This window comes from Callospermophilus lateralis, chromosome 14, assembly GCF_048772815.1.
Source record: "Callospermophilus lateralis isolate mCalLat2 chromosome 14, mCalLat2.hap1, whole genome shotgun sequence".
NCBI classification, from domain to species: Eukaryota; Metazoa; Chordata; class Mammalia; order Rodentia; family Sciuridae; genus Callospermophilus; species Callospermophilus lateralis.
In genome coordinates, this window is record NC_135318.1 from 38,185,606 (window position 1) to 38,424,145 (window position 238,540).

General features: G+C 37.6%; 3 protein-coding genes across 9 annotated transcripts; all 3 read left to right on the forward strand.

Moving 5' to 3' along the window:
• Positions 1 to 3,773: 3,773 nt before the first annotated feature.
• On the forward strand, positions 3,774 to 56,487 carry Foxn2 (forkhead box N2). Of its 6 annotated transcripts, none has more exons than XM_077105190.1 (6): positions 3,774 to 3,860; positions 30,433 to 30,983; positions 42,918 to 43,024; positions 45,732 to 45,796; positions 50,583 to 50,651; positions 51,971 to 56,487. In XM_077105190.1, exons 2-6 carry the CDS (start codon positions 30,447 to 30,449, stop codon positions 52,492 to 52,494), a joined length of 1,302 nt encoding a protein of 433 aa, XP_076961305.1. In that variant the 5' UTR covers positions 3,774 to 3,860; positions 30,433 to 30,446; the 3' UTR covers positions 52,495 to 56,487. The 6 variants fall into 6 exon arrangements, with proteins under 6 accessions (XP_076961305.1, XP_076689226.2, XP_076689230.2 ...); XM_076833111.2 differs by lacking the exon at positions 3,774 to 3,860 and adding an exon at positions 3,993 to 4,175; XM_076833113.2 differs by lacking the exon at positions 3,774 to 3,860 and adding an exon at positions 4,275 to 4,413.
• Positions 56,488 to 96,306: 39,819 nt separating this feature from the next.
• Positions 96,307 to 163,161, forward strand: Ppp1r21 (protein phosphatase 1 regulatory subunit 21). Its single transcript, XM_076832733.2, has 22 exons — positions 96,307 to 96,369; positions 109,388 to 109,456; positions 111,323 to 111,469; positions 113,576 to 113,677; positions 114,847 to 115,011; positions 115,190 to 115,248; positions 116,912 to 117,006; positions 121,838 to 121,890; positions 122,372 to 122,521; positions 126,028 to 126,129; positions 126,219 to 126,307; positions 128,532 to 128,668; positions 132,773 to 132,865; positions 137,028 to 137,155; positions 142,410 to 142,562; positions 144,400 to 144,492; positions 146,916 to 147,158; positions 155,664 to 155,696; positions 156,845 to 156,961; positions 157,694 to 157,792; positions 158,779 to 158,907; positions 161,195 to 163,161. The coding sequence occupies exons 1-22, from the start codon at positions 96,313 to 96,315 to the stop codon at positions 161,222 to 161,224; spliced, it is 2,343 nt and encodes a 780-aa protein (XP_076688848.2). The 5' UTR covers positions 96,307 to 96,312; the 3' UTR covers positions 161,225 to 163,161.
• A 9,644-nt stretch (positions 163,162 to 172,805) lies between these two features.
• On the forward strand, positions 172,806 to 223,800 carry Ston1 (stonin 1). 2 transcript variants are annotated; one of them, XM_076832678.2, is made up of 4 exons: positions 172,806 to 172,849; positions 207,293 to 209,269; positions 217,197 to 217,399; positions 219,997 to 223,800. In XM_076832678.2, the coding sequence occupies exons 2-4, from the start codon at positions 207,340 to 207,342 to the stop codon at positions 220,069 to 220,071; spliced, it is 2,208 nt and encodes a 735-aa protein (XP_076688793.2). In that variant the 5' UTR covers positions 172,806 to 172,849; positions 207,293 to 207,339; the 3' UTR covers positions 220,072 to 223,800. The 2 variants fall into 2 exon arrangements, with proteins under 2 accessions (XP_076688793.2, XP_076961266.1); XM_077105151.1 differs by lacking the exon at positions 172,806 to 172,849 and adding an exon at positions 175,628 to 175,675.
• Positions 223,801 to 238,540: the final 14,740 nt, after the last annotated feature.

Consider the following 238,540-nt stretch of genomic DNA (forward strand, 5'->3'; position numbering starts at 1 on the left):
ATTTTGAACAGGGTTTCACTAAATTGCTGGCCTCAATCCTCCGGCCTTAGCTTCCAATGTTGCAGAGATTACAGGTGTACACCACCATGCAGGCTCTGTTATTTTTATTTCCTTGCATGACTGATTTTTTTTTATTGTATACTAGACATTATATTTACAAAATTGTAGAAATTATTTGAAGTTTACTAGCCAGGCCTGGTGGTACACACCTGTAATCTCAGTGACTTGGGAGGCTGAGACAGGAGGATCACAAGTTCCAGACCAACTTCAGCAATTTAGTGAGAGCTGGTCTCAAAAAAAAAAAAAAAAAAAAAAAAAAAAAAAGTTATTTGAAGTCTAGAATATGCATTTTATTGCACAGAGGAGGAGTTTAGTTTGCTCTGCCAAGTGCTTGGGCATTAGCTCAAAGGAATTACCCTATCTAAATTCAGGGTTGAGAAGATTCAAAACTGAGCTGTAGCCCCTTTATTTTTATAGTGTAGTTGTTTGGATTCCCAGCCCCAAACAAAGTAGATTCTATAGGGTTCTTCTTCTTTCCCCATAACATGCCCTGAACATTAATCTCTGTTCCTCATTCCTGTTCATTCTCCCATCAACTGTTTGGAATGGACAAGTACATTTCCTTGGATCTCCACCATTCCTCAGGTAATGGCCTCATAATTCCTCATTAAGTTATTAGCTCTCCAATGCCTTTAAGCTGACATTTTAAATATTTTTGTTGAGCTTTTCTTTTTCTGTTTCTCAACAGGAGGATTGCTCTAAATTACTGTCAATACTAGGGTTTATAGAAATGTAGATATTATTACATATAAGTGGTTGCTTTTAAGAAGTACATTGAAAAAGATCCCTAAGGGGGAAATTAGACTTTTATTTTTAATTCTAACTTTTTAGCACAAGTGGTAGGCTAATACTTAGGAACATTTTATCCCCGTCCTGGTATCATATAATTTGAGGGAAGTTATTTCTTTTACTGACAAGTATTATTGCATGTCACCTCTATATCAAGAAGTTGTCCTATGAAATTAGACTATTCAGATGAAAAATATGTGGTCTTTATCCTTACGGGGCTTAAGTCTAGATTCCTTATTCATAAACTGGTTATTTTTAGAGCTATAAATTCATGATCACACTTTAGTTAAAACAGTCTTGGTTAAATACATGTAGCATTACCAATGATAAATGCACTGAAGACATAAACACATATTTGAGTTCTTACTACTTTGCAGCCTAAATATGAGGGAATTTTAAACAATATATTTTCTAATGATTTGTCTTTCAGTAATATTTACCATTGAATATGTTTCTTTGAAGTCTTTTGGAGAAAGAAGAATAAAGCTTCACAAGAGATCCTGAATGCCAGGATTCTCTTTTTCCTAAAGAGATAAGTTCTGTCTTCCTAGCCTTATTATTTTTATAAACTCCTGGAAAGTTACTTAACTCTGAATCATCATTAATTTTAATAGGCTGTTCTCCTTGACAGATGTTCAAAGTCCTCTAAAATAGCCTCTAGGAATACAAGTATACCTGGACTTTAAACTAAGAGTGTAACACATTTGTGTAGAGACTTGAGCTTTACCCACAGATAGTATTTAAATGTGTGCAACCTGCAGCCAGGCACAGTGGTGCTGTCTGTAATCCCAGCTATTTAGGAGGCTGAGCAAGGAAGATTGAAAGTTCAAGGTTAGCCTCAGGTACTTAGGGAGAGATTCAGCAATTTAGAGAGAATGAGAATGTAGTTCACTGGTATAAGCACCCCTGTGTTCAGTCCCCAGTCAAAATAAAATAAAAGTGCCCAGCATCTCTGGGTTTGATTAGTCAGTGAAGACCAACAGAGAGAATTTAGTAAGGGTACAACAGATTCATCATTTGACCTCTAATGAGTTCTACAAATTCTGGATTTATTTTCTAATCCATAATAGATTGAGATCCTGGATGATGTATTTCAGCTCTGAAATTCTGTGATTCTATTAGAGTTGAGGAAGAGTACTTAGCCACTTGAGTTCGAGTTGAGGGAAATATATATTAGTACATATCTGTAAGGAGATGAAGACCTATATTATGTTAGTGGCCCAGATGGCAATGACCAGCAGAGGTAAAACAAACCAGGTACAAAAAGCATGTGGCCTTTTAGAAGCTGGGTTCTCTCAATCTTTCCTTCCTTCTTTCCTCAGTTCCCTCTCTTCTATACTCTTCTTCCAGGAACTGGTATCATTTTGTCCATATGAGGGGACAACAGCAATTGCTCTGAAGGGAGAATTGGCAGCAACTCTGGCTCCAACTGAAGTGCACTGTGCCTTGTAGCCTCTCCCTGTGAACACAGCTGTGAAGCTCTCCAGGACAGTGTAAGGGAAAATACTCAGAACTAGTAGATGACCTTGGACAAATCATGTAAGTGTATTCATCTATGTAATGAAAGGATCAAATACTCCCATTTATTTTTGTATATCCTGATGCCTATAATTCTTCAATATTCATTATCCCTAAGGCTTGACCTGTTTTATTTTCTGCAGGCAGCTTGTTTCATATTCAGCTCACTTGATACTCAAAGCCTGGCACATAGTGAATATCTAGTTAACATCATTGTTCAGCAAGGAAATGAACTCTATTGAACATCTACTTAGGCGATGTCTGGGTGTCATATCCTTTTCTTTTAACCTACTCAATACCTTTGTGAGAGAGATTATCATTACTAGCGTTTACTAGCGTTTTAAGTTGTAGGTATAGAAATTCAGAGATTTAATTATCAGAATCATAGTGATAGCAGTAAATGGAGTTTTAGTTCTGCTGCTGCTGCTTCCTTTTTTTTTTTTTTTTGGTACTGGAGGGTGAACCCAGGGGTGCTTTATCACTGAGCTACCTCACCAGTCTTTTTTTTTTTTTTTTTTTAATTTTGAGACAGGATCTCACTATATTGCTTAGGGCCTCATTAAATTGCTGAGAGTGGCCTTGAACTTGCCATGCTCCTCCTGAGCCTCCCCCGTTGTCTCCCCACCCCCATTACAGGCATGCGCAATAATGCCCGGCTTTGGTCTGCTTCTTATTATGTATTTGACGGGCAATTTTTCTAAGCTTTAATTCCTTATCTGTAAAGTGAGAATTCATGAGTTAGTACAGGGTTGGTAGATTTAATAAAAAACAAAATCACCAGAAAGTATGTCCCAAATGGAAAGTTCCCATATTAAAATTTTTGCTACATTTATCTGAATTTCAATTTTAACTGCATACTCCTGTTTTATCTGGAAGAATGTTAAGTTTGCGTTAAGGTTATGACAATGCATGTAAAGTTCCTATCGCTGTCTGTAGCACTTAGTGAGCGCTCAGTAAATGCAATTCTTACTAATTTTGGATCTGGTTCCAGAGTCCATTTTTTCCCCCACCACAAGCTCGCGGAGCTTAGTTTCTACAAAATTTCACTCAAGTGAGGGTAACGCTACTTTAAATTTATAGCAATGCTTTATGGTCCCTAAAGCGCTTTTGAGGCTTGGCCAATGGAGGAAAGCTCTTGGGGAAATGACAGAACCTCGGGCAGTACAGGGCAGTCATCGCAAGCAGAGCACTGGCATCCCGGGTCGACCATCCCAGGCGGCCACCCTCGCCCCGCCCCGCGCCCGCTCGTCCACTCAGCAGCCGCGCCGCGCCTCCGCTGCGCTCCTATAGGTCCTTCCCCGGACAGGCGAGACCTTTCCATTTTCCCGCCTTCCCCATCCCGGGTTCGGCCCGAATTCCGCACCGGCCCACAGTCTCTCCGCCCTTCCTTGCCTGCGAGCCCCGCCCTTGTGGACGCCGCATTTCATGCCAACACCACCTGCCATTCTGGTCACCCTGCGCTCTGGTCACCCGAGTCGTCCCTTCAGTAGGAGGTGGGAGGGGACGGAGAGGGAAGGGCCGAGCCCTCTCTGTGGGGGTCGCGGGAGGCGGGGACGGAAAAAGGGGCGGGGCCAATTGCCTAGGCGCCGCGTTGCCATGGCAGTGGGGCGGGGGGAGGAGGGGGAGGAAGCGAGCCGGAGGGGGATGTGGTGCTGCCGCGGCCGCCACCGCAGCTGCCGCTGCCTGCTTGTTGCCGCGTCTTCCCGGAGGCGGCTGCTGGAAGCCACAGGGAGCAGCTGCGGTGCTCTGCCATATTGTGTCTTTCCCAGCCCATCCCTCGCTTCCCCGCTGCGGCGGCAGAGCTGACGGTGAGTCCCGGGCGGAGCGGCGCGGCTCCCGGGCGCGGAGGCAGCGCGTGCGGCCGGCGCCGGGCGTGGGTCGCGGAGGCGGCTGTCCCGTGACGCGCCCGGACATTTTTGTCCCGTGAAGAATTGGCGCCGGCGCGGGGGTGTCCCCAGCGCGCGGCTCGGATCTCATGTGGGCTCCCGGGGGTGTCGAACTGAGGGAAGTGTGGCCCCGTGAGGAGTTAGGAGTTTTTCCTGAGAGGTAATGATCACCCGGAGGGAGTGTCGCGGCGGAAACCGCGGCACGGGTGTCGGCTCCCGGCAGGCTGGGGGATAGCTCCGAGGACGCCGAGGGCTCGTCCGCGGGGCGATCTGCTGTTGGGGAAGTACCGCAAGCCCCTCGGGAGGCTTTGCAACGCTGTTTCCCGGCTCCGAGTGGAACGAGACGTGCCGGGCGTAGAGTCCTCGGCGGCCCAGGCGGGACTGGCTGGGCCACGCGAAGTAGTGCCCCGGGAGGCGGCCGGGCGCGAACTTCGGGCTGCGGTGCGTTGGGTGGACGGGCGTGGGTCCCGGATGTCGGAATGTTGGACCCCGGGCACCCTCTTGTCCCTCCTCCAGCGGGCGCCCGGGGCGCTCCGAGGTAACTGTTGGCGTGTTGGGAGTTAGTGTTTTAGCGCTGCAATATGGACACTTCCTGTTCACCGCCCCCTTTGGGGCCATGGTTGCCTCTGCCCTTTGGTCCTCTCTTTCCAGGCAGAGTAAGAGATCTGTGGTGGGAGAGGCCCGTCAGCCTTGAGAGTTTGCCCCTGTGCAGTAGCAGCCTGCTTGGAACCCAGAACAGTGGGAGCTGAGGGAAAGCAGTCCAGGTGCGCAGCCCTCGGTGCTCCCCTCTTCTTTAACTCCACCCCCATTTCCCCCTTGCAAAATGCCTCTGTGCCCTTCGCAGCTCCCGGGAGTTAGGGTAGCCAGTTCCGTGGAAAGCCGCATTCTAGGGATCTTCTTGCACTTGATTTCTGCTTTAAAGTCGCATTAACACAGTACCAGTACTTCGTTTTCCCTTCACGAGGAAAAAAAGTCTTAGCGTGCAAAGAAATAATAGACTTTTTTTCCCCTTCTACCTCAACTCTGATGTGCCAGGAGGAGTGAGGTTATTTATTTTCAGGTTAGTTGATGCTGTTTCTCCTCTCTTCCTTCCGATTGTGACAGCCACGTGGCCGGCTGAGTGCTATAGAGTGCCCTAGCGGCGCTAGGGGCTGAGGCTTCTTTGGTAGCCAAGGGGTTTTGAAACTGCTGTAGCTTCACATACAGATTTATCTTGGTGCATTTTGAGATGGGGAAGAGGAAAAAGATAAATCGTTCAAGTCTGTATAAGTATCATTCGACTCTTAAGACTTAAGTATTTCTTTTGCAGTCCTGAAAAGGTGTGTGTTGACATTTTTGCCGTCTTACGTCGTTTTGGTTATTTATCTTTTAAAATGTTAGCAGTGTTAGGTATCAGAGTAATGGGAAGTAATAGTGCATTATGGAATTTCCGGACTCTGAGAAAAAAAAAAATCTGAATTTCAAAATCCTTAATGACTGACTTTGTAATCAGAAATAATCACATTTGGGTGGTTTTTGTGTGTGTGGTTTTAGAAAAGTCTCAATTTTTCTCGTTTTACATATAAATTATGACCTGAAATGCATAAAATTACAGCGAAAATACTTTTTTTTAGGGATAAAATAGATACTAGTTTGATTTGTGTATATGCAGTTTCTTAAACTTTTGAAAAAAATATTAATATGAACCTTAACATGAACAGATTTTATTTCAAGGGAATGAAATTTGATTTTTAGAATATATAAAAGCGAAAGGTCAAAGAGTTGAAGATAGCTGGGCACAGTGGCGCATGCCTGTAATCCCAGTGACCTGGAAAACTAACTAAGGCAGGTGGATTGCAAGTTCAAAGCTAGCCCCCAGCAATTTAGCGAGGCCCTAAGCAACTTAGTGATACCCTGTCTCAAAATAAAAAATAAATAAATAAAAAGGACCTGGGGGTGTAGCTCCCAAGGTCCAATTCCCAGTACCTCCCACCTTTCAAAAAAGTCAGAAGTTAACTTTTGGAGATTTGGGGAAAATTTTGAATTAAATACAGTCCTTAGTACTTACTAATGCATGGGGTTTCATTCTGTGAATGTTTTGATGGATTTGTATTATTTCTGTAACAAGTTTTTATTTGAATCAGTCTTCTTAAAAAAATGCTAATTCACAGGAAATATTTAAATCTATAAAAGAATTGTGTCAAGAGTCATAGCAACACTATTTATTGGAATTTTAATTGCTGCATAACAATTGTACTCAGTCATGTTAATAGGGGAAAATATTGAAAAGGTACCATAGGTGTCAGTGCAGAAAAGAAAGTACAATTGAAAAATAAATGTATATACTGACCACTGAGTCCAGTGCTTAGTTGAGATAGAAAAGTAAATGAGATGATGAGATCAGTAGGGAGCCCTGAAATCATGCTGTAGGGTAACTTATTTACATCATTAGTTTATGAGATTTGACTATCAAAATGAAACTTAGAAAAAAAAAAAAAAGCCAACCAAAAAGGACTTATTCTTTTGGCACCTTATTGCTTAGTACTTGTTCTGTTTTTTAATGTCATATCCCTCTGCTGGTAGGCTATCCTGGCCCTTGGTTACTGGAGATTGAACCAAGAAGCGCTCTTCCTCTGAGCTACATCCCCAGCCTTTTAAATTTTTATTTTGAGACAGTTTGAGGCTCAGCAGTTTGCAGTCCTCCTGTCTCAGCCTTCCAAGTTGCTGGGAATAGGTGTTACCAAACCCAACTTAATTTCCTTAGCTTTTTGGTTGTTTTTATGTTAGTGACTGGGTTTTATATAAATGCAAAAATGGTACTCCAAAAATAGTCTTGAGAGCCCTATACTTTCTTGATTACTTATGGAAGAAAAAAGAGGTCTAGATTTGATCCTTGTTCTTAGGTTAAAAAACATTAGTACACTTGGAAAAAAAAGTTTACACTGTGAGAAGATATAGTTAGAAGTAGAACTGTGTGATGCAGTCAGGTGCTGTTATGAGTTAAAAGGAGAGCAAGACCTTAGAAGGTTTGAGTAGATAAGGGAAGGCTTTTTGCTTTGTCAAGTAGAACTTTCATGCTACCCCCATTAATCTTGCAGATTGTATCATTCAAAGGAACACACCCCTTATATCAAGCATGAATATCAGGCTTCTTCTCAAGACCTTTCAAACTTTGTTTCCAGTCTTCTCCCACTAACCTGTAGAAACTGTTTATTATTCACTACCTACCTCATTGTGGTATAACAATCTTACTTTATAATTAAACTGATGTAACATTTTTCTGTTGCAAATCCACATGTATATATCCTCTTGACTACTGAAGATCTACTTAATCTTGAGGCCTGGCTGAAATCTTGACTGCCCTCTGAACCTTAGAATCATAGAACTTTTAGACCCACATTCATCTCTCTAACTGAAAATTCTTTCCCTTTTCTGATAGAATGTAATTCTTTTGGGATATAGAATTCTATACTGCTTTGTTTTCATTTAATAAATATTTTTGAGGATTTATCATATGCCAGGCCCTGCTATAAGGAACGAGAATATAGTATTAACAAAATAAATTCTCATATACTTTGTTATATTTTAAATTTTATCACCCCAGCTGGATTATAAGGTCTTTGACTTAAAGGAGACTTATTTTCTCAGACATGTTATATGCTTAGTAAGAATGTAATAATTTTCTGTATACAGGAATAATAGAACTTAGGGTGTGAAGACTTAAAAAAAAACTGTGTTTACAAGTGAAGGGTAAAAAAGAATAACTATGGATGGTCTTGAAAACATTGCTTCGAAGTTTAAATATGGTTTGGTACCAAAATCATCATCATCATCATCATCATCATCTGGAGAATGACATAATCACCCCACCCCTTTTGTGGTATTGGAATTGAACCTAGTGACATTCTGCCACTGAGCTACATCCCAACCATTTTTAAGCTTTATTTTGAGACAAGGCATTGCTTAGTTGCCCAGCCTGCCTGGAACTTGGAATCAACCTCGTCAGTCCCACAAGTTGTGAGTTGCTGGGATGGCAGGCATGTGCTACCATGCCTAGCATAAAATCCTTATTTGAGGAATGCTTGTTTGACTGCAGTATATGTAGGACTAACTGGTAATGGAGGGGAATTGGAAAGAGAACTATTGAAGGGAAAATTAATAATTGCAAGGGAGGTTTGGAAGGTGTTCATTATCAAGAAGATGGTGAGTTTAGTTAGTTGAATATAAGATGAGTGGGAGATATTAAGGTAAACATGATCTGTAGTAAAGATGTAGGGAAATGCAGAGGTGACAGAGTTAACTAATTTTTATGAGTCCATAATTGAAGTGTTCAGAAATAAGAATGCTTTGGGAAACTAGAATTTAAGGGGCATTTATTTGTTTTGGTCTATCTAATTTCATAATGCTATAGACTTGTGTAATACCTAGCTCTATTGTATTCATAACCGTTATTTCCATCATATGAGAATACTGTCTTGCCACCAAATAAAATAATGTATATCATCATTTATTCTCAGGAGAAATAGTTTTACATTTATGGGAAAATTGCAAGACAGTATACAGAGTATACTTCACCCAGTTTCCCCCATTGTTAACTTCTTACATTACTAGGGTACATTTGTCACAACTAACTTTTTTCATTTTTGATGACTAACACTATTAAGTCTTAGTCAGAAATTTTATAGAATGCCCCTTAACTGAGATTTGTATGATATTTTTCCCATCAGGAAACTGGGGTGGTGGATTTTAGGGAGGGAGACCCAAGAGGTGAAGTATTGATACCTTTAATCACATGATTGTCATCTTTGCCAGGTTTGACCTATCCTCCCCCTTCTGTACTGTATTCTTTGGAAACAAATCACTAAGCAATTAAAGGTCTGGACCTAATTTTGTTCGTGGTCTTTTTTTTTTTTTTTTTTTTTTAACTTCCATCAACTTAGTTTTCTTTTCCATAAAAAAATTTAAACTCAGGTATTTATTGCATATCTACTGCATGTAGGTGCTAAGAGAAGAGTGATAAGTGAGAGACATTATTTCTACTCTCTGTAGTTGGCCACATTCAAACATGAAATAGTATTTACCTCCTCACCGCAGGTCTTGATTTTATTGACGTTTATTTTATTTTTAAAATGTATTTATTTATTCTTATTAGGTATACATAACAGCAAAATGCATTTTGGTTCATTGTACATAATTGCAGCACAACTTTTCATGTCTCTGGTTGTACACAATGCAATATTGCACTATATGTGCAGTCATACGTGTACCTAGGGTAATGATGTTCATCTCGTTACACCCTCTTTCCTGCCCCCATGTCCCATGTCCCCTCCCCTCCCCTTCGCCCAATCACTGTTCCTCCATTTCCCGCCCCCATTATGGATCAGCATCCACTTATCAGAGAGAACATTTGGCCTTTGGTTTTTTGGGATTGGCTTACTTGGCTTGGCATGATATTCTCCAACTCCATACATTTATCTGCAATTGCCTTTTAATGCTGAGTAATATTCCATTGTGTGTGTATATTTATATATGTATATGTGTGTGTGTGTGTGTGTGTGTGTGTGTGTGTGTGTATATCACAGTTTCTTTATCCTTTCATCTATTGAAGGGCATCTAGGTTGGTTCCACAATTTAACTATTGTGAATTCAGCTGCTGTAAACACTGATGTGACTGCATCATTATAGTATGCTGTTTTTAAGTCCTTTGGGTATAGACTGAGGAGTGAGTTAGCTGGATCAAGTGGTGGTTCCATTCCAAGTTTCTTAAGGAATCTCCATACTGCCTTCTAGATTGGTTGCACCAATTTGCAGTCCTACCAGCAATGTATAAGTGTGCCTTTTCCTCTACATCCTTGGCAAACCTTATTGTTGTTTGTATTCTTGATAACTGTCATTCTGACTGGTATGAGATGAAATCTTAGATTTTTTTTTTTTTTTTTTTTTTTTTTTTTGGTGCTGGGGATTGAACCCAGGGCCTTGGGCTTGTGAGATAAGCACTCTACCAACTGAGCTATACCCCCAGCCCCTGGAATAGTTTTGATATGCATTTCTCTGATTACTAGAGATGTTGGACATTTTTTCATATATATATATATATTTTTTTTTTAAAGAGAGAGTGAGAGAGGGGAGAGAGAGAGAGAGAATTTTTTAGTTATCGGCGGACACAACATCTTTGTTTGTACGTGGTGCTGAGAATCGAACCCGGGCCGCACGCATGCCAGGCGAGCGCGCTACCACTTGGGCCACATCCCCAGCCCTTTTTCATATATTTGTTGATCGCTTGTATATCTTCTGAGAAGTGTCTGTTCAGCTTCTTAGCCCATTTTTTGATTGGATTGTTTGTTTGTTTTGGTGTTAATTTTTTTGAGTTCTTTATATATCCTATCTGATTTGCATGTGGTCATTGACATTTATAAACAGAAAGTTATTGAAGTCCTAAAAGGCTAATTCTCATTACTTAAATAGCCATTTAGAAAATGTGCTATTATCATAAAGATTTAATGTATATACTATAAAATAGCCATCTTTTTGCTACCAACACAGATAACAGAATATTACTTGATTCTTCCCAAGTAGATATGTTACTGTTGTTGCCAGGATAGTTTAATTAACATTAATTATATTTATATCTTTAAAAAAGTTTGTGTTATAGGAAAATTCATTTCTCCTTCATAGTATTTTCATAAGTATTTGGTGCTTTTGCTACTCAGATGCCTTTTTTTTTTCTGAGAAGTGATTTGAAAAGTGTTTTGGGGAAGAGCACATTGGGAAAAGAACACAGACTCTGAGCTCTTTTCTGTATAAATAGACCATGATTATTTGTTTATGGAAAAGAAAATGAGATTGAGAACCAGGTATGGTTCTTATCTTGAACCTTGGGGCGCACCTGCCATCCTAGTTACTCAGGAGGGTAAGGCAGGAAGATTGCAAGTTGAAGGTCAGCCTGGCCACCTTAGTGAGACCCTGTTTCAAAATAAAAAGGGGGTAGGGATGTAGTTAAATGGTTGAGTACCCCTGAGTTCAATTCCCAGTATCACAAAAGGAAAAAGAAAAAGAAAAATGAGTTTAATAATTAAAGCAACAAATTGATACCTTTTATTGTATAGCATGAATTCATATAGATATGAATCTATAATTTAGTTCCTAGTAACAACACTGAAGAGAATATTGTGTTCTTGTAAATAAAGGAACATAATGAGAGATAATGTAAATGCAGTGCTGGGTATTTGAACTTCACTTTGTCACATTAAAAATATGCATTCTTTGTAGTACAATCTGAGGTCTTTAAGAAAAGGAATATTTATTTGCCAGAGCAAGATCATGATATGCCCCCAGGAAGGAGTAGGAAAGAATGCTAAGGTAAGGAGAGAAACTAATATTAATGAGTGCCTACTCTGACAGGAATACTTTTACCTTTTGTTGTTGTTGTTGTTGTAGGATATTAAGAAAGTGGCATTAACCTCTGGGATTCAGTGAGATTCTGTCATTTGTCAAAGATTGCATAAGTTGGTAGCTAATGAGTTTGCTTGACTTAAAAGCCTTATTCTTTCATTCTTTTTAGTACAGCATGCTGCTATATTTATTCATTCATTTACACTTTGCTTAGCCAGGCGCAGTGGCACATGCTTGTAATCCCAGCAGCTCTGGAGGCTGAGGCAGGAAGATCCCGAGTTCAAAGCCAGCCTCAGCAAAAGCAAGGTGCTAAGCAACTCAGTGAGACCCTATCTCTAAATAAAATACAAAATAGGTCTGGGAACGTGGCTCAGTGGTCGAGTTCCCCTGAGTTCAATCCATGGTACCCAAAAAAGAACATTTGCTTATTAAATTTTATGGTCTGTACTAGAGCATAATAATGAATGTTTTGCATTTTGGGAACAAAGATTTATATTCTAGTATTATAATATTGCTTAAATGGGTACTCAAATCAATATAGTTAATTGTGCTGAATTTATTTCATTCTTTTCCTCTTTATTTTTTTGTACTAGAAAGTGAACCCAGGGGCATTCTACCACTGAGCTACATTTCTAGTTCTTTATTTTTTATTTTGAGACAGGGTCTTGCTAAATTGCTGAGCCTGGCTTGGAACTGGTGATCCTCTTGCCTCATTCTCTCCTGGGTTTATAGGTGTACACCACTGTGCCAGGCTTTTTTATTTTGGGTCTTGCTATGTTGCTCAGGCTTTGCTTGAACTTCCAAACCTCCTGCCTCCCCCTCTTGAGTAGCTGGGGTTATGGGCATGTGCCATTGTGCCCAGTGTGTCCAGAATTTCCTAAAAATTAGTCTAATGGAAAATTTCAGTGCATTGTCTGTAGCAAAAGGTAAAAGTGTTATTTAATGAATTTTTTGTCTTGGTTTATATGTTTCATGGGTTTCTATGAAAAATGTATTCATTATTGTGGAATAGCATCACAGTTTTAGACCTACTTTTAATGGCAAAGATAGGAAGGTAAACAAATAATTATGAATAATCATAATAGTAAGTTCTATATTAAGATTGTATCCAGGATGTTAAGGAAGTTGGTAGAGAAAGCAAATAATTCAAAGAAATCTGGAGAGATGACTTTGAGCAGTTTTGAAGCATGGGATAAAAGACCTTAAATCCCTCCAAAAAGCTCAAGGATTGAAAGAGCTTAGAATATTCAAGAAGCTTGGGGTGGTATGAAACAAACTGGATTCTGTATTTTTATGTCTGTATTTTTGGGAATTTATAGGCCAACATATCAAAGATTTTAGGTTTTATTAGACTGATGATTTTTCTGGAGTCATAGTGGTGTTTCTTTTCTAAAAAGCAGGTAAACATGTATTTGGTTCCATCATACAGTCCAGGGAGAATTTTAGGGATAGAAAACTTGACCATATAACATATGCATTATAACATGGTAACCATGAGCACAACTGTGCATGAAAACAATTATATCCTAAAACAGATAAGCTGTTTAGAGGTGACTATCAAATGCTCCTTTTCTATTTTTTCTTATGATTTATCATATTCTATTATTGCTAGTGGACTAATGATACTAGATAATAAAGTTTTAATAAAACCTTATGAATAAAAAAGTTGTTTTCCTTTCCTTTGAATTGAGTAGATCACTATTATTCAATTCTGAGAACATCTGTAAGCCAGTTTGCATATTGTACCAACAGCTATGTTTTGACTTACTTGTGACCTTTCCCCCCTTCCCCATATTTTGCATTTTTTTGTTATCTTTAAAATATTGTTACATTTTATATAATAGAGTTCTTCTATTTCTTGAAAAAGTGGAGTGGCATGGGGAGAGGGGAAGTCAAAGGAGAGAAATGGGGAGTATAGATAGAATCAAAGCTCAATATATGTCTAAATGGAAGTGCCATAGTGAAACTCGTTAATTTGTATAATTATAATAAAAATAAATAAAGGAACAGGGTGTGGTGACGCAATCCTATAATCCCACTGGCTCAGGAAGCTGAGGCAGAAGATCATTTGTTCAAAGCAAGCCTCAGCAATTTAGCTAAGCCTTAAGCAACTCAGCAAGACCCTGTCTCTAAATAAAATATGAAAAAGGATTGGGGATGTGACTCAGTGATTAAGTGTCCCTGGGTTCAATCCTCAGTACAAAAAAAGGAAAATTTATTGTGGCAATGTTGATTTCAAGTAATAATTGGCAGAAGCTTCTAAGTAGCTGTTCCAAACCCATAGTATGTCATATAAATGGGTTTACTCTAGATTTCTTTCAGTACTGCTTTATCTTATCTTTTATTTTTTTGCCTTGAGGTTTGAACCAAGGGGCACTGAACTACATCCACAAACCTTTTTTTTTTTTTTTTTTTTTTAACCTTTTTATTTTTAATTTTGAAACAAGGTTTTACTCAATTGCTGAGGCTGACCTCACTTTACCAAGTCTCTGAGATTATAGTCCTGTGCTCCTGTCCCCAAGTCTTCAACACTAATTCAAAATAACTATATTTTCTTAATTAGATATATGTATAAGTTAGATTAATCCTATTTTAAATCTACTTAATTCTGTGTTAAGTGAATCAAGCTTTTGTTTCAAAAGTGCATAAAAATCAGTACATAAATTAGTCAATATGGAGCCCTTAGTTTTACTCTTGTTTTCAGGGACTATTAGTGAGATTTTATTATCTGCCTTTATTAAAATTATTATTTTTTTCTTTTTTAAAATAATTTCTGGAGGGGCTGGAGTTGTAATTCAATGGTAGAGCACTTGCCTAGCCATGTGTGAGGCACTGGGTTTGATTCTCAGCATTGCATATAAATAAAAAAATAAAATAAAGGTCTATCAACGATCAAAAATATATTTTAAAAAATTATTAATTGATATTGAACCCAGGGATTGTGATTGAGCCAGAAAATGGAGGGAGTTATTGAGACAAATGTGAATGGACTTGAATGTGGTGTGAGGCGATAAAAGGACTTGAAACATTTCAAACAGTAGGGTCCACCTCAGAAGGGGGTAATGGGAAGGCACTGGCAGACAGAGTAGGGGATGGTTCTAAGGTAAGGGTGAGGATCAGGGAAGCAGCAGGCGAGTCTGGATGGAAGCATATATGAGGGGAGAAGGAAAGCGTAGCCCCTCCACCTTTTGAGGATGTCCCTTCCCATAAAGGGAATAGGCCACTGTGGAATGACCAAAAATGAGAAGGTAAAGTGAAATTTTTCTTAAAATGGCGGCTGTCACTTAAGATGGCTGTCCAGATGCTAAGCAAGGACCTTACATTAAGACAACCTAAAAGGAATTAAAAATTATAAATTCTTTAAATTTGTAACCAAAAAATGCTGTTCATTTGACAGGTACTGCAGGTTTCAGATGTTTAAGTATTTAATGGAACAGATTTTTAGTAGGATGCTAGTATGATGAGGTCCAAATGGTGAGAAACAACTGTCTGTAGGTTAAACGCTGTCATAGTTTGAGTTGAATCATCCTTTGCTTTAAGCACAGGACTGACTTTGGTCTTCAGAGCTTCTTGGTACAGTTGCTCAAGTGTTGGTTTCAACTTTTTCACAGTTCTATAAAATGTTAACAGATGGTATGGTTCTTTCACTTCAGTGTAGTAAAAGCCTATTAGATACAACAAAATTGATTTTACCTAAAGAAGGTAATGAGGAAAGGAGTATTTAATGACTGGCTCCAGAGTACAGGGAGAAAATAAATTTGAGTAAGTTTCTTTGTAGTGTTTAAGAATTGACTGACTTGGGGCTGGGGATGGGGCTTAGTGTAGAGTACTTGCCTAGCATGTGTGAATCATGGGTTCCATCCTCAGCACCACATAAGAAGACAAAGAAATAAAATAGAGGTATTATGTCCATCTATGACTAAAAAATAATAATAATTTTTTCAGTGCTATATTTCGTTTACTAATAAGAATTCTTAGACAGTATAGTAAAAATAAAATTTCAACAATTAAAATTACTGAGAAACAATAACAGAACTGTAAGTAAGAACCGTAATATAGGTAACAGATGCTTAATTAAAATTGGAAATGTAGCATGAAGAGATTCAATAATTTAAAAACCATCTTGTAAAAAATTGAACATATAAATGGAACTGAGTTAGTTGCAGTTATTCTTTATTTGCTATGGATCTTTATAATTTATTAAAGTGTACTCCTTTATGATGAGAATTGCTGATTTGAGGGCCATTTATGATGAGAATTGCTGATTTGAGGGCCATTAAATAAGCATTATATTAATGAGCACTTATTTATTTATTAATTTTTATTTTAATTTTTTTTATGGTTCTGGGGATTGAACCCATGGCCTTGTGCAAGCACTCTACCAACTGAGCTATATCTCCAGCCCTGAACACATATTTTAAAAGTACTATTTTGAACTGAGGATGTAGCTCAGAGGATAGAGCATGAGCAAGACCCTGGGTTTGAAAATTGTAAGTAACTAAAAGTACTAGAGACACTATGCTGAAATTCATGACCTAAGTAATATCTAGAAAGTAGATAGGAAATTATTATATTTAGTATTTTAACTTGATAAGAATTCTTAAATAGGATAGTAGGTTCTACATAGTTGTATATGAATTAATGTAACTATATGTATGTACTTATATTCCTGTTTATATTATACCATTACACTTGTTGCTGTCTTTTTGTTAAAATAAATATTTAAACAAATTTCAGAGGTACTGTAGTTATTCTCTTTATTTTTTATAAATTCTTTTGTGTGTGAGAATGTTGGCATCAGGCACAACTCTTTATAAAGGAATTTATATCTTTCAGGGTCATTAATAATAAAATATTAAAAGTTCTCAGTTGTTTTATATTATTTAAACTAAAAAATATTTGAAGAAGGATTCCAACACATCGCGTGATTAGCAAAATATAGCCAAAGGAAACAAATAGAATAAGGAAGTGAAAGTTGTCTCCTAAAAAAAAATATATGATGAAATAGCGATTGCAGCACTCTTCTGAGAAGTCCTAATTACGTTTGGCTGCCTTGCCAGTGGATGCTATTGGTCATGAGGGAGACCTATCCTTAATAGAAAATTCTTGTATAATTTCACAACTTCAAAACACCAATGTATTATTACTGATTTTGTACCCTAATTTTTGTATTAAAGAATATAACAGATATGAATCTACTTTATATGGAGAAAAGTCGTAATCTTAAAGTTGATAACAATGGTAACTTGGCATAATTACCATGTCTGCAACTAGTATTCATTGTGTTTACTTTGTATCTCTGTTCTAAGTGCTTTTTTAGGGTTCTCATTTATTTTCTATTAAAATCTTATGAAAGTAGGTATAGTATCATTGTAATTCTAATTTGGTGACTGACAGAACTAGGGTTTCAACACAGGCAGTATCTCTTCACAACTCCTTCTCTTGAACTTCACCATCTCCAGAAGTGATTAACATAAACTCTAATGATTTAAATTTTACCTTTGTAATATTTTTATTATTGAAATTGTTTATCCTTCCTCATTTTAACTTCAAGTTCACAACTTCCTTAAAGTACTGTTTCATATATCCTGGTATTATGCATATTAATTCCTTTCTCAAGGAAGAAGCCTTTCATTTTAGAATCTAACAACTCTCATAAGAGACGTGAGTGCAGGACAAGCAAGAAGGTTTCTGCTTGAAACTCCTTGGAAAAGAATCAGGACAGAATGTCCTGAAATGCATAATTCTCAGACTTTTCTTTCTTTTTTATCCACATTGATAGATGTAGAGATACTAACATCATAGTCCAATGTAGGTAATACTTCAGCTTTGAAATGTATTTAAAATTCTCTATAAATTTAGGTACTTGTGACATTATAGTTTTTCATGACATAGTTCTTATCAGGCAGTTATTATTTTGTATTCCAAGCTATCAAGCCACAGTACACAAAAAGATACTCAGAAGTAGTTGGAAAAATATCACAAAGTTTGTATATTAAGTTCATAAATCTTAAGATGAGCTCTTCCGCCTTTGTAGATCTTAATCTGATCTGCGGTGTTTTATAAAATTCTAATGAAATTTATTTGGATTTCCAGTCTGTAGCAGATAATCTATAAGTTTATATCTATGATTTAGAAATTGAAAATGTGCTAAAAACTGAAAGTTTTCTTAACCTTTTTAATGGTACATCATGAGCTGAGCTAATAAGGCTATTGAGTATTGAGGATCTTTGTACCCGCCTTAGTGTAATTATACATTTCCCTCCCAAATTAACATTTTTATTATGAAATATTGCTTCAGATCTCACTGGGTTATAACATTTCATAAATACATTGTATTACTTTCTTGAAATCCAAAATATTCTGAATTTTAAAATATATCTGAGCCTGGGGATTTTAGAGAAAGGATTGTAGAACTATATATTCAGGTATAGTGACCACAGTACAAATGAAGTCTAAGCTTCAGAACTAAGCATTTTAATCCAGTAAAGAACACAGCAGGGGCTGGGGATATGGCTCAAGTAGTAGCATGCTCGCCTAGCGTGCGTGAGGCACTGGGTTCGATCCTCAGCACCATATAAAAATAAAATAAAGATATTGTGTCCACCTAAAGCTAAAAAAATAAATTTTTTTTTTTAAAAAGAACAGCATTGTGAGACCTTTAAATGTGGATCAGTTTCTCAGTCTTGTATAAGGTATGAATCCATTAAAAAAAAAAATCTCATTTTGAATATCATCACCTTTAGTTCTGAAAAAGTTTTCTTTAAAAAGTCACTTATTTTGTTTTTTTGTAAATGTTGAAGTACATTTTTCATTTTGTTATTGGAGTGAAACCACAAAATGAAAATTTATAACACTTGTAAACCCCCAGAATGTATCCATGGAACAGACTGATTTGAGAAACACTGATACAGTGGCAAATAGTCCCACATAATAGAGCAGTCTCTATAAGCATTATGCTTTAGGCAGACTTTGATTAAAGTCACAAGCTTGAATAATAATTAACAGGTTAAAATATTTCTTATATTCAAATAATATGATTTTAAAAAGAGACAGGAAGAGGTCTGTCTTACTTTTTCAAAAATGTGTATGGCCTATACATATTTCTAGTTGGGAAGTACCATCATAACAAGCAACTGTTATTGGTGGATGGGAGTTATGTCAAATTTATCCAAGGTGCTAAGGCAGAAAACCCTTAAAAACTGGTGAGTTTAAAAAAGAGAATAATGTACTCTCCTGACATTGCAATGAGAAACTAATGTAAACATCTGTGTATGTGTGTGTGTGTGTGTGTGTATGTATATGTTGTTAATAGACCTTTATTTTATTTATTTATATGCAGTGCTGAGAATAGAACCCAGTGCCTCACACATGCCAGGCAAGTGTGCTACCACTGAGCCACAGCCACAGCCCTGTAAACATCTGTTTTCAGCAGCATGATTAATAAGTACCTGGACCAGCTTTCTGCTGAAAACTTCCTAAAATACTGGATAAATAATTTAGATGTGTCGATACTGTAGCAAAAAGTAAAGAATGCTTAGGCTGAAACTAAACCCAGTGAGGTAAGCTGAGTTCTAAAACTAGTTTTTGCATTGAGGGTGTTTGTCAAATCAGGTGAGCTTTTATTTTGTTGGCCTTATGGGGCTCAAGGGTTAAGAAGCAAAGCCCAGATTCAGTCAAGGTAGAGCATTTAGCAGGAATAGTCTTCTTCATTAATTTGGAGCCCTATAGGGCAGAGCATTCCAAGTGTTTTGTGCTCTCTACAGATTCTTTTCCTTCATGTCAGTAGAAAATTGAGAATATTGCTGCAAATGGGAAAAATAAAATCTCACTGAAAATTTACTACCATGAATCAGCCCTTAAACTGATTTACAGCATGTGTCCACACTAAAATCCCAAGCTAAGAATTTAAAATAAACCTGAGCTGGGCATGATGGTGCATACCTGTAATCCCAGTGACTCAGGAGGCTGAGGCAGGAGATTCCAGGCTAGCTTCAGCAATTTAGTGAGGCCTAAGCAATTTAGCTAGATCCTGTCTCAAACTGAAAAATGAAAAGGGCTGGAGATGTAGCTTAGTTAAGTGCCCCTGGATTCCATCATACCTAAAATAAAATAATCCTGCTCTATTACTACTCCCCATGGGAATAATGAAACTCATTGTAATCATTATTATCCAAGAATTCCCATTGTTGAAAGTTATAATGGAAACAAGTAACTTTTAATAAAAATTACCAACCAACCAAAGAAATAGGGCAGTATAAGAGAATAAGTAGTCAGACCTGCAAAGAGTTCATATTTCAAATTATCAGATAGAAATTAAGTACGCTTTATATGTTCAATAAATGGCTTACATGAGAAAAAGAACAAACATTTGGAAAAAGAATCAAATTCTAGAAATGAAAATTGTCATTGAAATTAAAATTTAGTGGACAGTTATAAAACACATAGGCTCTATTGAAAAAAAATAAAAGGGGCTGGGGATGTGGCTCAAGCGTTAGCGCGCTCGCTTGGCATGCGTGTGGCCCGGGTTCGATCCTCAGCACCACATACAAACAAAGATGTTGTGTCCTCCGAAAACTAAAAAATAAATATTAAAAAAAAAAATTAAAAAAATAAAAGATTAGGGAAAAATCTGAGAAAACCAATTGCCTTCAAAGGAATATCTAGTTTGAATAACAATAATTGAAGTAGAAGACCATGAAATGACATACTAAGCTAAAATAACAACCTATAATTCAATAGCTAGCAGACATCTCTTTCAAGAACAAGGAGAAAATAAATATATGCTCAGACAAATAAAATCAAAGTGTGTGTGTGTGTGTGTGTAGGTGTAGGTGTGTGCTGGTGGGATTTAAACCCAAGGCCTCTCAAATGGATTCTGCTACTAAACGACACTAGTTCCAGGCTAGTTTTTAAGTAGGAGGATAATGATCATAGTTATAAAGTCTGAAATTTTAAGAAGGAATGAAGATCAAAGAGAATGGCAAATATAGGGGTAAATTAATAAAAATTGACTGGAAGAAATAATGATAGTATCCTATGATGAAAACCATTGTAATATCAGTTCAGTTAAGTTAGAAATCAGTAACAAAACATTTTAGAAGAAAAATAACATAAATTAAGAAAATTTCTTCTAAATAAATTAAGATTGAAAGAAGAAATGTTTGTTTAGGGGTGCTAAGATATTAATCTAATTTTCTTTTTAGAAAAAAAAAAGGTAGAATGAAACATCAGTTAATATGATAGAAACCTGGAGCAGCTGCAAATGTTGGTACATGCCTATAATCCCAGAGTCTTGGGAGGCTGAGGCAGGAGGATCACATATTTGCAGGTTCAAGGCCAGCCTCAGCAAACTAGCAAGACCCTAAGGAACTTAATGAGTTCCTCTCTCAAAGTAAAAAATAAAAATTGCTAGGGATATAACTCAGGGATAAAATGCCCTCCTGAGTTCAATCCCCAGTATCAAAAAAAAAAAAAAAAAAAAAAGAAAAAAAAAGAAACCAGGAAGTAATAATTGGAGCTAGTGTTCAGAAAGATCTTTTTATTGTCCTGAAGCAAAATAAACATGATTTAGTGTTTTTTATAAAAACTTTAAGGTAACTATTCAACAATAATAAGTATATAACTTCCATACTAGTAGGCAGTAAAGAATGAAACAAGAAAGAAATCCCCCCCGCCCAAAAAAAAAGTCAAGAAAACAGAGAAAAATTGATGTGGTAAGAGCATGATCCTAAGTAAGATGGTAGAAGTAAATCCAAATATGTGCATGCCTTATTTTAAAAAATGTTCAGTTATGTATGGACTAAAACAGAGCCTGCAAGGAAACAAGGTAAAAAATTTTGAAAGTAAAATGATGGAAAAAGATGTACCAGGCAAATTTAATAGAAAGAAAGCTAGTCTATCATTTTAAATAGACTTTTAGACAAATAGAATCATTAGATACAAAAAGAATTGATACATAATGGTAAATGACAAAATTACAACTACCGTATATTTGACAAAGGTGCCAAAAGCATGCAATGGAGAAAGGATAGCATCTTCAACAAATGGTGCTGGGAATACTGGAAATTCATATGCAACAAAATGAAACTAAATCCCTTTCTCTCGCCATGCACAAAAGTTAACTCAAAGTGGATCAAGGAGCTTGATATCAAGCCAGAAACTCTGTGTCAGATAGAAAAAAAAGTTGGCTCAAATCTACATCTTGTGGGGTCGAGCTCCAAATTCTTTAATAGGACACCCACTCTTTTTAACAAGAGTTAAAAACAAGAATCAACAAATGGGACATACTCAAACTGAAAAGTTTTTTCTCAGCAAGAGAAACAATAAGGGAGGTAAATAGGGAGCCTGCATCCTGGGAACAAATTTTTACTCCTCACACTTCAGATAGAGCCCTAATATCCAGAGTATACAAAGAACTCAAAAAATTAAACAATAAGAAGACAAATAACCCAATCAACAAATGGGATAAGGACCTGAACAGACACTTCTCAGAGATGGATATACAATTAATCAACAAATACACAAAAAAATGCTCGCCATCTCTAGCAGTCGGAGAAATGTAAATTAAAACCACTCTAAGATACCATCTCACTCCAGTAAGAATGGCAGCCATTATGAAGTCAAACAAAACAAGTGCTGGCGAGGATGTGGGGGAAAGGGTACACTTATACATTGCTGGTGGGACTGCAAATTGGTGCAGCCAATCTGGAAAGCAGTATGGAGATTCCTTGGAAAGCTGGGAATGGAACCACCATTCGACCAAGCTATTCCCCTTCTCGGACTATTCCCCAAAGACCTAAAAAGAGCGTGCTATAGAGATACAGCTACATCGATGTTCATAGCAGCATAATTCACAATAGCTAGACTGTGGAACCAACCTAGATGCCCTTCAATAGATGAATGGATAAAAAAAATGTGGCATTTATACACAATGGAATATTACTCAGCACTAAAAAATAACAAAATCATGGCATTTGCAGGGAAATGGATGGCATTAGAGCAGATTATGCTAAGTGAAGCTAGCCAATCCTTAAAAACAAATGCCGAATGTCTTCTTTGATATAAGGAGGGCAACTCAAAACAGAGCAGGGAGGAAGAGCATGAGAAGAAGATTACCATTAAACAGGGATGAGAGATGGGAGGGAAAGGGAGAGAGAAGGGGAATTGCATGGAAATGGAAGGAGACCCTCATTGTTATACAAAATTATATATAAGAGGAGGTGAGGGGAAAGGGGGAAAAAAAACAAGAGAGAGAAATGAATTACAGTAGATGGGGTAGAGAGAGAAGAAGGGAGGGGAGGGGAGGGGGGATAGTAGGGGATAGGAAAGGCAGCAAAATACTAGTATGGCAGTATGTATAAATGTGGATGTGTAAACAATGTGATTCTGCAATCTGTACACGTGGTAAAAATGGGAGTTCATAGCCCACTTGAATCAAATGTATGAAATATGATATGTCAAGAGCATTGTAATGTTTTGAACAATAATTAAAAAAATGGTAAATGACTCATTTTGCCAGGAAAATATAGATTTGAATTTTTATGCAAATAATGATCATAATTATGAAATTAAAAAAGCAAAAATAAACCGATCTACAAGGGAAAATTGACAAAATTTCACCAGTATGGTGAGATTGTAATATATCTTACTCAATATTTGATAAAGAAGGCAGACCCCCCAAAACAAAAACAAAAACAAATCAGTAGGGATGTAGAAAATTTAAACAGTGCTTGATGTAAAAACTGCTTGTTGAAATTTAACAATCTTGATCCAATGAACATATATTTCATCTAGTCACCATAGAAATATCAACTGAATCATGAAGGGCAACCAAGTACTGATTTCAGAGATATATTATCTTGCAAACCATTGTAATACCAATTCAGTTGTTAAGAAATCAGTAACAAAAACCTTTTGAAGAAAAATAACATAGATTAAGACAATTTATTCTAAATAAGTTAGGATTGAAAGAAGAAATGTTTGTTTAGGGGAAAATGTCAGTCATCCCTCAAGCTCGCTTATGACAAACAAAACTGAGAAATGGACTAGATAAAGGCTTTGCCTTCTTGACATCCAGCGTGAGCATGTGCATGGATATTGAGGACCAGTGGTAGCTTGGTTCTCAACAGGAAGGGTGAGATTTTTAATAACTAGTGTTGGAATAATATATATCCATATATTTTCAAAGAATTGAATAAATGTGCATTTTTGGTGAATCGAAGACTAAAGGTGAAAGGCAAAAATTATGAAACAAACAGTGGACCATAAAGGAAAAGTTAATAAATTCTGCCATATGGAAGTTAAGAAATAGTCAAAAACTGCATGTGGTGGTGGATGCCTATAATCTAATCAACCTTGGAGGCTGAGGCAGGAGGATACCAAGTTCAAAGCCAGCTTCAGCAACTAAGTAAGGCCCTAAGCAACTTAAACCCTGTTTCAAGATTTTTAAAAGTAATAATAAAAAGAGTTGGGGATGTGGCTCCATGGTAAAGAACCCCTGGGTTCAATCTCCAGTACTAAAAAGAAAGATTTTAGTAAAAGGCAATCAGTAAAGACAGGCCATCTACTAGAGAAAGATATTTACATAACATAAAAATTAATATCCAAATATTGCAAGTAACTTTTCAAAAAGACAGTCCTATAGAAAAATGGGAATCAGGTCTGTACTGGTGGCACGTGCCTATAATCCAAGTGGCTTGGGAGGCTAAGACAGGAGGATCACAAGTTCAAAGCCAGCCTCATTAATTTAGCGAGGCACTAAGCAACACAGTGAGACCCTGTCTCTAAATAAAATACAAAAAAGGGCTGGGGATGTGGCTGAGTGGTTTAGTGCCTATAAGTTCAATCCCTGGTATTAAAAAAAGAAAGAAAGAAAGAAAGAAAGGAAAGAAAATAGGTATCAGTAAATAGTTCTTCTCTATCTCAAAATAAAAAGGACTGGGGATGCAATACAATGGTAAAATATTCCTGAGTTCAATCCCCAGTACCACCCCCCCCCCCCAAAATATTGAAGGGGTTTGGGAATGTAGCATGTGTGAAAAAGAAACTTTTCTTTATTTAGTCTTCAATGCAATGAGGTAAAGATATGGGAAAATAAGATAGGTTAATAAATGTGTGTGGCTAAATCAAAGATTTATGGTTAGTAGGTTCCTTTGCTCTTTGGGGTCAAAAGGCTGTCAATATAATTCACCTTATTCTCTGTATTGCAGCATGAATGTTTTAGATAATAAAATTCTGACTTAATTTCCTTTTTCATTTAGTCTCTGCAAAGTATTCCTCTTTGATCAGTGTTAATATCAACCAATGAGTGAATGTACCAGGGTTATTAAATTCTTCACTTCTGAATCTTTTTGTGAGAACAAAGTCTGTTCCTTCCTTAACTGTAGAAAATTGAAGGTCTTGACACAAATTTGCTTTCCTCAGTTATCTAGAACATTCATGTACTTTTTTGGTAGCCATGGCTTGGCTTTAGAAATTGGTTTCTTAGTAGTTGTATTAATTACTTGAATTAAGCTAATTATACTCTAAAAATTTTGGAGTATATTTTTCCAAGTCCTATATAATATTCTCCATTATATTTTCTTGGCCTTAAATAATTATTTTGAGTGATGTTTATTATATATATCAATTATATGTGGTTTGTTGAAGTACTGTTCTTAAACGATTAGAAAAAAGAAGTATTACATCACTAGCTCAGGTTTCCTTTTTGTTCTTTACACATTTTGTTTTATGAAGGAAACTGATCGTGCATATTATTAACACTCTGCTAGTGGAAAATTTTGGTTCATTTTAAGACATGGTTTCGCATAAAACTAGAATTTTCCAAATAACTAAAACTAAGTTTTCTTGATTTTTATTGTGAATATACTGTTTTGTAGCAATATTACATATTATCCTAAAAATACTGAAATTGTGCTTAATTGATGGATCAGCTCACCTAAAACACTGCAACTTTGTAACAGAATGTTAAGGAAAAAATACATTAGTAAGAATACTAAATATTTTAATACTACAGTCATTTTAGGATTAAAAAAAAAAAGGTGTGAAAGGATGGTTGAAGCTACAGCATTTAAGAGGCTAGGGTAAAATGCATAAAGATTTGGAGAAAAGCTCACTAAGCATTTCCAAGAAAGACCATGTGGCCAAGCTGTGCCAAGAGGAAGAACATGGGTTGAATGAGAATTGTGTACAGCACTGTATTTTCAGCAGCTTGATGCTTTCCATGGTGTTAACCTGTTTGGGGTTCAGCTGTTTTTATTTGGTTGTGCAAACAACAGGCTGAGGAAAAAAAAAAAAAAACAATAAACCAATGTTATTTTTGCATTATACTAAAATTATTGCCTTATTCACTGATGAACTAATTCATGTTAGAAAAAGGTTTTCTAATGAATAGATATAAATACATTAAAAAAACTGGAAAATAAAACAACAAAGAAAAGAGTTACCCAGTTAGTAACATAAGAAATCTTTAGTTTTTTTTTTTTTTAACAGTTTATATAAGTTTGAAAACTTGTCTTTTTTTTTTTTTTTTGGTACCAGGGATTGAACTCTTAACCACTAAGCCACATCCCCAGCCCTTTTTTGTATTTTATTTTGAGACAGGGTCTCACTGAGTTGCTTAGTGCCTGGCTAAATTCCTGAGGCTGGCTTTGAACTCCTGATTCTTTTTCCTCAGCCTCCAGAGCCACTGGGATTACAGGCGTGTGTCACCACACCCAGCTAGACAGTCATTTTTAATGGCTACTAAATATTAGATTGAATATATGTGTGCTTACCATTTCTCATTGTAGTTATTAATAGTTTTTCATCATCTTTAAAAATTCTGTGGACAATGAGGTTGGGTAAGGAAGGAAGAACAATGTGTGGGGAGAGGGAAAGGGGAATATTTTTTCCCTATGTGGGATTATATTATCAAAGTGACTGGAAAAGTTACTAGTCAAATAATGTAAAATTTTTAATGATTCTTAATAATATTGTCAGTTAACTTTTCCAAAATGGTCATAGGTCTGTGCCCCAAGTTGTACATTATGTATATTTTTAATTATTTGCAAAAATGAAGTTATTTATATTACTGATATCTGTGCTTAGTACATTCTAGACTGTGTTTAGTTCACTATATATAATATCACATTTCTGTTTTTCATTTTCTTGATCATTAGTGAACTTGAGTAATCCTAATGTATTTATTTGATGTTTAATATTTACTTAATTTGTAAGAGAAAGTCATATGTCTATCATTTGTGGACTTGCTGCTCTAAAAGTTAGTGTTCTACAGTGTTCAGAAAAGATAGTTTAGAAATGATTCTTTTTCTTCTTGAAAATAAAATGACAGTTCAGACTTAGTATACTAAGAGAATGTTAGCCTTTCAGTGTTCATACTTGATTTTAAAAATTTGTGTGGATCCACACTTTGTGTGACAATATTTGTTGGCATCATATTGCATTATTAAAGCAATAGAATTTTATTATAAACTTGTAATTTAGAATAATACCATATTTGCCACCATCTAAATTAGTTTCTGATGAGAATATTGAGCCAGTAGTTACTAAGAAGTCTGAGGATGTAGCTCAATGGTGGAGCACTTGCCTAGCATGCTTGAGTGCTTTGATTCCATATTGCTAAAAACATACTTTCCTTAACCCATTTTGTCCAGTTGTCCTAGGTGTGCAACACCTTTAAAACTTAAACTGACGGCTGGGGATGTGGCTCAAGCAGTAGCGTGCTTGCCTGGCACGCGAGCGGCCTGGGTTCTAGCCTCAGGACCACATACAAACAAAGATGTTGTGTCTGCCGAAAGCTAAAAAATAAATATTAAAATTCTCTCTCTCTCTCTCTCTTTAAAAAAAAAAAAAAAAAAAAACTTAAACTGAGCCAAAAACAAATAAACCCCAAAACACCTTTATGGTAACTTTGAAATAATATTTGAATATTTATTATATTCTCAGAATTGAAAAATTGAGACTTAATGGGTTAAGAGATTGGGTGCAACTCTAATGGACAAAAACTTGAACTCAGTTGGGTTATAATTTTGGCTTTATTTTTCATTAACTTTTGAACCTTAGGCAACTGGTTTATTTCACTTCCATTTTCTTATTCGTGACAATGAAGTTCTGGTTTTGGATTGTTACCATTTAGAAGGTTTCCTTCCATTTAAGAATTCATTTCTAAAATAAAATACTTTGTTGGGTGTGGTGGTGGGAGTGACCCCAGAGGCTGAGGCAGGAAGATTGTTTGAGGCAGCCTCAGCAATTTATTGACAACCTGTCTTAAAATTTTTAAAGGGCTGGAGCATCACTGGGTTCAACCCCCAGTTCTTGGGGCTGGGGTAAAGAATTATTTTATTTATTAATTATTTTTAATTGGACTCTGGATGCACTAAAGAGTTTTTAAAGGGAAGCAAGACTTTGAAATCAATGAATTCTTACCACATTAAGTCTCTGTTGTTATTAGAGACTTTGGTAAAAAGAATAATTCAGTGAGTTACAAGGAACATGAGGTCAGCTCTGAAATTTATTGTGAACATATATGTAGATTTTTGTATATGTATTGATTGAAATAAAAACTTAATTTGTTATAGTTTGATTTTTTTTTCCTTTTTACAGTGTCTTGATGTTTCAAGTCATAGAGAGATAGAAACTAGATATGAAGAGAATGCTGATAAGATTTTAATCTGCCTGGGTTTAAATTCTGATATTTCCATTTACTAGCCCCACAACTTTAAACAGTATGTTTAACCTTTCTGAGTCGTTTTTCTTGTCTATAAAAGATGATTATTAATATTATTATCAATTTTTTAGGGTTTAATTAATGATTAATTGAGCAATAGTATGTAGAGTGTTTGGCACAATGTGTGGCCTCAAAAATCTTAGCTGATGCTATTGCTAATTTAGATGTCCATCAGAATTCTGGTAGCTAGTAGCTACCAGTTTGAACAGTTTGCATAATTCTTGAAGTAACATGTCAGCTGTATTCCAAGCAAAATAAAACTCTGAAGGTACTTGTCCCTATTTTTTTCACTGCATTCAGAAATAAGGTCTTTTTATGAGGCATGGTGACGTGCCTATAATTCCAGCAGCTCTGGAGGCTGAAGCAGGAGGATTGCAAGTTCAAAGCCAGCCTCAGCAACTTATCAAGGCACTAAGCAACTCAGTGAGACCCTGTCTCTAAATAAAATCTAAAAATAAAAATAGGCTGGGGATGTGGCTAGGTAGTTGAATGCTCCTGAGGTCAATCCCAGGTACCAAAAAAGAAAAGAAAATGAAATAGCTAGTTAGTTCTATCACTTTCCTCTTTTTAGTTATCCCATGGTGTTATTTTTAATTTAAATGTGTTTTAAAAGCAAAACAAATCATTTGACAAAACAAATGAAAAAGGATAGTTTAGAAACAGCTTTTCCCCCTCTCTTGGTGGTAATACAGTGTATACCACTAGGGGAATGTCAGCACTTGTGATGGCAGAATGCAAAATTTATGTATGTATGTATGTACTGGGAATTGAACTGAGGGTATTTTTTTTTTTCTTTTTAGAGAGACAGAGGAAGAGAGAGAGAGAATTTTAATATTTATTTTTCTTAGTTTTCGGCGGACACAACATCTTTGTTTGTATGTGGTGCTGAGGATCGAACCCGGGCCGCATGCATGCCAGGCGAGCGGCCACATCCCCAGCCCAAGGGTATTTTATCACTGAGCTAAATCCCCAGTAATTTTTATTTTTAAAGACAAGGTCTCATTAAGTTGCTGAGATTCTAAGTTTATAAGACTGGCCTTGAACTTTAAATCCTCCTGTCTCAATCTATCAAGTCACCAGTATTACAGTCATACACCATTGTACCCAGCAGAATGCAAAATTTAAAATACTAGAGTTTATAAAGGACAATAAATTTATAGTAAATTCAATTTAGGTGATAAGGAATTTGGTGAATAGGAAATGTTGAACTCAAAAAGCAGAATAGTGGTTATGAATTACTTTTGGGGGTGTGAGGGAAGGTGGATAGAGAAAGCACAGATATTAGTCAACAGGTACAAAGTTTCAGTTACACAGGAAGAATAAGTTCTAGGCATCTATCACACAGCATGATGACTATGGTTAATAATAATAGCGTACCATATATTTCAGAATTGCCAAAACAGTAGATAAGTGTTTTTACTACAATGAATGTGAGCTGATAGATATGTTGATTAGCTTGATTTAATCCTACCATAGTATATACATGTACCATATCACATTGTACCTTCCAAATATATATATTTATAATTTTTCAATTAAAAAATTAAAAAGAAATAATTTTTAGTATGATGCTATAAAATATAATTAATGGTTAATATTCTTATAGTAAATATTTCAGATCTGATGAAAGCGTTTATTTGGAACTATCGTTTAAACAGTATTTTAATTTATTTTCATTATTTTATTTATGGTTTTAGGTGTGTGGGGTGGCTTCATGCCTGTAATCCCAAACTACTATGAAAACTGAGGCAGAAGGATTATAAGTTCCAGGCCAGTGTTGGCAATTTAGAGATTTCCTGTCTCAAAAATAAAAAAGGGTTGGGGTTGTAGGTAAGTGGTAGAGTGTTCCTGGCTTAAATCCCTAGTACCACAAGAAGAAAAAATTTACTTAACCATTGTTTCAAATAATATAAATCTGTTACTTATATAATAACTCTTTATTATATAAGTATTGTCTTAAATATTAGGAGGGATAATTATAAATTTTTTGATTTGTGAACATTTAAATCTCTATTTGCTTTTTCTAAAGTTTAAGAATGTCAGTATTACATTAACTGATCATTTTTTCCTTTGTTTCAGACCTATTAAAGTAAATGGGTCCAGTAATTGGAATGACTCCAGATAAGACAGCTGAAACCCCGGGAGCTGAAAAGGTTGCGGCACTAAGTCAGATTTATAAAATGGGAAGTTTGCCTGAAGCTGTTGATGCTGCCAGGCCAAAGGCCACTCTAGTAGGCAGTGAGTCCGCAGATGATGAGCTCACAAACTTGAACTGGCTTCATGAAAGTACTAATCTTCTAACAAACTTCAGCCTCGGAAGTGAGGGTCCTCCAATGGTTAGTCCATTGTATGACATAGAAGGAGATGATGTACCATCCTTTGGACCATCTTGCTACCAGAGCCCAGAACAAAAATCAACAACTTCAAAGCCCCCATACTCTTTTAGTCTTCTCATTTATATGGCTATTGAACACTCTCCAAATAAATGTTTGCCTGTCAAAGAAATTTATAGCTGGATTCTGGACCATTTTCCATATTTTGCTACTGCACCTACAGGCTGGAAGAATTCTGTTCGACATAATCTGTCCCTAAATAAGTGTTTTCAGAAAGTGGAAAGAAGCCATGGCAAGGTCAGTGTTTATGGAATTTATTTATTTGGTGGAGAAACTAACATGGAACTCTTAAAATATGGGACAATTAAGGGAGACAATGCCATATTGCTTCATTTTGAGGTTAATTATATCAATTCATCATTTGCTTTCATTTGAGATATTTAGGAGTTTTAAGTATTGATAGAAATCTAGCAGAATTATGTTCACTGTTTAGGTACCTGGATTGTTCTCTTAATTCTTAATTTCTGTGGTGTTTTTATACCTGTATCAGTATATATTGTTATTTATTGAATATGATAATCTGCCTTATAGTCAAAGGATAGACCATTTGCATTAATGTAAATGATAGCATTGGGTTGAAATCTTATACCCTGATATTTGTTTTGTGTTTATTTTATGTGTTCTTTTTAAAAGTTTGCTTTTGAAATGTGCTTTTTAAAAAAAGAATAGGTTTTCTGCAGGTAGAGAAGGTACGTAAGGGCGATAGTATATGTTTCTTGCAGCTTGGGGGAGTAGGCATATTCTCTGTGGGTGAGGAATGTAGGAGAGTGGGTGGAAAGATAGAATATGAAAGATGAATGTCACACTAAGTTGTTTGGACTCAGTTTTGATATCAAGCCCCAGATCATTTTGAGACAAAGGTATGATGAGGTTTTTCTTTATTTTACTTTTGTGAAGGTGTGAATGATAGAGTCAAGTTATCTTACACAACATCTGAATTCCCTACCAGAGGAAAGTTACAATTAGTACCATTCAAACAGGTAGTTTCAATAAACATGTGGGATTTGATCTGTTGGTAATCATTGCCTGGCTTATGTCTAAATCCATTGATTTCTTTTGTCTTTTCCAATATTAAACTGCATTATAGCATAAGATTAGCTTTAGAAATTATTTTTTTCCTTGATTTGTTTATATTCTACTTTGTTCATGTTTGCCTTGAATCCATCATTTTCTTCCATTCACCTTTTAAACTTTAGTGTTCATTCTTGTTTTTCCCATGTTTTCTTCAGTAATCTCATCAGTGTTTTCATATTTCACCAGGATTCTAGTGACTCCCAGTTTTCTCTTCTAAAGGCCAGAATTAAATTTGTAGCTAATTATTAGATTTAGAGATATCTCTACAGTTTATATAGAACCAAACTTAATTCCTTTCTTCAAAGGCTGGTTTAGGATTCTTTTTATTGATTGATTGACTTTTTAAAAATTTTTTGGTACTGGGGATTGAACCCAGGAGTGCTTAACCACTGAGCAACATCCCCAACCCTTTTTATTTTTATTTTGAGATGGTCTTGCCAAGTTGCTGAGGCAGGTTTTGAACTTGTAATCTTCCTGCCTCAGTCTCCCAAATTGCTGGGATTCTAAGCATGTATCACTGCTTATGGCTTTTTTCTTTTTCTTTTCTTTCCTTTTTTTTTTTTTTTTTCAGTTTAATATTCTAATCTAGAAACCTCAGTCATCTGGTATATCTGCCCTTCACTGTGCCTAGTTATTTGAATGTTAAATTTAGAAGGAATTTAGAAATTATCCTGATAAACATCTTAATTTCATAACCAGGGAAAATGAGATCCAGGTAGGTAAAGTTAATTGATCCTTGTCTGCAAAGCCATGGTTAGAGTCTAGAAAATTCAGTGTTTAGTAGCACCTATAAATACCCAAGAACCTCCTTTTTATTCTGATCATTGTTTTATAGTTTCTATAAACTATAACATCAGATCTCCCTCATTTTTCATCAGATTGAACTATTATATAAATATATATAAATTGAGGAGTTTGTATGAAAGAGAAAAATCAGATATTCCTAGACCCAGGTTTGACTTGACCTCTTAGCGCCTTTTTATTTCAGTTTTAGTAAATAATATATGGCATTAAATATAAATAAAAAGTCAGACTTTCCTTTTTTTTTTTTTTTTTTGGTACCTGGGATTGAACTTAAGGGCACTAAACCATTGAGTCACATCCCTAGCCCTCTTTTGTATTTTATTTAGAAACAGGGTCTCACTACATTGCTTAGGATCTCACTGGGTTTATAAGGCTGGGTTTCAAAGTTGTTATCCTTCTACCTCAGCCTCCCAAGTCACTGGGATTACAAGTGTGTGCCTCTGTGCCTGGCTTTAATGAATAATTTTATTTCATGTTATTTAATGGTGACCTGTGGACAGACATTTGTTTCTTTTCTTTCTCTCTCTCTTTTTTTTTTTTTTTGTAACAATGCTAACAGTGAAAATCTTGCATATACATTTTTGCTTGCTTGTCTCATTTCTTCCTAAAGCTAAATTTCTAGTCAAATTATTGCAGTGGTGAATATGCACATTAAAACTTTTGATACATAGTTAGAGATCTTTGTCCATTGGTATCTAATTCTTCCTTTGTCATATAAATTAAAACATTTTTAGCCTATTTGCTGGGTAAGTAAATTTGCTAATTACAACAGCAGCTACATTATGAAGTATATAACACACCAACAAGATCCATGTGCTTAAATGTTTTATTGTGCCATCTTAACTAAATATCTGTCAATGTATTGACTTTTTAGCAATAGCACTATTAGTACTAATAGTAGCAAATATTCATATAGTTAACTATGAGCTGTATAGTGTTTTAAATATCTTATATTTATTAACTCAACATGCAGAACAACTCTTTGAGGTAATAAGTGTTGTAATCATTCTTCTAAAAGTGAAGACATTTAAATAGAGAGTGTCATGTACTTTGCCCAGTTTCATATAACTGGTAAGTACAAGAGTTGGAATTTGAACCCAGATAGACTGAGATCAGAGTCTGTTTTCCAATATTCCTTTTTTTTTTTCTTTCCTTGTGTTTTTGGGGATATGGCTACATCCCAGCCCTTCTTCTTTTCTTTTTTTTAATTTGAGGGTAGGTATTGAGGATTGAACTCAGGAGCATTCAACCACTGAGCCACATCCCCAGCCTTATTTTGTATTTGTATTTTATTTAGAGACAGGGTCTCACTGAGTTCTTAGCACCTTGCCTTTGCTGAGGTTGGCTTTGAATTTGCAACCCTCCTGCCTCAGCCTCCAAGCTGCTGGGATTACAGGCACGTGCCACGGTACCCAGCCCCAGCTCTTTTTATTTTGAGACAAGGTTTGCTAAGTTGCTGAGGCCAGTCTCAAATTTGTGATCCTCCAGCATCAGTCTCTGGAGCTGCTGGGATTACAGGAATGAGCCACCATGGCCAGTTTGGAGTGTTGACCATTATACTATACAAACATAGAGGATCAAAAAAGAAAAAAAGTTGTTCTTTTAAAAGGTCTAACTAAATTGTTAACTTCTGCCAAAACTGAAAAAGAATAAAAGCAAAAGTTAGAGATAAAGAATAGTAGGAATGCAAAGAGAATGACAAGTTTAGATACGTAATGAAGTTAATAAAAGCAAGGAAAATACAACTTTTCAAAACTAAAGGAAAAGTAGAAAATATAAATCATCCTTTAATAAATAAAATTAAACAAAACTCTTCCCTCTCCTTCAAAGAACTCATCAAAACCAGATTTTTTTATATTGTTACCCCACCCCATACCCCCGTGGTACTAGGGATTAGGGGCACTCAGTTCCACTGAGTTACACCCCTCACCATTAAAATTTTTTTTTTTTTTTTTCTTTGAGGATCAGATTGAGTTGCCCAGGCTGGCCTCATATTTGCCTTCCTCCTGCATAGCCTCCTAGGTAGCTGGAATTACAGCTGTGCTCCACTACCCCTGGTACCAAATGGTCTTATAGCTAAGTTTTGTCCCACAATGACAGAACAAAGAGTTCCAGTCTTGACTCTTCAAATGATAATGAACTGAGTTAATTTTGATAACAAAATTCAATATAGACTATAAAACTGGAAGATCACCAGCTAGTCTTCTTCATGAATATAAATGTAAGAATCCTAAGCAAAATGTTAAGAAACAGAATCTAGCAATGCATGTACAAGATAATATCATTCCCAGACTGATTTATACCAGGAATGTGAAGTTGGTTTAATAGCAGAAATTCAGATTAAAAGAGAAAAATCATATGGTCATCATTGTGGATGTAAAATTTAACAGGGTTACTCAATACAAAATCAACATCTAAGAACTCAGTTGTAGGGGCTGGGGAGATATCCCATTTGGTAGAGTGCTTGCTTTGCACAAGGCCATGGGTTCAATCCCCAGCACTACAAAAAAATAAAATAATTAAAACTCAGTTGTATTAACAGTAGTCAGAAAATGAAAGAATTTTAAAGTTGGTGTTTGTAATAGCACTAAATAAGAATAACTAACAAAAGATGTACAAGACTTTTATAGAGACAGAAAATTAAAGTAAATGAAGAAAGATGCTATATGAAAAGAAGGCAGTTCTTCCCTAATTGATCTTAGATTCACTGTAGTTCTAATCAATTTCAAGAGGGGTTTGGGGGGAGAGGAATGGAAGGCTGGAAAACTAGTATAATAACAAGCTGATTCTAAAATTTATATGGAAGTACAAAGAATTATCAACACACTTGTGAAGATGAACAAGATGGAATGGCAGCTAGCCTTAAATAAATTGCAAGAGTTAATATGAAGTTAGGATATTCAAGACAGGCCAGTGGAGTAGAATAGAGAGCTAGAAATAAATCATTGCATATATGAATGCTCGTTAAGTATACATCTTGCTTTTCTGTTTTCAAAATTTATAAGGTAGACACAGCTTTTTTCCTAACATAATTATTTAAAACTCCATATTTTTATAGGAGCAACTGCATACCAACAAGTTGTATTCTGTATTATATTATCATTCATTCTAAATACTTTCTACTTTATATTGCTTTCCTCTTTATCCATAAGTTTTTGTTGTTGTTGTTCTATTTAGATGTACATGACAGTAGAGTGTATTTTGACATGTATACATGGAGTATAACTTATTTTAATTAGTATCCCATTCTTGTTGTTGTACATGATATGGAGTTTCACTGGTGGGAGTTTTCATATATGAACATAGAAAAGTTATGTCCAATTCATTCCACTGTCTTTCCTATTCCCATCCCTTCTCTCTTCCCTTCATGTCTAATCCACTGAACTTCTATTCTTCCCTCCCCCTGACCCTTGTTGTATGTTAGCATCTGCATAGCAGAGAGAATATCCAACCTTTGGTTTTTTGGTGATTGGCTTATTTATTTTAGCATGGTAGTCTCCAGATCCATCCATTTACTGGCCAAAGTCATAAACTCATTCTTTTTTATGGCTGAGTAACAGTCCATTTTGCATATATATACCACATTTTCTTTATCCACTCATCTGTTGAAGAACACCTAGGTTGGTTCCATAGCTTAGCTATTGTGCTATAAACATTGGTGTGCATATATACGTTGTTAAGAAATATTTTAAACAGTTTTAAATGAATAGTTTTTTGAGGCATTTTTTTGCTATTCTTTCTAAGCATTGTAATGATATTTATGATATTATCAGTTATCTATTGCTGTGTAACAGATTACCCATAAAATAAGTGACTTAAAACAACAAACATTAATTGTCTAGTTGGCTATGACAGATATTGATTCTTGAAATCTATTGAAGTTTCCTTTATGGCCTAGAATATAGTTGGTTTTCATAAATATTCCATGTATAATGGAGAATGTACATTTTTCAAGTTTGATTGTTATGATCTATGATTGTATGTTAATCATATTCAATTAATTTATCTTAATTACCTCCTGACAGACCCTATCTCTGAATATAGTCACATTGGAGGGAGAAAAGCTGACCCAATTTAGTTCATAACATCTGCCTAGCCTTCCTTTTGACTTCTTTTGAATAGATTCCCTTCACTTCTTAAGTCATTCCATTGTTTTTCATTATGACTTTGGGAATGTTAACACTTGCCTTATTTAACACTACATAATTCACTATTATTTTTATATAGCTGGGTTCAATCCTCAGTATCACATAAAAAATAAATAAGTGAAAATAAAGGTATTGTGTCCATCTACAATTAAAATTTTTAAAAAATTACTTTTATTTTGCTCTCAAAGGATAGTTTAATTATGAATATGCATTCATGGTATAATTGCTTTATTCTTAATAGTAATTTGTCTTTTTTCTTTCAATAATGTCTGAAGAATTTCAACCCATTGTTTCTTTGAACACAATGTCTTTATCATTCTATTATCTAGAACCATGTTTAGGTTATGTTAAACCTTTTCACTGTATCTTTTTAAAAAAAATCTTTCTGAGTTTTGTGTTAGTTTTTTGCTCAATCTTGTTCACCTGTTCTTTCCTTAGTTATGTCTAATATGTTGTTTACCCTATCCATTGAGCTTCTAATTTTAGTTAATTTATCTTTTATTTGTAGTACTTCTCTTTGGTTCTTTTTCAAATCTGATTGTTTTTAATAGTGTCTTCTTGATTATATTCAAACTTATCCTTCAATTTTGAAAAATATTTCATATTATTTTATCACCATAATCCTAATGTCTGTACCCATTCAGGTAGGCATCTGTTGTTTCTGTTGTCTCTGCTTGGTCTCATGGTCTTTCTGTCCTATGAGATATCAACATGGAAGATCATGTTCATCATATTATAACAGATACCTCTAGGACAAAGCAAGCGTCAGACACTTAAAATTCCTGATTTCTCTTTATTTTTGGCTTTTTTTACTCCCTTTCCTGCAAACCTAGTGATATAATTAAAATCTTTTAAAAATTATTTTTCATGATTTTAGATTTTTTGCTAGGGAGTCCATCATATTGTTTATTCTATCATATAAACAGAATCATAGTTTCCAGATCTGTTATCAAAAATCATACAATCTAGGGAAATAAGCTATAGCATTAGACAAAAAAAAAGTGAAGAAAAAATATAGAAGAAGAAATCATTTTTAAATATATTTTTAAAAACCAGAAGTTCAACAGCAACCAAAGTACTCACTGTCTCTCTCTTGCTAGATTAGGAACATTTTCTTTGAGGATAAGATCCATGTTCTCATTTTTATGCCTTTAGCATGTAACGTCAAGCTTAATGCACAGGAGGGCTCAGTTAACGTATGTATAATTTAGTAGAATGTATGAGTAAGTGCATTATGTGAGATTCCTAGATGGGGTTAATGGGAGATGTCTGGTATTTCATAATAGACATAGCAGTCTGTCTGCCTTTCACGACTTAAATTTTAAGGACTATTGTAATATTTTCCTTTTCCAAGTTTCTAGCAATATTCTAATTGCAATATGAGGTCTACCTAATTTCCGACTAGATTAAAAATTTTGCTTTTTCTTTTTCCTTTTACAAAATCAATTTTAGAATATGCTACTGGGTAAAAATGGTTTCTCTATATAAAATATATATAGTAAAATGTTTTTAAAAACTTGCTGTGGTAATTTTAAAACACTTACCATGGTAAAAAAAAAAAATCAATTTTCTAAGGGAAAGGATTTTCTTGTAATAGTGGATTGTAGGGGAGAGGAAGTTAGAGATTAGTGTACATTTTATTTTAGTGTTAGAAATTTTGGATATGTACTTTACAAAGTGCACCGTTAAATTTTGTTATTGAATTATATTGCTTAATTCTTTTCTATTTTTGAAACTGTTGTATTTACACTTATGGCAGGTAATTGTTTATGCCAGGCATGGTTAACTCATGCCTGTAATCCCAGCTACTGGGAAGTCTGAGGCAGGAAGATTGAAAGTTCAAGATCAGCTTGGGCAACTTAGTGAGACCCTATTTCAAAAAAGAGCCGGGGAGTATAGCTCCTTGTTAGAGCATTTGATTGGTATGTGCGAGGGCCCTAGGTTTAATCTCTAGTAACTCCCCCACCCCATTAAGTACTAGGTATTTAAAATTGAAAATAAGGGATTGGAATAAAGGTTATACAGTGAGATTAAAGAGCTAAATTTGAAGGTCATAAGCATTGAGGAGAATCTAGGAAAGGTGTGGTGTAAAGGAAACCAAGGAAGGTATTTTAAGTATGAATGACCAACAGTGTTCAGTGTTGCAGAAGCCTTAAATGATTGGCTAAGAAGAGACAAGTTAGCAACCAAAAAATTAGGAATACACACATACACACACACATAATGGTATTTAACAGTTGGCTGGGGGTCAGAGGTTTAGTTTTTCCAGATTTCTGTGGTAAAAATATTTTTATTATGGCTAATTTTAAGCTACCAACATCTTGTCATTAGATCTGGAGTAGAGAAGAGATGTTTACAACCAGCAGTGTACCACTGCATATAAGAAATTCATGTTATTCAATAAAGAAAAGGAAAACCTAATCTAAATACGGGCAAGAATATGAACAGGCAGTTCACAGAGGGGAAATATGAATGGTCAATATATATGCAAAGATGTTCATTTTACTAGTAAGTAGGGACATACAAATAAAAAATATAACACTAACAACAACAAAACCTTTGTTTTTATCCATTAGAATGCTGAAGTGTCTGATAATATCAAATTAGGTGAGGACATGGAGGGAAATAGTGATAGTCTCACATTGACAGGAGTGTAAATTAGTGTAACTGTTCTTGAGGGCATCCTGGCAGTAGTTATTAAAATTGGAAATGTGCTTTCCTTCGACCTAGCAAATCAGATTCTAATTTCTCCTTTGGGGTGGTATTCTTACTTGCACACAAGAAGATGAATATATTCATTATGGTATTATTTGTAATAAAATTTACAAAACAATATATCCAGTGGTAATATTTGGTTGTGCTAAAAAAACAACCTAGTCCTGTGTACATTATTTATATAATCTGAGCATTTTTTTGAGTGTTTAGAGAAAGAAAGGAATTCAGGAAGTAAGAAGTAGAGAATGGGAGGGATACATTTGCCCACAGTATGGGTAGTTTGATCAAGAAAAGGAAGAGAAATCTTACAATTAAAAAAAAAAAGGATAAATATAGAAATTATAACATTGGAACAAAAATTGGAAAGCTATCACAAGTCAGGGTAGGAGAGAAGGAATTTATAGATGATGGTGTTCCTAAAAATCAATAGATCGCTTTGTTTAAAAAAAAAAAGAGAGAGAGAGATACATTCATTGAGAATGGGGAATGCATATGGTTTTTTAAAAAATTCATGAATTCTGTTTTGAGTTAGTATCTCAAACTAACAGGTTTTTTTTTTCCTAATCCATGGAAGACAAGTAGGTTATTCTTTCTTCCCTTAAATGTTGAAATTGAATTTGGAAATCTTTTTTTTTTTTTTTTTTTTAAATATTTATTTTTTAGTTTTCGGCGGACATAACATCTTTGTTTGTATGTGGCACTGAGGATCGAACCTGGGCCACACGCATGCCAGGCGAGCGCACTACCTCTTGAGCCACATCCCCAGCCCTGAATTTGGAAATCTTGACAGCACTTTTCTGATAATTAACTGTTATCTAGAGATAGTAGTCCCTAAAGGAAGGCAAGATGGTAAGGTCTAAACAAACCAAAGTGATCATACTCAACCATCTGATAAAAGTGCTTGATTAGACTTTTTCTCATATCATCAATGCCATAGTTAGTTTGCCAAAAAACAGATCTAATTAGTTTGTGTTCTGTCTCAGAACTTTAAAATCACAAAAGATAGACATGTTAGTGTTTTGGTTTGGTTTAATTTGGGTTTTATATGTTAAACATTCACATTTAAATAATATATTGGTTTTTCTAAAAATTTATAAAGCCAAACTAAAACATTATAACTGAGATTTTAGTTCAGAAACATGGAATTAAAATTTTGCCTTGTTTGTCAATCACTTAATTCTTTTTAGTTCAGTACTTATAAAAACCACTGAAGAGATAGACAGGGAAGAACATAAAAACATTTCAGGAATAGTAAACATTGCATGTTCTCTCAATTTATTCTTTAAATTTTCCATTAAGATAAACTGTATTAAGTTCAGTTTTTGATATACTTCTCATTTCTTCAGAAACTTTAGTGGTTTTCTACCAAATAAGTCCAGAAGCCTTAGAGTTCCAGTATGCAAAACAGTAAATGAGAGAATGCATATTTCCTGTTTCCATTGCACAAAAGATTATTTTTTTATAGACAAATTTAGTTTAAAAGCAGTACTTAACTTTCAAGGCTCTTGTGTTCCATCATCCAAGCACAATAATATAGAATCAAAAATTTTAAGTGAGAGTTAGTTAAAAATTAGTTGCTTTTTGTACAAAGACTCCAAAACATAGATTAGCAAATACATAGTTTTATTTTGTTAGTGATAGTTCATGAACAGAACCAGTGAGAGGAAATGCTGCCATGGTAACATAAGCCAGACTGTTTTTTGCAGCAGTACTCAGGATACTTTACTGCCCTGAAACTGCAAGTTTTTAGTACTAGATCTTGCAATTTGCTATTTCAAGGAAATAGTAATTCTACTGTGATAAAAACAATTTGCAGTACTCTTACAATAGAATTTGAAAAGTAGACTTGAACTAAATTGTTTCTAGGAGTGGAAAACCTAGGTAGAATATGGCTAAAATTATTAAAAGAATTGTTTCATTCAGTGTATGAAAAATAATGCCTGCATATCTTTCTTTCTCTTTTTCTTTTTTTTTTTTTTTTCTTTTTTTGAGGCAGTGTCTCCCTATCTTGCCTAGGCTGGTCTCAAACTCTTTGGGTTCAAGTGATCTTCCTACCGATCTCCTAAGTATGTAGAACTATAGGCACCTACCACTTTCTTCTTCTTCTTCTTTCTTCTTTCTTCTTTCTTCTTTCTTCTTCAATTGAATTGGCTCTGGGACAAAGAGTATTATAGTTGTTAACATTTCAAAGTTTTATTTCCCTTCCTTAAAGCATATTTATCATTTGGTTCACATGACCAAATATATATCTAAATTTCATCACTTAATCCAAAAAACATTTGTAAAACTTAATTTTTAGACCAAAAATCATAATGTTGAATACTTCCTTGGTATAATTTATGTGATATCTTGCTACTAAATACCAGAAAGATTGATCTGATAATCTAATACATTCTTCCTATATGACAGTGTGATAGGATATCTATAATTTTTCTTTTCCTTTACATTTAAATTGCTGGGATGTTTAAAAATGCCTTACACTCAATTGTTGTATCTTTTCACAGATAGGAGTTTTTTTGTTTTCCTTTCTAAATTTTTTTTATCCCTATTTATTATCTAACTTGTGTCTCATGGTCAGAATTAATTTATTTTTGTTCTTATTAAACTCTCAATATTCAATAAACCTTTCTATGTGCCAAGTTTGGAATAACCTACTTATTTTGCAGCTGTGTCATCTACATATAAATTACCTTTTTTGAATCTCATCCCACCTTAGTGAAGTGGCCTGGATTGGTGTTTTGTTTGTGGATAAAATGTGATGAGAGGTCTAATTCTCAGAGATTAAAATATTTGTCCAGTGTCACATAGCCAGTCAATAAGCAAAGATTGGGATCTCAGTCTTTGTTTTGTGTTTTATGTTTGTTTTCTTATTCTGACGATTGGGCTAGAATCCAAGGCTCACACAAACAAGCACTCTATCACTGAGCTACACTCCAGCTCTTAGTTTCTCAGTTTTTAAATTTATGGAACTATGGTTTTTTTATTATGCCATTATTCTGTAAAAATTATGTCATAAGTACTCCTGTAATCCCAGCAACTCTGGAGGCTGAAGCAGAAAGATCACAAGTTCAAGGCCAGCCTCATCAACTTAGCAAGGCCCTAATGCAACTTAGGGAGACCCTGTCTCAAAATAGAAAATAAAAAGGGATGAGAATGTGGCTCAGTTGTTTGTGCCCCTGGCTTCAACCCACAGTACAAAAACACAACCAAACAGAAAATTAGTTTGAACTTCTCTAGTATTGTGAGTTGGAGGAAATTTTGTACATCACATGGGTACTACAATCAGGCATAGCTAATTCACTTCAACTTTTGTATTGTACTCAAAAGATACTGGAGGGTTCCCCTCCACAACATTTATTAAAAACATTCTGACACTGATTGTGTATGTTTAAAAATTCCATGTTACTAATTCATGTGCATTTTTTTGTAGGTTAATGGCAAAGGTTCCTTATGGTGTGTTGATCCAGAATATAAACCCAATCTTATGCAGGCACTGAAGAAGCAACCTTTTTCCTCAGAGCCTCGTAACTGTCAGTGGTGAGTTAGATGGTTTTATTGTGTGAGTTGGAGAAACTTAACAAAGTTGTGCGACTTTTTAGTTGTATAGAGAGGTATCTGTGTATGACATTAACCTAAAGCATTTATGTTTACTTATGGTTGAATTGGTGTCTAGGAAATAAGAAATTGGATAATTGAGAACAAATAAATTATTAGAAATATAGTCAGTATAATATATGATGAGTAAATGCTAAAGAAAGTTATAGTTTTAGTCACAGAAAGGTTAAATCATTTTAATTGTTTGCAATACTACTCAGACCATAGGAAAGTGAAAGTATATTTTAAAATTTTAAATAAGACTATAAACAGTTTGTCATTATAACATTTTTATATACATTTTTAGAGTTCCTATTTTATTTTTTTCCTCTTTAATAGCACTTTCAATATTTAAAATTTTGTTCTAAAAGTTTAAACAGCAAGTAGAATACTTTTTTGAAGGCTCCCCCTTCCTCGTAAAAGTAATTATAATATATTTCCCTTGGCTTTTATTTTTAAACCCAATTATGACAAGTACTGTGACACACATCTATAATCCTAGCTACTCTGGAGATGAGGCAGGAGGATGGCAAATTTGAGGACAGCCTGGGCAATTTATCAAGACCTTTACAAAATGGAAAAGGGCTGAGGATGTAGCTCATTATAGAGCAGCCCTGTACTTAATGCCCAGTATTACAAGAAAAACAAATAGTAAACCCAGCTACTCCTATGGATTTTTTTCTAGCTTTCTCTTTTTAAGTTAGATCTGAAAATAATGTGAACTCCTTAAATACTTTTAGTGGTAGTCTGTGATGCTTAACTTGTATTTTGAAAACTTTAAAAAGGTTTTTTAATAGGGGCTGGGGATGTGGCTCAACCGGTAGCACGCTCACCTGGCATGCGTGGGGTGCTGGGTTCGATCCTCAGCACCATATAAAAGTAAAATAAAGATGTTGTGTCCACCGAAAACTAAAAAATAAATATTAAAAAATTCTAAAAAAAGGTTTTTAATAATATAATAAATGAAAAATTTCAAACACATGTAAGGGAGTACATTATAATGAACTCTGAGATGCAACAGTTACTAATATTCATATAATGGTTCATTTGAATTCTTAAGGTATTATTAGATATAGAAGAATGGTTATAATTGAATACTGTAAAAAACTAGGAAAACTAGAATTGAAATGCTAATAATATGCACACCAGTTGAGATTTTAAGTTTTTACCATATTGGAAGATTAGATGGATCATTCTTTAAAAAAACTACGGAGTGATTTCTCCTTGTGAAGTAAAACCTAGAAAAGAAGTTATCCGTACTTGTATCTTCATCTGGGAGTTATTTTCTTCGGTATTTAGTTAATGTTGGTGTTTATGAGGTGTTTTAGTTAAGTTATACATTAGAAACTAGTGAAAAGTTCTAGTTGATATTCACTTGTGTGTTTTATTTAACTGTGCTTTTTTTTTTTTTTTTAAGAGAGAGATTTTTTTTTAATATTTATTTTTTAGTTTTCTGCGAACACAACATATTTGTTTGTTTGTATGCGGTGCTGAGGATTGAACCCCGACCGCACGCATGCCAGGCAAGCACGCTACTGCTTGAGCCACATCCCCAGCCCTAACTGTGCTTTTTAAAAATACGAATAAGTGGGAGAATTGGCACTATTTTTTTGTAAACCATCACAAATGCATTTTACTGGGCCTTTGATATGTTGCATTTTCATGTTTATGTTTTTTAGCATTATCATAAGTGTAGATGTTAAACAAAGGTTTTGTGATTTAAAAATAGATTAACTGACAGCAAAGAGATTACAAATCTTTAAAACCTTAATGTAAAATGGAATATTTTCTCCCTTTTTGGTTCATCTGACAGACTTTTGTATAGCCCTCTCATGTTATAATTTACAAATCTGAGAAAGGATGGATAAGATGCAATGTATGTAAAAACTGATTAGGAGGGAAATAAACTTTTCATTCCATTAACAAAACAGATTATTTTGTACTGGCAAAAAGTCCAAAGAACAGAAGATGTTTTTCCCAAAAAATATTTTAATTTATGGAATGGGAGGTAGGGGTGGAAACCCACCTGTGTACGTCTTTCTCCACAAAGAAAGTTTAATTTGATATTGATAATTCTTAATAAAATCAGGAACTTAACTGGTATCATTAGTCTTCATTAAACACTAGTTTTTTAAATGCTTTGATTTCTGTGGTAATAACTATGTTAATACTATATCAAACATATACATATATGTAAAAAATGCATATAATATAAAACCAATAACTATTACTGTTGCAGGCATTTAAAAAATATATTTTTAGTTGTAATTGGACATAATAACCTTATTTATTTGTTTACTTGTTTATTTGTTTGTTTGATGTAGTGCTGGGCAAGTGCTTTACCACTGAGTCACAACCCCAGCCCTGTTCCAGGCATTTTAAATGTATTGTTCTTATTTAATTTGCCCAACAACTGTGTGTAATTAATTATTTGGCCTGAGAGCACCCAAATAATTGTGATTTAATATTGGTCGAGTGCCAATATTGGTAGTATGTACTTTATGCTCTGGCCGACTCTTCCTAAATTGAGTATTAGTAGCAAAATTACAAGGTAAAAACAGTCTGTTTTTTATGGTACATATCAGTTCTATTTGTGACTAACTTATGAATAGCAAAATAAATTAAGCATGTTTGTGTCTTTATTTTTCAGTGGTTCTTTATCACCTCATTACCTAAGCTCTGTTTTCAAGCAGAACCAGGTGCGAACCCTCAAAGGTAAGTGTAAAGATCAGTCTTTTAAATTAAAAAAAAAAAAATTAAAAAAGTTAAAATTCAGGATTTTTTTCTGATTATAAATTATATGTTGGGGCTGGGGATGTGGCTCAAGCGGTAGCGCGCTCGCCTGGCGTGCGTGCGGCCGGGGTTCGATCCTCAGCACCACATAACAAACAAAGATTTTGTGTCCGCCGAAAACCAAAAAATAAATAATAAATAATTCTCGCTCTCTCTTTCTCTCTCTCTCTTTAAATAAATAAATAAACAAACAAATAAATAAATAAATAAATTATATGTTTATTGTAGAAGTTTCATTAATTAAAACACATAAAAGAGAAGGTAAACGCCACCCTTTATTCTATTGTTAACATTTTGATATAATTCCTTTGGTCTTTTATATATGTTATGTGTGTGTATACACACATATACACACACATTTTTTTCCTCCTAACAGTGCACTTGATGTGTGTATAGTTTTAAGTCCTTTTTTCATTTACCTTTTTTTTTTTTTTAGAATTAGTTGGACACAATACCTTTATTTTATTTTATGTAGTGCTTATTTTACCCAGGGCCTTGCACCTGCTAAACAAGTGTTCTAGTGCTGAGCCACAATCCCAGCCCTCATTTACTTTTATATGTATTTTTCTTTGAAAATTGGATTTAGTTTCTAGTAATATCTTCAATAAAGTTATCTTTATCTGTTTTTTGTGCATTTAATTACCTAAGGATGGCTTTACATTTATAAAATGGTTGGGGGAAAAAATCAAAATAACAATGTTGTTTCAAAGCATGCAAAATTTGCTGTAACAGCAGAGTTAAGTAGTTGCAAAAGAGACCTATTATTTCCTTGGTTTTTCCTCCTTGGTTATGCTTTATGCAAAGCATAAAGTATTTACTTTCTGACTCTTTACTGAAGAAGTTTACCATTCCCTGGATTAGAATATAGTTCAGAATATTTCTCTAATAGGTTATTTAAATGTGAAGAGTTTTAGTTGAGCAAGCTAAGTTAACTTTTAAAATTTTTTTATTAATTATTAAAAACAAATTAAAAATTTGAATAAGGGATTTGCTTTCCTTCTCATAATTAATGTTATAGATTAGTAGTTTATTAAAATAGGTTTTTCTAACATTGTTGCTTTGATGCCTAGAGACATTTCCATGACCTTTGAAAATAAAATTCTCAGACTAAAGCCTTTCTGTGTAACAGACATTTTTGGCTCTTTCAAATGATATACTAAGCTGAACCTCAGTAGTGTTGTACTGATGTCTGTAAAAATATGGGAGGGAAAGAGTGAAAAAGCTTTAGAGAATTCTGCAAGAAGTCTGCAAGTGGATAGGGAATTGGTTTTGGATAATGTTCTTCCTTTGCATAAGGCAGGTTTCGGTTTTCTTTTACTTTGTGGGTAAATGTGGTTGCTCTTTACATTTAGATACTGCTGAAACTGCTTTATCTTTTTATTGCCTCAATAAATGCTGACCCTTTGCTCTTAAGCTCAGTTCACAGATACATGTTGAGAACATATTCTTTGTGGATTCTTGGGCTTACTTAACATCTCTTCTTATACTTGTTCTATTCCATCTAAATTCAGTTTCTTCCTTTGGGGAGTAGACAGTTTCACGAGTTTCTCTTAAGTTTTAGCTATAGTTTTTCATAACAATAAGTAGGTATTTCTTCTTTATCTGATGACTTACACATAGTATTCATCACCTCTCCAGTACTGCTAACCTTCCTTCCTTCCTTTTTTATATTCAGAAGTCTTGGGCCTGGTCCCCTAATTATAATTAACTAGGTGCAGAAGTTGGTATTCTAGGTTTTAAAACAACTGCGGGTCCATTCTGGAATAGAATAGTAAAGTCTCACAGGTTTTAAAGAGAAAAACAGAAGACCCTGCAAAAACTTAATAAAATTTATATCTCAAATTGGATGCTTTAGGATATTCATAGATTTTTGAGAAAATTTGCTCCTCTTCCTCTCTTTATATTATTTCTAGAGAGAAGATTGAATTTTCATAACAAGTAATTATTGATCTCCTATGTCTTGCCAGGCATTGAAGAAGATGCTTTGGGATATGCAGAGATGAGAGAGACTGGCTGTTCTTAGAAAGCATACAGATTAATTAGAAAAGGTTGACTAGATTTATACAGAGTACACTGTGGAGAAAGGTAACGAGTGGCAAATTAAACTTAGAGGTAGGGCAGGAATGGTCTCTTAGCAAAGAAAGTGTAAGACTTCGACCAGGCCTCAAAAGTTGGGCAGATACTTAACTTCCATGAATAGAGGTTTGGAGGAGGGCATGCCAACTTGACAGAATCATAGCAATAGAGAAAGTGGTCTGGCAGTTGCTGAAAATCGATCTGGCAGATTGATTGGTGTGACTGAAGCCTAGGAGAGGACAAGGTAGATGTGGTCTTTTAGCATGGGCAAAAAGCAAAGGAGGCAGAAGTTTTAAGAGCTTTTTTTAACAGGATGAAGAGTTTGAACTTCTAATAGTAAGGATTCTGTGACTTACTGTTATGCTTTGCATGCATTATCTCATTCATTCCCTGCAACCATCCTTTAAGGTATTCTTACCCCTTAATTACAAATTAGGAAACTAAATTTTGGAGAGGTTGACTAACTTTTTCAAGGTCACACAAACTAATAAATGACAGAGGGATTCAGGTCCAGGAATTCTCACTTCAAAGCTTGCACCTCCTACCAGATATGACCCATTGGAGGAGCTGCTGAAGAGCTTTAAATAATGAAGATGACATTACCCATTTTGTGGTTTTATAAAGATCACTTTAGTATTACTGCAATATTACCTTATACATTCATCTCTCACTTCATAGAATCATCTTTTCTGATCATTACATTGTAACTAACATTAAACATTTAAGATTAATGGAGGTTAGGTTTAGGAATTCTAGAACCACTATCAGCCAAAACTGATATAGCACTTTGTTTGAAGTAGAGTTGTCTTTTGTTCAACTTGCTAACTTTATGTGCCAATATCTATATTACAGTGTTGTTATAATAGGTAGCGGGAAATACAGGACTTTCACACTGATATAGCAAAACAGAACTTTTTGGTCAAGATTTTGGCTTGGCGTGGGTTTGGGTAAATTCATCTGTTTTAGAATATTACTGAGCTGTGCTGTGGTACTGTTTTAGGCACAGGGTACCTCAGTAAACAAAACATAAAAATGGAACTCATATTCTGGTTAGTAAATTTTAGAAACACCTAGTATACTACAAATAAATATAAAATTGAGGCAGTTGGAAATGATGTTAGGGGGTCAGCACAAATTGAAATTCAAATTTAATGTTGAAAATTAGCATAATTTCTGTCTTAACCTGAGTCCAGACCAAACCAATGGACCAAACAGCTTAAAGCTTTGGTAGTTTATTTAAATTGCTGTCTTACTGAAAGAGACAGCCTCTTCATTTGGATGCCTTATAAATGTGCATGTTAGTTTGTTTGGGTTTTGGTTTTGGTACTGGGGATTAAACTCAGGGGCACTCGACCTCTGAGCCACATCCCCAGCCTTGTTACTTTGTATTTTACTTAGAGGCAGGGTCTCACTGGGTTACTTAGTGCCTCACTTTTGCTGAGGCTGGCTTTGAACTCTTAAGATCCTCCTGCCTCAGCCTCCCAAAAGGCTGGGATTACAGGCATGCACCACTGTACCCAGCTGTATCTTAGTTTTGATAGAGGCAGTTAATACTTTTCATATATATATATATATATATATATATATATATATATATATATATAAAAGAGACAGAGAGAAAGAGAGAGAGAATTTTTTAATATTTATTTATTTATTTTTTTAGTTTTCGGCAGACACTGCATCTTTGTTTGTATGTGGTGCTGAGGATCGAACCTGGGCCGCACGCATGCCAGGCGAGCTCGCTACTGCTTGAGCCACATCCCCAGCCCCCTTTTCATATATTTTATTAGTGAACTTATAACTCTTCAAATTCTGTTCTACATTTTTTTTTTTTTTTTACTTTATTTAGATGTGGATACTGACATTTAATTTGAGATCAATCTACCACTGAGTTATATTCCCAGACCTTTTTACTTTATTTTGAGACAGGGTCTCATTAAGTTGTTGAGACTGACCTTGAACTTCTGATTCTCCTGCCTGTGCCTTCTGAGTCACTGGGATTACAGGGATGGGTCTTCAAATTTGACTTCTATTCCACAGTCTTAATATCATCCTTTAAGCATGGGGACCGAGAATCAGACAATAGAATTATGTTTGTCTTATAACCTTTACTTTCATAGGGCTAAAACTTGTGTCCTCATTTTTTTTCTCAATCATTATTAATAATTTCTCAGGATTAAAGCTAAGGAAATATAAATCAAGAGGTGGAAATTAACAATTTTGATAGATCTTCATTTGAACAGTTATGAAATTAATAGCATGTTTTGAACTACCAAATTTTGGTTCCTGGTGAACTGGATATGTTAGATAATATAAGTAATAGGGTTGTTTGCCTTTTTTGGGGAGTGAGTGGCTGGGAAGACTGGGGATTGAACCTGGGATGCTTTACCACTGAACAACATCCCCAGCTCTTTTTATTTTGTGACAGGGTCTCACTAAATTGCTTAGGGCTTCACCAAATTGCTGAGGCTAGCCTTGAACTTGCAATCCTCCCTCAGCCTCCCAGTTTGTTGGGCTCACAGGTATGTGTGTAGTAGAAGCTGTTTTTTTTAAGTAGGAGAACAGACACCAAAATCTTAATCTTTAAGTTCTCTTATGAAGAACATTAATGTTACCATTCTTCCCTTTTCAGAATCTGATATTGATGCTGCCGCTGCAATGATGCTTTTAAATACTTCCATAGAGCAGGGGATTTTAGAATGTAAGTCATGATGCTTTTGTTTTTAAGAAACATTTTCAAATTTAATTTAGAAATACACAAATTATTTCTCTTCAACTAAATTTTCTTTTAATCTGAAAAACTTATTCTGTTTTATTATATTTTCATTAATTTATGAGAGTAATTGAAAGATTGAAGTTAATGCTGTGAAAGATTTTTGCATTAAACAAGAAATGGAGAAAAATATTATATTTAGAAAATAAGTTTGATGAGCTAAAAGTAAAAATGAAAGGTGTATGTAATAAAATACAAGAAAGCATATTGAGTTCTGACAGCAAAAGATACCTGTAAGAAAAATAACATGAACGGTTAGGGTTGTAGCTCAGTGGTAGAGTGCTTGCCTAGCATGTGTGAGACCCTGAATTTGATCCCCAGCGCCACTGAAAGAAAGAAAACAATAAACAAATAAAATAATGGGACAATTTTTTTTACTATGTGATAGACAAAGGATTAATATCCAGTCTCTAAATAAAAAGATCCTATAAATAAGAAATAATAAAACAGTTTAACAGAAAAGTCATCAAAATATATGAATAGGTAGGTCTCAGATGAGGAAGTATAGACAATACCCATGTAAAAAGGATGTGTAACTCCTCTAGAAATTAGGAAATGCAAAATAAAATAATATGAAGATTCTATTTTTGTCTAGGAGATTGTAATAAATTAAAATGATTGATAGGTTTTGTCAATTACTGTTGGATGTTAAATGGTACTACCATTTCAGAGGGCAGTTGAGGAATACCAATTGTAACTTTGTGTTTATATATATCTTTGTTTTTAATCTTTATTTTATTATTTTTATGTGGTGCTGAGCATTAAACCCAGTGCCTCATGCACTCTAGGCGAGCACTCTACCACTGAGTCATGGCCCCAGCCCCATGTATATATCCTTTTACTTAGCACTTCTATCTCTTGGTCTTAATCCTAGTAAATTATTTGCATATGCATGAGGAAAGCTATTCAGAACTTTCATTGCAGTATTATTTGTACTGTACAGGTGAAAAGCTAGGAACAACTTACATATCTATAAGGAAATGGTTAGCTAAACAGTGGTATATTCACATTGGGGCATTCTGTGCAAGTAGTTAAAAATGATTGTATATTCCATGGAAAGGTGAAGACATACTATTAAATGGTTTTAAAATGTTTCAGATTAATGTTTATCGAATGGTATGATCTGGTTAAAAAAGAAAAAAACTACTAAACATTACTAGTCTGGGGCACTTACTGCTCAGTTTTTAGTTGTGTGTTTTTGCAATCAAATGCTTTTGACCTAGTGATAGAAGTTCTCTTTTCCACAGGTGAAAAGCCTCTTCCTCTTAAAACATCATTGCAGAAAAAGAGGAATTATGGTAATGCATTTAATCATCCCAGTGCTATAAGATTTCAAGAGAGTGATTCTTCCACCACCAGCATTGATCCAAAAGAAGATCATAATTACAGTGCAAGTAGCATGGCAGCACAGCGCTGTGCATCCAGATCTAGTGTGTCTTCCTTGTCTTCTGTGGATGAGGTCTATGAATTTATCCCAAAGAGTAGCCATGTGGGAAGTGATGGCAGTGAAGGATTTCATAGTGAAGAAGACACAGATGTTGATTATGAAGATGATCCTCTTGGAGACAGTGGCTATGCATCACAGTCTTGTGCAGATACCTCTCAAAAAGGGCAGCCAGGCAAAAAGATGCGAAAACAGTCATGTCAAGAAATTGATGAGGAGCTCAAAGAGGCAGCTGGATCTCTGCTCCACCTTGCTGGAATTCGTACATGTCTGGGTTCCCTGATAAGTACTGCAAAGACTCAAAGTCAAAAGCAACGGAAAAAATAGAAATGCTTTTTAGAGTGAAATTATTTTAAAGTGTGGCAATACTCTTCTACTTAATTCTTTACAAAGGATATCAAAGCCATAATCGATTTTAGTTTTAAGGTGAGGAGGGGTGCCAATTACTTGTTTCTTTCAAGACATTTTTGATTTCTGTTTATTTTTTAAAATTTAACCATTGCTGTAAGGATCATGCCCAATCATAAACATGTGATAAAAAAGCCTGAGAGCATAATTTTTGTGATAAGTGTCTCTTAAGATTTGGAAATTGTTATATATGAAAATCCCCAGCCTTTGTCTTAACCTTGTAGGAAAAAATCTTTTCTATTGATATGTCAAAAATGTAACATTGGCAACTTTATATAACTTAATTTTATTTTCCTTTCCAATCTGTAACTAACCATAGTTACTGATCCCACTAAAATTTTTGCTGATATCTTTGTCATATACTCCTCTGTGCCACATGACCTAGTAGGGAAAGATTTGAATTATTTTAATTGTGTCCTATTTTTTGTTTTAAATTATTTGTTGAACATGAGCAAAGTCAAATATAAATCAGAAAAGATCCTAGATGTCTAGAAAATTCCTGTCAATAATATAGGTAAAAAAATCCAACAGAGTGTTGTAAGATTTAGAAAAGAAAATTTGGGGATGTGATTTCATCTAAGAAGACTACAGTTCCTATTACAGTAGTATCTGAAGTGTTTTTACATCATAGATGACGCATAGCATTCACTGGGGCCTTTTATTTTTTCCCAAAGTGCTCTGCAACCACTGTTTAAGTCACCAGCTGTCTATGTAAAGTGGAAATTGTCCACTCAGGGGATATAGCCATAGAGTGTTATGGAGTAACACCAATTTTGACATACTTTTGCAATAAGAATCTTTCATTTGCTTTCCTAAATACACTGCATTCTAAGAGTCTTATAACCAGATGGAGTGGAATACTTATTACTTATGTTATCATAAATGAAAGTAGGTCATTTAGGAAAAAAAAAAAAGAACAAAACTTTCCAAGCTTTGTATGAATTAAAATTGAATGTATACGAAATAAATTTTAAAAGGCTTAACTGTAGAGCTAAAATACTTTCTCGGATTTCAACACTCATATAAAATTAGATCTTACATAAAACTTTTTGAGGAGGCAGTGTAATACTTATATGTGCCATTAATCCATGCTAAAAGGTTTTTATATTACTATTCCAGCATTGTCTTAAAATGTTTTAAGTATTTAAACAAATCTGCTTATGAGACAGTTTTTTATAATATCATTTATATAGTTTGACTACATTATGGAGAAAGAACAGGGATACTAATACTATAATTTATTACATTTTTTTTTTACAATGGTGGGAACAACTTTGGAAAAGTTCATTCTTATGATACATTCTATGTCATAGACAATGACTTAATTTTCATTTTTCCCCATAATTTTTATACGTAGATACACACACACACACACATGCAGAGTCAAACTCAAGATGTTAATTTCCTGCTTTCAGCTATGTTTATGACTATAAAACATTTTCTTGGATTTTTTTTTAAAGAGATAAATGTTTTTAGCTTCTAAATTTTATTTCGACAAAACTGTCAAAAGAGAAGAATAATAACAAATGTATCTTTCAATTGATAAGACTTTTATCCAGGATAATAGCATTAATGTTTTCTGTCCTGTTTCCCTGTCAGTTGTCATTGATTATAGATAACTACCTTAATACAATTGGTGCTGTTGAAATACAGTAATTTTTTCATTTGTTGATAATGTAGGATGAGTTATTTGAACTTTTTCCTTCATAAATGTCACATCTCCAGCAAATAGCTAAGCCAGGTTAACCTCTTTTACTATAGACAGTGAATAAAACACCTAAAACAAACAAAAAAAAAACCTTTTACCATGGTGTAAATAGTAAAGAGATTACAAAAATGGATGTATTCTCAGCTGTAATAGGGATCTTCAAAATGTCTTCATATATGTAACTCCTTAATTTCTTTGATTTTTTTTCTCCCTCTGTACTTATCCAACAAATTTAAATGTTTAAGCTACATTCATCATTAGCAAGGACAATAAACACTGTACTAACATCTACCAGGGAGAAGTTAGGCATTTTATTTACACCTAAGTCTTGTACAGGATTAGTGTGTCATGTTCCATTTGCTAATACAACACAGCAGTTATTTTCAAGGGGAGCAGCTTTTTAATTATGGTCCCGCTGTTCTCACTCCTAAGGTGTGTGGAGATAGAAACTTGTCTCATAGCCATACAATTAAGGAAAGTCATTCCAAGTCCTGTGGACTAGAAATTGTATTCCCAATAATAAATTAATTTTGCTGTAGTCAGAACAGTTTGGAAACCCCAGAGAAGTTACATATTTTTCAATAATTGTGACTTAAATTAACATACAATTTGCCTTACATCAAAAAAATAGAAAGTTGGTTGCAACCTATTCCAGTTTATACTAGATCCCTAGTGAGAGTTTTGTCTCAGCACGATTAATCTTCATCTGTGAAGATGAAGAGTCTGTGTTTCCCGAATATGTATTTTTGACATTTGTTTGTGCAATATATTACTAAATTAGTTAATATTTTACTTTACAAATTCAGAAGAAAACAGATTACCTGCATTTGTGGAAAAGCTAACTATTGGTGGATACCTCCCTTTTTCCACCTTTGAGCCTTTCCTGTCCTCATAGTCAGCATGACTTCTCTTAAATTAGATTCCTTTGTATATTGTAAAGTTGAGTATATATATATATATTTTTTTCTTTTGCTACTTTCTGAGGCATTATGTAAAGGGTTCATATTAGATGGTCAGTCAAATATATGTTAGCAAAAAATTCAAAGCTAGAGAAAGTGTTAAGGAGGGAATGTGTGTGTCTTGGTAGGCCAGGAAGCCTTCCCCAGCAATTTAAGCAACAGATGTGAATACTTCACAAAGTGTAAAGACTTTGTCTTAAATACTACAGTAATTTAACACCCTTTTGTGAAGACTCATTTAAGAGACTCTGAGGCTTTCTGGTTTATATATACTTTATAGTTTTATTAGTTTGAAATGTGTAAGCTTTGATTTAAACAAAGTTTACTTCAGTATGTTATGATGTAGTCAAAATATTTATTGAAAGGGAAAATAGAATATTTTAATGTTATACCTGCCATTTTTTCCTAAAGTACATTCTTTGCATCTAACTGCCAGTGCCATTGTCAAAACTTGTTTCTAAAATTGTTGTACATTTTTTTTTAAACTAAGTGCTTGATTTTAAAGTATTATGTTGCCATCAGATAGTATATAAAAATGTATAATTGCCAATTCATTGTAACTACTATTTATTTTTAAATGAAAGTATAAAGATGCTTTCTGTTTCAAGAAATTTGTTATTAAACTGTTTTCTCTTTTTTGATGTAGCATAAAAATTGTCTTCAGTTGGAATTGTAACTGCCAGTAGATGACCAGTCACAAGTGAACCACTTCTTAGTTGCCAGTCTTTGCTCATATTAAAAACAACTTACAAATGTTTAGTTTTTGTATCTAATCTCTGATAATTAAAATGTTTATAAAGTTTATTTTTACCAAAGAGATACAATTCATTATGATAAAGTATTGCAGAGTAAACTTTGTTTTGTAACATTTTTTGTGCTTTCTCTGTTCTTTGTGGGGTGAGAGGAGGGACAGTGTAGATGTAAGGTGGCACATACTTCTACACACACACTAAGTGCAGTGGTGTTACTTCAAAAATATCAGTAATACCATCTGTTTGAAAATTGGAACATGTATTATAAAATGGATTAATTTACAAGCAACGTTTTGATCTTAAATTTTCAACCCCCATTAACTTCTGTACTGATAATTTAGTCTTTTTTACATGGAATTATTTATATGAAATGAGTCAAATGAGACAACTATATTGATTTTAAACTACTACCACTCTGTGTCCTTTGCCTTTTAAGGCATCCTCTTGAAATAGAAAATGATTAAAATAATAACCATTCGGGGGTCATGATGTATTCTGAAATACTTTTATTCTCATTATTGCATTTATTTTCTAGCTCATACTAGTCTTGAAATAGAGAAATATATTTTAGGAAAATAAGTTATTAGAGTGGACTTGAAATACACAAATCTTTTTCTCAAGAATTTCAGGACATACTAACTTGATGTGATTTTAAAATATAGAAATAAGACTGTCAAAATGTACAATAACTTAGATTTCAAATCACTGACAAATCTTCAGGAATAAAAACTAATTTTAATCTCAGAAATAACAGTATTTATCTGGACACTGTGTGTATGCCTTGTAGTCCCAGCTACTTGAGAAACTGAGGCAGGAAGATTGTTTGAGCCTAGGAATTTGAGGTCAGCCTGGGCAAAATGGTGAAAGGCTGTCAAAAAATAAGTATATTACATGAAATTTGAAATAGAGAAAGTTTATACGCTTTCAACTGAAAAATAGTTCTGTGTTACACAGAATATTTATGGAAAGTTTGAATTATAAAAGTGTCTTTACAAATCTGTTGAAAAAGTAGCCTTTTCTAGGGAACATCAAAGCAAGCTCAAAGGGCTTAATTCCTAATGTGGAAATCAATAATCCCTTCTTAGTGATTCTCACACAAAATTTTTGTGTAAGTGGATTTACTTCCATTGTACATTTTCCTCAACCTTCAGATTTGGACTCCAGTAAATATTTACAAGTCAGTCTTGGAAAATAAAAGAGGAAACCAAGAGTTGGGTAGAAAAGAGATCATAGGAAGTCGAATTAGAGGAGATGTATGAAGCTGAAGCAAAATTGCTGTCTACTGGTTGAGGATTCTAAAGACACTGCAATGTAGCTAAATTCATATGATAATTTGTAGAAAGGAGTTGAGAAAAAATTTCACACCTTGAGAGCCTCTTTTCACTTGAGTTTTTGTGTGCCTAATCCCAAACATTGTGCTTTAAGTATGTGACATACAATATGTGTTAAGAAACAAAAATAGACAATCTCTGAAACATGTAAATATGTAATTGTGAATTGTGATTGCTACACAAGAATAGGTCCTAGAACATATAATATTAAATCTGGGATTTTAGTGGTGGTTTCCCCTAGAATGTGACTTAAACTGGGATCTGAAAGATACATGTTAATCTGGGAATAAAAACGTGGTGAATTGTTCTGGGCAAGGGTAGCTTCAGAAAGATCCTTGTGATACCAGAAAACATGAAACTTTCAGTGAATTAAAGGTTAGTGTGAGTACAAAGAGTTCAGGCTGGGATCACAGCATCTGGGAAAGACTTTGAAATTGTATGCAATTTTAGAGATCACCTTAAGACTTTCACTTGCAGCCATAATGGAGTGGCAGGACAAAATTTAAGTGCCTCTTTAACAACAACAAAAACGGACAAAATATTTGAAACAATATTTTTTAACAAGATCCATAAGAATGTTTTACCTATAGCCAGACTAATGAATAGAAAAAGGACACAAATGAAACAGTACCTATAGACAGATTATACAGATATTGAAAGGATGTACATGAATAATATGAAGAATTTTATGTGAATAAAGTCGACAACTTAGAGAAAATGAAGTTTCTTAAAAGACATACAATCAAAATACCAGCAAACAACAAAATGAGCAAAATATCTGAAGAGATAATTTATCAGAGTAGATAAAGAAATGGCAAATAAGTACATGTAATGATGTTCAACATCATACATTATTAGGAAATTGCAAGTTACAACAAAATAAAGGAGCTGGAGTTGTGACTCAGTGGCAGAGCATTTGCTGGGCACGTGTGAGATCCTGGGTTTAATCCTCTGCACCACATATAAATAAATAAAAGATCCATTGACAACTAAAAAAAATACTACCACACCCCTATTAGAATGGCTAAAAAAAAAAAAAAAAAAAAAAACTGACAGTTTGGCAGTTTCTTACAAAACAGAACATACTCTCCATACAATCCATCTCCTTAGAATGTATTCAAATGAGTTGAAAGCATTCCATAAAAAAAGGTGTAGACGATTGTCATAGCAGCCTCATTCATAATTGACCAAACATGGGAGCCACCAAGACATCCTTCAGTAGATGGACAGATAAACTGGTACATCCAGACAACAGACTATTATTCAGCAATAATAAATAATATCAATTTTTTAAAGGATTGACATTTCTCCAAAGAAGATGCACATGAAAAGATACTTGATGTCACTCGTTATTGGGAAAATGTGAATCAAAACCACATGATATGTATAATTTAAAAAGTTTTAAAAAATAATGAGAAACCACTTCATACCCATGAAGATGGCTCCTATAAAAAATAAAACAAAATGACAGCATCATTTATGGGATGAGAATGTAGGGAAATTGGAACCCTGTGCAATCTGAAATGATGCAAGTGCTATGGAAAGCAGTATGGGATTGAAATTAGTGGAAATTAAAAAATGATTGCAGCCACTACAAAGAACAATGAAATTCATCAAAAATTTAAAATAGAGCTAGATGTAGTGGCCCATGTCTATAATCTCAGTGACTCAGAAGACTGAGGCAGGAGGATCACAGGTTCAAGGCCAGCCTAGGTAATTCATCAAGACCCTGTCTCAAAAAATAAAAACGGGCCAGGGATGTAGCTTGGTGGTATAAAGTAAAATTTTAGAAAAGGATTGAAAGGAGGGTCTCAAGGAGATATTTGTATACCCACATTTTCAGCAGCATTCTTCACAGTGGCCAAAGGTGGAAGCAGCCCAAATATTCATCAATGGATGCATAAGAAAATATGGGAGTGGGATGAGTAAGCATGTAGCTCAGTGATAGAGTGCTTTCTAGCATGTGGAAGGCCTCAACTTTCATCCCCAGAACTGAAAAAAAGATACATACAATGAAATACTCTGACACATGCTATAACATAGATGACCCTTGAGAATACATACTAAGTGAAATAAGCCAGGTACAAGAGGACAAATACTGTATTATTCTACCTAAATGAGGCACCTTAAGAGTAGTCACATTAATAGAGACAAAAAGTAGAAGGGTGGTTGCCAGGGGCTAGGAGAAGAAAAATGTGGGGAATTGTTTAATATGCATGAAGTTTGAGTCTTGCAAAATGTAAGGATAATTTTTCCACTAAATGGTGCCAAAACAATATACATATTGGAAATAACCCTAAATCCCTGCCTCTCATCATACATAAAAATGTATTTGAAATCAACCGTAGGCCTAAATGCAAAAGCTAACAGTATAAGACTTTTAGACAAAAACACAGAAGAAAATCTTTCTGATGTGGGGACAAGCAAAGACTTCTTAGGACACAAAAAGCACAAACCATAAGAGAAAAAAAAAAAAAAAAAAAAAAAAATATATATATATATATATATATATATATATATATATATATATATATATATAAATGAACTTCATCAAAATTAAAATTTGCTCTCCAAAAACATTCAGAAAGTGAAAAGTTAAATAAAATATTGTACAAAGATATTCACAGTACACAAATCTAACAAAGGATTGTATTCGTAATATATAAAGAATTCCTACAACTCAAATTAAGTAAGGACAGGTAAACTATTTGAACAGCCCATTAACCAAAGAAGATATTTGAATAAACAAAAAGACAAAGGATAGAGGCTGAAAATCGTAAGTCATCAGGAAAATGTCCATTAAAAGCTCAATGAGATACTAATATGTACTTAATTAGAATGTCAAAAATTAAAAAGATTAACAATACTGGTGTTTGTTTTTAAGAAGGTAGAGCAACTGGAAAGCTCATGTGTTGCTAGTGGAACCAGGTAGCACAACCACTTTGGAAAACAGTCTGGTGGTTTCTTATAAAGTTTAGCATACAATCATTATGACCCAGTACATTAGTTTTCCAGGGCAGTCAAAACAAAATACTACAGGCTGGGTAACTTAAAACAACAGAGTTTTATTTCTCCCAGTTCTGAAAGCTGAGAAATCCAAAACCAAGTTATCTTCAGGTTTTGGTTTCTTCTGAGATCGCTCTTCTTATCTTGCAGAGGAATACTTGTTGGTATGTTTCCTCACAAGTTCTTTCCTCTGTATGCACATTCTTGATCTCTTGTGTGTGTTCACATCTCATAAGGACACCAGTTAGACTGCCTCATGTTATCCTAATCACCACTGTAAAGGCCCAAACCTTTAAATACAGTCACATTCTGAGCTACTGGGAATTAGGGCTTCAATATATGGATTTAGGGAAACAATTCAATATATAACATCCAGCAATTTCAATATTAAGTATTTATTGAAAAGAAATGAAAGCCTGTACTTGGATATTTATAGACGCAAATGGTCATAGTACTCTTATTCATAACAGCACCAAACTGAAAACAGTCTATCCATCAAGAAGTGAATAAATCCATTATGGTGAATCCCTCTAATGGGACACTACTCAGAAATGAAAAAAGAAACAAACTCCTGGTCCTTGCAACAATGTATAAGAAACCAATCTCAAAAGAACACACACATGTGGTTACATAAATTTTTCCCCTGGGGTTCTGGGGATTGAACTCAGGGCGCTCTGCTAATGAGCTATAACCCCAGCCTTATTTATTTGCTTATTTTTGAGACAAGGTCTGGCTAAGTTGCCCAGGCTGGGCTTGATTTTGCAATCATCCTAATCCATCCAGAAACTGCACTAAACGCCTTTAAGAACTCAGATGTTTGTATGTTTCTAATGAATAAAGTAAAAACTATGTCAGCAGAACTTCTATTCACATTAGGATTTTATCTCAAGCTCCAGGTGTAGCCAGTGGTAAAGCACCTGCTCAGCCTGCCTAAGACCCTGGGTTCCATTTAAATGACCTCTCACCCACTTTCTGCCACCTCTTGCACACATATCTCAATTCTTGGTTTCTTCTTCTTCTTCTTCTTCTTCTTCTTCTTCTTCTTCTTCTTCTTCTTCTTCTTCTTCTTCTTCTTCTTCTTCCTCCTCCTCCTCCTCCTCCTCCTCCTCCTCCTCCTCCTCCTCCTCCTCCTCTTCTTCCTTCTCCTTCTTCCTTCTCCTTCTTCCTTCTTCCTTCTTCCTTCTTCCTTCTTCCTTCTTCCTTCTTCCTTCTTCCTTCTTCCTTCTTCCTTCTTCCTTCTTCCTTCTTCCTTCTTCCTTCTTCCTTCTTCCTTCTTCCTTCTTCCTTCTTCCTTCTTCCTTCTTCCTTCTTCCTTCTCCTTCTTCCTACAGATTGAACCCAGGATGCTTAGCAACTAAGTCACACCCCAGCCCTTTTTATATTTTATTTTGAGACAGTGTCTCATTAAGTTGCTTAGGGCATCTCTAAGTTACTGAGGCTGGCTTTGAACTCCTGAGCCTCCTGCCTCCACTTCCCCAGTCACTGGGATTACAGTGTGCCACCTCGCCCCACTTGTCAATCTCAATTCTTAAAGGAAATCACATTAAAAATAGTTTTTTTTTCTGAATGAACATGTTTAATAATTTAGAGTATGTGCTTATAACTGGATTCTGTATAAATAATCTCTCTCCCTTCTTTCTGATGAATTATGCCCAGGAAAAGTATAGTCCACTTTAATTCACTTGAAGACAATGCTGATTGTTCAAATGAGAAAAGATCATGTCCAACTACACGCAGCCAGCTTTGGGGAGAGGCAGCAGTGTACTCACACGTTCTGGCTGACACAATGCAGGTACCTATCAATAAAGGTAAAAGCAGGGCCATATATAATTTATTAGTTCCCTCACTCTAATGGCTTTCCAGTAGAAGAGCAGAGAGGAATTCACACCCTTCTGTTTCCCATGGGGATTCGCCTTTGTTGCAGCTCAACCCTAAGCTTTACATGCAGTTGCAGCTTTTGAAACAGAGCATTAATTGGAAGCAATTAGCCAATTATACCAGCTGTGACTAGGCTGTATACTGAATATTTACCAAGAAAAGAAAGCATTTAACAGATGATTTAATATAGCAGCCTGGCATAATGAATCTGCAACCGACACTATAATCACATAGCTGATGTCTTCAATGGCTGAAATATTCAAGTACATGGCACAAGTAAAAATATAAAACACAAAGACTATCAGGCTTAATTTTCAAAGCCGTGCAAACACGTGTGATGTCAATTTCAAAAGTAATCAGAGAGCTTATGTTTGTTTATTATCTAAAATGTGTGTGATCTCTCCAACTGCTTGATTTTTAAAAGTAGGTATGCTTTCAGCTTTAATTACTTCTCTTTCTTTCTTTCTTTCTTTTTTTCTTTTTCTCTTTAACTCTTTTGATGCCTCCTTTATGTACCTTGAGCGCTATTATGAGGCTGTCCTTGAAACCGATGCTTTGGAACCACTTTAGGTACTTCTCAGATAAGCACCAAGAAGAACCTGCCTTGTGAGAAATTCTACTCTGAAACCACTGGTGTGATAATGAGCCACCGGGCAGTCATTTTCTGCCTGTAATCTATTCAGCTTCTCAAGTACTGGCCAAGTGCATGGCAGGGAAAGGCTTTGGCTGGGCTAGCATTGACTCAGTAGATGAGAAAATAATCCATATGCTGTCAAGGAATATTTTTATGACACACACACAAAAAATCCACTACTAGCACCCACAATATTGACTCTATAATAAATGGAGAAAATGTGCACCAAATTTGTTAGCTCTACATGAAAGAAACAAAGCAAAGGAAACAAGACACGTTGCTAACAAATCTTGAGTCATCTTATTGGTGTTATTTTGACAAAGAGATGCTATTTCTTTATGTGCTATGATGTCACCTTTGTCCAATCATAACCTTTCTCATGAGAATGGAGACAAGGTGAGTGACAGCAGCGAGCAAACCAGCAGTCACTAGGCAACAAGATCCAGCCTTCAGTGGAAGAGAATTTGAAAACATTTAACCCTCACGATGTCAGGGCTTCTTGCTGCTGAAATGGACAAAGGTCCAATATGAATAATGCAGCTTGCTTCTAAAGCTGTGCTTCCCCAGGCCACGGGAGGAACTTTCTTCTTGGTCTAAGAGTGTTACTCGGTTTGAAAAGATTGGAGAAGTTAGCAATTTTTAAAACCTCTTTTTCACAAGGGTCACTGTTTAAGCCACATGAGTATCTTCTCAGTATGTTTGAAGTCATTATTTAATTGCTCCTCATTAACCAGGCTGCCACAAAAGTGTGGACTCTATACAAAGTCATGCTTAAAAAGGGAGTGGAGCTACAATCAGTCTGTCCTCTCTCACCAAGATACACACTGGGTAGGGCAGAGGGGAGATGGGTGTCTTTATCTAGTGTGTTGCCCTGATGGGGCACCATTCTGTAATTTATCTGCCTAGAGCAGTTGCTTCCTCCTGCCTAGAGCAGTTGCTGCATTGAGCTCATTGATGGGGATCCTGCAGATGCATCTTATTCTTCCAACGAGTCAAAAGTCCTGCAAGATTGTCCCTTCTCTTTCATATGACTCTGCCATAGAATTTAATACAGGACCAGACAGACCCAGATGTGGACTTGTGATATTGTTTCCAAACTGAATTTCCAGGATCACTGCATTCAGATCATTCTGGTTTGTATGGGGGAGTGGGGGAGTCTTTTAGAGGTTTTCCCATGAAGCAAAAGTTCTTGCCAATTTGAGAGATCTAAGTTTAGCATTATGTATGTTTTAACTTTCACTTTAAACAGTACAAAATAAATTAAAGTTAAAATAAAATTTAACCTTATTTTCTGTCCTTAAGCAGTTACACAGTATGATTTCCATAAGAGAAGTCTCCACCTGATTTTATGCGGATCATAAGCCAATTAGCAGGCACTATGAAGTGAACTCCTTGAGGAGAGCAGTTGCCATGTTTTCTCTGACAGTGCCTGGTGGCACAGTAAATGCACAGCTCTCTCTGCATGAATGAATCAATCAATTTGTTAATTAATTAATGGTATTCACATGGAGGAGATCCAGCAGGCATGAGTTATATAATACATTAGAACTGTCAAGATCTGTACAGATTATCTAGTACAACCCTCATTTTGCAGCAGAGGAAATGGAAACCCAAATAACTAATTCTTACATCTAGTTAAAAGCATAGCTAGGTTTCTCTATATCCAGGCCAATGTGGAGACTAATTTAGATTGTAATCATGCAGAGATCAAAGATCATTTCCATTAACCTGCTATATGTCTTATCTAGTGTCATTAAACCTGTTCTAGAGGTCAAAAAAATAAAACTCAAATCCAGTTCAGAAATAAATAGGCTGTACTTGGCTCACAGGGGTCACATCTCTTTTGAAATGTAAGAATCTTATGGTAAATTTTTTTTTTTTTTTTTTTTTTTTGGTATGGGGAGTGAACCCAGCTACCACTAAGCTATATCTCCAGCTTTTTTTTTCTTTTTTCTTTTTTTGTTTTGAGAAGGGGCCTCACTCAGTTGCCTAGGCTGGTCTCAAACTTGTGATCCTCCTGCCTCAGCCTCGAGAGTAGCTGGGATTATGATCAGCTATTAACAATGATTTTTGCTTTGCAAAGTTTTTTGTTTGTTTTTTGTCACTTAAAGCTTTTATCAAACCTACTGAAGGAGACAGGACTAATACAAGATAAATTAGAGAAATAACACAGCCAGGTGTTTTTACATACCTTATTTAATCCTTTCAAGGGGCCAATTTAGGATTTTAAAACCCCATTATCTTACTCTGAAAGCTTTTTTTATTTTAAAACAGATATTCCCAAGTTTCAGTCATTTACATTTTTATACTGTTATTTATACTATTATTTCTTTAACATGTTTCTTTAAACTGATTAACTTTTTATGTATTTTTGTAATTGTAGGTGGGCACAATACTTCAATTATTTTATGTGGTGCTGATCGAACCAGTGCCTCACGAGTGCCAGGGAAGCCATCTACCACTGAGCCATAGCCCCAGCCCAAACTGATTAACTTTTTTTTCAAAAGTGATACTGGGGATTGATTGAATCCAGAAAGTGTTCTGCCACTGAGCTATGTTCCCCAGCCCTCACCCCCGCCCCCGCTTTTTTTTTTTATTAAAGAGAGAGTGAGAGAGGAGAGAGAGAGAGAAAATTTTAATATCTATTTTTCAGTCTTTGGCAGACACATCTTTGTTTGTATGTGGTGCTGAGGATCCAATGCGGGCTGCTCGCATGCCAGGCGAGTGCGCTACCGCTTGAGCCACATCCCCAGCCCCCTCACCCCTTTTTGTATAAAATTTTTGAGACATGGTCTTGATAATTTGCCCAGGCTAGCCCCAAACTTGTGATTTTCCTGCCTCAGCCTTCTGAGTAGCCAGGGTTACAGGTGTGTCACCTCACCCAGCCTGATCCACTTTTAATTGTGTTGGTGTCAGTCTAAGTTGTACTACCCCTAATGGGTATACCAAATATACATTTTTCCTAATGTGCATTAAAACAGATATTTATTTACTAACATATGTTTTCTGCTTCCTGGTGTCATATCTCAGCCATACTCTTCCGCCATAATGTTCTGCGCCACCTCAGGCCCAGAGCAACAGTGTCGGTCATTTATAGATTGAGACCCCTAAAACAGTAGGCTCTAAATTAACCTTTTCTTCTCTTAAAAAAAAAAAAAAAAAAGTTCAGAAGTCTTTAGCAGAACATGTCATTACTAAGGAAATGGTCTAATACTGTGATTTTAAATGGCAGTGAAATATAATCAAGCGCAATGGGTAGTCCCACAGGGCTGGGACGAGCCAGTACTGATTCTGGCTGATTTCATTTGATCCTAATGAGTCTTTCCTGAAATTGTATTAGAAGTTACTGTCTTGTGTTCAAATTTAACTGCTAGTTCAAGCCTTGCCATTGATGAGTGTGACCTGACAGCAGTCTCTTTCCTCATCTGTCAAAGAGCAGATTGGATTAGGAGAACTCTGAAGGCCAACATTTCATGAGCTAAAGTCATTTGCATTACTTATTTGTATCCCCAGTGAGCCAGAAGATCCTTGTATGAAGGGAGAGCCCACACAGGAACTTAGAGTGTAAAATCATTATGGTAAGTGTGAATGAATTAAATTCCCCATTAAAGATTTTCAAATGACTTAGTTAAAGAGCTTTTTTTTTTTTTTTTTTTTTTTTTTTTTGTAAACCTAGAGGCACTTTACTATTGAGCCACATCCTCAGCCCTTCTAAATTTTTCTTTTGAGAGAGGGTCTCACTAAGTTATCTAAGGCTTCGCTAAATTGCTGATGCTGACTTTGAACTTGCAATCCTGCTGCCTCAGCTTCCATAGTCACTGAGATTTTAGGTGTGCACCACCATGCCTGGCTCAAGTGATTTCTTTAAAGACGAAAATTAGGTATGTTATTAATAAGACATTCTTAAAAAGAAAAACACTGAAAATCAAGGGCTGGGCTAACATATCAAACAAGAAAATAAAGGTGGGTATTGCAATTAAATCAAACAAGCCAGATGTAAGGCAATAAGTTACAACAAGGAGAAAGATTTTGTTTTGACAGAAGTCTAGCCTACCAAGAAGATGTTATGATAGTTGTGAATATTCATGGACAAAATAAGCAAAGCAAAATTTTGATTATATGTAGAGAATTTGACAAAATCAAAATCAGAATAGAAAAAAATTTCCCTCAGAATTTATTAAATACACAGAACAAAATAATTTAGTAAAGAAAATTTAAATTATGATTACTTAGTAAGCTTGGATCAATAGAAATGTGTAAGATTTTGTGTCTTACAAAAATACATATCTTGTTAAATATATATTTCAAAAGGTAAAAATCACACTGTCACATTCTCTGACCATAGTAAAATAATACAAGAAATTAAGAAGAAAGGCAATGTTCCCTCCCACCAGATTAAATTACTTGGAAATAGTCATATAGATTTGTCAGAGAGGAAATCAAAACTGAAATAGAGATAACTGAAATATTAATAAACAAAAACTCTAAGTGAGGATGTAGTCAAGGAAAAAATAATAAAGCTAAATGCTTTTATTAATAAACATGAAAGGTTAAATAAATGAAAGAAGGTAGTAAGAACAACAAAATAGTATGAAGGAGGAAATAAGAATTAATTAAAGGATAAAAGTAGAATCTAGTCAGGCATGGTGGTACACACCTGTAATTCCAGCAACTGGGGAGACTGAAGCAGGAAGGAGGATTGCATGGCTCAGGCCAACCTCAGCAACTGAGGCCCTGTGGCAAAAAAAAAAAAAAAAAAAAAGTCCTTAGGAAGTGGCTCCATGGTAAATTGCCTCTGTGTAGTCACTAGTACTGAAAAAAAAAAAAAAAAGCGGGTTCACCCACACACATATATACACACCTTTATGTAAATAATATGATTATGCAGATAAAATGAGTAATTTAATTGAAAAATTCAAATAGATCAATTCCAATAGACAAATGGAAAAGTCTGCTCAAAGCCCTGCTCACCTTCATTCTCAACATAACACCAGTCCAGTGTTTCAACAGGTGAATGTGACCTGTGTCTGGGAGCAGAGCAGAGAGTTTCTTTTGTGTTTTAATTGTTCTAAAGGATGTGTGGGGAGAAGGGGAGGAGAGTTTATTTTATGAGTTTAGAAACTCATTAAAAAAAAAAAAAAGAAAGAAAATAATAAACTCCTGATGCCAAAACCAACAAAACAGAAGAGTTACAAGACTGGTGTCACTTGATATTGGTGTTGTAGGTGGGTATGTTGGTACCACTTTCTGGAGGGATGTCTATGATGCAATTTTTGTTTTGTTTGTTGGTGTCATTTTTTCCTTTCTTTTTCTTTTTTCTTTCTTCCTTTTTTTCTTTTCTTTTTTCTTTCTTTTTTTTTTTGGGGGGGGGGGGGTACTGGGATTAGAACCACCAGGGACTCTACCACTGAGCTATATACCTAGCCCTTTTAATTTTTTTATTTCCAGACAGGGTCTCTTCAAATTTCCCAGTTTGACCTAGAATTTGCTATTTTCCTTACCTCAGCCTCCTGAGTAGCTGGGATTTCAAATATGTGCCATCACACTCAACAATTTTTGGAGTGTTCCTATTTAACCTAAAATTCAATTTTAAGGATTCTGTTCCAAGAAAACAATAGAATATGTGTGCAAAATCATAGAAGAATTTAAAGGTTCACTACGATGTGGTTTGTAATAGAGAAAAAAATGGAGATAACCCTAGTATCCATCAACTGGGAATGTTAAGATAAATTATGTTACAATTCTTATTACACATATATACCACAATTTTTCATCTCTGTATATAAAGTATGTTGACACCCAATTCGTGTCTTCATAAATGTACTTTGGATAATGATGTCTTATCACATTCCACATGCATTCTGCTGTCATTTTTTTTAAAATTTTTCTTAATATTTATTTTTTAGTTCTTGGCGGACACAACATCTTTGTTTGTATGTGGTGCTGAGGATCGAACCCGGGCCCGCACACATTCCAGGCAAGCTCGCTACCACTTGAGCCACATCTCCAGCCCCTGCTGTCATTTTTTTAATCAAAAAAAAAGAAAGAAAGAAAGAAAGAAGGGTAAGGGGTGAGGAAGAATTGAAATACATAAGATTAGATAAAGGGAAATAAAGGGAAGGAATGGGGAGTTGGAATAGGAAAGGAAGAATGAATCAGACATAGTTTCCTGTGTGTATATATAAATACATGATCAATGTAATCATAAATCCTATACAACCAGAAGAATGGGAAGTTATACTACATATATGTATAATATGTGAAAATATATTCTATTGTCATATATAACCAATAAGAACAAATAAAAAGTAAAATAAAAAGTTTTTAAAAAGATAAATTATGTTGATTATAATGAAAGATTATGAAAATATCAAGAGGGATATATATTTTTTTGAAGTATTAGGATATATAAAATATTGACATTTAAAAGATCTACTATTTATTGTTATATAGGAGATTATAGAATAGAATATGCAGCATGTACCTGTTAAGCTTATGTGTGTGTTTTTACATTTGAAAGTCTAAACAAATTGTTAAGAGACATTATTCCTAAAAATAAATAAATAAATAAACAAACAAATAAATAAATAAATGTAATGAAGAGAGGGGGGAGATACACACACATGTATATATAAATAGAGAGGGGGGTTATCTTTGGGGTTTGTGAGGTTAGCTGGCAGAAAGCACTTGCTATAATTCTGTGTGATTTGAATTTTAACTGAAGAAACAGGAGCATAAAAGGTAAACATAAGATTAGATTATCAGTTTTGCAAACACATGAGTAGGTAGGTGGTGGGTAGATACAAAAATTAATAAATGGTTACCTAGAAGAGTAAATAAATAAAGCTATTAAAGTTTTCCTCTCTTCTGCTCTTACTCATTAAGATCAACAGAATTTTAGATTTTACTCATTTCCATATTACCAATATTGCTGGCTTTCTCTCTTCCTTTCATTAATTCCTCTTCTTAGGGAAACAGAAAGGAAGAGGAAGTAGCTCATCTGATGTCTCATTTCTGAGTCATGGTCCTCAAAGTCTTCCTGAATTTTTTTTTTTCCTGTTTCTTCAGTTTTTCCAGTGGTTCTTAAGTCATTAAATACCCCACAATATATTCTTTTTGCTTACGTCAGTTAGAATGGATTCTAATTCTGATGCCAAAGCCCTGGATAATTTAAGGAGTTGTTAATAACCACTACAAAAACACTGGTTCACAAAGTTGGCTTCTTTTGCAGTTATTTTTAAGAATTATCTCAGTCAAAGCTAAAAATACAAAATTGGCTTATTTTATTTCATTTGAAATTCATTAAAACTGAAAAATAGGGACTGGGGATGCGGCTCAAGTGGTAGCACGCTCACCTGGCATGTGCAGGGCGCTGGGTTCGATCCTCAACACCACATAAAAAATAAAAAATAAAGATATCGTGTCCACCTAAAAAAAAAACCTAAAACAAACAAACAAACAAACAAAAAAACCCTAAAAATATTGGATGAAAATGGTTGATTATTGAGATTATGAATAATATAATGTGTAATATAATATAGTGTAATATATGTGTGTACACAATGAAATTCTGAAAATAATGATTAAAATCAACAATCTTTCTTTGTTGAAGAGTTTTCACTCTGTTTTTTGGTACAGACAGTAAAAGAGACTGGTGATGCAGAGACTCTGGGAGTAGGTAAAGCAACACAGGTATGTGACCTCAAAGATGGCCATGTTCTAATTCCTGGAACCTGCAAATATGTTCCTGTTCATGGCAAGGGGGAAATGAAGGTAGTGGATGGAATCATTAGCTCTCAACTAATGGTAAAGAGATTTTCCTACATTATCTGGGTGGGCTGAATGTAATCACAGAGTCCTTGTGTGGAAGGGAGAAGCAGGAGGGTGAATGTCAGAGGAGTGTAATATGAAAAAGACTCAACCCATCATTACTGGATTACTAAAGATGGAAGGAACTAGAACCAAGGAATGTGGCACCTGTAGAAGCTGAAAAGGAGCAGGGCACGGATTCTCTGTTAGAATTTCTAGAAGGAATAAAACCTTCTGGAGGCCCTGCCCAAACCTTCATACCTAGCCCAGGGAGGCCATTTTCAGATTTATTTTTTGTCCCCTGTCCTTTGGTGCTGGAGCATTGGACCCAGGGGCTCTCTACCACTGGGTCTCTAATTTGCTGAAGTTGGCCTTGAACTTGGAACCAGCTTCATTTTCAGACAGAGCAGATTGATTATGAAACTGGTCCTGCAGGCACTAAGCAGTCACTCCTCCAGCCTATAAAGAATGAGGGCCGAAGAGTCTGGAGCTCTTGGAAAGCCACAAAAGGGTTAGGGGTGGTCTCACCTCTCTCCCTGGGAAGGAACAGGGAGTGCACGCCCTCATTGCCAGCCAGTGAGAGGGACTTTCAGAGACTTCCTCTGAGCAGCTGGGGTTTGGAAACTAGTGTCTGCTTTTGCCAAAACAAGTCTATAGGTAAGAGATCACGCCTGGAGCAAAGTTGCACAACAGAAAAAAAAAATGGCAGGCAGTCCAAGCCATTTGACTTTTCCTTGGGGACAGCAGGACTGAGGAGACAGTAAGCCTGGGTCTCTCTCTCTCTCTCTCTCTCTCTCTCTCTCTCTCTCTCTCTTGGTACTACGGATTAAACTCAGGGGCACTCAACCACTGAGCCATATCCCCAGTCCATTTTTTAAAATTCACTTTAAAATATTGTTTAGTTGTCAATGGACCTTTATTTATTTATTTGTATGCAGTGCTGATAATCGAACTCAGTGCTTCACACATGCTAGGCAAATGCTCTACCACCGAGCAACAACCCCATCCCTCCCAGCCCTTTTTTATTTTTGAATTTTATTTAGAGACAGGGTCTCACTGAGTTGCTCAGTGCCTCGATTTTGCTGAGGCTGGCTTTGAGCTTGATCCTCCTGTTTCAGCCTCCTGAGACAGGCCTGTTGTCAACATGCCTGGCTCCTCTGGGCTCATTTTATAGAATTGCACAAGAGGTCTCTTCAGTGGGAGAGCAAAGGGACCAAAGGAGAGGAATAGAGTAAGGGAGATGGCTGCAAACTATCTGAGGGAGACCTGGGAGCTCCAGCCAGAGGAGAGGCAACATCCTCAACCAAGGATCTCACAAAAAGCACCTTCCAGAGGGAGCCTGTGAAGGTGCCCCTCGAAGGCACCACCGGTGGCCGAGGTCAGTGCTTGGCAGGGAAGACCACACCCCGCCTCCAGTCCAGGTGCTCAGCACCCAATCTAGACGGATCAGAGCCAAGGAAGAGGAGGATCTGGTGGAGGGGAATTGGCAACCACTGACCCTATGACCCTGCTGCTTCATGCTTGCTGCAGTTTGGCCTGAAGGAGGACAGTCCCTTTCAACTGAAGTTAGGACTAGGTTCCATTTATTGCAGTAAGACAATCCATCTGGCTAAAGGGCCAACCAGCTTTGAGATCTGCCTGAGATTTCATTCAGGGATGGGAAAAGGTGAATCTCCACAGTGGGGTTGAAGTAAATGTGAGAAAAAAGAAAAGAGTTGTTTTATTATTACACTTGGGCCCACCCACTTTGTTCAGTAAAAAAGTAACAAATACAAAAAATATTTTTTAAAAAAGTATTGAACCATACTAGATTCTTACATAAGTGAAATGACTTAGTAGATATAAAGTGTCTTAGCATGATGTTTGGCATATAATAAGTGCTCATAGAATTGTTAGCTATTATTAACATCATTTCTACTGTTTCCTAATCTGTTTTTTTTTTTTTCACTTAACAATGTGTCTTATCCCATGCTATGGCAAATACCTCCAATCCCAGAGACTGGGGAGGCTGTAGCCGGAGGATTTTAAGTTGGAGACCATCCTCAACAATTTAGCAAGGCCCTGTCTCAAAAACAAACAAACAACAACAACAACAACAACAACAAAAAAAAAACTGGGGATGTAACTCAGTGGTAACACACCCCGAGTTTAATCCCCAGTACCAAAATAAACAAATGAAACCAATGTATCTTAAATACATTTTCATGTCAATAAATAAATGCAACTATGGTACATAACTAGACTATGAGTGCTGCATAATTTTACTTGCTAATATATCATGTAGCAGATCATCATTAAACAGTTGTTAAGTGAATTTAACAGTGGAGGCAATACCATATTTATTGATTGATCTTCTATTATTTATTTATTTTTTATTTTTAAACTAAATCTTTTTTTTAAATACCTTTATTCTATTTATTCATTTGTATGTGGTGCTAAGGATTGAACCCAGGGCCTCACATGTGCTAGGCAAGCACTATACCACTGAGCTATAGCCCCAGCTCCTGATCTTCTATTATTGATTAGAAACATTAGAAACAACAACACCTAGATGCTTTCCAGTCTTTCATGAGTATAAACAAGCCTCTAACAAACATTCTTAGTTTTTCATCTCTGTGTACTGTAGATCCTTAATTATTTTCTTGGTATAAATTCTTAGGACAGAAATTGCTAGGTCAAAGGGCATGGTGGTTTTACTGAAACTTTGAAAATTGCTGTCAAGTTGCCCTCTGGAGAGATTTTGAGGCTAAGCAAGAAATAAACATTTCCAAATACAGAGATTATTTTTATTATCTTTCGCTAACGCTGGATACTTCCCAGTTCCAAAAGTTTGGCATGGCTTTATCCCAAGAAGGATTTCTGCAAGGTTGAAAAATAAAATATTTTCTAAGACATAGTTGACTGGATGAAAAGGAAGGGAAAACAGCATTTAGCAATAGAAACAGCTGTGAGTAACTTCTTAGTTCAAGAAAACTCAGCCCAGAAGACAACAGATTCCCCTCTAGGCATCACAGAAAATTGCTAAGCAATATGACCATATTGAGTATCTCCTAGGTATGGCACTGTGCTGGCTGTCAGAGTGGAATTCCTCCACACTGCACTGACCAGAGTGCAGTGGCCTGTCTCTCCCCCATGCCCAGACGGTTAGCTCTCCAAGGAAGAAAACTTAATTTCTCCTTGTGTAAGGGTCCGGCGAAGCGTCGGAGAAAGAGACCACAAGAGACCAGCCTCATGCAATAAGCAGGGGGAAGTTTTATTGAACCAGCATGCTGGGGCTCCGTGCCCACTCAAGAGAGGAGAGCTGCCCAGAGCCCAGAGCAGAGGTCAGGCAGAGCTTAAGTACACTTTTTGGAGAGGGTGGAGGGGGCTTTGCATACATCAGAACAAATCATCATGAGGCGCGGGAAAATTGAACAACAACTCTGAGACCTGATTAGTACATTCATTGGCGGGAACAGATTGGACGGGGGTGATTGGTCACTTCTAAGCAGGATGAACATTCAAACTGATTGGTTTTAGGGCCTAGATGCCTACGTGCCAGCTTCACAGAACCCCAGGTTATTAGACAACCAGGGAGTCAGTGAGAATATTTACTGGGCAGTTCGGGTATTGTCCTAACAGCTACAGGGATTACAGGTTTTGGGGGTAGCAGAGGAACTTAACAATACTTGGTCTTTTACTTTTTAACCCAAGCCCTGCAGTTTAGAAACTTTACAATGTCCGGTCTTTTACACTTTAACTCAGGCTCTGCGGCTTAGAATCAGCTTAGAAATTTCACCTTTACATTTGCATCTTTGGTACACAGCAGGAGAAACATAATAGGTGAAATTCATGTTTGTGGAACTAAACAGAACTCCTCTAAGAGAACTCCAGAAGGTTTGGCATAAATTCTGGAAACACACACTCATATACATTTGAATGGCTCATGTCAAAGGTAGGAAGCTGCTGGGTGTGGTGGTGCACACGCGTAATCTCAGCAGCTCTGGAAACTGATGCGGGAGGATCACAAGTTTAAAGCCAGCCTCAGCAACTTGGTGAGGCCCTGAGCAAACTTAATGAGATCTGTCTCAAAATGAAAAATTAAAAGGGCTGGGGATGTGGCTCAGTGGTCAAGCATCCCTGGGTCAATCCCTGCTACCACACACACACACACACACACACAAGGAACTGATAAAAGTTCAATAAAAGATATGTATATGTATGTATGATATATATAGACGATAGAGATGTAGAAATGAATATATATTACTGCACTGTCTAATTAGAGTAACTAATAGCTATATATGGATGTTGAATTATGACTAGTATGAATTGAGACATCCTGTAAAATATGTAAAAATATATCCCTAGGTTCAATCCTGGGCAAAGAAGAAGAAGAAGGAGGAGGAAGAGGAGGAGGTGGAGGAGGAGGAGGAGGAGGAGGAGGAGGAGGAAGAGAAGTAGTTGAAGTTGTTAAATCACTGTCATCTTGATTTCTTCAACTAGCGATTCAAGCAGTTTCGGGGTTTGGATTCCCTCAACCTAACATGGATCTGGTGTCCCCAGATTTGTTTGGTACCAGAATCTAGTCACACCAGGTCATTGTGATGAGGCTTTCCTCTGCTTGCTTGCTTGCTTTCTTTTTGGTACTAGAGATTCAACCTAGAGGTGCTTTTCCACTGAGCCACATCCCCAGCCCTTTTATTATGTTTTATTTTGAAACAGGGTCTCGATAAGTTGCTGAGGCTGGCTTTGAACTTGCAATCCTCCTGCCTCAGCTTCTGGAGCTGCTGGAATTACAGGCGTGTGCCACTGCCCGCTTCCCTCTGCTTTCTTGCCTGGAGCAGCAGCCAAAAATGGAACCCTCAAACATTGAGCCAAGGCAGCCAAGGTGCACACAAGTTCCTCTCTTAGGACCTGTGTGTTGAATCTGCATTTTGGGCTGTGACAGGATCCCTGGACATTGTGGTGGGTGGAACAATGTGGTAAAAGTGGCTGATTTCCAATCCCATCACTCCTTCTTCTTCACTGCAGAACTCAATATTATTAGAGACTACAATATATCTAACTAAAAGATAGTTTCCAGGCCTACCCTGAGGACAAGGATAGCTAATGAGATATGCAGAGTTGTTAGGTGGGACTTCCATAGGTTCTGTTAAAGGAGGGTTAATCATCTACTCGGTGGCTTTGCTCTTCCTGCTTTCCTTTGTTTTCTTCTTCCTACCTAGATCACAAACACAATGACTGGAGCTTCAGCAATCCTTCTGTGATCAGGAACTTGAGGATGGAAATCAATGCTAGGAATGTTGGAAAAGATAAGGAAGAAAACTTGGACAATCCATCCCAAGACCTATTCCCAGATTTATTTAATTTGAGAGAAAAACAAACCCTTATCTTATTTAAGCTATTGTCACTTGGAAACTCTATTTGTAGTGGCCAAAGCTAACAGCTGACCAAATGGCTTTCCATGGGGTAAAAGGCAGAGTACTAAGGACATTTTGACATTTTCTTGGGAGAAAGGTTACAATTTTTTTTTCCTGTAGCTACAGTGAATGAGAATACTACCTATATTTAGTAGAAAGAACATAGGACATCCTGTCCCTATGTTCCTATAGATTTAAAACAATGACAGCAAAATATTTATGAATAACTACACCTTCAACATAATTACATTTATATGTAGCCAACTCTCTTTCTTTCTTTCTTTTTGCATAGCATTATACATACCTAATTTTCCAGGAATCTTTCCACATAAAACAAATTCTGTATTTTACTTTTTGGAACTTTATTAGGATTTGTTTACCATTCCCAAAGATGCATCGCCCATCAGTAATACCAGTTGCATCCAATATAATACTCTTGTATTAAGCTGTGTATAGTCCCATTCCTGAGGAATGTATGAATAAGCACAGCATTTGACACCTTCATTGTGTCTTGTAGTGTAATTGGCCCCAGCATTTCCATACTGAAATGCATTTTACTTTATTGTAAGTTACCTTTTCTTTATTTCTTTCCAAGCAAGGCATTTTACCGATTCTATTCTGCATGGGTGTGGTGTTAGGAATGAAATCCAGGGCTTTGCATGCCAGACAAACGCTCTACCACTGAGCTACATCTTTAGCCTACTGATTTTATTTTTGAGGGGTGTGTGTAGGTTATATTACCTGTAAATTTCATCTCAGGATCATATCTGCTCTCTAGATGTATGGGATGGGGACATTGGTCTTGATGGGACAGGTGAATACACATTCAGCCCTTGTCCGCCTTCTTCTTCTTAGTCTGCGAGGCAGAAAGGCTTGAGTGTTTGGGGTCTGCACTTCAGAGCAAAACAAGCATGATTTTTACATTTGTCTGTGTCAACCCCAGATTTGGACATAGACACAGAAGATGCCTCAAATGTTATTTGGGAGCTAATTCTTTCTGAGAGTTAGTGCTAATCCAGGATCTATCACTAATTCTCCTGCGTGTTTGTTGATCAGGGGACACAGTTCAGGGCAGAACTCTGTCGACAGAGGGGAGGCAGGGCCAAGACACAGCTCTGGAACTCCAGGGACGCTCAGGGGGAAGGAGGGGGCGAGGGAGAAACTGCACTGGCCATCTGGGGGTAGGGAAGGAGTGCCAAGGGAAACAGCATGCCCAGGGCCACCGGAGGACCTACAGCCAGCATTGCCAACCTCACCCTTCGTCTTGGTCAACCCACTGGAGGGACTGAATTAACCACATCTCGCTCTCCTTAATTGGAGCAGATAATTGGTGAGCTGGCTCTGTGCACAGGAAATGTGTTCAGATGGATTTGGCGAAGTGGAACAGGAAGAATGGGGACCACCTGACTTCATTTGGTGCCAAGGAGGGCAACACAAAGCGGCAGTGTCTCCTGTGGAGCCTGGCCTGGGCAGAGCAGGGGCCTGAAGAGCTCTGTGCAAGCCCACCGGCCAGTACCCCTCAGGAACCTCAGTGTGCAGGATGAGGAAGATGGCTGGAACAGATGACCATGGCCTGGAGCCCTAGGGCTGGGCTCTGTGGTGAAGCTGCTTCCTTATCTGGGGCATGTAATTTAACCTCTCCGTGTCCATTTGTTCATTTGTAAAATGAGGAAAAAGCCAAAACAAAACAAAACAAAAAAAACCTGTTCATTATTATTTCTTTATTTTTGCAGGACTGGGGCTTGAGCCCAGGGATGCTGCCACTGAGCTTCATTCCAGTCTTTTTGATTTTTTTATTTTGAAACACAGCCTCACTGAGTTGCTGAGGCTGGCCTCAAATTGGTTATCCTCATGCTTTGGCCTCTGGAGTAGCTAGGATTACAGGCGTGCGCCACCCCATCCCAGGAAATGTTACGATCTTGTTACTCCACTCCATCCAATCCACAAATGTGTTGCTTGAATGCTTCCTCCGTGGATACAGCCATGCCAGAGTTTATGCCCTGCATGGACTCCTAGAGGAGGAAGGGGGGATGAAACAAGCAAATACTAACAATAAACATCTCTGCAGGGCTGCTGACATCTCCACCTTCTCCCCAGATTAAGCTCCAGCACTTTCTCTTCTGGTTGAGAAACATGGTCAAACCTCCCACCCCAGCTCTTTGCCCAACTTTTTTCAGACGAACCCCGGGGGAAGGACTGTGCAGAGGTGGCCATTACCAAGACAACAGAAATCAAACACCAGCAGGACTGTCACAATTTCTGAGGATGTGGTGAGGGAAGTGTTTGCCTGATGACCAACTGCATGATGGTCAGAGGCGCTTTTCCAGCTCTTTTTTTGAAACTTCATACTCGGAAAACGCTTTGTTGTGAACTATGATCAGATCCAGGAAGGAAGCAAGGGTCAGTCAGCAATGCCTCTCCCACAGCAATTCATATGCGCGTGCGTGTGTGCTCACAAACCAGCTATGGAAGAACATCTCCTTTGAAAGCTTCATCCTCCTGATGGTGTTTCCTGGGGATCACCATCTGACCTGCAAGGAGCCCTGACCCCAGCTCTCATTCACATGCAGAATGGAGACAGCTGTACTCCTGCATAACTTTCTTTCTGCAATGAGAGGAAAACAAAAGGAGTCAAATGGTTGAGTTTATGTGACCCTGGGCAAGTCTCTTTACTCCCTGAGCATCACCATAGCAATATAGGCATTTTGTAAATTGTGCTCTTAAGGGAAAGTTGATGACAAATTACCATAACACATTGAATACATGTTTGTAACTGAAATTATTATTTTTATTATTTTGCTTTTAGCTCAAGATTTATTCTTCATGATCCAGCAGTTATTCAAAGGAGCATTTTCCTTTAGTAAAATCATTTGGCTTAGAGCTATCCATCTAGTAATATTACCACTCATTACAAATGTTTAAATGCAGAAATGTATTTTTTATTAAGATTGTTCATCATGAATAGCTTAGTCTAAATTACAGACCCTATAATCTCATAAAAGCTAAGTGGAATAAATTTGTGAAATTTAGTTCACAAATAAATAAGCTGTAAAAATCATCAAATTTCTCCAAAGATAAAATGAATCAGGGAGTCACATGTCCTTCTCATGACTAGCTTGTAGCTGATTTATTAATCAGCAATTCCAGAATTACATTCCATGCTGTGCTGTTGAGAAACTTCAATAAGAATAGCATGTTTTTGGGGCCCAGTAGGCATCTAATAAGTGACAGTTATTATTAATAAGTTTATGCCCTCAAAACTAGAAACACCTGTAGAGACACACATCTATTCACACGCACACTCGCATATGCACACTTCTGGCCATTTTTACAGAAATCCCAACTATGGCAGAGATGGATGGAGACTTGATTTAGAGATGAAGCATGAAAGCTGGATGTGAATTTTTTTGTTGTTTGGAGCTTGAGTCATTTGAATACAGTATATGTGAGCCCAGCACTTGCTAGGTCAGCCCCTAAACTCACAGTCAGCCTACCTGGGGAAATAAAAACTCAAGTAGAAAAACAATTGCATTTGAGTAAGTAATAACTGTCCACTGTGGTGGTGTAGGAGGGTTTTGGACTTTATGGTGCATCAAGAAAAGTCCATGGGTCTGTGTGTAGAAAGAGATCATTCATTCTCCTGGCCTCAGAGGATGAGAGAAGGCATTCCTGAGCAGCAAGTGATTTGAAGGACAGAAAAGGTCAATTTCCTGCAGGGAAGGTGCAGGGGGTAGGGGGCTGACAAGGGTTTTATGGTGCCTGTGGTCCTGTTGCTGTGATCTTTGGAGGCTGTCATGTCTTTGTCTTCTACCCCGATGGGGCTCTTGCTCTCCCCTGGATGACACCACAGCCTCCTCACTGGTCTCCCAGCCTCCCATTTCTCCAGTTATTTTTTAATAGTGTTAATGTAATTGCTTACTTCTTAGCTAAAGCTCCATCAGTGGTTCTGCCTGGCCTGCAGCCAAGACCTGGCTCCTCTTCTCCAGCCCTGTCTGCTGCTTCTGATTACTGGCTCACCAGCCCCTGGCCCTTGTTTCTTTTCCTCAACTATAATATGTGCTTTCAAGGGTGGCTTTTCACATGTGGAATACCTTTCTTCTCATTTTCCTCCAAACTTCCAGTTGACCTTGAAGCCACAGTGAATTGTACTTTCTCTTCAGTCTGCCAAGAAATCCGGGTAGGTTTCTACAGATTTGGGTCGGAACACACCCCCAAATCTGCCTGCAACCCACTGCCTCCACTATTGGTAACCTCTTGGGCTATTGCTAGTCCTCTCGCCCTGGGATTACGGCAAGAGCTTCTTAAATGACCGCTGCTTCTGCCCTTGCTCTCCTGGAGCCCCAGGGGTTACTCTCAACACAGCAGCCAGAGGGGCCTTGGAGCACAATTCAGAGCACGTCAGCTCTGCTCAAAACCCTCCAAAGCAGTAGTGAGCTGGAGTGAAGTCAGTCCTGCACTGCACCTCCCTTCCCTAATCTGTGTGTGGTGATGTCACACTGATAGTTTGAAATAGGCCATGGCAGTAAGATTTACACCACAGAGATTGGCAAATGCTACAAACCAGGAACTTTTCCCCTCCTCGTGATGCTGGGAATTGAATCTAGGGACACTCTACCACTGAGCTGTATCACCAGCTCTTTTTATTTTTTATTTTGAAACAGGGTTTCACTAAGTTGCCAGGTTGGTCTCGGATCCTCCTGCCTCAGCCTCCTGAGTCGCTGGGATTACAGGAGTACACCATCATGCAAGGTTTGTCACTGAAAGTTTTTACAATCTACTTTTTTTTTTGAGACCCAGTTTACCAGCCCCCCTGCTCCAATGGTGGCCCATTTTTCTCACAGTAAATGCCCACATCTTTATGATCTGTCTGCTATACTCCGACCTCATCTCCCATTTGCTTTCCAGCCTCAATGGCTTCCTCTCTTTTCCCTAAATATGCAGGCACACTCTATTTTAGGGACATTTGCCCTGTTGTTCCCTGTGCCTGGAACATGTCTTCCAGATACCCACACCCCAGGCTCTACCTATTCCTTGTCCTATAAGTCCTCCTTCAAGTGTCAATTCTCAATGAGGCTTACATGATGGCCCTTCCATACATTCTACCCCCTCCCAACTCCTGACCACTTGCCCTGTCCTATTTCCCCTGTAGCACTCTAACCGCTGTAGAATATATTTATTGCATTTATTACTAATGCTTTGTGCCCTTACCAGAATACTGTCTCCATGAAGGTAGGGATTTCACTGTTTTCTTTGTGCACATGTCTCAGGGCCCAGCCCTGGCCCACCCACTGGCTGGCAGAATCTTCCAATGCCCACCTCTTCTGTAAACCTTCCTTAAACTTTGCATCTTCTGGGGCTGGGGTTGTGGCTCAGTAGTAGAGTGCTTGCCTAGCATGCATGAGGCCCCTGGGTTCGATCCTCAGGACCACATAAATATAAAATAAAGATGTGTCCACCTAAAACTAAAATAAATAAATAAATAAATAAATAATAAAAAACCCCAAACTTTGCATCTTCCTCTTCTCCATGCACACTGTGTCCAGAGTTTTGTTCCTCCGAGTTAGCAGAGTCCTCTCTGTATGTGGAGCTGAAGTATCACAATGGTTTGCATCCCCTTTCTCATGGCTGGGTGTGAGTTCTTCAAAGGGATGTCCAACACCCATCCTCGGGCCTGGCACACACCCCACCTCCCTTGTGTCTGTCAAATGAACACATGCATGTATAAAGAACAGTCACCAGAATTTAATTCTCAAATTGATTCTTTTTCCCATCTGGAGGCCTCTCTGGTGATGGCTCTGGTAGAAGAACTGAGGCGCGGAGGGCTTGAGAGTTTCTTGAAGAGAACAACAGTAAGAGTGTGGAAGCAGCTTTGGAAAAGCTGGTTACTCTTAATTTCTGTTATGCTCCTCCAACTTTCTCTCCACACCTTCACTGCTGCCTTCCACAAGTCCCCATTTCCCTCCTTCCCAGAGTCAGTTTTACACACACACAGAAGACAGTGACCTCTGTCGTGCGATGTGAAGAGCTTCTGGAGGATTCCTTGTTCTCAAATACTCCCTTCACCCTGGTGCCACTTTCTTACAAAGTGATGGGTGTGTGAAGTGTTTTCAGATTTTCCAAAGGATTTTTGGGGGGAGGTGGGGCTGGTAACTGAGGATCGAAATCAGGGGCACTCGACCCCTGAGCCACATTCCTAGCCCTATTTTGTATTTTATTTAGAGACGGGGTCTCACTGAGCTGCTTAGTGCCTCACTTTTGCTGAGGGTGGCTTTGAACTCCCGATCCTCCTTCCTCAGCCTCCTGAGCCACTGAAATTACAGGCCTGCCACTGTGCCTGGCGCCTCAAAAGTTTTTATGGAAATAGTTTCTATGCCACTTAAAGAGTCTAGCAAGGGAGTCAGAAACAAAGGTAGAAACTTTGAAGAAGTAGCTCCTTGTCCCTGGAGAATTCCGACAGGAGGTCCTGAGCTGGGAGTGAGGACAGGGTGGGTATGGAGGGTTTCAGATGGAGCTAACATCTTATCATTGGTGAGCACAGGGCATCCCAGGACTGGAGACCATGTGATTGGATTGCAAGGAACATGGGGGACAGTGTCAGGAAGGGGCTCATGGCACAGACATTGTAAGCTATGACATTCTCTTTCACAAAATCCCCTCAGAAGGGTTTTCTTGAGCAGGAGCCGCAGGATCAAACTGCATTTGAGAGAGATCCTTCATTCCCCATCATCTCGTGTCTTCTAAAGGGTTCACTCATGGAGTGGGAACATGGCATGGAACACAGGGGGCGCTCCGCATGTGGCCAGAAGGAACAGGAGGGCCCAGGAGCAGTGCTGGAGCATCAGTTCTGGGGCCTGTGGAGCACGCGGCTGCATTCAGCAGTCCCTTAGGACTTTTAATGTCTGTCCCACCCCCTTCCTCTGTCCCTCATGGCCAGCTGCACTCCTGCCCGCCCAGTGCACCCAGGACAAAGAAGGAACTGCGCCCTGCAAAGAAGGGACTTGCCGCCTTTCCCAGCCATCAAGAGAGGAAGAAGAGGCCACACCCTAACTGAGCCTCAAGGGAGTACAGGGTGTCCCAACACGTCCTGTAGAACGACTTAGTAATTTTCCAGTTACTAATTTGCCTTACCTGTTCTGTTCAAACAGGCTAATTGTTTCTTTAAAAAGACTCAGGTGTAGTGGGATGAGGTCACCAGAGACGTGCCTAAACAATTACAGCCCCTGGTCGCGGACATGCCAAAAAGATTGGTAACCAGTCACTCCTTCAGTTGTAGTGCTGGTTCTCTCGCTCCTCAGTCCTCCGCGGGGCAAGCTCAGGGAGGGCGCGCCCCCTGGTGGCAGCGAGAGATTAAAGCAGGCAGAAAGAACCGTTCTGGGGAGCACCAGAATGGAGAGTATATAGAACTCTCTCAGAGGTTATTTCTCAACTATTTTGTTGACTGAAATATGAAATAAAATTGATTAGTATAAGACAACCTTAATTGTGGTCTTGGGATGTGTCAATTTTAGTAAAAAGAAACAATCAGGGCTGGAGTTGTGGCTCAGTGGTAGAGCGCTTGCCTGGCATGTGTGAGGCCCTGGGTTCAATACTCAGCATCACATATAGATAAATAAAATAAAAGATCCATTGACAATAAAACAAAATATATATATATATATATTTGAAACAAACAGTCAAAAACTTAGAAAAGCCAACAAGGCAAGTGGGGTCTCTGATATCTTAAGAGAATGTTAACTTTGACACTGTGGATATTATATTCTCTACCTAAACCAGTTAATTTTTTATTATGAACATTTTCAGATATACATAAAACAGAGCCAAAAGGACCATTACCCACTCTCCCCACCCTCCACAGCACCACCACTCAGGTTCTGGAGTATCAAGATTTTCTTACTTGCTGTCTTTTTTTGCTTCCTCCTGTTAAGTATTGTCATCTGAGCATGATGTCCCTTTACCCTAAATGCTGCAGTATGCATTTGTTAAAACTGTGGATTTTCTTATAGAGTCACATGCCATTCTCATATCAAAAGACACATAATTCCTTGGTGCCATCTGAATGCCTATACAGCCTGCATTTAGGTATTCTTGAAAACTTTTTTGCAGTTGTTTGTGGATCCTAGAAGTCCACACATTGTGTTTAGTTATGTCTCTTAAGTGTCTCTCTCTTTTCCCTCCCTCCTTCTCAATTGAGATATCCTTACATACAGTGAATTAAGCATGCAGTGGGATGGATTTTGATAACACACCCTTACAAAGATAGAGAACATGTATTTCTACCACCTCAGAAAGTCCACCTGCCCCTTTGAGTCAATATTGCTCTGATGTTTCTCACCATGGGTGAGTTTTGCCCAACCAGAATGTCATATAAAATGGAAACTTACAGTGTGCACTTTTTTTGTATGTATGGCTTCTTACATTTACCATAATGTTCATGAGTTCACCCGTTCTCTTTTATTACTAAGTTGTATTCCAGTTTGCTTGTGCATACTCTTGTTGCTGACTGGATTGTTTCCAGTTGGAGCCATTATGAATAAAGCTGCTGTGAAAATTTTTGTGTGTATATATTTTTATTTCACTAGGTTAAAATCCCTCCCCACACCCAGCAGAACAAACCGGTGATAGTGTATGCGTATTTTAATATTGTAAGAAAATCTTAAGTCTCTTTTCATCTAATGCACTCCTTACTCTTCTACTTTTTTTTTTTTTTTTTTTTTTTTTAGAGAGAGAGAGAGAGAAAGAGAGAGAGAGGAGAGAGAGAGAAATTTTAATATTTTATTTTTTAGTTTTCGGCGGACACAACATCTTTGTTTGTATGTGGTGTTGAGGATCGAACCCCAGCCCCACTCGTGCCAGGCGAGCGCGCTACCGCTTGAGCCACATCCCCAGCCCTACTCTTCTACTTTTTCAGCTGTCCAATAGCCTGACATTCTGCAAATATCTGTCAGCTTTCTTGAAGTGTCATTCAACTTGTTCCTCTAGTCTCTGTTTTTTATTTTTTAATTTTTTTTAAATAAACTGGAAGGTGGGTATAAATGCTGAATGAGACCCAAGTGAAGCACTTTGGCAAGTATGAGTCAAAAATAGTGCTATGTAGTGTTTCTTGCATCTTATCAGAAAGCACGTTGGTGACATGATCTCCCTGCTCTTCCCCAATTAAGACAGTGCAGTGATATGGGCTTATAATCCACAATCAGCGATGGGTAGGCTGAGGCAGGAAGAGGTCAGCCTGTTTCAAAATAAATAAATAAATAAACAAACAAATAAATAAATAAAACGATTAAAAAGGACTGGGGATGTGGCTCAGCAGTAAAATGCCCCTGGGATCAATTCCAAGTACCAAAACAAACAAACAATCCCCCCACCAAAGAAAACAAAGACTTTAAGACTTACCAAAAGGTACATGTAATAGCACCTGATTCTCCCTTCATTCACTAACAGTTTCGTATGACCTTTGCCTTGAATCTATTGTACTGCTAGAAATTACAAAAAGGTGGTTTTAAAAAATCCTATCATCCCCTCTGTTTCTATAAAAACGTCTCCCTTATCAATTAATTCTCACTGTCATATAGAAAAGGCAGAAAGATACCTGACTTTGATTGCTAATGAAAATTTTACGTTGGTTTGGTGATTGCTGGAAATTTTATAAAAAGCTAAGACAAGAAAACCTCTCACAATATTATATTATTCAAAATGTGAATAACTCCCACACCTTGCTCTAGGAAAAAGATACCTAATAAAGAACAGCTACTGATACATCAGTGGACTTGGATTGAGTGTGGGCTATAGTAATAATTATAACTATAGTAAGTGATAATATTTGAGAAACATTTTCTATTGATTGAAATTAAGAATTAAATTGAAATAATTTTCATTATAAGAGTTATACAGAAAATAGAAGTGCTAGACATTGTACAATCCAAAAGGCCTTCCATCCGGTTAGGTTTAACTTTTCCCCTTAACCATGGATTCATTTCTTCAGTTGACATTTATTGAACACTCACTGTTTTGAGAGAAAAAAAGATGAATTAGACCCAGACTCGGCAAGGCCCGAAGGGCTGAGTGGATGAATTTCATCTCAGTGGTTCCTGAGAATTGCTTTGCACAGATGTTTATGGTTTTTGTTGTGGGATATACAAAGAACATTCTGAAGTTATTAGTAACACCCCAAGGTTGTAAATCACCTGTCCTATACACAGGTGACAAATGTATAACCAGTTCTGTGGTGGGGGTATAGAGAGGGCCTAATTTGCAGCATTTTCCTATTTCCACGGTGCAAATACTTCCATCATGGCCCATTTCAAGCTACTGACATGATTTCATGAATGTAGAGCTACAAAAATATGAACAGCACGCCACTATACAGTATCTCCACCATAGGGTACAGTGAATGTAAGAGTATTGATTATGGTTACATATACCTCAGCAGTTCCACTGCTGGATATATCTCCAAAAGAATTAAAAGCAGGGGCTTGAACAGACCTTTGTATACCCATATCCATAGCAGCATTATTCACAACATCCAAAACAATGAAATAACCTGGATATCATCTAGGGATGAGTGGATTAACAACATGTGGTATATACATACAATGGAATGTTATTTAGTCTTTTTTTTAATAGTGCTGGGGATTGAACTGAGGGTTGCATACATGCTAGGCAAGCACTCTACCTCTGAGCTACATCCTCTGCCCCTATTTAGTCTTTTAAGAAGGGGTGATATTCTGACATATGCTACAATATGACTGAAAAGTAAAGACATTATTCTACGTGAAATAGCCAGAAGCAAACGGATAAACATTATATAATTGCATTTATAAGAGGTCCTAGAGGGGTCAAATTCATAGAGACAGAGAGTAGAAGAGTGGTTGGGGGTTAGGGGAGGGAAATAAGGAATTAGCATTTAAGGATCTGGAGTTTCAGTTGAGGAAGATGAAGACATCCTGGATGGATGGGGATGATTGGGCAACAATGTGAATACACTTAATGCTATTGAACTGTGCACTCAAAATGGTTACAATGGCCTCCTGCGGTGGCTCAGGCCTGTAATCCCAGCCTTGATCACAAATTTGAGGCCAGCCTCAGCAATTTAGTGAGGTCCTAAGCAACTTAACAAGATCTATCTCAAAATAAAAAAATAAAATGGGCTGGGGATGTGGCTCAGTGGCTCAGTGCCCCAGGTTTCAATCCCTAGTACCCCCCCAAAAAAGTTAAAAACGTAAATTTTATATATGTATATTTTAATACACACACATACACACACACAAACACACACACACACACACACACACACACACACGACACCCACACTGTAGAATACAGGAATGGACTTCCAGAAGTGTAAAGGTTAAATCTTCAATCTACCTCCTCTGGTCCCCACCTCCACTCTACCCCAAAGGCCATATTTAGAGTTCCAATACAATGTCCACCCAGATCCGGTCTTATTATCTATTGCTCTTTAACACACATCCTTTGTTTTATGCCCAGTAAATAGCATAAAATCAGAAATTTAAGGGCAAAAGAATGCAGAAAGGGAAAGTTCCACACTTCAAAGAGGAAATTCTTTGCTTTTGTATTTTTATTTATTTATTTATTTATTTTTGTGGTACTAGGGGTTGAATTCAGGGGCACTTTCCCGTTGGGCCACATCTCCAGCTCTTTTAATTTTTATTTTGAAACAGGATCTTGCTACGTTGCTGAGGCTGGTTTTAACCTTGCAATTCTCCTGCCTCAACCTCCCCAGACACTGGGATGACAGGTGTGAGCTACTGCACCTGGCAGAAGATGCAACTCTTTAACACCAAACTTTAAAAGGTTATCAAGATTGTCGAGATTGGCATGTTGCTACTATGCTGTACAAAATACCTAAATAGGACTCTGCAGAACTGGCCAGGTGGTCAAAAGTGAAGAATATCTGAGAAACTGGACAAGAACAGAAATTGGACTAGGTAAAAACTATGAATAAAGCACATACATTAGTCATTATTAGCATATATAATAATAATGTATAAAAAGAGTCATTTATTTTAGAAATATGTGCTGAAAAGTTTAAGCATTAAATACTATGATGTTTGGGATTTATTTTAAATTAATCAAGCAGATGGGAGAACAGGTATGGGTTATAGATCTGGAGCTCAGAATTTTTGCAAAAGGGTCATGGATGCATTAGGTTTCATTATATTATAAGAAGTATAATGAATGGTTTGGCACCCTCACCTCTAATCCAGTACTGACTGACTTCTGACCTTTTGAGCTAAATAGTAAAGCAGAGGACCTGCTTCTGGTTTTGATTCTGCCAGTGTCTGCCATGTGACTTTGGATATGACATGCCTGGCTCTGTGCTCGTCCCATCCATCTTCTGTCCTGCTGTAACTGAGACAGGAAAAGTACTGGGGCACAGCCAAAGGAAGAAGTTACAAAACTTCCAAACACAGAATCCCTATTTTTAGTAGGACTCCTCAAAGTTGCAAATCATCAGATTTTGTTCGGACTTTTGCTTCACTGAGCCCTCATTACTAAACTTGAACTTTGGAGCTAATTGCTCAAGAGAAAAATCATGGGGAGTAAAGTTCTTTTCTTCCCTGCCATTCCCCACTCCCCATGGTAGAGTTGGTGTGCATTTCTCACTGAATGAAAAATAAAAATAACACACTGTCCTTGTTGCTATTTTTATTTTTCATCATAACATTATTATTAAATGCCTTCCTTAATCCTTCCCTGCTACGGTCTGAATTGTGCTCCTCAAAGGTTCATGTATGGTAAACGTAATCTCTAAATTCACATGTTAATGGTATTTGAAGGTGAGGCCTTTGGGAAGCAATTGGATTAGATGAGGTTATGAGGATGGGACCCCCATGATGGCATTAGTGACTTTATAAGATGAGGAAAAGAGACTTGAACTAGCATGTTTGCACTTGCTTTGTCTTGCTATGTGACACCCTCTGCCATGTTCTGATGTAGCAAGAAGGCCCTCACCAAATGTGGAGCAGATACTGGTGCCATGCTCTTGAACTTCACCCAGCGTCCAGAACTGTGAGTTCAATAAACTTCTTTTCTTTATAAAAGTCTGTGGTAACCTGTTATAGCAACAGAAAACAGACTAAGACCTTCCCCTCTATTCACTCATATATAAACATTATTCGTTCTCTATTATCCCTAATCAAGTATGGAGACTGGCCATAGAGATTATGAAACCAGGTCAGAGAAAATCTTTGCTTACTTCTCTTTATGAATATATAGGGGGTGATGCTGGTGGGGCAAATTGGTCTAATGTCACTATAGTGGGTTCTGTATACATCAAGTTACTCTGAAGTAGAATGTATGACTTAAAGGGCATGGAGAGAGCCCTGAAATTTGAAAGAAGTCCTTGACTTCAGCAAGCATGTGATTCTACTGTACCATGAAATAATGTTTACTCAGAGATTGTATAATACCTCTGATATTATCAAGAAACTGATGACATAAGTGGTCATTGTCCATATGGCTGAGGGAAGATCCACTTGTTCTACATATAGTTGATTCTCATAACCGAATGTAGTTTTGTTCTATAAATTGCTGCAAACATTAAATTAGCAAATAACATACTCTAGGGAAAATATAAAGTTAGGCTCCCTATGAGCCTCTGGCCACAATATTTTCACCAAGTGAAGATGTTTTATGTGTGTTCCCATTTAAAGGCTCCTTATATTTAACATGTATTCTTGATTCATTGATGTTGAACTGGTGGTGATCAGCTCTATAAACTTAGCCTGAACAAAGCTTAGGGTACACCTGCATTTTCTGAGTAAGGCATATCACAGCCTTCTTGCTCTTAGGAACCCTGTCTAGTGCTTTAGCACTATGTTTGGGAGCCATTTTAAAAAGCAAAAGTCTTCAAAAAATGAGACACTAAACAGCACCCACTATAGTGTGGAGAGCTGAAACAAGGCGAGCATCTCCCTGTTTGATCTCAGCTGCAAATGTGGGTTTTGGGTGACGCAAACCTTTGTTGCTCTGTGTGTATTTGTAAATGACCTCAAAAGTGTTGTGATTATTGATTTTGAGATTACAAATAAGTTTTATGCAAATTTGCAGATACAAAGTCCATGAAAACTGAATTCTGATGGTAAACACTGCATGCTAGAGCCTGCCGTAAGTCAGTAAAATCCAACTTTCACTATCACTTTGTGACTTTGTTGTTTAGAAGAGTGAGGGGTTAAATGTGCTGTGTATTCTGAGTTTTAGGTTTGATAAGCTGTTACGAGAACAGCATTGCACGTCAAATAGCTCTCAAGTTAGGAGCTATTCCTAATAAAGATCTGAGCCCCGCCCCCCATCATGGTTTCCCCCAAGGTCCACTCAGTAACACGTTTTTCATCTTTGCTTCAGCCATTTTCTGAAATAATGAAATAGGTAGGTCCCCACTTCCTCTGCAGTGTTGTACCACCCATCATCTACCCCCTGGCTCAAAAAGATCCAGTGTTTGTGTTGTGGAATGCACTCCACATAAAAGTGAGGCAGCCTTTCAGACAGGACCTGAATAGTCCCCCTTTCTGTCCCATGGTCCAACTTCATCTTGCACCATCTCTGGTATGGGATCTGGCAAACTCTGTTCACAATTATCATTCCATGATGGCTAAGAAAGCCACCAAGTCCTGCTGTACACCAGATCCATTGTTTAGCATGGAGTATGAACTACACAAACAAAACCTTTTCTTGCTCATTCTGTGAGACCACAATTGATTCATCCTATGCGTAGGTGTGGAGAGAAAAGTCTTTCCTTTCTATATGACAGATCTACTCTTCCTCAAATGTCTCCACTATATTGGAAGGGGAAAATCAAACTCATCGGTTAATGATTTCCAAGTCCAGCAGAGGCAGAGATGGAGCCTGAGAATTGCGGAAACATCCAGATTCCCAACCTATGTTATGCCAATGTCTTGTGGCTCATTTCTTCCTATTGTTCTGTGAGATATCCTTACACCTTTCAGGAAATGCTCATTTTTTTCAAGTTTTGACCCCTTTCAAGATGACTTCTATCTGTTTGAGAAAAACTATGTCCTCAAGGGCAGGGCAGAGCAGGGGACCTGGATTTGTCATCAAGCAGATCCTGATGCTGCTTTCTGGCCCTCACTGGCCTCTGCTTTGGTGTGTCCTTGCTTAACCTAGTGGCTTACACCACAGAAGTCTTCGTTTGAGGAAAGAGTAATCTAATCTCTTTTGGCATGATCGTGGCTTGGTGGTTCTCCCAGCTGCCCTGCCTGTGCTATGTAACTAAGACCTCATGCCAAAGCTTCTCCCAGGAGTGGGCATCTAGCCCAACTGGGGCCAGTCAAAGATTTTCCTTGGGATTTTTCAAACTGAAACTAAGAAACCTAGTTTTTTTTTTTTTTTTTTTTTCCCCTGGAGAGGCAACAGAGGCAAAACTGTGACACGGGAGACTTAGGATCTGTGGGCTTCTATGTTGTTACCTCATAATAGTGCATCTGCAGGAAGAGGCAGAGATGGAGTGTGAAAACTGCAGAAGCATTCAGATCCCCGGCCTAAAACCTGAGGTCTTGTAGCTCTTTTCTTCCTATTGTCCTGTGAGATAGCCTCACTTCTTTCAATGAGCTCCCCACTTGGTTCCAAGCTACTTTGAGTTTGGTTTCTGACATTTGCGATCAAACAAACAAACTCCCAGACAATAATGATCAGCATAGCACTTGCATGTGTACAGTAATTCCAAGAGTCCTTTATTCATACCATTCCCCACAAGCATGCTGTTTATAGTTGAGAGCTGTTGCTGACAAACATGAGTTCATTGAGACTTCAAACATTTTGTTATCATGTTTGTAATACCCATACAATAAAGCACATGAAACAGAAATACACTTCATAAGGGATTAGCTGAGGCCAACAACCATGTAGCACCACAGAAGCAAGGGATAGGGAATTGCCAATACCCATCTTACACCCGCCTCCTTAGAATTTCCATTCTCTCCCCCATGAAAGTAATCACATTCCTTTTTTGGTTATCACTTCCTTACTGTTTTAGTTTTACCACCAACCATGCATCCCTGGGCCTTTGATTGAATTCTGTCAATTTCTGAACATTATAAAAATCAAATCAGACAGTATAATTGTTTTCTCAGATCTGGCTTCTTTTACCCTTGGATTTTTTTTTTTTTTTTTGAGATTTATGAAAAATCTACTATAAGTGACTCTTTTTTCAGTGCTTTCAACATTCCATAATATGAATGTACAATCATTTACCTATCCATTCTGTTGATAAGACATTTGGAGAGTCTGTTTGGATGGTTTTGGTTATTTATGGGTAATACTGTTATGAATATTATATTATTATTATTATTTTATACTGGGGATTGAACCCAGGGGAACTCAATCCCTGAGCCACATCCCCAGCCCTTTTTATATTTCATTTAGAGACAGGATCTCGCTAAGTTGCTTAGGCTGGCTTTGAACTTGTGATCCTCCTGCCTCAGCCTCCTGAGCCACTGGGATTATAGGCATGCTCCACCAAGCCTGGCTGTTACAAGTATTCTTGATGAATAATACATACACACATTTTTTTTTTTTCCTGATTGGAACTGCTAGGTAATGTGTACTATATGTATCTTTTCAAATGAGATAACACCAAATTTTTTCCCTAAACTACTGTTCCAATTTACATTTTTACCAGCATTTTATGCAAGTTTCTTTTCTGTATTCTTACTCTTTTCAATCTTTTTCATTTTATCCGTTTGTGTGTGTATGCAGTGGTATCTCACTGTGGTTTTAACTTCACTTCCTCCTGATTACTAACAGAAAGAACATACTTTTACATGTATATTGGTCATTTGTATATCTTCCTTCGTGAAAATCCTGTTGAAGTTTCTTAGCTGTTTTCCTCTTTTGTGCTTGTCTTTTCCTTTATTGATTTGTAAACACTCTTTATATATTTGGATAAAGAGACCTCTGTTGGATATGTATATTGCAAATATCTGTTTTCATTCTTTGGTTTTATATTTTTTTTTCACTTAGTGAGATCTTTTGAGAAAGAGATTCTTAATTTTAATGTATTTGGACTTATCATTTGAGATTTTACAATAATACATCTGACAGGACAACTAGATTAGTCAGTGGAAAATAAATTTCTAAATTTAGCAAAATTACACAGGCTCTCTGGCTAAACTTGCACATTCTTTCTTTGGAACGTTATTTAAATTTTTTTTTTTTTCATTCTTTTATAACCAATGGAAATTCACAATATTTAATTCTGCCACTTGGTGGTGCCACAGAAAACTAACAATTTTAAAAACTATTGTTCTGAAAGTTTGGGTAGTAGGACTTGATTATTAGCAAATTGAAAATTATTAACATTTTTTTAATTGGTTATTCAAAACATTACAAAGATTGCAGAATCACATCGGTTGAAAATTATTAACATTTTGAAAAAGAATTATAAACATTTTGAAGTCTATAATCCTCTTACACATTACAAAGGATATAGCCTTAGTCCTTCACTATAAAATTCCTGGCTTACAGCCAAAGTACACCAAGATAACATAGGTTTTTTTTTTTTCTTTCTTTTCCATATTTTAAAAAAGTTATTTATTTTAATTAGGTATATAAGACAGCAGAATGCATTTTGATTCATTGTACACAATCACAGCACAACTTTTCATTTCTCTGGTTGTACACAATGTAGCATCGCATCATATGTGCAGTCATACATGTACCTAGGGTAATGATGTCCACCTCATTCCACCATCTTTCCTGCCCCCATACCCCCTCCCCTCCCCTCCCCTCCCCTCCCCTCCTTCTTGTATATTTTTTATTGGTGCAGTATAGTTATACATAACGATAGGATTCCCTGTTACATATTCATACATGCATACAATATAACAATACAATTTGGCCAATATCATCCCTCTATATTTTTTCTTTTCCTCCTATCCTCCCTTTCCCTGGTCCCTTTCTTATACTCTACTGATCTCCCTTTGATTTTCATGACATTCTCCCTAGCCTCACACCTTTCTTTTCCTTTTTCCTCTCTAGCTTCCCATATGAGAGAAAACATACAACCTTTCACTCTCTGAGTTTGACTTATTTCACTTAATGTTCTCAAGTTCCAACCATTTTCCTGCAAATGAAATAATTTCATTCTTACCATGACTGGATTAAATTTCATTGTATATATCACATTTTCTTTATCCATTCACTTATTGACAAGACACCTAGGCTGGTTCCATAGTTTGGCTATTGTGAACTGTGTTGCTATAAACATAGGTATGCATGTATCACTACAGTATGATGACTTTTTTAATTCCTTAGGATAAATACCAAGGAGAGGTATAGCTGGGTCATATGGTGGTTCCATTCCTAGTCTTTTGAGAAACCTTCATACTAATTTACATAGTGGTTGTATTAATTTAAAATCTCACCCACAATGTAAAAGTGTTCTTTTTTCCCCCACATCCTTGCTACCATTTATTGTTGTTTGTATTCTTGATGGCTGCCACTCTAACTGGAGTGAGATAAAATTTCAATGTATTCTTGATTTGTATTTCCCTAATTGCTAATGTCTAACATTTTTTCATATAACAGTTTTTTTAATCATGAAAAATTTCAAGCATTCTAAAGTGCTAATATAACATCTCTATTATTATTTAGATAATAAATGTTAACCCTATCATATTTACTTTAAAAATTAAGGAAATAAAAATAAAGTTTAGGCTGGGTGTGGTGACACAATCCAAGCAACTCAGGATACTAAGCAGGAGGATCACAAGTCTGGGGCCAGGTTTGGCAATTTGGCAAAACCTTGTGTAAAACAAACAACAAACAACAACAATAAAAACTGGGGATATAGTGCAATGGTAAAACACCCCTGGGTTCAATGCCCAGTAACCAATACACACACAAAATACACACACCCCGTAGTAAAGTTTACATTCCTTTCTTCTTCCCAGTTTCCTCACCCTGTTTCTCATTAGAGGCAACCAGTATCCAGAATTTTATGTATCCCTTTCAGTTCTTGTTTCTGTATTTTTAGTACATGTTTGTGTGTCCACAAACAATACAAATATTACTTATTTCAAAAATGTACCTATATTATAGTAAAATGCAATTTCTTTTTATATTTAACATGGCCTTTTGCCCTGTTGATACAAATGCAGATACACACAAATCTAGTCATTAGTTTTAATATCCATATTGTAATTCATGGCAAATATGTAGCCTATATCTATTTATCCATTTCTTTATTGATGAAAATTTCAATGTTGCAATGAAATGCAATGCCTATTAAAATTCTAAAAAACATTAAAACGAATGAGTGGATGCAGTTTGTAATTCAAGCAAAAGTGTCATAAAATATGCCAGGCAGACTAGTTTTTGCTTCCTTTTTTTTTTTTTTTTTTTTTTACTGTTAACTCCACTCTATCTGCTTGCTTGGCAGAAAACATCTGCAATTTCCTAACGGCCTTTTACTCAATTCACTGAAAAAGACTCTAACGTGTGCTTCCGGGGACAGGGGTGGGCGGGCGGTAGGGCTTGGGTAGAGAACCGACACAAAAGAAATTTCAGCATCAAAATACAAAAAAAGACAGTAAGGGTTTGTCTGGTCTGGAACAAGAGAAAGTGGCAGCAGCAAGAGTTATACATTTGGGGTAGGTCTGATAGGTCACAGTGCAGGGCATGTCCCGTGCTGCCATCTCCGGAGAACCAGATAGCGGAATACAGAGGTCTTTCTGTCCACGCTCCTTAGGAATAAGGTAACCATCAAATGCCAGTCGGTTGCCATAGTAACTGGGAAGCACGGGGTAGGTTAGAATTTTTGATGTTCTTAGAATGTTTCTTCTTCCGGTCCTCTGCTCTCCGCAACCACGGTCTCACTTCTCCGTCCCCCACCCACTCTGTATACTCATCAGTCGCTTCCCTTCTCGATACGCCCCGTCTCCGTTCCGGGTCGCCATCTTGTCGCGTGGTCCAAGATGGCGCCCTCTGCTCTCAGAGGCAGAATCCAGGCGCGCCAGCGAGGCGGCGCGCGCACGTGCTCGGGGGCGTAAGGGTGGGGCGGTGACGTCGGGACGTCGACACGCCTCCGGTGGTCGCTCCGCCCCCGGTCCCACTCCGCCTTCCTCCCACCCCGAGAACCCGGAAGCGGAGGAGGAGGCGCGGCGGCAGTGGCCGAGCAGCAGACGCTGGCTGAGCCGTGTCCTGGAGCGGGTCTGGGGTTGGGGGCGGGGGGCGGGACTGAGCGGCCTGGACAGCCTGGCCTGGACGGGGCGGGGGAGGCCATGGCCTCGGCAGAGTTGCAGGGGAAGTACCAGAAGCTGGCTCAGGAGTACTCGAAGGTACCCATCGTGGGCGGGGAGTAAGGGGTCCCTGGCCCTGCGGCTTTGGGTTGCCTTGGCAGCGACTTATCGGGACGGAGGGGGACCGCTGAAGGGGACGCAAGCGCGCCCCTCCCCGCCCCTCCCCTCCACCTTCTCTGTCCACCATTACCTTGCCTCTACCTGCAGCTCCCACGAGATGGGGCCGGGCGGTGGCTGGTTCTGTGTGCGTCTCTGCAGAAATGAGCTGGAGTTTGATTGTTCCTTCTTACTGAACTAGTGGGCTTGGCACTGGGATGTCAGAAATCCAGGCTTCTGGCCCTGAGGGGAAGAGAAAGGTTTGGACCACCCCTTCCCTAGCTGCTTCCTCACTTTTCCCATACCAAGTGATGGGGAAGATCTACCGTTGTTCTTCCCTTCCCTTAGGGATGATTAAGAGCCATTTCTGCCCCTAAATCGATTTGGGAGGGTAAATAGTGTCTTTCGTGTAAACTGCCTCACTAGAGATGGATGGCTATGAATGTATTCAGTGCTCTCGCAAGATGTTGTCTGGAATGATTTTGACAGCTTGCAGCTTGAGTACTAGGGCTGTGCCCTCTCCCCCTCTCTCCCTCTCTCCTCACTTTCCCTCTCCTTCCCTCCCTCCCTCTCTCCTCTCCTCTCCTCTCATTCACCAGGAATAGGACAGAACAACCAGCAGTTGCTCCATACATGTTGAATTAAGCAAAATAGGGACCTGCTCCTTTGTGTTTACAGCATCAGTCTTAAATGGTGGAACTCCTTCCTTGGACAAGGGTGGTGCAGTTTCTGAGTAGGGTGTTTCTGCTTTAATATTTTAATGAAGTTATTAAAGCGCTTTGATCTTTGGAAATTGATTCAGCAGTCATTAAGCTGAATTTTCAGTAATCTTGGCATTCATGGAGTCAATGGGAAGACTTAGCCCCCTTTTTACAGTTTGGAGAAATTGAGATGTACCATTCCCCCCCACCCCCTCCCCCCTTAGGATTTCATTCAACAGATATTCAGCAAAGTGAAATGAAATATTTTTGAAAAATAAAACCCGTATCTAAACATAAACACTTAAGTCTTCACCATCAAATAGGAGCCCTTTGAGGCACTACACATATTCCAACTGCAAAACTTTCTTGCATTACCATTTGAAATCATCTTAAGATCCTGTGACACAGTGTCAGTGAAGGCAAGTTTTCATCCTTTGAAGGAGAATTTCCTTGTTTGAAAGGACCAAAAGTTTGGAGCCAATCCATACAATGAAGGGGGGTAGGGTGGAGGATGGCAGTGCTCAAAGTTGCCTCTACTATATTTGGTTGAAAATGTTTTGTGGGTATAAAGGGACTGATTTTCTTTTTTGGAGAATAAACAAGCTCAGAAAGCAATTCCAAATGGCAAAAGAGGAGTTGCAAAAATGTTTTGAGCAGTTACTACATTGATCAAATAATTTTATAGCCTCCTAAAGTAATTAAAAAACTTAGTGGACAGATACTTAATGGACTACCTGTGAACATTATGCCAGGGTCCATTGAGTGAGGCAGGGTTCTAGCTATACGGGTCACCTTTAAGAGAAAGTTCAAACATAGTACATAATTATAATACAGTATAACAAGTGCTAGTTCAAAGGGAGCACCAAGGCAGTCCTCCCGGAGTAAGGCTAAAAGTTATTTAGATTAGGGAGTAGGGAAGGTGGAAGGAGGAGGTAGTAGCTTTCTAGACTCTGTAAGATAAATGGCAGAGTGGTGAAATGAGGTTGGAGAGGTAAGCAATTTGGACTGGATCATGAGTTGTGGATATCAAATAATAAGTGTGAACATTATCTTTTTTTTTTTTTTTTTTTTTTTTTAATCTCCAGGATTGAATTCAGGGTGCCCTACCACTGAGCTGTATCTCTGGGCATTTTATTTTATTTTGAGACAGAGTCTAAATTGCCCAGGCTGGCCTCCATATTCCACCCCTCCTGCTTCAGCCTCCCAAATAGCTGGGATTACAGGCATGTTGTACCGCACCCACTGTAGTCTTTATCTTTTGAGTTATGTTTTTTTTTTTTTTTTTTTAAGTTGGGGAGTGACATTACTTTTAGGAAAGAAACTGCTGACTGTATGGAGTATGGGTTGAAATGGGGCAAGATTGATGAAAAGGTAACTAAATAGTAGGCTATTGGAATAGTTTTGGGGAGAATAATGTAGGGTTAAATAAAGTTAGTGATTTTGGGGATGGAGAGGGGAGGCTGGAATCAGGAACCATAATTAGAAAAATACTTCTTAGATTACTTCCTTTTTGAGTGAATGCTTTGTTCATAGCACTAAACTGATGAAAGATATAAAGAGTGCATTAAGGTGCTCATCTTTGGGTCTCATCCATTCTTTTGGACTTGGTGAGTGAGGGAGGACTCAGCATTGACCCTGAAGTTCTGAGGTAAAGAGTTACAACTGCCACTGACAGATGAAGATTGACAGGACAGAGAGCCCTTTGGAACAAAGCGGGTGTTAAAGGCTAGATGCAATCATAAAATGTAGTGATGGAGGGCACATTAAAGTTAGGTGATTCACACATTAGCTTGAGGTGATTTTAGGGGTAATTGCTGAAAATTTCTAATGGAGATGACCTGGCTAAAAGTGAGGACAAAGTCTAATGTTTTAAAGTAATTCCCATAAAGATGAACTTTGAGAGTTAATCTGGGTAGAAATGTGGGGAACACTCATGGGAAGGATATGCCAGGAGGAGGGATGCTAAGGGGAATATAGGAAGTTTGTCAAACTTGGGACCATCTCCTTTATCGGGCCTGATCATTTCTTTACCACTGAGCTATATTCCTAGCCCCCCACCCCATTAAAAAAAATTTTTTTTGAAACAGGTCTCGCTAAGTTGCTGAGTCTCGCCTTGAACTTGTGAATCTCCTTTCTTAGCTTCTGAGTTGCTAGGATTACAGGTGTGAGCCATTGTGCCCAGCTCCTTTTCTCATTCTTTTACATTGCATTGCTATAGAAATTTTACAGCACCAGATACAGAGACTGGTCAAAAAATTTCATGTGCTTTTCCCTGTCAATTCCGGTGTGAGACATTTTCTAGATGAGTTCTATGCCCTCTTCATTCCTGTGCCTATGCAAGGGGTAGTCAATCATTTTATTACCTTCCCTGGTACAGAAATTGTGAGATGATACTGAAATCTATTTATTCTGTACTTTTGTTTTATTTAGGATACTAAGGAAAAAGATTTTCTGTTACTCTAGAAGGAAGCCTACATATCAGAAGAGCAGTAAGCACGATCCCTAATCCAAGGATTTTGAAAAATGTTCTCATTCTTTGGTGTACATCTCAGATTGTAATTCAGGAAAGGGTCTTTCCTTGCTTAAGAACTATGGTAATAATTTTTCATCCTAAAAAGTTTTAAAAACAACAATAACGACAACACACACACACACACACACACACACACACACCCAAAAAACAAAAACAAACAAAAAAAACCCCACCAAGTTTTGAGAAGCTCCCATAAAAGACACTGAGAATATGGTTAGATAAAAGATGAACCATGGAGGCCAATACAGGACAGAATTAGGAACCAACAGGTTGCTAAAACAAAGTGTTATAGAAAGGTTGATAAAAATGGAGATGAAGACTCCAGTGGTTTGGGCAACTAGGAAGTCATTAGAGGCTTTTAAAATGTCAGAGTCAGTAGTTTAAGGGAGGGAGAAGGTACGTAGAGACAGGTTTTCAAAGTTATTAGGTAAAGATGCAAGGGAAAGCTAATCAAGACAGTATTGCCTGTACCATGTGTGAGCAAGTCTCAAGATCTTGCTAATATTTGTGTTGTGCTAGGTCAGTGATTCTCAAAGTGTGTGTCCTGGACCCCTATTATCTGAGAATGGATTAGAAATGCAGACTCCTGAGTCTGCCCTGGACTTACTGAATCTGAAACTAGTGGTAGAACCCAGCAAGTCTATGTTGTAACAAACTACTGTGATTTTGTTGCACATTATATTAGTAAGTAAGTGTTACTGCCACATAGTCCCTGAGGCAGCTAACTTATAACAAATGTTTATTTAGTTCACAGTTTTGAAAGTTCCAAGCCCAAACAGTGAAAGGCGTAGTAAAGGCTCACCCTTGATACTTATGGCATATGGTGAATGACAATGGCAGGAGTACTTGGGAGCAAGCACTTACTTACCTTTTGAACCATCATGACAGACAGACAGACCCCAGGGTCCACAGAGCCTCCCAATGTGGCCACCCTATAGACCAAACCTTTAGATATGAACTTTTGGGTGACCCTGAACATTCTAACCATAGCACATGCTAAACTTTAAAGATCAAAGTTCAAGAAATGGTATCAGAAATGGAGAGGGGGAGCAGAGAAGTGGTATTAGCAAAGTATTAGTTAAATAATTTTGCTAAAAATTAAATTTGTCATTTTTCCCCAGTCCTTTAAATTTTTTTTGTTAATTTTTTTTAGTTGTAGTTGGACACAATAACTTTATTTTATTTATTTGTTCTTATGTGGTGCTGAGGATCCAATTCCGTGCCTCACACGTGCTAGGCGAGTACTCTACTGCTGAGGCACCACAGACCCTTTTTTGTTACATTTTGAGACAGGTTCTTGATATGTTGCTCAGACTGGCCTTGAATTTATGCTCCTCCTGCCTCAGATTCCCAAGTTGCTGGAATTATAGGCATGTGCCATCATGCTTTCTCTATTATTGAAACTAGTTTTTTTTTTTCTTTTTGGTACTAGGGACTTAACTTAGGGGTGGTTAGCCACTGAGCCACATTCCCAGCACTTTTTGTATTTTCTTTCTTCCTTCCTTTCTATTATTTGATTTCTTCTTAGATATACATGACAGTAGAATGTATTTTGGCCTATTATACATACATGGAGTATAACTTCCCATTCTTGTAGTTGTACATAATATGGCATTACACTAGTTGTGTATCCATATATGTACATAAGAAAGTTATGTCAGATTCATTCCATTGTCTTTCCTCTTCCCATCCCTTCTCCCTTCCCTTCATTCCCCTTTGTCTAATCCAAAGTCCTTCTGTTCTTCTCTCCACCTCTCTTATTGTGTGTTAGCAGCTGCATACCAGAGAGAACATTTGTCCTTTGGTTTTTTTGGGATTGGTTTATTTCACTTAGCATGATAGTCTCCAGTTCCATCCATTTACCAGCTAATGCCATAATTTCATTCTTCTTTATGGCAGAGTAATATTCCATTCCACATTTTCTTTATCCATTCAGTTGTTGAAGGGCACCTGAGTTGGTTTCAGTTTTGTGAATTGAGCTGCTATAAACATTGTTGCAGCTGTGTCACTGTAGCATGCTGATTTTAAGTCCTTTGGGTGTACATCGAGGAGTGGGATAACTAGGTGAAATGGTGGTTCCATTCTAAGTTTTCTGAGAAATCCTGATACTGCTTTCCATAGTGGTTGCATCAATTTGCAGCCCTACCAGCAATGTATGAGTGTACCTTTTCCCCACATCCTCCCCAACATTTATTATTTATATTCTTGATAATTGCCATTCTGGCTGGAGTGAGATGAAATTTCAGTGTAGTTTTTAATTTGCATTTCCCTAATTGCTAGAGTTGTTGAACATTTTTTTCATATATTTGTTGACCAATTGTATTTTTTCTGTGAAGTGGCATTGGCACCACTGATTAGGTTATTTATTTATTTGGTGTTAAGTTTTTTGAGTTCTTTATATAGGAGATTAGTGCTCTGAGGTGTAGATGGCAAAGATTTTCTCCCATTCTGTAGGCTCTCTCTTCACGTTCTTGATTTGTTTCCTTTTCTGTGAAGAGATTTTTTAGTTCGAGACCATACTATTTATTGATTCTTGATTTTACTTCTTGTGCTTTAGGAGTCTTGTTGGAGAACTCAGTTCCTAAGCCGACGTGATGGAGAGTTGGGCCTACTTTTTCTTCTAGGAGGTACAAGGGTCTCTGGTCTAATGCCTAGGTCCTTGATCCACTTTGAGTTCAGTTTTGTGCAGAGTGAGAGATAGGGGCTTGATTTCATTTTGCTGCATATGGATTTCCAATTTTCCCAGAACCATTTGTTGAAGAGACTATCTTTTCTCCAACATATGTTTATGGAGCCTTTGTCTAGTCTGAGATAATGGTATTTATGTGGGTTTGTCTCTGTGTCTTCTATTCTCTTCCATTGGTCTTCATGTCTGTTTTGGTGCCAATATCATGCTGTTTTTGTTACTGTAGCTCTGTAGTGAAATTTAAGGTCTTGGTATTGTGATGCCTTCTGCTTTACTTTTCTTACTAAGGATTGCTTTAGCTATTCTGAGCCCCCTATTTTTCCAAATGAATTTCATGATTGCTTTTTCTATTTCTATGAAGAATAACATTGGAATTTTAATAGGAATTGCATTAAATCTATATAGTGCTTTTGGTAATATGGCTGTTTTGACGATATTAATTCTGCCTATGCATGGGAGATCTTTCCATTTTCTAAGGTCTTCTTCAATTTCTTTCTTTTATGTTCTGTAGTTTTCATTGTAGAGGTGTATCACCTATTTTGACAAGTTGATTCCCAAATGTTTTATTTTTCTTGAGGCTACTGTGAATGGGAAAAGTTCCTTAATTTCTCTTTGAGTTGACTCATCACTGATGTACAGGATATTTTATTTAGAGACAGAGTCTTGCTGAGTTGCTTAGGGCCTCACTAAGTTGCTGAGGCTGGCTTTGAACTTGTGATTCTCCTGCCTCAGCCTTCCAAGCTGTTGGGATTAGAGGCATGTGCAGCTGCACACAGCCCTCTGGTACTTTATGAATCTTTATTTGAAGCAGTATAAACTGATAGGAGAGCCAAACATTCATTAATTCTCTAACAGTTTACTTTGCAATTAATGCTTCTTTTAGTTGTGAAGGAGATCTCCATTGGGAACTTTTTAGACTTATCCTCTGAGTACAGAGCTACTTCTATTGGGAAAGAGTCAGTTTGGTTCAGTGTGTTTTTTGTTCAGATAATGAGGTTTGGTGGAATCTGATTATCACTCCTTGCTGTGAGAGAAGTAGCCTCAGGAGCTGGGTTGATATTGAAGCTGGTTTGAAGAACAACTTTGTGTTCAGTGCTATCCAATGGAACTGTCCATGAGAATGAAAATGTTCTTTGTGCTGTCTAACAGATTAACTACTTGCCATGTTTGGTAATTGGCATTCAAAATGAAGTTAGTGTGGATAAGGAACTAAATTTTAGATTTTATTTATTTTAAATAAATTTAAATCTACCTTGTTGAACGGGGCTTGTTTAGATCTTAGATCAGTGCGTCCCAAATGTAGATATCTGTGTGATTCGCCTGAAGACCTGGCTAAACTGCAGATCCTGTTTTAGTGGTTCTGGGGTTGGGTGTGAGATTCTGTTCCCAAGCAGTGCTGCTGCAGCTATCTAGGGACTACACTTTGAATAGTGAACAGCTAGGTCCTAGAAAGACAAGGGTTGGCCCACTCTTCCTCTTTAGTTCAGTGTCTTACCCATCCAATCACTGATGGCGGGTAGCTTGACTGCAAGGGTTGAGGGTAGTTGTCCTCGTGAGTTTCCCTGCGTGAGAGCAGGAGCAGGAGAAAAGGTTCCATTTTGGGCTGGGTTGAAGAGGAGTTTTTTTTCCTGCATCAGTGACAAAATAAACCCAGACAGTAGTGCATAGTAAGTAGCCTGCACATGGCTTTATCCCTTCCTGGCATAGGAACAAGCAAATAGCCCGAGAGAAAGACCAGGTGGTATTCCCAACACTTTAATATACTTAAATACTATACCTGGAAGGAGTTTTAGGGATCATCAAGGCCAGGTAAGGCAATTCATATCTGCAGATAACTTCAATGTTCTGAAGCTTTTTTTTTTTTTTTTTTTTTGGTATGTGTGTGTGTGTGTGTGTGAGAGAGAGAGAGAGAGAGATGCTGGGAATTGATTCCAGGGCCTCGCATATGCTAGGCAATCACTCTGTCACTGAGCTGCATCCCCAGCCCTTTTCATTTATATTTTGAGATAAGGTCTTTCTAAGTTGCCCTTGTTGGCCTTGAACTTGTGCTCCTCCTGTCTCAGCCTCCGGAGTAGATGGGATTATAGGCATGTGCCAAGGCACCTAGCACATTCTGAAGCTTTGAATCAGAGTTTAGGTGAGGCTTAGGGTTACTTGTTGCCCACATAACTTTTTAATGAAGAAAAGCTGTATGTTTAAAGGCTCATTTTATAGGGTTATAAAACATGTTTAAATGTCAAACTGTCCATTGCATGAAAACAGCCATGTAAAAAATGATTTAAACCCAGATGATTGAGGTTTAAATGAACAATGCATGTGGGTGACTCACTGAAAACTCTCCACAAAGCCCTCCAACAGTTTGTGTTTGAAAACTATAAATCCCTCATCTCTGACCAGTTGTCCTATGAGAAATTGTCAGGGTGGTGTGAGAGAGTTCATAGTTGGCTCACCACTACTCTGTGTCTCTAGAGAAATAGCTTTGTGATAGGCCTGGGTGATGCTGGACTACTCCAGAACCGAAGTTAAACAGAACAGGTCTGGGCACTAGTTATTAGAGAAGCATTCTCAGGACATGTGAGGATTCTTGGTGTCCAATAGGACCACGAGGTTCTAATCCTTTGGAGAAGGGTCTTAAGAAATGTTAAAGTGACGATGGTCTCTTATAGTTGTATGATGCGTTACATTTAAATACCTTTATATTCAGTAATTTGATTAATTGACTAAAACTTTGAGTGCTTTCTCTATCCACAGCATTGATCTTTCATTGTAAGCAGGAAATACAAGGAAGTATATTGGAGTCTCTACCACGAAGAACAGTTTATATTAACAGATGGGAGAGGAGTACAGAAATCATACATAAATAACTTTAAGAAATTAAAATTGAACAGTTTAGTGAGAGATGTCTTATTACTAATAAATGCCAAAGAAACTGAGAAGCAAGCTCACTATGTGCTGCAAGGAGCAATTAGGAAAAAACTATGGAGGAAGTAGGATCAGAGGTAAGAAGTGGGCTTCTAGAAGGACAGATGGGATCTGGTTGGCCAAAGTAAAGAAAGGCTGTACTTTCAAAATAAAGATAAAGTTAATCAGATTTTTCAGGACAACAAAATGAGATTTAGAAGGATTAAGAGGGCTACATAGTTGGGATTTGGAGGTACTGTCCTCCACTGAAAGGAACAGAAGAGCTTGATGTGCAACGTCTGGAAATAGCCTGCATTGTCTTTTGGAGTTTTTGTGTCTAATGGTGACTAGAGGGCAGTTGTTTCTCCGTTATAACAACATGTATTGAATTCTCCACACTCATCTCCTACCAGCATTAGAGCTCATCTGGTGGTCTTGGAACTGTATCTAAAACAGAAACACTGTGTTTGCCTCCCCTCTGTGGTGAATGCTGGAGAGGAGGAAGATGAAATCTAAAAGACCAGACCGATCACAGCACTATCAGCATTTGACATATTGCTCATTCTGTTGTGCAGTCATGTGGTGGCAATGATGCTGAAATGCAGGGAGCATCAAATGCTACATAGTATAGTTGGAATGGCAGTAGATTCTGCAAAGCTAATCATTGTTATCCTTTCCTACTTACTAAATAATACACAGGTATTTTAAATAAACATTTTTTTAAAAAGCAGTATTTTCTGTTAAGCAGTTTCTTTGAAACCATGTTGAGTTTTCAGTTTAGCAACAACATTTCCAAAGAGAAATCCAAATCATGTTTTATTATAATCAGATTAAATATTAAATAATTATTTGAATGTTCATTTTTACTTTCTAACGAAGTGGTCTTTTCAGTTTGCTTTCATTTTGCATTACCAATGAAAGGCGTGGTTAATTTATGTTTGAAATTGCTGTGATTCTAGCCAGTGTGGTGGTATATTCCTGTAATCTCAGCTGTTTGGGAAGCTGAGGCAGGAGGATTGCAAGTTGGAGGCCACCTTTGGCAACTTAGTTATACCTTGTCTAAAAATAAGAAACTGAGGATGTAGCTTAGTAGCAAAGTATCCCTAGGTTCAATCCCCAGCACATGCATGCACACACACACACACACACAAGAAAACTCCCCCCCCAAAACCTCCCAAAACAAAACAGAAAAACAGACTAAGTAACACATTATTCACAAGTATGTTAATATTACTTAAAAAGTAGAATGTTAAAAAAAAAAGTAGGATGTTGCATGATGTAAGTTAGTATTAAACTGGTATTTCTCCCTTTTGAACTTATAGATCAGAGGTTACCAAACTTTTTCAGTAAAGAGCCAAATAATACACTAGTACACCTTTTAGGCTTGGGGCTATACAGTATCTATTACGACTGTTAATATCTTTCTGTTGTACACAATACAGAAACTGATGAGTATGGTTATGATCCAGTAAAACTTTAAAGTAGGTAGAAAGCCAGTTTGGCCTGCAGACCTTAGTTCACCAACTCCTTTTCTAGAGAGTTTGTCCCATAGTTTCAGATGTAATATTTGCCAAACATTTTACTTATAGGATGACTTACATACTTTAAAGATGCCATATTGTCCTAATGTCCTATTTAAAAGACACTCTGTTTTATTCTTCATGATAACACAGGATATATAAGTTCTAGATTATGATTTTCAGTCTATTTTAATGGACCTGTGTCAATTTCATTGAAATATTAGCAGAATTAAAAACTTGGGATTTAATAATGGATTGTAATGTTTATACTCTTTTTTTAAAGAGCAGGAAGTACTAGTATTGCTAATTATTATTATTATTATTATTTTGGTACTGGGGATTGAATCCAGGGGCACACAAGCAACTGAGCCACATCCCCAGCCCTGTTTTGTATTTTATTAGAGATAGGGTGTTACTGAGGCTGGCTTTGAACTTGCAATTCTCCTGTCTCAGCCTCCCGAGCCACTGGGATTATAGGCGTGCGCCACTGCGCCTGGACCTAATTATCTTTTCATATTTGATCTTCCCTTTTAAATTACAAATTTTTCAAAACGGGGACCATATCTTTTATTTCTTTCTATCTCCCATATCATTTAGTACAATGCCTCCCTTGGGCAAAGTATAAAAAATGCACCTGTTGTCCCTTTGGGTCCATTCTAATTATGAGACTTCAGTTTCCATTTGTGAAATAATTTATCATTTCAAAATTGCTTTGTGTAGGTCCCTTATCTGGTTCTCACAACAGCCTCAGAAAAAGGAAGATAGGGTATATATATATATTCATCCCTTTTGTAGACCATGTGGCTGATGTTCCAAAGGTGAAGTGAGTTTCTCAAGTTTATGTTGTCTAATAAATGGCACAATGGCTTTCTGTTGTAGCAGTTTAGTGTGATGTTTAACTTTCTAAAAGTAAGTTCATCTTTTTATTCTTTTAGTCATAGAATTGTACATTTTCTATAGAGTTTAAATATTTAGTTTATGGTTTAACAGTCAAATATTTCTTTTTTTTTTTTGACACAGAAGAATCATTTTTCCATAGTTTAAAGGAAACAGATCTGAGTTATGCACAATTAGAAATAGTTTTTTTCCCTAAATCTCATAAATAAAATTGTCCTATTATTTCATTTTCAGAGAACAGACTGGCCATTCATGTTTTCTGCACTGGGCCCTTGGAATATGAGTCTGTATTTATTCTTATACATGCTGTGTTCTCTTTGCTGTGAATATATTACTCTTACTAGATAAGTGGATTTTACCTTCTAGAACTCTGCCAGTGATGGTTATACAGATATAAGTCAAAAATCAAACTGCGTATTTTTTTTGTTCACATACTTTATTTTATTTTATATTTATTCACATACTTTATTTTATTTTATATTTAGAGTCAGGGTCTTGCTAAGTTGCTTAGGGCATCACTGAGTTACTGATACTTGCTTTGAACTTGCACCTCCTACCTCAGCCTCCCAAGCTGCTGGGATTACAGGCGTGTACCACTGCGCCTTGCTTGTGTGCTTTATTTTAAATAAAGTTATGCCTGAATTTTTAGTAGTTAGCAATGGAGGAAAAAAAAAAAAGCTCAAGTTCTCCCTCCTCTTCTCAAGCTTCCCCTTCACCAGCCTGCTGCTTTTTTTTCCCTTCAATATAACTTTGTAAAATAGCAGTCACCATTGTCTAGTTGGCATTACAACAGTGGAGTCAAACTGCTAGGGTCTGAATCTCAGCATTGCTACCACTTCTTCGTGCCTCGTCTTCCTCATTTCTAAACTGGAGGTAATTAGAATACTTACTTCCTAGGATTGTGAGGATTAGGATTAGATGAGGTAATGTGTAGAAAGCACTGCGGATGGTGCCTGGTCTTTAATGAGTGTTAAAATGCAAGGGGATATTATTATTTTAAAAACTGAACCTGTTCTTAGTTTTCGTGCACTGCCTTGACTGATGCCTGATAACAGGTCTACCATTCTAAGGCCATTGTCTGTGATGACATTTGCAAGTCTAATATGAGGTGGTGTCCTGCTGGGTATGTTAGTGTCCCACAATTTGATTTTTTAAAAATATTTTTAATTTTTTTAGTTTTTTAGGTGGACACAATATCTTTATTGTATTTTTACGAGGTGCTGAGAATCGAACCCAGTGCCTCACGCATGCTAGGCGACTGCGCTACCACTTGAGCCACTTTCTTATTCCATAATATGTCCAACTATATGTATTTTACTAATTATGTGCCAGAATTTCAAGGAAAATGGCAAATTTAATACCCTATTATTTATTATATTTTTTCTTTGTTTTCATTCTTCTTTTCATTTTCTGTATTTTTAATTTAAGGACCTGACTTAGTTTTACATAAGGAATGTTGGGCTAAAAATGGGAGACATGGATTTTAGTTACAGTTTTGTCATCAATTAGTTTTATGTCATTGTGGAACTCAGCTTGTGTGTCCTTATTTATAAAATGGCAAATTATGATATCTGCTACGTTCTTTGGGGGCACATGCGTGCACAATTTGTGTGTGTGTGTATTCACAAGAAGATATTTATTCAGTGTAATGATTCCTATAAAGTAATTACAAGTGATCTCTAATTGCTTTATTAAAAATAATTATTGCTTTCTCTATTTTTAGCTTCGGGCTCAGAATCAGGTCCTAAAAAAAGGTGTTGTGGATGAACAAGCAAATTCTGCTGCTTTAAAGGTATCTAACGGGTCATTTATGTTGTGAATGTTAAGCGTTTGGTGATTCTCAAAGCAGGGGATTCAGCTGGTTTTCAGGGTTAAAGTCCCAACTCTGACACTGATTCACTAAGGATAGGGGATAATAATATTCTTTTTTTGTATTTAACACTCCTACTTGCTTAGGAATTACTATTATATGAATATTATATTTTGATTTTCTTAGCTAAAAATTACTTTAAAAGTGTTATTTGACTTTAATACATTTCTTCTGTACCTTGCCTTTATTTAGCTAAAATCCATCTGGATTAATGGGGCTTCTCATCTGTGGTCATCTCCAGACAGCACTTGGAGGGGGCTATGTTGTATTCATATTTGTATCCTTGGCACTCAGCAGATGGTAGGGCCCTAATAAATGGATTTGAATGTATAAATCATTTAGTCTATTAATCTTGCCTTTAGTTGAGCTAGTTGATATTAATTACCTTTGTTAATCTGAACACTGAGTGATAAATTTTACCATCAGCACCTTTGTTGACCTTAGTGGAGAAATATGATAGGAAATGAAGGAATTTGTTTCTACCTCATTTTGGTAGGCATGTAATAAATAATGCTTACTGATATTTTTAAGTGATGGATAATTTAATACTAGGATGTAGATTCCTTCTTGGACAACCTAACAGAATAATCTAGCAGACTGGCAAATTATCAACTATGTTGTAATTACAATGACCATTGTAATGAATAATAAAACAAAAAGTAATTTCTTTACATTATTATAATAAGTTACCACTGGTTGACTAATGTTCCAGCTCTACTAACCAGTCATTAATTTTGGAAGACCCTATCCCAACCTCTCTCTAAACTTCAGTTTCTGCAAGGGGGATGATAATGTTATCAGCCTCTATAGAGTTGTTGTAAACCGTGAATAAAATAATAAATATACTTAGCATTGATATGTGAGTGCTCCATAGATGGAAACAGTGGTCACCATCGCCACTGCCACCACTGTTGGCACTATCGCTACAATCATAGTTAATCAAACAACCAGCAATAGGAGGCTGTCAAACATGAAAGCAGACTACAACAAATAGGAAATACTTTCCCCAATAATAGGCTTTAAATGAATTGCTGGGTATGGTAAATATTCATGGACTTGACTTTGTGTGTGTGTGTGTGTGTGTGTGTGTGTGAGACAGACTGTCAGATTGGGGCACTCTACCTGAGCCACATCCCCAACCCTTTCTTATTTTTTATTTTGAGATTGGGTCTTACTAAGTTGGTGAAATTGGCCTTGAATTTGGAATCCTCCTGCCTCAGCTTCCCAAGTAGTCGAGATTACAGACCTGCCCCACTACACCTGACTATTCTGTTTTTTTCAAAATAGAGCCAAACTAAATATTTCTCTCTAGCTTTCCATATTTCCATATTTTGACTGATTTAAATTCAAGCAGAGAGGATTTATAGAAAAAAAGAAATACAAATACATTTTTTCCCATCCTTGTTCACTAAAGGGTATCAATAGTGAGTTTGAGTTCTCTTAAAACAAATTCAGGTTTATAAATTTGTGTCCTCAGGCTTTGTGTTTGTTCACCGTCATAGATTTAACAAAATATAGTTGTAGGTATCTTAAGTTTTCAACACTGTTATTTCAGTATACTTGCTTTTTAAATTTTATTTTTTAATTTACTTGGTTTGGCCAAAAGATGGTTCTTTTCCCAAAACACAGCTAAAAACATAAGAACTGAAATGACAAACATGCAACTCGAATTTCCTAAAGCAAGAGATTTTGATTATATTTTCCTGGAACAAAGATTTTTTTTCCCCCCTATTATCTTAAACCTCAAGGCTAAAGGGTGAGGTACATTTTGTTTTCACTTTGATATAGGAACAACTGAAAATGAAGGATCAGTCATTGAGGAAACTACAACAGGAAATGGATAGTTTGACATTTCGAAATCTGCAGCTTGCCAAGAGGGTAGAACTACTTCAAGATGAACTATCCCTAAGTGAGCCTCGAGGCAAGAAAAACAAGGTAGGTTCTTTAAAGGCAAGTTACTGTGGCTCTTCATGAAGCGCAGACACTGGTTTCAGCAGAAAACCCCATCTCCAAGTTCTCTAACATTTTATTATTATATGTTGATATTGGGTCAAGGAAGCAGATGTTTGCTATTAATATCTACTAAATATGCAAAAGTCAGTTTTAAGAGATGTATTAGCACCAAACTTGTATATAGTTGAGTTAGTGGCTGAGAAAAGTCAGTGGAATATTTCACATTGGTCACAATAGTTGATCTCTTTTAGTTACATGAAGTTGCCATTAACCCAAAGTAGGGCAAACAAAATGAGAAATATTGATAAACTTTAACTATTCATAGGAAAGTGACAATTGAAACACAGGTTTCAACTTAGGTCTGTAAGTTTAAAATAGATGTATTTTCATAGTGTTTATTCTTATGAGGCCAATTTAGTATTCTTGTCTTGAGATTTAAAAATAAATGTTTTCCCTTAAGTTTTTTTTTTTTTTTTTGGTCAGTTAAAATTGCTACTGCACTAGGATAGATGTTTGGTATTTTTGAACCTCCTATGATTAAGAAGTTGCTTTTGAGGGGGGTAGTAGGGGCTAGTGATAAAGTCTTGTAAGGTAGAGAGCCATACTCCAGAATGTATAGGTAGAAGCGGTTATAATAGAGTGGGTAAAAGTGTACAGTGACTCCGAAGAAGCAGTGTATGTCTCATTGTGAGTGTTAAATGGGATCGTGTGAAAGTGCCTAGGACTCTATTTGCCACATAATATGTGAATACCTTTTCCATATGTATTTCCCTACATGGGAGGATTCTCTGGAGTGGTAGTGTTCAAGTTAAGGGGGAAACAGGGGATAATAGACATGTATTAGAGTCACTTGGGAAGTTGTCAGAATACACATGCCCTGGAAATTTTGAAAGACCCCTGGGAAGGAAACAGCCATCTAGACTTCAAACAGGTGCACCAGGTTATTAATATCCCCTCCCCTGCTAGACTACAACTGTTTAGCAGAGGTGTGGGTATAACACTTGTGAATTATTTTTAATTAAAGCTATCCAAATTTGGAAGTACTTGAGGCCCGCAAACATGTCAATCAGCACTGTTCTTTTTGCATCTCTTGTGTTCAGACGTGATTAATATTTCATGTTACTATTGTTGTTTATACATAGCAGCTCTGTTTTCAGAGGGCTTTTAAAACTAATTTATGGAGCTGAGGTTGTGGCTGAGTGGTAGAGCTCTTGCCTAGCACGAGCCAGGCACTGGGTTCGATCCTCAGCCACATAAAAATAAATAAATAAAATAAAGGTATAAAAAAATAAAATAAAACTAATTTATATTGAATCAGTAGGTAACTTTATTTTAAGTGAAGAACGAGGATACAGAAAAGGGAGAAAAGGGTGGTGTCTGATGTTTGAACACAATTGCATTGTTAGATTGTTCCTTGAATAGTCTGAGTTCTGTGAATCATCTGAAAACAAATGTTCATTATTAGATCTTTTAAATAGTACTATTATTCTCAGTAGAAAAAGTGAATATTAGTTAAAAAGCAAAGTGAAGGGATTTTAAAATAATCTTTGAGCTTTTTTCTTATGTTTATTTATAATAGCTTTATTTTACATGACTTTTTTTAAATTTAGAAATTTATGTGATTTCTTATATAGCTTATCTTTGTGAAATACTGCTACATTATTTATTACAATTTCTTAAGGGAGTTTAATAACTCAGACTCGTAGAATTGCTAAAATTCTCATTTCTGAAACTGAAAGATTAAATTGAAATGGTTTTTATTAGCATACTTATTATTACTAGCTTTCTGGGTCTGCTCTGTCTTCCAACAGAATTACCCCTGAATTTATCTACAAAGAATAGTGAACCTTATCTGTTATTTTCTGTCATTCTCTCTTTCAAGTTCTCCTGCTTTTTGGAGTGTTTACACTTCCAGTTTGTATCATGTAGGAAAAGTTAAATGATGGACTGTATACCTTTTGCAGGGTTGTTTGAGAATGGTGAACACATAGAAGAGACAAGCTACTAAGGTGATAGAGAATCTGTGTACCTTAGGATGTTTCTCTAAAGGATGAAAGTTATGTGGACATAACTTATTCTTTCCATCAGAAAAGTGGAGAGTCTTCTTCTCAGTTGAGCCAAGAGCAGAAGAGTGTCTTTGATGAAGATCTGCAAAAGAAGATAGAAGAAAATGAACGGTTGCATATACAAGTGAGAAAGATCTTTCTCTTTTTCTCTATCAATTAAAAAATGGGTCACACAATCTGGAAGGTGGAAAAACCAAAGCAAATACACTGCTTTGTGTCCAGATGGATTTTTAATGTCTCTTGAGGTCTTTAAATTTATTTTCATTTCTCAAATCTTACATATGTCTTGATTTGGATATCTGCTTTGAAGTATATGCTTTTATTCAAAATACAGCAGAATAGCTTTATAATTTAACAATACAGAAATATACTGGGCACTATTCATTTTGCACAGGAAAATGATTGGATGGGTCATTTAATGAGGTTATCAGGAAGTAGGGTTTGCTTTCTAATTTATTAATGCTTAGTTGGTTTTTATCAGTACCTCTGTTAGACTATAATGCCTTTGAGGGTGTAGACTAGGTATGCTTTGTATGCCCAACTCCAAGGTAGAACCTTACTCATGGCAGGTACTCGAATATTTATATGGTGTTGAAAAGTCACTGTCAGGCATTGTGTATTACTCCCTGGCTGTTGGCATGCCTCAAACCATTGAACATATTGTAAGAATCGTAATGCAGTATATCCAACTGTCCTTCCTAATTTTTCTCGTTTTTGGTCAAATGATGGAAAATAAATATGCACAAATTCTTATCTTTGAAAATCTTAAAAAATGAGCTTTTTTAAGCTCACATGAGTATATTTTGTGTTTTACGTATTCGTAATTCTTAATCAGTATTAAATTCTTATTAAGGGAAAGAGCTCTGCCTTTTTTTAGGAATAGCACTTAAATTTTTGATTATTTCAGTGTGGAAGTAAGTAGAGTTGAAGTTACACTCTAATCAGTTGAATTCTCTGTGTGCCAAAAATTGTTTCAATAGAAATTCATGAGACCGAGAGGAAAGAAGTTCAGGCTTTGGGTAGGTTCCTTGTATTTAAATCTCATTTCTGCTATATTTTGAACTGTGAGACATTAGACAAATTTCAATTTCCATATTTGTACAGGAGGGATAACAAAAAATACTACTTCTGATTCTCTCTTGGATTAAATGAGATAATGCCTATTTGATCTAACACAGTGAGCGTATGGGGCCATATGGAAGTTGCTCAGTGAATAGTCACTGCTGTTGTTTTTTTTTCTCATTTATGCATATTAGACTGTGAAAAGTCAAAAAACATTTTTTTGTTTTTCAGTTTTTCGAAGCTGATGAACAGCACAAGCATGTGGAAGCAGAGCTGCGGAGTCGGCTGTCTGCTTTGGAGACAGAAGCTGCCCAGCACCAAGCTGTGGTAGATGGCCTGACACGGAAGTACATGGAAACCATTGAGAAACTGCAGAATGACAAAGCCAAACTAGAAGTAAGGTTCATTATTGTTAGAATGTTTTAAAAGTGGGTTAAGGCTTTTAAAAATTGTTGGTGTGCTTTATAGAGAGTAGAATTAGTCATTCCAGGCGACCCAGTAGCCTGAGTGGCCCCCATGAGTGCTCCCATCTGTAACCTAATATGTCAACTTTTCTTTTTCTTCTAAAATTCAGGTAAAATCTCAGACTCTAGAAAAAGAGGCCAAGGAATGTCGACTTCGAACAGAAGAATGGTATGTGGAAACATGAATTCCAAGCAACTCATCTGTCTTATCTGTCTCACATTTGAGATGAGGAGATGGGAGCAGGATCCTTTATCATTCTCTGGGGACTTAGCATTCTTAAGAGAGGGGCTTGTGCCTTAGTCCTCAGCCTACAGATATGTTGGGCCATGGCAGATACCCTTTTGGGGCTCCCATATTGAGGACTGGATACTTTCTATTTCAGCCTGCCCTAAAGAGAGGATTCATGCAGGAATATTGACTGATAAACACTTTGCCAACCGTTTTATGCTACATTTTGAATAAAGTAAAGGTCTATTCCCTAAAGATCTAAAAAGAGCACACTATAGGGATACTGTTACATTGATGTTCATAGCAGCACAATTCACAATAGCTAGACTGTGAAACCAACCTAGATGCCCTTCAGTAGATGAATGGATAAAAAAAATGTGGCATTTATATACAATGGAGTATTACTCTGCACTAAAAAATGACAAAATCATGGAATTTGCAGGGAAATGGATGGCATTAGAGCAGATTATGCTAAGTGAAGCTAGCCAATCCCTAAAAAACATATGCCAAATGTCTTCTTTGTTATAAGGAGAGCAACTAAGAACAGAGTAGGGAGGAAGAGCATGAGAAGAAGATTAACATTAAACAGGGACAAGAGGTGGGAGGGAAAGGGAGAGAGAAGGGTAACTGCATGGAAATGGAAGGAGACCCTCATTGTTATACAGAATTACATATAAGAGGAAGTGAGGGGAAAGGGGAAAAAAAAAAAAACAAGGGGGAGAAATGAATTACAGTAGATGGGGTAGAGAGAGAAGATGGGGGGGAGGGGGGATAGTAGAGGATAGGAAAGGCAGCAGAATACAACATACACTAGTATGGCAATATGTAAATCAGTGGATGTGTAACCGATGTGATTCTGCAATCTGTATACGGGGTAAAAATGGGAGTTCATAACCCACTTGAATCAAATGTGTGAAATATGATATGTCAAGAACTATGTAATGTTTTGAACAACGAATAATAAAAAAAGTAAAGGTTATGTGATATAATTTAGGGATATCTACATCAAAATTATTACTTAGCAGTGCATGCTGAAGTCATATTCCAGCATTTATTTGGTATGTAACATAATATCTTAAGTTTTAATAGGACCCCTCAAATGAATTTCTTGCTTCTTTTCAGTTGCTTTGGTAGAATTACATGAATTGGTAGAATTACATGAATGGTTTAGATGTGTACCTCTGCTCATGATTGAATCAAAACAAATCATCAGATTTTGTGCTCAAGAGAAGAAATCTGATATAATATTTTTAATAAAAACTTTGGAGTAATACTGAACAAACATTTATGTGGTAGGAAGAGAAAACTTATGCTTTTGAAGTGGCTCTAAGATTACTCTGAGCTGGGAAGAATTAAGTTTTGTAAGATACTGAGACTATGATGAATTCTTCCAGATTCTCACATCATTCTGCAGAAGTCTCAGGGGATTTGGAATTCAGGCATAGTGTTTCTCTTATCTTTATCTTTTAACAACTCTCTGCTCAGAGTGTCCCAGATGTCAGGCACAGTTCTCTGAGAGCATGAAACCAGCTGTTGAGGTAATAAGCAAATGATGTTTCACTGTCTGACAGGGGATAATGTGGTTTTATGTTTTTTCTTTCAGTCAATTACAGTTAAAGAGTCTTCATGAAGATTTGTCAGGTAGATTGGAGGAATCCTTATCAATCATCAATGAAAAAGTACCTTTTAATGATACAAGTAGGTATTGTGTACAGTTTTCTGTTATTTGCAACTTTGAACCTCTCTGTGGTAACCAACTAATTAAAACAATTCTAATAACTTTGGCAAAAAATTTAATTGGCTGAACAAAGGGTTGCTTTCTTTTTGTTCTTTTCCTTAGCTTAGGCTCTCATATTGTATAGGGGGATTTTAAATGACATATAATCACTCCAGAGTCAGTCTTCTTGGAAAAAACCCAAATCCACATCTTTGTATTGCACATATTTATCATATCTCATGGTAAAAATGAACCTGCATATAAAGTAGTCAAATATTTGTATGAGCAAAGTTGTTGTTTATGGTGGGGAGATACTGGTAGTGGGATGTAGATCTTTTCAGCCTGGTATTGGCCTTCAGTCTGTCCCCAGTGACAGTCAGGAAACTGCCTTGGTTAAGCCTGGCTTTCTCTTTATTCTGGGCATGGTCTGGTAACTTACACATCCAAGAGCAACAAAAAAAAAACTTAAAAAAAATACAAAAATGGTACAACAAGTGGGTGTGGTGGGTCATACCTGTACTCCCAGCAGGTATGAGGTGGAAAGATCAAAAGTTTGAGTCATGCTTGGGCAATTTAGTGAGACCACGTCTCAAAAATAAAAAGGGCTGGGCTTACTTCATGCCTGTAATCTCAGCAACTTGGGAGGTTGAGGCAGGAGGATTACAAGTGAGGCCAGCATCAGCAATTTAGTGAGGCCATAAGTAAATTAGTGAGACCTTATCTAAAATTTAAAAAATAAAAAGGGCTGGGGATGTAACTGTGTAGTAAAGTGCTCCGGTTCAGTCTCCAACACTAAAACAAAACAAAAATGAAAGTAAAAATGGCTTGGGATATAGCTCAGAGGTGTATCACTTGATTACTTGCCTTGCATGTGTAAGGCCTTGGGTTCAATTGCCATTACTGCAAAAAACAAATGAAAAACTAGATAATACCTTACATTTGTAATAGGTGCCAGGTTAGTAACTTTTGTATAAGAATTAAGTCAAGATCTTGAAAATGAAGAAAATATTTGTTTGGATTTTGAAACTTATATTTAAATTAATGCACATTTTCTTTTTCTGTGATCACATGATTGAAATTAATTTTTTTTACTTCCCCTAAATTTTTCTTAGGGAAGACCAGAGTGAGAGAGAGAGAGAGTGTGTGTGTGTATGTGGGTATGTGTGTGGGTGGGTGGGGGGACAGAAAAGAGAAGAAATCACAAAAATAGTAGTAGTAGTTTGGTCCAACACTAAAATAAGCATTTGTCATTATTGTATCAAAAACCTAAATTCCCCCTTTGAAAATAACATCTGTTTCTAGCTTCTGTATTAATGTAAATAACGTTAGCATACTGCTGGGTGAGGTGGCGCATGCCTGTAATCCCAGCAGCTCAGGAGGCTGAGACAGGAGGATCTCAAGTTCAAAGTTAGCCTCAGTAAAGGTGAGACACTAAGTAACTCAGTGAGACCCTGTCTCTAATAAAATATAAAAATAGGGCTGGGGATGTGGCTCAGTGGTTGAGTGTCCCTGAGTTTAATCCCTGGTACCCAGCCCCTCCAAAAAAAGAAAAATAAAAAAATTAGCATACTTTGCTTCCTTGAATTTGAAATCTTTGTATTAAATTTTTCATTTGAAGCCTTGTATTGGTTAGTCATCAGGTGCTAATAACTTCTTCCTGAATCTCTTCATCCTTTCTTTTCCAATACTAGTTGTCACTTGGTTTTAGGTCCTTATGTCACATATGGATTAGCTACTTTTAGTTCCCAAAATATTTAGAGATCATTTGCTGAGTGCCTAGATGGGTAGGTAACATAGGAGATACAAACATTTGTAAGACAGAAATCTGTACCCTCAAGGAATTTATGGTCTATAGGGCAAAGATAGATATAGAAGTGTCTGTATAGAAAATACAAGCTAGACTGTGCCATAAAGAACCACTTGGAGTTTTAGAGGAAAGTGATATTATTCTGTGGGGGTTTGAGAAAGCCTTCCCAGAGTAAGTGTGCTTGAGTCAGGCTTGTGTGTGTGTAAGCAGGTTATTGGACAGAGAAGAGGGAGAACAAGCAAGAGAATTTGTGCAGAGTATGATATGTGGGCCTAGAGTTCCAACATGACCCCAGGAACAGTAATTAAGTGTAATGGGGGTTAGGAGTGGGATGCAGAGGGCAGTTACAGTTAGTTCTGAAAGGGAGAATGGGAGTGGACCCTAGAATTTTGGGTTATGGACTTAGGATTTTGTTTATAAGGCCATTGTTTGTTGGAGAGATTTTTGAGCCAGGCACTGTCCTGATGAGATTCATGTACCCCACAAGGCTAATCCAGTGATAGAGTGTAGATTGCCTTGGAGTGGGAAAAAGGGAAGTTGAGGCTTTTGTGATGATAGTTCTGGTGTGCCATCATGGAGGCTTGGTCCTAGGCTGTCAGGCTCAAGAAAAGTTTGTGTGAATATGGGACAGGGTGAGGGCAGAGGTTAAGTATGGTACAGGTGCAAGAGAAGTCACTGTGGAGGAATTTTGTGGAAGGAATAAGAACAGCTTGGTTCTTTCAGGGAGGTTAGGAAGAAAGAGGCAGTGAAGGGGAAAGATTGTGGTTCATTTGACAAAATAAAAGGTAAATATGAGCTGGGTGTGGTGGCACACACCTGTAATCCCAGCAGTTTGGGAACTGAGAAAGGAGGATTACAAGTTCAAAGCCAGCTTCAGCAAATTGATGAGGCACTAAGCAACTTAGTGAGACCCTGTCTCAAAATAAAAATGAAAAGGGCTGAGAATGTAGCTTGGTGGTAAAGTACCCCTGGGTTAAATCTCCAGTACCAATAAATAAGTAAATAAATAAATAAAATTTAAAAATTTAATGAAGGTAGATGTGTTAGCTTTCTATTTATCTGACAAAATGCCTGAGAAACTTAAATGTAGGAAAGGTTTATTTTGGCTCTAGTTTCAGACCATGGTCAGTTGCCTGTGTTGATTTCTCCAGCTCAGTGATGGGGGTGGAAGTGTGGGGGTAGGGAGGGGAGAGATTGTGGTGGAGAGAAGCTAGAGAAATGGAATGAAATAGAATCTGGAGAAGAAAGTGTTTCATCCAGGTGGTGTTGGTCAATTCTGCATATTAATGTGGAAAAGTCATAAGAGTAATGGTGGTGGAGGCAGCTGGTTTTAGTGATTTGATTTTGTGACTTTGAGAGGACTAGAAACCTTTGAGGTAAAAAAAAAAAAAAAAACCTTTGAGGTAATGCTTCTATGTAGGTGAATGGGTGATGGGGAAATAGGCAATTCTGTTTTTTGAACCATGGGAATGAAGAAAATGGAAATGGAAATAGATGAGAGCCTAACAGACTAGCAAAGTAAAAGAAAAGTTTGTGTGCATGGAGGTCGGGTGAGGGCAGTAGGTTAAGTATGGTATAGGTGAAAGAGAAATCACTGTGGAGGTAAGTGAGCTGCAACAATTTTTTTTTTTTTTTTTTTTTTTTGTAATGAGGTGACATTAAGGAGGGAGGGACGGACTGATGTATCTTGTCCCTGAGCAGGTCAGGAGCAGCTGTTGCTAAGGGCCCAAGAGGAAGATTAGCTGAGGAAAGGATATGTGAGCCACAGAGTCTGAGATGGAAGCTGGGCAGGGTAAGATCCCTTTCATTTTGGCTCTGGTGCTCTTAGCATAGCAAGGGGGAGGCCATCCCATCCATGAAGCAGGAGTGGAGGTAGGAATGGTATCCAGGGCTTAAACTGGAAAAGGTTGGAGTGGCTATCATGGGAAGTATCATAGGAACACAGCAAGGAAATCCTGGATCACAGAGTGGAGTTGATGCTCCCCTGCAGTTAGGCAAAATATATTATAGCAGACCCAGCTCTGGTTTTGTGTTAGCGAAAGCATTGTTGGACAAGGCCTGGGGTCAGGGGAGCAGCAGGACTCCATCAGAGTTGATAGGAGAAGTATTGATGGAGGGAGAGGAAGCTGGGAATGCATAGCAGTGGGGGCATTAGAGAGTGTTGGGTGAGAAAGGTGCAGGAACTTTCAGAATCCGACTTTGGCCTGGGGCATTCTGACTGAGGACATGGCAGAGGACAGCAGTATGATTGGATGAAGTGGTGAGTAGAGATGACATCATTAAAATGAGAAGCGTAGGAAGTGTGAGGCCAGGTGTTAGGAAGCCATCATGGGTTGATGACAGATTGGAGCATGGAGAGCGGGACCATGAAGAAGACAGTGAAACCATCCCAAGAAAGTGAGGATTGCCTCCTTGGAATCAGGAGTAGCAGATGGTGACAGATTTCTGAACACTGTAGTGTTTAAAAATTGGTATTTTTTGGAGGATTAATGTGGCTGCTGTGTGCAGGGTTATCATAGAAGCCAGAGTGATGATAGCAAGAACATCATGAGCCTTTCTAAATAATCTTGATAGGCCCCAAAAACGTATTTAAAATTATTTCTTAGAAGTGGAAACACAGAAATTGTTCTCCTACCCTGAAGTTAAAAAAAAGGTATAAGTATCATTTTATCTGAGAAACTACTGACTCCATATAAATTTTGTTATTCCCATACTGTGATTATGTTGCTGATCATTTTAAATTCTCATGTGTTAGGCTGGGGATGTGGCTCAAGTGGTAGTGTGCTTGACTAGCATGTGTGAGGCACTGGGTTCGATTCTCAGCACCACATAAAAATAAAATAAAATAAAGATATTGTCTCCACCTAAAACTAAAAAATAAATATTTAAAAAAACATTCTCATGTGAAGCTGATTTTGCTGCAGAGCATTTGTTAGTTTGTAGTTAAGCTGTTTTTCTGTAAATTTAAAACGAGAGACCTAATATGCTTCATTTTTGTTTTGTAGAGTATAGTCAGTATAACGCGCTCAATGTTCCACTCCACAATAGGAGGCATCAGGTAAAAGACAAAGTTCTGTTTTTATTTCAGTCACATGTATGTTAAACTTTCCAGAAACAAGAATCAGTTCTTTGGCTTCTATTCAGTGTGCTAAACCATTGCTTTACTTTCTCATCGATTGCTTTAAATTGTGTAATTTGCTTTTTATTGAATTAATGAGTAATACAAATTTTTGATGTCTCTCTTATCTGGTAACATTAGAACTGAATAATGGGATACCTTAATTTTTGAACCATGCTTTTCTTAATGTTGTTGGACCTTGCACTTAAATGGCCAAGGTTAAATGGTCAGGGGTGTGTTTGCCAAAGACTGGTATCTTTCTAATTTACTTAGATAGGAATATTAAAATTCAGATAGGATCAAATGAATAAGGAACCATCACAGTAGAATTCAAGGGTTTTCTCCAGAATACGCTTAATAAAGTTGTTTTAGAATAATAATTGTTAGGTGACCTCAACTGAGTGCACTTTTCATTTTAAAGCTGAAGATGCGAGATATTGCTGGGCAGGCCCTGGCTTTTGTTCAAGATCTTGTGACAGCTCTTCTGAACTTTCACACCTATACAGAACAGAGGATTCAGATTTTTCCTGTTGATTCTGCCATAGACACTATATCACCATTGAATCAGAAGGTAAATTTAATTTAGAATGCTTTTTGTTGCCCTGAACATATTGAGAGAACAAATAGGGAGCTGTGTATTTTCAGACCACTTTCTGTGCATGAGCCAAGTACTGAGGAGGATGTGAAAAAAACCACAAGTCATTGTCTTTACTCTCAAGGCAATATATAGCAGAAATGGAGATTCTTAAGAATTGAAATACTAGGGGAGTTTTTGAAAGACCTCAGTGTGCGTGAATGAGGGATGTGGCCAATAAGGTATCTGATATCCTTAACAAGGGAGATTGCCATGGGTAGTATCCTCTGGGAAAGATTCTTTAGGAATTTGAATGGACCTTAGAGAATGAACTGGATTCAAATAGGATAGAGAAGAGGGATGGATATTTTTTTTCCTCCAGAAAGGGGAACTGCAGGAGCAAAATCAGGAAACAGGAAGGAGGAAAAGCGGGAAGAGATAGAGGAGAAATGAACAAGTAGTCTTGGCCAGTGTTCATAGAGGGGAGGAATGGGAGGTAAGATCAAAAAGAGAAAAAGTAGAGAGGGCCTGGGGGGTCCCTGAGGGTAGAATTGAAGCCTTGGCAACTTTTTAACTAGGGGTGACATATGAGAAATCCCATTCTATTATTGGAAAGATTAATTTGCTTGCATTTTTCTCTCTTCCTATTTGTGGTCCCTGTGTAACCTTCATCCTTGGTCATGCTTAAACACAAAAAACAACAAAAAATCAAACTTGTGTGGTACATAGGTTTTTTCTTCCTCTTGGGATGAGGAATGGGAGTGAAACTGCTTATCCAGTTCAAACTAGAAGGCATTTTCAGGGTTTGTGAGATTTTTTTTTTTTTAATATTTTTTAACTGTTGACAAACCTTTATTTTATTCATTTATTTGTATGTGGTGCTGAGAATCAAACCCAGTGCTTCACACATGTGAGGCAACTGCTCTACTACTGAACCACAACCCTAGCCCAGGGTTTGTGAGTTTTTAACATGGAATAGGAAGAGGTTTGAATGTTGCTTCAGTCCATATATGCTTCTTTTTTTTTTTTTTTGCTTGATTTTGCTCCTTTCTTTCCTTTTTTCTCCCTAGCTAATTCCAAAACAGAATTTAGGCTTGCAAAATTTCATTTAACTGAAAAGGTAAAATAAATGTGAATGAGTGTATTTCTTATATATTACTCTATAACAAATTGCCCCCAAACTTAGTAGTTTCAAACAACAAATACTTATTGTCTCACACTGTTGCTGTGGGTCAGAAATTTGTGAGCTAATAAGTTGGAAGGTCTCTGGCTTAACATTTCTGATAAGGTTTCACTGGGGTTGCATTCATCGAAAGATCTGACTGGATTTGGAGGATTTATTTCTAAGGCAGTTCCCTCACTCAGTGGTGTTGAATGTTGGCTGGAAGCCTGGTTTTCAGTAAATGCTCCTTTCCACAGGACTATTTGAGTGCCCTCATGAAACGGCAGCTAACTTCCTCCATAGAGAATGATCCAAGAGAGAGTGAAGTGGAGGCTACACTGCCTGTTATAACAGTGCCTTGGTAGCCACATACCATCACTTCTGCCACATTGTATTGGCCACACAAACTAACCTCCAAACAATGTGAGAAGGGTGGTATACAAGAATACATGGGGATCATTGGGGCCATATTTAAGGCCAGCTCTCACACAGGAAGGAAGTCGAGGGATCTTGATACTTTGAGGGCTCGATAATGTGGTGATCTGAAATGAGTGCCACTCTTCCTACTTTATGTGATTCTTCTTCCCAGTTCTCTTGCCCCACCATGTATTATGTGGTATTTCCAGCAGTTGAGCAGTATTTGTATCTGTGAATACCCAAAGTGCCAATTAGTGTAGCAAAGACTTGGATACTCGAGTTAGACTTCTTGGGGTCCCAGTCCATTCTGCCACTGTCCAGCTATGTCCCCTTGGGAGACTTATTTTATCTCTCTGTGCTTCAGTTTCCTCATCTTTAAATTGAAGGGATAGAGTACTTACCTCACAGTTGTGTGTGTCTGAAAAATTACATGAGATAATATGTGTAAAGTGCTAGGAAGAAAGTCTGGCATATAATGAGAACTCTGTGAAGGTTAGCTCTTATCAGCATCATTATGCCTTATACATATGAGCCTTCAGAAGGTGGTTTTCATCAATTTTGGTCTGACTCCATGAATCTACTGAAATTCATAAAATTAAATTTGGGTCTTTGAAATGATCTTTAAATATCACTATGGGAAACAACTTTTAAAAGACCTGCATAGGAAAAACAGTACTCTGTATTTTCATATAAAAAGTTATACTTTCTATAATACCAAAAAAAATTTCTACTTTATATTGGTTCTTTGCCTACTATTTTAGTGTGTTGCCTTATTATATGCAGGGTGAGAATCAAATGTGTTGACCTTAGTTTCTCTGGGACACTTCATTATTTTGAAGAACTCATGTATTTCCTCAATATTCTCAAAGGTAAAATGTTGGTGTTTTAGCCTATGAAAGGCCCTTTATGATTTTTCTAATAAATTTATAAAATTGAAGGAGATTCAGAAACCATTTGTTAAAAGATGACCAAAATATTTCAACTTGTTCGTAGAATCATAAAGTAGTCCTTGAGACCTGTAAGCTTAGAGTTCATCTTTTTTTTACAGCTATAAAGATTGAAGCCCAGAGAGATTGAGTGAGTTGCCCAGGACAATACATCTGTATACTTTGCAGTGGGGTCAGTTGAATCATGTTTGTGCAGAATGAGACCTTACATTTTTATACTGAGAAATTGAAATTGGAGCCATTATAGAATACTTATCTGAAATGTTTTATAGCTAAAAGTTACCCTTTTGCTTCTAAATTAAAATAACTCTGGGAGTTTTCTTCTGATTTTTTTTTTTTTTTTTTTTTGTGCCAGAGATTGAACCCAGGGTTGTACATGCTGAACATATGCTCCATTCTGAGCTTCAATCATAGCTCTTGAAATCTATTCTTCATAATGAATCAGTCCTTTTAAGCCATAATAAGATATCAGTGATCATTATAAAAATTTTTATGTCCTCTTTTTAATAATTACATTCCTGTTATTTGTTAACCCTGAATATCATATACAATAAAATAATAAACTATTTTTAAAAAGCTTTATTTTTTAAAAATGAGACACATAGCACAAAATCTATGTCACATAGTATTGGTTTTCAGATCTTACTGTTTTTTTTTTTTTTCCCTTTTCAAACTGGCAGCCCTGGGAGAGGGAAGTGTTTGAGGAATGCCACCTGTTGGAGCTGGGTTGTAGTGCCCTATCTTCTCTCCATTTCCTCCCATGCCTGGTTGTTTATTGTGTCACCCCTTTCTGTTTTCTCATTTTGGAATGGGATGAGGTTTGGGGTAGTAGAGGTATTACCATCCGGGTAAAAGCCAAATTTCCCAGAAAACTTGAAAAAAGCATTTAGGTTTACAATTTGTGGGTTCATTTACAAATGTGCTGATGTTTGTTATTTTCCAGTAAATTAATTTACAGTTTCTTCCCTCTTTTTTAGTTCTCACAATACCTTCATGAAAATGCGTCTTATGTCCGCCCCCTTGAGGAAGGAATGCTTCATTTATTTGAAAGTATTACTGAGGATACTGTGACTGTCCTGGTAATTTTCTTGCTTGTTTTACTTCTGGAAATGGGAACTTCATTTTATCCATTTGCACTTTTAACTTGAGATTATTTTTTCTTTTCCAGGAGACAACTGTGAAATTGAAAACATTTTCAGAGCACCTAACGTCATATATATGTTTCCTTAGGAAGATTCTTCCTTACCAATTAAAAAGGTACTCCTGGAGGCCAGGGAACTGTGGGTGGAACCTGACTTGTGCTGAAATTAATGCAATAGTAACATGTGCCTCTTGTGATCTGCTGGACTTTTCTGCACTGCAGTTGATTTGGACTTTTGTTAAGAAGGAAAACCATGCTTGAGTAACGTAAAATTGTATTTAAGAAAACTGAATTGTTGTTATCAGCTACATTTTTATTTTCATTAGTTTTGTTCTGTGATTGCTCTTATAACCACATGATGTTATGAGAAATATTTTCAGTCATTGTGAATGGCACATTTATTGAAAGAAATATTTCATGTTTGGGGGTTTGATTATCCCTTTGCTGTAAACATCAAGAAGGGAGTTATAATAATTAACTTCTACATGGATCTATTATCTTTTGGTATTTTTGAGATGGTATTCTCTTGTTTTTATTATTGATGAAGTTCTAAATGAAAAACTTCACTCAAGCCCTTATAGGATGTGTCATTTAGGAACCTTTAATGGTCTACCTTAAATATTTCCAGGAAGGAAGAAAAAAATAATACATATAAGTGTGAATTTGATAATGCTGCTTGGAAATTTTTATCTTTTATATAAAACTAATCTAAATTTTTGTCTAAAACCACCAAGATTTCTATTTCATCCTAAGATTTAACTTTCTTTAAACAAATGTTTTTTAAAAAAAGAAAAATAGTACTTGAACATAAAAGAGATAAGAATATGCTTATTCTTTTTTTTTGGTACTGGGGATTGAACTCAGGGACCCTCAACCACTTAGCCACATCCCCATCCTTATTTTGTATTTTATTTAGAGACAGGTCTCACTGAGTTGCTAAGCACCTCACTCTTGCTGAGGCTAGCTTTGAACTGGCAATCTTCCTTATTTAGCCTCCTAAGCTGCTGTGATTACAGGTGTATGCCTGGGCTAGAATATACTTATTCTTAGCAAAATAAGGTTTATAAAGTGTCAATTAATTACTTATAGATAATGAAAATACAACATTTTACTATTTTTAAAAAATTAACGTATGTTAAGACATATTTTATTTCTTAATTATAACCCAACAAAGTATTTCAGTAATTAAATTCTATGATGTGTTTGAGGGAATTTTAGGAAATAGGGTATTATAACTTAGATGAATAATTATGAATTATAATTTAATTCAGATCCTTACATGTTATATAGTTCATTACAGTTAAAATAGTTTTTGGAATTAACTCTGGAAGTTTAACAATTAAAATTGAATATACCTTATTGATTTGGCTTGTGTTTAATAAGATTCTGTTTAAGAATCATTGCAAAAAAAAGAATCATGGCAAAAGTATTATGTGAAGTAAACATTTTAATTTTATCTTACTATATTTTTTCATGATTACTTTTTTGTGGGGGATACAGGGGTATTGAATGGGGTGGTGGTGGTGGTTAACCACTGATCCACTCCCCAGCCCTTTTAATTTTTATTTTGAGACAGGGTCTCGCTAAGTTGCTTAGGTCCTTACTAACTTGCTGAGGCTGGCTTTGAACTTTCGATCTTCCTGCCTCAGCCTCCTGAGCTGCTGGGATTACAGGTGTGCACCACCTTGTTGATGGCAAAGTGTATTTTTATGCATGCTAAGTAAATTTGATTTTGAAACTACTACATATATTAAAAAAGATTTCTTGGTGAGACTCTCAGCTAGTGGCAGTGGCAGTAGTAATAGTTCTTGTTTAATTCTTTTTAGGAATTCAGTATATGCAATTTTTTTTCCTCCCTATAAATAAAGGATTTAAAATATTTAACATTTAAAAAATTCTAATGCTTTTATACTGCTTTCAAGTTGGAAAGATGATAGGCATATGCCTTGATATTTTCTTTAAAAAAATTTTTTGATACTGGGAATTGAACCCAGGGGCTCTTAAGCACTAAACTACATCCTAATCCCTTTTTATTGGAAGCTGGCCTCAAACTTGTAGTCCTTCTGCCTTAGCCTCTTGAGTTGTTGGGATTACAAGCATGTGCCACCATGCCCAGCTAGGTTTTCTTCTCTTTAGTCCTCTGTTACTCCATTGGCATTTGCACCAAGCAATTTTGTGTATCATGGTACATGAAAAGGAGCCATGTAAACATAAGGTCAAATTTCTCTTTCTACAAAAATCTTTATTTGGATATGATCATTAAGAGAACTTAGATGATTTCTAATAGCTAATTGAAAGTTGTTCAGGATGCTCATTTTTAAAAAATCTGCCCGTTCCTAGTTTAGAAGAAGAATGTGAATCTTCTCTTTGCACATCTGCATTAAAAGCCAGAAATCTAGAGCTGTCTCAGGACATGAAAAAGATGACAGCTGTGTTTGAGAAGTTGCAGACTTATGTCACTCTTCTCGCCTTGCCAAGTAAGTGTGTTTATTACTTATGGTTCAAACTGAAGGACTTAAAAGCACAATAACCTGGAAAGGGGAGATGATTTAGCTCGATAGAATAAGAGGAGACTAGGATCTAGAGTTAGAAAAACTGGAATTCAAATCCTCTGGCCTCCTGGACAAAACATTTTACCTCTGTGTGCCTCTGTGTTCCCATTTATAAAATGGAGGTAATGTTTTGATTATTAAGAATGTAAAATATTAGGCATAAAAGCATGCATTAAATATCATCCCCTTTTTGCTCTTCCTCTTTTTAATGGAGAAGAGTAAGTCATAAGAATTTGTAGCAGCTTTCCAACAGGTAGCACAGGGAAGTTTTAGTAGTAAAGATACCATTTGTTTCTCTTGGCCCTAATTTGAAAAAAGCATTTTTAGGTAATTTTAGTGAACTTTATTTTCAGTGATGTATTTCAGAATGCTATAATTTTCCTGGTAATCTGATTTTTTGTTTGTTTTTAAACAACTTTTTTTCTGATATGTTATACATTTTACCCACTTAAAGTTAGTTTTTAGTATATTTTTTAGTATATTCACAGACGTATGTACCATGAGTAGGTAATTTTAGATAATTTTCATTACCTCTTTAGCTTTCACCCTTATATTTTCCAATTCCTCATTTCCCTAGCTCTAAGCAATTACTGATCTGCTTTCTGTCCATAGATTTGCCTAATCTAGATACTTCATACTAATGCAATCATAGTATGTGGTCTTCAATGGAATTATATAATATGTGGTCTTTTGTGATTGTTTTCTTTCACTTAGCGTAGTGTTTACAAGATTCATTCAAATTATAGCAGGCATTGGAACTTTATTCCAGAATAACATTCCCTTGTATGGATGTACATATTTTATTTACGCATTCATTAGGTAGTGGACATTTGAGTTGCTTTGGCTATTATGAATAATGATGCAATAGACATTCATGTGTGAGTTTTATGTGGTCATATCTTTTCATTTTGTTTGTGTGTATGCTGATAGGATGGAATTGTATCATATGATAACTATGTTTAACTATTTAAGGAATTGCTAGACTGTTTTCCAAAGTGCTCTACCAACAATTTTTGCATTCCTACCAACAATATTTGAGAGTTCTGTTCTCCACATTCTCCCTAACACTTATTATTATCTTTTTGAGTTTAGCCATCCTAGTGGGTGTGAAGCAATAAGTCATCGTGGTTTTACTTTGTATTTCTGTGCTAATGATGTCAAGAATCTTTTCATGTACTTATTGGTCATTTGTATGTTTTCTTTGGTGAAAGATCTATTTGGACCCTTTCCCTTTTGTAATTGGGTTGTCTTTTTACTATTGATTATAAGAGCTTTTTAAAATATATATTCTAGATACAAGTTCTTTATTAAATGTATGATTTGCTACATTTGTCTTTTATTTTGTGAATTATCTTTTCACTTTCCTGATAGTATCCTTTGAAGAGCAAAATTTTTTAATCTTGATGAAATCCTTATCTGATTTTTCTTTTGTTGCTCATGGTTTTGATGTCATATATAAGAATTGATTGTCAAATCTGAGGTTATAAAGACATATTCTAAGAGTTTTATGGTTTTAGCTCTTGCATTTAGGTTTCTGATCCATTTTGAGTTAATTTTTATATGTAATGCAAAGTAAAGATCCAGTTTCGTCTTTTGCATGTTGTATCCAGTTGTTCCTCCTTCACTTGTTGAAAAGATAATCCTTTTCCTGTTAAATGGTCTTGGTACCTTTATTGAGAATCAGTTGACCATAGATGTATGGGTTTATTTCTGGATTCTTGATTCTATTTCATTGTTCCTTATATGTCTCCTATGCCAGTACCACACTGTCTTGATGGTTGTTACTTTGTAGTAGGTTTTTGAGATCAGGAAGTGTGAGTCCTCCTGTTTTGTTTTTCTTTTTCAAAATTGTTTTGTTTTGCAGGATCCCTGATAATTCCATGTGAATTTTAGTATTGGCTTGTCAGTTTCTACAATAAAGTCAGCTAGGATTCCGATGGGAATTGCATTAAATTTATGGATCAATTTGGAGAGTGGGTTGACTTGTATCCCCAAAAAAGATATGTGACATTCTAACCCAAAGTATGTACGTGTATGACTTTATTTGGAAATAGGGTTTACAGGTATAATCAAATAAGATAAGGTAATACTGGAAGAGCCCAAATACAACCACTGGCATCCTTATAAGGGAAAGGAGATTTGGAGACAGAGACCTAAGGGAGAATGATGCATAAAGACAGAGGAGGGATTGTGGTTGCCCTACTACCAGCTAAAGAATACCTGGGGTCTGTGGAACCTGGAAGAGGCAAGAAAGCATTCTCCTAGAAGTTGTTGGTAATAGCATGGCCCTGCCAGCATTTTAAGTTTGGACTTCTGGCCTCCAGAGCTTTGAGAAAATAGATGTCTCTTGTTTTAAGTCACCCATTTGTGGTATTTTGTAACAGTAGTCCTAGAAAACTTACAGGGAATATTGCCATCTTAACAGCATTAAGTCTTGTGATCCATGGACATTGCATGTTTTTCCATTTATATATATCTTCTTTAATTTCTTTAAACACCACTTTCTTGTTTTTAGAGCATAAGTTTTATACCTGGATGCTGCTTCTCAGAGGGTTCAGCCTTGCACATGCACACTGACATCTGGGATGACAGTGGTTTTGGCAGGGCTCTCCTTCGCTGTCTCTTTCCTAATTATACCCTGGCTGATTACTTTTGTGTTTCCAGAATGCCTTGGGGCACAAATTGATAACAGGATGATCCAATTAAATTTGGTCTTAAAATTATGTGTGTAGTTATAGACCTAGCATATAACTAGCAGGTAGAGGTTTTGAGGTCAATGTTTGAAATTTGTTCTGATCCCAGGAGGGCTTTTCTTGATACCTCTTTTCTAGTTTTCTCTGGTAAACCAGCCTACAGTTTAGCTTCAATTTCTAGTGAACCTACAAGTTGCCCCTGTGCTTTTACCACAGGCTCCAGTTTTTGAGAGCCTTAGGCTTGAACTTCTCCACATACTGTCAGCTCCTTTGAAAAGAGGTTCAAGCTCTTATTTTCAGGACTGCTTCTCCCCTAAGCAAAAGTCTCTGAGCCATGGTTCTGGTGCTGGGGACAGTTGCTGCACTTCTCTCTGAGAGCTTGGTGAAAGTGGTAGAGCAGCAAACCAGGACTCCTTCCTTGGCCTGCCATTAAGTCTTCGTGGATCAGAAGACTTAACATTATTAAGATGGAACTTTGAAAATCCTGTTGCTGAGCAGGGGCAAGGGTGATGAGAGACCCAATTCTCAGTGTCGTGTTCAGCTGGAATCTTCATCTCTGGAGCAGGGGCTGGGCAGAAAGGGAACACTTCTCACCTCTTGACTACATTTGTCCAGAACTTAGCCTTAGCAACAGGTAGCTGGGGACATGATGACTCTCTGGCCCCTGAGCCAGGAGTTAGAAGAATTGGAGTGCTGTGTGCTTGGCTGAACTTGAGGTTGAGATGGTGTTTCTTAACCTCCAGGAGCTGGTAAGGGAAGGGAAGCAATATGTCTTGTTTTAAATACCACAGACTCTTGCTCTTCTTGCTGAGTTGTTACAAATTTTCATGAGTAAGTGTTTCTTCATTTGTTATGTGTCCTTAGAACCATTTCCTGAAACTTTGAATGATTGCTTTTTTTGTAGTCATTACCAGTTTTGTGGGGAGCAGATCCAGAGAGCCCCTCATGCTGTTATGCCAGAAGTAGAACTCCATGATGTTTGAATAATAATGTTTTAGTGATATTCAGCAAAAAATAATGTGTGGGGAATGAAAAAAACGAGAAACATGTTATGTAGTAACAAGATGAAAATTCACAGACTCTTAAGACATATTCCTGCTTAGCAAATTTAATTTTTGGTTCTTAACTAGTAAAAATGTTTGTGGACATGAGAAATCCAAACCAGTTAAAATGTTCCTGTGTTTATTTATCACCATTATGTATGAACATGTCTGTTAAGGTTTTTAAGGACCATTGTTTCCAATACATTATGGGCAATCTTTACACTGCATCTTCTTCCAAATAGAGGGAGATGGTGGACAGGAAAATGCTTAAGTTTGTGATTTTGGTTTCCTAGGTACAGAACCAGATGGACTCCTTCGGACAAACTATAGTTCTGTCTTAACAAATGTTGGTGTTGCTCTGCATGGATTTCATGATGTCATGAAAGGTAAGCCTTGAAAAAGAACTTAAATAAGCTTAAAACCTTCATCCCACTTCTCAGATCTGTCTGAATGAGATTTAAACAAATACTGCCAAGGGTTAGAGATCCTAGATAAAAGGCTTAGCAGCATTTGGCTTACATAAAAGTGCACAGCTATTGCCTTCTGCTTTTCCCATCTGCTTCGTTTCTGAAGGTAAACAAAGTGCTGAATAGAAATCCCTGTGCACTGTACATTAGCCAGAAAGACATTACCCCTACTAAATGCAGGTAGATGGATTTTACCAAACAAGACATGCTATTTCAGAGGCATTTAACAAAGTATTTTACACTTGTTAGAGCCCAAGCATGAAAGAATTGAAAAAACTAAGGTTAAAGTTCAAGAAAGAATACATCTGTGCATTTTGATGTTTAAAATGCCTAATTCCTGTCTCATTCAGCATAGCTTTAAGAAATGAAGATGTTTTTAAACCTTGGTCAATTTATTTCTTTTGTGTTCTTAAGAATATACGATGTTGGTAGGCAGAATGTAACTTCTTAAAGTATTTCATATGATTCTTTGTATGTGATTCTGAGCCTTGACCAATCAGTACTTCTGTGTTGCTTCTAGATTTCTTTACTCCTTTCTTTTCCTTTTAGAAACTTGGGGTCGGGGAAGGAGAACAGGCAGGAGGGATTATTAAGTACTATTAGAAGTAACCCAGGTGCCCAAATGATTTATTGTGATGTTTAGTTAACAATTAGTAACTCCTTTCACAAACAGTAATTTTAAAAACTTAAAGCTATTGTATATAACATGTGTAAGAGGGGTATGCTTGGTACCCTCTTACAGATTGTTAAACATCTATGGCACTGAGATTCATTCTTCATCCCAGCAGCATTACCAAGCAGCATTTTGCCATCCTCTGGAGAATGGGATTTCCTTGGGAACTTTAAAAGTCAGTGTATCTCTAGAGGTATCCCTGGTTTCAGGAATCATTGCTTGATTGATCATTGGTAGTTTCAGTGGCACTTCACAGTAGTCAATCCCAAACCTGCAGAACTTAATCTGATCTGTAGAAAACATAATAAACAGGTACTGTTTTTTTTTCCTATGCAACTTTTGGGACTTAGCTTTAGTAGGTCATTCCAGAACTTTTTTTTTTTTTTTTGGTACCCTGGTTTGAACCCAGGATTGAATAACCAATGAGTGCCACATCCCCAGCCTGTTTTTTTTTTTTTTTTTTTTTTTTTTTAATGTTTTATTTTGAGACAGGTTATCACTAAGTCTTTAGGGCCTCATTAAGTTGCTGAAGCTGGCTTTGAATTCATGATCCCCCTGCTTCAGCCTCCTGAGTTAGTGGGATTACAGGCATGCACCATTGTGCCTGGCTCCAGAACTTTTCTTTAAACTGAGTTCTAGGCCTTTGAAACCACAGGTACCTCTATGACTCCAGGTTTCTTGGTTTTTAAATTTCCAAAGGAATATTATCATTTGTTCCTGCTAGCAGTTTCTTCAGAATTTCTAAATAGGAGATATTAGAGCAGTGGATGATAGCTACCTAATTGAAAGGGATCTTAACATTTCATTTACATAAAAAAATCTTGATTTTTCTTATGTTGCTATTTTAATTTATCAACCAACAAAGTTCTCTAATACTTTTGTTCATACCTTATATAAGATAGAGAAGATGCCAAGTATCAAAGTGTGCTACTATTATTGTTTGGTGTGAGCTGATGGAAAATATGGGATGGTCAGAAACCTCCTTATTTATTCCTTTATGTCACCATGTGTTTCTTTCCTTGAAGATGAATATAATATAAAGAAAGAATGTTGGGAAACTTGAAGAATGTTGACAAGTAGGTTTAGAGCCATGTTGCTAGATTTACAGTTCAAATCTGTTTTCATATCTAGCTTGGAAGACTGTTGCATATCTTTCATGAAATCTGAGAGCATTAACAGAAGAATCTTTGTTTTTAAGAGAACTCTTGTTTCAAACTTCTGCCCTTCCTGCTTTCCCCTAAATTATTGCTTAATCAAATTTGGAAGTAAGAGGGGAAGATGAGGAGGTGGGTTAGTAGATTGTTCTCAGTGTAAAAACAAAGATAGGGAGGGAGTTATAAAAGTGTTTATCTTATATAGAATTAAAATGGGAATAAACTAATTTTTTTCATAAAATAAGCAATTTACTCTTAAATGATTCATTTAGTCATAAAATAAATCAATTTTCACTACCGTGTTTTCACCACAAAGAATTATAGGAACTAATTTTTAACAAGTGGCATTCTATATGAAATGATTTGATTTTTGGTCTCAGAGACATCCAAAGCAAGTAGATTCATAGGAAACATAAGAGGAAAAAATAAACACATGGTCTTGGTCATGTGATTCCTTTGCACTTTTTGGAGCTAAAATTTAACATCAAGGGACACCCTAAATGGCTAAAATATTTGGATCAGACAATGAGTAAACAATTGGATTGGGAGAATTATAGTCAAACTCCAATAGCATTGTTTAGTATTGCACCTCTTTCATAAGTATCTCAAATTATCTTTAACTATAAAGGTCTAATAAAAAAAAAGTACCTCAATTACCTATTAACAAACCAAGATTGCCTGCTAACCAACTTGTATTATAACATTGTATACTTCCAGAAAAATATTGAAGAAAACTGTGTGTAGCAAGAAAATGTCTGTTTAGGTGTTAGCATATTCAGTATACAAATAAATTTCACTATTTTAACTGAATTTTTATATACTTGGAAACCTTACAAAATATATAGAGATTATCATTTATTTTAAAAAATATGGACTGGGGTTGTAGCTCAGTGGTAGAGCGCTTGCCTAGCATGTTGAGGCTCTGGGTTTGATTCTCAGCACCATGTATAAATAAATAAAGGTCCATTGACAACTAAAAAAGTATTTAAAAAATATATTTATTGAACATAATAGTAATGTACCTATTGGTTAGTTCCCTTACTGTAACAACTTTCATGTAGTAAGTAAGATGTTAATAAGAAGGAAAACTGACTGAAGTGTATACAGAGACTATTAAGAAGTTTTCTCAAAACTGAAACTATACTAAATTAAAGATGTATATAGGTATGTAGACTGTATAAATAATATGTATTTATTGATTAAACAGTTCCTTAGTTTTAAAATTTTAGTGAAAATAATCTTTCATAGAATATAGTAATTTGGTATGAAAATATGAAAGTATTAGGTTAAATCTTTTATACTATTTCTTTCCAAATAGTCTTATTTCTTCTTTTAATTATGCATAATGTAAAATCAGCTAAATTTCTTGATTTTGAATAAATGAAATTCTTTGCGTACATAGTTTCTATAACAGTAAATTTTCATGTTTTATGGTTTATTTTTAGCTTTGAGGTAATGATAGTGTTCTTTGAAGTAGTTTAAGAAATTCAGTGAAAACTGTATTGTAAATATTTATTACTTAAAAATGTAATCACCCTTCACTGTAAATCAATGTTGTCATAATAATCCTCCCATTTTCCCTTATTTCCAGGGCAAAATCATTATATATTTCAGAGACCCAGAAAAACTCCAGAACTTAGCTCTTTGACTAGTCTCACTGCAATTTCTCTTAGCCCTTTTCTGTGCTTTTTAGCCACAGACCTTTGTTGTAATATTATTGGACTGGAAGTAATAGCACATGAAGCAGACATTGAAGTATCCAATCCTTATTTGGCTGTGCAGACATTTCTTATTGCTAGTGTGTGTATCAGCAAATTATCTAAGGTCCAGTATGGATTGTGGGACATCATGCCTATGTTGGCTGTTCTAGCCTCAGGGTTGCTTATATAATTATAAGATAATTTCTTGTTAGTGCCTGTTAGACTGTCAAAACAGTGGTTTCTAAGTGGTAAATCCTGGTCAGGATCATTTGCCCAATGCTAGAATAAGGGCTAGTCCTCAAATGATTAACAATCAGACTGACCGGCTGGTGGCTGTAGTCAAGACAGCCAACATGGTGTTAAGAAACTCTTATTTCTCCCTTCTTTCTCTTGAATTTGTGACCTACTTGATAATATTCAGCACAATCGTGATACTTGGGACCATTCTTTGTCAATTTTACTTTATAAATTTGTAAGAGTAGTGAGTGGGCTGATTATCTATATGTGAACTTGTGTATAGATAGTAAAGAGTTTTCATTTGATTGCTTTTATAGATATTTCTAAACATTATAGTCAAAAAGCTACAATAGAGCATGAACTTCCAACAGCAACACAGAAGCTGATAACAACGAATGACTGTATCCTGTCATCCGTAGTGGCATTAACAAATGGAGCAGGAAAGGTAATTATTTTCTGACTTATGTTGACAATTCTAAATTTTTTTTAATTACATTGGAAAATTTACCTGTTAAATTTTGGAATATAAATTTTTTTTTTTTGTAAAATATAGTTGTTCTTTTTTTCTCCTCCCTCCCCCATATTTATTTATTTTTATTTAAAAACATTTTCAGCTTTCTTCAGGTTGAATTATCTACTCAATGTTTAAAACAATATGACAGTGATTGTTTGGTATTTGTGGTGAGTGAGTAGATCACTCACTGGTCATGTCAATGCAAGGTTGAATGATTTGAAGATAGTCTCAATATCTCAATATAGATTCTTCAGGAGTCTGTTACATAAAGCAATGGAAACATTCAGAGAAAGCAAAAAAGTCACCCAATACAACCTTTGTTAATATTTTGGCTTTTTTTTTTTTTTTCCTTATACTACACCCACTCCTTGGTACTAGGTATTTAACCAAGAGTGCTTTATCACTGAGCCCCAGCTCAAGCCCATTTTATTTTTTATTTTGAGACAGGGTCTTGCTGAGTTGATTAGAGCCTCGCTTCTCTCATAGTATTTTGGTAACAGTTGTGACAGTGGTGCTTTTGTATCTTAATAATTCCTTTGAAGCAGCTTCAATATGTATCTTTTATTGAACCCTTAATATTAGGTTATGATTGTTTGTGTCATTAAGTACTTAATTATTATTATAAATTGCAGTTTCTTTAAAAATCATATGATTGTGGATATTGTAATTTCATCAGAATTCATATTTTCAGAGTCATGCTGTCATCAATATCTTTGACAAGATATCTTTCACCTGACCAGCATGGGCAGCTGAACTAAGGTTGCTTGTGTGAATTTGTGGTGGAGCAAATTAAAACATAGACACAATTTACCTTTATATAAGCTTCAGGATGGCTTCCCCAGGCTCTTGGCCTTAGGCTCCCCAAAAGGGAGAGCAAGAGAAAGTCATGAGAGGCTGCTGAGAGAGAGAGCACGTTTGGAACTCAGCTTTTATTGTGGGGGGGGGAACTGTTCTTAGAAAGTTCTATCCATAAAAGGGCAGAAGGGGTAGGATTACAAGGGAGCAGGTGAATGTAACAACCTCAGGGCTACGCCTACACCTGACAACCTGCCTTGCTATCCGAGCTGGTTCAATGCCCAAGTCACCATGAATATAGAGATTGGTCAGAGCCTCCTGCTTCAGGACTTGAAGGTGTAGTCATTTAGAGTGGCTCCCCACATTGGAGACCTTACCATGTATATAAAACCAAAAGACTATTCAGAACTAACTTAGCCCATTTATTTCAGCAGCTCAACATAATTTCTAAAGGAAGTTCTCATCTCTATATCTATATTTATACATCATTCTTTATTCTAATGGGTTGATCCTAATAATAAGAGATTTTTCTTGAAGTGGTTTAAATCAATCCGAAATGATTGTAGTCATGTTAGACATTCAGTGTCACTTTTCCTGAATTTCGACTAATCTTTGTGACCATTTGCTGTAGCTTAGGGCTATAATTAAGAAGTGTTATCTTTAGGTTCAGTCAATTCACATATTTGTGCCTACTGGATTCCTGAGTCATAGGACTATCCCCACTGCTTTCTTTTATCTCCTTCATTTACAGCATGCCAGAAGCTTACTGAGGACAACTTTGATTGAATTAAAAATTCTGGAAAAAGTTGATATTTTATAGGCATCTCTGCATTTGTTGTCTTTTATAAAAACACTGAAATATTAAATACCTGCATATTTCACAGTTTATTTTAGCTTTGCTCTTCCTGAAACCTTAAAATGTTATTTCAGGCAAAGGTATGTATCTGATCTTTGCTCTGGAGTTTTTATAAATGTTTTTTAACCGTTACCATTTGAACTGGTGTTAGTTGGTGAAGTCCTAATAATAAGAAAATATGATTTGATTAAACTAAATTTTATGTTTTTTAATAATAAACACAACAGGAAGGAATAGTACATATATATATTTAATATATATATATATATTAAAGGAAGTTTGGAAAATGGAAAAATATTAGAAGAAAGAAAATTTACCTCACAGTATACTAACATGACTTAAAATTAGGTGTTGGGTGTGTCCCTGCATTCACAGGGAATATAGCTCAAGATTTTTGGAGGCTGGGGGTGTAGCTCAGTGGTAGATCACTTGCCTGGTGTATGTGAGGCAGTGGGTTTGATCCTCAGGACCACATAAAAATGAATAAGATGAAGGTATTATGTCCATCTACAACTAAAAATATTCTTGAAATACCCATTTATTTGACATAATAAAATATTATTATATATACCCTCAGACAATAGTGATTAATTGCTTAATTTTAGAGTAGTTTTTTTGGTAGGGAGGTGGTTATTGGAGATTGAACTCAGGGGCATTCAACCTTGAGCCACATCCCCAGCCCTATTTGTATTTTTTTAAAGACAGGATCTCTCTGAGTTGCTAAGTGCCTCACAGATGGTGAGACTGGCTTTGAACTCATGATATTACTGCCTTACCCTCCTGTACCCATGGCTTAGAGTAGTTTTTAACCAAGGTAATGTACTCTATTCACAAGCCATTTTTTTCAGATCGTGGCTTAGAGTAGTTTTTAACCAAGGTAATGTACTCTATTCACAAGCCATTTTTTTCAGATTTATCATGATAGGGTATTCTTTAATGTCTCCAAGACTGATTTTTCTGCCTAGGACAGTTTGCCAGATGTTTTTATTTGTAATACCATTTCATACAGCACTGTAGATTCAAATCATGGCTCAGCAAAATTAAAGTTATGGCTCTTTGTGGCTGTTTGTATAGATTTAACAATTTGTTGAATTTGTAAATGACAAGAATCTACTGGATTTTTACTCTTTCTTCTTTTATAATTTCCAAATTGAGATTTACAAATTAAATTTAGGTAGAGATTACATATTCAAGGTGCTATGTCTTGTCTTCTGTAAGAATGTGAAATATTTAGTTAAAATGCAAATGAAATGAATAAACCCAAATGTGGATATTTTGAAATCAGTGTAGAAATTACTGAGATAAACAGCTCATAAAATCACCTACAGAATACATCAGAATGGGCTTTCTGTCCTGGATCCAAAGCCCAGGTTTCTGTGCTACAAACCACAGGGAGAACCCTGAGAACCCTGAAAGCCAAGAAATGATCCTGTTAACACTCAGTGATATAGCCATTGATTTTACTGAAGAGGAGTGGGAATGCCTTCAGCCTGCTCAAAAAAACTTATATAAAGATGTGATGTTAGAGAACTATAGAAACTTTGCCTTCCTTGCCATGACTCCTCAAGATACCCAAGAACATTCACCAGAAAAAGGCATAAAACATATATTTCACAAAGGGATAAGTGGAAAATATAGAAGTTGTAATCTTGACTATTTACAACAAAAGAAAATAAGGAAAACTACGAGTGAGAGTGAACACCAGAAATCATATAAATATTCAGACCTTGTTCACCACCAGAGAATTTATAGTGGAGAGAAGCCCTACAAATATAAAAAATGTAGCAAAGCTTTTAGTAAAAACATAGGTCTTATTTACCACAGAAGAACCCACATTGGAGAGATGCCCTACAAATGTAAAGAATGTGGAAAAGCTTTCAGTCAAAAAGTAGGCCTTACTTGTCACAGAAGAACTCACACTGGAGAGAAGCCCTACAAATGTAAAGATTGTGGCAAAGCTTTCAGTCTAAAATCACACCTTATTCCACACAGAAGAACACACACTGGAGAGAAGCCCTACAAATGTAAAGAATGTGGCAAAGCTTTCAGTCAAAAAGTAGGCCTTATTTGCCACAGCAGAACACACACTGGAGAGAAGCCCTACAAATGTAAAGATTGTGGCAAAGCTTTCAGTCAAAAAGTAGGCCTTACTTTCCATAGCAGAACTCACACTGGGGAGAAGCCCTACAAATGTAAAGAATGTGGCAAAGCTTTTAGTCAAAAACCAGACCTTTTTAGGCACAGCAGAACTCACACTGGAGAGAAGCCCTACAAATGTAAAGAATGTGGCATAGCTTTCAGTCGAAAAGTAGGCCTTATTCACCACAGCAGAACACACACTGGAGAGAAGCCCTACAAATGTAAAGATTGTGGCAAAGCTTACAGTCGAAAATCATACCTTATTTGTCACAGCAGAGCTCACACTTGAGAGAACCTAACAAATGCAAAGGACGTGACAAAGTTTTTACTCAAATATCAACCCTTATCTGCCACAATGGAATTCACACTGGATAATAACCCTACAAATGTGTATAAGTGACAAAACTGTTAATAAAAAATAAAACTTTATTCACCACAGCAGAAGACACCCTGGTGAATGTGAAATATAAATAAACTGATAATACTTTTAAAGAAAAACTAAAACTCATTAACAACAGAATTTATACAGAAAAGAACCCCTACAAATGAAAACAATGTAGCAAAGCTTTTAATAAGAAATCAATTATTTTTCACCACTAAGCTATTTATTCTGGAATGAAGACATAAATGTAGAGAATGTAGAAACATTTTAAATTATAATATCATATATTACTAGACATCAGAGAAAACACACTGGAGAGAAGCTTTACAAATGAGAACCTCGTAACATTCCTCTAAGAAAGAGTCAATATTTAATCCTCACCAAAATAACCATAGAAGAGACAAAGTTTTGAAATGTGAAAATTGACAATGTGGCAATGCCTCCAAAATTTATTCACCAATACTCAGCACCTGTGGATACATACTGGTTAGAGAGAATACAAATGGAAAAAAAAATTCATAACCACATGTTTCTTAAACACTACTGATTTTTGGAGAATTCATTGTGCCCAGAAACCCTAAAAAGTTAAATAATATTTTGAAAACTTATTGAAATTTTAAATTCATTGAACATCTGAAAACTCATACCAGTAGTGAACATTGAACAGATTTTGTCCAAAATGTATGCCTTATATAAAAATGAATAATTTATAATAAACACTTTGACAAATGTGAAAAAAAATACATCAGAATGAGTCTTGGTTTTCAATAAGAATAGAAATTGTCTAGAATAGGACATGTCAGAAGTCAGTTCTGAATATTTGTAGCTATATTCTCTTTATTATCTATCATTGTCCAGGAGTTGTTCTCACATAAATAAATATGGGCTGCCGGGCAGGTTTTGGAATTCCATTTCCATTCTCAGCATCTTTAAACTGCTCTGAAAGCTATTAGTTATAAATTCTAGATTATTGTTGGAAAACAAAATTTATCTTCTTGTTACACTTTGTTTAGATTGCATCTTTCTTCAGCAACAATGTGGACTACTTCATTGCTTCACTGAGCTACGGGCCTAAGGCGTCAAGTGGATTCATTAGTCCTCTTTCAGCGGAATGTATGCTACAGTACAAGAAAAAAGCTGCTGCCTATATGAAGGCTTTGAGAAAGGTTTGTGAGCTGCTTTTAACATTTAAATGAGGGAAAATATTAGGAATCATTCCAAAGAATGGTAGTAGATTTTTTCCACAGTCCATATTATTTAGATTTTTTTTCTTTTTTGTACTGGGAATTTAACCAGGGGTGCCTGATGCTGGCCTCCTGCCACAGCCTCCCAAGTTGCTGAAATTATAGGCATGCACCACTACACCTGGCTATATTATTTAGATTTTACAAAATTTGGGGGTGTAGGTGGTTGGTGGTGTTAGAATGGATCTTTGGGAAAGAGAAGGTGGCAGAGACCCAAACCTTACTTGGTAAGCACAGGTCATGTTGGACTTGTGTCCCTAGTGCCAGGTAGAATGCCTGGGGTGAGGTAACCTGGCAAGCAATAAATACCAGATGTCAAAAGTCTATCTTAAACTTGTAGAATCAGAAAAAAATTTAAATGTTTATAATTTTTTCTAAGTAGTGATGATACATTGTCATTTCAAAAAAAAAAAATTGGAAGATATAGTATTGTGTTAAGAAGAAAATTATGATCTCCCCAAATCCACCACACAAATATAGCTAGTTACTCTTCACTTTGTTAGAATATACCTCTGTGTAAAAAAAAAAATTAACATGGATGCACACATGGATGTATGTACCCACACGTGCTATAAATAGCAAAATGTATCTAGCTGCATCTGCTGTTCTAGAATTTTTTTCTCTTAATGTATTGTGAATATGTTCATATGTACATCAAAAATAGATATCTATAATGTAAATTACTATCATCATTTTAACACCTGTGTAATATTTCAGTCATAAATGTAATAATTTGACCATTCTATTGCATATGAATATGTAGGTTATAGCCTATTTTTCACTGTTATATGCAGTGCTGGAATGGGTTCTTGTATGTGCAACTTTGCATTTATTTTTTTCTCTGTGTTTCTTTAAAATTTTTATTTTCCTTTTATTTTAAAAAAAGATTTAATACAGTGCTGGGGGTTGAACCCAATTTCTTGCTATGGTAGGCAAGTGCTCGACCACTGAACTGTCTTTAATATTTTTAATTAGAAAATAGACAAATACATTCTTATTTTAAATTAGAACATTACAGGTAATATCCCTAATTCCAGTTTCTATCCAGAGGCACCTATATATATATATATCAGTTTGGTGTGTAACAATATATAGAATTCTTTCTTTTTATTAGTTCCTTCTTTTTTAAACATAATGCAAGGCCCTGCTTTCAACTCCCAGTACCACCTTCCACCAAAATAAATAAATAAAGTTAATATCAGATCTTTTGGGTGGTCTTTCTCAGCGAGGGTACTTTGCAAAAGTTATGGAAATATTCTCCCAATTTTTTTATCATCTAAATTTTTAGATCTTTCATCTAGAATTTATTCTGGTACAAGATGTGAAAAAGATCTTAGTTCTTTTCCTAGATAATTACATGGTGTCCTTGCACCATTTATGTAGTTCTTTATCCATTGAATTAGAAATGTAGTGTTTGTCACATTGTAGATTTTTATGTATGCTTTTGTCTGTCTCTGGATTTTCTGTTCTGTTGTTGATCTGTATTTTGGTGCAAGTCCATATAGTGTAAATTAGTGTATCTTATAGTTGGTATAATAAGTTCTCTTTCATTATTGTCTTTTTTAAATACAAATATATTCTTTTCACATGCATTGAAGGAAATAATCTATGTTGTTTTACATCTGAACTTATTATCATACCCTATCATCCAGCATTTTTATTTGTGCATGTAGGTTCCAGGGGGAAGATGATGCAATATTTTTCTTTTAATTCTTGTTTATTTATTTATTTATTAATTCTTATGGTGCTTTTCCCATAGCCCCTCTTGGAGTCTGTGCCTTATGAGGAAGCACTGGCAAACCGCCGGGTCCTTCTCAGTTCTACTGAAAGTCGAGAAGGCCTTGCACAACAGGTACGGCACCTGGAAAATGATGGAAATTGTTAAAGAGCAGAAATGCTAGATCCTCTGGAGAAGGTTTTTAAGGCATATAGGGTGTTGACCGATTCAAAAAAACTACATTAGTAAACATATAATCTATAAAATTTTCTATACATGCTAAAAAGGACCATAGGTATAATTTGTTGAATAATCTGTTGATATTCTAAAAAAGTCTTCTTAGTTCAGTTGGTGTTTCATTTGGCACTAGAATGATATTAACATACTTTGGCCATGATGGTTAATTCTTAAGGTGCTAGATTTAAATGTCTGAAATACTAAGGTATCAATGGAGTGGGGGCCTGGAGACTCAGTAAATTATTTTCATTTCTTCACTGAGCAAGAATGGGAAATTTCTAGTATTTAGTTGGTCAGTTGAATTTGGGGGCAAGTGGGAATGGGAGGTACTATCTCTTCAGAAACTGGTACAAACTGAAATCAGTATAGCTATTTTCAAAGATTTATTCACTTCAGCAGCTGGCTTTTAGTTCTGGAAAAACTTGATTTTAAAGAGAGTACAAATAAATTTACCAAGACAACATTTTGTCAATCCTGACCTTACTTTAATAAGAAACACATATCACTTATCGTTTCAACATTAATGTGTTAAGGTATTAGGACTAAAAATTTCATCCACAAAGTGATTTTTAATAAACAAAGTTTCCGTGGCTATAAAACCAATGTGATACTGCAATCTGTACACGTGGAAAAAAAAGAATTCATACTTCACTTGAATCAAATGTATGATATATCAAGATCATTGTAATGTTTTGATTAATCTTTTAATTAAAAACAAATTAAAAAAATAATAAAAACAAAGTTCCTCAGACACAGTAAAATGTAGAATACCTTAAAAATTAATTTTGGGTTTTTTTCTTTTTTTAATGTAAGGAAAGTAAGGCTCAAAATAAATTAAGTAAATATTAACAGAATAGCTATATAAAAGTGGCAGAACTGCCTCACCTCAAAGCTCATGTTTTTCCCACTGTACCCTGGACCAGCTGTGGGCTGGTCTGACAAACACTCTAGTCTTCCCTTCTTGCCTCTCTAAAGTGAGGAGAACACGTGCCTTTTAGGGTCTTGTAAGCATGCTTTGAGCCAGTGGGAGGCAGTGTGATATAGGAAAAAGAAGTCAACTTCTCAGACAGGCATATGGGGTCCCAAATTCTGGCTCTTCCTTTTCTAGCCTAGCAGATGGTCTAACTGCTGGGAGCCTTAGTTCTCCTCTTTGATAAATCAGAATTGTTGGGCTGTTGAAGGCTTCAGTGGGATAAGAGGAAGAAAGTACCACAAATGGTGCCTGGTACATGGAAATTGCTCAATTGTGATAGTTGGTAAAGCATGTGTATTCACTATAAGATCACTATTATTTTTAGATGATTCTCAAGTTTTTATTTGCCCTAACAGGTATGTCTTAGCTTCTTATTATAGTGTAACATACTTAGAGAAAAACATACAAATTGCTAGTGCACATCCCAGTGAATTTTTATAAGTTAAATACACTGCACCTAGATTTAAAAGTGATGTGTGTGTGTGTGTGTGTGTGTGTGTGTGTGTGTGTGAGAGAGAGAGAGAGAGAGAGAGAGAGAGAGAGAGAGAGAGATTTCTCTGTGTAAGGTATGCCTTGGAAAAAATAATCAGAATTCCTGAAGCCTTACTCATGCCTTTTTCTAGTTACTACTCTCCTCTCCCACAAAGAAAATAATCATCCTGCATTCTAATACCATAGATTGGTTTTATTGCATGATATGGAACTGTTTATTAAATGATTTTATACTGTATATACTCTTTCAGACCTGACTTTTTTCATTTAGCATGATATGAATGAAAGTTCAAATTGTTCTACAAATACTTTTGTATTTTCTGTCTTTTGCATTATAGTCAAATAGATGGTTTAAATTGCTTTTTCTTGATAATTAGTGATATTGAGCACCTTCTTCTATGTTTATGGTCTTGATCTAGTGCCTGTCCAAGTCTTTTGTTGTTGGTGGTATTATTTTTGCCTTTTTCACTATTAGTTATCTATCTTTTTCTTATTGATTTGTAAGAATTCTTCATATGTTCTGGGATTATATAAAATATATCTGTTGGATAAAGAATTTTTTCTGTGTTCTGGGTTAAACGTTTACACATTCTTCTATTCTTTGGCTTTCCTTTCACTCTCTCTTTTGATGAATAGAGATCTTTTTTTATTGTGCGTTAGTTCTGTTTCTCATTTTATGGTTGTGCTTTTTGTATCCTATTTAATAAATCTCTCCCCATTCCAGTGTCAGATTTAATTTTTTTTAACCTCTGTGAGGTAGTTTTGCTTTATATTGTGTATTTTATTTATTTATTTTTGCCACTAAGTTTTGTCTGCATTATTCTCTAAGATGCAAAACTCTGTGTGACTTTTCAAGGTTCAACAGAGTTTGGAAAAGATTTCTAAACTGGAACAGGAAAAAGAACATTGGATGTTGGAAGCACAGTTAGCCAAAATCAAGCTAGAGAAAGAAAACCAGCGGATTGCAGATAAGCTGAAGAGTACAGGTGGTGGCCAGTTTGCTGGGCTGGCCCAAGAAAATGCTGCCGTGTTGAATGCTACTGGCCAAGGTGAAGCTGTAGCCAAGGCTGTGTTGGAGCCTGTTCAGAGCACCAGTCTGGTAAGTGTCTTTGTGGTTGCCTGCTTAAATGCTAGTTGGTATCGGTTTATCCTTGGGTTTAAAACCATTGTCTTGGTTCACTCCAGTTACTACAACAAAATAACATAAGCAGGGTGCTATAAACAATAGTTTATTTCTCACAGTCCTTGAGGCTGGGAATTCCCAAGATCAAGGCACCCACAGATTTGGTATCTGGTGGGTGTGTTTCCTAGTTCATATGTGATAAACTGTTACTGTGTACTCACATGGTGGAGGGCGAACAGGTTGTCTGAGTCTCTTTTGCAAGGGTGCTAATTCCATCAGGTCACCTCCCAAGGTTTGTATCTGTTAATATCATCACCTCAGGGCTTAGGATTTCAACATAAGAATTTTGGGGAGACACAAACATTCAGACTATCACAACTATCTAAATTACATGTCATTCTATAACAGGAATGATACATATGCTATAGGAAAAAAATGCAGGTTAGTTAGCAGGATGCCTCCTTGATAAGGCAACTCCATTAAATTCCTTGTGATCTTACATGAGCCCTTATGATGAGAACTGTGTTCCTGAAAGAGATAAAGGAAGTCAAATTTAAGATGATTTTGTTTTTCCATAAAAACACTTGAAATATGTGATTATGTTTCTAAGACCAAATGCCTAACTATTTTAATAGAAATGACCACTAATACAATTTTTAACCAATTACATGGTACACCTAAGAGTATAAGGCTCTGTAACTTACATATAACATAGAAACCCATCAGGCTAATTCTTTTAAGGCAGTACGTTGGCAAACTATCTTACAACTTTATATTTCTGGCCTTTTTTATTTTTTACTTTTTAATTTGTTTTAATTAATTACACATGACAGTATAATGATCTCGACATATCATACATATGAATCAGATGGAGTGTAATTTCTCATTTTTCTGAGTGTATAGGTTGCAGAATCAAATTGGTCATGCATATATACATACAGCAATAATAATGTCTATTTTATTCTGATGTCCTTCCTTTCCCCCCTTCCCCTCCCATCCCATCACTTCTCTCTACCCAATCTAATGTGACACCCTTCTTTTTTTTTTTTCTTTTTCCTCACTTCATCATACATGTATTCTGTATAATGATGAGGGTCTCCTTCCATCTTCCGTGCAATTCCCCTTCTCCCTCCCTTTCCCTCCCACCTCTCTTCCCTATCTAGAGGTAATCTTCTCATGCGCTTCCTCCCTACCTCATTTTGAGTCACCCCCCTTATATCAGAGAAGACATTCGGCATTTGTTTTTTAGGGATTGGCTAACTTCACTTAGCATAATGTGCTCTAATGCCATCCATTTCCCTGCAAATGCCATGATCTTGTTATTTTTTAGTGCTGAATAATATTCCATTGTGTATATATGCCACATTTTTTTTTTATCTATTATCCATTGAAGGGCACTTAGATTGGTTCCACAGTCTATCTATTGTGAATTGTGCTGCTATAAACATTGATGTGGCTGTGTCCCTGTAGTATGCTGTTTTTAGGTCTTTAGGGTATAGACCAAAAAGAGGAATAGTTTGGGTCAAATGGTGGTTCCATTCCCAACTTTCCAAGGAATCTCCATACTGCTTTCCAAATTGGCTGGACTCCCACCAGCAATGTATGAGTGTACCTTCCACCCCCCCCCCACTACCGCCGCGCCCCCCCCCCCCCCCCCCCCCCGCATTCTCGCCATTACCTGTTGTTGTTTGACTTCATAATGGCTGCCATTCTTACTGGAGTGAGATGGTATCTTAGAGTAGTTTTAATTTGTATTTCTCTGATTGCTAGAGATGGTGAGCATTTTTTCGTGTATTTGTTCATTGATTGTATATCCTTTTCTGAGAAGTGTCTGTTTAGGTCCTTGGCCCATTTGTTGATTGGGTTATTTATTTATTTATTTTTGTTATTTAATTTTTTGAGTTTTTTGTATACCCTAGAGATTAGAGCTCTATCTGATGTGTGAGGGGTAAAAATTTGTTCCCAGGATGTAGGCTCCCTATTCACCTCACATATTGTTTCTCTTGCTGAGAAAAAACTTTTTAGTTTGAATTCATCCCATTTGTTGATTCTTGGTTTTAACTCTTGTGCTATAGGTGTCTTATTAAGGAATTTGGGGCCTGACCCCACGTGATGGAGATTAGGGCCAACTTTTTCTTTTATTAGACGCAGAGTCTCTGGTTTGATTCCTAGATCCTTGATCCATTTTGAGTTAACTTTTGTGCATGGTGAGAGAAAGGGATTCAATTTCATTTTGTTGCATATGGATTTCCAGTTTTCCCAGCATCATTTGTTAAAGATGCTATCCTTTCTCCATTGTATGCTTTTAGCACTTTTGTCTAATATAAGGTAGTTGTAATTTTGTGGGTTGATCTCTGTGTCTTCTATTCTGTACCATTGGTCTACCAGCCTGTTTTGGTGCCAGTACCATGCTGTTTTTGTTACTATTGCTCTGTAGTATAGTTTAAGATCTGGTATAGTGATACCACCTGTTTCACTCTTCCTGCTTAGAATTGCTTTAGCTATTCTGAGTCTTTTATTTTTCCAGATGAATTCATGATTGTTTTTTCTATTTCTTCGAGGAATGCCATTGGGATTTTGATTGGAATCGCATCAAATCTGTAAAGTGCTTTTGGTAATATGGCCATTTTAATAATATTAATTCTGTCTGGCCTTATTTTTAACTACAGTGATTTAGAAGGTAAAGAAATATCTCTATCAACTTTACAGAATTGAAAATTTCTTTTTACAAAGTTTTCTAATATCCTGCCTACTATAAAAAAAATAGGAAAATCTAGAAAAGGAGAAATCAGAAAGGAAAAAAAAATGCCCATATAATCAAATAGTCCCTTCAGGTATGTTTTTCCCATCCTTTCTTGAGGAGCTTAGGAAAGTCCCTCAGCTTTTGAAAGACCCTGCCCTCCGGCTGTGCTTTTCTACTGTTCTACCCCTGTGGCTCTTGATGCTACTGAAAAGCAAGATGGTCCTCAGATTCACCTGCACCTGGTTCACCCAATGGACCTGATGGTGAAATGTAGAAGGCAGCTTTTATTTCCAAGATGTATACAGACCTTATCTCATCTTCACCATGCCAGAACCTTAGATATTATTAGTTTTCCTAGGTGTGGTTATGGTATTATGGAGATATTAGGAACATATCTTCATTATTTGGAGATAAATGTCAGAGTAGTTAGGGCAAGGTATTATAATGTCTGTAACTTACTTTCAAATTGTTCAAAAAAAAAAATCCTTATAGAGCTATTGAATTTAGATGGTAGACCTTTTGTTTTTTTCCTCCCAACTTTTCTGTAAAATTTTTAAAATTTTTCATACCAAAATATAGAAGAGGAAGAATTACATTTTTAGAAAATCAAAATAATAATAATAATAATAATAATAATAATAATTGTGAAACGTCCTGGAATTTTGCCCTGAATGGTCTCCAGGGCCACAGGTCCTGTGGTGCCCTGCTGATTGTCACAGTTGTAAGTCCTACATGCTTCCCCGATAGGGGAAGGCAACTAAGTTCACCCCCACATCAGTGGTTTAACATTTAACTGTAGGGTATAAATGAAGTTACCAGAGGTACATTCAAAGAACAGAATTTCAAATCTGTCCAAGTAGCATTTGGGGGCAGTGTGACATGGTGCTCCTACCTTCTCCTTTGAACTTTGCTTTTGTGTTGGAATTTTTTCTTGCCCTGTCCTGTCTTCCTGATTGTCTGCATCTGTTCCTTCCTCATCTTTCACTTGTGCTGGCAGTGGAGTAGTTGTTGGCCTGGGAGTGACTATGGGAACAGACTAGCCCAGGGGAGACATAGCTGACAGTGAAAGTGATTGCAGCTATTGAATTCTGGGTTGGGGTCTAAGGACTTTTGCAGTATGTTAGCTGAGTCAGTCCTCATCCAGGATCATAGGGACTGTGAGATTGTAAGGACTGTCACATGCCCATTTTATCAGTGAGGAAACTGAGGAACAAGGAGAAAGAACTGGACAACATGACTTCTTAACTAATGGAGTCTTGTGCTCGGATCAGTGTCAGTTATGTCAGCCTAGCCAACATAAACCTATTTGTTCGCTATTTGCTTTTCTGAGGTGCCAGAAGTTGGTAACACTTGTGCATTTGAGTGAGTATTGTCAATTGCTGAAAGTTGAGGACTAATTTTTACTTTGAACATTTTCAGTGGCAAGCACTGTTCATCCATATGTGTTAACAGTTTCCAAGAACGTGAAAAAACTTTAGTACTGAACGCTATTGGGCCATGAGTAAGAAGAACTTTATTTCGGTTTGGTGCATTTCAAGGTTGCTGTGGCTTTAAGTAGGCTGGCCAGTTTGCATGTGTGTATGTAGCCTTATTTTCTTCTAGTCTGTTACTGTCTGCATCTCTGAGGGTCTCTTTCCTCCTACACCACCCTTACACAGTGCAGTCAGTATACTTTTCCTAGAGTCTCCTAGTGATTGGCACTTTCTTGCTTCTAGAGATTTAGTGGTTTCCTGTTATCTATAGAATATAATCCTGTTTCCTGTTATCTATAGAATATAATCCATTCATTCATTTAGCATTAAGATTCTTGAAAGATAGTTAAAATTTCTAACTGTATTTTCTTCATTTCCTTGTACTAACTGAAACTGAACTCTCTTCTCTGATAGCGTCCATTGCATTTTTGCCTCCCCATCTCTGTTCTGCTGGATAACTATTTATTCATAACTCTTATCCTCATCTGTTTATTCAAAACCCCTCTGCCCTCATCTACTTTCACTGATAATTCTTTCCTTCTCCTTGACTTTGTTGAATTCAAACCATACCCATCATTTAAGGTATAGTTGAGATGCCACTTTTTTCATGAACCACTGTTTCTGGCATTGTCTTTAATCATTAGTATTAGAGAACCAAGGCATGGGTGTCTCCTTTCATTTTTCGTATTATAGTCTATATAATGAAATATACTGCCTTCTCTTAGGTTCTTTTAATGTTGCTTGGCTAGCCATAGAGTGCTATGAGATCATGGAGAAGTTCCCTGGTGAGGTTGAGGATTTCACAGAAGAGGTGACATGAATGGGTTTTAAAAGTGAAGGCAGGAATTGTATTTCAGGCTAAGAAAAGTCTTACCATGCAATTCTTTCTGCATATGGGAGATTCCTGCCAAAAACGATCTGGTACTTGCCTCACACATAGTAGACAATAGAGATAAAAAAAAGATGGAGTTTTTTGCTTTCTTTGATGTTTCTACTTTCCAGTCTTTCTTTATCCTCCCTGTCTCCCCTTAAGTGCACATAAGTGAACTAAGCATGTAGCTCTATGTGTATGTGTTCATGTGCATGTTCTCTTTCTCTCTCCTGGGTATTGGAAACAAGTGTGCCCATTTTAAAGCTAACTGATTAACAAAGGAAACTGATTTTACAAACTACCAGATTACTTTGGTGCAAGCACTTTGAGGCTGAAAAAATAACATCAGATAGAAACCTATAATTTTTAACCCTATAGTATTTCAAAAGTTAAATTTTATTTTTCATTAAAATACCTAGTATTGTAATTTGAATATCCAGCAATTCATTATTTTTTTTAAAGAATTTTTTTAATATTTATTTTTTAGTTTTCGGCAGACACATCTCTATTTGTATGTGGTGCTGAGGATCGAACCCAGCGCTGCGTGCATGCCAGGCAAGCGCGCTACGGCTTGAGCCACATCCCCAGCCCAACTCATTATTTTTTATATAAAAAAAGAGAACATTGTAATCTCAAAACAAAACAAAACAAAACCATAGAACAATAAAAATATTCATATTTTTCTGGAATTAAAAAGTATTACTTTAATTAGTAGAATTTAAAAATATGTTTTAAGTGTAAAATAATACATGTACATTGTAACTAAAAAATATAGATGAGTTAAGGAAAAAAAAGATATCCTGAATAATTGAGTCATCATTGTGACTATTTACATTTTTTCCTACAAAATTTCCTATTATATTTGAGATTGTACTATATAAAATTTTAAGTCTGTAAGCATAATATTAATACACATCCTGTTATGAGAAACTCTATAATCTATTACTGATTATAATTAACATCTATTATTCTATTATTAATTTCATAATATTCCATATCTAATATGCCTTAGATTACTTATGATTGGATGTTGGTTATAATTTTTTTAATATTCAATCTCTTTAATATATTTCCAATTTTACCCCATAATAATAAAACAATGCCAAAATAAATTTGTGATATTAGATAGAAAGCAGAATAGTTAAAAGTAATTGAATATATAAATAAGAGAGACCAATAGAGTAGAGGAAGGGGGTTGAGGGGGAGGGAAGGACAGGAAAAGGAAGGAGAGGAAGAGGAATGAAATTGACTGAACTACCCTTTGTTTATATATATGGATATACCACAGCAAATTTCACCTTTATATATATCTCTAAAGCACTAATTTTAAGAATGTAAATAAATAGAAAGAAGACCAATGAGTAAAGGAAAGGGAATACAGGTTGGAATGGGAGAATCCGGGGAAAGGGGAAGTACTAGAGACTGAATTGGAACAAATTATTTTACATGCTTGTATAATTAGGTCAAAATGAACTTCACTATTATGTATAATTATAATGCATTAATACAAAAATTATCACACATAAAATCTCAGAATCAAAATGAATATACATATTTCAGAAAGGGTTTAGTTAAACCCAAAGAATACTTTATGCACAATACTCTGCTGGTTTTAATTTTTATTATCTTAAATAACATCTTTTTTTAATGTTTAAGAGTGTGTATTGGATGATTTTTTTGGGATATATTCTTAAGGTTAGAATCACTGGGTTATAAAGCCTAAATGTTTTAATTCATTGATCTTTGTTGCCAAGCTATATTCTAAAAGAGCTGTATCAGTTTAGCTCTTGTTAGTAGCATTTGAGAAATGTTGAAAATATATTTTAAAACTTTCCTTCCATTTATGTAATATCATTCCTTTGAAGAACTTTGTGCTATATGGTATTTTCAAACCATAACTTGGGAGAAAGGTGTGAGGGTGGGGAAGTGGAATAGATACACTTTTAAAGTTTATTTCATCAAATGTAGTCATATTTGAATATATAAAATTAAATGATTAGCATGTAATTATAAGAAGTTTTAACTAAAAGACAGAGTAATTGTTACTCCTGCTTCATTGAGTACAAAATTATAACTCTTATATAAAAAAGTCATAAAAGATTCTTTTATAGCTAGGTGGGTATAACATTCATTAGTACACACAGCTCTCTCTTCAAAATAATACTCTTTTTTAAAAAAATGTTCTAATTAGTTAAACATGACAGCAGAATGAATTTCATTTCATTGTACACAAGTGGAGCACAACTTTTATTTTCTCCTGTTGTACACTATGTAGAATTGCACCATTTGTGCAATCATACACGTACGTAGGGTAATTATGTCCTTTTCATTCCACCATCTTTCCTACCCTCATGCCTGCTCCCCACCCCACCCTCACATTTGCCCAATCCAAAGTTCCTCCATTCTTCCCATGTCCCCTCCCCTCCTACTGGTATTATTTAGAATAGGTGAAAACTGTCTACTTGGTATCATTGTTGATTAGCAGAATCCATTGAAACTGAGTTTCTAGTAGTTTTCTTAAGTCATTGTGCCCAAGCACAGGCCCTTTCACCTTGAACAAGAGCCTGAATTCAGTAAGCATACTGTTTTTGAAATCTTAATCCATAAAAGCAAACTTTTAAAATCTAGCTGTACTCTAATGTGTTTAAAATTACATATTTTTCATTAATTTAAATCTCACAGTTTATTAATGTCTTAATACTAAACCAAAAATACTTATTTTTCCTTTTTATTATTATTATTGTTGTTATTATTTGGTACCATGAATTAAACCCAGGGGTGCTTAAAAACTGAGCCATGTCCCTAGTGCTTTTTATTTTTTATTTTGAGACAGGATCTTGCTAAGTCTTTAGGGCCTTACAAATTGCTGAGATTGGTCTTACACTTGTGATCCTCTTGCCTCAGCTGCCCAAGTGGCTGGGATTATAGGAGAGTGCCACTGTGCCTGGCTCTTCTTTCTGCTTTGGACCTTTCAGCCAGAATATCTATTATTTGTATTTTCTGTTCAGAATGTTTAATTATGGTCACCATAAAACCGTCTTTACCCTGCCTTGGCTACTGCTTTGGAAATAGGCATGGAAATGATGAGATGGGGTCCAAAGCTGATCTTCCTCTTGTTCTTCCTAGATAGTTTGTTGGGTTTTAGTGAAAATGGCTATTCAGCATTTTGAGGGATGATTTAATAATGGTCATTATTGGTTTCTGCCTCATGGTAGAAATAGTGAATGCAGCGACAACATCATATAGTAAAAGATAATCCAAGGATGATCTTCCAGAACTGTATTCCCAACGCTCTGTAAACCAGTGTGGACTGAGAAAAGATTATATATGTTAAACATTTTGTGGTTGAAATATAAACATTCTGTGCTAAAAATTTTTTTCCCCTTATGTTCTAGATTGGGACTTTAACCAGGACATCTGACAGCGAGGTAATGTGCATTTGGCATTGTGTTGTCTATTTGTAAATATCTGACACCACGTTTGTGACAAAATCCTGCAGAAGCTTTCTTGGTCCAGTTGTGGTTCTTTCCTAGCAATTCCAGCAAATGTAGGGCCAGTACTTCCCCCTCCATCAATGGATCCATGTTGCTTTTCTCTCTGGTTCTGTTTTGACTGTCACCAACAAATTATAGCCTGCTTTTGTAATTGCCATGTTGAGTGACTTGTCTTGGCAGTTTGACAAGGTGTGGTCCTGCTTGGCCATCTATTCACTGGTATACTGTATGAAGCCGGGAGCCATATTGTTCCTTGCAGTGGGCATTCAGGAAAGCAGTACTGTTTAGGGCCTTGATAAACAGTTTGTTTGAAGTAAGTGGACGCAATTCAGGTTTGGCTTGCCAAATAGGTTTATACATTTCAATGTTGAAATAGTTTTACATACAAATTTGTAAATAACCATTAAGTGAACCCTGAAATCATTCATCTTAACACTTAGTATGGCAAACCAATAAATATAATTCAAGTAGGTTGGTAAATTCTTTGGCTTCCTTATTTATCTTATAATATAGATAATCTTGAACTTCTGCTTGTATTTTTAAACTCAATCGTGTGTCATTGTTAGAGTAACTGGGAGAAATATCAGTTTGGAACAAAGGTCAAAAGCTGTTCAGTATAGAAATAGTTTAATTTTTTAGTTTGTCTAAGAGCATTAGAATTGTCTTAAGATAATTTAGGAGAAAAGAGAATGTTCAGAATGTAAGAGTTCCAGTAAATCCCTCCTTTTCCCCTGCCCTCTTCCAATTAGAGCACATAGGAGTCTCACAGAAGGAAATTTTGAAAGTCCAATTTGAGGTTAATAAAATCCAAGTGGAAGGATATGGCCCCAGTGAGCTTCCCAGTACTTTACCTCAGCCTTGTTTTCTTCTGAACACAGCTTCTTTCTGAGATAGGCAGAATGCTAAATAAAAGAAACTTGGGATGTCCATTTACCTGCTATGCCTGATGTTCCTTTGAGGGGTAGGCAAACTGTAATTCCCCATCAGATTTCAAGTGAAAATATGTAAAATGTTGTCCTTTTTTTCCCCCTAGAATTGCTTCATCTTACTGGCATGTGTTTATTTATGTGTGCTCTATTTAGGTTCCAGATGTGGAATCTCGAGAAGACTTAATTAAAAATCACTACATGGCAAGGATAGTGGAGCTTACTTCCCAGCTGCAGCTGGCTGACAGTAAGTCAGTGCATTTTTATGCTGAGGTGAGTTGGGGAGAGTTAATTGGACATTTTTATGCTGAGGTGAGTCAGGGAGAGTTAATTGGGCTGGTAGTTTTCCTCACCCCTTCAGGAATCAGGCCACCTATTCTACCATTTGCTAGAAGAGAGAAGTCAATATGCATTTTCTGTGTATCTGTGTCCGTGCCTTTGGTTGCAGTTCATATTGATTAGTCTATTAACTACCCCCCCAAATCTTAATTTCAATAAGACTGATTTGTCATTTCCAAGCTACTGAAAGATAGCCGGGGGACTTAGAAGTAGCCTTTTCTATAGTCATATAATATACATTTTGGAGCATTATTATTAGAGATTTCAAATGTTTTACAGTTAAGGACAGGTAGATGATCACAGATTAAGGAATTCTCATGTAGGCAAGGTGAAAAACAAGTACACCGTTTTTAAAAAAACACTTTCCAATTTCTAAATAACAAGTTAAATGAATTACTATAAATGATCAGAGCTAGGGAAAAAAACACCAATGGGCTTGGGTTATTAGACAAAAATTTTATTCCCTTACTAAAATGATGCATGTGGGGCCTCATCTGTTGTACTCAAGTGTGGTACAGTGTCTGTAGGTGTTCAGCAGGTGCTGTGAGATGAATGAAAAATGAATGGCTTTTGCCTTTGGGGATTATTTTCTAATAACCTTCTCTGAAATAAATTTGGTTTTGGAAAACACTGTTTCTAGAAATGGAATGTTTTCTGATTTTACAGTGCCGAGCACTCACTAAAAGACTAGCCTTGGCTGAGAAGTCTAAGGAGGCATTGACAGAGGAGATGAAACTTGCCAGTCAGAACATCAGCAGACTTCAGGTGAGTTCGTAAGTGTTTTCTAAGCAGGCTTAATGTTTTTTCACTGAAAGCCCTTGGGCAGACAAGTCAGCCTTTCCTTTCAGAAGTTGTGGCATTTGACCTCTGCATATGCTTTTTCTAACCACTTTGTTCCTAGCTTATTTTAAACAAACATCTTATGTCAGACAAAAAGTGATTGACTTGTTTATTTCTCTGACTTGACCTTTATTTTAAATTCTTCTACAGTCAGCATGTGCTTGAATTATATTTACTGATAATCCTCCCACCCCCTTCCTTGTAAATACTCCTCATAGTGGACTGGAGGCTTGTTCTGCACACATTATTCTGTTCTTTCTCTTTTCTTTTTCATAAAACTGACCTACATTGAAAGGTGGGGCTGTAAAACATTCTTCCTTCTTCACCACCTTGTTTTGTAACATGGTACCCTTGTTACATAAACATGGTACCGGACCAAGGAAAATACATCATCACAGTGCCCAGCTCCTCTTTGTTGATCGGCTTCTCAGATTAGTTAGGAGCCCATGTACGATCAGATCTGAGGGGCCTGAAGAGAGCATGAGAGGCGGGAGGAGAAAGGAAGGACACTTCGTCCCTCGAGGGCTGTGGGCCACTGAGGAGTGGGATGGTGTGAAAGTGTCCGAGGCCCTGTGTGAGGCTTGGGAAAACCTGAGGGGATCTGGAAAGATCATTTAATCCTCTGGCCTTTCTGATGATTTTACACCTGGTACAGAAGGAAACCCTTAAACATTTTTGCAAAGAAATTAAGGACATATTTTGAAGGCTGAGAGAAACTTCTTTTTCATTTCTTTTTAAGTTTTTTTTTTTTTTTTTTAAACTTGTGCCTTCACCTTTGTGTTAATTGATCAGCTGGGCCATCTTCATAGGTTGCTTTTCCAAATATTAAAAACTAATTTTAAAAGCTTCACACTAGAGTGACTAGAGGGGCTTTAAATTTCCTTTTTTCTCTCTTTTCCTTTGCTCTTCAGGATGAGCTGACAACCACCAAAAGGAGTTATGAGGATCAGTTAAGCATGATGAGTGACCATCTGTGCAGCATGAATGAGACATTGTCTAAACAGAGAGAAGAGATTGACACCCTGAAGATGTCCAGTAAGGTATGTGGGGTGAGGTGAAGAGGTAGTCCCTCTGCAATGTATTTAATATAGTTAATAGAAGGTATTTCACTGTTATGCATTTCAGGAGTGAAAGATTATGAGATTTATAATGCTTATAGATCATTTTCCTTAATCTCATTTGTCCTATCAAAAAGTAAAATTGAGTTTCCTTGACTGAGTTATAAACTTAGAAGTTCTGACTTTTGAGGCATTAATATTGTGTCTGCTTCTTTGGGGGCACTTTTGGGATTTCTGCTATTCTTGTGGAAGAGTGGTGGTGGCACAAAGGTTTTTAGGAAGGGGATTGTGCTTTGTTTACAAAAGTATCTCAATGGTACTGTTGAGTAACCTTTAACAAAATTTATTCTCATAGGTATCCATATAACTAAGGAATGTCTGACTCTTTTTAACTCTGGAGATTGCCTTTTTCATAAAGCCTCTGTTGTCTAAGCCAAGGTCACGGTAATCTATTTAGGTTAGAATGTATATATCCACCTGCCATATCTTTATTTTTGTTTCATAAAGTATGTATTTTTTTGCCGAGATGTTAAGCTTTAAGGGACCAGGTGTTTAGTTCTATGCGTCATCTCAGATGCTTAGCACGTTTCAGTAACTACAAGAGGCTATTTTATCACTATCAGCTGGAATTCGCTGTCTATAGCTTGTGCTGCTGCTACTTAGTAATTCAGCAGGCATTTATTGAATCCTGCTCTGTGCACTGGAGAAGAAGTAAAGATGAATAAACCATAGCTTTATTTTAGCTTCTGCTTGTGGTGGTGTAGGGCAACATTGAGGTCAGTTGGGGTCTTCTTGGAAAATACATCATGTTAATGCATTTGTGTTTGCATTACATAATTTTTATTTTTCAGTATAGTGTCATGGTATTTGTTGACCTCTCCCTACTTTAGAGGGTGTCTCTGATGCTTCTCTGGGCCTCAATGTGATGATTTTAACCAGCCAATATGGTTCTGATTATGGTTCTTCAGTTACTCGTGCTTCAGGAAACTTGAGCTTAGAGGCATAAGGTGGGGGTTGGCCTTCTTAAATAATGCCTCTTTTTACCTTTTTGGCCTCTTGATATTCCAGCAGGGAAATGTCTAATTTGAGATTATATTCCTAGTCATGGAGGAAAGCACACACATTGAAGAGGTTATGTTTTGTCTTTTCTCATTTTAGTATAGAATGAGAAAGCCAGTTTTAGCACCTGTCATTTGAAAAGAAGTAAAGTGAGTCTAGGGAAAGCCTTGAATCTGCAAAGCATTTGGTTCTGAATTGAAGAGGGTAAATGTTGAGCACAGCAAAGCTCATTATCCCAGAGGTAATTAGATTATAGCTACTTCAGAAGATAGGGAATTTTCAAGTTTTCTCAGAGCTTTTTAATCTGTTCCTCAAAATACATGTCATTAAAAAATCTCTAAGAGACTTGTCTTCAATTAGGAATTTATATTGTTAGCCTTTCTTTGATCATGCTGTAATCCCTGTATTTTGCTTCCCCTCAAGTTTATTAATAATTTATAGTGCTATAGCATCATCTTATGGCTGAGTTGACATTGTCTCCATTGGATACCAAGTAAATATCCTCAACCATTTGTTTGCTATTATCTTTCTCTTAGTATTTGTATTCTGCAGGCATTCCCCACTTACAAGAAAAAAAATAATGTATCTATACCTCATAGTTTAGGAATTTAATTAAAATGTATTCCTAAGAAATGAACTGCTCCAAAAAAGAAAACATTATACAAAACCAGAAAGTCCAAGTTTCCTTATTTGATGGAATTGGAAATAAGTGAAGATATTTTCTCTCTAACTATTCTCAGCTTACTTTTGACAGATAATCAGTATCATTTAGCATTTAGTTGGCACATATTCAAAATTATTAGCTATTAAGGCCTTTATACAGTGTTTGTTTAAACAGTGCAAAAGCATGTTTAGGCTAAAATTTTTTATTCAGTTTCATGAAATCTTATTCTCTGTTGTCTTTAGAACAAAATCAATGTTTTGAGGTTTTGGTAAATCCCAGATAGTAGCCTGCTTTTCTTCCTTTATTGCCTACCCCATCTCCCACGGGGATAGGGCCCACAGAAGTAGAAAGCAGGGAGAGTTAAAAGTAAACTACTGTGCGATTATTGAATAAAAGTTATAATGCGAGGTTATCGGCTATTCTCCCTCCAGGAAGCGAAAATGTTCCAAAGTGAAATATGGCCTTCTGACAGCTTGGTTTATAAACTATGTGAACTATTTTTTTTGGAAATTTGTGTTCTTATTGTTTATATTTTTCTTTGCCTAGGGAAATTCAAAAAAGAACAAGAGTCGATAGCTCATAAATAGCTGGTTGGCGACTGTTCTTTCCAGAGCTGCTGCTACTGCTGCTGCACAGAGCTGCAGGCCGAGACTCCTCGTCCAGCGCTGGTGGCTTCAGGAAGCTGAAGTGTTGTTGGACCTAGTAAATTAGTCAGTGTTGTAAATGGCCTTGAAACATTTAAAATATATTTGTAACCAGTAAGGCAAATACAGAATTTGATGTTGACAGTAAAATGGAAAACAGTACACATACCATGGATATTATAGGTTTCCTTATGCTGTTTTTACTGTGCACTTTTTAAAATTAGGTTTTAATTTCAGTATGTGAGAACAACAAATATTTTGTATATTTTCAAACTCAATTATATGGTAATCGATTTGGTATCTATGGAATAGATATATGTTTCTGGATAAAATGCTTAAATTGTCAAACTGTCATTACTTCTTACTATAATTGAAAGCAGTCTCCAGATTCTTTTTTAAAGATTTATTCATATTCTCTATCTCTCCCTCCCTCTCAGAGGGAATGAGTCTTGCAAACTTCAGATCCTGTGGGTTTATTATCATTGTCTTCAGCTCTTCAGTACCCTCTCTGTGTTAGGATAATAGTTCAAGAAAATTCATGTCAATAAATTCATACTTATGTCAAACTTTCAGTCTCTATGAAAATTTGGTAAAAGAAACCAAAATCTGTTAAAGTCGACTTTACAAAACTTATAAAAACTCAGTTGACTTAGATGTAATCTTTTTAATTCCCCAAATTGGAATAATTGTAGTTAATCCTTTATAATGCTTTTGAGTTTTGTCTTGAGAGCTGCTTGTACACTCAAGGGTCAAACAAGAACCCTAAGACCTTTAGGCTCCGGTGGTTTGTCCCATAAATATTTTTTGTGTCATTTTAGTGTAAACTTCAGGAGTGTCTCTCCTTGCACCCCCACTCCCACAGCCCAAAATAGATTGTTCCTTTTTTCAATTGCTTGCACAGGCCCATTTAATTCCCCAGATTAGCTGAGGGGTTCCTGAAACTCCTTCCTTCCTAACTCCCTCCCTGTGACTACATCTTCCTTGAGGCTCTTCCTAGGCAGTTGCTGGTCACCTTCCCACCTGCTTTATTCTGGTTAAGCTGAGAACCCATCATTGGCTTCCCTCGTGCTCAGTGTCAAGGCTGCTTCTGTGGTTTTTACCCTGAGTCCTCAGCTGCCTGCCATGGAGAGAGACTCTGGTTATGCTCAGTCCTCATGGCAGTGAAAGTATTTGGATCCTGGGTTGGGGGACCTTGGGGTTAGTTCAGTCCCTTGCCCCCTCACCTTATCACCTGTCCATTTCCAATTCTCTATCAATTAAACCAGCACCTGCACCCAGGTCCCCAAACTCTGAGGGAAACATCAAAGAACCATGCTGACTCTATTATGAGCTTGGGAACCTCACCTTCCAAGCTTACATTGTTCCATGATAGTCCTTTGGCATTTCTATTCCAAGTTTCAGTAATGACTATACCACTTCTCAAGCCTTGCCCCCTCATAATCAGACTGTATACCATCAAACTCACAGCCCCTCAGCAGGAGTGCCTCTTCACTGCCACACTTGTTTATATATAAACCCATCCTGACTGTGAGGCAATAGGGGCTCCTGCTCCCCATAAAGATAACATGTTTTCAATGCTTTGGTGCCACTCCCTTTCCAGGACTTTGCCTTTCACATTTATATCATCAATTTCTCATTCTGCTTGACTCCTCTCCCCCAACTTCCAAACAAATTGAATTTACCCCATCCTTTAAAAAGTTGAGTTTAGACTTAGAAGCCAAATTTCCTGGGTTCAAATCCTTTTACTCACAGATTAGTTACTTAGCATTTCTGTGTCTCAGTTTTTTTTTTTAATCTATTAATAGGAGATATAAATAATACCTACCTCCTAGGATTTTTATGAAGATTAAATGAATTAATATTGTAAATTGCCTAGAGTACCTGGTATAAAGATTATTTATTAGTAATAAATGTTACTGGTAATATTACTGTAACTGCTACTTAAGTTATTTATTTTTCTCCTCCCTTTGTCCATATTCTTTCCCAGTTTTCTTCCAGATTTTATGGAAATGGTTATTGTTGGTCGTCTTCCCATCTTTCCCAAGACCCATTTGCTCCTTTAATTTGGGGTAGTCAGGTTTCATTGCCCACATTATAAAGAAGCCACTATAACGAGCCTTGCCATTATCCACCTGATTGCCAAGTCCAGTGGCTTCTCTTCATCTCTGCTCTTGCCTGAGTTTTCTATAATGTGAAAGATTATAACCCAATTTGTCTTTGAAGATCTTTCTTCTTCTGGGTTTTCCAGTGCTTCTTTCTCTTACATTCTTGTTCTCTTTTCCTGTGCAAATTCCTTCTCAGTTTCTTCTATGGTTCTCCTTTAAGTGTTCTTCAAGGTCCTGTTTCAGCTTCTCAGTCATTGAGTCTACTGAGAGATGTCAGACCTCATCTTTCCAGCTTTGACCTCTTCTGAGCTATTCCCCAAGTTCACTCTGTCATATTAATTCTCTACCAGGTATCCCATGGGCAGCTCACAATTCAGGGTTCAGTCAGTGGTAAATTTACTCACCCAATTCCCCTCCCATTTTTTTCTAGTTTTCTTGCATCTCACCAGATGTGTTTCTTACCTAATACTCATTTAGTCAACAGACATTTATTGAGTGCCTTTTATACAATAAAAACTGTCACAAGTGCTGGAACTCAAATAATAGACAAAAATACCTTTCATCATTGAACTTAGTGTGGGGGAGAAAACAAAAGTAAATAAAATATACAATGTGTTAAAAGCTTCTAAGTACTGAAGAGGAAAACATAAAGCCAGGGAAGGGGATAAGGACTTGATGGGATATTGGCTTTTAAGATAGAGAGACCAGGAAAGGTGTGACAAATGAGTAAAGATCTGAAGAAAATGAATCATGAGTCATGTAGACCTCAGGGAAAGAGTGTATCACACAGGAAGACTAGCATGTGCTAATGTCCTGTGTGGAGAAAGCCCAGAATCCAAGAAAGCAAGGGGCCCACTGCAGCTGGAGTAGAGGGAGCAAGGATGAGAATACTAGGAGAAGATGAGACAGCAGACAAGGTAACTGACCTGTGGGTTGTAGATGTTGGTCTTAAAAATCTGTGAGTACGAACAGGAAGCCCTTTGGAAAGTTAGGGACAAAGCAAAGACATTACTTGACTTTAAGTTTTAATAGAATTCTGGTAACAATTCTTTGTTGCTCAGTTGAGAATAGATTAGGGGGGAACAGGGTGGAAACACAGACCTGTTAGATGGTTACTGCAGTAACAGGAGGCCATCTAGAGATGATGGTAGCTTGGACCATGGTGCTGATGGGGGAAGTTATGTAAAATCTGTGTCTGGATTTATTTTTAAGATAGAATTGATAGGATTTACCTAACAGATTTATCCAAAATTGCAACTCCTTATACTTTTATTACTCGTCTCTACTTTGTTTTCCTTAATACTTATCACAATCTGGCATATGATCTGTTTGCTTTATGTGTTGCCTGTTTCTGCCTCTAGAAGACACAGCTCCGTGAAGGCAGGTGTTTTTGTTTGGTTTGTTCATTGCTGTACTCTGTTCCTAGAACACTACCTGGCAATTAGTGACTGTTTATTGAATGAATTTTGATTGGTTGGAGGGTGGGGTGTGAGAGAAGGAGAGGAGTCAAAGATGAATCCAAGGGTTTGGGCCTGAACAAGCATCACTGAGGAGGATTGAGGGAGAAGCAGCTAGCTTCTCCAAGTTGAAATTTAATCTGGAGACCTGGGAATCACCCTTGATTCTTCCTCATCTTGCACATCTCATTGGTTATCTTGTTTTACTGAATACTTCTATCTTTGCAGTGTTTCTGACTTCTAACCTCTCTTTACTCAATACCTGAAATTGAGCCCTGGCTACCTGTCTGGACTCATCTTCCAGTCCTCCCACCCCTTCTACCAGATAATTTTTGTAAAACATGTCTCTGCAGAGCCCACTTTCCTGACGGACAGCCTTCAGAATGGCTCCTTATTGTCTCTGGGAAGTCTGTTAGCAGTGTAATTATCGCCATTCTTAGCTCACTTTCTCCTGTCTTTCATGCATGAAGCACACTCTCCTCTTTGTGAAAACTCTTGGGCCTCTGAGTCAGGAGGAATTTTGGAGCAATAGGCCTGCTTTTTTCTTAGAGATAATGTAAATCTTGGGATTATTTCCCTTGTTGCTTTGGAGTTGGATCTATGGAAAAATGGTGCCTTTTTTTTTTAATCTTTATTTTGTTTATTTTTATGTGGTGCTGAGGATTGAACCCAGTGCCTCACACGTGTGAGGTAAGTACTCTGCCACTGAGCCACAACCCTGGCCTCCAAAATGGTGCCTTTTTGACTTATCTGCTAAGATCTTTGCTTTTTTGACAAAGTCGGTTCCCAAGGCACAGTGTAATTCTTACGTACTAACTCTTACCCTAAGTCAGGCATAGGTAGGCCTTGACACTGTGGTTCCCTTTAAACTGCCCAACAACCATTATCTCATACATATTCTCACTATCCCCATTTTATAGATAGAAGACTAAGGTTTAGAGGGCCAACTTGTCTACAGTCACACAACTAGTACATATTGGAGCCAGGGTTCAACTCCAGCTTAGTTGGCTTCCTAAGCCTGGATTATTCACTACTGTTGTATGAACCTTTTAAATTGGGACTTTCAAGTTCTTCAGATACTATATATTTGGAGAATAAAATATCAAATTTCTCAGTAACTCATGTACCTCATTCAACTTTACCTTTCCACAGCTTTACTAAACAGCCCTTATACCTTTTTCCAATTGTTTTTAGTTAGCTTCTTAGGCTAATTTAAAGGTATTGGTACAATGTTTGTGTTTGATATGATTTTTCTTTCCTGACACTGCATTTTTATTTACACAAACCCTGTCAACCATTTATTACCGAACCAAATTTGTTGTCACAATTTTATTATAGGAATTTTCTAACATACAAATTTGGAGACATAAGACAAGCTTTATGTCCCTATTATTCATTATGAACACTGTTAATCTTGTTTTGCTTTTTTTTTTTTTTTTTTTTAATGCTTTTTTTCCCCTATGGAGTATTTTAAAGCAAACTCCAGACATTGGGTCATTTGATCTGTAAATGCTTTTGTTCTGCATGCCTTTGAAAGAGTGATAGGCACTGATTTCTAAACCTTACACAGGTAATTAGTTCATTCAACAAGTGTGTGTAGAGTGCCTGCAGCCTGCTCAGTGCTGAGCAGACTGTGAGGAACAAAACAGACATGATGGCTGCCTTTGAGAGCTTACAGCCCAGCAGTGAGGCCAAGAAGTGATCACATAAGTACACAATGACAAATGTCATCAGTTGTCCATCCTGTCCTGGGATTGTCTCAGGTCAGTCAGCAAGAGATAATACATAGAGGCTTTTCCCCTCCAAATGTCTGTATTATTTGAGTCAGACTGTTATAAAATATTTATTATTAAGAAACAAAACAAGCCAAAACAGAATGACAACAACAACAACAAAAAAGTCCCTTTTTTCTCTTCCCCCCATTTTATACATTCCATGACTCTGACAAAATACCTGAAAAAAACAAAGGAGGAAAGATTTTTCAAAGCTCATGGTTTCAGAAATTTCAGTTCATGGTCAACTAGCTCCATTGCTTTTAGGCATGTGGTAGGGCAGATGAATCATGGCAGAAGGGCATGGGGGAGAAAAGCTCCTTAGAGAACAAGGAAAGGGCTGGGGACAACATATATCCTTCCAAGCCATGCCCCCATGCTTCTTCCAGCTAGGCCCCACCTTCTAAAAGTTTCCACCACCTCCCCTAATGCCATCAATTATGAATCTTTTATTTTGGATCCATCCACCTATGAGGTTGGAGTCCTCAAGATCCAATCACTTTCCAAAAGCCCCACTTGTAAACTTTGCTGCTCCCAGGACCAAACCATCAATGCAGAGCCTTTGGGGGACATTCCACATCCAAACCACAACACCTGAGAAAACCACTGCTGCTCACTGTCTTGGTATCTCTATTTCCAAAAAGCATGTTACTTTTGCTTTCCTCTTAGGCATCACTAATTGACTCTGAGGTGGAAGATGAAGATTTATTTGTCTGCTTTATCCACTTCCTGCCCCCAGCCTTCACATTCACATAAATACTTTCTCTTTAAATTAGTATATCAACATTTGTCTAGGTTGATATTCAGTATATGCTTCAATGTGACTACTCAAATGCTAGTGGTAGCTGAGTAATATAACATCCTATGATACTTTTCCTTTCCTGTACAACTCTATATTCTGTGGAGTTAATCATTGTATATTTTTAAAAATTATTAACTATGTTTTCTATGATTCTCATCACTAATTTATTCCTAAGTTTTCTCCCAGATATGATAACCTGCTCTCAGTGTGGTCAAATCAATTGAGTGTTCAGCCAACTTCATCTTCAAGAACCCTCAAGCCTGGTGCCATGGTGTGGGCCTGTAGTCCAGCTACTCAGGAGGTGGAGGCAGGAGATTAGTTTAAAATGAGCCCAGGAGTTCAACATCAGCCTGGGCAACATAGTGACACCCCATCTCAAAAAAACAAAAACTCTCTCCCAGCACCCGCAACCTGCTCCAGGCTGTATTAGTTGATCTCTGGTAGCAGCACTGCTGTTATCCCAGGACCTCCCTTCTTCAACATCCTGGGTATCGAGTGTCTTTTTCACCTTTAAAACAACCCTCACTCAGCTCCAGAAGCCCTTCCAGTGACTGCCCTCCCCCCCACTTACCTTTGCAGCCCACCTATCAAACTTACCTTCGCAGCTTACCTCTCCTGTTCAGGCCTCATGTGGCATGGAGAGTGAAAAAATGAGAGGAAATTCTCAGTCTAGGCACAGAGTAGGGACTTGAAGTCCATGCAGAGTGAAAGCCAAGACCAAAAGAGGACTAATTAATCATGCCTTGCTTACTGGAGAAGATGGGATTTTTAGAACGTATTAAAATGACATTTCCTACTTTTTCTTGATTATATATTACTTACTTATTGTTGGAAATTTGGAAAATGAGAAGTATCAAGCACACAACTCTCATTTTTTTATTCCTGTTAGTTCATGGTTATATAAAATATGTATTTAGTCAAATTAGGATTATGTGAGAAGAAATACCAAATGAGAAGGGGGGAAAGTATTTTACTGGTCTGTACAACTCCAGGGGGCACTGGTCCACATGGTGATCTACACTATTCCTAGAAAGCAGGGAAAAGAGCCTTCAAGCACAGCTTTAAGAAACCAATAAATAGCACTGTATGGTATTTTTTAAACTCCCTCTCCATTAACTTGTTATATGCAGTACTACTCAGTTTTCAAAGTTGATAAAATTGGATTCTTCATTGCTTTTGGTAAGAAACTATCAGTTAAGCTAACAGATACTTTTTAACAATATGACCACTTTCAAGTTCATTATCCTTTAAACAAACAAACCCCAAACTCAGCCATTTGGTAAGAAACTATCAGTTAAGCTAACAGATACTTTTTAACAACATGACCACTTCCAAGTTCATTATCCATTAAACAAACCCCAAACTCAGCCATTCCGCTTGCAAACAAAAGTGTGGGAAAAAAAGCAAAAACTTAAAATGATGAACCAATTAGCCAAGTCACCAAATGAATTGGAACAAAATGAATGAATTAAAGCCTTCTTCATAGTAAAAATCCTCAGACAGAAAATATGTGCAATTTATAGTTTTGTTTTATGCAGCATTAACCCTGGAAATTACTCCCATGTCTTAAGACTTCAAACTGCTTAACTTCAACATGTGAAGATAGCAACATAGTTGGTTGATGATGACTAAGAAAACATCTGTGGGAGCCACACTGACAAGGAATAGTTTGTTCTATGTTTGAAGAGGAAGTTTCTGTTCTCTGCTAAGAGCCATGTCCTCAGATACCATGGTGATAAATGGAAAGCTTGTCAGTAAGTGGTTGCCTCTTTGCCTTAAATTTTTAAGCAGTTTAGTAATTAGATCTAAATTAGGAAATTAACTGGCAATCAAAGTATTCAAGCAGGAAAACCCATTATAGCTCTTCCAAGTCTTTGAAAGAAAGGGTTAGAGAGTGTTAGAATAACTTTTCCTAAGGAGAGGATTAGAAAAATTCAGTCATAAATGGAAACATGCTGGGGACTTTTGTTTGCAGGAATAGAGGCCTCAAAAAAGTACCTCTCCTGTTAGAACCTTGAGTCCTTCCCCCCTGGGGGGGGGGGGGGCGCTTTAATATCCCTGAACTCAACCCCACTGTTCTCTTAAACACAAGGGAGGAGTGGAATAGCCCCATGGTGACATCTTCTGGGCCCAAAAATAGAAACAGTAAAGTTCAGTTAAGAACAAAATGTCATTCAATTACATCCTGCACAGATACTGAAGGATATTCTCTCAGCTTTCCTGTGTTTCTTTAGGATACTCCTCAGTTGTGTTAAACTGTCAACCAGTCTCATATAGTTACTTTATGTATGTCATCTCTCTAAACAGCTTCAGATGCTGTGAGGCAGGTATCTTTTACTTACTTCCCTTGGTGCCTAGCAGAATGCCATGTTTACAGGAAGTGTTCAGTAAATGCTAATTGGATACATTGTAAGGACTGGATCAAGGATTGGATCAACAACTGTAGCCAAGGTCAGTGTAGCTGAAGCCATACCTAAGGGTGTCCCATCTGCAGGATAAAGGACAGGCAATCTCAAGAAGTTCAGAATGGTGACTACTGGCCTAAACAGCATTGATTTCAATCGACACTCTCTTTGAAGACATGGGCATTTATCTCTGGAAATTTCCATCCAATGGGTATTAGAATTTCCTCATAGAACAAGTCATTTTAGCAGTAGCTAGTTCTTCAAACATCAGGTCTGAATGCATCATGCATCTAAAATGACAGGGTGTTTTGTTTTGTTTTTTTTTTTTTCCCTCCTGTTTCATTTGAACTGTTATTAAAGCTATCCACTAACAACTTTTGAATGTGGTTTTCCAAAAAGCCCTTACCTTATCTTGAATGAGTGTTATCATTTAAATAGAGGCTTACTGTTGAAAAGGTTTTATAGAGGAATGTTCTCATCAATCATTTGGGATTAAGCCAGTTTTTCCTCCTGAAGTTCTATTAATTGATCCTGACAGCTCTGGCTGACTTGAGTTTTGAGGAATTCCAAGTTAATCTACTAGGCCCTATCTATAGACACATTAGAGACCTGTTGTTAAACTGTAGAAATCCTAAATGTTTCCATAAAAAGGCTGTGGGGTAAGGGAAACATGTTAGCAAAAAGGAAAATGACACAGTCTGAGAGTCTACTTATTGTAAAGCAAAGAAAGAACTGGAGTAAAATGAGGTCACAGCTGGGGATGAATGACTGTGATGGCTTAGCTATTGAGGCCAGGCTAAGCTGTTTACCACCAGATTTTGATACAAAAGGACATTGCCAGAAAGAATCCTCTGGAAATATGTGTTGGAGTAAAAGAAATAAATCTGCATTCATGAAAGTGGCAATCTTTGGGGGCAACGCTGAATCACAAAGAAGGGGAAGGCCTATCCTTTGCAAAAGATAAAATGGTTTTCAACCAACTGTACTTATGCTGTAGAAAATTATGGGCCTGTTTGCTTTGCAGAGGTGTCAACGTTTCCAAAAGAGATTTCTTTCCCCAGGTGGGCTACATACTAATAAAGACCATCCTGCTTATTTCAAAGATGACAATTCAAAAGGTGCGTTCAGAACTCTATTGAAGTACAGTGATAATTACTATTTTTCCAGTGGCTTGTTTTCTGTATGAATCCTCTTTCCAGTTAGCTGCAGCATTTTCTGAGATGGGCTGGCCTCCCTGGGAGGCCCTAGGGTAAAGGGTGGGCTGGACATAGGATAGTAAGAGGTCCAATTTTGCGGGGAGGTCAAGGCACACAAACAACAAAGAGTTGCCACCTCTCTTTTTCTTCTCTTCCTCCAACCCCCACGTCCCCAGCTCTTCTTTCTCTCTCCACTTCTCTCAGCTCCTTCCCAAGCATCTGACTGGGACTAGTGCTGTCTGGTTTCAGCGAAGATCTCTGAAAAGATCCCAGTCAGTTCTACAGGCTCTCACCTGCCCTTCCTCGACTCTTGAGCATCACTGGGAAGGTAGCTGGAGGAAATGGGGAGGTGAGGAGGACATGAGGCCCTTTTCCTGTTTGCTTGAGTGTCTTAAGTATAAATAATTAGAAATCTTATCTGAGAATAAAGGTATCCTAAATAGGTCCCAGCAGTGTGACTTCAGGCTTCCTTGGCCTCTCTGAATGTCAGTTTCCTCCCTCATAGCCCCTGAACAGGGTTGGTTTTTGAACAGGGTACTTCAATCTTCTCCATTTCACGGACACTCTAAGGTATAAAACAAAACAAAACAAAACAAAAAACAAGCCTACACCTGCAAGAACATTTAATAAAGAATCACACTGCTATAGAAAGGCAGGGAAGTGTTCTGTGAGAATCTGCCAGAATCCTCCCACTTTCTTTCCACCATCCAGATAGCACTTGATTTGAAATGTTCATCAGCTCTTCCTGACTCCCCTCCTGAGGTGCAATTCCCCTCTTCCTAGGCAGTTCATCTTGCAGACTGTTACACTATTTCTCAATTGCCATTTTGAACCTGTGAAGATTTTACTGGGTGCCAGGTTCTGGGAATACAAAAGTGAATGGGATACCACGTGGATCAAAATACTGCTTTGCTTAAACATTTTCATGGATTTCCTGTTTTCTGCTTCAATGCCCAGCTTCACTTTCCCTTCTGAACATTCCCCTCTTAAACCTTCCAGTCTTGCCAGCCCTCAAAAGACCATGTCCTAGGCTCTGGAATTCCGTTTTCTGGCCCTTCAGAGCCTGTTTAACGCAGCTCAAGTCTCCCTTCCACGAACAGGGGCCGGGTGTGTTGGGAAGAGGGGCTCCTCCTTTCATTCTGACTCTCTTCCAGGGAGGCAGCTCACTTGAGGAGGAGGCTGAGACTAGTTCTGAGTCACCTGTAGGCGGGTAACGGAGCAAGGTCTAGAATCCACTCTAAAACCTCTCTTGGGAGGACGACTTCCTTTTCTCCTGGCTTCTGCACTCCAAAGGCGGCACACTGAGGTATAGGTAGTAGATACTTATCTCCCGCTGCAGCCACACAGCTTGGCCTGTCACTCAACTGTCTCCGGCCATCCTGCCAAGAGTTGACAGCTCCCAGGAAGGCGGGGTTCTAGCTTTACCTGTCATCTTACCCTGCTAACACGGTGGGTTCCACCTCAAGGGAAAAGAGGCCCTCAGCAGAGACTTTCTAAGTAATCCATTACCCCTCTCCACCATCACCCCACTTTTTCAGGAGTGAGCGCTCTCTCCTCCTTTTGGGGTCTAGAGATTCAGAGATTGAAGACACACGCAGGAAGGCAAATTGGGGAATCGGACACTAGGAAAAACTTCAGGGGATCCAAGGCGGGAAAGAAGAGAAGAGAAAGGGGATTGAGCCGGGGCTGGAAGAGAGGGGCGGGGACGGGAGCCCCTCCCCTCCCTGCCACTCCGCGGGCTCCGGACCCGCCCCTCCCCTCCCCCACCCCTCCCAGTGTGGATGGCGGCGGCTAGAGTCGGAGCCCCAGCTACGCTGCGCGTGAGTGACCAGCCCCGGGGAACAGACGGGGACGTTTTGGGAGCCCCCTCTCCAGGGTGGGGCCACTCTCAGTTCTCTAGGAAAGTTTGTGGGCGGGATCCCGGGACTCGGGCAACTCCTGGGCTCGCTCGGCGCCCCGACGTGCTGCGTCCCCGTCTTCCTTCAACCTGCACTCGCTGCCCCGTAGGCGCCCCGGGCGGGCAAGGGGGTGGGCCGCGACGGGGCTTCCCCTCCTCACCTCTGCTCTGGGTCCGACTGTAAAGAAAACAAACTCCGACAGCACCAAAAAGCATCTAGATTCATTTCCCCGAGCGGGGCCGGGGGCTCTACACACGCGCGCGCGTGGATCCCGGGTCTCCCAGACAGGGGTCAGTGGCCCTGCCCTTCAGTCCTCCTTGGGGGCTGTGGATCTCGTCCGTCCAAGACCCTTCACTTTCTTTCTGGCCCCTGTTCTTTGCACTACTGTCTCCTACCCTTTTCCTGGGTGGCCCGTGGCCCCCAGACTTAGACCCCTACTGAAGTCTTCAGCCTATCCTGTCCCCCCAAAGCGAGGAGCCAGGCCAAGGGGACACAGCCGCAAGCACCGCCACACTTGTCCAAATATTTCCTGCAGGAATAACATTCTTGGAATTTGGAATTTGAACTTTTGAGGGGTAGGGGTAGTTGAAATCTATTCCTTCCTAGGATTTTACTATTTCTGTTGGTTTGGCATCTTCTTTTTTAACCTCTCCACTGACTCTGCTTTCTTCCAATGATAATAACAAACACTTCATATAATTCGTCTTTCTAAGCCTGAAAGAAAAGAAACAGGAAGAATGATAAAAAGAAGAGAAGAAGAGATTGCCTGCTAAAAATATGGTGCAGAACCTTGTCTCTTGAAAGCAGGCTTTGGTCCACACTCAACTGTTTTGGTAGGAGAAAGAAGCAAGTGTAGCTTGTTTTTAGACTACCCCAAACAAGCTATTAAAGCTGCCTCTAGGTTACAAGTTTTAATTTGCTTGATGGGCAGGGCAGGGCAGGGCAGGGCTGGGCTGAGCTGAGCAGCGTTTGTTAGCATTCCAGCTTGGCCTTGCCCATCTGCAGGTCTCTGCCTTGCTAGCCCGCATCTTTCCACTCCCTTCTCTCTCTAAATAGAAGTTGTGCAAACAAGGCTATGGAAGAGGCTAAAATGAGCAGGACCACAAAGAAAAAAAAAAAAAAAACTCATTTATTAAATCCCTAGGCTGTGGCTTCAACTACAGTCCGATTGGCTGGAAGACATGTTTAGTTCATTGTGGTTTTTATGCTGGTTCTTATTATGGTTGAATCAGTGTTTCCATGACAAGCTAGGTTCTCTGGGTGCTTAGAGGAAACTTGCTAGTTCTCGCATGGGTCTGGGAAAATGGAGACTAGAATCTGGGATATTCTTTTTAGGGATTGATTTGGATTATATTGCAAACCTCTGTTCACTCACTCAGAATCCGAGCAGGGGAAGCAGCCAGAGCCTGGTTTACTTCCACATGACCTGGAAGAAAAAGCTTTGCTCACTGTGTGAACAGGAATGCAGGGAGTGATGTTGAAATTTTATTGTATGTAAGGAGAACACACTTGTCAAGAACTTTAGCCATTCCCCTTTCTGTACAAACAATAAATGTGATTGTAACAAATGTAGATCAGATTGTGAACAACTCATTAAAACAGGTCAAGGCATTGAACCACTTAGAAGTAAAAATTAAAAAAAAATTTCATTGAAAGTAAAATAACATTTAAAACAGAATATAATTTACTTATCTCCACTGATGAATTTGACAGTTCTCCATTCTGTGAAACTGTAAGGTTTTACTGTGGTTTCTAAGCTTTATTGATAAGGAAGCATTGTGACTCCATTCAAAAAAATGCCCTTCAGGTTTAAACTTGTTTGGCCCTGTTGCTTAGAAAAACAATGTACTCAGATAAGAATCTTCAGTCTCTTCCTCTTCCTGACATTTTTTTTTTTTAATTTCCCTCTGAGAATTTCTAATCGTGTATTTAATACCTGATACTATATAGAGAAAAACTGTCTTTCTGCCTTGTTCAGCTTTTGCTCCTCTCATGGAATCTTGTTAAACTGGGTGGTTTGGCATTACAGAGGTGGCTTAGCAACCTCACGATAGACTGCTGTGGATGCTGGAATGTCATGAAGGCTACAAAGGGTCCCTGACCTAAGGAGTAAGTGGTTTGGATGGTTAGCTAATAGAAGGCAAGCAGCCCCTATCTGGCCGGGTCAGATGAGTTGCACATACATCAAGTATGGTACCTGCAGAGAGGAAGGAGGGTAGGGGTCCTTAAGAAATAAAACAACCTAAAGGAATACCATATGACCTTTAAACACCATGTTGTACAAAAATACTGAACTGTATAAGACATTCTTAGAGTATGGGAGTGAATTTATAGAGCTAGCTATAGATTAGAAAGCATTATTATTTCTCTTTTTGAAAATATAAAAAAATTGGAATTATATGCATTGCTATGGATAGTGGGATTACAGGTGCTTTTGATTTTTTTTTTTTTTTGTGCTTGGCTATGTTTCTCAATTTTTTTTTTTTTTTTACGACAATACTAGTTAATATTGAGCATTAAGCACTTACACCATAGTGTGTCATTTTAAAACTATTTTTTTTATTTTTTATTTTTTTTAAGAAAGAGTGAGAGAGGGAGAGAGAATTTTAATATTTATTTTTTAGTATTTGGCGGGCACAACATCTTTGTCTGTATGTGGTGCTGAGGATCGAACCCGGGTCGCACGCATGCCAGGCGAGCGCGCTACTGCTTGAGCCACATCCCCAGCCCCTTTTAAAACTCTTTAGGGTAAGTACTGCTATTATTTTTGTTATAGAGATTCAGAAACTAGGATCAGAGGGGTAAATTGCCCAAAGCTGCATAGCTACTAATGCTGGAATTGAATCTTGAATTCAGGTCAGTGGTAAAAGTCCGTGTATCTCAATTTCTACTGTCTACTTTCTCCCTGAACATGTGATATAATAATAATAATAGTAATAATAATAATAATAATAATAATAATAATATATTTTTACTATAAGGAAAAAGTAGATAGAAAAGGGAAGGAAAAATATCATGCTTTAATAAGAACTAATATTTTGATTATTTGCAAAATGTCCCTGCTTTCCACCTCTCTCACCTCCCACTGTTATTTTTCTTTCGTTCTTTGAAAATTGCTCCAGACTTAGTCAGAGGCAGCTCACCTTTCCTTGGGAACCAGCTCTGCTGTGAGAAGAATTCAGAATTCTATGGAGACTTTCCAGCTAGACAGGAGTTCTAGGCACCCTATGGGATTCTGGAATAGTTCCAGTACAAGGCAAGATTTAAAGTAGATTGGGCAAAGTCTGCCTTCAGAGCTCTGCCAATATGGGCCTTTGTTGTTCTTCGAGGTGTTGGCTAGTATGAGGTGGAGAAAGACCTGTTTCTGCCATGTTTGTGTTTCTTCATGACACTTGTGTGGCTGCTACTTCTGACACCCTACTCCTTTCTTCTGGGTTCATTTTTCTTCATGCCAATGTAAATTTAGAAGCTTTTTTTTAATAAAGAGTATTTGGCATGTTATAAAATATTCATATTCCTGAACATGTTTTTGTTTTGCTCTTATAAATGAGAGTTTGTCCCCGTGTAGTATTCTAGACAAAATTATTTTTCCCGAGTCCTTGGAAGATATTTCACCATCATCTTCTTGAATGTATTGCTACTAGTCTGATCACAGATTATTGTCATTTCATTGTAATGTAACCTGTCTTCTCCCTAGATTTTAGGATTTTCTCAAGAATGTTCTATACGTATGTAGGTGTGGATTTATGAAAATGTAATCCTACCCCGAGCTCCATGAGCATTTGTGATTTTCTAGCTGACTAACCTTGAGCAAATTACTTAGCTTTTCTCAGTCTTCTCAGCTATAAAATAAAAATAATAATGGTAAACACTTCAAGAGTAATTGAGGAGATAATGCATGAAAAATGTTAGAATAATCCCTGCCATGTAAGGAAGCACGAAATAATTGCTTATGATTACATTCATATTTTTAAAAATTTCTTGGCCTTTTTGAGTTTTACGAGTTTATATAAATGTTAGTCGTCTACTTGCACACACATTCATAATTCTGTTGAGATTTTTATTGAAATTGCACTCAATTTATAATGACATCTTTATAATACTGGATCTTCTCGTCTTTTTCATTCAGGACTACTGGAGATTACTCCTATAAATCTCTAATACAGCTTTTGCTATAATTATTTCTATAGATTTTGTCAATACTTTAAATGATATTCTTTTTCTTATTTTATTTTCTAATTTGTTATTTGCTGGTCCATAGAAATATTCCTGAATTTAAATTTTATTCTTTTATCTAGTATCATCCTTTACCTCTCCTATTAGTTTTAAAAGTCTGCATGTAAATATTCTTGAACTTTTAATTTAGTAATCATAAAACAGCAGTAACTTGTCTTTTCTATTCAATTACTTATGGCTTCTGTATCTTTCTTATTGCCTTGGGTAGAACTTCTACAATGTTCAGTAGTAACAGTGATGGAGGATACCCTTAAATTTTGTCTTTAATGTGTACTCTTAAAAGTTTCTCCTTTAAGTATGAACTTTTACTTAGGTTTTAGTAGATATTTATTAAGTTAAGAACTTTCTGTCTATTCTTAACATTTCTTAAGTTAAAAATTGTATTATGACTGATTTTATATAATGTTTTAATGCCTTTCATGTAAGTTATATAAGATTATTGTATGTTTTTCTTTCTTAATATTACAATGTGATTAATGAGTATAATTAAAAATAAATATTAAAATATAGTTAAAAACATGCATATGCATAGGTATATATACATGTGCAGATGTACAATCTTTTATTTTATAGGGTATAATATGCTAGCATTTTATTTAGAATTTTTTTGGAAGTTCACAAGTTAAATAATTATTCTATAATTTTCCTTTTTTCTCTTGTTCTCATTTTGTTTTTAAGTTTATATTAATCCTATTAAGTAAGTGGATAGCTTTTCCTCTTTCATTTATATATTTATATATTTTAAACTCTTTATAAGAGATAAAGACTATCTGTTCTTTAGAAATTTGTTGAGCTACATGTGGTTGCCCATACCTGTAATCCCAGCTACTCCTGAACCTGAGGCTGGAAGATAGCAAGTTTGAGAGCAGCCTTGGCAACTAGGTGAGACCATCTGAAAAGAAAATATAAAAAGGTCTGGGGGTGTGGTTCAGTGGTAAAGTATTCCTGAGTTCAGTTCCTAGTACTAAAAATAAATAAATGAATAAACAAAAGTTTGTTAAGGGGCCAGTCATGGTGGCTCATGCCTGTAATCCCAGTGGTTCAGGAGGCTGAAGCAGGAGTGTCATGAGTTCAAAGCCAGCCTCAGCAATTTAGCAAGGTCCTGAACAACTCTGCAAGAACCTGTCTCAAAATAAAATATAAAAAGGTCTGAGGATGTGGCTCAGTGGTTAAGCACCCCTGGATTCAATCCCTGGTAACAAAAAACATTAAAACTAATTGTGATATCATCTGAACCACTTATACAGGGTATTTGTATCAAGTTTCATAAATTATTATTGATTATTAATGAATTTAATTTTTCTATTTTTGATTCAGTTTTGATTATTTAGTTAAGATGATCCACTTATGTGTTCTTAAATTTGTAAACATAAAGTTGTTCATAATTTTCTTTTATGGTTTTATAAGTATTGGTTGTGTCTTATGTTCTTTTCATCATAATATGTTGTGTCAGCTCTTTTCTTATTTAACATACAGGTCTATGTAATTAGCTTTTTCAAATAAACAGTTTCTTATCCATATTTTTTGTTTTTCATTTGTATTTTTTATCTATATTATTTCTATTTCTAGCTATTTGAGTGGATGCCTAGCTTACTTATTTTTTGTTTTTCAATAAATTAATTAAAAGCTATAAATTTACCAAAGTATTGCTTTAGCCACATTATACATTTAGATATGTGATGCTTTCATTATCACTTAGCTCTAAATATTTCTTTTTACTTCTGATACTTCTTTTTAAGCCTATAGATTTATTTAATTTTCCATTTTTCAACTTAAATTTTATTTTTACTTTGTTTAAATTATTAGTGATTTTTAATTTAGTTACATTATGAAAAAACAGCATGGTCTGTATAATAGTGTGTGTGTATAATATATATATATATATATATATATATATATATATATATATATATATATATATATATATATATATATATTTTTTTTTTTTTTTTTTTTTGGTTAGGACTTTCTTTATGTTCAATTACATGAGTTTACCAAACATTCTGCATGTGCATTAAAAGAAAAATATATTACCTACTTAGATGGTACAAAATTCTGTATCACTCTGATAGATCAAATTTGTTGTGTCTTTCCTGCTTGAATGCCTGTTTTCTGAGTTCCTCTAGGTTTCTGAAAAATATTAAAACCCCCCACTCTCATTGTAGATTTGTTAATTTCTTCTTGTGATTCCATCAGTGCTTATGCAAATCCATGATTGGTGAATTGCTTCTTTTTCTTCTCCTCCTTTAACTTTACTAGGGATTGAACTCAGGGGCACTCTACCACCTTGCTAAATCCCCAGCTCTTTTTTTTTTTTTTTTTTTTGGAGACCAGGTCTTATTAAATTGCTGAGGCTGGCCTTAAATTTGTGATCCTCCTGCCTCAGCTTCCTGAGTCCCTGGGATTAGAGGTGTGTACAGTCTCTGAATTTCTTTTTCATTCTGCTATGTAATGTCCTCTTTTATTTCTATTAATGGCTTTGGTTTGATTTCTATTTTGCTTGGTGTTAGTATTGCTATACTTGCTTACTCTTGGTTAGTATTTTCTTTTTTAAAAAAATTTTTTAGTTGTAGATGAACACAATACCTTAATTTATTTATTTTATGTGGAGCTGATGATTGAACCTAGTGCCTCCCATGTGTGAGGCAAGCGCTCTACCATAGAGTCACAACCCCAGCCCCAGCCCCAGTATTTTTTTTTATATTAACTTTTCTTTAAGAGTTTACTTTAAATATGTATATTAGAAAAATCATTTATATGTTTCTTGATTTTTAAAATTTCAACCTAAAATAATATATTTAAGATTTTTACATTCTTGGTAATATATATATTTATATTATGCACATATGATATGCATGTGTATAATATATGTAGGTATATATTCTATTTCTGCCATGTTTCTTTCTTTCTTCCTTTTTTTTTTTTTTTTTTTTTTTGGTGTGTGGTGCTGGGAACCAAACCCAGGGTGCTTAGTCACTGAGCCACATCCCGAGACCTTTTTATTTAAAAAAAATTTTTTTGGCAGTGCTGGGGATTAAACCCAGAGCCTTGTACATGTGAGGCAAGCACTCTACCAACTGAGCCATATCCTCAGCCCTTATTTTTTATTTTGAGGCAAAGTCTTGCTAAATTGCTGAGGCTGGCTTTGAACTTGCAATCCTCCTGTTTTAGCCTCCTGAGTTGTTGGGATTATAGGCAGGTTTCGCTGAGCCTGGCTTATTTTTTTGTTTTACCACTTTTGTTCTTTTTTTCTTTTCCTTTTGTTTTTGAATTGATCAAGTTTTGCGTATTTCTGTTTTTCTGTCAACTGTTTTGAAAGATGTATATTTGTATTTTTTAATAGTATCCTCCCATTTCTAGCATGTGTATTTAACAAAGTCTAGTCAATTTCTTTATTTTCTTCTAAATGATGCAGTGATTTTAGATGACTTTAAATTTGATCTGCCCCTCTTCCACATTGTCTAAATTCTTCCAATTTCCCCCTACCCACTGTCACAAAGGTTGGTCATTATTTCCTTCCTTCCTATAACCAACATTTGTTTAACTTTCCTGATTTCTTTCTCTAGATTGCTTCTTGCATACCATTGCTTACCTCTTCTTTACTGCTAATTTTTTCAGTAAAGGTCTGGAGTTCTAATACTCAGTCTTGTAATAGTCTTTTATTTTGAGAATGTCTGTGTTGCAGGTCAGTCTTGAGAGATGATTTAGCAAGGTGTGGAATTCTAAGTAGCTTTCCCTCGACTTCCGGAAGCTATCATTCCACTGTCTTCTAGTTTCAGTCGTTCCTAATGAAATATCTCTTTTCAGCATGTCGCTCTTTCTTAGGGAATCTGTTTTCTCTCTTGGAGACTTTCCAGATTTGCTTTGCCTTTCACATTCTGCCTTTCTCTCTGATATCCAAGTTGGTCTGTTTTTGTGTCCTCCTTGGAACTCAGTATGTGTGCCTTTGAGATGAAGATTTCTGTCTATTCTCTAAAGGTTTTTCAGTTGTTTTCACTACAAATTTATTTTAGAATAATTATAATTAAAATAAATTGTTGGGCAGTCACTACAGGTCTGGAATACTTCTAGGTGCTAGAGGAGTAGGACTGAATGTCAGAAGCTAAAAGCCCTTACTCCCATACCAATTGTGCTCTCTCATCTCTCCATTTGCAATCCATTAGGTAAACTTTGAACCTTCCCATCTTATCTTGGGCCTGAAGAGAATTCACTTTTGTATTGTGTATCCTTTTATCTCTCTTATATATTTTTTTTTAGTTTTATTTCCAATTTATTAATATTTGTTCATTTCCACTTAGTTTATTATTCAACTCATCTATTGTTTTAAAAGAAATCAGTGTCTTTTTTTTTTTTAATTTCTAGGATTTCTATTTGGTACTTCATATCTGCCTTTTTCTAATATGATCTTTTTTGTCTTATCATCTCTAAACATTTGAATTTTTTTTTCAATACTTTATTTTATACTTTAGATTATTTATCTCCTTTTTTGACTTTTTAAATGGTGGTTTATTTCCTCCTATGTTTTATGTACTCATCAGGAGTTGTTTTCCAAAGAAATCCTCTGCACTCAGACGGTTAGCATATCCTTATGAAGTAATTTTACATTTACTTCAGCTGGTGCCCTGTGTGTTTTACAGAATAGCCTTTTTGTGAATTTCTTGGCATAGAGCCCCTGTGTGATCTGCAAGTATGCATTTAAACCTTGTTCTTGCATGCAGTTCAAGCCTGGATTTCATATTTTATAGGTCTCTCATTTTCCACTCTTTGCCCAAGCAAATGACAGGCTTTCTTGCTGCTTCCTCTCATTGGTGAATGATGTTCTTCTAGATCAGTTTCACTTATGAAGCAGCTTTTGTGGCCCTCAGCATCGTGCAGGTGCTTCCCCGAGGGCTTCTGCTATGAGGTGGCCATCACCTGCACTCCCCCATTGCACGCATTGTCATCAAAATCCCAGTGCTGGCTATTCAGGCCTCTGACGTCTCTGGATTTTTCCATGAGTTCTGTGGCTTCAGCTCCCATTCATTGATCGAACTTTGACTTCCCTCTTCATTGCTGGTACCTAATTATATATAGGTTTTAGAACATATTTTTATTATTATATATATATATTTTTGTTCTGTTTTCTGAAGTGTTTGGATTAAATAGGAAGGGTAATTCTTCTGTCAATCCATCATTGTGAATAAAGTTTTTAACTACTAATTTTAAAGTTTATTGTGTTATATGTAAAGTAGAATCCAAGTAGGTAAATACATATACATTAGGATGTGAATATGTGAATAGGCTGCTCCTGATACTGGTGCTGACATCAGTATCACAGGCACCCTTGCTGTGGTGTCTTGCTGTCTGTCTGGCCACATATTTTCTGTCTAGATGAGATCTGAATTTCCCAAACATGATGCTTTCCAAATGTTGGCCTTTAGAGTCTCCGTAGTAGATTAAGACCTTCAAGAGAAGTTTGCAAAAGGCAATCTCACTTCTGCACACCATCTGAGTATGATGTGAGGCATCCCAACACCTACACTGAAGGGAAACACTGCATGTGAAAGGCCAGTGTTCCCTGTGCTGTGTGAAGCTGCTTTTCTCTCTCTGCTAGGCTGCATGATTATCGTGCCTCTCATGGTAAGAGAGGCATACACCAAGCAATTGATTCTTTACTTGCAGCCAACACCATCTCTGAGGACATTGATTGATATCAGTGGAGCCTGTTTGTCACGTTTAAAGTAATCTATACAAAGACATATTCCACCAACCCTTCCAGCAAACCCTGTTCTTTACTTTAAGGAAACCAAACCAGGGTTAGTCCTTGGTCTTCTCTGATCCTCACATAAGCTTTAAGTCATAATGGAAAAGAAATGGATTTTAGAGTCAAGCAGGCCTGGATTTCAATGCGTTAGGCAAGTTATTTAATATATCTAAGGCTGTTTTCTTCTCTGTAAGACAGTAATGACAAAATCTACCTCAACAGGTTGATCTGAAATTCAGTGAGATGACAGGAAATATATGGGTCAAGTGCTTGGTATATATTAGTGTTCACAAATGTTAGTCCCCTCCCAATTTGTACCATCTCTTGCTGGTTCTTTCAAAACCAGGATTGTGCTTTAGAAGGTCTAATAGGGAAGACTTCTGGAGAGAACCCTTGGTCACACCCCCTATTATCTTCTATTTTCTTGGTAATCAATTTACTTTTCTTTTGTGTAAGATTTCTTAATGCGTTTGTATGTCACTTGGTAGCTCATACAGCCTACTCCTGAACCTTTCTATAAAATACCTATGTGGTTACCTAAGAACCAGGACCTTCTTAACCAGAAATATCTCTTCACTTTATTTGTTGGTGCTCTTCTCCTTTAAGGAAATAAAACTTTTATTACAAAGACCCCAGAGGGAGCCTGTTAAGTGTCAATATTAGAGAGACACTTTTGGGACTAGATTTTACCAGGAGGGGCTTGAAGACCCTCCTGAGTCATTCAAGAGTAGGTGATGGGGAGCTGACAGAGAGAAGGTAGCCATAGGAAGAAATACTGAAGGTGTTACTTGAGAATTTCACAAAACCTAAAATGTGCTTATTTTACAACAATCATTATTTGGGTCCTGTGGCATCTGTGTATGACTCAGAGCATGTCTTTGCAAGGGACTTTTTAGAAATAGTAATGACAGTGATAGCTTTGACTGTTCTTAAGCAGAGGGAAAGAGCATTATGAAAACAAAATGATTAAAATTATGGATATGCCTTCATATCTGTGGTCCAGAGCACAAAAATAGCTTTTCCACTGCAGAGCTAAGCCAACAGTTTCATGGAAACAGCATTGAGAATCTAATTTAAAACAGCCATGACCCAGAAATTCAGAGACGGGACTGACATCTTGGCCCCTGTTCATCCCTTTGAATATTTTTTTCCTAGCTCACGGTAATACATATTCGGGGCCAATTTAGAAGACCTGGAAGATAATAATTGATGTTACAAACCTTGTTTTTGTTGGCTTCTGTTTAGCATTAATACAAATAGAGAAATATTTTAATCTCAAATCTTTACACCTGAGAAGCTTGCTTAGTGCAGCTCCAGGCCTGTTGCTCCTGTGTGGCTTGAAGCAAAACCTCATGAATTTTGTGAAAATCCCACTGCTCTGTGGAAAGTGTTCAGTTGGGGTCATTCTAAGTAGCACACCAATGGTCAAGTGCTCCTGATTTTTGGAAAAATGATCTTTTGAAAAAAAAAAAAATGGTCAGGCTTTCCTAGGAATTAGATGATAATGTCAGGGTCCTCCAGTTCCAAGAAAGCTCAGACTTGCCTAGATCAGCATTTTCCTCCAGTAAGAAAATACATTATTTTGGGCTTAACATTATCCTCTTTATTAATCATTTTTTGTCATCTGCAAGAGCGAATGGCACATGTGATGGGGCTTAGCCAGCTTTAAACAGCCCCCTGCCTGTTGGCATCTGCCTCTTTCTCACCCACACAGTCCTCTTTGCTGCCAGATGTTCCTACTTAACTGCTCACACATGCACACCCCCTGTGCCAACTCTGCTGCAGACTCTTACCTCTTGTTGCCTGTCTGACCAGAAGGGCTCCTTTCCCAGATTCTCTTGGGTGCTTTATGGGCTGTGTTCAGTGCACTCTGCAAAGGGAGATATGCAGAATCTCCCCACCAGAGACAGCAGGTGCTGACTGCTTTATTGGTTTCCTATGCTCCCTGTGCTCTTCACTCTATGCCTTTCATCCTGAAACTTTTTTGTTTGTCTTGGTTCAGATGTTGCCTTGCTTAAACTTGATTTCTCTGTGCTTCCTGAACCCTGACTTTATTTGGTTAGGACTTCTCCACCTCCACCGCTCATGCAGTCAGCCACCACTTACTGAGCAGTGGTGTCACTCTCTGGGGCCACCAGCATCACCAAGGAGAATAATGAGGTGATATTACAGTTCTGCGGAGCTTTGTGGAAATTACCTGTGCCGAGAGAGACATATGTGAAAAATAATTTCTTCTCCCCTGATATATTTCAAACTTGAAGCGTGTAGGGGCCTGAGCCATCAGGTTCAATGCCGGTTTCTCACCTGAATTCTGCCTAGCCTCCTGCCAGGTTTTCCTGCCTTTGGCCTTCCACCCTCTAATCTGTCCTGTTCTCTGCCAGAGCTTGCTTTCCAAAATTCAAATCTGATCCTGTTTATTCTCTCTTTAAATTTTGCCTCTGAATCCCTATTGTATTTAGAGCAAACACACACTCTTAGCATAATAAAGAATGGCTTCTGTGACCCCACCTGTCTGCCTCCCCAGCTGTGCCTGTCTGCCTTGGCAGGATCAGGCCCTCTCGCCTCCTTGCCTTTGTACTCTCACTCTGTTCTGCCTGATCAGTTCATATCAACTGTCAAGATTCAGCTCAGAGGTCCACTCTTCTTAGAGGCTTTTTCAATTCCCTAGGGCCAGCAGCTTCAGTCCCCCCCCACCATTATGGGTAGTTTCCGCCACCACTCCTGCCAGTCTTGATTAGGCGTCTGGGTTTGAGTCCCACAGACCCTGGGATGGGCTTTATCAAATTAACAGCGTTCGAGAATGGCCTCTACTAGAAGGAGAATGCCCTGCGGTAGTGGAATGTGACTGTTTGACTTGCAGCCGTGTGTATCGTAGTTTCAAAAGTGTTTGGTTATTGTTGAGTGGATGTATGCATGCATGAGTTTTTTTCTTTTCTTTTCTTTTTTTTTTTTAAGGCCAGAAATTTCTTCTCTTTTTTAGACCGAAAGTCCCTGGCTTTTATTTATTTATTTTTCCTTTTCTTTCTTTCTCTTTTGTTTTAGTTGTTGATGACCTTTATTTATTTTTATGAGGTGCTAAGGATCAAATCCAGTGCCTCACGTGCCAGGCAAGTGCTCTACTACTGAGCCACAACCTCAGCCCCATGCATGAGTTTTAATTCACACACACTTATGCACACAGTGTGATCACACACACTAATATATAGATCCCTGTGGGAACCTTATTTCAGGTCTTACTGAGACTGTTTACAAAGTGCATAAAAGGTGCTTAGTGAATTTCTGTTGAGTCAAAGAAAGAATGAATGCGGGGCTGGGGATGTGGCTCAAACAGTAGCGCGCTCGCCTGGCATGCGCGTGTCACTGGGTTCAATCCTCAGCACTACATACAAATAAAGATGTTGTGTCCGCCGAAAACTAAAAAAATAAATATTAAAAAAAAAAGAATGAATGCAACTACACACAAACTATGGAAAATTTATCCCAAAATATATTCAGAAGAGAGGCATAATGTAGCCTTGCTTCTGCTTAACTGAAATAGGAAGAATATGGGGCTGGAAAATAAGATTAGTTTATATCTTCCCAGCTCTGTTACCATGAGCAAATAATTGTGTCTTTCTAAACTTCTGTTTCCTCATCTGTCAAATGAAATGCTAGAAAAGATAATACTTAATGCCTGCTGAACAGTTTCTAAAGTCAGTCATTATTAGGCCTAAAGATAGATGACCGGCTGCTTTCCATTAAGGGGAATGAATTTGGAGCTGTTATTTTTTTAATCTCATCACATGGCATGTCCGAGACAAGTCCTAAGATGGACCGGCATTTGCCTAAATTGGGGCAGGAGGCCAAGTCGTTGTAAATCAAACACAGAGCCAGAGGCAGGGCCAGGATGCAATGCCCTGAGTAGAGTGGGGACAGCAGTCAGTGTCTCATTGCAGTCTGAGGTCAAAGCTGGCCTGAGGTCATCAGGAAAGAAGTGTGGAAGGGGGCTGGGTGGTTTGCTTTTAGGATACACTGAAAATTTGTCCTGCTCTCAGGAGAGTCTCTGGGAAACCTCTACCAACTGCCTCAAGTTCTCTGGAGGCTGGTAAAGTAAAAAGTATTTAGACTTAGACCTCCAGAGTATCTGGGGAGGCCTGGAGGAGGTTAATTTGGGGTTAATAGGAAGGAGAAGAGTTTAATTTGTCCAAATGAGAATGAAATGAACTAACTTATAACACAATGAGGTCTCTATCACTTGAAGAGTGTAGTGTATGCAGCCACTGAATAAATCCTCAGCCAGGGATATTGCATTAAAAATTTCTGAATTATGAAGGTTGAAACTAAATGATGTTAAAAGTTATTTTTTTCATTCCAAGAGAACCTTTGCTTCTCATGTTCTCAGTGAATCTCATCTAAGTAAACACTCAGGTTTATTTTATTTTTTTATGGGTAGCGTGGATTGAACCCGAGGTGCTTAACCATTGAGCCACACGCTCATCCCTTTTTATTTTTTTATATTGAGACAGGGGCTTGCTGAGTTGCTTAGGACCTTGCTAAATTGCTGAGGCTATCTTCAAACCTGTGATCCTCCTGCCTCAGCCTCCTCAGTCCCTGGGATTACAGGAGCACACCACTGTGCCCCGCGTACTTTCAGGTCTTGGTGTTTGAATGTTTCTTGAATTGGACCTTGTGTGCCAGGATGTGGCCTGACCAGGACCCCTCGAGGGACATTACACAGTTTGTGCAGGTGGTGGGCCTGTTACTTCCTCATCTGCCTCTTGATCTGAGCTGAGCTGTATAAGCAAAGAGCAACGAGTGTGGCTATTTCTGGTATCTCAGATGCTGGAAGACTTTGATTTCTTTCATTCAGCTTTGTCTTCTGGACCCTCTGGGGTCAATTAACCTAGACATTGACTCTCAGGCTTGGGATACCCTTTCTATACAGGGAACTTCACTAGCATGTCAGCTGGGCTTTTTTTTTTCTCCCTGGTACTGAGATTGAACCAGGGATGCTTTACCAGCTTTACAACTGAACTACATCCCAGCTTTTAAAAAATTTTTTAAAACAATTTTATTTTTATTTTGAGACAGGGTCTCACTATGTTGTTTAGGGCCTTGCTAAGTTGCTGAGGCTTCCCTTGAACTTGCAGTCCTCCTGCCTGAGCCTCCCAAGTTGCTAGAATTACAAGCATGGTCAATATGCCCAGCTTTAGCCTGGCATTCTCAAGAACGTCATACTTTACCCCAAATGCCTGCGTTCCCTCTTTCCTTTCTTTTTCCTTTTCATTTTTCTTTGTCATCTCCTCTTTCTAACTCTCAGTGCCCACTAAATACTGTGTAGTGTTTTTCTATTCAAATTCTTTGCCCTCCTGGTATCCTGGTGAATAGGAATGTGGGTGGCTTGTAAGCTCTATTATGCACATAAAGCAAAATGCCCTGGGTGGTTAAGTGATGCGGTTAATTCATTGGCAGATCAAGGAGGTCAGGACCCAGGTTTCCTGACTTCTCTCCCAGCCTCTGTCCTGTGGATCACACTGCATTTGCTAACAGCACTGGAGTCACAAAGAGCATCAATTTTATTCTCTGTGTGTGGTCATTGTACCAAAAGAATTTGCCCGGGAAGCAATCCCAGGCCTCCAGAGACTCAGAGTCTGAGACCACACTAAAGACCGTGAACAAGAGTAGCAAGAGCAATAGAAACTTATCTAGTGCTTCATAGTTTTCAAAGAAACTTTTGAGTCCACCCGCATGTATGATGCTCCCTATAGTCCTTTGACGTGGAAGAGCACATTGGAGCTTCATTTTGCAGGCCAAGTGTGGAGTGCGGGCCTCTGGTGGGTGAAGGAGGTCCTGAACAGAGATGCTGGCTTCTCATCCCCAAACCTGCCCTGTGCCCAAGTTCAGAAAAACCAGGAAAAGGGAATGAATTGTTTCTATCTAGTGTCAAAGATAATGGGGACCCTGGGAGGCAGACCTTGGGGTTTGGCAGTTGGCAGCTGAGTGCAGTGTTTGGAAATAGGATATAGGTTAGGGATGAGGAAGGGTGGTGAGGCAGGTTCTAGTCTTGAGATCAGGCCAGCTCCAGATGAATGGGTTGGGACAATATTAATATGGATGGGAGACAAGAGTGAAGGCTTTGGAGGTAGGGTCCCCTGGCTAGTGAGGTGGCTCTGGGTCTAGTAGAGATTAGCTGGGGATTCTGAAGTGAGAGGAAAGACCTGCTCTCATCGGATGGGAGTCTTGCTATAATCTTAGTTTATTTGGGCATTTATTTAACTAAACCACAGGAATACATACTAATATCCTCCATTTTGTGGATCAGGAAACTGAGGCTAAAAAGGATAATTGGTTTGCCCTAAGTCCCATAGTTAGGAGCTAAGCCAAGTACAGAATCCATGCTGTCTGAGTCCTTTCACTGGTGCTTGTAGCCGCTGTCCACATGGTAAGCAGCTGCGAGTGCTCCCCATGTATGCCTAGAGAAGAAGTAGATAAAACTCCTTCAAAAGTATGGCTCAAGGTTTCACTTTATCTTTATTTATTTAAAGAGAGACAGAGAGAGAGAGAGAAATTTAATATTTATTTTTTAGTTTTCGGCGGGCACAACATCTTTGTTTGTATGTGGTGCTGAGGATCGAACCCGGGCCGCACACATGCCAGATGAGCGCGCTACCGCTTGAGCCACATCCCCAGCCCCTCACTTTATCTTTAAAGGCTGAAAAACCTAAATGCAGAGTTGAACAACTTCTTGAGTCCTTCTTGTTGAACTTCCAAGTGGTTGGCTTTCTCTAAGTCAATCAGGAGGAAGTTGTCGTCTCAGACTTGGAATTAACATCCATGCTCTGGTGCGGCCCGATCCTTGCTGGGCACCCTAGATATGTGGCCCAGTGAACAGCACAGTGGAGAGAATAGGTTGAGCTCTACACTGGGGTTTCCTGGGGGAAGTGGTTATGGGTAGGAGGTCTGAGGACATAGTGTAACCAAGCTGGGGGCCCTCCTGTAAAGGAAGGCTGCTGTCCTAAAGCCCCCAGGGTGTAGCTATGTCATTCAACTCAGTCCACTTTTCCTCCCTCCAAGGTCTGAACCATGGCCAAGGGCCAGGTCCATCTAAGCCTTGCCCCTCCCCCTATGTTGAGTGAGTGAGGCTCTACTGCCCCTGAGCCCTGGTAATTGGGCCCAACAAACTGAGCAAGGATGCTCAATGAGGAACCCCATCATGTCAGCTCAGTCTGTTGCCCTGCTTGTCTTCCTAACTAGGCACCTTCCCCTACAGGTGGTGGAGCCTCTGCTTCCCGATGGCTGCCTGCCTGGTTGTGCTTTGGTGGAGATCCTGAACTGCATGGTGGTGGGTGGTGAATCTTTCCCTGTCAGATGTACATTTTTACACACACACACAGTCCTAAAACCTCAATGTTCTCTCTCCTGGTTCTGTGGTTGACTGGGCTCAGCTGGGAGGGTCTTGCTTTGAATTTCTCATGCTGTTGCAGTTAGATGGTGACAGGGATCAGAATCACTGAAGTCTTCACTGGCTGGATGTCCACAATGCTGCCCTGTGTGGCTGTTCCATGTGGCTTCTCTGCCTGGCAGAATAGCCTGGCCTTCTTCAGGGATTCTCAGGACTCCAATAAGCAGGCAAGGGAGGTCTCTGGGTTAGTTGATGCTTTTGCCCCTAATTGGTATTGTTGCTTCTGCCACATTGTTTTGGTCAGAGTGTTGACAAAATCTACCTAGATTCAAGGAGAGGAGAAACAGGATCCCTTCTTGATGGGAGCGGGAGCAAGGTGATATTGTGGCCTGGCATCTTTGGAAAGCCTCTGGCCTGCAGTGTGGTTATAGGAGTCTTGAGGAGTTTAGGCAGGAAACAGACTTCGGGGAGGCACCCACTTCTCTGTGGACCCCATCTTGGGAGAATGAATCCTCATGGATTGTGGGAGTTTGAAGGGACCTTGGAAACCACTTGTTAACAGTGACTTGCTTGAACTTCCAGAGCCAGGGAGAAGCAGAGCTGGAACAAAGCTTCCACATGCTGGGCTCCGACTCCAGCTCCAAGACCTGACATACATCTGTGTGCTTATCACAGTGGAGAGGGGAATATGGGAAGAGGACCTCTGTGTAGGGGGGTGTTGGGTGAAGGTGTGTAGCATAGAGTGGTCAGCACCTCAGACTGGGCAAGTTGCTTGCTCTGATAGATCTGTTGGAGCTGTGGGCCATGCTGGGCAGGGCTGTGTCCAGGGTGGAACCAGGGTGACTTTTAGCACAGACTTCCTGAGCAGGTTGGGAGTTTCCTAGAGCCCAGAGGAAGGGATCGTCAGTCTGCCACATGTTCAAGCATCTGTGACTGAGAATCCAAGCAAGAGCTGTGTGTTTAAATATAAGCTAACCCTGAGGGTGCTAGGTGGCAAATCCAACCATTGGTGCCCACTTACATGTTTCCAATCAGACTTTGCTTTATGTGCAAAATTCTTTTGAAGCCTTTGGTGGCCCCCAAGATGCAATAAAATTCACAAGTATTTTGCGAGCACTCCCTGAGGACTTAGAGAGATGAATATTATTTTTTGTGTGCTCATGTCTGAATTTGAGACCAAGACATTAAGTAAATGCTGATCTTTCATAACCTTAATCAGTGATTTTTTAAAAAATCTCTCCGAATTTGGGGATTGCTCAAGTTGTTAAGTATTTATACACATATACATTCATGAAAGTCCATGGGGCTGGAGAGGATAGAAGAAAACCTGCTCCTGTCTTTGCAATTCAGTAGCTTCAGCCTGTGTAGCTACAGTGATGGAGGCATTTCCCAGTGACCTTTGTGGTCAGTAGCATCCAGGACTGGCCATGGATATACCAAACTACGTTTGATGTGGGGGCATGTGTGTAGCCGTCATCACCTCCCGGGTTGTCTCTGTTGGCTTGTGGCCCAGTTCAGACAGCCAGAGAGGAGACCTGCCCTAGTGATGACAAATGTGTACATGAGTGGATATTTTGTGTCTGCTCACTGGGGTGAATAAAGCCAGGTGGGAGAACTTCTTTTACACCAGCTTTAAGTGGCCCATGACCCAAATCAATAGAAACACAAGCAGTGTTTCAATCCTGAACGCCTGATTTGCTGCCCATGTCTCTCGACTGGAGCAGATGCTCATTCCCTCCCTCTGAAGCTGTCCCTGCCCTTGAGCCATGTTGCCTGGATTGCTGGCCACTCCTGGTCTCCCAGTGCATATTAGCAGGGTACGTTTTATCTCTCATTTGTTGTTTTCTTTAGTCTTTCCGACCAGGTTATACACACTGTAGAAGCAGGAACCTATAGTAATAAATCTGTTTATGATCACTCCCATGCACTGCCATTTCACAGATGTTGCTTTATTAGTATGTGCAAGAACCCATTAAGGTAAACTGTCAGTCTGTGTGGATTAGTGTAACTAAATACCTTAGACTGGGCAGCTCAGGAACAACAGACATTTATTGCTCATAGTTGTGGAGGTTGGGAATTTCAAGGTCAAAGTGACTGTAGATTTGATGTCTGGTGAGGGCCTGCTCTGCTTCATAAATGATACCTTCTTAACGGTGTCCTCCCACAATAGGAATGAACAAGCTCTGTAGGGCCTCTTATAAGGGTACAATCCCAATCAGGTCAGAAGGGCTGTTCCTACTGACCACAGCTTGTCTGGTGTATGGGAAGGAGTTGTAGTTTAGAGCATTAAATATTTCTTTTGGGCTATTGAGCAACTTGCCTTCCTTCAAATACTAAAGGTTATTACATGATAATTAAGATAAATTATTTGACCAGTTTTCATAGAAAATGTTTGAATTTGGTGATTCCCCTGCCCCCTAATAAATATTTAAGTCCAGAGAGAGAGAGATCCTCTTTAAAGTTTTTTAAACTTCCAAGACTTTCTGCTTATCTTCAGGAGGAGCAGTTGGGCCTATTGGGAGAAGGAAGGAGATTCACATGTTTAAGTTGTGTGATCTGAGCCAGGCTACCATCAGCTAACTTTATCTCACATCATTTTGATGGTTTCCTTGGAGAATTCAGAATAAAAGTCCTGGAACCACCTCTAGTAACCACAGCCCAGCTCTCCAGGGCCGTTGTGGGGATAATGCCCTCTCTCTTCTCTCTCTGAGTGCCTTACTCTTTCCACCGGGGAACCCACAGAACACAAATGCCAGAAGCCAGCTCTGAAAGCAGACCTTGTTTGCAGGCCCTCGCTGGAACGAAGGATTGCTTGTCTGCCTCCTTCCAGCCAGGAGTGGGCTGAATTTTCTGGAGAGTGGGAAGCCCTGGGGTCCTTTCTGTGCTACTTCTGAAACCAGAAGGTAGGTAGGGTATGAAGGGCTGCCAGAGACCAGTCCACCCAGGAAACAACACAGTATCACACTGCAAAAACCCAGAGTCTGGGTAGTGACGTGGGTGGGCAGCAGCCTGGCCTCCATGTAGGGTGAGTGGGCAACATGTTCCCTTTCTTCCAGATGGGCAGCCTGGCTCAGCTGCTGAAATTGGCCCCGACCCTTGTCTTTACCGACCAAATCCCAAAACTCCAGTCTTTCTGCATGTATTGTTCCTGTCCTCTGCACTCCTTCAGCACCCCAGGAAGAAGCTCTTTCCTGTTTTGGGGTCTCTGTCTCCTGGGTTTACTTTGGGCTTCCTGGGTGTGTCACTCCTTTTCATTTCCTCCTCCTATAAATTGGCTCAGCCCTCAGCCCTGAGGCCCTGTGGCTTTTTCTTTCTTGCATTCACCTCTCACTTAGCCCAGAAAGACCCCTGACTCTCTCTGCTAGCCCCTGGTTCCTCTTAAACATTCCTGTGTCTTGTGTCTGTTCTAGGGCTCTGCTGTTCTGAGTGCCAGATTACACCTGCCTGCTTTCCTTTAAACCCTTTGAGTCCTCTTTTAAAATATCCCTTTATCCTCTTGTCCTATGCTGATTTCTGCCCTGATTGTTAGTATGTTTTGTGGAAAGATCATGAGATTTGGGATTTGAGACAGGGACCAATTCTGACAGAACCATTTTCTGGTTGTGTGATCCGAGGCACATTGCCAAACCAAGGTTTCCAAAGCCTTGACTGCAGAGTAGACCAGTGCAGAAGGCTGCACCTCAGGCCTGCCACATTCCCAGCTCCCTGACCCTAGAGCAGGTTTCTCAACTTAAGCACTACTGATGTTTCCAGAGGAATAATTCTTTGCCCTGTGTGTCCAATGCACTCACTATAGGGTGTTAGCAGCATCTCTGGCCTCTGTCTACAAGATGCCAGTAGCATCCCACACCCATGGCTATGACCACCCAAAGGTGTCTCTAGGCACTTCCATATGTCCCCTGGAAAGCAAATCGCTCCTGTTGAGAACCACTGGTAGAGAGTGATGTTAAGTTTTGGTTTGTGGGTGACAGGCATGGACCCAGGTTTTCAGGTTATAACCTTAAAGTAAGTCATCAGCTGCATGTGTGAAGGGCCATGTCACTTTTAATCTTTCTTTCCTGATTATTTTTGATGTCTCCAGCTGCTGTGCTGACTTGCTTATTAACTAGTGCTTTTCATATCACAACCCAGTTCAGCACATACCAGGATTGCACTTTGATTTTCTCTTGCTGGAAAATGAGAGACCTTTCAGGGTCAAACACAAGCCCTGGGACTCTCGCTGGCGACCTCTCAAGCTTGGTATTGCCTGTTGCTCAGGCCCTGGCCTTGTAGCTATGATGATGCAGATTTGGGAACCTCATGCTTGTAAGCATTGTGTTGCCATTTTTGGGGGAACCTACTATGTGGCAAGTTACTTATTTGGCCCTTATGAATTAGACTCTTTATTTTCACATTATAGATTGAGGAAGTGAAGGCCAAAAGACACTTAGCAACATGTCCTAGAAGTAGTGATTCCAGGAACCGGGATGAGAAGCCAGGTGACTTTGACATGTCAGCCCGTAGCACTTGACCTCCATGCTCTTCTGCCTTTGTGGGTTGAGCCATTGCTATAACTAGAGGTCAGAAGCCCACGGGGAGCAGGGCTCTTCTTACTTGGTTTTCAAATGCCTATCTTGCTACCCACAAGTCCTAGGGTATGGTGTTGTGAATGAAGAGCAGAGCTGCAAGCCAGGTAGAGGCTGGTCGAGCCTTGGGTCCCAGCACTGGGTCCAGCTTAGGAAAGGCCCCCAGTTAATCTAACTTCCTCCTTCATAACTTGGACATAACTTGGTCATACAGCCGGCCTGACAGATAGCCAAGAGGTCTGTGCCACTCACTTAAATGCGGATGAGAGGCTGACCCTAGCCTGGCCCTCTTTGGTCCCCTGCCTGGGCCTCCCCCGTGAGGACTGCTGGTATACCAGAGAAACAGTCTGTGGCTGCTGCTAGTCTGGGGAGCTATGCTGAGAACCTGCCAACTCAGTGAAGCCACTAGGGGCCCCAGAGCCAATCCTCCAGGTCATGGAAGAGAAGCTGGCAACAGAATGAAAAGGCCGAGGTATCTGGATTTAAGGGTGGACTGTGTGTTCTCTGGTTCCATGTTCCACAGTGTCGCGGTACACCTGCCATGTATGTTATGACAGCTTCCTCCTCCTCCTCAAGGCTCGAGAGCACATTAGTATCCTATAGGCTGTGCAGAGGGTAGCCCTGAAGAGACCTGTCAATCTTTTAAACCAGGAATTCTCAATTGCATATGGCACTGGATCTTTTTTTCCTACCCTATTAACTTCTCTCCATTTTGGAAGATGCTGTCTTCAAGGATGGGTGACTTATGAACAAGAGATTCATTTCTCATAGTTCTGGAGCTGGGTGTCTGAGATCAGGGTGCCAAAATGGTCGAGTTTGGCCAAGGTTGCAGATGACCGACTTCTCATCTTTGGCTTGGTATCTGTTCATACTGGTGTCAGAGATAAACAGTGGGCCTTAAGATGCTGAGAATAGATATTCATTGGGGATAACTATTGCATTAGGGGAAAGAGTCTAGCATGAACTGAACTTGATTTGTACAGAAATGACTGAGACTTGTGAAGGGAGATTGAGCCCTGTAGAGTCAGGAAGTGAAAAATTACACAACATGGGAAGGGCATTGGTCCAGGTGAAACCCATTTAAGTTTGCAAACTGGTGTTTATCAAAGTTGGCTTCTACCCTCCCATCAAGCCTGGAAAACGGGAACCCTACCTTCAGGTATGGGCTGAAACAAACAGTAAACTCTTCAGGCAGCCTTGAGTTTTGTCAAGCAGGCACTTTAAGGGAGGCCAGTGTCATCGGAGGGATGCAGCCTTGAACCATAAGAAGCCATGTTTGTTCTCGTTCAAGGCTTTATAGGTCAGAATCGACAGGCCTGTTTAAGAAGGAGGCTCTGATACTGGCTAGAGTCTGGTCAAAGAGAGAACCTCTGTCATTCCTCCCAAAATGTAGGAAATTAACAGATTATAAAATAAGCTTTAAGAAATAACCAGGACCCAAATTCAATGCCAGAAAAATGAAGGTTAACTGTCATAGGGGAGAGGCAGGGTGGGCAGCTGAGTTGGAATCAGAGCCGATAGTATTCAAAGGCATGGGGAGATTATGCTGTGGCTTAATATTTTACAAATGGTATTTCCTGTTGCATAGCTTACCTAAATACCACAGGTTTGGATGGAATATTATGGACTGTACAACATAAGTGTTAATAGTACAGCTCATGTGGACTGGTTAATTCTCTATGACCTAAAATGAAGTGAGGCTTTTCATTTTTCTTGACGTTTGTTTCCTTTCTGTTTCAAACATTTACTTTTCCTTTTAAAGGGAAAACTTCTGTAGGAATGATATTTGAAACACTGTCATAGCATAGTAAACCTTTAAGAGAATTCTCCACAATGCATTTTTACACACTGGTCTGTCCTGACTTTGTTTCCACCATATGCATCCTGGGGGAGCAGTTTGGGTAACTGGATTGCACTCCTCCAACCACACAAAACAAGACTAGGGCTTTTCAAGTGTAGCTCCAGTCTAGTTGTATCGCTCTGGAGGAATCTGGCACTGTGGGGAATCTGAGAATTCCTTATTTGGGAAACAGCCAATGAAATCACACAGAAACCGACATTAAGACATTCCTTCTCTGGATTATGCGGTATTGTTACAGAGCAAAAAGTCAGAGGCATAAAAGACTAAATTCGGTCTTCTGCAAAGGCTAGGGTGTTCTTGGGAATCCAGATGTGTTCCTGAGGCTTGAGGAACATTGAGCCCAACAGTGACAGTTGGGCTCGGGGCTGATACCAGGAGGAAACAGATAGGCATTGGTGATGACCTCCTGAGCTCCATCAAATACTTCCTCAGCCTCAGTCCTCCCTCAGCATCTGGCGGTTACAAGAAGCCAGATGCTAGGGACACACTGGAGGGTGTTCTCCATAGACACACTGAGAGGAACCGTCAATCAGCCGCAAATGGCCTGGAATGCTGCTTTGCCAACCCAACGCATCTGATCTGATTTCTTCAATCTGCAGGAGAAGGTAGAGTGTCCTATGTACCTTTTTGGATGATTTCTTTCTTTCTTTCTTTTTTGGATGATTTCTGAAGAAAAGCAAAGGAAAACTTCAAAGAACAGCAAAATAGAGGGGTTGGGGTGAAACGGGAAGAAGGACTTTTCAAGGAGTTAGACAAAGTTTGGAGAATTAGACAGTATGCCAAGACACCTCCCAGAGGAGAGGGGTGCACCTATAGGTGTTTGTTAGACAAGAGTTCTGAGAAATTGCTCATTATGAAAGATAGGATGGCAATTGATGCAGTCAAGAAGGGACAGGAAGTAGGTCAGGCTGAGTTGTGAAAGTCATTCTCAGAAATGATCTAAATCCATGCTGGGCTATTGTTGTTCTTGAGCAGCTTTGGAGGAAACTGTTCCAGAGTCTGCTTTTCCCACAGCCTGATGCAGATGCATGTGATGGACTTGGTGGAGAATCAGGCTCTTCCCAGGTGAGAATAATGTCCCTCCAGTTTAGAGAGCTCCTGGCTACCGGAAGTGATGGCTCTCCCTGGTGCTAGCTCTTTAGTTAGGGTGGTGGAAAGTATTCAGAAACGGCAGGACAATAAATGCCAGCAAATCACCTAGGCCTCAGGAAATATTTGACTTTAGGATCAGACAGAACTGGTCACAGCCCAGGCCCTGTCTCTTAGGTGAGTAGCTTAACCTCTCTGAACCTTATTTTTCTCTTCAACAAATGATGATAATGTTATCAGCCCATGAACTTCCATACACAGCCTTTAGCAGACCAGGTGCACATACTATTTGATACAATGTTTGTTAGTGTGGTTCATTGAACAGAATGCCTCCAATTTCTTCCTGACTCTCAAATTCAGTGATTCTTTGAACTGAAGTGGGCAATATAGAGACTTACTTTTCTGAAAAGTAAAAAAAGATCATTTTAAATTATTTAATAAAAATATATTGAATTTAAATTCGTGTCAGGCGTTCGCAGATGGAGTGGAAAATGCTCTAACAAATGAAACTTGAGCCCTCCTTGAAAAAGCTTCACTCTTGACTCTAAATAATATGAGATATTTTCCTGTGATGACTTGAAACAGTTTATTCCCAAATTCTTTTTGTTGAGGCTGCTTTTTCCCCCCATCAGTGCCTCTTACTTACAAAACCTGTTGCAATATTATTAATATTTAAGGGACTGCTATTTGTGACTTCTTTTCAGAAATAATTTAGAGTCAATTTGTGATAATCTCTATAATATTCCCACAGGATTTCTTAAGTGGAAGAAAGTGTGGGAACTTGTGCAGGTGCAGGCTTTTTGCACATTTTTCAGGCTTAGTTCCCTCCTGTTACTGACCTACCATGTAGGATGGTGAGAATAATTGATTTTTCTAGGACTTCCCTAAAACAGGGATTGTTAAAGTCTTGCACATTCTAAGGAATGTGCTAGACTTCTGAATGCCCCCTGTCGTATGTGTTCATGTGTAAGGCTGAAACTACATCCTCATTATTCCCAGTATGGATAGGCTGTTGCATCTAATTTGTTCTTGGGTTCAACTTATGCTGCTTTGAAAACAGGTGGCTATAAATAATGTCTAATAGTCTTAAAGAAAAGCAAGTACTCCACTTACAAATTTTTAAACCTCGGACATAGATTTCTAGAACTTTCTATCATGATACATTTCCCTTCTCTATGTGTGCCTCACTCCTCAGGGTCTTGGTGACTTTCCCTGTCTCTGAACTTTGTCTGGAATTGTCTTCTAGGAGTTTGTAGCATAATCCAGATTGACTGAAATTAGACCCTCTGGAGTGTTTGGGGTGTGCAGGGAGGGATGGAGTTCACAGTTGAGGAAAGAATGAGAGTCAGACTGGAGGGTCTTTGCCTCAGAGGAAGGTGGCTGGGGGACTGGCAGCCCGGAGCTCTGAGTTTCCAGCTCTGCACTTACTGGATTCTAGACTTTGGGGAAGATGCCTAAATGTTGTAGTCCGGTTTGGATTGTTACAAAGTTTAAATGAGATATTTTCCATGTCAGGGCTCTGTCAGTGCTCTGGGGAGCACCGTGTATATTAGATCATATGCCACTTACAATGTAGGAAACAAAACGAAACAAAGTAAGGTTAAATAGATGCTGCTGCTTGAAGACTTCTGCCTTCAGTGTCTCTGTGCAGCTGAGGTACAGTAGTAGAAGATGCATCTCAACTGCCCTGGGCTTTCCCATCCCTTTCCAAGACCTAGCAGGCTTCTTATAGTCTTGGGCTTTGAGCAAGATGTGACCTCCTTTCCCTGTGAAGTTCAGGAGGGAAGGAAAGCACTGGATGGAAATGGTCCTAGTTGTTGACTTTGGGCCAATTGACTGGTGGGGGCTTTGAGGCCAGAATAGAAAGATGATGTCATTTATAGGGAGGGGGGTAACAGAGGTATGAGAGAAAAGGAAATGTGTGCAGAAGGTCTGACAAAGAAAGGGAGCAAACAGGGAGAAAGAGGAGTATGGAGGAAACAAACCTGTTTGTTCAGAGCAGCATTATACTCCCTCTGCCTTCAGGGATAAAGGTTTGGGTTCCTGTTGGTCAGGATGCAGGATTCTGTTGGGATGAGTGAAACTCATGGCACATTTGCTGAGGGTTTCCTCCAGAAGAATCCTGCACCAGGAGGGGGCTAGGGGTTGGGTGGGAGTGCACCTTACACGGATTTTTGGGTTCAAGGTAGGAGAATTTTTGGTCTGCTTAAAGAAAAAAAATATGTCTGCTTGCAGAGAAATGGGATTGATTAGAAATGGGATTGATTAGAAATGGGATTGATTAGAAGTGGGATTGATTTCTTTTCCTGGCTTATGGAAATCACTTTATTTGTCTCATAACAAACAAACACGAAAGAAACGAGAACACCACCCTTCCAAACTTCGACGTTTACCGAGGGAAAACTGCTGAGGCAAAATAGTTGGCACAGGATCTCAGTTTGAAGCTGAGTTATTTCTTCTCTTGGGCTTCTCTTTCTTTTTAATAAACTCAACTAAAGTAAATATTTTCACAGTCTCTCATCCTATGTAGGGAGTTGTTTTGGCTGGAGTCCTGGTGAGGAGGGTGGGAAGAGGACAGGTCAAGAAACACTGCTGCTGATTTCCTGCCCGGAGCCCCCTGGCGGTATCCTGTGGAGACACGGCTCTTTCTGCTCCCAGGGCAAGTGCTTTTTGGCAGCTTCAGCCTAAAGGGGACAGTGAAGTGCCCTCCAGAGAGCTAGCAGCCGGCTGCTGTGCCACTGTGTGTTTTTGTGCCTTCCCTCAGGAATGTGTGGAGGCAGCAGATGACAACACTGAGGGCTCTGTCCCCAGAGGAGCCCCAGGCCCCCTCTCTCTGCTCTGGCTTTTTTCCAAGCTGGCATGATTGCATTGGTTGAACCCTCATTACCCACAAGGAGAGAGGGCTGGAGGGAGTATGGCCTTTCCTGTGGGCACTGTCGCAGCGGGTTGTAAGTTTCACATCAGTAGATCTTAGGGAGTTTTATTCTGTTGCTTTTGGGTGTTTGGTTAAAAACCTTAGCACTGAGGCCCATGAACTCGGTGGTAACCGTTTCTGCTTTTCTAGAAATTTCCAACGGCATGTCCACCACCGTAGAATTGTTTTAGAGTTGGAAAGGACTCCAGAGATCACTCTGGGGCAATCACTGAATGTTCTGAGAGGCTGTGCACATAGCTCGTGAGTGACCATGGTGCCCAATATTCGGGTGACCCTATCTCCAGGTCAGTGCAGTGGTCTTTACAGCTCATTGACTCTGGTGCCATTGGAATAATTTCATATCAGGTTGGACTGAAGTGACCTGTGTTCACATCTGGTTCTATCCATACCTGAATATATACTCCAGAGAAATGATCACACAAAATTTACACACAAGCTAGGTGGGGTGGTACGCGCCTGTAATCCCAGTGACTCAGGAGGGTTGCAAGTTTGAGTCCAGCCTGAGCAACTTAGTGAGATCCTGTCTCAAAGTAAAAAATAAAAAGGGCTGGGGATGGTAGTTCATTGGTAGAGGGCCTTTGGGCTCAATTCCTATTACCTGAAAAACAAAAACAAAAAACAAACTCACAAATATGTACAGCAGCATTATCCATATCAGCTAAAGAAACTGAACAAACCACAGGTCCACCAACTGATAAATGGAGTAAACAAAATGTGGTACAGCCACACAATGGAATATTATCCAGCCATAAAAAGGAATGAAGTACTGATAGGTGCTATACCACGGTGAACCTTGGAAACATGCTAGATGATAGAAGCTGGACATAGAAGGTCATACTTTGTATATTTCTACATACCTAAAATGTCCAGAAAAGGCAAGTTTATAGAGACAGAAGATAGATGGGTGGTTGCCAGAGCCTGGGAAAAGGGGAAAATGGGGAGTGACTGCTAAATAGATACAAGGTCTTGGGGGATAATAAAAATGTTCTAGAATCAGTGCTGATGGTTGCACAACTCAATCAACTAAGTCCACTGAATTGTATACTTTGTTGAAAAGGGTAGAGTTTATGGTATGTGCTTTTATATCTCAAGCTATTATTTTAAAAAAATCCTGATTCTACTATTTGCTGAGTGACTTTAGACAATGGAACAAAACCACCTATGAAACAGAAATAACAGTGTACATTTCACAGGGTCATTTTGATGAACAAGATCATGAATTAAAAAATGTTTCTAAACTATAAACCTCACTGATGAGCTGTCAATGCATTATTAGTTTGTTCTGAAAAAAGTTTATTATAAATTAGATTTTTAGATTTTCCTCCTGTATTTTCCACAGGATAACAAGGTCTGGCTACATAGTAAACTTAGTGATTTAATTAGAAAATAGGACAGTTTTTTTTTTTTTTTCAATCGTGAAAACCACAATGAGGTAGACCCTTTTAACAAAATTTTAAGTGTACAACATAGTATTGTTAATTATATTCACATCGTTGTGCCGAAGATCTCCAGAACTTTTTGATCTTGAGTGACTGAGACTATACCTATTGAACAGTCACTCCCTGTTTGTCCCTCGCTGCTGCCTCTGGCAACCACCATTTACTTTCTGCCTATGAATCTGACCACTTTTGATACTTTGCATATGTGAGATCTTGCAGTACTTGTGACTGGCTTATTTCACTTAGCCTGAGTTGCTCAAGCTCTGTCTGTGTTGTAGCTTGTGTTAGAATTCCCTTAATTTAAGACTGACAAGTATCTTATTGTATGCATATACTGCCTTTTCTTTATTCTTTCACCCATCAGTCAACATTTAGGTTATTTCCACCTGCTGGTTATTGTGAAAAATGGGTGCAAGGAACATGGGAGTGCAAATCCTCTTCAAGATCCTGTTTTCAATTCTATTGGATAAATACCAAGATGTGGATTGTTTGGAAATAAGGTAGCCATATTTTTTAATTTTTGTGAGGAACTTTTATACTGTTTTCCATAGTGGCTGTGCCATTTTAACATTCCCACCAAAAATGTACAGAAGTTCCATTATTTGCACTATCTTGCCAACTTTTGATTTATTTATTCATTCAACTAGTGCTGGCAATGGAACCCAGGCCTTGTGCATGCAAGGCAGGTGCTCTACCGCTGAGCTACATCCCCAGCCCTATTTGTTTATTTTTTATATTGATCCTTCTAGCAGGTATGACATGATACCTCGGGTTTTGATTTGATTTTCTCTGATGATTGGTGATGCTGAGCATCTTTTCATGTACATGTTGGCTCTCTGTCTTTTGTGGAGAAATTTCTAAGTCCTTTTGTGCATTTTCTAATCAAATTATTTGTTTTTTGCTATTGAATTATTTGAGTTCCTTCTGTATCTTTTAAAATATTAATCCCTTATCATATATATGGTTTGCAAATATTTTCTCCTATTCTGTATGTTTTCTTTTTAACCCCCTTGACTGTTTCCTTTGCTGTGCAGAAGCTGTTTGGTTTGATAGAGTCCCATTTGTCTATTTTTCCTTTAGTTGCCTATACTTTGATGTCATATTCAATAATCATTGCCAAGATCAAAATTATGAAAATTTCCTCCATATTTTATTCTAGGAATTTGACATTTTTAGGTCTTACCTTTAGGTCTTTTATACATGCTGAGTTGATTTTTGTGTATGGTATAAGATGAAGTTCCAATTTCATTGTTTTGTGTGGGGATATGCAGTTTTCTGAATACCTTTTGTTGAAGAAAGTATCCCTTCCCCGTTGTGTATTCTTGGCACCCTTATCAGGTAACATTGACCATGGATTTATTTCTAGACTGTACCATCTCTCCAATTAGTCTGCAAATGTGCCTTTAGACCAGTACCGTACCGTATTGTTCATCTTAGCTTTGGTATATGTTTGAAGTCAGTAAGTGTGAGGCCTTCATATTTGTTCTTTTTATCTAGATTGTTTTGACTATTTAGGATCCTTTCTGGTTCCATATGAATTTTATAATTTTTTTCTATTTTTGATAAAGAATGCCATTGAGATTTTGATAAGAACTACATTGAATCTATAAGTTGCTTTAGGTGGTATGGCCATTTAAACAATTTTAAATTTTCCAATCCATGAGTAATGGACATCTTTTTACATATTTGTGTCTTGTTTAATTTTTTTCAGTGACATTAGATAGTTTTGATGTTTTATATTCTTTTGTTTCCTTGGTTATGTTTATTACTAAGTATTTTCTTCCTCTGGATATAATTGTACATAAGATTGTTTTCTTAATTTTCCTTTTGGATAATTTGTTGTTAGTTGGTGAAAATTGGGATTTATGGTGTTATCTTTAGGATTTTTATACATGGAAATTATATTGAGGTAATTTTCTTTTATTACTAATTTGAATATTTTTGTCATGAAAATATTTGTTAAATTTTATGAAATGCTTTTTCTTTATCTGTTGAGAAGATTGTGTCGATTTTATCCTTCATTCTGTTAACGTGGTGGATCATATTGATTGATTATTGTACATTGAACCATCCTTGCATCTCAGGGATGAATCCCACTTGGCTATGGTGTAGGATCATTTTAATGTGCAGTTGAATTTGATTTCCAAAGATTTTATTGAGGAATTTTGCATTTATATTTGCTGGGAATATTTGGCCTTTGCTTTCTTTTCTTGTAGTGTCTCGCTGGCTTTGTTATCAGGGTGACACTGGCATTATGAGTTTGGAAGTGTTCCCTCCTCTTCAGTTCTTTGGAAGAGTTTGAAAGAGTTTGGCATCAATTCTTTGAGTGTTTTGTAGAAAGCAGCTGGGAAACCATCTGGTCCTGATTTTTTTTTTTTGGTTGGGAGATTTTTTATCACTAATTGAATTATCTTACTAGTATAGGTCTGTTCAGATATTCTGTTTCCTTATGATTCAGTATTGATAGGTTGTATGTTTTTAGGAATTTATCCATTTCTCTTGTGATCTGATTTGTTAGTATATGATTGTTCATAGGAGTCACTTATAATACCTTTTATTTATGGGGCATTAGTTGTAATGTCATCTTTTTTTATTTCTAATTTTAAGGTTTGTATCCTTTATGAGTTTAGCTAAAGATTTGTCATTTTTGTTGATCTTTTCAAAAAAGCAACTCACAGTTTCATTGCTTGTTATTCCTATTTTCGATTTTCTTCTTCTTATTATTTATTTATTTATTTTTGGGAAAAAAGGAAAAAAAACCATTTTATTGCTTTGCTAGCAAAGGAGAAACACAGGGGACTCCTGTCTCAAGAATTATAGGCGGGCTGGGGATGTGGCTTAAGCAGTAGCGCACTCGCCTGGCATGTGTGCGGCCTGGGTTCGATCCTCAGCACCACATACAAACAAAAATGTTGTGTCTGCCGAAAACTAAAAAATAAATGTTAAAATTCTCTCTCTCTCTCTCTCTCTCAAAAAAAAAAAAAAGTTGTCAACCCCCAAAGAATAAATATTAAAAAAAAAAAAAAAATATATATATATATATATATATAGGCATGTGCCACCTTACCCAGCCAGCTCTGTTTTCTATTTCATCAATTTTTGCTGTATTCTATTATTTTTCTCTTTTGTTAATTTTAGACTTAATTTATTTTTTTTCTAACTTCTTGAGGCATAAAGTGATGTTACTTCTTTTGACATTTTTCTTATTTTTTTAATGTAGACATTATGGCCATTAATTTCCCTTTTGTACTCCTCTTAAGTTTGTTATGCTGCGTTTTCATTTTTATTTGTCTCAGGATATTTTCTAATTTTCTCTCTTGCTACCCCCTTTTTTTGTTTGCAATGTGTGACTATACAGTTTATCCATTATTTGAGTTGTGTTTTGTTTAATTTCCACATATTTGTGTCTTTCCAGATATTATTTGATTCCTCCTTCTGTATCTGATTTCCAGTTTTATTCTATTGTGGTTGGCAAAGATACTTGTGTGGTTTTGGTCTTCCTAAATTATGACTTGTTTTGTGACCTAACGTGATCTGGTGAATGTTCTGTGTGCTTGAGAAGAATGTGTAATCATTCTGCCACTGTTGGGAATGTTTTGCATATTGTCTGGTAGGTTCATTTAATCTATAGTGTTGTTCAAGTCTCTGTCTGGATGATGTCATTATTATTTAAAGTGGAATATGGAATCTGGGAACAGTAGTGCATACCTATAAACCCAGCTACTCAGGAGGCTAAAGCAGGAGGATCACAAATTCAAGGTCAGTTTGGACATCTTAGCAAGATTCTGCCTGAAAAGAAAAATAAAAGGACTGGGGTGTAGCTTAGTGGTAGAATGCCCTTGGGTTCAATCTCCAGTATTAAAAAAAAAAAAGTAGTATATTGAAATCTCCTAATATTGTTTGGCTCTTGGTTTAGTCAGCTTTTTCACCACTGTGACCAAAAAGACCTGACAAGAACAATTAGAGCAGGAAAAGTTTATTTTGGGGCTTATGGTTTCGGAGGTCTCAGTCCATAGACAACTAGGTCCATTCCTTACGGTGAAGCAGAACATCATGGTAGGCACAGCCCAGGGAACCCCCTCCTACAGCCACAGCCACAGCCACACCTACCTGCTTATAGTTACCACTCAGTTAATCCCTATCAGAGATTTAATGCACTGATTAGATTAAGACTTTCATAACACAATCATTTCATCTCTAAAGTTTCTTTTGCATTGTCTCACACATAAGCTTTTGGGGGACACCTAACATTGAAACCGTAACAGCTGTCTCTTTCTTTCTTCGCTTCTGTCAATGTTTGTTTCATATATTTTGTTGCTCTGATGTTGGGTTCATATATAATTGTTATTGCCTCCTTATGAATTGGCCTTTTTACCATTATAAGTTCTTTTGGTCTTATCTAACAGTTTTTGACTTATTATTTTATCTAATATAAATATGGCCCCCTATGTTAGTCAGCTTTCTGTTACTGTTATACAATACTGGAGATAATAAACTTAAAAATCGAAAAGGTTTATTTTGGTTTACAATTTTGGAGGTTTGAGTCCGTGCTTGGCCCACTGCTTTTGGACTTGTGACAAGGCAGCATCTCATGGCAGAAGCACATGGAAGAGGAAGCCCAGTCATCTCAGCTGGGTGCAAAAAGAGAGAGAGGAAAAAAATGGGGTTCCACGATTTCCTTCAAGAGCACACCCCCAGTGATCTAAGTTCTTCCCACTAGGCCCTAAAGGCTGTATCACCTCTCATTTGTACAGGGAACTGAGGACCAAGCCTCCTAACACATTGGCCTTTAGGGGGACATTCTAGATCCAAGCTAGTACCTTCCCTGTTCTACTTTGATCTCCAGGTGCATGCAGTATCCTTCTTCATCTGTTCACTTTTAACCTGTATGTATTCTTAAACCAAAGTGAGTCTCGTGTAGACAGCCTACAGTTGGATCCCTTTTTAAAATATAATGTCCATTCAGCTATTAAAAGAATTCATCTCTAAACACTTGTTTGTACTCAGTAATTATGTGTACTTGTATATCCAAGTGTTTTTTCATAACTAAAGACCTCTAGTAACTTGTTTTTTCCTCTTTATTTTCTATGCCTATTTTCTCTTTCTCCTTGAACAGAGACAACATATCTGGTTCCTTGACAAGGCCACAGCCTCCTCCTGAAGATGTGCTCCACAAACCCAGGCAATTGGGTCACCTTTGATGATGACCCTGCTTTTCAGTCTTCTCAAAAGTCCAAGAATTTCCCTCTGGAGAATCAAAGTGCCTGTAGACCAAATGGACTTAAACTGAACCTTCCTGGTCTCAGAGAATTTCCCAGTGGGCCTTCCTCCACCAGCAGCACCCCGCTGTCTTCTCCCGTTGTTGATTTTTACTTTAGTCCGGGACCTCCAAGTAATTCTCCCCTTTCTACACCAACCAAAGACTTCCCAGGTTTTCCTGGCATCCCTAAATCAGGGGTTCATGTCCTTTATCCCATTCCAGAATCTTCTCCAAACTGTCCACTTGTGCCAGCAGGAACAGGTTCCTCCTTATTGTCTACTAAGTCAACCTGTGTCTCCCATGCTTTCGTACCTAAGGACCCCTCATGTATACCTCCAGCTCCCAGAGTGGGTCTCTCAGATGAAACGAGTCCTCAGCAGGCTGAAGGTGGAGGGCTGCAAAGTGATGCTCCCCAGTTTCAGTATTTTCAGGAGGACTGTGCTTTTGCAAGTCCATTTTGGAAAGATGAAGGCAGTGCTTCTCAGTTCACCTTTGATCCCTCGGGAAGCAGAAAGACTTTCTCATCAAGAGACAGGGAGATGCCTATGGATCAGAAAAGCCTAAATAAGTGTTCCCTTGACTACATCTGTGAGAAGCTTGAACACTTCCAGTCAGCCGAGCACCAAGACCCTCTTGGAAATTTGTCTGCGCAGTGTCCCTATGCTGAGGACTCTGTTTCTTCCTTTGTCCCCCATACGCTTTTCAGGAGTCAGCCCAGAGCCGGATGGTCCTTCATGCTGAGAATCCCTGAAAAGAAGAACATGATGTCTTCCCGGCAATGGGGCCCAATTTTTCTGAAAGTCTTACCTGGAGGAATTTTGCAAATGTATTATGAGAAGGGCTTGGAGAAGCCATTCAAAGAATTTCAGCTTGACCCACATTGCAGACTTTCTGAACCCAAAGTTGAGAACTTTAGTGTCGCGGGGAAAATCCACACTGTGAAGATTGAACATGTGTCTTACACAGAAAAAAGGAAATACCATTCTAAGACAGAAGTCGTTCATGAACCAGACGTAGAGCAGATGTTGAAGTTGGGGTCCACAGAGTACCGGGACTTCCTGGACTTTCTGACTACTGTGGAGGAGGAGCTGCTGAAGCTGCCAGTCGTTCCCAAACCAAAGAAGAACTATGAGGAGCAAGAAATTTCCCTGGAAATTGTGGACAATTTTTGGGGTAAAGTCACAAAAGAGGATGGGAAATTGGTTGAAAGTGCTGTCATAACTCAAATCTACTGCCTCTGCTTTGTGAATGGGAATGTGGAGTGCTTTTTAACCTTGAATGACCTTGGGCTGCAGAAGCAAGATGAATGCTGTTTTGAAAAAGATCCAGAAAAGAAGTGGATCGAGATTCTTGACTACCATTTTCACAAGTGTGTGAAAGGACAAGAATTTCAGCAGTCAAGAATCATTAAGTTTGTCCCCCTTGATGCCTGCCGGTTTGAGCTGATGCGTTTTAAGACTTTGTATGATGGGGACGAGCTTCCCTTTTCTGTGAAGTCCGTCGTGGTTGTCCAAGGCGCCTACGTGGAACTTCAGGCCTTTGTCAACATGGCCCCGTTGGCTCAGAGGCCATCCCACTCCAGTTCCTTGAGGTGCTGTGACAATATAATGATACACTTTCCTGTCCCGTCTCAGTGGATCAAGGCTCTCTGGACCATGAACCTCCAGAGGCAGAAGTCCCTGAAAGCCAAAATGAACCGCAGAGCCTGTCTGGGGAGTTTACATGAACCTGAATCTGAACCTGTCATTCAGGTCACTGTGGGGTCAGCCAAATATGAGAGTGCCTACCGGGCTGTGGTGTGGAAGATAGATCGGCTTCCTGATAAAAATTCAAGTAAATATTCAACACCTAAGTTGATTTCCATAGGAAATAACATAAATGTTTTTTTCCCTTCTCCTTGGGTTGTAACCAGGCAGAGACAGATGGTAACTTGTCAGCTGAGGCCGGTTTACCTAGACCTGTGGGAAAGGGAACAGTTAGCCCAACAGCTGGTTTATTTGTTTCCTTTGGGGCCTATTTCTACCACAAAAGTTGAACTTTTTACATCTTACTTAATATCTTAAGAGATAGGATCCTGGGCTAGGAGTTTGTTGTGGATGGTGAACTGAGGGAAAATATGCAGACATTCCCTTGGGCTTTTTTGACATCAACCTGTCAACATCAAATATTAAAAATGTTTCTAACATAGCTTAGATTCCCTAATTAATCTTTAAAGACCTGCCATTCATGAGTATACTTGAACTTTTTTGAATTCTTAGCTAGTATGCTTCCTCCCTAGGTTTTGCTCCCTCCCTGCTCTTGGAAATAAGACTGGCTTACTTTTTTTTTTTTTTTTTTTAAACCAAATTAATTTCTTTGGCTGAATTTACCTATTTAACTATCTCAAATGGTTGTTTTAGAATTGATTAGACACAATCCAAGTGTTAAAAATTCAGTTTATTTTTAAAAATATGCAGAGCAAGTAATCTAGAAGGTCAGAACTTTGAAAAGCCAGTTCTAGCCCCACGTTCATTTTAGAATAGTAAGTTAGTAGTGGGCTTGATATCATAAAACAACAAGGGAAATTTGGAAATTAGGGCTATTCGTTTCTTAAAAGTTATTTTTCTAGTTATGGAGGTGAATTTGGGCAGGTTTGGGAGATCTGAGTTGATGCACTCATTCATTCACTCATTCATTCACTCATGTAGTCAGTCAAACTGAGCACTTACTGTATACCAAGTGCAGCAGCAAGTGTGAGGGTAAAGCTGGGTAAGATCTGGTCCCTGTTTCCAAATAGCTCATGGCTGCTCTAGTTCTTTAGGGAAATTTAAGCTCATCTGAGACCTCTCCAGCCTGTGGACTTGAGAAGAAGAATTTTTACTTGGGGTGACCCTCTGATTGTGTTTCTCACACCTGACCAAATGTTGGAATGTCCTGAGACCTTTTAAATAATCTGGATGTTCAGGCCCTGCTCCATATCAATTTAGTCAGAACTCCTGGGGCCAGGGCCTAGGTACCGGCATGTTTAGAGAGCTCCCCAGTGAACCTCATTGCAGAGCAGTGTACACAATGCCCTACAGACTTTGTAATGATCTAAAGCAGGAAGAGCAAGCCCCAGCTACCGTGGATAGAGGGGCAGCATGGAGTGCTCCCCGGGTGGCTGTGGACCACCTTCTCCATGACTTATAATTCTCTGGTGACATCTGTCAACTGACTAGAGCTTGAGCTACAGACAAAGATCATCAAGTGAGAGACATAAACTTGGAGGACTGAGGCACCTAGGTCCCATCTAGAAGAGAAGTCCCCACACTGTAGTCTTCTCCTTCATTAAAGCTGTGTTCCACCCCTCAGTGTTCTTGTGACTCCCACATTAGCTGGGAGTCTGTTCCCCAGCAAGGTTAGCTGGGGCCCAGGCAGGGTGGGTAGTGCTGGGTTAGCATGGTCCCAATGGATAGCCTCTGACTGCACCTTCTGGCCAACTCCAGTGTGATGAGAAGGTCAGAATCTTCCATGATGTATTCCACAGAGATCTTCTGCCTTCCTTTATAACGAGTCTATTGAGGCAAGTTGAAGGGTTCTCAGATTGTCTGCATGTCAGGGAAACAAGTAGAAGATCTTGGGAACCAGGTTTTCAGTGATCTTTTGTGAAAGCTCCTTGTGCTACTTTAAAGTTGTGAGGGTTAAACAAAATCAGGATTGAAATTGGCTTTTATCATGTTAAAGGAAATAAAAAAAAAAAGGAAAGCGGGGAAGGCAGGTAGGCTGGAATGCCTACTGGAACCTCCTGGAACCAGAGGCCTCCCCTGAGGGCTGATAACTCAATTCCTGGAGTTTTCTGTTGGTCCTAGAGATGGTTGTTGGAACAAAAGATCAAACATGTTTTTTTCATAGATTTGTGGTAGTGATTATGCATCTGAGAGAGGAGTGCAGAGCTCAGCCTGCTGGTTTCACCAGCTGGGAGCAGAGAGACAGGGAGACCATCCTGCTGCTTCTCTGCACTGTCCTTCTCACTCATATAACCTGCTTGGAGCAGGTAGTCCTGGAGGACCTGAAAGGACTAAGCATTCAGTTTAACCTGGCCAGGGCCACCACTTATTTTGCAAGCTGAACCCATACTTTTTTTTTTTTTTTTTTTTTTTTTTAATTTTGGAAGTGGAACAGCATATAAAGTTTCTTGTGAAAATAATCCTGTTATAACACTGGATTTTCCTAGCATGAATGGTGTAGGTAACGGATGGAATCAACAAGAATTTCTTGAGAGGAGGACTCATTCCTTCATTGCAGACCCACTAAATTTCCTCCAGGTACAGGCTCTGTGCTGGATGCTTGGGAGATGCACAAACATGATCCCTGCAGGTGAGATAGACCCAGGAGCAACCCCCCAGGTGCACTGGGGAGAAGTATGCTATTCCAGCACGCACACACATGCACAGTGGAGATCCCAGAAATAGGAGAGATAAGCCTGGGTATGAGGGAAGGCTTTACTCAAGAGCTGGTGGTTAAGCTTGTCACAGAACTATCAGCAGATTCCACTCAGAATATAAACAGCAGAACCACAGGCCTGTAGGTGGGTAATCTACTAAAATCTGGGGAGTGGTAAGAGAAGAAAGAAGCACATGAAAATCTTGTGAGCCATGTTATGGGGTGTGGAGTTTGTCACCAGGTCCTCAGACGTGTCTTCAGGTGTGACTGTGACAGTATCATACCCCATTTTGGAAACGCAGGTGTGTTTAGTTCAGGGGAGGGTGCAGGAGTAGGTTATAGATACAGGGAGGCTGACAAGGAAGGATAAGGAAATTCAGAGGAGGTTCCTCCAAGATGATGACAAATTGGGCATGGGGGCAAGGGAGGGGGACAAAGTCAGGGTGTCTAGTGTGGGGAATGGTGTTGCCATTAGCTGAGATAGCCTAGGATCTGTCAATTATTCACCTTTTTAAAATTAAGTCTGGGTTGGGCATGGTGGTGCATGCCTGTAATCCCAGCTACTTGGAGGCAAAGGCAGGAGGATTGCAATTTTGAGGTCAGCCTGGGCAACTTATTGCAATCTTGTCTCAAAATAAAAAATAAAAAGGGCTTGAATATAGCTCAGTGGTAGATGTCCCAGGTTCAATTCCCAGTACTCCCAATAACGACATAAGTAAATAAGTGAATAGTCTGTTTCCCCGTTTTGGGGTGAATATTCTGCTCCCCATTCTGGTTGCATGTTAGACACATTAGAGCTTTAAAAACATACAGGTTGAACTTTTCTAATCCCCAAATTCAAAATGCTCCCAAATCTGAAAGTTTCTGAGCATTTAAGTGGAAAATTCCATGCCATGAAACTCAGTTTTATGCACAAAATTATTTAAAATAGTGTATAAAATTAGCTTCAGGCTATATGTATAAGGTATATATGAGACATAAATGAAGTTTGTTTAGACTTTTGTCCCATTCCAATGATATTATGTCTATGTAAATATTATGAAATTAAAAAAAAAAAAAAAAACAACCAAAAAACATCATCATCAACAAAAACAAAACGACTTGCAATCTGGAGCTCTTCTGGTCCCCAGCATTTCAAATAAGGGTATTCAACCTGTACCCATCTACACACCCCAGCCCCTAACACATCTCTGGGGCTGAGGCCCAGTTTTTAATGTTTGTGAAAAGCTTTCCTATTGCAGCCACGGCTCAGGAGAACTACTGACCTGGTCACTGTCCTGTGAAAGAAACCCTGTCTGGTCTCCGAGGCAGAGATCATTCCTCCTGCTCCATGCGTTCCTGTCTTCTAGAGGCCTGTTTGTCACTTCCCACTGGTATTTACCAGCAGCTGGGCTCAATGAGAACAATTACAAGAATGGACTTTGGTTGGACTTGATCTTGGCCCTCAGGGATTCTTTCTGGAGACTGTCAGAGTGCCAGGCCCAGACAGAACAGCATTTTACAAGCATTTCAGTCAGTTGTACAGTGATAGTGGTCTGAGCAAATCCTTTGGGATCAAAGCTTTGGTGAAGATTACATCTGGGTGCCAAGATTAGATCAGGGTCCAGACAAGGTCAGAGTGGGGAGGGGAGAGGGCAGGTCCGAGGGGGCTGGTTATATAAGTGAGAAGGACAATGCAGAGAACAGGAAAGTGCCTGGTAGGCTGCAGTCTGATTTGCCTCTTGAGAAGAGGTAGAGGCAGAGGAAGGTTGGGACTGAGGGGAAGCCTTTGTCTCAGGACAGTGTTTCTTAATAAACTTCCACGTGAACCACCTTGTTAAAATGGAGGCCAACTCTGGGGTTGGGGCTGACACTCCTGTGTCTCTAACAAGTGCTGCTGTGGGCCTGTGGACCGACCACACACAGTAACTGGGTCCTAGAAGTCATCTCTAGTTCTCGGTGTGATTTTTTAATATGATTTGTGTGTTTAGAGAACAAGACTTTAAAAAATATTTTTAAAATATCATGCTTTCCAAACCAGTTTCTGAAAAACCTTTACTATTAGAAAGATATTTTGTGGAAACTGGTGGAGAACATATGAACTAGTCTACTATGCACTAATTAAAAATATTTTTGTTTTTGCTTTTCTTCCTGGGAAATTGTGAGCCCAGCTTAACCTTTCCTATTGGTGAAATCCCCTGCGATTTCAGGAGAGGTGGGATGAGCTGCAGGTCTCTGAAATGTCTCTCTACCAGCTCTTCCATTCTCACTGTTCCTTTACAGCAAAGGTTGGCTTGGGCTGGAGCTCATAGATTTCATCACACTGAGGTGTGAAGGAGAACTGGGAGTTTAGGCCTTGTTGGGGGGGGGGGAGAGGAAGTAGCAGGGAAAGAGAGGGAGTCCCAGAAAGAGAATGAGAACCCTGATTAGTCACAGGCGGTGTAAACAGTGGCATAGAATTGGAAAGGGTAATAATGGCAGTGCTGGAGTGTCTATTAGCAAACATGCCTCTCTCTTACCAAAAGTTCTCTTTTTCTTCTTTTTGGTACCAGGGATTGAATTTAGGGTTACTGACGACTGAGCCACATCCCCAGTCCTATTTTCTATTTTATTTAGAGACAGGGTCTCACTAAGTTGCTTAGTGCCTCACCTTTGCTGAGATTGGCTTTGAACTCGTGATCCTCCTGTCTCAGCCTCCCAAGCTGCTGGGATTATAAGGAGTGCACCACTGTGCCTCTCTGCCATAGGAACTTTGGTGTGTCATCCTTGTATTATTCGTTTCTTTGGACCCTCAACAATTCAGTTTCAGATATTAAATATTTTGGTTCAGGGGGAACTGGATATCAAACAGACCTAAGAAGATTTTGTGATACGCATTTCCCCACCTAAGATTAGGAGTTGGGCTGTGACAGTAACAAGTACCAAAGCCCCGGAGTGCCCCCTAGTGGTCAGAACTAAGATGACGGGATTTCCCTTTATCTTTCATTCATTTATCTGTGAATTTGACAAATAATCAGCTAAGCTCCACGTGCCAGGAGCCATTATCGTGGAGCTCAAAGTCTAAGGAGTGTATTAGTAAACATTATGGAGTATTTAGAGTACTCCAAAAGCCAGGAAAAATATCCCAGAAAACTTGAAGAGAAAAAGTGGTTTTATTTTTTACAATTTGTTTCCCCCAGAAAAGTAGGTAGGTCTTATTTCTAACATTGTACAAATATGAGATCTTCAATTTGGGTTTAATTTTTTTCTTAAATTTTTATTAAAAACTTCCCCTAATTTTTTTCCTTATAAAATATGAATCTCAAATTAGATTGTTTCCATGGCTGGGGTTGTAGCTCAGTGGCAGAGTGCTTGCCTAGCATATGTGAGGCACTGGGTTCAAGCCTCAGCACCACATAAATAAAAATAAAGGTATTGTGTTCATCTACAAGTCAAATTTTTTTTTAAAAAAATTAGATCATCTCCGGTATAATTTTCAACTCTATGTAGAATTCACAGTTTCTTTATTAGCACAGTCATAACAATTAGGTAATAATATTGGATATAAAAATCAAGTAGTACTTGTCAAGTTAATAATACATGGGCAGCACATCTGTACCACTGGAGTATACTACTTTCCCTGTTCTGTGTGTATATAACTGGTTGATTCTGACAACAACCATCTAAAGTTCATGTTATCATTACCCTCATTTCAGATGGAGAAACCAAGGTTCAAAGAAGTAAGTAACTTTCCTGGGATCACACAGCTCTTAGATAGCAGAGCTGGATCACCCTCTGGGTAGTCTGGGTGCAGAGGTTGGATTCTTAATCACTCTGCCATCGTAGGACTGAATTAAGTGTGAATGAACTTTGTGCATCCTGGCTGTGGCCAGAGTCTAGAAAGGATAATGGATTGTGGCTCTCCTGAGGGGTGGGGTGTGAATGAAGTCATCACTTTGCCTGTAGTGATGTGGGTAGAAGTGCTCAGAGGCCACTGTTTTCCTATGGATGTGGCTAATGAACATCTGTTGGTTAATTGATTGATAACTTCTCAAGGCCTTTTACAGCCTTGGAATTCTATTAGTTTCTCTACAAGAAACAGGTTGTAGGGAATGAAAGGCAATTTATCTTTTCAGAATTAAGTGAAATCCTTTAAACTCTTGTTTTTGTGCCTAAAGCTATACTCTGATGAAATGTTCTTGATTTATGTCAGTGGTACAGCAATTTCATCTGGCTTTTGAAATTACTGTCATCACGGACATTTATTTAAGACAGCCACATTGGATATGTAGATGCTATGAACAATGGCAACAAGATCATGAATCATTTATAAAGTTACTGCAGTGAAAATATTTTATACTCCATTATAATACATGTACACACATATGTGAATCCACCTAAAATCTTTGAGTATATCCAGTATTTCTCTGGGTCTGGCATAGATCCTGGCCTGGTGCAGTGTAGATGCTCAATAAATGACAAATTGGATAGAGTGAAAACAAGTATTAGATTGAAATTTTGGATGCCAATATGCCCGTCTCTGCACTCTATAACTCTATATCTGTTCCAGTCAAAGCTTTTTAGAAGGATGAATGAGAATTACAGTAGTGAAAAATAATCAGTCCCTCTGAAAAAATAATTCTTGGTTTGGAATATTTTTTGAAATGTAATAAAATTTCAAGTTTAACAAAATCATACTTTTTCATATAACCTAATTTGGGCTGAAATTTACCTTTGCATTATCTATAAATGGAGTGGTAAGAAAATGAATGAATTAAGAGTTACTTGTAAGAGCTTAAGAGGTTTCCACAGGGCTAAAGCACATTGTGGCCAAATAATTATGTTATAAACATTACTCTTACCTTTTAATTAGAGAAAAAACTTTGTAATACTTGTAATTGGAAACATTTTGAGAAATTAATCTCTGTAGGTATATAGTAACAGTAACAAAATTGTAATTTTTTTTTTTTTTTGGTACCAGGGATTGAACCCAGGGGTACTTAACCATTAAGCCACGTCCCCAGCTTGCTCACGTGCACACACACCTATATGTTTTTTTTTTTTTTTTTTAATTTTAGAGACAGGGTCTCTCTAAGTGGCTGAATTTGGCTTTGAACTCATGATCCTCCTGTCTCAGTCTCCCAAGATGCTGGAAACTTGAATCATCATGCCCGGCTAAAATTATACTTTTTCTTAGAGCTAGTACTTAAAAATGCAGATGGAATTTCCACTACTTGGTACACAATTGTAGATTTTGATAGCATTTTGTTTAAATAGAATTTTTACTGCTATAATGCCAATGGAATTGCTTATTAAAGTAAAAGATAAATGCCTTTTATGTTCAGGAGAAATGTTCAATGGCCATTAAAACACTTTGACCATTCAATTTTGTTTCTTCAAGGTCCTGATCATCCCCACTGTCTGTCATACAAACTAGAACTTGGATCAGACCAAGAAATTCCCTCTGACTGGTATCCATTTGCTACTGTTCAGTTTTCTATGCCTGAGTCCTGTGCCTCAAGGACAGAGGTCAGGTCTCTGGGGGTGGAGAGCGATGTCCAGCCACAGAAACATGTTCAACAGCGAGCTTGCTACAACATCCAGGTACATTCTAGAGCCCCTTGGTTCATGTTGGGCCATCTAGAACTGGGGCCTGATTTGGCTTTAAATATTTGCTTTACCCTCTGAAGTGACTCTGTGTGTGTGTGTGTGTGTGTGTGTGTGTGTAATAATATTTGCTCTAGAAAATAAGTTTGGCCATGGAAACTTTGTCGTACCACTGAGCTTAGTTCTTCCCTTCCATACTGGAGAACACACATTAACAGTTATGTAACTTTCAATGAAAAACAGGACATTTAAAATGAACTCATATCTTAGAAGTACATTTGTAATAAAAATTATGATGTGAGATTTCTCAAGATGTTCTGAGGAACATGTGTTAGAATAGCATTTCTCATGTGCTGTGCAACATGTGTCTCTCATAGTGATTCAATGAAAAAAAAAAAAAGGTTGGGATAGTAAATTAACTAAATGAAGGTTCTGAAAAGTCCTACGAAAAGAAAATTGCTAAGCTTGCTTATCTAATTTTCCCCAAATCATTGACTGTGGACTATTGTCTGGTGGTTATGTGTGTATAAAACACACATCAATATCTTATGGAGGGCTGGGGCTGTGGCTCAGTGGTAGTGCATTTGCCTGGCATGTGTGAGGCACTGGGTTCGATTCTCAACACCACATATAAATAAATAAAATAAAGGTCTATCAACAACTAAAAAAATATTTTAAAAATATCTTATGGACTAGTATTCTGTGGAGCATCCTTTGAGAAATGCCAAGTTACTCTGTTACAAGAGTTTTAAGTGTTCACCATCAGTTCTGCACTCTTGGGCCAGGTGAATTACACTTACATCTGTTTCTAAACTTATTTTTTCTTCATATATATTATTATTTTTCCTTCAAATTGGTATGTATATACACACATACATATATCTGTTTAGAAACATATATTAAAGACATTATATTAATATATATATATATTAAACATATATTAGAAACACACACAGAGCATATCTCCCACATATTTCCCATAGTATCTTAAAATGTTGCTGGTTTTGTTTACAAATATTTTTTAAATTGGAAAATATTTTGCAAATCACAGAAATTGAATAGTGCTTAACAAACAGGTGGTTCTGTTTAGAATTTGTTTTCTTTTTGTCTTGCACATGGACAATATCTATACGAATAGCATTTTAATATATGTGTTAGTTGAATCTCAGCTATGATTAATGCCATCCTGATTTTCTACTCATTTATTCCTATTAAAATCACGTGATTTTATATAAGACATCATTAACACCAACTAGGGTTCCTATAACATAGTAATATACCAGGATTTTTCTTTATTTTGGACCATCTGTTTAGAAGTCTATATGTTTGAGCCTGGTGATTTTTTCCTATTGATAGAATTAATGATGGGTAGATGCTGTCCTGGGTACTTCTTTTGGCACTGAAGAACTTACTTTTCCAGCATGGCTAAAGAGAGCTACTTTGCCCAAGGTCATGTCCTCTCCTGGGTCACCTGTGTCAAGAGATGGGTAGATACAGTGTATAAAGACCCCATTTGATCAGCTAGGCTAAGTCTACAGGACCACTATAGGGTCAGCTTCCCAGATATTGGCTGCTCTGCCCACCTTCTCCCCGCCGCCGTCAGTGATCAGCAGAACGCCCCAGTGAACTTTCTCACTTGAATCTTATCTCAGAATCTGCTCTTGGGAACCTGACCTATAACACTAGTTGTGTAAGTGTTATGTATGACTGAAATGTGAGTTAGGTACACACAGAGACTTTACTTATACCGGCTTCCCTATTTATAGAATATGTCAATTTCACATAGTTTTAGTAGATAGCTTAAAATTATATAACAAAGTATCTCAGGTTTACCATGGATCTGTGCCTTTATTTCTTCAAAGTCCTGATCATCCCCACTGTCTGTTAGTTTCCTTTTAGTGTCTGATGAACTGTGTCCCAGTTCCAGCTATTGCTATAGATGGGAGACACAGTGGTGAACAAGAGAGACAAGGTCCCTGTCCTGAGGGAGCTTCTAGTGTATGTGTGGGGGGGCAAACAAAAAATTAGTAAACAAGCAAATAATATTATTTCAACAACTGATGAATTCTAAAAAGGGAATATGATAGGGCAACAGGATTGAGAATGGGGTGAGGGGAGACTCCTTTATTCCAGGGTGGTCCAGGAGGATCTCCATGAGGAGGGGACATTTGAGATGAGATTAGAAAAAGAAGCAGCACAGATGGTTTGGCTCAACTGGGTTACTAGTTTGTAAACTCGTTTTTTTTTTTTTTTTTTTTTAGGAAGATAATTTGGAGTGTGTTTTAAATTTTGGGTGGGCCAATGACTGTATAATATGATCCTTTAGGAGATAACTGATCACATCTAGCAAGACTTGTCAATATCTTATCAATATATACGTGTATTCTCAATATGTATTCTCAATATTGACTTAAAGAACTTCAGATTTGGAGGGAAGGATTTGAGGGGTTCTTTAGTCCCCAAAGAGAGCACTCTTCTAAGCTAGGCGGGAGGCGGGAGGGCTGTGTTTGAAGTCACAGTGTGAGCTGGCCCATCCTTGCCTATTGTATAAATTGGACTGCTAATGCTGCCCATGTTTTGCTTTTATATAACAGGTTGAAATAGAAAAGAAATGGATTAAAATCGATGGAGAAGACCCAGATAAAGCTGGTGGCTGCATAACTCAGTAGAAGTACCAAGAGTGATGATGATCCACACGTCAAATATGTAACTCAGAGAAACCACATGAAGTTCTGCTATTGGCTTCTGAGTGGTGGGCTTAGGACAGGCCCAGTGGCTGTGTGTACAGAAGCTTAGACCTAAAACCAAACCTTCTGTGTTTTATGCTTTTTATATGTTTTGCCATAGGGGTTTCATCTAAATGTGTCTATAATTTGTGTGATATTTTGCTTCTTATTGAAACTCAAAGGCACCGTTATCTGAAATACGTCCCGGCAGCCTGTTTGGCTGAAGGGTTTTTGATTTTTGATTACTGAGTGGCTGATTGTTTTGTACTCTGGATTACCTGAGTGCCATATTTATTATCCCTCAGTCCCCAATCTCTTCTTGCTGTGTTAGCATCTGTACCAGAGGGAAAGGCAATCAAAAGAAGATGTAAACCAAAATACTTAACTTCCCCTTTTGCTCATCTCTGAAACGTGCTTTGGTAGAGAATGAGGTTGAAACCACAGCTAAAATGGAGATTTGGAAGTATCAGTGGTTTTGAATTATTTATATTCCCATCCTCTGACCACATTGGTAAGTAATCATTGGCTGTATCTGGTAGCTATCTTTCCCTGACTCTGTTATCATTTGCAAAGTGTCTTTGAAGCTATTCCTGTTGATATACATATTTTAGTATAAGTCACTAAGACATACTGCCTTTTGGTTGGTGGGATTCCTTTCAAAATAGAATCAGAGTATTGGACACTAGTTAAAATATTTATGTACATTAAAGACAAATTTTAAAAGTTCATGAATATTGTTTTCTAAAAGTATAGACTCTAAGAATGTATTTTGATAAAGTATTATTTGTAATTAACAGAAGCCTCTCTTGAGTAGATTCTAAATCATGATTATTTTATGTAGTGTTGCTACCATGCTATTTTATGTTAATTATATGCTTAATTTAGAGTATTATTCTTTAAAAGATGAGTAAAATGAAAGACATTAGATTATTTTACTAATATTTCTGAGAGAAGACATTTCTATTCTTCAAAGTCAGGGAAATGACTACAATAGTTTAGTTTTTAGTGAAAAGCCAGCATCATTAGCACCTATAATACTAGTTGTAATTTCCTTTTAATATTTATAGCAACAGATCAGAATTATGTTTTTTAGTCTGAAAAACAAACTTCTCTGTGGTTTTAATACACCTCCAATATATGTTGAATCTTAAATATGATCAGGAGGCATTTTTCTCTATTTACTGGATTGTTTTGAGTCAAAACTTATATAATGTTCTTCCCAACAACATTTTTTGTTGGCCTACAGAGTTTATTTCCTATGTTTTATTTAATATTGTATTACATTCATTTTAATCTGTTCAAATAACAGATTAAAACAAACATTTATGATGGTCTGTATCAATTTAGCAGATTTTATTGCTTTTCATTTTTTACTGTGAAGGCACAGAATGCAAAAGTCAATGGGAGAAATGAATTGATGTTGTTCTTTTTAACTTCACTTGACATATTGCTCATAATATCATATGTTTGAGACTCACTGTTTATGTGTATAGGAGGGCAAATCTGTGTGTGTGTGTGTGTGTGTGTGTGTGTGTGTGTATGTGTGTGTGTGTGTGAGATTGATTTTAAAATTCCACCATCTTTTCTTATCGTCTGGCATGGGCACACTCTGGAGCGACTTCAGTCTGCTCAGAACAAATATGGCGGTGGGCCAGATCTGATGCTATACCACAATCCCAGGGAAGTTAGTTGGGTTAATTACTGCCATTCCCTTCCAAGTATGTTTTATGGCATCTGGCCTACAAAGAACTCACAGTCTGATTGAGACGAACTTAATGAATATTTACACCTCAAAATAAATTCAACAAAGGGTTCAACTAATTGCCTCTCATGCTTCACAGGTTGACTAGTATCTATGGGTACGTCACTGCTAGGGTCATTTACTCACAAGCCACCCAGACTTAGGGAGCATCTCAAGACTCATTGTTGAAAATATAGTAACAAAAGACTAAAGCCCAAATTGAGTTTCTGCAGCAATGCAAAGGTTGATAGCATTAACAGCAGGGTGCTCCTGCATAATTGTTAATTTGCACATTTATTAGAACCTTAAATATTCATTACTTAGTGTTAAATTAACATTCTGTGTAGGAATGAGAGCCTTCTTAATATGATTCTTCTGACCTTAGAAATCGCAGGAGGTCAAATGTGACTGTGGAGCTCTAAGTGAAAAAAATCAGGTAAGGTCCATTTAGATTTAAAAATTAGGAAGTAGAATTTCTTTTGTCAGAAAGTAAATAGTGATTTTCAAGCCTCCCCCCACCTCACTTTTAAAGGAAGTCGGGAGGGAATAAAGGAAGAAATACTTATAGCATTTTAGGTTAGTTTACTTGTTTATTACGAGTTTGACCATTTTAAAGTCAGTTGTTTGATTGACACTATGGCACATTTCCAAAGAGAGGAGCAGTTGTGACTAGTCCCATTCTGTTCCAATTGTTCTAGTCTGGTCACTTTACAAATCACAGAGTCATAGTAACAATATAAATGAGTTCACGGATTGATCATCACATGATCAATTATGAAGATCTGAATTAAAGAATATTTCCTTTTTCAATGGAATCACAACAGTTTATCTATTAAAAAAGGAATGGAAAAAGGATATTTTTTAGAACATAAAGGCTAAAATTTTTGACCTGATGTATATTTTAGACAGTTCTAGGAGTTTAGTTCCCTTAATTCTGGAGCTGTGCTTATAATACAGCCCTTTTCTTATAAATTCAGTTAGAAGGTCTTCCTTAACAATGATTGTTATAATGTTTTACTCAAAATATGATTTTGTATTCTATCAATACAAATATAAAACAGTTTGAGCCCTAATAATCATGTAACAAAGTATTTTGTAGATTGCATATTGATTTTTCTAAAATTAAAGATGTATTTCAAATAATTCTTGCTGTGCTATGGACTTATATCTTTTGCAAGGCCTGGGGATATTTTTTTTAAGGTGTGAAATCAATTTCAATAACCTTCAAAAACTGACTCTCTGTCAGGCATATGTATAAGACTTCACTATTAAGGAGTCATTGAACATGGCATCTTGGCATATCCTGGAAAAATAATACCATCAAACTGTAATTGATGATATGATAAAGGATGATTTTTAAAAGAGCAAATAATCATGACTCATAAAGGTATGAAGTGAGTATGTGCATAAGATTTTATTTAACTCACTAACTAATGAGGGAATCCATAAGCTGTTATAATTGGTTCAATGCTGGGTGTGGTGTTACACACCTATAATCCCAGCAATTTGGGAGGCTGAGGAAGGAGGATCCTAAGTTCAAAGCCAGCCTCAGCAATTTAGCAAGACCTTAAGCAACTTGAGACCCTATAAAATAAAAAAGTCATAAGGAGTTCCAAAGAGAATTCAAAAAGAGACATATATAGGAAGTAAGGAATTCTCAAATGAATTTGCCAATAGATACATTCTTAGGGCAACAATAAAAATATAGTATCCTCCTGTCCTAACAATTAATTTACATTTCTGTGGACAAGAGTCATGTGCATTAATATCAGACTTCTATCATTTACAGATTCATAAAATAATTCAAAGACAAAGTAAAGGTATTGATAACCTGGATGAAAATGAGATAGGACTTCCATTTCAAAGTCTTATACCATTTTTTTTTTTGACAATAGGCTGAACTTTGTCCACAGGAGAACAGAATTGTACAACTTGGGCAACTTGTTTAGTAGTACTAAAGAAATAATGTGTATTTAAAAGCAAAGTTTTTGAAGTTTTGAAAACTATTTTTACCCAATAGGGCAGAATATATTTTTACCCAATAGTGCAGAATATATTTCAGAGAGCTGGGGTGGGTGCAGTGGGTAGGCCATAATAGATACAAAAATAAATCAATGCTGATTAAAAAACCCTAATGAAACCAACCTTTCTTTCCATCATAAGAAAACTGACATTTGTTGAAATTAAATTTTTATCTATTAAAGTTAATATTTCAAAACTGTACCAGGCAGATCACCAAGCACTATTCTAGCCATTGCTGGTAATGACAAGGCTTGGCTGTAGTTCTTTAGGAGCAAGGGAAAGGATTAAGTGTCATCGAGTGACCATATTTGTAACAATGTCCCTCAAATCCCCATCATTTAATTCTTTCTTGTTCAGATCCACCTAGGCTGCCCTGCCTGCTTCCGGGTATCTATGTCATCTATCCTAGACCCTCTCATTCCCTGCACAATTTTGTCCCCATGACCTTTGCTCCTTTACCCAGAGTCCTAAAGTATAGAACTGTGTGTATTTGGTGAGATATTGATTTTGATATTGACAATTTGATATTTGACATTGACAATTGCCAGTGTTTGTCATTCTTGCTAGCAATTTCATGGGGCTCAACCTAATTACCTGTATATTTTCCTGGGTTATAGAAAACAAGAATTTTTTTTCTTGTTGTAAGTATATTAATAAGTTCTTGCCTAGAGCTGGCATTGAGATAGGAATTTGACTATAATTAAATTTTTTTTTTTTTGTACCGGAGATTGAACTCAGTAGCACTTAACCACTGAGCCACATCCCTAGCCCTTTTTAATATTTTATTTAGAGATAGGGTCTCAACTGAGTTGCTTAAAGCTTTGCTAAGTTGCTGAGACTGGCTTTGAACTCGAGATCCTCATGCCTCAGCCTCCTGAGCCACTGAGATTACAGTCATGTGCCACTGTACCTGGCTTATAATTAATTCTTAAAGCAAGATAGTTGCTGGTTATCAAGCAAATAGTTGATTTACTAAAAATACCATAGATAAAAGTTTCAGGTAATATTGTGCTTTTAATATTATGTTCCTTCCACCTGTATGAAAGAAGAAAATGGATTAGTGTGATTGCCCCATGTTTTGAAAGATTGAAGTTCATTTCCATGAGAATTCTAGGAAGAAACACAAATCGCCATTCCACCTTGAGATTTGCTTATTCCCCTCATGCCTCTGCACCAGCACAGCCTTCCAAACCTCAGAAGGAAGGATAGTTTATGTAAATAAAAGGATTGTATCTTGACATTTTTCTGAGAAGCCCCCTTTGTCCTACCCAGAATTGCTGTAAAATCCATGAAACGTAACTTGCAGTACACTTTTAAAACAGAAGAGGGTGCTCTCAGGCAAGCTGCTGTTACCCAGAGTCAGAAACACCAGCGTTTGAATTTGGTGAAGCTTGTATTTTGATTAATAAAAGATCTTGAGGGCATTTTACAAAGCATTTCAAAGCATCATGAGTCCGGTAAAGTATAATTAAAATTAATGCGGTAGACAAACACTTTAAAGTATTCTTAATGCTTTGTCTAAAAATGCTGTTGAATACAATTTTACACATCCCAAGGATTTAAATACTATGCTTATCTCTAAACATTTCTATTAAGGAGACAGAAAAATAGCATGTTCCTTCTCCACTGATTTAAAATCCTAATGAGAGTTAATAAACTCTAAATCTTACTTATGAAGATTTAGAAAATATTGTAATTAATCCATCTTGTGTGGGCATGTAGCAAAGTCAATGTGGTCTCTAAAATTTAGCTCCAGCCCAGGATTGTACTTTCAGTCTATGGGTAAGACCAAGCAAATATTTGCTTGCAGAATATTCCATGTTACCTTGACCCAGGGACAAGGCTTTGTTCTTTCAGTCCTCAGAAAACAGTAATGAGCTCTTTCTTTCAGAAATCTTTCTGGGTGGATGTTGCCATTCTTTTATGAAGCCCATTAGAACATTCTTCTTCTAAAAATCTTATGTCATGAGCAAGTCTATGAGTGTAGCATGAGACATTCCCAAAGGTGTCTGCCGCAATCTGAAGTACAGAAGTGTTGCTTAAGGCATTGGCTGCCACAGTTTGTCACTTCTAATAACCTCAAAATGCTGTGTCATTACAATCAATCATCTTGCTGATTATTCTAATGTTTATTGAGTGCTTTCTATGTGTCTACATTTTTTTTCTAGACACTGGGGATAAACAATCACAAAACAGTTAATTGCTGTTGTCCTAGAGGGTATATAATAATGGAGGAAGTCAGACAATAAACAGATAGTAATTTGTTATGCAGGAAAATAAAGAAGGGTAGGGTGGCAAAGAGTGGCAGAAGAATGTTTAAATGGAGTTCCAGAAGAAACCTGGAAAAAATGAAGGATAGAGTCACCTGGGTCCTTTAGGGAAGAGTGAGTCCAGCCACTGCTAGTGCACAGGTGCTAGAATCAGGGCTCTTGGCCTATCTCAGGAATATCAAGGCTAGCAGCAAATAGCTACTCAGTGGCAAAGGACCAGGGAGAAGGAAATCAGAGGTTGCTAGCAGGTCAGGGAGGAGATCAGGTAGGGCTTTGTAGACCATGGTAAGGACTTCAGGTTTCATCCTAAATGAGATGGAAACCCCTAGAGAGTTTCTGGTGAACAAGTTACATGAACTTTGTTACATGTTAAGATGAGTCTATGAATGAATGGGGGGCAATGACAGAAGCAGAGAGCAGTTAGGAGCCTATTGCAATAACCCAAGCTTCTTAATTTGTTCCTGCTGACATAATAAAATACCATAGGCTGGGTAATTTATACAGATCAGAAATTTATTTCTTACAATTATGAAAGGTTGGAGAGTTCAAGATCAAGGTGCCAGAACATTCAATGTCTGATAAGGGTCAGTTCTTCATAGAGGGCACCATCTATGTGTCTTTGCATAGAGGAAGGAGCAAAAAGGCTCCCTCAAGCCTTTAAAAAAATCTATTTATTATAGTGTGGGGGACTGAACCCAGGGTCTCGTGCATGTAAGGCAAGCACTCTACCAACTGAGCTATATCTCCAGTCCCCCTTGAGCCTTTTTTAAAATAGCACTGATCCTGTTTGTAAGGGTGGAGCCTCACATTCTAATTACTTCCCAAAGGCTCCATCTTTTACTACCATCCATTGAGGGTTAGATTTCAACATGTGAATTTTGGGAAGACACAAACCTTCAGACAGTAACATCAGGTGTGACCAATCATAGTGATTAGGAGTGGTGAAAGAAGATGCAAAATTGTTGGACTCGGAACATTTTTGAAATACAAGAAAGAACAGTGCATGCTGAGGGATTGGATGTGGATTGTGAGGGGGAGAGGGAATGGAAGATGGATGATTCTAAGATTTTTCATCTGAACAGCTACAGAATGGGAGCGAAAGATCAGGAGTTTATGCTTGCATGGGATGTGTTAACCTTGAGACATTTATTAGGTATACAAGTGGAGGCAGTGAGTACTACTTGGGTGCATAAGGTGGGAGAGAGTACTGGGCTAGAGATGCCACTTTGGGAACAGCAGAATTTAGAGCTGTGGGACTGGCTTGGATCACCTGGGAGTGAATAGAAATACTAGAAGTGGTCTGAGAGCTGAACCCTTGGGCTTTTTGAAGTTTAGAGGTCAGAAAAACAAGGACGGTAAAGGAGATTGAAGAAGAGTAGCTGGAGGAGGAGACATCAGAGTATCTCGGTGAGAAAGGAAGTAGTGTCTGCCTCAAATGCTGTTATAGGGTAAGATGAGGACTAAGAATTGACCACTGGATTAACAACAGGCAGCAGTGTCATTGGAGTAAAGACAAGAAAAGCCAATTAAGCACATATAAAGCCAGACAGTAGATACTCTGTTGGGTAGGTAAAACTTCTTTTTACTTTCCTAGGTCCTGTGTTTGGCCTAAGAATCAAAATGACTTGAAAGAGATTAATAGGAGGAAAGCATACAAATTTTATTTAATGTATTTACTTGTATGTGGGAGTCCTCAAAAGGAAAATAAAAAAAAGCCTTCAGGCTCTAGGCACAGTAGTACATACCTGCAATCCCAGCAACTCTGGAAGCTGAGACAGAAGTTGGAGGACATCTTTAGCAATTTAGTGACGCCCTAAGCAACTTAGTGAGACCCTGTCTCAAAATAAAAAAGGGCTGGGATGTGGCTCAATAGTAAAGCACCCCTGGGTTCAAATCCCCAGTACCAAAAAAAAAAAAAAAAGCCTTTAGACCATAATGCTTATATTAAATTTTATATGAAAAATAAAAGATTGTGCTGACATGAGAAGAGAAAGGGGCTTGGAACAGTGACCAGGAAATAAAATGGAACATAATGGAAGGTAAGGGTTATTTTAGAGGCTTTGTGTGTACAGATCCATTTTGGCATTGACTCCCAGTCTCTGATGATAAGAATGTTTTCTTCCTAGCATAGGAAACTACCTTGCTTGTGGGAAATTTTATGACATGCTTTTAGGTAGAAAGGAGAGGTCAGAGACCCTTCCTGCAACTGCTATTTCTCAAGTTTCATCAACTTAAAATAATCAATATGCCAAAGCAGCATTTTTTGGGTGGCATGATCTGAACTTCTCAAAGTCTTTTGAGGAGTTGTGCTGTATACATCGGGATAGTAGCTGGTGAGAGTGAGATGCCCCCGCCCTCCTTGAGACCCAAGTATTGGCCTTTGTTTCTACTAGTATCTCTTTTTTCTTTAATTATTATTACTATCTTACCTTATTGTATTAACTATTGCTAAAATGTTCTCTTATTGTCAATGCTTATAGAAAATGGTTTCTTGTCATCTTTCAAACCATGTCAACTGAATCATGTACTGTGTCTAGCATAGGTGCTAGATGTGCCAGCTTGTATTTCTTCAGAATTTCACTAACTATATTTGTGATGTTGTAGGTGTTACATATTTTAAAATAAATTTAGCCATTACTTTAATCACTTTCCATTTTGTTTTTATTTTTTTTCTTTACTGGGCTCTGCTGGATTGATGTCATGTCATGTTGGTATGGTAATCCTACTTCAAATTTTGTTATTGAATTCAAAGTAATTATGAAGCAATTGCTGGTTTCACAGTCTTGAGAATGACTACAAGTTACTACAGGATAAAAAAAAGCACAACTATTAATTCATAGTTTTTATATCTATCTGTTTAAGCATTGGTTCTTTTTATGCTTTTATATAATAATGTTCTATGTAAATGATTGTCCAGTAACTAAGTGAATTTGAATATAATTAAAGTACCTGCAAAAGGCAGAAATTAAGCAACTACTAATGTAATATTCTATTTTCTTGATTTATTGTTTAGTTATAAGACTGCTTTTATGATTAAAATAAGGAGCTAGTCAAAATAGGATTTATGAATCATATGATTTATTGACACACAAAGATGATATCTCCTTAGGATTACAATGCTTAAAGAGGGGTTGAATAGTGAGACTAAATCCCATCGGGGACACATTGAGAGGTGACGCACATTAATCACATAGTGAGTTCCAAAATTATTAGAGTCTAGTTGCTCAGTTAGGTTGGAAGCAGGCCTCTGTGGAAAGTAAAACCTAAGTGCAGTGTGAGGTGTCCCTTTATAGAAGAGAGGCTTTCTAGAGAGATGGTGTCCGACATGGAGAACTGTGAAGATCTGTGAAGATATCTAGGGGCCCGCCATATACAAGTGCTGGTGAAGCTTCTGAGATTAACCCAAAGGCTAACTGGGTATGTCCCTGCCTTAATTTCAGCTCTCTGTCTCTTGGGATCTAACCCAGGGTTCACACTTAACTTTAGCTCTTTATCATCCATCTTCAGAGAAGTGACTGAAGGAAGGTAACTTGGCCACAGACTAAACTCTCAAAGCAACTGTCAGATTCTTAGGTGTATGTGTATTGTGTAGGCCAGTAGTTGAGGTCAGTATTTCACATATGGGGTTTGATAAGGTGTGACATAATATCTATAAAGGGAGGGGATGTACACCCCAAATTCTTATCAAAGCAAAATCTATTTCACTCACATAACAAACTATATAAGTATTTGGAATCATTAAAAGATACATAATAATAATTATTACAATTAAAATAGAAGAATAAATTTCAAATTTAAAATATTATTTCTCTGCACACTAAGTACTTAATGTATAAAGTGACCGAACAAAACTTTCCAAACAAAAATACAATATCTTGTAATTCTTTATATTTTTCTAAATTCAAAAGTACAAATAAAAACTTGACATGTCCACATAGAATGACAGAATTGAAATGAACTCAGTTCTTTATAATAACTGCTTATTATGAATCCATGGCTTAAATCCAAGAATATGTATTACCAAGAAGGATGGAGACACAAACTGCATGTGAAACAAATTTGAAAAATTCTGGCCCATTATGATTTCCCAAAGTGAATACATATATTTGAGTCTGTGTGTATCAGGGATCCAACTGGATAATTGGGAGTTCTCCAAATTAACTTCCATGTAAGTATAATGTTTATTCAATGTTAAGAAATTAAAATATACTTATATGCATCTTTGATATGCATTATTAAAACCCAATAGTAATTGTACCAATTATTTAGAATGTAAAGTAATAAGGAAATTGACTGGGGGGTGGTGAGTGTTTTATTGTGGACACTTATTAGGATTGTCAGTGTGTGCTGATAATCAAATGCAGCCTGACTTTGTTGTTTCATTATTGTGTTTAAATTCTCAATAACACACCTGGTATGGCCTGTACCTGGAGCTAACAGCCCACATTCCCATCTTGGTACACCACTGGATGGTAGATATTTATGCATATTAGCAGTGTTCTAGTGGTAAAAGGAAAACTAATCATGCAAAGGAGAGAGTGAGACAACTTCTAGGATTATTTCTGTTAAGTAGACAAGAGGAAGTGAGACCCAAGACTGCTAATGGAGGGGCTGCCTTAGGTAAAAAACCAAAAAATACAAAACCCCCAAACTAACAGTTCACCACTGCAGCAGGTGAAAGATAGGTAATATGGATACAGGTGTAGGGTGCAGGCCTATATATTCAAAGTATTATTCTTTCATTTTTTTTTTCTAGAAGTAGAACTGGATTGAGAGACTTTCTACATGTCCCATTGACAGTAAGAGTCCTATTTCTTTAAGAATCCTTTATGATCAACAGATTTTAGTTTTATTTTCTTGAAATTTTTGATCATATCTTCTAGTTCATGCTCTTTACTGGTATTAGTGTTCAAATATCAGCTGTACTGACCCAAACAAGGACGTTCTTGGGATTTTGCAACTGAGAGTATCAATCCCTTCTAATGGAATACATGATAAGGTAGCTCTGATTTGGGAAACCCACTTGTGAATACTCTAGAATCTATTCAGTCTCCTTTTCTGCTTCTCATCTCTGAGATGCTGCAGATCTTGAGTGGCTGCGTGGGGGTCGGAGATGACACCTAGTTGCTATGCTTGTCCTTTTCCTGTGGAGTTTTATTTTGATATTTTCACACTGTTCAGAGAGAATTCCACCCAAAGGTCCTCAAGTGCCATGAAAAGGACAAGGAAAGAGCATCTCTGAACAGTGGCATTGTTAAATGCCAAGAGCCTGTCTCTCCAGTGGATAATTTTGAGATATTCTGAAACACTTTTTAAAGGCCTTGCTAAGAATTCATTCTGGAAAAGGACAAATTCTATATTAAACTTTCTCTGGGATCAGAGATGGCCTTGGGTAGGATTGTGAGCTAGATGGTGCTCATAGTCCTCTTTTTATTGCCTTTTCCTCTATCGGGGGATGTCCCAGCCCCTTCTCCCTGTATCTCCACAAAGATCTTGGAGGCTTCCCCCTCTCTCCCTTCTTGCTTCATATAATCGAGTGCCAGTCATTTAGACCTTGCTGTCTTTCCCCTCTGACGTTGCTTCTGCTGCAGGTTTTTCTAACAGTGTTGCTTACTCGTGCCTCTGTCTCCACTGTGGCCATCCTCCGACCTAGCCTTTATGCTGCTGTCTGTGACGAGGAGCACATTATCTGGCACTGGCTTACCAGACAGCCTCCGCTTTCACTCCAGCTTGCCTTGTTCTCTGTCCTCTGGCCAAGCTGAACTGCTCTCATTCCTCAGACCCATCCTGTCATCAGGCCTCAGGCTTTAATACAATGTCCTTTCCTGGAACAATCTTTCTTGCCTCCTTCCTTTGGCCCTTATGTCCTATAGATCTCAGTTGAGAGGTCCTAGGAAGCCTTGCCTAGGCCTCCCATTCAGGTTAGGGACTCCTCATATGTCATTTTTACTACTAATCCCATTATATTATAATTACTTACATTTTTTTTCCACCTCACCCTGTCTGGGACATTGATTAGGGTGGCTCTGCCCATTGTGATTTCCCATTTTCTGGGAAGAAGCGCATATACAAGGGTAATAATAGGTGGTGGTAGAAGCAAAGCTGGTACTGTGGGGCTGCTCCCTTGGCTGGAGTTTAGGCAGCTATGTCTTGAATTAAAAATATCACATGAATGAATTGTAGGGTGGATTTAGATCAATGCACTACTTCCCCCAAGAATGGTTGCATGGTAGTCTCTAATCATTCCCCATGCATAGGCCAGAAACTCCATTTTGTAACTGGTTAACAATAAATTCAAATCATAATATTTAATGAATGCTTTACAGATTGGAGGTACTATGCTAGGTACTTAGGGAGCATATAAAGAATTTCATCAGTCCTCAAGGAATTTAAAACCTATCACACTTATGGTTACAAATGTATTTTTCTTAATAAACACACACACACACACACACACACACACACACACACATATCCTCAAGGGATTGAAAAGATTAAAATGTTTCAAAATTTGATTTAGTCTTGTTTTTGAATGCTTCTGAATGTGGAGAAGCCATACACTTAGCTTTTAAGCACCTACTATATGCCAGGGACCATGTTTTCTCATTTAATTCCCAACATCTGATAAAGTGTTATTTCTCAACTGTCTCTGTTAGAGGTATCTTGGAACCATTATGTAGCCGTAGGGTTTTTCTTCCTTGTGCTTGAAACAACACTAGGTACTTGATTTCCTTCACTTGTCTACATAAGGATAAAATGTAACCTTGAATGGCAAACATTCGGATAAGGAATGACTAGTTCACCCCCATAAATGCGTGCGCACGCACACACACACACACACACACACACACACACAAATAGGGGTTTGTTAGGAACTTCTTATGTGGCCAGGATGATGCTAGGTACTACAACATAGGAAACAAATGGGACTGTACAAATCATGCTGTACTGTAACTCATGGAAACACAACATTGCCCACTTTTTTAAGAGAGAGAGAGAGAGAGAATTTTTTAAATTTTTTTTTTTTTTTTAGTTTTCGGCAGACACAACATCTTTGTTTGTATGTGGTGCTGAGGATCGAACCCGGGTCGCACGCATGAAAGGCGAGCGCGCTACCGCTTGAGCCACATCCCCAGCCCAACATTGCCCACTTCTAAGCCAAAAGAAAACATAATTACAAGCAGGAGTGACAAGGGTAGTAGTGGGCTGTGGAGTCGAGTAGTTACTATATTAGTTTTCTGTCTTAATGCTTCTCTCTTGGTCCTTTGATTTGAGACATCAGGCTTTTGTTGAGGCTTTTCTTGTCTTGAGATCACTGGTGGTTCCCAGGTTGCCAGCTTTTCAACTCCATCAGGGATTTATGAAGCAAAAAAGAAAACCAGGAAATCACTGCTGTGTCAGTCTGGCGTTGCAGGGTCCCTCACTGGTCTGTCTGCTTCTTTCCACCTTAAGAGTCTTCTTATATTTGTTTTATATGGAATATCCAGAATTTTTATATATTCTTAGCTGAAGGCTCAACAGTGATCTCAGACAAGGATTAGGAAGAAGTACATCTATTCTGTGTTGTCTCTGCCTGTCCCGATACTGAAGCACATAAGGCAACAATGCAGAATATTTAAGATATTGCTATTTACCTCTTACAAAATGAGACAAATTAGGAAAACAGAAAAGTACAGTTATTGTGAGAACAAAGCTGGTTGGTTTTCTCCAGATCAGAGGCTTCAGCTGAAATTGTTGGTCATTATTTCCATCTTCTCTAAGTGGAAATTTAGGCTGGAGAATTAATTGGAGACAATGAACATTATTCTTTCTAATACATCATGTTCATGTATAATTATACACATTATGATTAAGAAATGAAAATGGAATCATTTCTTATCTAGGAAGTTATTGAAACCTTAATAAGACACTGATGAGAATGTAGAAAAATAGGGACAGGAAAACTGTTTAAAATAATTTTGCATATGTTCTATGAGTTAATTATTATCAGCAACTTACATATATACACAATATATACATCTTCTGAATATTAACGAATTTTGAAATTAAGTGATGTGCTCAACAACAGTGGTCCATTGTGTGATAAGGTGACCAGTTTGCCATAGCATTGTGTCATATGGTTGTTTCAACTGAAATCCTGTTGGGGTGCAGGGAGGGATTCATCATGGTGGAAAAGTGTCTGATGTTCAAATTGTGCCAGTTGATTCTGGAGTTGTATTAGAAAATGGAAAATGTTATAAAAGTGCAGAATATAAATAAACCAGAACTGCCAACATGCAACCACTTCAAATTACAAGGGGAGGAAAAGATTATCTGGATTTTCATTTCCTGGAAAATGTGAGGGATGAAGCAGAGGCAGAGAAACACAATACTGCTGGGCTTAATGCATCAGTTGCAAAATGTTAAAAAACTAATTATGAATATTTCCTGCCTTAAGCCATATGCCCAAAGACTAACTCATATTTTTCATTATAGATAAATTTATTATTTAGAATCTATACTGAAACACCCTGTGCTTGATTATTAAGTTTAATATGGAAAAGATAATGGGCTGTCTCTAAAATATCTATTTTTTACATTGTTATCCAAGAAAAGGACTTCATAGATATGTACTTTTCATACATTAAAGCATCATGAAATGGTTTCTTTACTTTTTGGAATAGTATTGCTGAAACCTCAAGGCAAAAATAATGGGAATATACAGAATGCAAAGAAATTAATCTGATTATTAAGATTTTCAAAATCTGGTGTTAATACAATGATGTAGTAAGTATATATTGTGGTCTCTAAGCAAAGCGTACAAAATGAAAATCTGATGCTCTAATCTGTGACAGGTGACTGGAGGAGAGCTTCGTGCCTTTGTGCAGGTGTAATTTCCAAGAACTAAGTACTCAAAGAAGGAACAAACCCTAGCATTCCCTTTTTATACTCTATTTACTAACATAAAAAGTAGTCACTGTAAAATTGCCTCACTGAGGCTCTGGGATTTTGAAATTTCAATTTTAGTATCAAAAATGCTTTGTGCATGCAACACACTTCCCCCCTGACTTTGAAAAATTGACAAAAGAAATGTGATTATTATATAACTATAAAAATCTGCTTGTTTCACGATAATCTTGGGTCAAAGCTGTCAAATATCAGTCTATAAAGATTTCTTTCCATATTTTTTAAATGCTCTTGTGACCGAAGAGGGTACTCATGAAACTTCAAATGCTGAGATTAAAATAGGGAAAACCAAACCTTCTCTAGTCACAGTTCAACCAGATAATGGGTCCTGTATGAGTTGTCTCATACTGTATAACAAATTACCCCAAACACTTAACTGCTTAAGGTGACAAATATCATTTCCAATGACTTCTAGGTATCAGAAAACTAGGAGATGTTTAGAGGGTGGTTCCAGTTCAAGATCTCTCATAAGGATGCAGTACAGCTGCCATTCTGTGGTATAATCATGTGGTAGCTCAACTGGGCAAGGATTCATATCCAAAGTTACACAAGTGATTGTTTGCAGGTTTCCAATATGTGTGGTTATGGGCTGGAGTCTCAGTTCCATAGGCTACCTGAGTGTTAGTGTGGCAAGACAGTTGATGTAGGGATCCAGCGTCACCTGATTATAGCCATCATCATTTGTAATTGTTATTGTGCCCATCATGTGACCCTAGTATGTATTCCAAATCTAATGAGATAAATGAAATAATTAGGAGAGCCGAGTGTCATGTTCCTCATGACTAAAACACTCAGGGTCACTCCAGGTGAACTGGGCTGTGCGAAATAACCACACAAGAGACAGAGATAACCTTTTTCTTTGGGGGTCCTGTGACGGCTCCTCTGACCTTAAGGGTCTGCAGAAAGACAGCCAGCATGTGCTGACCCTTTTATTGAGGAGAAGCCATTCAAATTAGGCAAGGGGTCGGGTTTCAGGGGGTTGAGTCTAGCTTCATGATGTCTGTTGTCAGCAGGTTGACTGACATCTAGGAAGACCATACCTAAAGGCAGAGCAAGAGAAAGGGATACACAAAGGGTGTTTCCATGGAACATTCTATCCCAAACAGGGCAAAGGGGTAGTATCACAAAGGAACAGGTGAGCGTAGCTCAACCCATGGGACTGCAGGAAGGCATGCCTATGTCTGAAGACACATTCTGCTACTTCGAGGATTGGGGCAATCAATATCCAGGTCACTATGAAAGTGACCGACAGAGCTTTTTTGGATCACAGGAAGGAGAATGCCGGTCATTCACTGAGACCGCCTCCCAAAGCTGAGCATTTTGTGTCATGCTTGTGCTGTTAATAATTTTTGAGAGGGGCTGGGGATGTGGCTCAAATGGTAGCGTGCTCGCCTGGCATGCGTGCGGCCCGGGTTCAATCCTCAGCACCACATACAAACAAAGATGTTGTGTCCGCCGATAACTAAAAAAAATAAAATAAAATATTAAAATTTTCTCTCTCTCTCTCTCTCTCTCTCTCTCTCTCTCTCTCTCTCTCCTCTCTATCTTAAAAAAAAAATAATAATTTTTGAGAAAGCCTAGGTACATTCTAGCTGGCCATGGCCCCCCTTTGTCTAGCTTAGTATGTAAACCCTTTCCTGCCTTGGAGTGTGGAGATACTTCTGTCTTGCTGTTGCCTAAGATTTGCATCTGTCTATAAATCCCATCCTAAATTGCAAAGACTGGATTTGTCTCTTTCCTCAGCTTCTTGATACCTCTGTCTTTGGTGACTGGTTCTGAAATACCAAATTTTTCCAAAATAGCTGGGTTCTCCAGAGTTGAGTGATGTGGATGGGAGCGGGGGATCCCACAGCCATTTATAACAAATTTGGGAGTGATGTATCATTACTTCTGCTTTATTCCATTGGTGGGAGGGGAAGATACTAGGTGGTGAATACCAGAAGGCAAAGATCAACTGGAAGCCATGTTGGAAGCTGGGTACCAAAGATTCAGAGCAGATTTGCAACTTGGATCGCCGTGAACTTGGATTAAAGCATGCCTCTTCTAATGGTCATTATTTATTGTTGAGAAGAAAATACCACTGAACCTACCAGTGACCATTCAGGTAGACCACAAGAAGCAAACAGAAAGTTGTTGACATTTCTTGTTAACATTGTATAAGTTTCCTATAATCTGAGTGTACTAAGCAATAGCAATTCAACTGCTAGTCAACTTTTAATGAGCACCAACGTCCAAATTTGATTTAAAAAATATGCATGATCTACAGTGTACCCCTGAGAAAGGGATAATATATAATAAAGTACAACAAAATGGTATGCAGTCACAAAAAGTTAGCTGATTACCAATCCTATGCATTTAGGAATAAAATTTTAAAATCTTGCTATGAAGAAGATGGAAAACAAGAGAGCTTTCAGCTTTCTTATTTCGCAGCTTGAATAATTTAATTGCATTTTATAATAGAAGGAATCAATGTCTGCTTTTAGCTTTTCTATTTTGGGCTAAAGATAAGTCACTTTGAATATTCCTGGTTGCAAATTGCCAGGTAGAGATATAACCATCAAAAATTACCATGTAAGCTTCTTGGCTTTTTGTAAAAGAAATTTCCAATAGTTTTCAATTTAGGAAAGTCTTCTAAGGGGGTCATATGAACCAGCTGCTTGAAACACACAACCTTAAGGTACCTGATTGCAGGCAAATACAGAGGGTAGAGGATACTCTACTGTACTTAATTTACAGATAAATAAATAAACAGCCAATTTTTAAACCTAATAGGATTTTTAATCATCAAATAACCATCTGGTTAAGTCAAGGATTATCTTCAGGCTAGAAAGACTGTTTAAAAGGTAGAGTGGTGGCAATCGATGACTTCTTCCTTTTTCTAACCCTCCAGGTTGTCTGTGCTTACATTTACATTTAACTAGGTAAGCTATGCCCCTTATGATATGCTCAATCTTTCGGAAGATGGAGAAAATGATTGCAGGTCAAAAGATGGTGACCTCTGCTTGAGGAAAAGGAGACTGGATGCCACTGGGGACCTGACTTCCAACAGTGGTTCTCCACGTTGGTAGCATTTTAGAATCAGATACTCTGGGGTGAGGCGTAGGCACCAGACTTTTTTTTTTTTTTCTTTTAAAGCTCCTCACATGATTTTAATGTATACCAAAGCTGAGACTCTTCAGACAGTGGGTCTCATTTGAATGTCCATTAAAACCACCCAGAAAGCACGTTAAAATTACAGAATGCTGGGCCCCTCCCTCCAGTTTCTGATTGAGTGGGTGTGGATGGACTTCGATCATTTGCCTTTTAAATAGGTTCCCAGGTGATGTTGCTGCTGCCCATTCTCTTTATGGCTCTCGCTATATTTTAAAATAACAATACGGAGTTCAGCTGGGTTTAGGGGTAGGAATGGAAATTGGTAAAAGCAGATATCACT

Excerpts from the sequence above, each read along its gene's own strand:
- Foxn2 (XM_077105190.1), top strand. The coding sequence starts at position 30,447 with ATGGGTCCAGTAATTGGAATGACTCCAGATAAGACAGCTGAAACCCCG. Across the intron at positions 30,984-42,917 it reads TGGAAAGAAGCCATGGCAAG|GTTAATGGCAAAGGTTCCTT; the intron begins GTCAGTGTTTAT and ends ATTTTTTTGTAG. Across the intron at positions 45,797-50,582 it reads CCAGGTGCGAACCCTCAAAG|AATCTGATATTGATGCTGCC; the intron begins GTAAGTGTAAAG and ends TTCCCTTTTCAG.
- Ppp1r21 (XM_076832733.2), top strand. The coding sequence starts at position 96,313 with ATGGCCTCGGCAGAGTTGCAGGGGAAGTACCAGAAGCTGGCTCAGGAG. Across the intron at positions 96,370-109,387 it reads TGGCTCAGGAGTACTCGAAG|CTTCGGGCTCAGAATCAGGT; the intron begins GTACCCATCGTG and ends CTCTATTTTTAG. Across the intron at positions 155,697-156,844 it reads CCAGGACATCTGACAGCGAG|GTTCCAGATGTGGAATCTCG; the intron begins GTAATGTGCATT and ends TGCTCTATTTAG.
- Ston1 (XM_076832678.2), top strand. The coding sequence starts at position 207,340 with ATGTGCTCCACAAACCCAGGCAATTGGGTCACCTTTGATGATGACCCT. Across the intron at positions 209,270-217,196 it reads GCTTCCTGATAAAAATTCAA|GTCCTGATCATCCCCACTGT; the intron begins GTAAATATTCAA and ends TGTTTCTTCAAG. Across the intron at positions 217,400-219,996 it reads GAGCTTGCTACAACATCCAG|GTTGAAATAGAAAAGAAATG; the intron begins GTACATTCTAGA and ends TTTATATAACAG.